This window comes from Melospiza melodia, chromosome 21, assembly GCF_035770615.1.
Source record: "Melospiza melodia melodia isolate bMelMel2 chromosome 21, bMelMel2.pri, whole genome shotgun sequence".
NCBI lineage: Eukaryota > Metazoa > Chordata > Aves > Passeriformes > Passerellidae > Melospiza > Melospiza melodia.
In genome coordinates, this window is record NC_086214.1 from 10,219,267 (window position 1) to 10,428,611 (window position 209,345).

Below are 209,345 nucleotides of genomic sequence, written 5' to 3' on the forward strand. Positions count from 1 at the left end.
TCGAGGGAGCTGATGAGTTTCCACCAGGGGTCTTAGTGGGCAGGAGAAGCACATCCATGTGTTATGGACAGGAGTCACGTTTTTTGTCTCCAGAAGGGTCGTTTCCTTTCCTTTACTTTTTTTCCTCTTCTTTTCTTTTTTTAACTTACATTTGCCCTGGGCCATTTTTTGATGAGCTTCTGTCTCTGATCTGTCTGACATTGCAAATGCTCTTGCCTTTCACATCCATCTTTGTGCTGTTGCCAATCTGTTGTGTATAAAGTCGGTGCTTTCATAAGCTGGCTGAGATGAAATCTCTCTAATTATTTTTGTGATTCTTTCCTGTTTTCAATGAGGGAAACCTCGACGGGCTCTGGTAAAAGCCAACTGATCCCTCTGTCATGTGGAAGGTAATGAATTTCTGCAGCTCTCCTGCCCATCCTTCCCTCCCCTTGCAGGCTCCAGCTGGGGAAGGGAGCAGGTCCCGTCCGGCCGGGAGAGGCGTGTGCAGCCCTGGCTGCAGACACAGCCTCCCTCCCTCCCTCCCTCTTTGGCTCCTGGCAGGGTGGGTGCATGGGTTTTCCCCTGCCTTTTTTGTTTCTTGTGGAGCTGCCTTTTCAGGCGGTTACACCCTGCAATCCCAGGAAGCCGACTGGAACTCAAAGGTTCTGCCAGTCCTTTGGCACTTTCCTGTGCTGCAGGTTACAGACACAGCTCAGCGCGGTGTCGGGGAAGGTGCTTTCCCTTCCCAGACCAACCTGGGCACCCAAAGTGGTTGCAGGGCTGGGTTCAATTGCCTCAAAGCCTCTCTGGGCCGCTGCCTGTGTGGAGCTGGCAGCAGCTCCAGCTCCTTCCAGCATCAGATTTCTCTTGCCTGTGTTGTGCAGAGCTCTCGTGGCTCCCCTCGCCCCACACCACATCCCATAGGAAGGGGCTGGTGCTCCTCCTGCAGCCTGGCCAGGGCTGAGGGTTGGCTGGGACAGCAGCAGACAGGACAGAGGTCTAACACCCTTTGTCTTGTCAGTAGTGGCACCAAAATGCCACTGCTTCAGGAACTAAACTCTTCCTGCTCTGGCTGGGCTGCCAAATCCAGGGGTGCGGCCCCCACCTGCCTCCTATCAGTGCGCTGGTGTGAGGTGAATGATTTTATGGCTTAATGACACCTTTGCACTGCACCGCTGGCACTGGAGGTGTCACCAGCCTGAATATTGGGATCCTTTGCTCCAGACTGGGCAAACCAGTGTGGACCAGTGCCCTTTGTGCTGGGCTGGGGGCTCCGGGGAGGGCTGGAGCCCTCGGGATTTCACAGCCTGGGCTCTCCACACAGGAGTTCAGCTGTAGAACCCAGCGAGATCATTTGAATAATTTAATACCGGGCTGTGACCAAGCCTAGCGAGAGGGTAAAGGAAACAAAGAGGCCCCCAGCCCCGAGCAACAAAAGCTCCTGCAACGACAAGCCGAGGCATGTCCGTGCTGCCGGAGGCAGAGAGCAGCCCGGGCAAATAGGCCACTTGCATTCCTCACGTCTGCTGCTTTGTTTCCCTGCAGAAGCTCCCGGTGAAATCTGCAGGTCTCGGGGCTTCTCCCTTTGTCCTTTTTTTGTTCCCGTGTTGTGTGGGGCTGCTGGTGGATCGCTGTCCCCGCGGCTGTTCCTGCCGAGGAAAGGCAGGGCTGGCGGGGAGGGGATGTGGGGTGAGGCTGCCTGGTCCCCGTTTGTGCATCCTGGTGCGGGTCCCCTCTGGCCATTGTCACCCACAGCAAGGCTGTCCCTGTTCCAAACCAGATCCTGCTGACTCGGGGCCATTACTGTAGCAGGAAACTGCCTGCTGATCCCGCAGCTGATTTATTTTGATTCCGGCACCTCTGCCGAGGCGGTATCCTCATTCCCACGAGGCTTAGGCAGGAGGTGCGGCCGCTGTCCGTCCGTCCGTCCGCCCGGATCCCTTACCCCTGCCCTCCCCGGGCACGAGGCCCCGGCAGCCGGGAGAGGAGAGGAGAGGAAAGGACTCCCCGCTCCTTTCCCTGCGGCGAAAGGCTCCACCTTAACTTGTTTAGAAGCCGGAGCGTCGGTTTTGTGTCCCTCCAGTTTGAGTGAAATAGAAGGCGGAGGGATGGAGCAGCAGGGAGAGGCTGGCGAAGAGGACAAGAGGCCTCTCCGAACTCAGATGGTTTCAAGAAGCGACCCATCATGGGAGACAGGGAACATATCACCTCCACAAAGGGAATTGCCCCGAGTGTCGCCTTTGTGTGAGACAAATGCCTGGCTGTGATGTTGAGTGCGGGGAGGGCTTTGCTCGGGGAGAGGGGAAAAGGAGGGATCTTTGTTTGCAGGGTCTGACACCTCCCCACCGCCCTGCCGGCACAGCCAGCACCTTCTGATGGCTTTGTCAGCTCCTGGCTAATTAGCAGAGATGCTCTTCACTGAGGTTAGGGAAGAATAATTTTAAAACATCAAAGAGAAGCAGTAAATAATGATAAAAGTCGGCTGTTTCATGGTTGTCATCGGAGGCACAGGCTGCCTGTGTTTACAGGACTGATGTGTCCTGTCTTTGGAGTCCCATCAAGGACCCGTCCTATTGGCCTGAACCTTGTCCCACAGTCGTGTCCAGGGACAGTTTCCAGTCGGGGCCAGGTCACAGCGTGTCAGGGACAGTGTCTGGGTTGTGCCTATCTCTGGTTGGAGACAGCCTGTCTCCGGGCTCTGCTGGCACAGAGTGGCAGAACCAGCTGGACCATGGGGCTGCTGCCCTGCGGGTGCCACAGCCCTGAGCAAACCCGGCCGGGGAGCACCTCAGCCCCAGCTCAAGGTGGCTGCTGCTCCCCTCTGCTCTCTGTACGGTTGTTTTTACCTGTCGGGTTTCCAGTATCACTGGGAGCTGGTTAAAGTTTAGCTCAGTGCTCTCCATCACCTGAGCGCAGCCTCACATCTCCTGGTAAATCCCCTGCTGATGGCAGCTCGTGCTCAGTGTACCCCAGTACAAGGTTCCCTGATATTTGGGAGCCCCAGCGCAGCTCAGAACAAGCTGCCATCCCTCAGGGTAACCCCAAAAATGAGCCACCCATCCCTTCCCTGGCAGCTCAGGCAGCGAGCAGGCTGCATCCCCCCGGGCTGCTGCAGGGTTTTATTTTAAGCAGAGCCTCTCAGGGAGAAGGGTAACGTGAGCTCCTTGAGTGACAAGTGATAGAGCTCGACTTGCTCAGCGTGTCCCCCAGGAATCCCTCTCCTCTGCCATTTGCTAATTGAAAACTGCTAACATTTGGGTCTGGAGCAACTGCCGCCCTTAATGGGAAGCTGGCTGGAGCGAGCGTTGGTGGGACTAACACATGCTCACAGCCTGTCATCTGCTCGGCTCCATCTCTGGGGAAAGGGGCAAATACTCCCATATGCTGCTCTGATTTCTCAAAGAGTGACGAGGGGGCTGGAGCCAGACAGATTTGCTTTTATTCTCCCTCCTCCAGGCTTTTGCTCAGTTACAAACCGTGGCTGGAGGGAGGCTGTGAGCCTAGGGTGTGAGTTCCCAGTGAGACAAAGCCACAGGAGCGTGTGTCCCCTCGTTCTTGCGGTGTGGAGGGCTCAGGGCAGCCCCTCCATGTCCTGCTGTGGGTGATGGCTGGGATATGAGCTGCTCTGTGGTGGGAGCAGGCCTGGGGGCTGTATCCCGCCTCCAGCCTGCTCAGGGGCACAGCCGTGCCCTCGGGCTGCCTGCAGGAGTGTGGCACCCCTGGGACACCTCTGAGTCAGGGAGGGCACGCAGGGACAGCGAGGACACGGCCCTGTGTGCCCGCAGGGCCCCGGGCCGGGGGAGGCTGCAGGGGCGAGGGGGCCGTGTGCGATGTGATGCTGATGCTCCCCAAACTCCTGCCGTGGCGTTCCCAGTGTGGCGGGTACCAAAGCCACCCGTGGGGTGCTCCCCATGTCCGTAGGGTGCCTGTCCCCATGTGCCGCCCCCCAAAGCCCTGGGAGGGGCTGTCCCCGGAGCGATGCTCCCCGAGCTCCCGGGATGCCGGAGGGGCTGTTCCCCCCGCGATGCTCCCCGGGGTGCCGGCACCGCTCCATCCCCCCCGTGCGGCGGAGGCGGGGTCGGGCCGGGGGCGGTGGCGATGCCGGTGCCGTCCCCCGTGGCGGGGCGGGCTCGGGCCGGTCCCACCGCCCCGTCCGGCCTCCGGGCGGAGCCGGGCACGGAGCGCGGAGCGGAGCGGGCGCGGGGCGGCGGCGGCGGCGGCGGCGGCGGAGGGATGCCGGGCTACGACTACAAGCTGCTGGAGCGGCCGCGGCGCCGGGTGCTGTGCCCGCTCTGCGGGAAGCCCATGCGGGAGCCCGTGCGCGTCTCCACCTGCGGCCACCGCTTCTGCGACACCTGCCTGCAGGAGTTCCTCAGGTGAGACCCCGCTGGGTTGGTTACTCCGCGCACCCCTTCCCCCGTGGGGTGCCCCGGTCCCGCGCCGACCGCGCCGCCCGATGCGGGGCTCCGTACCCCGGAATGCACCAGGGGTGCTCCTCGCCATGGCCACCCCCCATCCGCCGCCGGGCCCGGGGTGCGGTGTGCCGGGGTGCCCCGAGAGGAGTGCGGGGCGCCCCGGGCCCGGGAGGGAATGCGGGGTATCCCGGGAAGGGGCGCGGGGTGCCCGGGGGGCGCGGGGGTGCTGCGGAGAGATGCGGGGTGCTCGGGGGTGCTCCGGGCAGGGAACGGCTGCCGTGTGCCAAGGGAGAAGGCGCGGGGTGCCCCAGGAAATGTGCGGGTGCTCCGGGGAAGTTGCGGGGTGCCCCGGGCTGCCTCGGGCCAGGGAAGGGTGCGGGATGGGTGCCCGGCGGTGCCCCGGGGCAGGGAGCGGGTGCGGGGCGCGCCCAGCCCGTGACAGCCGCCTCGCGGGTGCAGCGGCCCGTGGCCCCTCTCGCTGGGGAGGAGGAAGAGGAGGGCCCGGTGAAGCCCGGAGCGGCGAGTTTCGAGAATCGAGCTTAACCCCTTCCTGCCCCGGCCCCGCCGCAGGAAGTGGCCGGGGGTGTTTTTGGGGAGGGGTGTACGGCCAGTCCCGGTGTCCCCGCGCCCACGGGTGAGCGCGACCCGGCCGTGTGCGGGGAGCGAGGAACCGGGGCCGCTCCCGAGCCCCGCGTTTGGGACCCCCGGTACCGGAGCAGGGGACGCGTGCGGGGCCGGTGCCGCCCCGGTGCCGTCCCGGGGGTCCCGCGGGGCACGGCCAGGGGGTGCCAAGCGGTGCCAAGCGTCAGCCCGGGCCTTTCCCCGCCTTTCCCAGCCGGAGCGACCTTCGCCCGGGGACAGCTCACGGGCACCACCGTCACCGGGGCCGGTTTCTGTGAAACCGGGCGTGCCCCGGGACACGTGTCAGAGCGCATCTGTCCCCCCGCTCCCCCGCACCTTCCTGACGGGGGGAATGGCCTCGGGGGTCCCCCCCCTATGAGAACAATGTGTTTGCCCAGGATCAGTGTGGGACTCCCATGGGCTGAGCCATCCAGCCCCACCGCGGTGCCGGGGGGTACCGGGGGGTACCGGGGCTCCCACCCCATCACCTTGCTGTGCCCCAACACGCCGTGAAGGTCAGAGGCAAGGACGGTCCCCCCGGGTGCTGCCTCAGCACATTCCCTGCCCGGCCAAGCGTGAGGAATGGGGAGGCTTTGTCGGGGATTAGGCGCTGGCTTCGGGTCATCGTCCCGATTCCCCGCCAGCCCCAGCACCCCAACACCGGGCACGGGGTGCGGGCACAGCCTGGCAAGGCAGCAGAGTGATCCCAGCCACGAGGCAGTGCCACGGGTTCGGAGCCCGGCCCTGTCTGCGAGCACCTTATCTCGGTGTATGGATCCACCTTATCTCGGTGGATCCCTGATGACTCCCACAAAACCACCTGCCACAAACAGAGTGGGCACGTGGCTCACGTGGGTCACACCCCACGGTTCCTGGCGTTCCTGGCGTTCCTGGGGTTCCTGGGGTTCACTTGCACTCCCAGCTCAGCGTTGGTGGCCGCAGGGGACACGGCCTGGCAGCCCCGGCTGGCGCGTGCCCGGCGGCGCTGCTGGCACTGCTGGCTCCGTCCTGGTGTCTCACATCCACTTGGCAGCTCCGGTCGAGGCCACACCAGCGCCTGCCAAGGGCTTGCAGTGATTATACGGGCACAAGGATGTCCTGCCTGGACAGCTTTGTCCAGTGTCACCTCAAAGAGAGCAGAGCCACAGGGTCCCTTTGTGTGCCTGCTGCATGTCCCTGTAGGCAGCACCTGTGGTCTCCCACCCCAGTGTCCATCAGGGATGGTGCAGGGACACCCTCTCCTCCCCTGGGCACAGCGATGTGTGGGCCAGAGGTGATGGTGACTCCTGGCCAGCCGTGTCACAGGCCAGGCTGCCTTTTGGCTGGGTCCTTGTGTCCACTTCATGCCGCTCCTTTGTCCTCAGGGACAGCTCTCAGGAGGAACAGCCCATCCTGGGGGCCCAGCAAGATGGGGACCCCTCAGGGGGGCTGCCTGTCCCCCTGTCCTGACTCTCCGAGGTGGCTGCTGGGGCCATTTCCTGTGGAGCCCCAGGGCTGCACATCTGGCGCCCAGCTGTTGCCCTCCCCCACCTCCCCTGGGCCCCGGCACCTGGGGCTGCGAGGGCGCCCCGGCCCTGCCCTGCCGGCCCCTCCTGGCCACGGCCCCCTCCTGGCACCCTCCTTAATCCCAGGGGCCGGCCGGGATGGGCCCGGGGCTGCCGGGGCTCCAGATGGTGCCACGCTGGCTGGCGGCGGCTGCCCAGGCCCCTGGGGACCGGGCCGGGGGTGGGGGGCGGCCTGGGGGGTGTCTGGCGGGGGCATTTCCCAGCTCAGACAGATGGAGCAGGATTAGAGCCGTGGCTGCCCCAGGGTGGCGGCTGGGTTTGGTACAGGGTGAGTGCTCAGCAGTGCAGGGACAGCAGCAATGTCCTGGGGTGGGATGGCAGGGACAGTGGGACATCGTGGCTGTGTCCTGGGGTGGGATGGCAGGGACCCGTGGGACATCATGGCTGTGTCACTGGTGATCCTGAGTGACCCTGAGCCTTCTGTGTCTTGCAGCGAAGGCGTCTTCAAGTGTCCGGAGGATCAGCTGCCCCTGGACTACGCCAAGGTGAGCCTGGCACAGGGATGTGTCCCCTGCTCCAAGGGGGCATCCTCACCCAGGGGCCGTCCCCAGCTCCGCACAGCGCCTGGCACAGCCCTGCCAGCCTGGCACGGGCGCCCGGGCGGAAGCAAGAGCCCTTTGTGCCGCGGGCCGGGAGCGGAAACCAGCTCCCGACAAAGGGTTCTTGTTGGTGTGCCCGGGGGGATCCGGCCCCGGGCAGCGTGCCCAGGGCTCCCAGCCAGGCTGTGCCAGGGGCTCTGTGCCCCCACAGCCGGCGCAGGATGCTGATACCCCCCTGCTGCCCCTGCAGATCTACCCCGACCCCGAGCTGGAGGCGCAGGTGCTGAGCCTGGCCATCCGCTGCATCCACAGCGAGGAGGGCTGCCGCTGGAGCGGGCTCATCAAGCACCTCCAGGTAGGGCCTGGCGGGATGGGGAGGGCAGAGTTGTACCCTGAGGCCTCCCCATCACCATCCCTGTGTCCCCCAGGCCCATCTTGGCACCTGTGGCTTCAACGTGATCCCGTGCCCCAACCGGTGCAGCGCCAAGCTGAGCCGCCGGGACCTCCCCGAGCACGTCCAGCACGGCTGCCCCAAGCGCAGGGTCAAGTGCGAGTTCTGCGCCAGCGACTTCACTGGGGAGGCCTTCGAGGTGGGGACACTGTGGGGGACACTGTGGGGGACACATCATGGTGGGGACAGGCTTGGTGGACATGTGGTCATTTGTCCCCCTCTGGCTGTGGGGGCTCCGTGTGTCCTCACCCCTGTCAGGGCTGGCTGGTGAAGGCAGCCAGAGGGTGATGACACCGTTGTGGTCCCCAGGGCCACCAGGGCACGTGTCCCCAGGAGAGTGTGTACTGTGAGAACAAGTGTGGGGCCCGCATGATGCGGCGCCTGCTGTCCCAGCACGCCCTGGCCGAGTGCCCCAAGCGCACCCAGCCCTGCACCTACTGCTCCAAGGAGTTCGTCTTTGACACCATCCAGGTGAGATGGAGCCCACGGGGACCCTCACCCTGCCAGCTCCCAGCCCCAGCTGACCCCCGGCCTCTGTGCCTCCCCAGAACCACCAGTACCAGTGTCCCCGGTACCCCGTGCCGTGCCCCAACCAGTGTGGGACACCCAGCATTGCCCGGGAGGACGTGCCCACCCACCTCAAGGAGAGCTGCAACACTGCCATGCTGCTGTGCCCCTTCAAGGAAGCTGGCTGCAAGCACCGGGTGAGTGCTGTCCCTGTGACCAACCTGCCCTGGCATCCTTGGGCATGGGCTGCTGTCCCTGCTGTGTCACAACACCCCCAAACCGCCCTGACATCTGTCCCATCCCTTGTGCTCAGTCCCATCCATGTGCCTCCATGACCTCACCCCTGTGTTTGCCACCCACATGTCACCCTGCCACCCCAACCAGTGATCCCTGTGGCACCCCATGTCCCCTGTGCCAGTACACCATGCACCAATGACATCTGCATGTTATGCCCATGGTACCTCCCTCTCCTGTCCCGTGTCCTCCTGTCCCATGCTCATGTCCAATGCCATCCCCATGTTATCCGCACTGTATCTCCCTCTCCCGTCCCCGCTGTCCCTGCCACCCTCCTGCTGACGGTCCTGCTGTCCCCACAGTGCCCCAAGCTGGCCATGGGCCGGCACCTGGAGGAGAGCACCAAGACCCACCTGGGCATGGTGTGTGCCCTGGTGAGCCGGCAGCGGCAGGAGATCCTGGAGCTGCGCCGGGACGTGGAGGAGCTGTCGGTGAGCAGCGACGGGATCCTCATCTGGAAAATCGCCGACTACGCCCGCAAGCTGCAGGAGGCCAAGGCCCGCAGCAACTACGAGTTCTTCAGCCCCCCGTTCTACACCCACAAGTACGGCTACAAGCTCCAGGTGTCGGCGTTCCTCAACGGCAACGGCAGCGGCGAGAGCAGCCACCTGTCCGTGTACATCCGCGTGCTGCCGGGCGAGTACGACAACCTGCTCGAGTGGCCCTTCTCCTACCGCGTCACCTTCTCCCTGCTGGACCAGAGCGACCCCTCGCTCTCCAAGCCCCAGCACATCACCGAGACCTTCCACCCCGACCCCAACTGGAAGAACTTCCAGAAGCCGGGGGCCTCGCGCAGCTCCCTGGACGAGAGCACCCTGGGCTTCGGCTACCCCAAGTTCATCTCGCACGAGGACATCAGGAAACGGAACTACGTGCGCGACAACGCCATCTTCATCAAAGCCTCCGTGGAGATCCCCCAGAAGATCCTGGCCTGAGCCCCGGAGGGGGACAGGGTGTGACCGGGGTGCCCACCCAGGGGTGCCCCGGGTGGTGCTGAGCCCCTGCCCGCAGCCGGTGCCCCCGGCTTGGGGACGCTGCTGTGGCACTGTGGTGGCTCTCAGGACGGGCAGGGATGGGGCTGCTCCCGCGGCCCTCCCGGGGCTGGCACTGTCCTGCGGCCCCTTCTCAGGTGCCCGGGGGTGCCGGGGGGCTGGGCCCCCTGAGCCCCTCCCCGAGGTGCCCACCAGCCCCCACCAGCCTCGCTGGGGACCCTGCAGGACCCCACTGGCCAGAGCCATATTTTGTAAACTGGTGCTCCCCAGGTTGTTATTTATTACCCCGGGCTGGGGCTGCTGCCCCCTCCCCACATATTTTCTTTTCAATAAACTTTTCTTGTATTTATTATGGCCGCCTGAAACTCCTTCCTCTGCCTGAACCTCCTTCCTTTGCCCGCCGGGGTGGGGATGGCAGCACCGGGGGATGCTCCTGGGTGCTGGGGGGCACGGAGAGGGGTAATCCCTGACCCACATCCCGGCGGCAGACGGGCTCAGATGGAGCCGGTTAATTCGGTAATCACCGGCAGCAACAGCGGGGATGTGTCGGGCTGGAGGAGCCGCCAGCCCCGGGGGGCTGTTCCCTGCACGCCCCCTCGGTCCCATCAGCCCCTCATTAGCGCTGGGTAATTAACGCCCCGGGGGAGGGCGGCATCCCGAGCACACAGGGGTGGGCGATGGGGGGGGGCGCTGGGGCAGACTGGTGGGGGGTCGGGCTGGATCGGGCCCCGTGTCCGTGTGTCTGTCCCCCCTCCCGTCACCCCCGCGGCAATGGCGGGGGTCGCTGTCTCTGCAGGATAATCCCGCAATTGCATTAGTGCTGCTCCGCTTTAATGCAATTAGCCCCTAATTAGCTGCACCCTGCGGCCCTGGCTGGGCTGGGAGGGGGCAGCACTGCCGGGAGTGTCCCCACATCCCGTTCCTCCCCCAGGAATGTCCCCCTGAGCAGGTCCCAGCCCGGTGTGGCAGCCCTGGGCCCTGGGGAGCTGGGCAATACTCCTGTCCTTGCTTGTACCCAGTGCCAGCCTGTGCTGGTGCCCAGTTCCTCCCCAAACTGGTGCCCAATACGAGCCCAGCCCTCTGCCCAGTGCCAGCCTGTGCTGGTGCCCAGTGCCATTCCTGCAATGGGGCGAAATGCAGGTCCATACTGGTCGCTGGTGCCAGCTTATAGTGGTGTCCAGTGCCAGTCCATACTGGGCCATCAAACTGGTGTCTAATGCCATCCCATGCTGGTGTCCAGTGCCAGCCTGTACTGGTGTCCACACTGGCACCCAGTGTCACCCCACACTCGTGGCCAGTGCCAGATTCATGCTGGATTCTGATGCCAACCCCTAATGATGGGCAGTTCTTGCCCATACTGGTGCCTGGCCTGTCCAGTATCAGCTGTACTGGTGCCCAGTGCCAGCCCAGAGTGGTGGCAGCTCCAGCCCACACTGGTGACCCATACTAGCCCACACTGGTGCCCAGCGCCAGCCCAAACTGGCGACTATTGCCAGTCTATTGCCAGCCCATGCTGGTGCCCAGTTTCAGCCCATCCCAGTGCCAGTTCCATTCCGTCCCAATGCCCGGTTCGAGCCCAACCCAGTGCCATTTCCTGCCCATCCCAGCGCCCCGTGCCACCTGTGTGTTAACGTCCAGTGCCAACCCATACTGGTGACCTGTGCTGGCCCACACTGGTGCCCAGTTCCAGCCCATCCCAGTGCCAGCTCCATTCCATCCCAATGCCCGGTTCGAGCCCAACCCAGTGCCATTTCCTGCCCATCCCAGTGCCCAGTATCAGCCCATCCCAGTGCCCATTTCCAGCCCATCCCAGGGCCATTTCCAGCCCATCCCAGTGCCCGGTTCCTGCCCATCCCGGTGCCAGTTCCAGCCCATCCCAGTGCCCAGTATCAGCCCATCCCAGTGCCCGGTTGCAGCTCATCCCAGTGCCCGGTTCATGCCCATCCCAGTGCCCAGTTCCAGCCCATCCCAGCGCCCAATATCAGCCCATCCCAGTGCCATTTCCTGCCCATCCCAGTGCCCAGTATCAGCCCATCCCAGCGCCATTTCCTGCCCATCCCAGTGCCCATTTCCAGCCCATCCCAGTGCCCGGTTCATGCCCATCCCGGTGCCCTGTCCCGTCCATCCCGGAGCCCGTCCCGCTGTCCCCGTGTCCCCCGCCCCGCCCGGTGCTCGGCTCAGTGGCGCCGCCTCGTGGAGACCGAGGGGAGGGGAAGATGTCAATAGAAATTTATTGCCTTATAATTTATATAAATGTATAATAATTATCATTATTAGTATAATCATCGTAATTATTACGTTAGCAAATTGTTATAATTCGTATTAAGAATGCATTTTATCCTTACACGTTTTATGCTTACTTTTTATTTTATAGTAATTTATTGTATTTAATATATACATTTTATATATAGTACTTTTTAGATTTAATATTTAATATTTAATATTTAATATTTAATAGTAAACATATATATTAAATAATATATAACATTTAATATATAGCATATAATACATAATATGTGACATATAATATATAATATATTATATATAATATATTATATATAATATATAATATATTATATATTATATATTATTATATATCTCATATATTATATATTATTATACAATATATCTCATATATAGTTGCATCAAATTTCATATATCAATAGAATTGCATTACACAATATTTTAGTATTTTATATTACAGAATTTCTATCTCTATATTTACACAGCTTCCATAGTTCATATTTACCCTACATTTAATTTCTATTTAATAGCTATTTAGAATTTTTACCCTTATATTTTATATTTATTATATACATTTTATTTATATATTTTATTTGTTTCTCTATATACACACTTCCCCATATACACACAGGGCACAGGGACAGCCCTGTCCTTCTGACCAGGCCATACACAAGGTGTTGGCAACCCTTCATTCCAACCAGTTGCCTTAAAAGAAATAAAATAAAATTAAAATTAAAATAATGAAATAAAATATAAAATAAAATAAAATAAAATATAGAATAAAATAAAGTACCTTATACAATTTATGAACAAAAAATTGGAAGCAGTGCTGGAGGAAGCCTGGGCAGCAGCTCCTGGATGAAAAAAACAGCCTTGGGAGCTTGGAATTATCCCTGTCCCCACCTGAAGGACCAACTCCCAGCTCTGTTTTCCCTGCTTTGATTGATTTTCCCCCTTTTCCTGCCCCTTCCCAGCCCTCTCTGTCTGGAAATGTCAGCGGGATCTTGGAGCACCTCTTAACCTTCAGCAGGGCCGGGGCTGCAGGAAAAGCAGGAGGGGGAGATGCTCTCAGTGCTCAAGGAGGAGAGGGAGACAAATCGATTCCTGCTACTAAATTTAGCCTCAAATATCAAGTTTAAAAATAAACTTCCTGGAAACTTGGTGGTTTGAGGGTTTGTTCTAAAGGTTTGGGCTGCCAGCTCACTCCCTGCTCCGTTGTCCCAATGTCGCTGGGACACTGGAAGGACCTTCAGAAGATGTTCAAATCAGGGAGGAAAATCTTATTAAATATCTGAAAAATCTCAGGAGACCCCACCCGGAGGTCCCTTTGGTGTGTAAGACCCTCACTACAGTGGAGATGCCTAAATAACCCCCAAACCTTTTTAACCTCTTTGGGATTCTAGACAGGGAGGATTTTTGGCAAAACCACTTCATCTGCTCACACCATAAAGCCCCAATTTGTGATGATTTTTGATGCTTCTTCTCTGAGACAACGAAACCAGGCATTGATACTGTATAGGGAGGAAAATGTGAGAAAAATTTCCTTGGCACATCCTTTATTAAAGACCTGTCTGAGTCCCTTTTGCCCCCAGGACTGAGGGGTTTGAGGGCAGTGAAAGCTGACAAGATTTCACAGCCTTTTTTTGGTGCAATCTCACTTCACTCTCAGGCTTGCAGCCACCCCAGCAGAATCAACAGCCTGTACCCAATTGCTTTGAAATTAACTTAAACCAAGCAGATAAAACACTCCAGTAATTTCATTGCAATTTGGCTCTGCTGATTGTTGAGGAGCATCCGAAAGGCGGCTCTTGCTGGAGTGTGAGCTCCTCCAGCAGCTGACCACATTGTGCCACTTTCCTTTGGCTCCTCCACCCTCTGGACCACCCAGGACCCCACAAGGATTTTTTTTTCAGGATTTTTTTCAGCTCTAAATTTTTGCAGCATCCCCAGTGTTGCTCCTCTCAGAACATCACAAGCGGCTGGAGTTCACAGGGAACATTTGGGCGTTGCCTACCTTGGGTCAAAATCTTTGGAAGAAAAACTTATTTGGCCCTAAAGGAGAACTTTTTAAATGCTGGATTTTACTCAAAGCCCTCAGCTTAGCTGTGGCTGCAGGTGATTTCTCAGTGGAGGCAGCAGCTGCTCACACCAAGTCCCTGCTGGATTGTTTTCCACCAGATCTTTGCTCCAGGTCCAACTGGATGCAAAGATGATGAGAAAGTCTCCTGGAAACTCCTTGCAGAAGAGGTTGTTCCCGTTGGGGGGATGAAAGAAGAAACCAGATACCAAAGAAGCTTTGAGTGAAAGGAGAAGAGGATCCTGCAGCTCTGATGGATGGAGTGGCTGCTGTTGGAATTTCCGGATGCTGGACAGGGATGCAGCAGTGCCTGTGGGCAAACAGCTCTTCCTGCCTGAGCTCAGCCAGGCTAAGCTGCCTGCTTTAACCCAAATTCCAGGAAAACCATGTGGGAACCAAATGTCCATAGCTTTTGGGGAACAGCAGGAAAGAGGGATTTTGACGCTCAGGTTTGCAGTGAGCACAGGAGACGGGGTTGGAATTTTGTCCTTCTGAGGGATGGAAGCAAAGATTAAATGAGATGTACAGTCCTGGGAGAGGGGAGGAAACCCTGGCAGGTCCCATCTTCTGGAAGGTGATTGTGGATGTTACAAATCCCCTTTAAAATTTTGGCAGGACTCAAACCCCCTCCTCCACTCCTCCTCCTGTTTTTAACCATTATTTCAGCACCTTTCCCTCTGAGATTCTTTCTGTTTTCCCAAACCTTTTCTCTTATTGGAGCAGTCAGCCAGACTCTGCTTGATACATTCCTATCCCAGAAACCCATGGAGACCCTTCCCCAAATTCCCTTTGGGACAAGCACCCACCCTGTGACTCCATGGCCACCTCACACTGCATTAAACCAGCAGAAGGGGCAGAGGGACCAGGTCTTTTTTAAAAATTTTTCCTGTGGACAAAATAATAATAATAATAATAATAAATAAAATTCTAATTGGTACCCGTAGCACAGAAGCAGCAGCCTTGATCATGAGGCTTGTGGCTTAATGAAACACAGCAGCAATTCCCAGTTCTCCCCCAGTGATCCCCAGCAAACAGCTCTGTTCAGTTTCCACGGGAGCAGCCAAGGGCCCCTGGAGATATCTGACATGGAAAACTTAAAGAAAACTCATGAGTCTTTTATAAAAAGCACATTTTGGGCTGTAACAAACTGGGCTTGTGGCTGAACAGCTCCGAAGCTTCTGCTCCCAACATGGGGCACGGATTCCCTGTGGAAGGGTTCACACCATCCTTGTTTTTATCCTTCCCAGGATCTTCCTAAGGTCCAGCTCCAGGTTCTGAAGTGGGGATGGGGAGGATGGTGCTGCTGAGGGAGGGTGAGGAGCTCAGGAAACACCTGAGATTTACTCGTTCCTCAAGGAGCAGAGCAGGCACCCAGAGCCTTGTGCTGGAGTCAGAGGTGGGGAAAGCACTGATCCATGGATGGACAGAGGGACAGAAAGGCAAGAGGAGCTGCAGTGTGAGCCCCAAAGGTTGGTGACCACCCACAAGGGGCTCCTGGAGGAGAAGGAACATTCCCAGCCTTTTGGTTCCTCTTAATTCTGCACCAGGCAGAGAGGAAAAACCATGGGAGGTTTTTCCACATTTCCAGGAGAACAGGGCACAGCTTCCACCACAGAAGGTTCTTCCCTTCCTCACCCTGGTGACAATGCCACAGCCAGACCCCACCCTGGGCACCCACACCACGGCTCCAACCTTTTCTCCCAACATCCCACCAGGGAATGAGGCAGGACAGTGCCTCCCTTCAGGGCCGAGCAGGGAAGGATGGAGAGCCCATCAAAACAAGGCTGCTGCAGAGGAGAAAAGGGTCAGTTCAAAGAAAAATCTCACTGCCAGACCAAAAGGAAAGGTTTCAGTATATTTTAATAGTAAAACGATTCTTTTTTTTTTTTCAAGCAATGTCCCACCTGGATGAGTCTCAGCAGGAATTTTGCTTCCCGGTCCTGCTGTACCGGGGCAAAGCCTCGCAGGTCGTGGCTGTACCTGTGCAGAACAGTCCCCAAAACCTCACAGCGTGCTGCCAACACCACCAAACACCTCCCAGGCAACCACCACCACGGCACAGGACTCTGCTCAGGCTCTCAGGAGAAGAGCAGGAGTTAAAAATTAGCTTTTAGTAACAGTCTGGGTTAAGATTTGGAGCAGGCTACGGACCAGAGGAGAGGCCAAGGTTTGATTTAGTAAAAAGGAGCAGAACACCTTACAGTGACTGGGTGGGCAGGGAGGGGTGAGGTCAGAGCACAGCCCTCGCTGGGTTGGGTTTGGGATGGGGAAAACGACGGGGGGACTGTAGGGGAAGCAGCTTCAGACTCGAACTCTGGCTCCAACAGAATGGATTCAGAAAAATATTGCATGAAAAGCCTCAGGGTTTTCGTTCTTTCATAGATGTATATTTACCAGTTTTCACAAAGACTGCAGGAATACGATTATAAACAATAAATTAGGACTTCATGTTGCTATCATTTGGCATAACACAATCAGGCAATTTTTCCTTTTTTTAAATATAAGGCAACACAAGCCAACACATAATTTAATCCGTCTTTAGTCAAATTGCTTAACTTTGCTCAGGAGTTACCACTAAAGAACGGGTTATAGTACACTTAAAAGAATTTAAATTATGACATAAGTGTACTAACTTACAAGGAGTCAGAAATGTACTCTGCTAAGCTTTGAAACCTATTTGTTACAGCCCAGGACTACACATTCTAAATTAAAAAAATACAAATAAATGTTTTCTAATTTTCCCATTTACGAAAAACTTTTAAGAATCTCTAGCCAACTATGACGTCACTTCAAAACTTTTTTTTTAATTTTTTTTTTTTTTTAATTTTGTATGATGTCTTTAAGATTTTTTTTTTAAACCATGCTCATTAAGGAAAGTTCAAGGAGCAAATACTTAAGGCTTTGTTTTTCCAAGGGCTGTGAGGGAGGCCAGTGGATGGCAGAGGCCAGTGGGTTCACCCATACACAATGCTACTCAAACCCACACTACCAGGCGACATTCATACAGAAATATTACACTTAAAAGTTACAGTGTAGAGCATAATTTTTTAGCCAGTGTACATAGAAAGAATCAATGCATTTATTTTTTTAAACTTTTTCTTCTTCTTTTTTTTTTTTTCTTTTTTTTCCTTTTTTTTTTTAATTTCCAAACTTGATTGTGATCATTATGTTCAAGTATTAGTCTCATTAACAGAGATGAGGAATTTTCTACTTACAATAAATTCTGCTGTTAGAAAGGAAAGGGATGTTTTGGTACACAGAGGAGAACAAGATGCTGAGGTTACCCAGTAGTTAGTGTCCTACAGTCACTGACTCAACTGGCTGCTGGAAGTGACGTGGGGAAGGAACAGAAGGAGTTAGGCACCGAGACCCTGGGAAAAAGGGATGTTATAAATAGCTTCACCAATTCCCAGGGAGAAGAATTGTTCCATTAAATCCGCTGGGGTGTTTTGATGGAGGGGAACAGGGGACTGTCAATCCCACAGTGGCTTGTGAGAGAAGCTTTGATTGAGACCAAGCAACTCCCACCCCACAGCGCTCGCAGCAACGGGGATGGGCTGAGCTGCATCTCCTCGCCCTGACAGGAATTCCAGCTTCCAGAGAAGTGGCTGAACCCTTTTTGGAGTTGTCAGTGGGTCTGGATTCCCTTCACACGAGGCTGGCCAGACTCCTAGCAGCGAGGGATTCAGACAACACGAGCTTTGAGGCTGGTGGAAGGGCACTGGGGAGGGGGAACACGAAGAAGAGGCAGCTCCCCGTGGCTGCCTTCACCCCAAACCCGCCGTTCCCCTCCTCATACCCTGTCCAGAAAACACAAAGTGTCAGAAAAACCTGCCAGAGACTTTGACTTTGGACAAAGTCTAAACCATAAACGTGGGCAAGAAAGAGCTGAAAAGCTTCTCCCTCTATTAAAGCCTAAATACACACCCCTAGCTGGCTCTTTTCAAATGTAGGCTCTTTTTCAATTACACAGGCCTCTAGACAGTGCAAATGGTCAATGTTTAATGCATTAATGAAATGGGCTTTTGAGCTGAAAACAAGCCCTACTCCCTGGCAAAATTCTGTTGCTCTTAATCTTGTGAGGAAATTGAGATGGAAATGGAAGCAGCTACACCACCTCGCCCTCGCTGGAGCACAGATGTGGCTGCAAAACCCTGCAGCAACTCAACCTCAGTCCAGCGAGGAGCTGCTCAGCAGAAGGCAAAAAAAAGAAAATAAAAAAAAGCTGCACAAAGGGGGACTCTGCTGTGAGGAAACAGCTGTGGCGTGAAGTAGTGTAATGAAATTCTTTGACACAAAAGGCATGTTAAATATTTGATGCATAAAGGAGAGAGATAACATGTAAGCAAAGCTCTTTAAATATACAGTATGTCTTCTTCCAATGGGTACTATAATGATCACACAAGTTTGCAAGTTAAAAACGCCTTGCTTATTAATTAAAATTAAGACTAAAACCTATAATTTTTTTTTTTTTTTTTTTTTGTCTGTGAAAGTGACTGCAGCCTATCTATACCCTGGGTGTTGAATATGAAGATTTCGACTATCGGTTGGTTCAGGTGCTCGGTTCATGGGAGGCCGATGGACTTTTCCCAGCACGGCCATGCTCTGGTCTCGGAAGCAGGATTGCTGGAAGTCCCCACTTAGGTAATCCATGGTCTGCATCACATTATTCTGGCTGGATGGGCCAGCTCCAGCTCTGTAATGAGTTCCTCCTGCACAATCCAGCGTCGCTCCCGCTGGCTGTCCCCCATGGAAAGGCATGGTGAGGTCCTGGGACCCAGAGCTGTCACTGTTGGGCGTGGGCAGAATGTTATTCCAGAGGGGCTGGAAATAGTGCCCATTGGTATATGGCAAAGGTCCCTGCAACCCGTTCACAGGAGGAGAAGGCGTAGGCTTCTCGATGGGGGGCTTCAAGCTGAAGGACTGGCCCATGCACAGTTCTTGAGGGTAGTTGGAGGTTTTGCCAGGGAAACTCTGCCCTGCAATCTCTCTCTGAGGGTGCTTCCCTGCGAGTCCAGCAGGCCCAGCAGCATCCCCACACATTTGCTGCAGATGTGCAAGCTGGTGCTGGTTCCACGCAACCGATTTGATTTCGTTCTGGTAGGCGGGTGGCACCCTGTTAATATTGACCATGGGCACATTAACAGAGGCAGGAGGAATAGCAGCAGCAGCATGGTCGACAGGGTTTACTACACAGGAAGGCATGGGTGTAGGGACATTGTGAGTAGATACCCTGGTACTTGCATTGATAAGCAGGTTGCGACTTATAGGGCTGGGGTTTGCGATCTGTCCCTCACACACTGAGGTAGTGCTAATGCCAGCTCTGGCCTGGCAGAACTGGTTAATCTGGTGCACAATGCTGCTCAGGTCCGGTGCCTGGTTCTGCTGCAGGGTGGCAGCCATAGAGAGGGGAATGGTTGAGGTAGACACGGTCACATTCGGCGGCGCGTCTGCGTCCGGCATCTTTCTGCCTCCGTGCAAACCCGGCTGCAGCAGCGGGTTGGGGGCGTGCTGCAGGCTCTGGTGTGCCATGGGCTGAGGGTGCTGCAAGCCCTGCGGCTGCTGCTGCTGCTGCTGCTGCAGGTTCTGCGGGTGCGGCAGCGCCTGCGGGATCCCCTGAGGGTGCGGTAAGCTGGGTGCCTGTGGAATACCCTGAGGGTGCTGCGGGATGCTCTGGGGGTGCGGCAAAGTCTGTGCATGCTGGAGAGCCTGCTGGCGAGCGAGCGCCTGCGGGTGGGATAAAGTGCTTGGTGCAACGTAGGGCGTGGAGGGGGGGTTCATCATCGCCTCCGGCAGCAGGCGCGCGCGCGTCCCGTCAAAGTCCTTGATGATTCCCTTCGCTGGGGATTTGACTATGGCCAGCAGGCCGGTTTTGGTGGTGGCCTGAGATGGGTAGGGGCTGTACCTCTGGCCCGAAGTATCGAGTCCGTTCACAGTACGGCGTATGTGTTTCCTCTGGGGAACCTTGACGCTGTTCGGAAAGATTTTTATAGTCAGGGGATTGTTGGCGACCTTCTTAGCATAAGCATCCAATTCTGCTGGGGTAGGATACTGTGCAGATCTCATTTTCTGTGTAGTGTCCCCTGTGGAGAAAGGAAACTGGTCAGTTCTGGTGAGAAAGGGATCAAGCCCAGGGCAAGACAGTCACACAACAAGGGGAGAAAATCTCCAAGGATTCAAGAGGCAAGGAAACTTCATCCTGCCAGACCAGCGGGTCACGGAGCAGATGCCTCATTCCCTTTATTACCTGGTGACCAACACAAGCCCCAGTTCAGCTTAAGGCAAGACCTGCCCAGGGGAGCAAAACAAAACCATGTTCTCATCAGAGTATGTTTGCAGTTGGACAAAAACAGGTAACGTGTTATAAACATCAGATTGTCTCCAGCTGAAATATTCCTCACAGCTTGCAGTGGTGGGCTGGTTTTTAGTCTCTTAATTTAAGATGCCTCCTCATCACTCTTCAAACCATTCTCAGTATTTTTACCATGGAATTCCAAATCAGAAAGATATGAATTAAACATGAAGCCCCTGTAATCCTGAGGTGGGAACCTTACTAGGGTAGGCTGACCCTGGCTGGGCACCTGGTGCCCTCAGAGCTGCTCTGTCACTCCCTTCCTCAGCCAGGCATGGAAGAAGAAACATGGGGTCAGAACAAGGAAGGGGAGATAGCACTCACCAAAATGGGCAAAGCAGACCTGGGGAGATTAATTTAATTTATTACCAATCCAATCTGAGTAGGGTAAGGAGAAATAAAATCCTCTTCCTTCCACCCCTCCTTCTTCCCAGGCTCAGCTTCACTCCTGACTTTCTCCACCTCCACAGCACAGGGAGATGGACACAGCTGCCTCACCACGGGCTGCATGGGAATCTCTGCTCTGGGGCCTGGAGCACCTTCCCCCCTCCTTCTGCAGTGCCCTGGGGGTCTGTGCAGAGCTGCTCCTCTCACAAATCCTCACTCCTCTCTCCAGCTGCAGTTGTGCAGGTTTTTCTCTGTTCTTAAATCAGTTGTTCCAGCAGTGTGTCCGTCCTGGAGCCAGCTGGGATTGGCTCCATCAGACATGGGGGAAGTTTCTGAGCAGTTCCTGCATCCCCCACTACCAAACCCTACACACATCAAAGCTTCAGCTCAAGCCTCCATTTACACCCCACTCCCTTCCCAGGTGCTGACATCTGAAAGCACTGAGTGTCTTTCTGTGCATTAGGAAGCTCTTGTCAGCCCAAACTCAGCAAATGGAAGGAGGCTGATTATTTTATGGCCTGCAATTATTTCCTCAGCTGACTTTTCAAGGTGGCACCTTGCTAAGGACAACATCCCCACATCACATGGCAAAGTGATGTGATTACCTCACAGGATTAAAAACATGCTACTCCCCAGACAGAGACAAAAGCCTTCTGGAGACAGAGGTGTGGTTTCACTCCCTCTGATTTACCAGATACCTACCTGGCTCACAAGCTCCAACTGCTCCTGCAAAGAACTTCAGAAATCTGGGGAAATGTGTGTGCCTCTTGCCATAATCACATTCCAAGCAGAGAGTTGGGCTGTTTCCCACCACAGCTCTGCTGCCTAACTCCTATGGGACTCCTGCTGATTTTATAATCTTCAAATAATGGCGTGCAGCTTTGACAATCCAATTTAGCTTTTGCTTGATTCCTCCCTCCCACCTCACCTTGCAAACAGTTCACTGGAAAAGAATATCCATCCTTTTTCCTAAAATTTTCAGCATCCCTGTGCTATTTGCTGTGCTGAGAGAACAGGGAATGTGGCAGCCACCCAAGAATACCCCAGCCCCATATCTGGCCCTCTGACCCAAGGAAATCTAATGCTCCAGCAAAGAGCTTTCTGCTCCCAGGCAAACAGCCCTTCCTCTTGAAAATCCACCTCTGATTCTTTCAAGCAAATTGCCTCAAAAGATGAGTACCAGCCACTTCTCTCTTTGCATCCTGCAGCTTCCTGTTGTCACAGGTGAGGGAGAGCAGCTCTGCTCTAAGAGCTCTCACTTTCAGAAAAGAAAGGTCAGGAAATGGAAAATAGAATGGATACCAGCAGAAAGGTTAATTATGGAAGTATTAAAAACATCTTTTGTGAAATAAGAAGCTTTACAAGCAGTTTGTCTCCCATCTCCAGCACAGCTCGTACCACGGCGCCAGTTATACCTGTGCTCCCTGTGCTGCCCAGACACTGGCACAAATCATCCCTTTCTCTTAATCAAAGGAAATATTAACCCAAACATGTCTCTGTGCACATCCCTGTACCTGTCTCTGCAGGCAGGTGTTTATATCCGCCCTTTTGAGAGAGCTGCTGTGCTCCCAACAGAGAGGAGAGCCTCCAAATGGCATTTGCCAGAATTACCCTGCCTCAAAAGCCAAGGCTTTCATGAACTCCCAACCTTTATTTTTAGCATTGCCCACGCTCATTAAGGTCTGTTTCTTCCCCAAGACATGACCCTGGCAACCCCTTATGAGCCAGAGAAGAATCAAAGGACAAAGGACCCCATACCTGTCTGTGTTATGGTTTATGTTATGCTTGCAGACACTGTCACATTCTATTTTCAGATGAAAAATCAAGGAGATACTTTAAGACACCTTTGCCATCAAAATTTCCCAGACTGGTTTACATTTCTACAGGCAAATCAGCAAATTAAATATAAACACTAAACAGACACACTGAGTATTCTTTTATCCCATCATCTGATGTTCTGTTACACAGAAGTTTCAGGAAGCAGCTAAAACGTGGATGTTTGAACAGGCTGCAGCCATCAGTCAGTCAGACTCACCTCTTCTCCCAAACCTGGAAGAATTCCTTCCTCTGAGAGAAAATAACGCCTCAGTTAAACTTAAATAACACCCCAGTATCAAATCCTACCAAATGCAAACCACCTTTTAAATCCCTTGGATGGCATCTTCTGAACCCCAGCACCGTTCCAAACAGCACCTGGTTTATGCACAGGTAAGATGATGCTCCTTTTACTCCAGGCTAACTCAGCCATGTTACTCAGGCCTGAAGGTGATGTATTTCTGAGTTCCCCAAAGTGCTTTGCTAGTAGTTCCACAGGCAAGATTCCATGACTGCAGTAATTAAGGCAGTAAAATATTAGGAGAAAGGCATTACACGGTGAGCAAGAATCTGAATATCCCATACAAATACCCTACAAACCAATGAAGAACAATTAGTTCTGGTAACTAAGTGAATGAAAAACCTGCTAGAATAGGCTGAAAGAAAATGCTGGAATTGGAATATCATAATTTGTGTGCAAGAGGAAGAACTCCAGATCAGGCCATAATAAAATGATGAGGCAACAGCAGAGGAAGAAGCTTCATTAGGAGAACAATGGGATGAGCTCCAGGAAGCTCCCTAATGGTGAATGCAGGGCAGAATACTTCCATTGAAAAGTAATTATTTCATGTTTATTATAAGGCAAAGCTGTGCATATGAGCAATTACCCCAATAAACTGGAGAGCTGCAGGTTCACAACTCCTGCTAATCCCGTGGCAACCGATTCCTCTGGTCACACTCCTGCTCTCACCACTGCAGCTATTTTTGTCATGGAATCAGACACATTTCCCTGCCTCACCTCAGCACTAATGGAACATCTTTTAAGTGCATTTCACATTAAGACTTTAAAACCCACTGCTTTTTAAAAGCTGCCTATGGTTAAATTTTCATTGTCATTAAACAAAATACAAACAGGCCTTCAGGATTGCTACTCTAATGAGAGCTCCTGCACTGGGACAAGCCAGAACCAGCTGTGTCCACCTTCTGCATTCACCCCTCAATTTTAGCAGTTTCTCTAAAGGCTTTACAGAAAGAACCCTCCCAAAAAGACTCAGTTTAGCTGATGATTTGATATTCAGTCCAATCTCCTCTTTTCTGATGTCCCCTCCTAACAAAACACTTCCTAAGAAGCACCTTTCACTTGATTTTGCACCATTGTCACAGAAAAAAGACCTTTTTTTCTCCCTAGAAGGTTTGGCACTGCTGCTATATCCAACAGCAGCTGCAGACACAACCTGAACAATCTTGCCTCAAATATCCCAGTTTACCAGTCAGGTTTATACTGGAGTCACTGGGAGGAAGGAGAGAACATCAATACTGGCCCAGTGAGAAATCCACTGTGTGGAAAAGGAATTCCAGAGTTAGCCTGAACTCAGGTTGGAATCCAACAAAAAAAACTGAAATTGGAAGTCGTTTAGTCACCAGTTTCTAAAGGAAAAAATATGTGCATAATAATCTACCAAACTCCTACTGCATGGACCACTTGTAAGAACAAGCCCCTTATTAGAGAGTGAACATGGAAAAAAAAAAAAGGTAATTGAGCTAATATGGATTTTTAAACACTAATAAGAAGTCTGATCCAGAAAACTACACTTAAAAATTATTAATACAAACACCGTAAGTCTGAATAAAGACAATCCTGTGGAATTCTGTAGCTTTTATAAAAGCAACAGCACATTATTACAGCCTGCTTCCACCCCCCATCAAAGTCTCAAGTCACTGTTCATTAAAAAATGCTCATTAACTCAGCTCTGCCCTGGCCAGGGGCTGGGCTACTCATGCATCTCCAGCAGAAGAGAAATGCACCAATTAATCCTGCCCACATCTGCAGAGGGGCTGAGCAAGGTCTGCACCAGCAGCCTCATCTTCCAGAAAATCAGAACAAACCCAACAGCTGAGCATTACCACTGCCAGCCCGTGCCTGCCAGCTACTTTATGTCCTAAATTCTTTGAAATGCAGCTCCCAAAGCTCTTCACTGAGCAGGACACAGCAATGCTTTCAGCACATGGATCTGCAGATCTCCAGGAAACAGCACGGGTACCATCAGGTGAGGAAAACTGCCCAACACAGCAGCATGTTGCCTTGTAAAGCTGTAATTAGCAAATACCTGATTTATGCACAGCTGCCCTCACATGAACCTCAATATTTTGCTTTCAGAACTCAGCTCTGACAAAGAAATCTCACGCAATGCACAGACCTGGCACATCCTCACCCCACAGGCAAAGCTCACACTGGAAATAGGAATGAGAATGGAGGGGATGCCCAGTCTGATGCCATCCCCAGTCCTTTGGTGAGTGAAGATTTTTACTGTTGTTGGGTGATACTATAATTACCAAGCCCACGGAGTCAGCAGAAGTGCTGTGGGGGAGCTCAGGTGTGTATGTGAACCGTGTCAGTCACTTCTGGCAGGACCATGACCATGAGCAGGTCACTCTTAAGTGCAAAATTATTTTCCTTATTTATTTTCTGCAGCATCACAAGCCTCACTGTATGAACAATTTAGCTACAAGTGGACTGTAAATCACTTGGGTTTAAAAAGCAACGAGTCCATCAGCAAACTGAGATCTCCCAATGCACATTTCAAACACAAGAGACAGGTCACAGCCCTAAGAACCAAGTACACAGACCTTACATAGAAATCTTGGCATTTCTGAAATTTCAGCTGAACAATCAGTGTGCTACTTCAGTGATAAAGAGGAGAGACAGAGTAAGAGTTAAAAAAACCTCTAGTCAATAAACTTACATTCCCAAGCACAAGTTGTTCTTAAAAATACCAGTACAACTATGAAAAAAATGACTGAAGTTATCAAAAAAGAATTATCAGAGCACTCTGCAGACACATTTTCAGAGGCACCAAAGAGACATCAGAAGAAGATGGAAACTTTGAACTTTAGTAATTTAGGCTAGCTCACTAATATTTGCAGTATAAGCCCCAGGTATGTAGAGCAAGAGCTGCTGACCTCAAAAGGTTTGCATTAGACTGATCTAACTTTTATTGGTGTCTACGAGTAATTGCATGAAGGGAAGCGAAAAAGACTGAGGAAAAAGTTGTGCTGAGAAGCAAATCAGCTGGCACACTTTTAGCACAAAACCTCTTCAGCAGAGAGGCACGAATCTCACAGGAACCTCACTTGCTGCATCCTGCTGTGGTTAAATTAACCTTTTCAGAGCCAGGAACAGAGGAGCTGCACACATGTGAACCTCTACAGCCATTTCTCAGAGCCTTTACTGACAGATGCCTTGAAGGCATAACAAAAGAAAGACTCTACATGAAATATTTTTTCCACTGTATCCTAAATGTTTATGTCACAGCGGTACCAGAGCCAGATTTAACAGTTAACCACATCCTGCAGACAAAACATCACTCACATTTCTGAAGTCCAGTGTTCATCTGCGTGTAAGAAAGAAGCTGAAAGGAGAGGTCGCCTGGTCCTGGCAGACAGGCCAGCATGGCAGACAGGCACTAACACAACATGGGGCATTCACTCCTCTGCACACTGCAACAACAGAGAGACAATTCAAAGTTATAATACAAGGAGGAACAGAGAAAAGAAAGAGGCAAAGAGCCATCCCTGGGTGAAGGCCTGACCAAGCACAGATGCGCGACCGCTGCTCCAGCCCTGACTGCATCTCCTAATGGCAACGGAAATACTTCAAGAACTGGGTCATCTGCAGGGTTAAAACCAAAATAGCTGCTGTGCTCTCCTCTGCTGCTTCACACACACAGAATAATCCATAGCTCTGTCCTCACATTTGAAAGGTGGTTGTTATGAATGGTAAGGAAACCACCATCACTCATTTCACTATGCTGAAATGCACTGGTATCCACCAAGGCAACTTCTCTGGAGAAACCCTGTCAACTGTTCTTTTGCACTTAACAAAAAGGCACGGCATGCATAAATTGAAGGCAAAGTATGCAGCACTCTGCCTTGTGGCAAGATTAAGCTGCATGCTACAGCTTGTAATTCCTGTGGTCCATTAGGCTGAAAGATGAATGGCTACAACTTCCTTCATTTCAGCAAAGACTTGCTAACCCGAGCTGCTGTGGGGCAGGTAACAGCAAGATGTGCACAAAGGGGCTCCAGAGGTGCCACCATCCTCTTCTGTTTGCTCCAACATTTAAGAAACCTCGAAATGGAGCACTAAAGCTCTTTGTATATAAATATGACACGACTTCCCTCAAATCCCATCACTGTTGTGCAAAGAGGGATCCCGGCAACAAGGCTAACTGGGGCTCAAAGTGTCCAATGTTACTAGAATTATAGAGATTTAAGCTGGAACAAGATTTCTAGAGGCCATCTGGTCCAAGCCCCTGCTCAAATCCTCCTGGCTGCAGCACTTTAGAAAGTTCTGGGAAACAGGGTGACAGAACCAAGCTGGAGAAATCAATTTTTTTCTCCCTGTCCAGATGTCCACAAGCATCAGTGCTGCCATACAGAGCAAAACATCTAAGGAGCAGCTAGAAAGGCTTTGGGACTTGTTATACGACCTCCAAAACATGGGAAGAGTTGAAGGATTCAAGACCTATAAGCTGATTTAATTTTAGTCATTGTTTCACAAACCCCAATTAAAACAACTGAGAGCGCATTCAAAGATCAAAAGGGGAGGAAGGAGAAAGCTCCAGCCCAGACATGAGAAGCCACATCTGCCAAAACCTCTAAGAGGCCACTTCTGAAAGAGTCTCACTGCTGAGACAGCACAAACAACGCGATGACAGCGATGTGACACTGTCAGCACTGCCACCTTCATGCTCCAGAAACCTCCCACAGCAGATTTCAGATTTTTTGAATGCAAAACCTCCCCTGAGCCCAGCAGCACAGGTCAGAGTGCCCAAGGAAGCTGGCAGCAGTGGGGTGAACAGCGTGGACACGAAGCTTTCCTGCAGCACAGCAATTACTCACTGTGTACAGCTCATTAGCTCCATGTTTATGCATCTCCTCGGCTCAACACGCAAAGGTTGATTAAACCAAGGGCCAAGAAACCTCATACAAATATTAATTTATGAGAGATTCTGCATCTTCACTGAGCGCTGCCCAAAGCTGACCGAGCCTGCTGGGTGCCACTGTGACTAACAGAAATGGTTTTGGGCAATGAATGTCAGTCTGACAATCCAGGCTGGTGCCCATTCACCCTTCCCACGCAGAGTTAACACAGACCTGGTGCTGTGAGAAACACACACAGCACCCCAGCAAGGTGCAGGGCTGACAGCACAACCACCAACAAAACACATTTCTACCATTTCCATTTCATTCCTAGGAGACAGCAACAATCTGCACTGCCCAAAGACCGAGATATGTAAAACCTGGTAAAGCAAAGCTAAACCTGGTTTTTCTTCTGATTCTCTGAAGGAGATGGAATTCTTGGAGTCTTTCAGAAATGATGACTGAAGACCTGTCACGTCCACAACATCAAGGAATTGCTTGAGGAACAGAAAAGTTGCTCAGCCTTTATAGATGAGATGCAGTCGTGACTGAGGGTACACAACATTCAGTGAAACTTTGCAAACAGCCTGTGGGCAGCAGCTCCTCGTCCCAAATCATGCCCAGCAAGACCAGAAAGACAAAACAAGAATCCAGCTCCTTTTAATCAGAAGACAAAACCACTGTGAGTTGTCAGAGCTTTACCTGAGTAAGCAACAGAAACACCCACAGTCAGCAAGAAAAAAATAATAATTGTATTTTCCTTTTTTCCTCATTTCATCAACTTCAGAAGGCTGGCACAAACAAGACCTATTTCTCAGTGAAAAGCAGACAAACAAAATTAAGAGCCTTCACTGTAGACAGAAAAACAGATCACACTATTCCCATATTCACCTGAGCATCCACCTTTTTACTCCAATAACGTTTCACACCAAGCAAGGATCCACTTCCTATCCCTGCAGGCCCGAAGGAGGTCGGTGTCTAAAACATTATTTAATTGATGGCAAGTTTGTGTGCAGCCCTGCAAGAGCCCAGCCGTGCTCCGAGTGAGGGAGCAGCATTTCTGGCAGCGAGAGGAGGGGAGGCTTTGCTCACCTGCTCCATCATTAACGCTCATTAGAGCCTGAACTGCGACGCTCTCAGAAAGCCTCTGGCTCAAGTGGCCCAGCGAGGTGCACACAGCAATAAACAGGATAATGGCACATTAGGAGAGAGAACAAGTGATTAGGAGTGGTCACAGCATTCACCTCGGAATAGCCAGGCTCCTGCTACATGACGGCAGTGCTTCCTTGAAGGTCAAAACGTGTATTTACAGAAGCTTTAGCTCCAGTATGGAGAGCAATGTTTTAGAGAGAGCTATAAAGGCAAGTTGTTCCTGCAGGCAGATAATCGTTTTAGGTAATGCCAAAGGTTCATAAAAGACTGGGGTGGCAATAATAATTTTAAAGGAAATACTGGACTTACAAGAAATAATTTGAAGTGGAAGCCTAAAATCGCTCCTTCAGCTTGATTTGCAGTAAACAAATTGGTGACATCTAGGTCACTGCTGAGTATTAGAAAAAGAAATTCAGACTTGGACAGAAATAACTAGCCATAACTCCACTGCTGAATTTCTTCTTATAATTTAAATCCTGCCTCAGGTTTTCTTCTCTATGAAATCAATACTGGTTTTCATAATCGAGATCTCAGTATCTGAAAACAAACACATTTGAAATATCTTGACAAGCACCCCATTTATTTTTTCTAGTTAAAAATTAATTAACATTTATTCCCCTTGAGATATTCAGCACCTGGCTACTACTTTCTGACTGACTCTTCCCCAGCATGAGCTGGCATGAACAACCCCAACTCACACCAGCTGAACTGAACTGAAATCCCTGGCACGTATTTGGGATTGAGGTGAGCACTACTGGCTAAATCAGGATTGGCAGCATCAGCCCCTCCTGCTTGGGTTTATTCCTTCTAATTAGTCCAGAGCTGGAGATGAACTCAACTTGGCACATCAGGACTCCTCACCAGCAGATCTGGCTCCATGGTGGCGACTTGTGTGGGCACCAGCACCTGCAAAGCTCCAACCCCTCCAAGAATGAACACTGTGCTACTGGGGAACTGGAATGGAGAGGGTTTGCACTGTACCAGGGTCAGTCACACTGCCATCTAAACCAGTCAGCTGCAAACTGGAGAGTGATCTCACCAGTGGGCTGTGGCACCCAGCCATGGAGGGCTGTGAACCATGAAAACTTCAGTTTTTAAACTGCATTTTAAACAGATTCTGTGCACTGGCAAAGGCAGCACAGCGAGCTCTGTCTTGAAAAAATATATATATAAAAAGATAAAGCATATCTCTAGAGGAAAACAATCATTAGATTGGAATAAATAAATAAATACCTCTCTTTGAAGTGATTTTAATCTAATCTGGCTGCGGGATATAATCTTAACAGCACACGTACTGCAGGATGCTCCACAAAATAGCAGGTTTAGACATGTGAACAGATTTTTTTTCTCCTAAGATTTATTAATAATTAAATCAAAGCATGTTAAGCTTAAGAGGGATTTGCAGTGCTTGGGATTTGGGGGTAACTGGCACATCTTCACAATGACTATTACCTTCAGCCTTACTTGCACATCAGGATGTTTTCTGGTCCAGGCAGCACAGTGTCCCCTGTCACCACAAGGCTCACCAGGATGGAAGAACCACTGCCCAGGGATATCCCTGCAGAGCTAGGAATCAGTTCCAGCAGAACTTACCACAATATTGCCTTTCTTGCCTTAAAAATTTATCATTTTCTGAATTATAATCAACATTTAACATCTCTGTGCTTCTCAGACCAGGTGGTACTTTTACAACCTAGAGTAAAATCTAGATGTAAAGCAACTACTAGGAAATTTCTAACACAGTTTTATCATCACATAAACGGACCACATATACAGTCATTGCCAAGTTTTTAGATACACCAGCCTCTGAAACTCCTGAGAGGCCTTACAGGGTGAGAACACAAAGGAAACAACTCCCCTCAAACCACCCCTGGCCACCTAAAACATGGGAAACTGAGCTGGTAAAGTCTAAAGTTAGGTTCCTGAAAGTAAACACACATGTTTGAAATTCCACGATTAACTGTGGGCTTGTTCACAAAGCCCCGAGGCCAGGAGGAAGTGCAGGGGGAGCATCCACCCACACACAAAAGAAAAAAACTCCAAACTATTCCAAGTTTCCAGCACCCTGGGGTCCCGAAAGCCTCTGTGTGAGGGTTGTTAAAGGCTTGTGGCTGCTGGGCTTTGCTCCTCCTCTGCTCTCCAGTCACAAGGCACTTCCATGAAGCTCCATCCCCACCCTGAAGTTCCAGGGATTTAGGGCAGCCCCTGAGCAGCACATGCCAAGTTCAGAGCACATCAATGCTGCAGGCAACAACAAAAACTAACCCGGGCTGGGAAGTTTCTTTGGTACAAATGTCTGCAAGAGCTTGCCAGGAAACGTAATTGAATCCTGGCCAATTTTCATGCTCCGAGGGAAACTCAGTGTCTCATTTACCCCCCGGCAGGCTGCTCGACACCAAGGAGAATAATTCCTTTTCCTTCTACCAAAGTAACCTAAAATGTAGGGGTTTCAAAGACTTGTTCATGTCAACGGCAGACATTGAACCCTCCTGCCAACCTCAGCACTCAGTAAAACCCCTTCCAGGCAGCCATGCTTTGCTTGACAGTGTCTAGACCCATCCTGCAGGCTTCCTGCCTTTTTCCAGCTCTAAAACTGCCCTTTATTCTTGGGCACTTACCAGAATGGCCCTTTCCCAGGACTGCTGAAGAGCCAGAGATAAATCTTAGCATTTCCTGGAAGAAAATTACCAAACTAGCACTGTATTCATCACCGGCTGGTATCACATCCTCTTAATGCTTTATAAATGGAAAGCTGCGAAACAGTGGGCAGAGGAGTTGCCCTCTGAAATGGCAATAAATCACAATAGCACGGAGTGGACTTGGGGATAAATAACTAGGAAACTGAACAATAGAAAGTCGCCTTTTGTAGCACAGGGAGTGCACTGTCAGCACCTGCCAGCACAGGACCTTTGGCTTTCTGCATTCAGGTGGACCTTTTGTGGAGCCCTTGCAACAGTTTCGATCAAAATCAATTTTTGCTTCTTGCCATTTAATTAACTATGATTTTGCTTGTAAACCACGTCACCTTTCAGGCTGACCTCCATTTATAATGTTACTCAGGCAACAAAATTAGTTTGGTGGGGAAGGCAGGGAGAATTGAAATGCTGCCATAGCACAGCTCGGCTCCTCTCTCCGAGCTGGGATGGCAACGCCCAAAAACGAAGGAAAAGCAGCTTTGGGGTAACAGCACTTAAATGGAATATTGCTCATATCACACTCCTCATGCCCAAGGGCTACTAATGCTTCTAGGTGAGCAATTTGGAACAGGATGCAGAACACTAAAAAAAGCCAGGGAGGCAGCTCTAAGCTTCGGGTATTGCCACGTGTGACATCAGCTCCATCAAATTCACTCCTTGGATAAAGCAGCAGCCAGCTCAAGGTTATGATCTTTGAGTTTAAAAAGCCTTTTTTTAGGTCTGTCCCATGAGATTATTTTAAAACACAGTACTACGCATCTGCCAAGGAGTAGAACAGTTGGCTTTAATTGTAAGATGGATTTTTACATAGCTTCTGACCTTTCATCTAATTGAGGCCTGAAGAAGAAAAAAAAGAGGAAAAGCTATACGTCACTTCAGTTATTAAAATCCATCAAGCTCAGACTTTAGCCTTGGGATAACCACAGCCAAAAAATTGACTTGCAAGTAATTATCACTGCTATCTGCAATAAAAGTTAATTGGACATAATTGAACTAAAGCCCTAATCTGAATGAAGCTGTTGCTGGCAAGAAGCCTGCTCCTGCCTGCACTCTGCAAATGGAACTGCTAGCAGGAAAATGGACAAACACGAGGCTGCTTTACAGTCTGCCCAGTGCAAATCAGAGCAGTTCTGCAAACAGCTCGTTAGCTGGGCCAAGATAAAGCCATTATGAGGGCCTGTCCTCACCCAACACACCCTCCAACTACACCCAAACAGGGCGATGGTGCAGAGTTACAAAAAACAAGTTTCAGTTTTATAGACCTGTTAATTACAGGCACTGAAACACAAGATTCACGTCACCAGACGCTGTTTTTATCAGCTCCTGAACGCTGTCAATACCAGTACAAATAATGTACTTTTTGAGCACGTAAAGATACCGACTCAAAAGGTTTTCAGTGCTGATAATTTACCACCTTCATGCAGTTCAATAGCCTTTCCTGTTGCAGGACCAGCTTCTTTCATCTCTGCAGCAGAGCAGACAATTAGCTGCTTTCTGTGCTCAGCCCATGCAGGTGGCTGGGGGAAGGGAGCGTTCTACTCAATTCCTGCTGATTCGTCCATTTATATTTTGCATTTTTGTTCACTAACAGACCAGAAAGCGGTTGTCAAACCCCGTGGTACCCCAGAACTTCTTTACAATTTTAATTATTAACACTCTGTCCTTCACCAAAGCATATCAAAGCACTTAACAAACATTACTGGAGCCACATAACCGCTCTGACACAAGAAAAACTGCACATAACTCCTTTTACAGCTGGCTTCAGGTTTTTGGGCCACATTTATGTTAGAACAGTGGTCTCCTGATGATGGACTGGTCTATGACAGGAGAGATGGAGGGAAGTATCTGGCTGACCACAGGTTCCTGACATAATTTTGGATGAAGCATTTGCCATGGTCACTCTTTATTTAAAGGACAGCAGTGGGTGACAGTTTTCTACCACTGAAGACTGTGAAGAAAATGAAACTGTAAAGCATTTAACACCACCTTGACTTCTCACATCAGGCTGACAAGGTCACAGTCTGGACAAATGGACACAGATCACCTTTCCCTGCCCTGAGCACCACTTGCTCCTCTCCATCTTCACAGCCCAGAACAGAACTTCACAGACCAAGAAAGCTGCAAGGAAGAACCAGTGACATCAATTCCCTTTCATGACCCAAATCAGTGGCTTACTTTACTTTGCTCAAAGCCCTCACCTCTTTTTAAGAGTATTTTTAGATTTAACTCTGTATTCTGCAACGTGGCAGGAGCTGACAGACAACAGAGGAGTAAAGTAGGTCTTGCCAGGAGTTGCAGGCCACTCCTAAGGTGAAGGAAAGATGTAGAAAAGACAAGTCAGGACAATTGTAGGGCCTGGCCAAAGCTTCAAATGAGGATTTCTGGCTGTGCTTGAAACACAAATACTAGTGGTCAGTTGTGAGACAGACGAGATACTACTTTTACCATGGGAACATATGCAAGAAATAGGAAAATCGACCTGCCTGAAGTCAAAAGCAATTTGAATAACTTTGTATCTGCCTCCTCTCAATTTTCACTACGCTAAAGCACTCTGACCTTTAATTAACTTTCTCCTTTTATATGGTAACTTCCAACTTCAATTTTTTCATGCTGTACTGGTGGGAAATGGGGATGAAGACACAGCCTGGTGTGTATTTTATGGGTGTATATGGCTCCATGGATATTTGGGGAGGGAGCAAAGATGCTCCAGTTGAACCACAGCAGTTAAGAGCACAGGCCAGCATTGTCACCAAAATAACTTGCCCTGGATATCAGGCTTGCATTTTTATTTTCAAAATGCAAAACAGACTCCCTACCCTCCGCTGTAACATTCACAAAAGATCTCATTTTCCTCAACAAGATACTGTCAGGCACAAACAAATATTCCTTCCTCCCAAGCACCCATTACCCTCGGGGCAAACTAAACCCAACTTCTTCCTACATGCTCGAGCAGCATCTCCAACATCACAGCAGCTCTGAAATACAGAACAAGACTCACAGACACGAGCCTGCCTGTTCCCATGTGAACATGAGGGAAAATTAAGGTTAGTTGAGATGACTTCCATCCAAAGGAAACCCAGAACAGCCCAGCCTCTGCCAAACTACAGGATGCTGCTCACACATCCCCCAGTGGAGGTACCACGCATTCCCACCAACAGACATTCTCCATCCTTTATGCAACTTCCTTCTGCCTTCAAGTGATAAGAAACCAAAATACACACTGACCCCTTTCCCATAGGGGACAGCCTGCAGTTATAACCTCAACATCCTCAGCAGGAACAGGGTTATGTGCAGCTTTCCTACGTGTTCCATGTGTGGGAGAAGCACAGGGCCATAATTCTGGGCTTTCCTTCACCACACAGGACATGCAAGAAATGTCAGCTTCCTCATGCCACTCTTGGGCAGAATTCCTCCCTCTCGGCTTTCTTGCTTTCCCAGACCTGAAAAGGAAGTTTTTTTTTAGGTACAGCAAACAGCTGTTTAGGCAAAGGGGAAAGGAAAGATGAAACAGTTCCCTCTCCTGTGGCTGCTTCACAAAGATCACCAGTTTCATTATCTCTTCTCACTCCACACTTACTCTGTGAAAGCCCTGAATTAAAGACTTAATCATGACTTACAGAAATCCTTGTGGCTGCACATGACAGAAGGAAGACAGTTTTCCTTCTAAAATATTGTTAGAAGTTATAGATTACGACAGTTCCTGGGTAGGAAAGCAGCTATCTTTCCCTGTTTATTCCAAGCTGATTATTAAAAAAAAAAAAAAAAAAAATCAGAGCTAACTTTGAACAAATTTTACCTCTATTCAACAGACAAACAACAGAGCAGACATTTGTTAGCTATTGAAAAATATGTTTTGAGTCCTGTTTTAAAAATAGATCCACTTGAAAATGAGAAATATTTGCAAATAAGATGAGGCAGAATGCATTATACTTCATAACAAAAGAAAAACTGAACTTGTATATAAAGGAATAAAAATAGGAAATGACTCACTTTTGGACCAGGTGTGCTGGTGGTGTGTGAACATAGGCTCAGAGGGAGGATGGATTTTGGTTTGCACTGGTCATGCATGTGAACCACTCTGACCTGTACAATCACACTGACAGCTTGGTTTAGGATTTCTCTCTCTGGATACTGAATTGTGGTCCCACACGTGGTGAAATTTTAACAGCCCATTTACAAAACCAGCAGTGAAAAATACATTTTTAAGATCCAAAACTGGAGATCTCTGTCTGATTATGCACAGTGACAGAGCTTCCTGCTGGACCACAAACACATCAGCTCTTGGATACACATCTTATCATTTGTAAGGGCAAGATAAGGCCTCCTTCTGTAGTTGGAGATACGGTGCAGCCAGCTGCAAAGATGAAAAGCATTTTAAGAACCTCAAACAGAAGCTGCAACACATGTACAAAACACCCACCAGCAGAAAATAGAAGCCATCAGGTGAATACCAAAGAGCTGGACCAGACATTTGGGTGGTGTTTTCCTGTCAACCTTCACAACAAGGTGCTGGTGTCCTGCTGGCTTGTCCTGACACAGACCTAATGTCCTTATCAATCTCCCAGCAAACTCAAAGGCCACCTCGTAACAACTCCATAGAAGAAAGGACAGGAAATAAATTAGTGGTGAGCTACTGTAAAGAGTCTCTGCTGTTCTCACTGCTTTCCTGAGAAGCATGAAAAACGGCCACTTGCACAGCTGGCAGTTCAAAACAGCCACAGGGAAAGCAAGGTGAACGTGCAAGGTGCTTTCAAAGCCTCTGCACACCACAAGCACCAGAGGTTTTTGTCTGAAGACCTGATAAAACATTTCAGCACAATCTCACCTGACTCCTTCAGCAGCAGCCAACACACCACCTTTACCTGAAGTTTATATTCATGAAATGTTTCTTTTTTCACAGAAAGTTTTACAGACTATAGGATGTTTTTGTTTGCTTTTGTGCATCTTTCCTCCTCTGCACTTGCCTTTTCCTTTAAAAAAAACAAACCAACATACACAGAGAAATAAATTAATTGTACAGACAGGACACTGAGAGAGCTGAAACTGTACCAAAGGCAGGGAGATCCCTTGGCATGGCAAACACAATGTGGCTGTGTGGGAGAAGAGAACAAACACTGCTGCTGCAGCCTGCACCTCAACATCAGACAGAGCACAAAGGTGAGCTCCTGGTAACCCATCTCCCACAGCCCTGACCTCCACTGTGCAGCTCCCACTAAAAGTATCCCCAGGTTTTAATTTCCAATTTGTCTTTCCAGCCACAGAATTGCTTCAGTCAACAAATTCAAAAAGGTAAATTTTTCTACCTCCAATTAACTGCATTAGTAGTGTTTATAACTACGTGATTGATAAACGCTCTACAGAAGCTGTAATTAATGTATTTTTTCCTTGGAACACACACCGAACCCCTTGGCACTCAGACACTTAATGAAAAGCAATTTATCAACTTGCTTTGAACAGCTGAATCTGACTCCTTAAGGCAGAGGAGTAACACACTTTGCTTTGAGCAGCACCACTCCGAGACGGGAGCGAGCCACCGCGCCACCGCGAATGCCATCAGACACCGCTGGGATCTGGATCGGGATGACAGCGACCAGAGCTCTCATCTCCCTGCCTGTGATTCAGTCTGGCTTAACTGGGATCCTCTCCTCCTGGGATGCAGTGGAGCAGGAGATTCGTGCAGATGTGCTGTTTGCAGGATGGGGGATCGGGAGCGCCTCTTGAGGACGAAGTTCCGAATTCTGCCATGCCTGGCACGCGCGCGCCGGGAAGCAGCAGCAGCAGCAGCTCCGAGTATTTCAGCCTGGACATGTGCTCAGCTGCTCACAAAGCAGACAAAAATAAAGTGCTTACAGAGTGTTTGAATGCTAATTTCTCAAATTGAGCCTTGCTTTGTATAGTTGACATATGGAGGAAAAAAAAAAAAAAAGAGGGGAAAAAGAAGCATTTAGGAGGAAAAGTTTGACATCACGGAATATTTTATGTTGGTATTAACCACTGGAGGGGATTAACCAGCCTTCAAAGCCTAAAATCTAAACTCTCATTTCTGAGAGTATAGGCTGGAGATTTCCAGTACAGGAACTGGTCTGTACTCCATGTGGCAGACTGAATGTAAGGATTACATATTTCCATTGCACATGTAAGCCTGTTTCCCATTCCTGCAGGGTCCTGCTCTCTTCCATTTGTCTTTTGATGCAGATAAAAGCTAATGCAGATTGCAACTGCTGATACAGAGAAAGGCACAAGACACAGCGAGCCTTTGGACTAAGGAAAAAAGGGACTCAGGTCCAGACTGCTCGAGCACGTCAAGAGATTGTCTTTGAAACTATAAAACTAGAAATGAAAGCACTGCGTTTTTATTTGATTTGATCAAAGAGACTAGAAAGGAGGGGGGAAAAAAATCACATCTTATAGATGCAGGGTAGCATTTAACTACTTCACACACGATCCGGCACCAGCTGATCTCATACAGATATGAATTTGGAGGAAAAACAAAGAGGTAAAGTCACTCCAGCTCTGCAGACACTGCCTGCACAGATCACTGCTCCAGGCTCTGCAAAGAGCAACAGGAACGTGTTTCAAAGCCAGAGAGCCACTGGAAGCACATACCCAGCCCTCACCACGGGCACAGGCTTCCAGTCTCCAGCGAAGAGCAGAGGAGTGAGCTCCTGTCAAATCACAGAAAATAGACTCTGGATGTAACAGCTACTTGAATAAATCACTGATGACTCCCTGTTCCAGTGCTCTGACTGTGGGACAGCAGCACACCGTGGCAATCTTCCCAAGGAGGGCTTTGGACTGCAAGCTGCAAAGGGACAAGACCGAAATCCTTGAAGGGAGCATCTGCTCCAGCATGTGCTTGGCACCAGGAGAGGAGGCTCTGCAGAAATACAAATGGCACCACAGGTAGCAGCTCTGCAAATCCCAAATTGCAGCAGGGAAAAAACAGATACCTATCGCTGCCACATTCCCTAAGAAAACAGATTTTAAGTATCTGCTCATGGAAATTTCTGACTGCAGAAGGGGAAGCATTTAGATTGCCTCTGGGCTGAAACCATCTAGGTCTTTGCCTTTCACTAAAAATTAAGCAGAAGTCATTTTAACGAGGCAGGCAGACAACAGTCTTGCACAGGAGATCAAAAAGCTCTCCAGATGTTTATTTTAAATGAAATTCAGAAGCCAGTATAAACCAGATTTTAAACACTGAATAATCCTTACCATAATTTGCAAGAGAAAAACAGGCAAAAGGTTCCATCCTACTGCTCTGAAACTCTCCAGGAACATGCAGGGTTGGATTTTGCTCCTAGACTCTTCAGATAAGAATCTGAAATATGAACAACTCCACACTGCAATCTGATGGCTGCTAAGAATGTTTTTCCCCTGTGCTGTACACTTGGATGCTCAACACATACACCCAGGGGCACCCCATGTGAAGGAAGTCTCTGACCTTCCTCATCAAGACTGTGCAAAATTATGGATTGAAAAGTATCTAAAAATGTCAGTCCTAAATCTTAAACTTCTCCTCCTCTTGCTGCTTTCACTGAATGCCTCCTGATTGTGCAAAAGCAGAATATTCAGGCGTCAATCTAAGTAGTTTGGGTGTTACGCTGACAATGTCTCTGGAGAGGGGAAGAGAAGAGAGGACAGATTTCCAATAGCTCAGACACTTCCCTGGAAGCAAAAGCTGCTACACAGAAAGGAGATAAATAAAGAGGGAAAGTAACACGCCAGAGAACTCTCACCAAGGTCATGTCAGGATGCTGAACCTCCCCATCTGCAGGGGAAGATTGAGATGCCTGCTCCGCCACACATATCCACTCCCCTGTTGGCAACAACAGCCCTCATTAAACCAAACCGGTTCTAGCCATGAAAGGAAGGACATTGGGAAGATGATATTAGCTCACAAATGCAAAAGGAAAACCCAACAGAGGCAGTCCTGGATGGGTGCCCTCTGCAGCAAAATACAGCCCCCACGGCAGGTGCAGAGAGCCCCTGCACGACCTGGGAACAGGCAACACAGCAAAAGGATGGACAGATCTGCTCTGATCAATGCTAACAGCTCCTGGCTTGCAGCACAGAGGTGATTCCACACCCATTCACTCAGCAGAACAGGGATCCTGCCAGGAACAGGAGCTTTTAGGACTTTGCTGCTGCACAGGGTGACCCACAGGTTGCAGTTCCACCTTGCTTTGCAATCAGGGCTGCGGACATGAGGCAGAACCCTGCAGACAGACCCTGCCAAGAAACAACAGCCCTACCCCCCAAACATTGTATCAGTTACTGCTGTGCCCTTAATAAGAGTGTTTCTTGCTCGTTTCAGCAATCTGAAAGACACGCTGGGCAAAATTTCAAGCTATGACAAAGTGATCTTATCACTTCTGTGCTGTTCTCGCTACACAAGCCCCTGATTCAGCAGCACGTAATAAAATCTTCATTTGCATGAAAAGCACTCTCTGATCACAAAGTCTTCTGTTCGACAGCCCTCTTCCCATCCACAGTGTAAAGATGCAAGCACCACTGTCATTTTGCCTGTGACTGAGGTGGAATATTTTATTTATGTTTTATTTGGAGAGGCTCTCAATGCTTTAATGCCATCTTTTCGTAAAAGAAAAAAAAACCAACCCAGTATTTTTGAATAAAACAAAAGCTGCACACATCCCAACTATGCAAGTACTGTGAAGTTCACTCAGTATGCTCACACCTGTATTTTTAATAACCGTGTCATGTGAAGGACATTTCATATCAGCACAAGGTGACCATGAACAGTTGTAAAATGCCTTTTGTATTCAACAAGTCCAGCCTTTTGCAGTTTGCCTTTAGAGTGCTCGGTGTCATGACACACAGCACTCAGAGGATGTATTTCAAAGGAAAGGAAGGTGTAGCCATGCAAAGAACAATGCACTGCCCGCAACAAGATTAATCGCTGTCATGGGAAACCAATAAAACCAGTATCTTGTTATCTTTCCCTACAAAGGGACTGTTAAAGCTTAACTATATTAGGAAACTTTTTCCTTTGGACTAAACCATGAGCCTAATGTATGTGGGCATCCCACATGCCAGCATATGCCATTAATTGGCTCTCGCCTGACGCCGCAGGAGAAAGTCCAACGTTCCAGAGGCAGCGCGGAGCTTTCACACAGCCAGCCCGTGCCCTCTCCTGAACACAGCTCTGTCACCAAGGCCAGCCCCAGCTCCCTGTCCCGTGCCAGGTGACACCAGCTCCCGTTCCCACCTGTTAACCGTGTCCCACGTACGCACCCCAACATCACACCCGGCTCCGAGCGAACTCAGCCCAAGCAGAAATACCTTTCATCACGTCAGCAGTGCGGTCCCCATTTAGAAACGCTTTTCTTTCACGTTAATCCAGTGCCAAAACGTGGTGGTGTGGGCTGTGCTGATCCAGAAACGGTGCTAAGGATGCTGCTGCCTCCTGTCTATCACCGCACGCCTCATCTCGCGCATGGCCAGGCAGTGACGGCCCTGCGACAACAGGCACTTTAAATTGGGCAGCTCAGCAGCACATGTACACTGAATTTTTGAACAAGCTATTCTAAGCTGCTTTGCTAGCAATTTCTGGCCTGTGCAGTTTGAAAGCGCACGGTTCTGGCCCTCACAAAGAGCAGACCTGTAAATGACATCTTGAGGATTAAGCTGATTGAGATGCAATTTGCCTAGCAACCATTCATTAAGCAGAGTTCAGAAACAGGCCAGCAATCTATTCCACCTCCTTATCTGAGCAGTAAACAGATAACAGTCTCTACTGTGTCCTCTATGCTCCAGCTCAGACACATTGTAAACAGATTTTTCAGAAGTTTAAACTCCTACAGTAAATCTCCGAGAACAATCCTGCTCTCCAAACACGAGGGATTCGGCTTTACCAAGTGTCTCACAAGCGAGAAACAGCTCTGGAAGGAGGGTAATGCAAATCAAATTGTGAATGCATTTGCAGTTCCTGTGCCTCCAATATTTTCTCACATCAAGCACTAAGAGCCCATCTCAGTCGTTAAAAAAAAAAAAAAGTTTAAAAAAAATCTTAATCACACAAGCATTTGGCATTGCTATTCTGATCACTGGGAAAAACTCAATAAAAATCTTATTCCCTTCCTTCATCTTCTGCAAGGAATCGATTGACACTTCCAAAGTCTTTGATAAAGGCTCCCCCGTTGCAGAGAAGAAAACAAAAGTCACGTCCTCCCTCCCATTAAGCATTTTTTCCTCATAAAATAAGCAAGACAACGCAAACGTCATCAGTGGAAATCAAACCGGCTATTTCAGCTTGAAAATTTCAGCTGAAAAGATTAAGCGAAATCATGATTTTGCATAATTGTTTCCCTGCAAGAAACATCTGATAATATCCCATTCTGCTCCAAAATTAAACAACAAAGATTAGAGCACGGATGTATTTAAGACTATATACCTGAATAGTTTGCCTTTGGTGTACAGTTCTTCTGGGAAATCACTGTGACATACAGCATGCTATTACAATTAAATATGCAAGAAAGAAGAATTAAACTGACTATGAATAATTAATACCCTACAATACTACTTCATAAAGGAAAGTCTGGCTGAATATTCCCGCAGATAAGATATACCCAAACACAAGGCACAGCAGAGCTGGCGGATTTACTTTTATGATGGGGTTTAAAACACCAAGTAACTTTATGGCTGCTACTCAATTCTAGAGAAGGTGCCAGTCATCCAAGCCTTCTCCTACTGGATTCTCATCCAGCTTCAGAAAAATGGGAAAAATGCAACTGTTGCAATAGTTGCAGCACCGCTCATCTATGTCCCAGAGGTAACAGACTTCCCAAACACTTTCCATTAAAAGGTATAAAGCAATTATCTGGCATCCCAGCAGGGACAATAAAGCAAATATGATGCAACAATTACTAGGGTGATAAGATCAGGCTAAGGTTGTGAGAAGAAACAATTAAAAAGGGTTGCAAGAGCTAAGGAATGCAGCTTGCTTTCCCAGAATCTCTCTTAAGGACAAAGATACCATCAGCTCCAAGAGTCGACCTTCCTGTTTCGAGTTTACTGTTCTGGAGGCTGCAGAACATCAGCTGCAGCAAAGCTGAAAATGGCAATTAAAAATATGGGGTATTTTTTGCACAACATCACCCCTAAATTGCATAGATCAGTATTTACTGAAGTAATTGTAAAATTGATATCCAACTGTTGGCATTTCCCATCAGACTCCGGGTCAGTGCAGTGATAACTGACACAAATACATTTGTTGCACATTTTTAGCTGGAAATGCCCAGTTCCTCTCAGTTTATCCATGCATGGCACACCCAACACCCCTTTTGGAGAGAGAGATCTGAAATGCAACCAACATTTGTGATCAATGAGGTGCAACAAGGCCCTGCCACTGGAACTGCTGAAGGTGACAGCATCCCTCTGCTCCTAGCCCCAAACTGCTCCAGGAGGGTCTTGCTCCTGCAGGATCCAACACTCCAAAGCAAACACCAGCTGAGGGTCTTTCTGAGCACAGGCAAAGCCATGTTCCAAGTATGCTGGCTTAATATTAATTTTCTATTAAAAATTAATAGGGTTAAATGAAGCTTGCAAGCCCATGGGCACCAAGGCAGTTATTTTGCTGACGCACTCGTTGCCCAGAGGAGCAGGATGTGAGCAATGGGCTGCAGAGCTCCTGCAGGATCCATGGGGCTCCTGGAGGGAACTGGGGGCTCTTCCCCACACCCCAGAGGGACCCTGGGTTCCATCAGTGCTGTGTCACCCTGTTCTACCCAGAAACTGGTAAAGAAGATGAAACCTTGATGAGATCCTGGTGAAAAACTTGGTGTCTTCCCACCTGAGATCAGCCCTCTCTGGACACTGCCTCCAAATCTCACCCATGTGCCCCTTTCCCACTTCTCAGAATGAATTCCATTGCCAACAAGAACCCTGCAAATATCCAGCATTTACATAAGCTTAACCTTCAGTGCCTATTAATGTTAACGGAAAGGGAAAAAATTAACCATGGGTGCAAGTAAAAAGACCGTATCTGCATTTCTAATTATACAGCAAAACACACCACGTGGCAATATTTCCAAGCACCTTGCTGGGAATAAAATAGCCAATGGACTGAGGCTTCCATTTGGAGTGGTGGATGCAAGAGCAACCAGCACTGAGGCTGTCAGAGTTAAGGGATGAGGACACGAGAATTAAGGGAAATGAAGTGACATATGTGAATGATGATAACAAAAAATGTTAATAATTAGAAAAACAGTCACCTTAAAAATTTAAAATTTCATGATCTCTCCCTACTTTTTAATGGCTTAGCCTACTTTTTCCAACCTAATTTGCATGATCAAAATAGGCCTCCTGCCAGGAAGCATTAAAATGGCAGCCCCCCATCGAGACAAAACTCCCTTCACCATACGAGACTGAAGGACTAATAACTATTCCTAAAAACATTTTAAATCCATTAACGTTGTTTAGCAAACACTTATTTAGAATTAGTGCCGCTATCAGAATTTGATTGAGCTCTACTAAAGTGTTTTATAAAAGCCTTTGAGGGAGGAGCAGGTCCCTCCCTAACACCTGGGCCATCTCCAACCCTCTCCAAAAAGCTGAGCACCCTCACATCTCTACACGCTTTCCATTCCAAAACCCCAAAGCATTCTCCAAGATCAACCAGACAATTCCCAACAGCTCTGCAAAGAGCCAGGCTGGGCAGCTGGAAGGACCCTCCAAGATGCACAGAGAAGCCAGACCAGAGCACACCATCCCCACCAACCTCTACACTCAGCAATTAATTAATATATACAAAAAAAACCCCTAGGTTACAAAAATATAAACCTCAATATTACTGATGTACTGGAGATTTGGATTCTAGTAGAAATACATGGTGGTTTATACAAATTTGTCCGAGCTCTGTGTTATCCTTTCAGTGCCATCTGCACAAAACCAGAGTTTTATCTGAGCATTGGATACTAAAATAAATCATTTTCTCCATATCTATGATCTTGTTGGAGACAGACGCCACAAACCTGAGAGCTGGCTAGTGCAGGCTTGTCTAGTCACAAATAAAATTACATCCACATCAATATGATTTATTTTTAATAAAAAAAAATAAGGCAAGCCAGGCTCTTCATATTGAAACAGGCTCAGCCAGCACCCTCCATGCCCACAGAAGATATCATGTACAGTGTGAAACTGTCAGAATAAAACTGGGATTTGCACTGTCATTTCCCCTAGTATGAAACACCACTACTAAGAGACACAATTTTAATTGCCATATGTAATGAAAAGTACCTGCTCATTCTCCACTTGCTGTGTTTATTGCTATTTAAATTCAGGACTACAAGTCTTGGCAGGATATTTTGTGGTGACTTCAGTTTTTTAGAGTGCCCATGCCCCAGCAGATTTTTAAGGGTGAATTTGGCTCTCCAATACAACACTCATGACCCATGAATGAGGTTCTTGGGCTCAAAGCATCTTGTCCTGAGCGTCCCCTGTGAGCAGGGACCTTGCAGTAATTAGCACAATCTGATACTGGAAACTCAACTAATTCTAACATTGATCCCTCAGGACAGCACAGCCCATGAAGTGAGAAAGGTCTGTCCCAAAAGACCCTTTGTTTCTACCTTTCAAAGTCACCAAAGGCTGGTAAATAAATTATATTCTCCAAAAGCTTTGCAAATTCCTCTCCCCAGGCTGGATATATTCTCCAACCAGCAGCCACAGCTAAAGGTTTATACAGGATCACTGAAAACACCAAATCTGTTTTATTTTCTTATACACAGCAACTTCTAACATCTGCAGTCATTGCTATGAGATTGCAAAGGATTTTATTTGCCAAGTCAAGCTGTTGAAAGGACAGATTATAAAAAATAAACACTAACCATTTTTAGATCTAACTTTCCTCCACAGACTGCGTTTTATGCCCTTTCACTGGAAATGTTACATCAGAATAAAATCAGATTTAATTGGCTCTTAAATAACTGAACAGCCACTTTAATTTTATTTCAATAGCAATAATTCATAAATCAAGCAGCTGAAATCCTAGCACGGCGTGACAAGTAAATAGAGCAGAACACAGTGAAGGAGAGCACGAACACCACATGGTGAAAGGTGATTTTTCTCAAACTTCACACGTCACCATTTTATGGACATCACAAAGGTACCACCACATAAATACTCTGATCTCAAACCTGTCACTTCATCAGCAGTAACTGCTTAACAAAGACCAGTGGGTGATGATCCTTGCCCAACTGGAACTGCTAGGCTGGGATTTTAGCCCTGGATGCAATTTCCCTCATGCACACTAGATGGAAGTATGGAAAAATCTTAATTCTTTCCTGTCTCAAATTCAAGTAGTTGAGATGTTATGTTGGACTGTCACATTCTGAGAAGCAATTTTTTTATTCTTCATCAGCAACTTCACTCTTCATTGATAAGCTCTAAGTAAAAAGATGCCCTGAAATATTAAACTAAGCAGTGTTGGAAATTAATAGTAAACATAAGAGAATATACAGCAGAAATACTAAATATATTATTCAGGCTAATTTTTAAAGTACACACATTCAATTTCTAGAGTATTTGAATAATAATCACTAATGAGATCCTTCAGAGACAATGAAGTTACTACTTCACTGTAGGAGTAATAAATATAATAATAATAATAATAATAATAATAATAACTCCAGGTTATTACAAGAAACACCACTTTGTCAATGAACAGAAACAGGGAACAGAAAAGGTATAAATGGATTCATAAATGCTGCTGCAGTTTTGACTGGAAAAAGCCCCAACAGATTTGCAGAATACAGGGGGAGAGGCACAGGGAAATAGAGAACCCGAAGTCTTGCAGAACAAGCAGATCAGAGAGCAGCAAACCTGAATGGGATTAAATTACACACAAATCTCCTGGAAACGATCTTAAAACTGACTTGTTCCAAAACAATCCATTTCTAAATTTAAACACTAAAGAGTTCGCAGACACAAAAACTAAATCAGGCAATGGTGTGACCAGGAAAAGGTGCTGCAAGAGCTGCTTTCCCTCCCCTACTCTGGCTTTTTCATATATTGATTTTCCTCCACACTCATTCACAAATGCTCAGCAGAGCTGTGAACAATTTAAAGTCAAGGGATGCACGAATTACCAGCTCCAGGAACACACCACCCATTCCAGGCAAAAGCTGAGGGCTTTGCTGTAGCTGAAGAAAATAAAAACCAACCCAGAATCAGAACACGCTGATGAGCTGGAAGTGAAGGGCAAGCAAATCCCTAATTTTCCCTGTCCACAACAAAGCCAAAGCACATGACATTCCTCCAGCTTAGAAGACAACAAATTAAGAAAACCAGTGCCAGAACAGAAGGATGAATGAAGAACAATGCTGGATAAGAGAATATAAAGTAGGCATGAAGGGCTCCCTTTTCCAGATGTTAAGAAGACAAGCTGTTTTTCATTCCAGGTTTAAAAAAAGATAAGCAGAGGAGGAAGTTTACTCTGGAGAGTGGGAGCATCTGCATAATTTTTTGAAAAAGGTTCATACAAAGATTTCCTTCCAACAGAATTTAAAGTAGATCTATACATATATAAATAGATATATGTGGTATTGGCTCAAGACAGTCACCTTACAGTATTTTTTGAAGTGTTTTCCATGCAGCAACTGTCCACAGAGAGGAACAAAATGAGTGGCAAGGGACAGGCACAGGAAAGGGCAGGACTGTGAGACACACATCCTCCAACATGCACACTCCAAGTTTAACAGCATGAAGGCAAGGAGAGGGACAGCAGGATACAGCAAAGGATGTGCTGGGGCCAGGAAATGAGAAAATAATCCACAGTGCTCAACACTGACTTATGGGATATTTTACCAACAAAAACATGCAGGAGCATTTTATTTTTTTTTTTTTTTCATGTCTGGCTCCCACCTCAGCCAGGCCAGGGAGATTGTCCCAGTATGAGGAGGGAAATGACAGAGAAACTGGATGCTAGATCACTCTGCAGAGCAGAGCACGGCGTTTCACCTATTTCCATTGCTCTCGCGTGGTTCCCAAATTAGAAACAATCAGAACCCTGCTGGAAACAATATATGGCACCTTAATTGGGTTGGCTGCACCACAGACGTCAGCAATGTATCACTTAGTAGATCATTTTCTGACTGCTGCTTTTTTTTTTTCTTTAAAACTAAAAATAGCTGCACTTTCACGGTTCACCTTTTCTGCATCACCTTTACTACAGACACCGTAAGAAATTAAATGTTAGCACTCCTTGCCCACTGAACATCCTACAGGACCCACACCTGCTGCAGGCAGGATTTGTCAACTAATTCAGCAGAATTTACTTAAAGGTTTGTCTCAGAAGTGTTGCTTTTACACAGAACCTGTTTTCTAAAACATTTCCCCCTAGTACACCCATCAATGCATCTATTTAAAAGCCTGGAACAGTTCACTTATCTCTAAATACATCAACAACCCAGCGCTCCACACATTCCAGGCACTCCAGAATCCCTGCACGGGACTCGGGAACTCACATGAAAAATCTTCCCCAGTTTTCATCCCCCAGAGTTACACCCCCACTATTGCCTACCAAATCCACGCTGCAGCCAAACTGCATTCCTGAGAAATTCTTCCAAGAATGAAATATCACCATTTTCCTCATAAACCCTGGAAACTTGGATTAATCCTCACGCACACAGCATAAACAAGTTAAGCAATGGGAATACATAAACCAAGAATAATTCTGAAGCACAATGGGGGAATAATTATAGCAAACACAGAACAAATACAAAATGAGTGGGGAGGTGTGGAGGGACACCCAGACAGAATGTGCTGAAATAAGGAAAAGGGAACTTTTCCTAATTTCCTACAGGATCTATGAGGTTGGATCAGCCATGAGCTACAGCTGCTGGCTTTTTAAGTGTTCATTTAAATCAAATTACTAAAAACCCAGGAACCAGCAGCAGATGAACACAGAGGTCTCTGTCAGCTCCTGGTGTAGGACAAGCTATGCCCTGCTTGGACAGTAAAATCAGCTTTTGAAAGATTACAACCCCTTGGAAAAATATCTTTGGGTAAAGTTCAGAACAACTTTTCTGGATGTCAGCCAGCAGAATGCCTGTTCAGGAGCTCTGTTCCTCAATCGGTATTTGGAAAGCTTTTTTTTCCTTGAAAGTAGAAAGATTAATGATGTGACAAACTCATTTTAGCATTCACAGTCAAAGTAACAATCTGTAATTAAAAGAATAAAATGTTCCAAGATCTATGTGGTAAAAGATTTCAACAAGAGTCACAAAATACAATGGGAAAATGGGAATGTGGCATACCACACAAGGAATAAAAAATTCAATTACTCACTTCACTTCCTAGTTTGAGAACGTTTTAAATTGTTTAAACATCTCCAATGCTGAAAATTGGAAAGGGTGGGGTGATAGACTCATTACAGATGAAGAAAACTGTGAAACTTTTACTCATTCTCAGGGGAATCTTACCCCAAAACCAGCCTCTGAAGAATGAGTACACTACTACACAACACAGTGACCTGTTACTCACCTGCTGGGTGTAGCATTTCAGTGAACTGCATGTTCTTAAAGCAATTATTTAAAAGTGCTGATCATCTGTTAAATAACTCAAACAAATCCGTGGCTATGTCCTGGCTGGTGCATTTAGCAACTCCATAAATCCCAGAACCCTGCAAGTCACTTCATAAATCTGTGACTCTCCTCTCACTGTTGCCTCACCAAAGATGAGTGAGCCAGGAGTATACAAGATATAAAAGGTTTTGGTGATGGAGGTTTTTGGGGTGAGGCAAGCCAGGGCAAAACTCAAAACTTTCTATTTCCTCCTCTCCCCATCTCTGTGTGCTGGCCAGTAACAAGTCATGGTCAAAAATGAAGAAGAGTGAAAAATGAATGGACAAACCAATGTGAAAAAGTAAAATACTGCACTGGAAGCACTGATAAAAGTTTCTATCCCACATCCAGGCATTTCAGCAAGCTGAGGCTCCTGCACATTGTATCAGCTTCTGGGAAATAGAGATAGATACTTCAGTCCTTGACAAAAATCCTCACTTCTCTTGATCTGGCAACAATTCCCAGAAGCAAGCACAGATACAAAAGCTTATCTATCAGAGGACAACTTGAAACAAATACAAATAAGGCTTAAATGAAGGCAAATATCCAAGCTGCAGAGAACACAACGGTTCCTTAATTTCACATTTGAAAAAGAGAAAAAACAATACTATGTGGACATTCTCCAACATATTTTTAATGCTATTAACAGAAATAGCACCCCAGGCTGTGCTCAAGCTGAAAACGTGTGAAACTGTTTGCAATGTGAAGTGAAAAGGGGGATCAAAAATACCATCTTATTAAATGGCATTTATTTGGTGCTAAGTGAATTATTTATTCAATTGAGAAGTTCACAAAATGACAGGGGGGTAAATGCAAGAGAGGTCACTACTTCATGTCAGAATCAAAGCTGATCCTTAACAGAATTTAAGCACCTGCTTTTTCTTTTATCTCAGCACAAAATGAGATTTCTTTCCTTTTTTTTTTTTTTTACACTTCAAAAGCCATGTAACACAACAGAATATATGCCAAGCATGCAAAAACAGAGCATGCCAGCATCTTTCAGCAATCAGCTTTCCCTTGTCAACCATTATGTCAGATTTATCTATTTTTGCTTAATTCTTGCTCCAGCAATACTCATCCTTCCTCTCCCCAGACTATCAGGCTGGTTGGGCTGGAATTCAATACAGCTTCTTAAAATAGTTGAGAAATATTGAAAATATTTGAAGCGATGCCTGCGAATTACAGCCAATTCATCAACTCCTCTTCCAGCTCCTGCCCGACCTGTGCTCCCCCAGACAAGGGGCAATTCTCATTTCTTCACCTCAGAAATTCTACCCCGTGTAAATATCATTTGGAAAACAAATAGCCTTTCTTTTATGGAAGCATTTCTCCATGAAAGCTTAGATCCTGTGTTAATTGCAAACCTTACCCTCTGACTCTTACTCGCTTTTGATCCAAGCATTCCTCTGCTGAAAATTAATAGTGAATGCATTTGCTTTAAGCTTGCTTTCTGTTATCACTGCTTTTCCCCTCCAAGTTTCCAGACCCTCTGGACTGGCTTTACAGGACACCAGACCCCCCTAAAAGCTCTCCCTGAATCCTTCACTCTGCTGCTGGCTGCAAAACTCTGCTCTCCCCACCTCCAACACCTGTAAGACCCTTGAACAGCATCTTTCCCTACTGTTAAATGAACAGACTCTTAACAAGCTCAAATTCTTAAAAAGCCCTGACCAGAAATAAAGAGGCTGAAAGGAAAATGCAACTCTCATCACTCTACTCCCTCACTGCCTGTGGAGCACAGAATTTTCTCAGCCCGGCTGCTGAATCAGACCAAGTTTCCACAGTGCACACACACACACACAATCACACAGCCCCAACACGTCCAGGAGGATTTATTCCATCACAAAGTCACCACCGTTGCTCCAGCACAAATGACATCACTTAGGAACCCAACCTTATCTCCTGAGAGCTCCCAGCTCCCTCCTCTCTCGCAGCGACCAGAGCAACAAAGAACCGGGTTTGTGCAATAAGGAGGAAAAAAAGTATCGCTGCAAAAAAAGTTTTCCAGAAAAACTTGCATTTTCTTGAGAATGCGACTAGGGAGAAATAAAGGACTGTAGGGAGAAGCGAGCAGAACAAATTCTGGTTGAACTTATCAACCTGCATGTGTGATTTATCCTAAACTTGTACCTAGAGCTACCAGGGGAGGGTGAGAGACGTCTGAGCCCTCGCAGGTGTTGGTCGGGGAGATTCATTTCACACGCTGCAGAACCAAAACCATCTCAGCACTTTGCTGCTGCACGAGTGCACTGAGAACTGGAGTCCAGCTCTGCAGTTTTCTTCTTCTTCTTCTTCTCCTTCTTCTTCAGACACTTGAAAATGGGTTGGTGGGGAATAAAAGCGGCGGATGATTTATTGGCGATACCTGTTCCCTGCCCGTGGCAGAGATGGGCTGGGAGGTCCCTTCCAGCCCAAACCAGCCCGCGAGTCTCTCGCGAAAAGACACTTCTTGGGAAAGAATCACACAAAGGATGTGCTCGCACTGCGACCGCAATCCCCCCTTCCCCCTGACGGCCCTTCTGTCGCGATAGCTGCCGCACTATCGCGATCCGGGGCCGTGTGCGCGGTACTGGGGACAGGTAACGAGGGCGCCGGGGCTACCGGGGGGCCTGGGAGCTCCGCGCTGAGCGGGGGAGAGCCCGGCGAGGCGGGCTGGGAGCGACTGTCGCGACAGGCGGCGTGTGTCGCGACAGGGGGCGGGTCGGCACACCGGGGCTGCCCCAGCGGCCGGGGGGAGGGGACACCCGGGAAGGACAATGGTGGGGTGGGGGGGGGGGGGGTATGAACCGCGGCGGTCCCGCCGCGCTGTGAGTAGGGGGACGATGATGGTGATGATGAGGAGGAGGTGCCGGTGGGGCCGCGCGCTCGCTCCCGCCGTGTGCCGCACTTACTCTCGGTGCCCCTGCCCGGGCCTCATGGCGCCGCCGCCGCTGTGCCCGCCCGGCCCCGCCGCCGCCGCCGCCGCCCGCCCCGGCCGTGCTGGCTGCGCAGCCGCCCCCGCGCACGCGCGGCCCGCGCGCCGCCCGCCCCGCCCCGCGCACGCGCGGCCCCGCGGCCACGGGAGCGAGGGAGGGGAGGGGGGGAAATGGGGGGGGCAGCGCCGCGCCGCCCCCTGTCGGTAACCGGGGGGACTGCAGGGAACAGCGGGGACATCGGGGGGACACACTGGGGGGGACACACTGGGGGACATTACGGGGTATGAGGGAGGGACACGGCAGGGACACACTGGGGGCCACTGGGGGGACATTGGGGGATGTGAGGGAGGGACACGGCAGGAACACACTGGGGGACACTGGGGGGACATTGGGGGGTACGAGGGAGGGACACGGCAGGAACACACTGGGGGACACTGGGGGGACATTGGGGGGTACGAGGGAGGGACACGGCAGGAACACACTGGGGGACACTGGGGGGACATTGGGGGGTACGAGGGAGGGACACGGCAGGAACACACTGGGGGGACATTGGGGGGTATGAGGGAGGGACACAGCAGGAACACACTGGGGGACCTAAAAGGGTATGAGGGGGGGACACGGTAGGGACACACTGGGGGACATGGGGGGACAGTAGGAGTGGCACACTGGGGGATACTGGGGGGACACGGCAGGGACACACTGGGGAGACATTGGGGGGCATGAGGGAAGGGACACGGCGGGGACACACTGGGGGACATTGAGGTGTACGAGGGGGGACATGGCAGGGACACACTGGGGGACACTGGAGGGACATTGGGGGGCATGAGGGAAGGGACACGGCGGGCACACACTGGGGGACATGGTGGGAGCACAGGGAGGATGTGAAGGGGACATTTGGGGAACAGGGAGGGACATGGCAGGGCCACAGGGAGGACATGAAGGAACGTGGCAGGGAGGGGACAGGGGGTTGCAGGTGGGCCAGGAAGGGGACACAGAGGTGGCTCTGCCACAGCTCCGGTGTTGCCCACACCGAGGTCTCGACAGACACCTTCCCCCACAGCTGGGGTCAGCCCTTGGGGAAGTTTGTTCCCCACAGGGAAGTGAGGATTTGCACCCCTGAGATGGGCTTGCAATGGGATAATTAACCTAATTCTCAAAGCTCTTTAAGGAGCTGCAGCTCAGGAAGGTGACACTCACCCCTTGCCATGCCAACAGCATTTCCTCTGTCCCCAGGGGTGGCTGTTGCTGTGGGCACTCGGCTCCATCCCTGGAAGCAGCGTGGGATGAAGCTCTGGGGCAGCACAGGGTGATCCTGACACGGCCACACAGAGGGGACACCTTCCCCTTGTGCCCCATGCCATGAGACCCCTCCAACCCTGCCTGCCCAGCTCTTTCCCCCACAAGGTGCAACCTTCACAAGCCTCAGCTCAGAAAACGGGATCTAAGCTCAGCTGGGAAGGAGGAATGTCATCAAAGTGCCCTGGTTTGAGCTGGAATAAACCAGAGGGAAGGTGGTGGCTGTGAGGTCAGGCTGCCAGCGAGGAATAAAGGAGAGAACAATCACTTGTGCTGGGACCTCATTTTATTGCAAGGGAAATACAAAAGTTGGACAGCAGCATTGAAGGGAGCACAGCACCCCCTGCTCCTGGGGAACAAGGACAGACACTCTGTGCAGGGTTCCCAACCCAGTTTTCAGTTATCTCACATTCCAGATAGAATTCTTCAGCAGAAGGCTAAAACATCTCTTTCACACTGCTCCAGAGAGGGACAGAGACTGAGCAGGTTTGGGTTCCAGACCCTTCCCAATCTCTTCCCTGTTGGGGTTTTCTTCCCTCAGGGATGTTAATTTAGAACTGGATTACCTGGATTTCTGGCAGGAAGGATTTCTGCCAGTGCTCCAAACACCTGACAAAGGGATAAAACAAGCCCCAAACACCAGGCCCAGGGACACACATGTGGTGCCAGGTGCTCTCTGTTACACCTGAGCTGCAGAACCTGCTACTCTTCCCACTTTGGGGCTTTCTTTAGCTGCAACAGCTGCTGTGTTTCTATCTGTGACCCTGGTGCAAAGAGTGAAGACTTGGAAGTAAGTGATAGAATAAACTACTTGAACTCCTAAAGAGTGGGTCCATGCTGGTTTTACATGAAGACAAGCCAGCCAGGCATTACAGATGTTCCAGCTGCCAGCAAACTCCCAAAACCAACTCCCTGCACCCACCAGCTTCATCAGGGCAGGGAGGAAAGTCAACACAAGACCATCAGCTGGGCTGGGGTGGCCTCATCCCCCTGTGTGACCACAATTCAGCCTTCAGAAGGGATTGCAAACATGTGCTGACAATGCCTCACTGCCACCCTTTGTTTGCTCCAAGGCAGGAGATGCTCCTGAAGTCCCACGTACAAACCCCTGAGAGCAAGGACATGAGACACAGCCCAAAAGAAGTGGGGGCAGCTCTGGGAATGCAGCACCAGAATCATGGGTGCAGCTGATTCTCCAGTGTCTGTCCCCAGGCCAGATGCCATAGGAAGTCTGGAGATTTTATTTCAGTTTGGGCTGTTCCCCCAAAGAACAACATATTCACTTCAGCCCATGGTAGTAACTCCATCATCCTCTATTTCTGGATTCAACAAAGGTGCCAGAACACCCCCAGGACTGGTTTCTCCACATGATCAGAGAGTTCAAGGGCTGTTAAAACACACCAGGTGCTCAGCCCTTCACCTCCACCTTGAGCTTCAGGCGCACCTCACACAGGAAAGCATTCATCAGGTCCTGGCCAGCCTCCTGAGCAATCCTGCTGATGACCTTTCCTCCTCTTCCAATCAACATCCTCTGTGTTAAAACCCAGAGAGAACATCACCAAACTCACCCAGGACCACGGTGCAGCCACAGAAACAACGAGGGAGATTCCAGCACTAAACCCTGAGGCAACACAGTTGGCCAGTACTGGGTACAAAGGAGAGGGAGAGGGGAGCACAGCAAGGATGGATTTGGGGAACCTCCCTTCACCCTCCCCAGCACCCCATCTTCCTTCCTTCACTCACCTTGTGAGACTCCCTGGGCACCAGGAGGCTCTGCACGATGAGGAGCTCCCCACATTCTCCTTCCTCCCACACGTGTGTCACCTGCCACAGCAATGGAGCACTCAGCAACCCTGGAAAACCCTCAGGAGACCCCAGCACCCCTCCCTTGGACACTCCAGCACACAAAGGGGGCCCCTTCACGCACAGAAAGGGTCTTAGAGCACACCTACAAGTACTGAGTCACCCCACAGGGCCTGGCAGAATCCAAACAAAGGGATTCTCATCACACAGCCCAAAATTCCCAATAAAACAGCTCATGGCCGAGTCTGCCTGGGCACATTCCCACCTGAGTCACTCCATAAGGCACTTCCAGGGGCAGGTACTCCAGGAGCTTCTCCCTGATGATGTTATCACAGATCTCCTGGGGTGACTGGCTGGTCAGGACCTCGCTGTGGAACTCCCAGGGGCCTGGCTTGGCTTGCATCAGGAGGTACCTCTGTGGGCACAGCACCCCGGTGTCACCCACGCGGTGCCACCACCCCTGAGCTGCCCCTGCAGGGAGGGCACTGCTGCTGGCCTGGCACTGGGGCAGTGGTTTGGGGTTTTGAGCAGGGGCAGGAGGAAGGGAAGCTGTGACATCCCTCCCTAGGGCTGTGTGTGTCACACAGAAGCCCCGGAGCTCACAGACAGCACTGGGTGGACCCTTGTTGCTCCAAGCTGCTGCTTGGAGAGCCCCAGGTGAGAGTTTTGTACAGAAAACCCTGCAGGTGCAGCAGGGACACATCCCACGTTGACATGTGACATTTTCCCCCATCCCAGGCCAGGAACAGAAGCTGAGGCTCCCACCCCAGTCCCAGCTGTGACACAACTCAGACTGGAGTTACCTTGAGTGTATCCACCTCCTCCCCACGCAGAGCTGCCAGCATGAAGATCTCCTGGAAGTGTGGCCAGCCTTTCATGTCCTTCAGACCCCTGACTCCACGGTGCTGTGGCCCTTCCCCTGTGCCAGCAGCCCCAGCATCACTGCTCCTGTCCAAACCAGAGCCCTCCTGGGCCTCCTGATTCCTCTCCTGCCCAAAGGGAGACCCTGGCACTTTGCTCTCAGCTGGAGAAGCCTGAGTGGGATGAAGGGGAACCTTTACTGAAGAACGAGAATCCTGTTTAGGTGAAGATTTCACTTCCAGTTTCTTTCCATTTACAATCCCCTCTGTCAGGTCAGTTGCTATTTCCAGCAGGAGAAATTTCTTCTTTAGTACATCCACCTGAAAGCAGAGAGAGAGAAAATTATTTGTCCTAAAGAGAAAATTATTTATCCTAAAGAAGATTTATCCCAAATGAGGTGGGCACCTGGGCCCTGGATCTGAAGGAGCCACAGGAAACCAGCCAGGGAAGCAGCTGCTGCAGGACAGGGCAGTTTTGTGACCAGACAGAGGCCAAAACTGGCACAGTTTTGTGCCAGCACAGTTTGTCCAAGCACTGAGAACCTGAGATTTCCCTGGCTCACCTGGCTCCTCTTCCCAGATGGATTTAAACCCCAGACAGCAGCACAAATTCAGGGATGATTCTGCTTTTTAATGGGTACACACACCCCTCAATACTCTGGAATGTCCTTTAACACACCAGGGACCCAAAACCCATCAGTGCTGAGCCAGGTGGTGCCTGAAGAAGAACAAGCAGGGTTTACCTTGTTCAGGACCAGCACACTGGGGATGTGGGGGAACTGAGACAGGCACCTGAGCACCTCCTTGCTCAGAGAGTTCCTTGTCCAGTGATCTGACACATCCACCAGAACCAGGACTGCCAGGAAAGAGGGAGGGAAAGAGGATGAGTCCACGTTTTCCAGAATGTTCACGTGCAACTTTACAGTCTGTGGTCATTCCCCTCCTCAGGAGGGGCACAAAAAGAAGGATTTTATTGAAAACACTAAAAATGCAGCTTACCCAAGTCACCCTAATGACACCACACGTGCTAAATCTCAACATCCAAGCCCAATTATGAACCCAAAGCGCCTCCCCTTGGCACCAGGCAGTTCTTATCCCCTCCTCAGCTCAATATTCCAGATCTTTTCTCTGCCCTTCCTTCCCTGTTCACACTCCCTTTGCCATCAAACACCCAGACACCACAGCTGGGAACTTGTGTGCCAAAAAAGGATTTGGTTTGATGCAAAAAGAGTTGAAAACCAACCTAAATCTGCGTGTTTCATGCTGTCCCATGGGTCTGTCAGCATGGCTTCATCTAAATTATGCCTGAAACACAAATTCAAATGAATAAACTAAACACACTTCATTGTAATTGTCTTCCTCCCTCTCAAACTAGGGGGAAACCAGTGTTTTCCCCCATTTCAGCTGCTTTAGGGGTTGTGACATCCCTTGCCATGTGCAGCTACATGGAACCACACACAAAAAGGCTCAAAGGACATCACAGGCTCTGTGTGCTACTGAAATTGCAACAGGAAAAATTATTGGAAAGCAAAATAAGGCTAAAATATGCATTCAGCTCACTCCTGTTTTACAAACTTTGCACACTGAAAATCACATTCCTGTTTTATTTTGCTAGGCAGCACACACCCCCCTCCCCAGCTCATTGGTGGTACCTTTTGGCTTTTAAGGGATTTGTGAGGCCAGGCGTGTCCAGAATGATCTAGCAAAAGGAAAAACAAAAGTTTCAAGCTTGCCAGCAGTGAGAGCTCAGGGCAAAACCCCATATTTGTGCAGTGAGAGGCGATCCCAGGGGACACAGATGAGCAAATGCTGCCCTTGGTCCCCAGGACTCACCAGCTGCGTGTCCTCGTGTGTGATGACACCCCGGGCCTTGCAGCGGCTGGTGTGAACCTTCTTGGAGACTGGGAAAACCTGCAGGGAATCAATTAAACATGTTATACAGCCAAAAAACCAGGAAACAGCCTGAGCTGCCCCCCAGCCTCACCTTCCTGCCCAGGAGCTGGTTGCAGAGCGTGGATTTCCCGGCGTTGGGGGCGCCGATGATGGCGATCCTCAGCACCCTGGGCTGCGGGGGCTGGTCGGGCCGCTGCTCCAGGAGGCGTTTCTGCTCCTCTGCCGGGGAAAGGAGGAGCTCGGATGGTGCCAAACCCTCGGGGGGTCAGGATACAGGACAGCCCTGGGGCGGGGCGGCAGCTGCCATCACCCACCTTTGTCACCACTCACCTTTGTCGGTGGCCACGGGCGGCGGGTGCTGGCCCAGAGTGGCAGGTGGGGCCTCGGCGGGGATGCCCAGGAGGCTGCCCAGGGCCGAGCTGCTCCCGTTCCAGCGGCTGGGAACATTCAGGATCCCACCCAGCACCGAGCCGCTCCCGTTCCAGGGGCTGGGAACTCCCGGGATCCCGATCAGCACCGAGCTGCTCCTGCTGCAGCGGCTGGGAACACTCAGGATCCTCCCCAGCGCCGAGCCGCCCCCGTTCCAGCGGCTCCCCGGGAGGCGAGCTGGAAGAAAACACCGAATGTACCAAGAACATCCCTAAAACACACCAAGCTCGCGTAGGCCGCCCCCTCCACACGCAGCGCCCGGGCAGCGCTCACCCCACCACAAGGCCCCTCGGCGTCCCGCCCGACACCTCCCGCATCCAGCCGCCCCCAGAGTACCCCCGCGGTCCCGGCGCACCTGCTCGCGGCCCGAGCGGCCCCGCCGCGGCGGCACCGGCGGCCCAGAGCGCGGCCCGGGCGGCGGCCGCGGCCACGGGAGCCGCCATGTTGGCGCGCCGCGGGGCACGCCGGGAAGGGGAGCGCTGCCCCCGCCCATTGGCGAACGGCGCGGGGGCACAGAGAGCGCGAGAGCGGGGCCAGAGCGCCGCGGGGCCGCGGGGAATTATGGGATGGAAACGGCCGAGAGCCGGCGGGGCGCGGTGGGGTCCGGGAGCGCCCCCTGCTGGCGGCACCGCGGGGTGCAGGGGGCGGCACCGCGGGGTCACGGCGCGCCCGGTGTCACCGGAGTCACCAGGGCCCCCTCTGTGCCCTCAGTGCCCCCTCCACAGTGTCATCAATGTCACCAGTGCTCCCGGTGTCACCAGTGCTCCCAGTATCACCAGTGCTCCCGGTGTCACCGGTGTCACCAGTGTCCCCACTGTGCCCTCAATGGTCCCCCAGTGTCCCTCCAGTGTCACCAGTGCTCCTCGTGTCAGCAGTGCCACCAGTGCCCCCCAGAATCACTAGTGTCCCCCCACTTTCACCAGTGTCACAAGTGCCCTCCCAGTGTCACCAGTGTCATCAGTGCTCCCAGTGTCACCAGTGCCCCCCCAGTGTCACCAGTGCTCCCCCAGTATCACCAGTGCTCCCGGTGTCACCGGTGTCACCAGTGTCCCCCCTGTGCCCTCAATGGTCCCCCAGTGGCCCTCCAGTGTCACCAGTGCTCCTCGTGTCACCAGTGCCCCTCAGAATCACTAGTGTCACCCCACTTTCACCAGTGTCACCAGTGCCCTCCCGGTGCTCCCGGTGACCCCAGTGCCCAGTTCCACCAGGCCCAGAGCCTGCGGGGGGATGTGGTGAGGAAGGAGAGTGGAGCCACTGTTCTGTAACTCAAATCTTTATTGTCCTGTGCCCGTCCCCAGGGCTCCATCACTTGTCCTTACCATCCCATCCCATCCCATCCCGTGCCATCCCGTGCCATGCCGTGCCATCCTGTGCCATGCCGTGCCATCCTGTGCCATGCCGTGCCGTGCCGCGCTGCCGGCCGTCGGCAGAACCGTTACCATTACTAAACTCAGTAATGGTAACGGTTTCCCCGCCAGCCGTGGGTGCCCGGCTGAGTCCGGATCCTGTCCCCCCCCCCAGCCCGGGATGTCCCCCCAGCCCGTGTCACTCATCCCGGTGTCCCGGGCGTGTCCCGGCGCTGGTGGCGGTGGCGGGAGGCGGTCGGTGCAGCCCGGGGAGTACATCATCTATACTGTAGTGTCTCATAGCCAACTTACAGTATACGATGATATCCTGCCCGGGACAGCGTGGGGAGCAGAGCAGAGCCTGCAGGGACACACGGCGTGCTCAGGGACCCCATTGTCACCCCGGTGTCACCCTCATCCATTCCTGTCCCCCCGGCCCCGTCCCCTCCTGCCCCAGCACCTCCCCACCTGCTCCTCATCCCTCCCAGTTCCACCACCCCAGAGCAGCACAGAGGTTCTCAGCACTTCCCTGCCCAGGTGTCCCCCCAGTCCCTCCTTGTCACCCCATTCCCACCACCCTGGAGAGGAGCAGAGGTTCCCAAATGTCCCCTCACCCCAAGACCCCCATAACCCATCTTTGCCCCCCAGTCCTGCTCCCCAGAGTGGGATTGAGGGCTCCCAATTTCCTCCCCACCACAGCAGCCCCCTAACCCCTCCTTTTATCCCATAACCCCACTCCAGAGCAGGACAGAAGTTCCCAAACCCCACATTTGTCCCCCAGTCCACCCTCCCTGAGCAGGACAGGGGGGCTCCCAGGTGGTGGCACCTACCTGTGGGGTGGCACTGGGGCTTTGTGGGGTGCTGGGTCTGCACCCGCCTTATAAAACCTGCTCTGCCTCATCTGCATATCTCACATCTGCACTGCACAGCTGGACGGGGCCCTTAACCCCTTCATGCCCGGGGGAGCACCGCCCCAAGCAGCTCCCCACACCCAGCCTGGCATTGTCCATGGGGGGATTTGGGGCTTGCAAGGGGCCACCCTCTGTGTCTTCCACTTCAGGGTGGCCCCACAAATGTCCCATCCTCCTGTGGCCACCGGGATTATCCATTCCCATTGCTGTGGAACCCTGAACTGGGAGCTCCCCACTGCAAACTGGTTCCCAGCTGCTGGACAGTGGGGTTGGACAGAGTGGGGTGGCAGCCCATGGGGATGGGGAGCAGGGGGGGCATCTGGGGGACACAGGGACATCTGGGAGTGGGGGTCACCCTACCCAGGCACCCTCAGGTGAGGTACAGGGTACACGTGGTGCAGGGAGCTGCGTCCCCTGGGGTGGGTGACCTCTGTAGTGCCACATTTGCTGCCCTGAGGGACATGACCCCTAGCAGTGTGTGCCCATAAAGAGGATTTGCCCTCCTGCCCTTAGGGACACCCTGGAAGCGCATTCCCTCTCCCAGGGGGATGTGACCCTTGGAGGGACGTCTCCCCCAGCTAGGGAGACACCTCCCCTGGCCACCTGTGTCCCCTGGAGGGATGTAACCCACAGCTGTGTCCCCCCAAGGGCCCCTCCTGAGCACGTGTGTCCCCAAGAGGGCTGTGTCCCCTCATTGCACATGACCCTGGTCACACTTGTCCCCTGACCACGCGTGTCCCCAAACGGCTCCACCCCTGACCATGAGTGTCACCTGCCTGTGCATGACCCCGCTCATTTGTGTCCCCCAGCCCTGTCTGTCCCCACAGGGCCACATCCTGCAGCCGGGGCTGTGCCATTGTGCCGGGCTGTTTGTGCCAGGCCAGGCTGGCATTCCTGGAACTCGCCTGGGGGGAGGTGATAATGACAATCCCCTGCCTGTGCTCCCGCGGGTCCCGATAAGCAGCAGCCTCGGGCTATCAGGGACCCTGCCCTGCCACACAAGGTGTCCCTGGACCCTCTGTCACCTCTGGGTGACAGAAAACAGGGGCAGCATGGCCTGGGCAGCCCCTGGCAGGAGGGGGCACAGGGTCCAGCCCTGCTCTGAGCCTGTCCCAGGCCGTGAGGCTGTGGGGACTTGAGGGCTGCAAGGGACCTCCTGTTTTGGTCCCTTTTGTGACCCAGAGGAGTCCTGGAGCCTGCAGTGTCCCCAGACTGTGGCACAGGCACCCCAGTGTGCAGAGCAGTGACACAGGCAGTGTCCTTGAGTCCCACAAGCCCTGCCAGCTCCAGGTGAGTCCCAGGGATTGTCCCCATGGCATTGTCCCCATGGCATTGTCCCCATGCTGGCAGTGCCTGCCATCCCTGCTGCCTGCTCAGCACCCGAGGGCAGCCCTGCCCTGTGGCCTTGTACCCCACAGTGGCAGAGGGGACCTGAGTGTCCCCACAGCTGGTGTGGGACCCCCCAGGTGCCACAGAGACCCCCAAGTGCCACAGCCCTCCCAGCAGCCATGACAGGACAGCGTGGCTGGCTCCAGATAAGGAGGCACTGGGAGCTGCAGAGCTGTCCCCACCCTGTCTATCTGCAGGGCCACCCTGCAGGACACACAGGACAGGGCCTGTTGTCCTGCCCTGGGCTTGGGGGGGACAGGGAGGGTCTGGAGGGCACAAAGAAACCATTTTCCCCAGCGAGGGCGGTGTAGCAAAGCCCCCCATGCTGGCTGACACCGGTCCTGTGTGCAGGGTGACCCTGAGCAGGACAGGAGCCCCCAGAGCCACCCTGGGCAGGGCCGGGAAGGGCAGGTGGGGCTGGGACAGGGCTCTGTGGCAGGGCAGGGGGACATGAGCTGTAGCCACCAGCCTGGCTGCTGTGACACCTTGAGCACCTGTCAGCCCTTCTCCAGACCCGGGGTGCCACTTTTTGGGGTGCCCCTGCCATGGTCACCCCCTGGGTGACACGGGCCATGCTCGGGGCTCACTCCTGGCTCGACACTCACCCCCGAGGGAGCACGACAAGGGCTGGGACGGTGACCACAGGGAAGCCACCAGCTCCCAGGAGCCTTGGAGCAGCAGCCCGAGCTGGAACCTCCCCTCCCCACATTCCTTGTCCCCCATCCCCGTGGGAGCACCCAGCAGCCCGAGCCACGCAGGGGACCTGGGGCAGGACAGACAGACAGACAGACAGAGCCCAGCAGGAGGTGACAAGGGTTTATTCAGGGGTTTGTTGGTTATCTCACGGCAGCGGGGTGGCGGCACATGCAGATAGAGCCCGGCCCGGCCCGGCCCGGCACGCCTGCCCACCCGGGGGCTGATAAGGGCACGGGGGGCACGGGGGGGCCCTGCAGCCGCCCTGGGTCACCACTGGCAAAGGACAGCGCCGGCAGGGACCTGCAGCCACCCTGGGTCACCACTGGCAAAGGACAGCGCCGGCAGGGACCTGCAGCTGCCCTGTGGCACGGGGTGGGGATGCGGGGTGCAGCACACCCAGAGCCCCGCTGCCGGCAGTGCCAGGCTGACTGCACACACTGAGCTGTGCCAGCCACGCTGAACCAGGCACTGCGACAGGCTGGGCAGGGCACTGTGGGGAGGACTGGCACACACGGGGACAATCTCCTTCACATTGTCACGAGGCAACAAAGCCACTGGCCTAAGAGGCAGGGGGAGGAAGGGAGGGAGGCAGGGGCAGCTGCACAGGCTGTGCTGGAGGAGCCTGTCCCCACCCCAGCGTCCTGCTGGTCCCACACCCACCTCTGAGCACCACTCTGCTTGAGTAGTTGTGGGCTTGGGAAGTGTCACAGCACCTGGGGACAGCAGCCACAGTGGCTTCACTGCCCTCTCAGGGGATGGGTGGCTTTGGCACAGCGCTGCTTTTTGGTATTTGTGGTGGTGAGATCTCACCAGGGCTGAGCTGGGCTCCCTCTGTCCCCTGGAGCTCTCCCTGCTTCAGATCCTGTGAGGAAAATTCCCCAAGCATGGGAGAGGGCAGCACCCACTGCTAGTGCTGATTGTCACCTTTTGTGAGGGGGTTGAGTGCCACCCACCCAGCCTGGGCAGGGCTGGTGGCACTGTGGGGACACGGGGGGTGAGACAGGGACAGCTGTGGGCAGAGGCAGGGCTGGGACAGGGCCCAGGAGGGTCACTGAGACAGGGCAGGGAGCCCAGGGGAGGGGGGTCCTGGTTCTCTTCCTAAATCTCCCCAACCCAACCCTCTGCTCCAAGCCCCAGGTGCTCACCCCAGGGCAGAGAACAGCAAGGCACAGGGACTGCAACACCAGACAAGCTGCCAGTCATAACTGGGGATGGCATTGGCCTGAGACAACACAAAGTTAATTAGAAAATAAATCCTCTCTCAGCTTTGGAATAAAAAGAGCAGCAGACAGGACATGCATCTTTCTGGCCCTACAAAATAAGGCACCAGTTACAAACGAAACTTGGATTGTCTTTGATATAAAAGGAATTTCCATGTGTAGAAGGCAGTTGATGTCTGAGTGCATAACAGGGAGTGATCTTCACTAGCTTTGGGTTGGCCAACCTCATTCCTTGGCCTCGGTGGCTTTCTGGAACAGAGGAAGCTGCAGGAGGGGAAGAGAGAAGCTGTTAGGGCTGCAGGAGGGGAGGCAGGGCACTGCCTGCACTCTGTGGTGGTCAGGGCTGGGGAAGGAGAGGCTCCCTGGGAGGCTGAAAGCTTCCAGGCAAGTCCCTGTGCTCAGCTCACCTTTGTGAGATCCACACCAGTGATGGCACGCACGGAGTTGGGGATCTCAGCCAGGAGACGGTTCACATCAGACATGGTGCTGCCCTTCTCTCCACTGAGAATAACGATCTCATCCACTTTGGAGAGGGGAGCAGACACTTTGGCAGCAATCTGGGGAAGCAGGGAGAGCAGAGAGTGAGGGAACTGCTCAGCAGCTCACTGGGAAACGTCCCTACAGGGCCTTGCTGTGCCCTCAGGAGACACAGTCCAGTCTGGAAACCCCCCCAGCCCACATGGAGCAGGGGAAAGCTGCCCCCTCCTCACCTCAGGCAGCGCATCCAGCACTAGAGCCAGCTGGGCAGCTTCTCCATACTTCTGGAGCGCTTCTGCTTTCAGCTTCAGCCCCTCAGCCTCGGCCGTGCCGACGGCCTCGATCACAAAAGCCTCGGCCTCTCCGATCCTGCGGATCTTCTCTGCCTCCGCCTGAGCCAGCAGGATTTGCTTCACCCTGGCAAGGGAAAGGCAGCCCTGCAGCAGCCTGGGTGCCTGCAGAGAGCCCAGGAGCCGGGGCTCAGGGCAGCACCGTGTCCCTCCTCACTCACTTCTCGCCCTCGGCGATCTGCTGGATGCGATAGGCCTCGGCCTCGGCCGGCTGCTTCACGGTGGCCGTCAGCTCCTTCTCCATCCGCAGCACCTCCTTCTCCTCCACCTCAATCTGCTTCTTGCGCTCCACCACCTCGATCTCGATCTCCTCCTGACGGATCTTCTGCTGCTCCCGGGCGCTCTGGAGCTCGTAGGCCAGCTGGGCCTCTGCAGTCTGCACACGGGGGACAGGAGAACAGGAGTCAGGGCCATGAACTCGGGTACGCAGACATAAGGACCCCAAAACCAGACATGACTCCTGCTATTGAACCTTTGCCCAGTGGTGACACCCCAATCCTCAGCGCTGCTCTTGCCACTGAGCTCCAGGTTCAACCCTCCCCAGCCTTTCCTCTTCAAGTCCCACCAAATTGCTGAAAACAGGAGAGGAATCTGCTGCAAGCTCACAGTGACACACAGACCTGGGTTCTCCACCTCCAGCTCTCCTAACAGATGCAGGAGGAAGAAGATGACAAGTCCCAGAGCTACCAGCACCATCACAGACCCTCCAGGGAACAGTAGTGGGCTGTGGGATACTCTCACCTTCATGTTGACCTCCTCAGTGAAGGCAGCTTTCTGCAACTCAAAAGCCCGTTTGGAATCTGCTATTTTGGTATCTGCCATGAACTTGATATTCAGCATTTCCTTCTTGCACTCTGCCTCCTGTGGAGAGGGAACAGAGAGCAGAGCTTCAGGGCATGCAGTTGGAGCAGAGAAGGCTGCTCCAGGGAAGGCCAGCACGTCCCCAGACTCACCCGAATGCCAGCATCCCGCTCGGCTTCTGCCACTCCAATGTCTGCATCCCTTTGGACAGCTGCAATCTGAGTCTTCCCCAGGGAGCTCAGGTAATCCACTTTATCATAGACATCCTGGGGAGGGGAGATAAGTCATAACCACTTCAAATGAGTGACTCCATCTTGCTCCCTTTCCCATTGAAGCTCAGTGTGGTCAGGCCAGGTCAGAATGCATCAGGACAGCTGCTCCAGACAAACAGGGAGGGCAGGGAGAAGGAGGCCATCCCGACATCTTCCCTCACTCCCAGGAGGCTGGGTTATCAGCCAGCTCTCTCCACGAGCCTGTTTACAGAGGCAGCCACCCAGTGCTCTTGGCCCAGCTGCCTGGATACAGGACATGCTGTGGCGGCTGTCATGGAAACCCCCGGAGGGCTGGGACAGGCTGTCAGCCTGAGCCTTCCAGCTGCAGCAGGGGGGTCAGGGCCAGGCTCTCCTGCTGCTCCTGCAGCTCTGCCTAGAGCACTGCCCAACATCTGGGTGTACCTTGATGGTGAAACTCAGGATCTCGATGCCCATGCGACCCACATCGGGAGCTGCCACCTCCCGCACCAGCTTGGCAAACTGGTCCCTGTCCTGGTAGATCTGCTCCACTGTCAGGGTACCTGCAGAGGGGAGGAAGGTGAAGCACTTTATTTGGAACAGGTAACACACAAAAACATGGGTCTAAGCTCAGCAACATCCTTGTTGTCCCTAATCTCTTCAGGCCTGGGCTCAAGGGCGTAATCCTCTGCCACAGCAGGGGCAGCAACATCTCAGTCTCACAAGTGCAACCACCACCCACATGTGCTACCTGTGGCCCTTGGGGACTCAGACATCTCTCACTGCAGGCACCGAAAACTCATTTATCACCAGGCCCAGCCACGCAGAGGGAGCTGCTGGAAGGGAGATGCCACCTCTGCAGGCAGCACAGGACGGTCCCGTGTGGCTGCGTGGTGGCAGCGATACTGCTGGGACCAGCCAGCTGAGAGGGGACAAAGCCACCCAGGTGCCTGCAGGGGATGAGCCCTCCATACCCAGGATGGAGCGCAGGTGTCCCTCCAGAGTCTGCAGGACCACGTTCTTCACATCCTGCACGTTCTTCCCCAAGAACTGCTCACAGGCCACAGCCAGGAGCTCCTTCTCGGTCATTATCTTCACCTAGAGACAGGAGACAGAAGCAGAGGGGCTGAAGGTGCCTGTCCAGGAGGTGCAGGCACCCAGCAGCAGCAGCAGCAGCAGCAGTACCACCACCAGGCTGCCAGGCCCCCATGCTACTGATGCTCCAAGGGACCACACTGAGCTGTCCCCACACTGAGCCAGGCCACTGGACCAGCCCCTGCTCTCTGTGCTGCTGCCCAAACCCTGACAACAGCTCAGTGTGGAGCTGCTCAGCAGTGGGGACAGAGCCTGGCCCTACCAGACCCAGCTCACAGAAACCCTACAAAAACCCCAGAAAGAGCAGTTCAGCCACTGCACCAACACCAGTCAGAAGAAAGCTGGGTATTAACCACCCCTGGCCAAACCCCATTTTGTAACCTTCCTCTTCCTCCTCTTTCACTAGAATTAATTTTTCTGACCCCAAAAAGACAGAGAATGTGAAAGAGTGTGACTTGCCCAAGGAGCAGCTTGGGAACAGGGGTTCCATTCAGGGTTCCCTGGAAGGAGGGATGGGACAAGAAGGCCACTGCTTTGTCCTGCTGTAGCTGGGAGCTCCCTGATATCCTCTGCAATGACCCCAATGTGCCATGGTCAGGACTTGGCTGCTCTGCTCCATGTGGTCAGTGTGGTGACAGTCCCCAGAGCTGGGACACATCCACCCCAGTAATGTTTTCACCAGAGCCAGGCCTAAAAGTGCCCCCATTCCAGCCAAGCCAGGGTCTTAGGATGGTCCTGCTGGTCCTGGGGCTGTTTTTTAAAGGCACAGTGAATTACAAACCCCTGTGGGGTGTGTTAGGCAGTGGAGCTCTGTGCCTACAGCACCCAGCTATGAGGAGTGCAACCCACCAAGACAACAGCTCCTGGTGGCCACGTCCAGTCTGAGGGCTCAGGCAAAGGCTGGGCACAGGGACATTCTGTGCTGGCAGCACCAGAGAGGGAGCAGGTCCAGAGCAGCCACACAGCTTTCTGCATCCTACAGCACCCTCTCATGGACACAGCTGGGCTGGGCAGTGCCTCCTGTCCCACAAAGAGCTGGTGGCACCCTGAGTCCTGCCCCAAGAAACTCGGCTGGACCTGGTTCTGAGCTTTCCAAAGCACAGATGCTGTACAGGGGCCCTCTGAGGGTCCCAGGGCACACTGTGGAGGGAGTCACAGGCTACAGACCTCACCCTGATACCTTCTAGCACTTTCAGCTGCAGAAGCAACACAGCTCTATCTTGAGAGTCTTGTCTGACAGCCCCCACACACCGAATCATCCCTCCAGAGCCAAACAGCAGCACCTGCCCAGGCAGTGCCAGAGAGCAGGACAGCTGGGACTGACTGTCTCTATGGGGACAGGAGGTGGGCTATGCTAGACACAGTGAGCTGGCCAAAACTCACCTGCCACAACCCTGCCCCTTGTAATGTTTAGAAACACCAACCCAGGCTGAGCCTATTTCCTACTGCTGCTTCCCAGACTGGCCCTCCCAGTCAAAATGTCAAACAACCTCAGGCAAGTATGGCAATCCTCTTCTGCATTGTCCCCAAAGCCTCTTGGGATCATTTTGGGGCCAATTCCACAGTGGTTTTTCTTGTCCCTACACCCCAGGTCAGCAGTGTGCTCTTCCCACACAAGGGGGAGTTGGGAGAGCTGCTCTGGAGCTGCACCCAGGAGTGTGAGGCTCCTCTCACAGCAAACAGGAGATTTCTGCAAGTACCAAAACCAATTAGACTCAGCAGTGACATTTATGGCGAGCATCTGCCAGCAATTCCACCTCTCCAAACAATCCCCACCCTGGGGAGCTGTGGGGAGGACAGAGCACAGGGCAGGATGTTCATCAGGAGAATCCCTGTGGTACTCAGGAGCAAGGAATGATTCAGCCTCTGGGTAAAGCCAGGCAGCCTCCACTGCTGAGCTCTGGCCAGCCCAGGGGAGCCTGGCTCTGCATGGAATACAGATCCCAGCCTCCAAAGCAAAGGCTGCACAAAAGAAAGCAGAGTTGAGCAATTTGTGCTCAGCGTGTTTTGCAGGGTTTGAGGCAGGGCACTGCGACACTCAAATGTCACTGCCATCAGAGGGACAGCCCTGAGCTGGCAGGGGATCAGAGAGCCTCCATCCAGCAATGCCCTGTGCAGGATCCATGCCTCCACACCCTGCTCCAGCCAGCTGCACTCGCAGTGAGGGGTGAGCACAGAGAATCCAATTAGCTGGAGGCTCAGGAAAATGCTGCACAAGGATAGAGCATGACCTGAGGGAGCAGCATCCCAGCACATCCCAGCACCCAGCCAACACGGGAAGGAGGCTACTGGTGAGCACTCATTACATCCCTCCTCATTACATCCCCCCTCATCCTTATGCACATTAAGCACTTCTATCATTGCAGCAAACACTTTAAGAGCTGTTTCTCTAGGAATAATTTGTTTGGGTTTTTATCCCCCTTTTTTTTTTTTTTTTGCTCAAACCCTTAACAGAAAAACGTTTCGTTTGCCTCAAAAAGTGCTTCTGCAGAATTAAGGTAATCTCTGCCATGCACATCCCCAACAGCCTTGAGGCTGCTTTCTGTGTGGCAATTCCTTGGATCACAGCTTTAAAATTAACTGTCAGTGGGAAAAATGAACAGTAAGAAGAGAGAGCAACATGAATGAGATGAACTGGGGTCTGCATTTTTAAATCAAGGCAGCTGGTGATCCAGCCCTCTGCTACCAGACCATTTTGCAGGAAGGATTTCCCAAAACTAGGACAAAAGGGAATGCTGGCTTCAAAGAAACACCAAATACAGAGGGAAAAGCCCACAGATTTAGGAAAAGAGTGTGAAGGGAGACATGGGTGCACACATTTTTGCCAACCATGCAAAGACCACTGGGGTTATGTGACACCTTAGCAGCTAAATGGATACCAAGGACTGGAAACTAAGTGAAAGATGGACATAAAGTACTGAAAAATAGAAACCAAGGGTGCTGGATCCATGAGGGATTTTCACTCAACAGCTCCCCTTGGCTCCAGAGCTTTCCACAGAGAATGTGGCAGCCACTTGCCCAGTGACAACACAGTGACCACAGCCCTATGTGCACTGAGAGCCATCCTTGGTTTGTCCACCCAATTGCAGAATGAGCTGCCAGGAGTAATTTTCAATCACAGCATCCAGCTGCCTATTGGAGGAGCCAAATTCCCTCAAAAACTAACATTTCCCTCCCAGCATCCTCCCCAGGGCAGGAGCTGGCCCCAAGGACAGACTGTACCAGGACAGCAGACCTCAGGCTCCAAGAAGTGCAGGGTTTTGGTGTGCTGCCACAAGCAGCAAAAGCAGGTTCTTACATTTGAAAAAAGCTGTAGAGAATAAAAATTCAATTCCAGCCAAAAATTTTACACGCCAGTTTTAGTGCCTGGAGGGAGTAAATTCTTTTTTTCAAGCTTTAACTCACCATGAAGAATTACAAGGCCCATGTGCTAACAATAACAATCCAAAGGAATATAATGCTCAATACCATCTCAGGAGGTTATGGGTCAGTCCTGTGGGGTCACACAGCACATCAGCATTCCACAAACACATCAAGTCACCCCCACACACCTCATTTGCCACGTGGACAAATGAGACACCAGAAAAAAATGATTCTGGGAAGAGAAGGAGAAGTCACAACCCCCTTCACCACATGGAGCATGCTGGAGCGTGTTTGTACCAACAAGGACAATGTGATTTGGTACAAAGGTTTATTCCAGAGCAGCTGGCTTCTCTCCCTGGACAACAGCAACCTCTTCAGAGGGAAAACCAGAGGTAAGTTAGAGACATGCATTCCTGAAATGATGTTTTGGAGTTACTGTACCTGTGCCACACCTGTGACAGTTATAGCTACCCCCTCCGCCGTCTCTACGTCCTCACACCTGGGCTGTAACGTCATTATCTCTAGGGAAATCCTGCCAAAAAACGTAAAATGTTTGCACGTTTCCAGGTTACACACACTCAGCTCTTCCCTTTGCATCTCCTGCCCCGGGCCACCTGCTGCACTCATCACAGGTAATGCAAGGCAGGCACAGAATGCAGCCAAGGGAGCATGTCTGTGACTGGAGACAGACAGGGCATTGTGGCCAAGAAACAGATTTTCAGATAATGCTTAAAAGTAATTTATCAGCAAAGGCTGGAATCCAGACTGGAAATTATCCTGTGGCCCTTTCCCTCCTGTTGGTTTGTGAGGAGCCAGAAGCTGCAGCACTGGGAGCCCAAAGCCTCTGTCAGAGGCTCATTGTGCCATGGCAGCACGGGGTGGTGTCACTGGTTTGAAAGCACAGCACAGAACTGGGATGCTCCCACCCATCTCTCATGAGTGCTGGTGCTTGGCAGAACCTGACACTGATGCTGAAGAAGCCCTGGGTTAGCCTTACCACAGACCTACCCCCTGACCTGGTTCAGCTCTCCCTCTATTTTTCCAGTGTCCCATGACCCAAAGATGGGAATGAGTTCCAGCTCTTTATGGCTGCACCTGTAGAGCATCAGGCACCCAGGAGCAGATCCTGCAGCTCCAGAGCTGCCTCAGTCACCCCAGGTGGGGCTCAAGGTACTTTGGTCAGTCCCAGCAATTTGCTGACAGGTCCCAATTTGGTAAAACAAGGGACATCTTGGGCTGTGGCAGGTTCCAGGAAGCCAAGCGGGGCTCCTGTATCAGCCATAACGAGCCAGAAAGATGTTGGGAGTCAGGACAGGGAGCCACGGGGCAGAGTTTGTGTCAGTGAACATCAGGTCAAACATCTGAACCATGAAGGGGCTGCCCTGGGCTGCTGTGTGCATGCTGAGTTGCTCCAGGATTGGCTGGAAGTGCTGAAACCTATCCTGCAAGTTCTGCCTGCCTTGGCCACTGTCCTAATTAAACTGGCACGCAAACTGGGAGCTGATCAAACACATCCCACTGGCCAGGACATGCACAGGCATTTTTTGCCATGTGTTCACAGCTTTAATCAGATACTGCAGGATTTCAGCCCTCTGAAGGCCTAATCTAGACTTGGAATTTAATTTCCAAACTGTGCTGCTTCTTAGTTCTGTTCACAGGGGTATTTAGTCCTTACTGGCTCATAATGCCAGTCCTGTGTGCTGCAACTTATCTGAGGTCTCTGTGCTGTATTTTCAAAGGTGACAACATCCAAAATGGGCAGTGTCTCCATGTGGAGGAAGAAGGGCTGAGTGGGAATCCATAGACAACACAGCAGAGCCAGGCACAGTTACAATTTTGAAATGGCACAAAATCTGCCTTCCCACCTGTCCCAAATCCTGTACAGAATCCAACCTGGCCTGCCTGTGCCTCCACACAAAAGTGTGCCTCCAGATGCCCTTCTGCTCTGCCCCAAGCCCCCATTGGAGACAGTGCTGGCAAGGAAAGGGTTACAGCAGGAGCAAATGTTAGGTACAGCAATGCTGAATTTGGAATTTGCCAGGAATGTACCTGTCTGCATTACCTATGAACTGTGGAGTGCCACAGAGCAAGTGCTGGAGAAGGAGAAGGAGAGGAGAGTATGGAGATTTCAGCTGTCCCATTAGAAAACCATTATTTTTTTATGTTATCCTGCTGCTGCTGCTGCTGCTGCTCAAAACTAAATAAACAGTTAGACAGGGTGTTAGGAAGCTGGAGGATTATTACCTGTGCAACCCCTGTTACGTACAGGGGGACCCCCTCCGACGTCTCAACATTCTCGCAGCGACAGAGGATGGTCAAAACCTCCAAAGACACTCTGAGCAGGGAGGAGTAAGGGTAGGACAGCAAATACACAGAGCAGTTACCACAGAGTAAGACACTCCTTGCAAAGGACAGACGAGACTTTCAGGTTTCAGCTTTTCCCTGGTCAGTTTGCTCCCAGGGCTCCACAATCAGCTTCCCTGGTCATGGGAGGGAGTTTACAGCATCCAGCAGTTCCTTTTATTGAGGATAAACAGGCTGGGGGCTCGTCCCCACCCTGCACACAAAACTGTGCCATCCTGGTGTCAGCTGGAGTTCTCTGTTGAAGTAATCCTTGCAAACAGAAAAATTCCTTTTGGTAATAATTTAGATGCTTCTATGTCAGTATTTAAGAGAGGACAGATAAATGAAAACACCAGGGACCTGGCTACCCACCCCTGGCTAAGGCACTGAGGAGAGAAGCTGCTTCCAAGTGCTGTCCTGGGAAGCTGAATTAGCACCATTTGGCTTCCCCAAAGGCACATTAGACCACACTGTCTCTCTCACTGCTTTTATTTCTGACCCCAAAACAGGGACAGCATTTCTTCCCCTTGTTTTTCCCCAGTGCTCAAGGTTGCAGCAGGATAAGTGCCCAGCACCCTGCCAGCCCTAAGTGTTCCTTTTGTTCCCAGGTTAATGCTACCTGGCGGGACGCCGCTGACAGCAACACAATTGCTCCTGTCTCGCTTGCTTGCAGCACTGGCAGTTCCAGAAAAAATGTCCTAATTTCAGAGAAGGAAATCTGTCTCACTCTTCATGCTAATGCAGAGGGCTCCATCTGGGGCACAGTTTATGGCATGCAAGAAAGGAGAGTTAAGCCCCATACCCCATGGCATGAAATTGTATGGATTTTAAAGCAGAAGGTTTGTTTGGATGCTGGAATTCCTGTCAAGAGCCCCATTTGCTAAATAATGCCCAGACCTCTATCATATAACAGCTCGTTCCTGGCACTCCAGTTCTTGGCCCTGGATTCAGCCTATCCTTAACTCAATAAATCAGCCTCCCAAATGTATCTGACCTTCTGCACTGGGCAGGTCAAGGTCCTGCACTGCTTCTCAGAAGAAGAGGAGAAGCAAGAACCATTTGTTCAATTAACAGTTCTCCCAGCAAGATGTCTCACAAAAATTTGGGAATGTAGCTTGTCTGGCTCCAATGCAGCCCTTAAACACTGAGCCCACAAGCTGGGCTTTTCCTTCCTCTCCCACCTCCCATCATGTGCAGAGTGAGGGCAGCCAGATGCTCACTCTGCTGGTGAGGTACAGGGAAAAGAGGCTGGAAAAGGCTGTAAGGGTTAACTACAACCTCTGGCCATCACTCAGTGTAAAACTCAAAAGTCACGTCTTTATCCTTTTCCCTGATATTTTTTTACACAGATGGAGGAAACCTGTATCAGTGAACATGAGGGGTGATTTGGGAGGGAGCATTCCTACACATCCTAGACACAAAGAGCTGTATTAGCAGGACAGCAGCACTACCACAGCATGTCAGCTCAGAGACCAGACTGTAAGCAGCAGCAAGCAAACTCCACCACTGAGGAAAGGGAGAGAAAGGAAATCCCGTGGTTTTAAAAGGGAACAGTCTGCTCCCAAGGTGACAGCAGTCAGCAGATCTTTACAAAGAGAAACTTGAGGAGCAGAGGGGGGGGCACTGGTGCACTGCAGGCCACAAACTGGTTTGTTACTGGGTGAGGGGTTGAGCCATACTGGGCAGAGCTTGGCTCCTCTTGTGGACACAGAGGCTGTTTGAAAAGCACTCCAGCTGAAAGCATGTGATTTCTTTTTTTGTGTGTGTCTTTTGCACTGTGGCACCCAGCTGTCCCCATGCCAACAGCCAGCAAAGAACTCCTGATGCTCATCCCTGGTTTCATACACAGTGCCTGATACAGTGCTCCTAAAAATACTGCTGACAGCCCCACCGGGATGATTTTGCCAAATTCCCACTCCAAAAGCCCACAAATAACAGGGGTCTCCTTACCTTTGGGTGTCAGTAATGCACCACCAAGCCCAGGCCCAGCCTCCATACACATATTGCTTCTCATCAGAGCCACAGCAGCCACCTGCAGCGAGCACAGAGACATCAGGATTGCACACATGCATGTGCTCTTGCACAGGGAGTAACTAACAGGCAGAGGAGTTCCTCCTCTTCCTCCTCTCCGTGAGCTTCACATGGCAGTTTTCCCAAGGCAACCTTTTTTGGAATTGTCTTATAAAGTTGGAAAGTATTATTTGTATAATTCACTATGACAAACAGTAACACACAGGAAGGGAATCTATGCCAAACCAGGGCTTTATTTTTTCAGCCCTTTCAGCAACCAGAATCAATATCAGTATCTTCAACTGTGATGTTAATTGCTTTGGAAAGCCACATAAGAAATCCACCTCCTTTCCCTTACGTCATCCTTTAATTCCCACAGAAGCTCTCAAACCAACATTGGAAGAGAGAAGAACCTTTGAGCTCCCAAAAAACACCTCTTAATTCTGGCCTGTGCAAGTAGCACACTGTCTGATGCTTTGATGGTCCATCTCAGAGCTGGATGTGCCCAAGGTTCAGGCGGCCTCCAGAACCCTTCTGACACATTTAAGATTTGATCCTGGTGAAGCCAGGAGATGCTGTCTGGATTTTCATACCTCTGATTTAAAGAACAAGACACCTGCTGCCTTTCAAGAGAGCACCCTGCCAGTGTCCAGATTGATGGCTGGGAAGGGAGGAACTCTGCAGTTCCCTGGCTCGGACCAGGGCTGGGAGCTGCTGACTCTCAGGCAGATGGAGCCAGAATTCCCTCTCTCAGCTGCTCTCCATAATCACTCTTACTACAGCAGTGCCCGAGGGCCTCGGCAAGGCGAGTGCTGTGCAAACACAGCAACAGCCAGCTCCAGCCCTGCGGGATAGAGCTCTGCAGGCAAGACAGAGCCAGCACAGAGGAAGAGCAGGAATGCAGAAAACAGAGTGGCTCTGGGAGCTCTGGGCTGTGGGAGGGGAAAGGGACGAGGATGAAGCCAGCAGCCCTTTCAAGAGGAATGACCAGCATTGTTTGCATAGGTCAAAATGAAGAGCAGAAGCAGCTCACATCCTGGCCAGCGTGCCTGCAGGGCCCTCTGACTGCAGGAGGGGACTCTGTCCTCCTTGTTCTCCTCCTTTCCTGCTCCTTCTCTTGCTCCAGTTCCCTGTCATTTAGCCATCTTTTGCCTACTTCCAAGCACTGTCTGCCTGCAGACACTGGCCACACACTGCCTGCCTCACTGGCTTCCATGCAGTGTTTGACAAACCAGCAGATCTGCCCCATCTACAATTCTTGCATTTCAGTAAGAATTAAATGCAAAGGGAAAAAGGCTTCACACACTTTTTCAGACCTCCTGTGCTGCACAGCCTAGAGGAATATTCTCCTGTCACCTCTGAGCCAGCCTTTGGATAGCTTTTTCCTGTAGCTGGAAGGGGATTTCAGCCAGGCAAGCGTTACAGAGGCTGATGATACAACATCCTGCAGTAACCACAATGCCTTTAACATTTCTTGGAGGGCGTCAGCCTGGTTAGCTCAGCCTTTCAGCCAGGCCCTTGTTTTCCAAGAACAGGAAGGGAGGTGTTCCTGGCACTCAGGAAAAGCAGCACCACATGGAAAGGTAGTTTATTTCCCAGGGTCTATGTGGTCTTTACTGAACCTCTGTTAATTTTTTCTTAATAATATCCTGAGAAAGCTTTGCATCCTAAACCCATTGTTACAGGAGAGTGCCTCTCCACACAGATGTTCCTCTTCTTCTGTAGGAAATGCAAGGAAATACCTTATTTAGTATCACACACAAAATGAGCTCCACATTTGCTTCCTGGTGCTCCACAACACAGCTGCAGAGCACGGTCTGCTGAGCTAGATTATATGTCAAAAACTGTTCAAAGCCTAAAAAAACCAGGGAAAAGTAACACATGAAGGAGGAGTGGGATGCCAGCCAACTGCTTTCACGCCTGCTGGACGTCTGAGTGCAGCAGAGCTCCGTCCTGGCAAGGCTGAGGAGCCAAGGGCTCATTTTCCATGGCGGTCCTGCCGCCTCTTTCTCAATTCTCAGGCAGCAAGTGAAAAAGGAACCAACAAAGCAAAAACCTTTGCAAGGCTAGAGAATAAACCCTCTTGCACAATGAGATTTGGCAGAGAAATTGCCTTTCCCAGCTATAATACGCCCACTGTTCCAGCAGGCTGGGTCTCACAGTGGCTTCCACAAACATCCACGGTGCCTCTTCCGGGGCAGTGTGCAGGGCCACAAATGGAGGATTCATAGCCAGGGAGCTGCCAGCCAGCTTGGCCTCTTCCCAATGAAGGGCTCCCATGTTCAAGCAAGAATTCCCAGAGCCAGGAGAAAGCACGTTGTCTGTTTGTTTGGGGTTTTTGTTTTTTTTTTTTTTTTTTTTTTTTTTGTTATGAAATAAGATTAATCGCTTGGGGGTTGGTAGATAAAAGGAGCTCTCAGCAGATGCAGGAAGTGAGCAAGGAAGAACATGAGCCTCAACAGTTTTGGGGACACAGGGCTCAAAACATCAAAGCTGGGATGATCTGAACAAGCTCAGTGTTGTTTGCTCTCCCAGGTAACCCGGGCACTGAGTTACCTCTCTGGCAGGAAGTGGTGAGCTTTCCAAAATCAGGTCATGGTAAACAGAATGCTGAGCGCAGACAGAGCAGGGAAAAGTTGGTAATTGAAAACAGGCACTGACAAAAGATAATGCAGAGATAGAGGAAGGCAAAAGCATGCATAAAGAAAATCACATCCTAGAGCAGGGCCCAGACTAAAGTCAGTGTATGGCTCTTAGGCCTCTCTGTGCGTATAAATTAGGATTTGTTCACATGCAGAAATGGTACAAGGTTAACAAAAATTAATTTTAAAAGATGCAGGGTTCTGAGTTGAATCCATAAAAGCCTCTGATGGTCACTGCAGCAGATGAAAGCAGATTTCACTGGCTATCTTGTTCTGGATGCGATTTATATGAAAATGACTTAAAGAGTAACAAGGCTATAGAGTGAGTTTAAAAACACATTCAATAACTCATCTCGTAAACAGCAACTCAGATAAGACAAACAACAATGAAGCTACACAACACAATCACTGAGATACCACCCCAAAATTCCTTTTGGAAACCAACAGGAAAGGTCTGAGGCTATTGTCCACCTCCTCCTAACAGGCTTTCCAAAGAGTAGTTTACAAGTCCTGGAGATTTAACAAGCACATGACAAGGCAAACCTTGAGCCCCACCATGCTCAAAAAGGTGAAGAAGCAGCTCCTGAGAAGGAAAGATCCCAGAGGAGCTGGGTAAGGGCCCTTCTGAGCACCCAGGACTTGAGACCAGCTGCAACGCTGCACTCTCAGCAACCCCTGAGCATCACAAGCAGTGAGAAACCAACTGTGGGGAAAGAGTTTTGGCTTGCCAAAATGACAAACCTAAATCTGCAGGAGCACTCAGTTAAACCACCAGTGCCACTGCAAGTTTCCTGCACAGCTTGCCTGGTGCAAGAGGTGGAACACCCCAAGCACAGCCCTGGAAAAGTCTGAACTGAATGAACTGTATGAACACAGGGCAAAACCTCCTGAGAGCCAGCTGAAGCTGCCTGCTCCTCCCCACAAGCTCCTATTCCTTTTGAGGCTGAAGAACTGGAATTGCACCATCAGCGTGAGGGTTCAGGTGGCTCTTGCTGCCCACCACATCTTTCCACAGGACATTCCTGTTCCATTTATGTTCCTGGACCTTCTCATTCCATTTTCATGCAATAAACTATTCTCACCTAAATGTAACTTTTATGTTTTCTCCTTCCAGAACTGCACGGGGTTTTGTTCAGCCCATTGGGTCAAACTCCAGAGTTTGTTTTGATCCTGATCCAGCTCTTCAAAGCTCTAAAACCCATTCCCAGCTCAGCCTGCAAATTCAATAAGCACATTCTCGATTCCATTATCCAAGCCAAAACAAGGAACTTACTTGATAAATTCTTTCAGCTGAACAGTGAGCTACTGTCAAGTTTCCTGGCAATGGTCTTCCAGGCAGTTTCATATTTATTTCATAACATCTGAGAAACCAGTTCCTTCTTGCACTGTGCACTGTAGGTCTCTTGCAGGAAGGGCTTCAAGAACCTCAAGAAATCCTTATTTTAGGCTTTCAACTTAGAAAAGTAACATGAAAATAGCACATGAGCAGCTCTTGAATGGATAAGAGGGATGCAGTAACAGGATGGAAGAGCTTAGAGCAGCCCTGGAAGGGTTACACACCCCTGACTGCTGGCATGCAGTAGGAAATGTCTACACAAGACTAGAACTAAATGCTAGCTCTTCTTTGACAGACATCAAGGAGCCCCAAAGGGTGCTGCACCAAACTAAAATTTGAGAAACTGGGCTGGAGCATATTTCTCAAGATGATTTCTGCTCACCTGAGGAGGAATCAGATTAGCTGAACATGGCAAATACCTCTACTTGACTTCTTGTAGGTGTTACAAGCAACACACTTGTCTCAGTAGTCTCCTAGGAGATAAAGTTGGCTTGGCTGGGTTGCACTCCCTGAATTTTTTTCCTCCTTTCACTCCCTAAAATTCTGCTGAAGTAGCAGTTTGTTCTGACACAGGAACAGGGAGGGCTGTGCCCACTTTCCCTGTCACATATTTCCAGGTGTTCCCCTCAGAGCTCCTCTACTGCAGCCAGAAGGAAAAATGGTTCAACTGCAGAGATTTAGGCAACACTGTTTGGTAACTGTTAGATGAATATGGCAACTACAAATAGAGATTTCCTTATTGTGACACTGTGGAAACATTATAGTGCTGTATTTAAAATCAGCAGATGGACCTTAGACACAAAAGCTTCATTTAACCAGATTGTAACCCAAACCCAGAATTTCACAGCCCATTTGGCTGGTGGGAACACTCAGGTATGGGGATGAACAGGTACTTTGTGCACCTCCCTGAAAACTCCACCAGCTCCAGTTGTGCTCAGTGATGTGGCAGACTCCCGCCAAAGCCTCCTCAGACCTTGCACCAAGAAATGACAGACCCACAATTTGGGGAGACTCAAGGCTCATCCTCACAAATCCTGGGCTCCACAGCTCAGGGATGGATGGATCAGCAGTGCAGGTTCTTGGAAGGAGGTCGGTGCTGCTCAGCAGGGGAAGGACAGCAGTGCCAGCAGAGTGCTGAGCTGTGCCTCGGAAGCAGCTTCCCAAATAAGGATACAAAGCTCCACGTTCCCAAGGCACAGCTGGCTGCTCCTGGAGCACTGGAGGAACTCGAGTGTCTCACAAGAAAGTGAAAAGAAAGAACAACCCTCCTCAGAAAAACCCACATGCCAGGGGAGGCCCAGGACTAAAGGCCAAGGGGCACAGGCTGAGTAAAGAAAATAAAGAAAACCCTCCCACCAAGTGAAGTCTTTCAAATAACTACCACATGACAATTCAAGACTGCATGCCAAAAGCCTGCCTCTAATAATATTTGGTATCTTTAAATTAATTTAACTAATTTTTATTTAATATTATTTTGGCTTATTGGTAATTATTATTAGTTTCTCCTTCCCTTCCCCTCTCTCCCTAAATCCAGCTTAGTATCACACAAATTAATGCTGTCCCACGAGGTCCTCCCTGCTTTTCCCAGAAGGAACATGGCTCAAGTTCCTGGAATTTCAATGGTTTGTAGCTACATCATCTCACTAAGGCACACAGACACAGAGGAGCTGCAGGGCCCTCAGGATTCAGCAAGTATCTGCAGACTACACGGGGCAGCAGCTGAGGAAAACCAGCCTGGTGGCAGCTCCAAAGCCCATCCCAGCTGGCAGAACCCGGGGTGATCTCTGCTCCCTTCCCAAAACGCAGCTGCACTTCGAGGAGTGTCCTGGGCTGGCTGCTCCTGGCTGTGGAGAAGCACCACGCCTGGAACTGCAGGCAGATGCCACAAATTCCTGCTGCCTCATCCTGGAAGCTGTGAACTCCAGAGATGAACAGAAGCAAACCCAAGCTTTGAGACTGAAGGGCATCCCAGCACAGCTGGAGCACAGCTTGCCCTGAATGTGGCATTTCACCAAGCAGGGCCAGTTTTGACAGGGTTCCCAGCATCAGCTTTGGATCCCACTGGGAACTGCAGACCAGGAGAACTGCAAGGAATTCTGCTGCTCTGGGCAGCTGCTGGGTGGGGTTTGTAACTCCTTACAAGCCACCAGCAGAGTGGGCATAGCTGTTTCCAGAACTGCAGCCTGCTCCTGGCATCTCCTCAGGAATTCCCGTAACAGGTCTGTCATCCAAGAGAGATGAACTGATAACAGATCAGCCACAGCCTGCTGGAGGCTTTGGCTCCAAAACCACAATAATACAGTTGCAAGTGTGGCAGAGCTGTGACTGGAGGCACATCCTTGATGTTCACATGCATTTTCTACTGGTGCTCATTACCTTGCAGCTGGCCTCAGTCTGCCACAGAGGGAAGCTCCCAGCCCTCGCATCACCTAACAATAATTAATCCACCTACAGTCATGAATTAATAATAATCCTGTCTGCACAAAGCCTGGTCCATGCCAAAGTGCAGCCTGGAGCTTCAGCAGCAGATACAGGTTGAAGCAGCTACAGGTTGAATCAGACATGAGGGATTTCACTGCTGGTTTAAGCAGAACCTCAGTCATCTCAGTCAGCTGCTGGTGGCATTCCACATGTCCAGTGGGCATCACCTGCATCCACTGAGAGTCCAGGTGATGTTCTGGTGAGGAAGCTGCAGCAGGATGTGATGGATGAAGATGGGCACTGCAGGGACAAGCCTGCAGCGCCCTGCCCCAGGAACAGAACAGTTTCCCGGCAATGCCAGGCACAGCCTGTTTGAGCTCTGCCGGTGCCAGTGCCTGACATCACCTGGAATCAGCAGCTCCTGCTGTGGCTGCACCTCACCCGCTGCTCTGCACTGCTGGAACAGCACCCCGGAGCCTCAGCTCCATTACAGCATCTCCCACCTCCCCCCTGTCTATTCCCAAATCACTCAGGGCCCCCCCATAACAGAGATCCCTCCTGGAATCCCTCAGAGTCCCAGGACCCCTCAATTCCCTGCTCCTTGCACATCCCATCACAGAGACACCCCCAAACTCCCACAGGTTCTCTCCATGACAGTGTCCCCCCCCCGACAGGGACTCCTGAGAGTCCCCTCACAGCCCGGACCCCCCCAGTTCCCTCTCCTTCTCCCATGCGGCTCCGTCACAGAGACACCCTCGCAGTCCCCCCAGTGATCGGGACGCCTCAAATCGCTGAGAGCTCCCTCTCAGCCACGACCCCCAAAGCCCCCTCCCAGCACACCGCATTAGAGACCCCCCCTAATCCCTCAAGATCCTCCCATGACAGAAACCCCTGACAGTCCCCTCACAGCCAAGACCCCCAACTCCCTGAGGGTGCCCTCCATGTCACCCCGCAGCCCCTGTGTCCCGGCCGTACCTGACACCACCAGCGCCTCGTTGGGCCCCACCGTGTGGCAGTTCCCCATGACGGCCCCGCCGCCGGCAGCCCCCACAAGCCCCCGCGCCTCGCACGGCGGGGGCGCGGCCCGCGGGCGCCGCCATCTTGGGGAGGTCGGTGCCACACCCCGGGGGCGGGGCCGGGCCGGGCCGGGCGCGCCGCCATGTTGGGCGCCGTGTGCGCGGGGGTAACATGGGGGGCGTGCGCATGCGCGGTGTGTAAGGGAGGGACGTGAGTGTGCAAGGGACTGAGTGTGACAGTGCGTGGGTGTGCAAGGGATGGGAGTGTGACACTGTGTGGATGTGCAGGGTGTGTGTGTGTGTGTGTGTGTGTGTGTGTGTGTGTTTGTGTGTGTGTGACACTGCATGGGTATGCAAGGGATATGTGTGTGTGACACTGCATGGGTATGCAAGGGATGTGTGCATGTGACACTGCATGAGTGTGCAAGGCAGGGTGTGTGCCCTGCAGTGTGCGTGCAGAGCCAGGTGTGCTGCTCTGCACACCCACACTGTGCACATCCACCTCCCCTTGCACACTCATTCACCCTCCCAGCTCTACTGCACACACAGGCCGTGCTGGGCATGCACTCACCCCCATCCCACACCCACACAGGACCCCCCGGGCTCCCTCATCACAACCATCATCACCTTTATTGTGCCGTGGGAGCAGCAGGGCCCTCCCCGTGTCCCTCCCCATGTCCCTCGGGTGTCCCCAGCCCCACCAGGCGCTCGCTGCCCTCCCAGAGCGCCCGTGCCAGGCGGTCATCGCGCCCCGCCGGCCATGGCACCCGGGGCCCGCTGTGGGTGAAGTAGCGGCCGCTGAGGGGCTCGAGGCCCTCCTGTGTGGCACAGTCCAGCACGGCCTGAGCGCCCTCGGCCGCCTCCAGGAACAGCAGCCAGGCCAGCGGCACCAGCAGGGCCTGCAGCCACAGCGGAGCGTGCCGGAACAGAGAGGTGTTGACGAACCCTGCGGGAGAGTGGCACCTGTGGGGTGTCCCCTGTGTGTACCAGCAGATGTGGGGTGTCCCCCTGTGCGTCCCAGGAGATGTGGGGTGTCCCCCTGTGCATCCCCTGTGTGGATGGGCACATAAGGGAGATGCCACAGGCAGCACAGCTGTGATTGTCCCCAGGCACTGCCACGCCTGGCTGGGCTGTGTGGGTGTGCCCCAGGTGAGGACAGGTGCGAAGTGAAGGGAGAGGGGGGAAAAAAAGTTAAGATGAGGATAAAGAGGAGACGGGAGAAAGGAACATGCCAAGGGACGCACGGAAAAGGACACACTGTATAAACAGATGTGTTGTGCAAAGGGACACTGTAAAGGGAACACACTGTATCGAGGAACACAGTGCAAGGGGACAAGGTCCAAAGAGACATGGCAAGATAAGGGACATGCCATGAAAAGAGACGCTGGGCACAGGGCCACATGAAAAGGGACACACCATATAAAGGGCCACATGCAAAGGGCTGCACCATGCAAGGGAGAGATGCTCCCCGTGCAGGAATTCCCAGCGAAAAGGCTGCAAAACCGGACACCACCCCCACAGAGGGACACAAAGGTGACCTGCAGCTCACAGACACCAAGGGTGGGTGGCTCCTACCTGGGTGCACGGCGTAGCAGGTGACCTGCGTGCCCTGCTCACGCGTGGCCAGCTCGCGGGCGTGCAGCACGTTGGCCAGTTTGCTGTCACAGTAGTCCTGGAAGGCGGAGAAGAGCCCCGAGGGCGGCCGGCCCAGGCGCTCGGGGCGCAGGCGGCCGGCGCAGTGCGCGCTGGAGGCCACGATCACCACCCGGCTGGGAGCGCAGCTCCGCAGCCGCTCCAGCAGCAGCTGGGTCAGCAGGAAATGGCCCAGGTGGTTCACCTGGAACGGGAGGCTGAAGCCATCCTCTGTGGTGCCCCCGGCGCTCACCCCTGCGGAGCGAGGAGGCAGTGGCACAGTGGCAGCCTGTGGTGGCGGTGCCCATCCTGGGGGTGCACAGTGGGTTTTTTGGGGTCCTGGCACTCACCCGCGTTGTTGATGAGGAGGTGCAGCTGGGGCTCCTGGCGCAGGAAGGTGCTGGCAAAGGCTCTCACTGAGCGCAGGCTGGCCAGGTCCAGGCGCATGAACAGCACCTCGTTGTTCCCAGTCTCCTGTGGGCACAGCGGGGGCTGGGGCAGGGCCAGGGTGTGCCCTGCCCTGGGTGGAGGCTGCAGCCGGCCAGGGGCAGGGGGATGTTCTGGGGACTGGATCCAGCCCTACAGAGTGCTGGCACCCTCCATCATGGGCAGCTGCAGCCCCTCCGTGGTACAGCGTGCCCCACCTTGGAGTATCTCAAGGTGCCTGGGATATCCCGTGGGGTGTCTGAGGGGCTGTTCTTGGGATGTTTTGGGTTGTACCCATGGGGGTGTTTTGGGGGTTAATCATGTGATGTTTAGAGGTGTCCTGTTGTGTGTTCTGGGGGTCTCTTATGGGCACCCGCTGAGGGGATGCCATGGCAGTGTCTTCAGGGTGCCCGTGGAGGCATCTGGGGGTGTTCATGTGATATCCATGGATGCCCCACGGGGGGGTACATTGGGGGTGTCCTGGAGTTGCCCGGTGGGTGCCAGGGGTACCCTGGAGGTGCCGTAGGGTTCGGGGATGTCCCGTGGGTGGGAATGCCGGGGGTTCCGGGGGGTGCAGGCGCTCACCCTGCGGATGCGGCTGGCGGCGGCCTCTCCCCGCCGGGCGCTGCGGGTCGCCAGGATAACGCGGGCCCCGCACCGGGCGAGCTCCAGCGCCGTGGCCGCGCCGATGCCGCTGCTTCCCCCTGCGGAGCGGAGCGCGGGGCTGAGCGCGGGCCGGGGCCGCAGCGGGGCCCGCCCCGGCTCCCCGCCGGGCGCTCACCGGTGACGATGGCGGTGCGGCCGCGCAGCTCGGGGCGGGCGCGGGGCCGCGGGGCTGGGCGCAGCCCGTGCCGGAGCAGCGTGTACAGCGCCAGCAGCAGCCCCACGGCCAGCAGCGCCCACCCCATCCCGCCACAGCCGCCGCCGTTCCGGGCAGCCCCGGGCCCGCCCCGTTCCTCCCGCTCCGCCCCGCTCCCGCCTCCCCGCCCCGGCGGACCCACGGGCGGACGGGGCACGGGCTGCGCGGCTCCAGGCGAAGGGAGAGCGGGATTCGGGGCATCGTGCGAGCAGAGACGGAGAGAGGGTGAGTGCGGGCACCCCATCGATAGCCCGGGAGAGCGGTGCTGCCCCCAGGGTGGGAGATCACAGAGCCTCGGGGTGTTCCGGTGGGAAGGGACCGTCGGAGGTCACCTAGTCCAGCGCCCCTGCTCAAGCAGCATCCTCTGGAGCACCGAACTGTGTCTGGACAGCTGAATGTCTCCAGGGATAGGCAATTTGCCACCTTTTGGGGGAGCCTGTTCCAGTGCATGCTAAAGAAGGTCTTCCTCGTGTTCAGGTGTAACGGCCCTTGCTCCTATTTTCTGCCCTTGCCTCTTATCTATTGTTCAGCACCCCTGAGAAGAGCCTGGCTCCAGCCCATCCGCTGCCACACTCCCTTCACATTGATGTATTTGAGAATAAGATCTCCTCAGTCCCCTGTTCTACAGGCTAAACAGGCCCAGCTCCCTCAGCTTTCCCTCATAAATGAGGTGTGCCAGGCCCCTGACCTTCCAGGACACCTTCAGGCTATGTCTCTCCTGTCCTGAGGAGCCCAGAACTGGAAACATCTGAGGTGAGGTTGGGCCACAATGAGTTGAAGATGTCCCAGCACATTGCAGGGGTTGACTTGATGACCTTCAAGAGTCCCTCCTACCTCAACCAATTCCATGATTTAGTCACCTTCTAGCCCTCACCCTGTTCCCACAGCCCAGGCAGGACACCAGGGTCCTTCCATCCCACCCCAGCCTTGATTCCAGCTCAGGCTCCTCTGCAGTCAGACACTCTGGGGAAGCTCCAGGTTGTGGTGACACGAGTGAAGACAGACAATCGAGAAAACAGAATGTGAAGTATTTTTTTTTTATATACAGAATACAGGAAAGTTTCTGTAAAGTCTAAAACGTTACAATTACTATGTACAGTGGAACTAGCTGTTCTGCTGCGGGGAGGTGGCAGAGAAACAAAAGAGACAGACAGGTTACGACAAAGGATCTGCTACAATAGACAATTTGAGGAACGTCATACCACATGTAGCACTGTACACAGCTTTAAAACATTGAAAAATGCCATCACTGATGTATTTACACAGAATCCAACACTTTTCCTTATCTGAAATTAAAAAATAGGATGGACACCAGGAAAAGAACTCATTTCTCACTGCCCATAATACACAGTAGCTACTTGTAGTGCAACCATAGCAGGGAGGGATGGGAAAAATAACTGTGGGAAGAAGAGCGCTTCTTTACATTAAATAAAACAATGATATTGTATAGATTTGCTGTATGAAAACTGTATTTCTCTTTTAATATAAAACTATTGTCACTGGCACAAAATAGAACAAGTTTCTGATTATTTTACAACTGCATGGGAACTATCTGTCAGAGAGAGTCCTCGAGTCAGACAGCGGTCACCCCTCGCTCTGACGCGTCCTGCTCTCACTGCAGTTTTCCTTTTAAAATGAAATGTATAGTACAAATATATGTGCAAATGCCCCTAAAACTTGAGCAAAAAAGAAAAATTAAAAAAAGTTAAACGTTCTTCATTTCATGCAAACGGTGTGTGAACAGTCTCTGGGCCGACACAGAAAAATCCCACCTCGGTTTGTACATTTTTGCATTGTAAAGAGTCTGAGGGCGTTTTCCTTGCTCCAAAAAGCTCTCTTCCTAAAAATTCCTAGGGAACTGAGTTGGACCGCAGCACGGGCACCTGGTGGGGTTTCAGAGAAAGCTTCTCCTCCAAGTCCATATCTTGTACTAAGGCAGTGTCCCCCTTGGGCTGTTTGGTCGCAAATTCGGTGATGCTGAAAACGAACTGCAGGCAGCCCAGCTTGATGTAACTGCCGTGGTGGAGCAGGGCCGTGCCCTCCCAGCCAGCCCCGCTGCCCCCGATCAAACTGGAGCTGCTGGCTTTGCAGTTACAGGGTTTTCGATGCTGCCCTTGTGCCTGTGAATTCATCACAGCAGCTTCTTCGTGCGCCTCCTCTTCCTGTTTTCTGCTTTTATGTCGTTCTGGAAAAGAATAATAATAAAAAAATGGTAAGGTTTGGGCAGGTCAGCAGCAGCTTGTTTTCATCAGCAGGAGTTATTGCTGAGGTGCCTCATGGGTAAGATCCTCCAGCCATGAGGGATTTCAGTTTGCAGTGAGCAGCTGATCAAAGGGAAATGGGAATCTCCTCACAGCCCTAGAGAGGTTGAGGCATTTACATATCTATTTTGGCAGCCCAAAAAGAGGAAGCTGATCAGGTGGAGAGCAGGAGTGAGCCATGCAGGGACAGAATGCCTGCAGCACAGCCCAGATCTTCTCATAGCCTGGGAAGGGAGAACATGCATGGGGAAATGGCTCAGGCCTGCTCCAAACTGGCTGCTCATCAGGACCTGGAGCTTGGTAACTCCTGCCCTGGAGGCTGGAGTAGGGTTTAGGTCAGGGCACAGAGCTCCCCAGGCTGCACAGGAAGGTCTTGTGTAACCCCAGCTGAGGGCTGTGGCAAGGCTCCCCTTTGTGCAAGGGGTGCACCAGCCTGTGCAGAACAAGGGGCACCAACAAGGAATTGGTTTCCACCTGCTCCTGCCCCTTTCAATTAACTCCCTTGGTGGTGGTACAACACTCACTTATCACACTCTGCACTTTGGCAACAATACTGCTGGGAGGAGTGGGTGTCATCTTCTCCGAGAAGTCACACGAATACAGAACGTTGTCCACGGTCGTCCCATGCTCACTGTAGTTCAACAGCTCGTAATGCTTTGTATTCTGGAAAGAAAGGGAAGAGGAAGGAATCAACACATGAAGTCATAGAATGGTTTGGGTTGGAAGGGACTTAAAGCCCATGTTGTTTCAGCCCTGTGCCATGGGCAGGGACACCTTCCACTAGAGCAGGTTGCTCCAAGCCCCATCCAGCCTGGCCTTGAATACTGGTTTGGAGCAGGCACAGCTTCTCTGGAGCCTGTGCCAGGGGCCTCACCAGCCTCACAGGGAAACATTTCTTCCTAATATCCAATCTAACCCCACCCTCTGTTAGTCAGAAGTGCTTCTGCCCATACACACCTCTTTGGAACACTGAAACACAACCCCTTCTACTTGTTGCCAGTAATGGTCAAGTAAGAGGTGGTAAATATCCTCCAGCTTCAGAGACCACAAACCTGAGCCCCCTGCTCACAGAACAACCAACCCTCCTGCAGGAGCTGCCTTCTGGCAGAGGAGGGCCCAAGCAAAGTGGGTTTTACCTACTGCACTTGAACCAACACATCTTTTGGGAACAGGATATTCAAGCTGATGCTCTCAACAGCCAGCATTTTACAGGCACACCTGAGGGAAACTTGGCTCGAGATCTGTGCCTAGCAGGAAGAGATGAGCTTTGGAAAGCAGGCACAAGATGGCAAGAGGGATGCCACGTGCTGCAGCAGCCTCAGGACAGAGGCAGTCTGGGATTCTCAGGCCTTGTGCAGGCTGAAATGCCAGCAGACATTACCGTGACACGCAGCGTTACACAAGCGGCGTCACGCTCAGCTGAGCTTCGTGCAGGATGTTGACAGAGAATATTTCAGGTTAGCTCACAGAAATCATCTGAGAGCTCAAGACCTCGTCCCTCAGGGACTACAAGGCTTTAATCAAGTTACAAAAACCCCACATGCACATGGGAGTAGGTTTGGAAGTAACCTGCTCAACTGCAGAAGGAGAACCTGCAGAGAGAGCTCCAGGAATGGGAATTCTCCTCTCCAGAGTGACCGCAGCCATGGAAGGGTCACAGGTCAGTGCCTGCAGCCTGATTTATGGCTGACCACTGTGAGGAGATGCTTCCACACAGATTTATGGTCAGGATCCCATTACTGAGTGTGTTTGGTAGCTTGCAGGGTACTGAAGGAATGGCCAGAGCTGGCTGTGGGTTAATCCTGGATCCTGCTTCTGGAGCTGGTTGACAAATAGTGATATGAAAGACTTGATCTTGCTTCAAAGACTGTTTCCATGCTAAGAGACATCTCCAGCAGTGCTGTTACTGGCAGGCCTGCTGGTCTGTTTACTTCAAGAACAAACTAATCTCTGAGCTGTAGCAAAGAAGAAACTGTAGGTTTCTGTTTATGCTGTGAGCTTAACTGAAGTTTTAGCTAAATAAATAATTTATAGAGAACTGCAGATGCTATGAATGCTTTGCTCCTCCATCACACTTGAAAACAAGGGAGTCAGAGCAGTTCCCTGGTTTGTTCCAGCTGAGGTTTGATGTTGACACATGAAGTTCAGCTTTTATTAACAACACATTCAGATCAAAAAGTATCAGATCACGTCTATGTCCTTTTCTTTCCCTAGACACCAGCAGTGACAGTGCTGACTTGTGGCCAGTCCTTGCCCACAGGCAGTCAGAGAAATCCTGCTGGCAGAGCTCTGTGCTTCAGAAAAGGGTTTGACAGAAAATGCTGACACAGCCTCCACTGGAGTAAAACCCAGCTCTTACTTTGTAGTCCACAAAAGGAGCACCACACAAAGACAACCTGCTGCCTGCATCTCCAGCTCCCACTGCCATGCACACCAAAAAATAAAAATAATAATGAAAAAAAAATCACTCAGGCACTCACCTCATCATAGAATATGCAGGCATGTTTGCCAGACACATAGTTACAGTGACCATAGCTTGTAAGGCACACATCCATATCAGCTCCTGTCATGGGGGAGGACAAAACAGGCTCAGTTCATATTGGAAAAAAAAACCCCAAACTGTCAGGCAGCAGAGAACAACAGACAGAATTAAAGTTCAATTAGCAAAACAACAGGGGAGCAACTGCTTTTGTCCTGCTCCCAGGACTGCATGAATAATGCTTGGGTAAGCCACCAACAAAGTTTCAGTGGGGGAAGGGAGCCAGCAGCTCCACAAAGGTTGAAGAGCATTTCACTGCTCCTGGGTCTACCCAGAGCACCAGAAGAATCTCAGCAATAAGAAACAAAACCTACAAGCAAACCATAGCTCTCCTCTCCATCAGTCAGGCACTAAAACTCCAAGACAGCTGTTCTAGTTCTGACACCAGGTGACAGAGCTGCCACCCACACAGATTCAGGCAGATGGGGGATTTCCACACTTCTTGGTAGTGCAGAATCCCAGTACAAGCGGCCACAGTGAGTCTGTTTCCTTTGACACCCATTTGGCAAAGACCTTAGGGAGGGTTCAGGAAGAACCACCCTGATTCTGAAAGGTCAGGGCAGGAAAAAGCCACTCACCTGTCCCAATGTAGAGGGTTCGATAGCACATATTGACTGCACCCCCCAAGCCCATCAGAGGATAGAACACCGCCCGGGCTTGCACTTCCTTTCTTTGCGCTGCAAGATAAAAAGAAATTACTTGAACAATGTTATCAGCTGGGAAAGCTGCTTGACCCCAGTGTCCCTAGCTCAGAAAGCACAGGCCCTAAGGAGGATGCAGTCAGCTTTGGCCTAAGCACCAGTTCCCAACCCTCTAGGAATGTTTGTGCATGAAACTTCTTTTTGCCAGTCAGAGAAAATTGCTTTCTCATAACCCACACAAGCCATGCAAATGGGGAGCATTAACACTGAGTGTGCACAATGGAGCCACGCTGAGGAACACACAAGCCTTCTACCCCTGGCTTCGTTCTTAATCTCTTCTACTCTGGGTAATCAAAGAGCTTTGCTCTCAAAGTGCCACTTAAAAAGAATTGGTGCTGGTGAATTCACCACCTTAACAGTGGTGATTTCATTTCTAGTGAAGCTGCAGGAAAAACACCTGGGCTGAATGGGGCTTGGCAGGGACAAACCCAGCTCCCAAGACAGGATGATTGACTGAGTGGACTCTTTCACCCTCAGGTCAGTCCCTATTGCACACTTGACAATGGCTGGTCCAGGGCTGAGCCTCCAGAGCAGCTCCAAGTTCAAATCACACACTCCCATGCCCACGTTAACTGGACAGAAAATCTTCTGTGGAACAGATACTGCATTCCACTGGGCCACACAGGCTTGGCCAGGATTTCAGCACTGTCTTTTGGAGGAAAACCCCTTATACACAGAGTTTAAACCTCTCCTGATATCACATCTGCAGGACAGTGTTACACCAAGAAGGTGAAATCAAAGAACAGAACATGAGGATTATGAAAGACTGCAGAGGTACCTACAGCAAGAATAGTGGCCACACCAAGTGGCCTCACAATTTCATGCCCTGCATGAATCCTTTCAGCTGCCTGGCTCTGCAGGGCTCACTAAAGGCTTTGGATCTAACATTTCACCAGCAATGCTAAGCAGCCAGTTGGATGCATCATTCCTGCCCAAAAAGGGTGATGGGTTCAGACAGCACCAATCTGCCTTGAGAAAGGCAGACTGCTGAAGAATTCCAGAGCAGGAAGGCAGCTCATACCACAGCCTGCTGCTGTGTCCTGCAGCAGCCATCACAAGGAGACTGACAAAGCACTTAGGGAATGCTGTGATGCTAAAGCAGGCAAGCACAGAGCTTCAGAAAAAGATTACTGACTGACTTCCAAAGATCTTATCTGGGATATTTACCCCCAGGCCTAGCAGAGAGGGAGCAGAGAATTGCTTCCACAGCAAGGCTCTCCAGTTAGTGCTTGAAAGCAGATTAAACTTACTGGCTGCATGCAGAGGAACCCAAAGCCATGCTCACTCTGCAGCTTTAGGTGATACCAGTGGTAATAAACAAAGCCAAACTCAGCAATCTGAAGATTCCAAGAGAAACTCCAGGTGCTTTCCATTACTGGCATTAGTCACATGTAGTGAGTGGTTTCAGCTTGACAGGGACATTCTGAACAGGCAATGACAATGTCACACATATATTCTGTGCTCCAGTTCCTCCTGTTCTTATATCTCTCCAAAAAGAGAGAGCAGGAATTCACAGATTTCTCTTGCCCATCTCAAAGGTAAAAGTGCAAAGAAAAGCCACCAAGAACCTGAGATGAACCTTCCCATCTATTGCTAATTCTAAGATGAATAAAACACAACTTCACTACACGTTTCCAGCAGAAAATCTGAAGGTACTAAAAGTATTCACACTGCTCAAATTTGTAAATAATTAAGTAGAGGATCCTGATGGAGTTTCTGGTCAGTGGATATCCAGAGCAGGGGGATGAGAAGAAAGAAAAGTGAAAGGCAGCATCAGATATCAGAAGAAGAGGGAAATCTCCTTCAAAGAATGGACAGTGGCAAATCTATGGCTCAACATAACCCAGCTATTCTAGGGCTGCTCTTACCTTCAATGTGGTTCCCCACAGGAGATTGCTGATGGGAATTGACACTGCTTGCTAGAGACTGAGCTTTGGGAGGAAAGAGCTGATGTATTCTCTGCAAGGCCAGAAACTTGATCAGCTGCTCATCCAGCATATTTATCTCAATCTCTGTTAATAAACAAAAAGCAATTAGTAAGTTACTCAGGGAAAGAGTGCAATCTGAGCTGCAGTGGATTTAGCTGTCCCACTTACAAACCTGCTGTTTGCTTCAACAGCCAAGACTTGACCAATTCTGCAATATCAAGACTCCTACACATAGGTGAGCTATTATTTCACATCACCTCCTGTGAGAAGAGTGTGAGGACAGTGCCAGAGCTGAAGAGCTCCAACTGAGGCAGCAAGCAGAGGTTTGGGGCAACTAGGGTTGATAAAAGCTGAAAATCTGCTGTTTTGGTCCAGAACGAACAGGTCAGTAGAGATGGCCATTGCACCCCTTAGGACAGTAGGCGGGGTGCTTCCTCTGAAGCTCTGCTACCTGGTTAGAAAGTGCAGCCCTGCATCACAGAGAGCTGTAACCCCCTTTGAAGCTGCTGCAGGCTCAGCAATCTCCTCCTGAAGGCACTGCTAACATTTGACATCTCTTGCCAAATGCAACAAAAGGAAATAAAAACCAGGCCAGTCTAAGGGACTGACAGAAGCAGAAATAAATTATAAAATTAACAGACCCACTGGAGCATCAGCACTCAGGTGACTGCTCTACTACAAGATCTATTGCTGCTGCACTTTACATCTGCCAGGAGCAACTCTGGATTGCAGCTAGCACCACAACATGGCAGGGCTGCAGGTTTCTGCATGTGAATTCCACCTGGAAAGCAGCCCAGTTGTGATTCTTCCCCAGAAAAGCTTCAGGCAGAAACACTTCATTGGTCTTGCTGCCTTGGCAACACTCAGAGCAGGGAAGCATGTGACATATTTAAGGTAATGTACACCCAGCCCCTCCCTCACCTGACTACATCCCTGCTTTATCTCTGGAACTTTCCCTCGAGCAGAGATGGAATGCTTTAGGGAAGCAAACACACAGGGCTGGCAGAGACTGATGATGAATTAAATACTCACCCCCGTCCATAAATGCTTTCAGGGAACCAGTGAAGTCCAACATAGCTGCAGAGTTTGAAGTGAGTGATGAGGGTAGAGTTAAAGCGCTTCCTATGGATAAGGTGCTGGGACTGACCTTACCATCTACAGAGAGAGGTATGGACAGAAGAGATGTCACTGTGACGTTCACCAGACATGCACCCAGCCCTCAGGCTGCCCTTGGCTGCCAAGCTGCTCCAAAATGACTCATTTTGCTCATAGTCATGCTTTGAAAAAGGCCTGAACTAGAGGCCAGGAGCTTTCTTCTGCTCACAGAAAAGCTTCTGTGTGCTTCCAACACAGAGCCAAACGTGGCTTCTGCCTCGTCTCCAGCTGCTGGAGGAATTCTTGACCATACATTTAATCTCCTGCTCCCTGTGGTGACACTGGAAAGATGAGCACCAACTCGCCAGGAGGGTGAAGAATTTATCAAACCTAAGAGACATTTGCCAAGTAGCTTGTCTAGCTTTTCAACATGAATAAAAAGCACAACTGCCCTGGTTTTATTTCTGCACTGTTATAAAGTCTGGGGTGCACATCACCGTCCAGAAGGAATGTGACAGCCATAAGCAGATTCTATTATTTACCAAATAAAACCCTCCTGCTTTGGAAGTGACCATGCAGTGGCAAATGCCAGGAAACAAAACCCCTGTAATGTGTTGTCAATACCAGATCTTCTTGAGCTGGTTTGCTTATAACTACTAAAATTTATGGCAAAAAAAGTCATGAGCAATTTGCATTTTTGTACTCAGCAGCAAAATTTGCACACCACAATCTTTGTTATAAATATATAATCCATCCTGTTAGATGGAAAATTTAAATGTTTACACCTTTCCCAAGAGACACTGCAGCAAGTAATGATTTTGTAGTACACAAGCTTTGCACCAGATGCAATTATTTAACATCTTAAGTAACTGCAAAATTATGTAGGGCTTGCAGTCCTCTTCAAACCACAAGCAAGAAGTTTTCTATAACACAGTCTCATTTCCTCTACCAGGACTTCTCCCAGCCTTGCATTTCTAAGCAGGGCAGGGTCAATTCAGCAGCCTCAGAGTAACCAAGTTTATTTAGGAGGAGGCCAAGTACCCTGGGGACTGCTTCCAAAGGCGAGGCAAAGCTTAGAAGTTACTCATTGAGGAATTTTAGAAAGGATTATAAAAATATGTTGCTCTGTTGCTTTACAGCCACCAGACCTGAGCCACTGCACACAAGGCTGACACTGAGCAGGTTGGAACTGCATGAGCAGTGACACACAGCTCTGTCACGTGCTTTGCAGTGACTGCTCCCACCCAACCTGCACAAAGGCTTAGCTGGTTTGAGTCTTGAGCTGGCATGGGGAGAGGGAAAAGGATGAGAATGCCATATGTGAACGTTTATTCTAGCAAAATTTGAGCTGTGGGCAGTTACTCCAGCATCTGTCAGCATCTTTGATTTTATGTTTCTACACTAAAAATGGTTATATACACTCTATTGTACACCTTGCTATTATTTAGCAGGTTTTTTGGGTAGAACTCAGGATGCATATCCAAGTCTGTAACTACCCTGTGTCAGGCCAACAGATCCTAACTAGACTACAGGTTCCCAAGCCCACATTTCTCCAGCATCAAGGCTGTGCACATGAAGACTCCAACACCTGCAGTAGGGGACATCAACCACTGCCTGAACAGTTACTCTGGATTAGATCCCAGAGAGCTGCTCTTGTGAGGAGGACTGACTACCTTGCAATCCAAATGGCCATTTGAAACAAACCAGTGGTTTTACAGCAGCGCTGGGGTTTTAAAGCAGCAGCTGTTGAAACAGCAAGGCAGCAGCCAAGTGATATAAAGCTACTGTTGCTTTCAAGAATTCAACTGACCTACTATCCTGCTTGTCAGGACAAAGTTCCACCCTCAAGTATAGGCAGCCAGCAAAAATACATCCCATGGCTCCTATAAAGAGACCTAAGACAGAGGAGACCTGAGAAACTTCTGCTGGCTCTCCACAGAAAGCCCAATTCCCAGTCAAACGAGGGCACACGGCTACACCCTTTAGATTTGGAATGAGGTTTAGCCTGAGCTTTTCTCACCCTGGGGCCAAGGTCAGTGGCTCAGCGCATACCTGAAGGTGGTGCTGGTGAACAGAATCTGTTTGTGGACCCAACAGCTGAGATGCCATCTCCTGCAGCCTGGGGAGGGGTGAGAGCCCGGGTGGCGCTGAGCGGGGAGCCCCCGGCCCGCAGCTCTGCCGTCAGCGGCGGCCCGATCTGCGTCTGCACATTCTTCCTTTGCAAAGTGCTGGTGGTCTCCAGGCTGGCACAGGAGCTCGAGATGGACGTAGGCAAACTCGTGACCGGCGCAGATCCCCTTTGTGCACAAGAAACAGGTCCTGCTACGTTCTCTGTTTTGACAATGGTTCCAATGGTGTGGTTCAGAAGTCCGCAACTCGCTGGGGGCGTGAGGGGCCGAGGCCACGTTTGCCGATGAGACAAAACAGGGATTGTGTTCCCAGAGCCCGAGAGCCTCTGGGAGTCAGTCAACTGTGCTGAGGATTCGGATGAAACGCCGTAGAAATGAGGCCCGTTCACTTTAATGTCGGAGGCTGTCGGCCCATTCGAAGTCCCGCAAGAAGAAGCCTTCTTGGATTTATCTATACAAGAGCTGCAGTTAACATCTTCCTGTGACAAAGTCTGCTGGGATTGTGAGGAGCTCAAGGAATTCTGGGTGGTAATCCCTGAGGTGCAGGATGACATGGAATAGAGGGAAGGTGTGGGTGCCTTGTCAGCTGCCTGGTAAGGGTTGGCGAGTGAGCCATCTGCCACAATAACAGGCTTAATATCAGCCTTCTCTGTTTGTTCAGAGTCCCAAAGCAAAGTCATCTGCTTAGCAGATAAATGTTTCAATATGCTGCACTGGAGCGCAACAACACTACAGAGCCACTGGAAGGAAGAAAAAAGTGCAGGTTAGCTCTGGAGGCAGCAGTGCTCCAAACCTCTACAGTTGCTCCATCGTTCACCCAGCCTGAGGAAATCCAGCTGCTGACTGCTCAGATGCAGTGTGGAACTACAGCATCTGCTCTGGAGCTCATCTACAATTAGGAGGAAATTTTGTCCAGAGGTATAAAAGTGGAACCAAAATTATCTTCTGTTTATCTCCATGCTGGAGGTAGGACAGAGAGGGGCTGAGATTAAAGGAGGGAGGAAGGCAGGCAGCATTTCCTCACTTCTAAACTCCTCCTTCTCTTCATTTGTTAAATGCTGCAACTCTTCAGCCTCAGGTTACAAACATACCTATCAGTAATTTGGGCTTCTAGCCAAACAAAACCCTTCAACTTATTCTACAGCATGTTGGAAAGAAATGCTGCTCTACCTCAGGTACAGGGAATAGAAAGCTTGGGTAAAGAGCACTTTCCTTTTACACAAAGTGGAGGAACACCAAAAGATTTTTTTTAAGTTTTAAGCTCCATGGTGGATATGCACCTGCCACATAAAAGCAGCTTGTCTGTGCTAAAAAAGAAGGACTTGATTTCTCTACTGACAGCAACTTAACATGCCTTTACACTGTGGAATCTGGCCAGAAGTTTCATACAAGATTTAAACACTCATTTGACCTTGATTTACATGCCCAATTCCATCCGCAATAAAAAGCGACCCAGAAATGGGACGTTAACTTATAAATAAACGTGTCAGAGAGCAGCCTTACATAATCAAAGTGCAAAGTATTTCCCCTCAGCCACGAAATAAAGATGACGTCTAGACAGAAGGCCCTCGACTCCACTCTTAAGGCCAGAGGACTATTGCACCACTTCCCTGAAGTGTCAAATGAGGAATTTTACATCTCACCTGGAAAGTCAAAGTGAAGTTTTAATGCACAAAGGTGTCAGAGACAAGACAAGCTATCACCTTCACACAGGAGCCTGAGATTGGTTTCCTAGACAACTGCTCCATCACGACTGAAGTGGAAGGGGATCTTTGTACCAAAGCAACTACACACACAGAGTCCAAGCATTTGACTTAATTTACCTCCTGTTGTTCTGTCTGGCTGGCTAAGTGCTCAGTGTTCAAAAGGTGCTTCTGCAAGGGTTCCTCAGGGATCCCGTTACAGATCAGCTCGCCATCTCTAATTGCTGCAGGCGCGAGTAACGGGGGTGGAAGCCGGTACTGGGACTTTATAGCATCAGGAACCTACAGTGTGGAGAAAGAAGATCACACATGAGAACAATTACTCAAGAATGACTAGTTAAACCAAGTGCTTGATCAGCACTAAACTTGGTATTTGCTGCTTTCTCACCCAAAGGAACCCTGCCGATACATTGGAAGTATCAAGGACTGAGTACTTTAAATTGACGTAGCCATGCTGAAATTAATAGGTTTTATTCCCTTAGGTCAGGCATGACTTTGGTACAACATGGTGGCTACAGCATAAGAGAAATAATGAAAAAACAGCCAAGGGAAGTCTGCATGGCAGTTTTCAGGTATCCTGGCAACCAACACAGCCCCAAATCTGACTGCAGGGCCACCTTCAGGAAGTTTTGTGTTGCACCTCCTATGCTTGTGCTAGATTTAAGTGCTTACTTGTAATAATTGAGCCTTATAGTTGAAGGAAAGAGATCTTCTTAAATCCTACAAGTACTGAGTGCTGACTCCCAGATCTCTCACCAACACAATCATTCAGACTGTCTTCTTCCTCCTGCCCCAAGGAGTATGCTGGTTTCCTTTCCAAACTAAAACACATACACAGGGGCTTTCACCCACCACTTACCTTCAGACCTTTCCTCTTCACTGACTGAAGAACTCTGCGATTCGGAGGGTGTTTCTTATGGATTCGGTTTAAGAAATCCACTTTGACAACGTGCTGAGATATGGTGTCCTGGAACCGGTCAAATACTCGGCACCGATTACTCAGGGTCAAGTTCTTCTGGTTCAGCTGGGTGATCAGATAATGCCACAGGAGTTAGGGATCTGCAGGTCACTCTAAGGCACCCTAAGACTTTCATAATGCCTTGTAGCACTGGCAGTACAGCATCAGCTCAGCTTTAGACTATTTGTTTCCTGCAGCACTAACCATTTCTGTTAAAGGGCACATTGCTGGAGATGAATACAAAAGCATTTAGAGGCCGACTATGCAGTATCAATGCTCTCAGAAGCAGTTTGTCTGGGAAAAAGCTCTTTGTTTCAGCCCCCTGTTTCCTGAGTATTTAAGTCTCAAGTACACTGCTTTTCCAAAAATGAAAACTCCCTCTTGGAATGAAACTTTTTTGGGTTAAGCATGCAAAGAATTACTTCCCCTATTTGTAGCACTGTGCTGCTTTGTATCCCAGTTCTGGAAGCTCATCTAGATCTTAAAGAGTCCAGTCAAAAACTAGACAAGCTGTCAGTGAGCCACAATCTGAGCTGTCAGCTTCAGTTACAGGAAGGAGTTCCCCCATCTTTATATCTTATTGCAGAGAGCAGCATCACATTCCTTTGGAGAGTGCGTTGCTTGCAGCAGGAGCTTTACAAGCGTTACAGGGAGCAATAAGAGCTCAGAAGCTGTTTTACATTTGTTGTGCTTTGTCCTTTAATGGACCTGCCAGGTTCCACTCCAGCATCCGGTTACCATACTGCAATCATAGTCCTGCTTACCACCACGTGTTCTATGTGATTTGGGCACATCCATCTACCCAGAGGCATGGCAGTAAGCGGTGGCTCCAGACAATCCATGTGGAACAGGAGTGGGCAATAATCACACTGGATTAGAGGTGCCACTCTGCAACTCCTGAGAAGAGAGAGCCAAATCTTATTCCCTGTACAGAGTATAAATAGAACATTCAGACAAGCTTGGCTGACCACTTCAGTTTATCCTCTACGCTGTTGTTTGCAGCAAAAAGTAGGATTCTGATTTGTAACTTGATCTGTATAGACCTTCTTTATGATCCACTCAAGACAAAAGCCTTTATTTGAAGCAAAATTCAGAGATCAAAAGGAAATCTCAGATTTAGGTAATTACAAGTTTCCTTGGAGGAATCATGTGTGATGCTGGGACGTGTACATCAACAAGACGTTCTCAAAACAAGTCTCAAACTCCAGAAAAATAACTACATCTGAATCCCCAGGCTTTAAAAAAGCCTTTGCTCTATGACAAAGTCATCAGTTGTTCTCCACAAAAGCCCACCTGAATCCCCATTCCACTTCGAGAATTTCACTCTGACTGGGTTTCTGAAATAAAGGTTTCATTTTCACTGACATTTTGAATTGGGGTTGATCTATGCATTTTTTTATGCAGAGTTACAAAACCTATCAGTATTTTGGACTGGTTTTCAGATTTACAATTTCAGCACAATATTCCTATTTGCCCTGGGCTTATAAATCTCTCAGTAGATTTCTATTTCCTAAAGGTCACCTCCTCACACACTTCCTTCACAAACCATAAACAAACATCACCATTTACCAAACCACCATCATTTTAGAATATTTCTTTGCAGAAAAACACTGAAGACAAGATGGCTCAATCTTGTCAATCTTCAGGCTACATTTCAGAACCCTTTACAGCTGGACCTACACATGCTGTGGTGAACACCTTGTTATTTAGCAAAGATTAATATTCTCCCATTTGTTTAGAGGATTGCAAGTAAATAATGAAGGAGAATGGAAAAGAAAATAGGTAATCTACTTTTTTCAGCAAGAACTTTGCTCCTGTGAAGGATGCAGCTACACTGAACAGCTTCCTGAAAGAACAAGTACCTGTTGCATGTGAAGCAGACCTTCACCGGCAAGGGAACCAAACCATTGTGGTCTAACTCGTGTTGTGCTTTCTTGACATTCTTTCCTGTGGTTTCTTCCTTTCTCCTCCTCTTACTAGTACCTGAAAAGGAAATTTTTAAAAGCTTTGTGTTATCCACATAGCAGAGGTTTGTTTGCCTTCTGGTAGATACATATAATCATCTCAGAAAAGTCAAAGACTGCTGCTTAAGGAACTTCTATCAACCACTAAATCTAGCCTTAAGTGACAGAGACTGTCTTTAAAGACAGATATATTTCACACTTAGTAATTTCAGTGACACCCTATACATTTAGTCACTACTTTGTTACTATATTATTGCATCATAAATCAAAAATCAAGTATTTTGACAACTGATTCTTTTTCATATTGATGATCTAGTCCAAGGTGAGATCAACAAGCATCTATCACAAGTTCTGATGGACATGGTGTGTAGTTGCAGTGTCCCCACAGATTTGAGAGGCACCTGCTGCTAAGGCAGGTGGTGGAGAGCCAGAGGTACCTCTGCTTTCACCAGCGAGCACCACTGGAGCCACAACTGTCACAGAGTCAGGAGGGCAAAGAGGAAAGATGGCAGCAGGATGCAACTGCAGACATCTTCACTATCAGCAGACAAGGCCCGGCTCACCTGGAAGTGCTGTGGTGCAGGTCAGTTCATTCGGCAGCTGGAACTGCGTTGGGTTCCTTTCCATGGCAGCAGCAATAAGAAGCTCAAAGGGTCGCTTCAGCTGGGGCTGCCCACAGTCCATTTCTGCAATGGCAGAGTCATCATCCACGTCAATTATGTCCTCATCCACATCATTCTGTTCAGAGTTGGGGGTCTCGGTGCTGGCATTGGATGTGGGAGTGCCAGGCCGGCTCGCTCTCCTTTCCAAGATCCTGGCATGCGCATTAGCCCTGATGCTGCTGCTAGACCTGTCCAACAGGTCTGCGTCACTGGTGGGGGAGGTGGTCCTTTTCCCAGATTTGTCCACCAATCCATTTACCTGCCCCAGCTCTTTCTTCTGTTCTCGCTTCTGCACGACATGAATAGGCAGGCTTATCATGGAGGCCACAAACAAAGCACATCAACCTTGACAAATATGCGATTGAAGACAAACAGCATCTGAAAACGCTTGAGCCACGCGCTACAACTTCCCCCTTGCAGTCATCAGAGCCTCGAGCAAGAACAGTCTGATGGCAGCTAAGGTACAGATGACACAACAGCTGAAGAGAACCAAGCATGGGGAAGAACATTACCATGTGTCTTTCCTTTCAGGGTAGCTATACTTGAGTCCAGATCAGGACATTTCACAGCATCTAGTCCTAAACATTTGACAAATCACACAACTGTTTGCTTTGCTACCAACACGGAGAAACTCCACAGCAAACTGTTCATTGTTGATGCACTTTACTAACCCTGGCACTGCATACAAACCCATCAGAGGTTGAGAAGGTCAGCTGGAGAATACAAGCACAACATACAAACAACATTCTGCTATCTCCTGATGACAGGAATCTTGAACAAGGTGCAGCAGAGGAAAACTACAGATTGCAATCACCACAAGATCCATTTTGCAACAGGAGGAAATGCTGCATGGCCTGGGATGGGCAACTGTGCACTGTTCCAGCATCACTCATATGGAGGAACCAATGTACTCCATCACTAACATGGTCTGCAAAGGGAGCAAAGTGTTTTCAGGCAATTTTTAATATAGAAAAGTTGGGAATTTTCTGCTTTTCTCTTTTTACTTTTTTATTTGTTTTTCGATTTGTGACCTTCATTTCTATTGTTGGCAGATGGCTGAGCAGTACCCTGGAAACATAACAAGGCAATCACTTCAGGAACAAAAGGCTGAGCACACAGTTTTCTTCCAATCTGTTTTGGGTGTCACTTCAAGGGAACAGTTGCTAGATAGCTTGGTGCAGTTTCTAAACCCTCTGCTAGGCAGCCCTACGTGGTCACAGCAATAAGATGTTTACATTGTGCAAGACAGCTTCCTGGAGAAAGAGCATCAAGGCAAAAAAAAAAAAAAAAAGACAAGCTACAATATTGCCCAATCATCTCCTTCCCATCCTATTCAACAGCCCAGGAAATCATAACTCACTGTGATTTCACCCTCTGCTGATGTACAACTGCTGTGAAGTCACTCTTCTAAAAAACACATATTAAGTAGAATCAGAGCCCTGATGGCAAAGCTGTATTAATGTGACTCCCATTCTGCCTGTAGACAGCTCACCTGCTTGAGCACAGGAGCCATTCCCATTTCCTCCGTGCCTCAGCTCTCCCTCCTTTCCAGAAATGGAGGGGGAAGGAAAACAGTTTAAAAGGCACAGATTGACAAGAAGGTATCAGGGACTTCAGTTTTACCTCCTAGTAGTGAAGTTAAAATATCCCAAGGGTCTCACCAAGACCCCTTAGGTTTCTTGAATCCCTTTCCTAACAAAACCCTTTGCAAACATGAGCACAAAGAAGCAGCACTGGTTGTCTGAGTACACACGAAGGGAGAGGCAGGTATAAACCACAGGATTCAGGTTTCAGAGGGCCAGTTGGAAGGGCAGGGGCTGTGTCTGTTCTGAGGCTTTACCTTGCGGCGCACGGTGCAGCGGTGGCACATCCACTCCCCCGGGGGCAGCATCTCCTCGCTGAGCGGAGGGTTGCTACAAGAGAAACACAAAGCAAAGCTTTACTGTTATTTACTGTCATTTCTGGAACTCTTCTCACGTACACAGCCAGAGCCAAGGCGGCTCTGCGGTTCCACTCCCAGGCACTTCCTTTAATTTATGGTGAAGCTCCCTGGATTCACTCTCCCATACATCCACTTAGCCAGACACCTCCAAGAAGCCAGTCTTCCATGACACCCATCTCAGCTCCACGGTTTCAGAGCACTCTCAGACTTGAACAGCAAAGATAAATGGAAGATTCACTGGTGTGCCACACACATACCTCCCCCCACACCTCCTTAAATAACTTGATTACTCCATGTGAGACCACACAGATTCCCATGCAGCAAGCACAGCCATACATCCTTGGGTTTGCAGTGAGTCCAACTGAACAAGCTGCCATGAGGTCTACCCACCATCTCTCCCATGTACTCCATCCCTGGGCACACTTACTTAATGGCAGAAACCACCTTCTATCTTAAGACAACCCAAATACTCTTAAAAGTGTCACCATATCCAGCTTGCCTTGGCTATGAAGCACAGGATACATCCTACTCACATGGATCTGCACTTACTATAAAAGCTGTATCACAGTGAAATTACATTCTCATTTTGATGCTAGAAATAAACCAAAGCAAATTAGACTAAGGAGTAAGGAAGACTATTTTGAGAAACACTTTTCCTCAGTAAAAGGCAGAGCAGCATATGTTAGATGATACACTTTCCTTACAGATCCCACTACTAACTCAAGTACTTTCCAACACCTCTTTATCATTAAGATTTGTTATTTGAGCAAACTGCTGACTGTGGCAGGGAAAATGTACCTGCTGGCAAAACCCAGCCATTTACCATGCAGTGTGGCTTAAGATAATACTTTTAAAAGTTCTCCTGACTTTTGCTAGAGGCAGCTCTTAGCAAGTCTGCTCTGAAGCTCCATTTCCCACTGACTGGGGAACAGATTTCAAGGATCCACTGGGACTGACTGGGATCAAGAAGTACAGTAGCTTATAAGACTGGCCCAAGAAAGCCACACAAGCATGGGAAGCTAGATGTTGGTTCATGGCAGGAGTCTCCATACTGTTTATTGCACCTACAAATACCAAACCAAATCCAAGTTAAGCTTTCCAGTCTCCAGGCCCAACAAGCCAGGGAGGATGAGATGCATACTTGCTGGCTGGGAAGAGCTGTGCTCTGCAGCAAAGGGAGAGGCTGTCTTCCTCGAGAATCTTGCTCCTAGCACAGGGAAATGGCACAGGATCCCAGCCCAGGCTCCCAAGCCTGGACTGTGAAAACAAACACACTTCCTTTGTTTAAACAGAGTCCCGGCGAGCCTTGCCCCGAGCTCGCCCTGTGCCAGCACTGCTCTGCAGGTACTGCAGCCACCCGGGGTCACACTCCCTCTTGCAACACTGTGCCTGGAAGACTGAAGGAAGAACACAGCAACAACCAAGCTGGTAATAACCTCAGCATTTCTGGTGTCAGGCTCTGGGGAATTCAGTAGAGCCAACACATCTGGCAGCCATTTTGAGGAGGAGTGCAGGGTTTCAGAGGCCTCCGTGTTCCAGGCGCTCCAGAAACGCAGCGCTCTGCATATATGCACTGACATACCTGCAGCTTATGTTTCTCATTTCCTGGAGGGCTTGGATGAACAAGAGATCAGGCTCTAGATGAGAGCACCAAAGCCTCCACTACTGGCTGCTTCACCTCAAATGCTTGGATGAAGCAGTAGCTCCCTGCCCCAAACTAATCTTTTGCTAACAGAAGCAGGGAAGGGGGGTAGAAGGAGGAGAGTAACAAATGATCCCCGTGTGCTTCCTGCAGCATAAATCCAGCTGAATCCTATGGTGCATCCTGCAACAGCTCAGGTTTTACTCTTGCTAGAAAACCAGCTCTTAGATCTGCCTCTACAGCAAGTACCGATTCATGTGGCCCATTCCCCTCTCCCCTCCCAACACCCCAGGGCAAAAAAACCCACAGCCTTTGATTTGTTCCTAGTGAAATTTCACCCTCTGAAGCTCCCGACGAGCGTGCCTGAACTGCTGGGAACACGTCTGCCCCATTCCGAGTGCGGCGTGCCAGGGATCCGCGCGCTGCCAGATGCCTCCGGTTATTTGTTTTAACTGTTACCTCAATCTTACGCATTTTACAATGAAACAATTAATACCACCGTGAACCTCGAGAGACGCCTGGAAGAGTCAGAACAGGTTTCTTCTGCAAGTATGTATGTTATTGTCCCATTTGCTGGGTTTGAAGCATGAAATCCTACATACTCTGTACTATTAAAGAAGCATTTTAATGAATGCTGCTACCCAAAGGCCTGTGGAAGGAGGGGAAAAGATTCGTTTCAGAGCAGCAGAAAGGTTTTAGTGCTCAGATAAACCTCCTGAGGTTTTCTGCTCACTGGCAGGGCCTAGCTGCGATAGCAAGTGTATTAAAAGACTGATTCTGCCTCTCCTGGTTAATGAACTGTTCATCAAGGCAGCTCACCATGCTAACAAAGACTGATGAAGGCTGCTCCTGCACTGCTGGCCTCGCAGCAAGCAGAGAGCACTGCCTGGGTCTCAGCAGAAAGCCAGGGAAGCGCTAAAGAATGCTGTTTTAATTGACTAGGTATGACCACATTCTTCAACCTTTTACTGTAAGCATAAAAGAAACGGATTTTTAAATCTGAGCAAGACACTTGATCTTCATAAGCAAGGTAAGAATTAGCACTTTGGCAGGAGCACCAGAGCCCTTTTCTCCCTATCTTTCATGGGTTCATTAGCATGCACAGCTCCAGCCGCCAGTGTTTGCTGCCAACAGGACCTGGAATTGTACAGCTCCCACTTTATCTTCGGTTACAACACATCTCCTTTCAACTACACACCAGTCAGTTGCACTTTTCAGGACATTTTCACTAACCCTTCATTTCAGAAAGTTTCCCCTTCTGTCATCACAGACAAGAGTGGTGGCCTCTGCTGTTTACCTGGGGGGTTTGGTGTGACCCAAATCAAACCTGCTCAGCAGAATGTGTTTCTGCATTTAAAACAAAGACAGCTCTGAAAAACACAGGCTGACTTAAAAACACCTGGAAGACTAACTCATACAAAGCCTCTGAAAATTAAAGGAGATGTTTATCACTGCCTAGTCAAAAACCACTACACTGCCTATGAAGTCACTTGCCATATAATATCTGTCTCATGGCTTTTTCTCAGAAAGTTAACTATCTCCTGAAATTCCTATCAGATGCATTGTCAAGCATTGCTCTATCCCTTAAATAAAACTTAAATGACTATGACAAAATAAAAAAAAATTCAAGAGCATATTAGGAGTTTTTATCAAGCAAACAATAGCATGAAGCCATTTAGCTTTTCAATTTCACACTCTGGGGCTCTCATACATCAGAAGCCTGTTGTCAAGTCTAAATCCTGTAATTACTCCTCACTTTGCTGACCTCAATAAATAGGTAAACAAGTGCTCCAAGGAATGGCACCTTCTCCAATACAAACTGGGCCGTAGCTCTCAAAGGAACCAGTTATAAGCAGACCTGAGGTTATTTACACACTGCATTCCTGGCCATCTTGCGTCAAAGGCACGCTGACACTACTTTTGGACCCACCAGGATACAGCAAGCTACCAGCTGGGATAATGGTGGCAGGAAAACAAACCAGTGCCTGGTGAAGCTTTCTTCAATAACTTCTCTTTCATGTCAGTTGTTTTCAACAATTGGACTTAAATATTTTTTTTTTCCTGTGCAGAGGAAAAATAGTAACACCATGAAAAAATGTAAGCAAACACATTTTTTCCTTCTCAGGAAACTTGATTAACTGACCAAGGCTCAGTGACAGGATGATAATGAAGGATGCTAGATATGTTTGCCAGATAAGGAAAGAAGGCTTTCAACTCTTCTATGGGACTCCTATTTATCCCTATGATGGATAGAGCTACAGCTGTTCTACCAGCTTCATAAAGAACAAGGCTCCCTGGCTTCCTACAGCAGGGCCTCAATGGCAGCTAAAACAAACCAGGAAACCAACCTCACTGTCAGGGCTTTACAAGAGCCCCATTGAGAAACAGGGAAAGTTGCATCATTTACAAATTCAGCTTTTTGGAACATTTTTACTGTGCCCAAGTTACATACTTCTGCTCACAGCTGCTCCCAAAGCCGGCTGGAGGAGGACACCTGGAAGCCTGAGCCTCTACCTTAGACAGAATAAAACCACACCAAACAAGCCAACAGCTGCAGCCTGCAGCAAGTTCCTCCCCACTGCAACTCCCTTCCCTTCCTCTTTTACTCTTGCATCAACACAAAGCTCCTGAAGACAGAAGTCAGATTTCAATTACCTCAAAGGTGATTATTAGGAAAACTATCAGCTCCCTCCTCTCCTCCACTGTTGTTCCTCAAATTACTCAGTGAAGTCTCAAAGTTCTGCTCATTAACGAGGATAAATTGTGACACTCAGCTGTACGAAAATAATCTTCCTGAAAAAGCCAAAGATTTCTCAAGCACCAATGCAGAGACCACCAAACTTCAGATAAGCCCAGCACAATTTTTGTTCTTTACAGACCTCTAAGCATGACGTGGTCACATTAAAATTAACAGTTTCAGCAACTTTCTGGCCTCAATTAGGTTCATACTGTTTATAAGTTATACTTACTTTAAGCCAGCAGCACAATTCATATTAACTACAGAGCATCACACACTATACTTCTACCTGTGGTGCAACAACTCCTGAGGGAACTTGTAAAAAAAGCTTGACAGCAGGCAGCACAACTTTGTTTACACTGAAGTGAAAGTCTTGAGCATGGACATAAGAAGTTCTAAATGAGCAACATCCAGCAAGGACTCCTGGACACCACCAAACAGGTCAGGACAGAATTATTTTGGCTGCCACTATGCAAGGAAGGGAACCAAAATGACTGTTTCACAGGTCACCAATTATCCCATCATCTGGAACGCTGCATGTGCTTAGTGTGCATCTTTCCAACACCATGGCCAGAGCTGGAAATAAGGGTTCAGCAACAGACAGAAAACAGAAGAAGGATTAAAACACCATTATATGGGCAGACAGCAAGGAATAAGATGTATCCAAGGAAAAAATAAAGATACACTACACTGTCTACATGATGCTACAAGAGTGGAGGAAGACTTGAACTCTTCAGGGTTTAAGTAGCAGCTTTGCTGGATATGCCAGATCCCAAAATTTCCTTCACTGTGTGCTCATTTTTACTATCTAGACCTGCCACTGTGTTCAACATTTCAAGGGCTTGGCCAGCAGTCCCAGGCTCTGGCAGTAGCACCACCGTGCTCCTAAGAACCAGGTACCATTTCATGAGTGAATACCCAAACCATAAATGCTGTGGGTATTCTGTGAATTTCAACGCCTATGAACTTATTTACCTGAATCCATCAAACCACTCCTGCTACTCCCATCCTGGGAAGAAAACACCTGCTTCCATGAGGTTCATCTGCCTTACCTCAGCTCCCTTCCTGCCTCCTCCCTGTGCCCTCCAGCACAGGCAGGCCTGAAGCTCATGGGGAATCAGGGAAGTATCCTCCAAGGCAGGAAGCAGAAGTTTTTTGCCTCCAACCTGATGAGCAGGAGGGCCCAATAAACTGGATAAGCTGCATGTAAACATGTGATCACCTGATGTAATTAGTTCCTTCTATTTATAGAAAGAACCTGGCCCACAGAGACCATTCCCTAGACAACCTGTTAGTTATTACCTTCATTAATGTCCAGCTGACAAAAAATTAAAGGAAGTACTTTTTTTTAAGATACCAAATTTCCACACATAGGTAAACACATACATATATAAAAACAAATATGTATTAAAGAGCGTATAGTACCACCAGAACTGCAGTGAGAGTTTTTGATTATTATTTTTTAATTAGTTTGACTGGTTATGAACTCTGATATTTGAGACATATTTGCCTAGGGAACCATCCAACTTTGTATTTATAAGCAGAAGCCATTAAAGTTGACAGAAGAATTGTTGACTTTGAAAAATGTGGGTCAGACACAGAAATTCAGACATTTTGCACATCCTGACTCCTGTTTCTTTCCCAGGCATCGCTCATGCCTGTGCTGCAGACAATGGTAACAATAGCCTGAATTCAATGTCCAGGTTCATTATTAAGTGTTCAGGTCTTTATAGCACCATCTTCTTAACAGATTAGAAGTCATCTTCTCAAAGCAGGATGACACATAGGGCAGCATCAGGGAAAAGAAAGGAGGCTGAGGAACAACACAGCCCTGGTGAGAATCACTTCATCCAATTCTGTCTTTAAAGAACAATAAATGAAGAGACATCTCTGGTGGGAAAAAAAAATAATCAAAACACAGGTCTGAGAGGTTTCTGAGAAGTGAACACATTCAGCCCCAGCCATACTGAACGTGTTCAAAGGAGACAGGGGTGAAAGGACAGCAGCAGTAAGGTGGAAAAAAGGAAAGCAGCACATCAGAAGAGGATGAAGGGCAGACCCATAAAAGCAAAAGCATGAATTTGTCTTCACACAGGCACAAGTGAAGTGTAATTCTGACATCTACATGTGGACTAGGCTTTCCCAAGAACGCTGGGGAAGAGAGAAAAAAGAGCAAAGACAGAAATATCCACTGAAAAAAAAACCAAAAACCAACAAAAAAATCCTTATAGCAGGGCATACATTCTTTTCTGCCTTTCCAGATCACCTTCATATCTTGCTCCTGTTGCTATTCTAGACAGAGATCACTGGGAAGTTCACATGATGCCGTGCCCAAAGTCAGAGGCTGTACAGGCAGGTGTTTCACACCAATCACTAGTGCTTGCCAGAAATTCAGCATGGGGTTTTCAGCCTGCTAAATTGTATCCTCAGGCCAGTGCTTTCTGCAGGGTTCAAAGTCGGTAATCTCCAGCTCCATCTAGTTTGCTTCCAGTGATCGTGCAGAGCAGACGTCAGCAGAAATGGGTTAGAGTTGGGTTCAGGCACTCGATTCCCCCCAGCTGGCTGAGATGCTCTTTGCCTTTTGTGCTCAAGATCTGATACACCAACAGGAAGAATGATTTATACAACCTTTTTTTTTTCCTTTCCCCCCCTTCATTTTTGGCTACAGGGAGCATTTACTCCATACCCTAAAAAGGTATGTGACTGCATTACAACTGGTATCTGTCAACCCCTTTATTAAAGGGAAGCTACAACACTATTTTTACTCAGCTTACAGAGTTACTGGATACTGCAGTGTTCCTTCGAGGAAGCTGGGCAGACATCTAGTGAGCAGTGGAGCTGGAGACAGCACAAATCGATTGCTATAGGAAGGAAAAGCCAGCTCTGACAATCTGTGTCACAAAAATCACAAGTCTAGCCAGTAACCTGACGTGGCAAGATGCTTTTTGCTTACACTCACTTCTTTCATACCCCTGTAACAAAGCCATGTTATATCCCCCAGATACATTTGCATTTTCACAAGTCCAAGAGAACTTCCTGACTGGTTTAAAAAAAAACAAAACAAGTACATCCTTCTCACATGATTTATATTCCAACAGACAGCACTTCCTAAATATTCGGACTGTCACACTTGCTTTCAGGGAGATACACCTCCTTCCTACTCTGGAAGTAGCTGCTCCCTTTCTCCACAGCAGATTCCTGCTATTTGCTACTGACTCAAGGTTTGAGAAAGGCTGCAGAGCACAGGAAAAAGTCAAGAACCTGACACGTACCAGTGAATCAGTCTAGCAACAAAAGCAGTTTAACATCCACTGGTGTGGGTCAATAAACGGAAGAATTTATGTTAGTGTTGAAAAACTGTTTCAGTATCGACATTACAACTGAAATTTCAAATTGACTCTGTCTTACACAGGGAAACACAGGAGCCCTGCTCTCCTGCAGGTGTTCCTCACACCACCACAACAGCACCTACAACCCAAAAAAGGCCCTTTTTGTAGGGGGGGGGGAAATTCCTGGTTGGTCCTGATTCTTGCTAAAAATACCCAGTTCTGTCACTGACAACTGCACAGAGGCACTCCCCAGCCGGGGTGTCCTTCACACCCGTGGTAAGAGCAGTGCAGCCGGATGTCAGACATGCCAATTACCACTGCTTCCCTTTCACCACCCCACCTAAACAACACCGTGAAATGGAGAGAGACAGAGGAAAGAATTATGAGCTTTATAAGATCTTGTGCAATAAACACAGCAGTCCCCCATTCCCAACTATCAGATCTGCTGGCGGCAGTACAATCTTAACAGCACCGAGCTTGTATGTGATAAAAAGACATAAGGCAGCTAAAGGAAGGTGAATATATTTACAAGATAGTGCCAAGATCTCCATAACAAACAGTCATTAGCAGATTAGTATTATGAATCTAATCCAATTAAGAATTTCCTTTGCAAATGCCTGGAGGAGCTGGAATTCCTCTGGGAAGACCTTTCCATGTTGTGAAAGGCTCCCATGAGTCATGCCTGCAGGCTGACATACCAGGAAAGACCAGCTCTTGGAGCAGCAGGAACAAAGCACTGAACCCCACCTCGAAGCAAACCGCTGCAGCCTCCTGCTCCTGAGGAGTCAACTCAAAAATGGACTCACAGCGGCACAAAAAAAAGGATTTCTCAGTTCCACAAGTCATGGTCAACATAAAACTGGCACCTTCCTAAGCCAAGGTACAAAAACACAGAGAATTCTCCTTGTCCACTGCCTCCCACTGTGCCATTTTAAACAGCCTTGGAACAATGCACGTGTTTGATGTAACACCAGTCTGTGCAGCAGCCATACCTTAAAGGCAAAGCCTAAATTAAGTAGGTAAACATCCCTCTCCTCAACTCTGAATCCTTTAGAATCCCAAAGCCATGCTCCTACTCACTGCACACAGATGTTGGGAACTGCAGCAGGCTCAATCCCAATCCCCAATTCTTGCCCACAGTGCAAAACCTGCTCACACACAGTTTAACACGAGCAACATCCACACACACAGGTGAGAGTGGTGGTTTGCAAGTCACCCAATCATGAGTTCCTCAAATTCTTACTGTGAATGATTTGCTGAAGCCCTCAGCTGAAATCCATACATTTAGGCTGACCTTATCTGCCTTTGCACGGAGAGATTTAGGACAAAATAAGGAGAGTGAAAAATCTCATTGGTGCAACTCTGCCGAGCAGAGCTGCCAAGACTGATCATGTTACCACATCTGCAGGCGCACACGCAGTGACCCTCCGCTGCCAGAAACCCAGCCAGGGCAATCACTTCCTCCTGCTGCCTCAGATCCAGCCCGGGCAGGCCCCAAGGCTCCCAAAATATCAGAGCCAGAGATACATAAAAACAAAAGTTGGGTTCTTTTAAAAGCACATACTTAAACCAATATTGTTTTAACAAAGTATCGGTTAAGATGGATACATTGAAATGTTGGGAACGGAACAGTTTACTCTGACCTTCAATATGCAATTACGTAAACATTAAAGTAGGGGTTTGCCAGTCATTTACTGTTAAAAAAACCCAAACAAACAGAAAGCCTCTTACTAAAAACTTCCTTTACTTAAAACTACAAGCTTTTTTGAAGCTGTAATGTCATTCAATGTACTGAAAGCCTGTTCCTAGCCACTATTAGGTAGCAAGTTTGCCTCTCCAGCACCTTCCTGGACATCCCCTACTCATTGCAGCAGGAGATGCCTCAGACCATTCTAAGATTCACCTGAAACACCCTAGGCAGCCCAAGATGACCATTAAGGGAAGGATTAACTGAGACAATAGACTGGCCATTGTTTTTCTCCCCTCACAGACTGCATATTCATGTAAAAACCCAAAGCTAGAACAAATGCCAAAGATAAAGCAGGGCATTTTAGACAGAATAAGGTGGGGAAAGAGTTATCGATGTCCTACCAGCCAAACACAACTTTTTTCCATTCTTTGTTCGAAGCACTAAAACAATGTGACTCATAGAAAACACCAAAAATCTAGCTTAGCTTCCTCTGCTGCACTTTGCAGCTCTGTCACTCCTGTTCTTCGACACCAGCACTTGGGTGAAGACTGCCAAATCGGAGGGGAAATGAGCCAAACACTGCAAATATAAACACAAGGAGGTGCTGCAAAAAGTTTGATGGAGGCAGCAGCCCCCGGTAGGGACAGGACAGAATTCTCCCAGCACAGCAGTGAGGAAACCCAGCTCCGAGGAACCCTTTTGCTGAGCAGGGCCACAGAACTGGCACTGTCGTTTACATAACTGGTCAGCTTTAAGGGACTGAGGTCACTCTGCCATGCCAGCAGAGCTGCACAGCCAGCGGCATGAGATTGTACAAGAGGGACTTGAACCGCAGCATTCAGCGAGGTTTGTGCTTTTGGGCTCCTCCAACCAGAAACTTGGGCAGGGAGACTTTAAAAAAAAAAAACAAAAAGAGAGAGAAAAAAAACAAACACAAAACTGTTCTGTGTTGGTTCTCCCTCCTGTTGTCACTCCCCTCCCCCAGCTTGTTAACTAAACTTTTCCTCTCCCGGGGATCTTTCTAATCCTTCGTAATGAATTTGCAACATCAGTCACTTTGCAAACCCGCTTCAATGTGAATCAAGTTTACTACAAGCTCAAGAAAACACAGGGAATTCTAACAATCACATTGCCAGGAGGAGGATATAAATGGGAAAGAATAGAAGTAGCACTGGAAAATTGGTTTTCAATCATGTAAAGAAGGAGTATGCACTGTCCCTGGGGGCCTGGGCTAAGGCAGAACATCAGGATGGAAATGCACTCTGCACTGTTACCCAAAGCAGCAGATTGTGGGCAAACAGCAGAACCGGACACCAACTTCAGAGCTGAAAATCCCACATCCTGCTTTCAAGAATTACTAGGGACCCAAAAAACCTCTCTCTGTAGATTCAAACCTGAGGAGTCACCTGACCGTGATATTAATCCAAGTATGTTGAAACTAAGTATCTGGCAGGGATTTCACACTTCCCTGTATCCCTCCCACCAGGCCAGTTTATCTGCAGCCAGGCTGGAATCCTCTGGCCTCTCAGAGCACCCATAGCAGCTTCACACTGAACTAGTGACTCCAAAATGGAGTTGTGGGAAAAGCTGACACCCCAACAGAAGACTTGGGAAGTCACTTCCACCCACGTTAATTCAGGAGAGCAGCTGTGCCACAGTGTACCAACAAAACTTGTTATTTACCGCCTCAGATGTGTAACACTATCAGACTCTGAAAGTTCTGGGATCTTTGGCCAAGTGCCTTCTGTTTTCCACAGAGGACAACGGGTTTAAGACCTAAACTGAAGTTAAGGCAAACTGCTGAAGTTTGCCTTCACACCTAGCAAAGCCAACTTCCTCACCACAGGCTTAAACAACTTGATACAGAAGAACCTTCTCTACACAGGAAGGAGCAACACGAGTTCCTGGGAAGCTGAGCCGGGTTTGTCTCCAGCTGACAGCATGACTTGTGCCAATCATACCCCTGAAAATCCTTTCCTTTTATAATATAGCCCCTCCCATACAGCTGTATGGGAGCTGATTACAGCTGTAATCAAATGATCACAAACCCTAGACCAATTAAAAGCTACATTTTTGTTATGCTGTATTGATAATAAATTCAATCTGGTACTAAAGCTCACAATAAATATTCAGAGAACAGGTAAGCTGTCAACACAAATCAGAGTGCTCCAGCAGTGCTATTCAAGTGACTCAAACCAAGCCTTGCATTACAGCTACTATTCTTTAAATAAAAAAAAAGGAGGCAGAAAGGAAGTTGCAAGTGCTGCCTTTATGCCTAAGTTTATACCCATAACGGAAGTTTACTTCCAGCAAAATGTAGGAGGTAATGGGAAGACACACGAAAACAAAACCTGAGCATCCCTTTGAGACAACCTAGGTCACCTGAAGGCCATAGCCAAAGGTCCAACAAAGGTCCAGGAGGAAGCAGGCAGAACAGGCCCAAGCTGGAAGCCTTCAGACAAAGCCTTTCCACACTGTGCCACCTCCCACAGCAGGGTCTGGGCTGCTGTCAAAGGGATTGCTTGAGAAACCCCAGAGGAGGCAACAAATGGGGTGAAAGAGAGTATTTAGAATTGCTCTTTCATTTCTGTTCTGAAAAGTGACTACTTGAAGATGCACATATTTTTCTATATTTTTTACATAAATTCCTATACAATTATAATGCAACTAACTCAGGCACAGCTAAAGCTTTACAGGTATCTGATTTACCCAGTTGTTTCTCACTCGCTAACTACAAAAACATCACCAAATTAAGCCATGAAATTTAGGCATGCACAAAGTGGTCTCATTTATGGTCAGACTTAACTAGGATTCAGAGTTAACTCTGCAGCCTTAGGCACAGCTCTTCCATTCCAAAATGTGAAGTTCTAGCCTCGCTAGGAGAACGCTCAGGATGCACCCGAAAGCAACAACGCCCGGCAGAAGGAAAAAAACCACCCTTAAATTAAAGCTCATCAAGGACACTGGATGCAAAATAATGATAATTACTATCCTGCTAGTAAATATTAGAGAATCTGCACTACCACCACCAGTAGCACTTCCTCAGGGTAGGAGGGATGATGTCATGGCTGCATGCTACAGCATTGTCGGGTTTGCCTGGCTACACGCTGCTAACAGGACACTCCCTACAGAACTGTGACCGCACACCCAGCTCCCCTGCTATCAGCAGCCAGTTTAATAAGTGTTCTGAGACCCTCAATTAGCATAGAAATGCAGAATAGCCAGCAAGCAAATGAAAATCAGAAAAAAAGCAAAGGAAAAAAAAAAAAACAAACAACAGAGGGAGGGAAAAAAAAAAAGCGCAGAGGAGACAGCTGTAACAGGGTGGCAAACAAAGCTCTAAAGCATGAAAGAGAGAAAGGAATGTGGTTAAAAAATCTCCCCTAAGGAAGAATACTCTGTACTCCCAAGCTCCAGCTGTTTGACTTGCCCCGCTCCCTCCTCCACTCCATTATCCACTCTGGCTGTGCTAATTTAACACAAACCACCCGCCTGTGTCAACTGTTGGAAGGGGGGATTTCAGGATGCATCCAAGCTCCGGGTGCAGAAAAAGGAAAAAACTTCGGGGCGGAAAGTTGAGGAGGCGCTGCTTTTGGCGTGGTGTCGCTTTGTGCCGGGAGAGCTTGGGAAGCCGCGAGGGAAGGCAGCAAAGAGCCCATCCTGCTGCAGCCTCCAGCACCTCGAGCTCTGCCACCGCTTCCACACGCACCTCGGTTCCCAGCCGGCAGCCAGATCCGCATGCAGAAAGCTCTGCCTTCATCAACAAAGCCACACAACTCCCAGCAAAGAGCGCCCGGCAGACCCCAGCTCACGGCAGACACCCCCACGGATGAGACAAGCAGGTCGGAAGAGCAAGGAGGAAGGGAAAAAAGGAGGGAAAGGAATAAACCCGGGCAACGTTAAAGTCTGGAGGCCTGGATTTCCACGGGGAAGGTATTTTCACGTTTGAGATACTGTGGGGAGTGTTGCGAGGGTTTGGAAGTCATATATGCAGCCAAAATGGCGCTGAGAATAAAAATATAATTTAAAGGAAGGTCGCCATATTGTAAACAGTGAGGCAGGGAGACACAGAGACAGCAACCTCCATTATTCCCAGCAGCTGCAGCAGCACGGAAGCGCTGGGAATGTCAGGCCTGGTGCTGAGACGCCACCAGGGCTTCCCCCTCTCCAGCCAGGGCCCTCCGGAGGGTTCCCCGCAAGCCAGGCACCCTTGCAGAGGGGTGAGGTGGGCAAGTTTCCCGCTGGGGAGGGCGAAAGGCCGGGCAGGGGCAGCACCAAGGCAGCCAGGCCGCGCAGCCAGCGGCCTCGCTCCTCCTCCAGGCCTCTCGCCCGCTGCTCAGCACAAAAAGAAAGGAGGAGGGTGGACCCCCAACCCTCCAGAAAGCAGCCAGGGGAGGGTTCACCTCGGCCGCCGTGGATTAGCTTAAGGAGGGATGGACCCAAGCGGGTTTTGCACCTCCTTTTTGTTCCTGTCTGCTCCAGCCGGCCCCGCGTCCCCCCCCTCCCCGGGACCTAACGGGAAGCGGGAGCGGCCGGAGGGAAGGTGCTCTGGGCAGATCCGGAGGGAGAGAGCGCCAAGCCTTACCAGCACTGGAGGTGGAAAGCGGCGGGGCAGTGATCGCAGCACAGCAGATCCCCTCCTTCCTTGCAGCTATCGCAGCTATCGTGGTTAGTGGCCCTGCCACTTCGCCTGGGCTCCTTCTCGGGCCTCCTGCTCTTCTTCTCCCCATCTTCGCTCTTGGGGGGAGCCAGGAGGGCCTGGATTTGCTGCACATGCACACACAGACAGAGCGGGCTCTGAGGGGCTGCACGGACCCTGACCCAGAGCCCTTCTCCCCGTGCCCGCCGGGGGGACAGCGGCCCCGGGCCCTCCGGGAGGGGATCGGGGGGGGACAGAGCCCCAGCCGAGCCCGCCCCGCCCGCCCCGTGTCCGGCAGGGCCTCTCCGGGGGCCGGGCGAGCTGCCTCCGTCCCTCCGCACTTCCTTGTAAGGCCACGGGGCTCCGGGCTGGGGGGGTTCCCTCGCCATCTTGCAGCCCCGCTGCCCCCCCGGTCCGACCCCCCCGCCGCGTCCCGGGCCTCACCTCCATCAGCCCCCCGGAGGTGTCCAGGTCGTAGACGATCGTCTTGGTCTCCATCTTCTCCCACATTCATCCAGCCCAGGAGCGGCCCCGAGAGCCCCCCCCGGCGAGAGGGAGCGAGGCGGGGACGTGTGGCGGCCCCTCAGCGGCGGCTCCGCGTCGAGGCGGCGGGGGGGGGGCGCGGCGCGGCGGGGGCGGGCTGGCGGCGGGGCCTATCCCACGGGCCGCTGCGGCTTGCGCGTCGTCCTCCTCCTCCTCCAGCCGTGCCCGGGGGCGGCCGCGGGGGGCCCGACGCCCGCTGCCATTGCCGCGCAGGGGGTGGGTGGGTGAGGGAGGGAGGGGGCGGCGGCCCCGCGCCCGCCGCGGCCGCTCACGCACCGCGCACGCCCCGCGCACAGGCGGCGCCGACGCTCCGGGCTCCGCGCGCACGCGCACTCCGCGCCCCCGCCCCGCCCGCCCCGCGCGCATGCGCGCCCCGCGCCGCCTCCCGCGCGCGGACCTGGCGCGGCGGCGGCGGCGGCGGCGGACGGGGGCGGCGGGACGCACGCGGAGCAACTGCGCGTGCGCCGAGCGCCTCCCCGCGCTACCCCGTCCCGCCCCGCCCCTTCTCCGCCCTCTTCTCGCGCAGGCGCGTGGCGGCTGTCACGTTCCAGCGAGCGGGCGGGGCGGCGGGGACGTCAGTGACGTAACGGAGCGGGGCGGGGCGGCGGGACACGCGCGCGTCGGCAGGGGGCGCGCGGCGCGCGGCGTGCCGGGGTGGCGGGGCGCGGTCTCTGATTGTGACGTCACCCCCCCCGTTACAGGCCACGCCTTTTAAAGCGGCAGTGCCCCCCCCCCCCCCTCCCCGGAGAGCACGGGAGGGGCGGGCGGGGGTCGGGATGTCGCCGGGGTGGCGGTGAGGTGGGCTCAGGGCCCGCGCTCGGGGGGTGTGTGTGTAGATGTATCCCCATTCCAAACTGCCCGGCCCCGCTGAGGAATACGCCATCGCTTCTTCTAAAACACCAGTTTTTATTAATGAAACAACCAAAAGATGGGGAGGGGGGCGGTGTCCCCTCCAGATCGAGGGGGCGGCGGGGGCCGGGGTCACCAGCCCGGGCGGGACGCGGCGGTGGGAGGGGGCACAGCCATGCCCGGTGCCCCTGCCCACCCCGTCACTCTGCGGTGCCGGGACGCGCGGGGGGGACACGCTGGTGGCGGAAGGGACCCCCCCGGTGAGGGCGAAGCAAGCGGGGGCCGGGGGGACACGCAGCATGCTGGGGACACGGGAGGGACACGTCCCTGCGTGGCGGCGGTGGGAGACACGGGGGGGACCAGCCCTGTGCTGGATGGGGGGCGAGGGCGGGAGGGGGGGGCACCCACATGGCCACCCTCGCCCCTCGCCCACCCCCCGGGGCTTTGTCCCCTCCCCGCTGCAGCCCCGGGGAGCCCTGTCCTTACCTGGGGGTCCCCACAGCGCTGCTCCCCCTGCCTGTGTCACTCCTCCGTCGCGGGGACTGCGGGGGCTGCTGTTTTCCCGCTGGGGGGACGGATGGGCAGGGTGGGGTCCGGGGACCCTCGCTGGCTCAGGGGCCGGGGGACAGGATGGGGACCCTCGCTGGCTCAGCCTCTCATGAGCCCGGTGCGGGGGGCTGGGTGACAGTGGGGCTCGGGCAGAGCCCTCGGGGGTCCGGGTGGGTCGGGGGTGGCAGGGGGGTGGCCGGTGCCCAGGTGGGTCCTGCCAAGCGCTCGGCTTGAGTCTCCTTGGGAGAGGTGCTCCCAGCCCGTGCCGGGGCCGGCGGGCACGGAGGGGAGGGGTGGCTGCAGCGCCCTGCTCCACGCTGCCCACACCTAGATGGACACCTCATATTCCCTCGTGTCCTGCAAAGAAAACAGACTGCAAGGGGTTGGACACAATGCAACGGGGTGCCCGGGACGGGGATAGGGCATCTCCCATCCCATAAGGAGCTGGGGGCACATCCCAGACTACAGAGAGCCCTGGGGATGCGCGTCCCATCTCAAACACGGGTCCTGGATCAGTGTCCATCCTGTCCATGATCCTTGGGTGGATATGCCAGAGTGTGTGTGTGGTCCCTGGATTGATTGATTAGTTCATTTCTGAACTAATGTGTGGTGCCTGGATGGATACCCCAGAGGGTGTGAGTGGTCCCTAGATGGTTTCTGGACTAATGTGTGGTGCCTAGAGGGATATCCCACCCCGTATGTGGTCCCTGGATCGATGTTCCATCCTGTCCATGGTCCCTAACTGTATGTCCATCCCTGAACAGCCCTTGGACAGATCCATCATCTCATGGGTGGTCTCTGGGTGCATGTCCCACCCCCTGTGCTGTTCCTGGATGGATGTCCTGTCTAATGGAGCGCATGATCCCATCCCACACCTGTCCCAGCCCCTGGCACAGGTGGCCCATGCAGTGCAGGGTCCCCAGGGTGCCCAGCCCCACATCGGGGGTGTGGGGCCCGGTACTTACTCCTGTCTCATAGGTGGGATTGTCAAAAGCCGACTCCACGGTGATGTGGTCGTAGGGGTGGGAGCCAGCCAGGGGCAGCTGCAGGGCTGGCTTCCCCTGGAGCCTGTGGGGAAAGGGCAGCTGCGGTGGGCGCTGGGGAGGGGGCCGTGGGGTCTCTGGGGGTCACGGGGGGGCCACTCACTTGGAGAAGTAGAGATAAATGCCCCCGATGAGCAGGGCCACCACCAGCACGGGCAGGAAGACAGCGATGGCCACGTTGGTGCCCTCCAGCGTTGTCCCCGAGGGCACAGCCTTGGCCACAGCTGTGCGGGAGGGAGAATCGGGGCTCACCCAGGGGACACCCCACATCGGCCACACCCCGGGTGCCCCTCAGCGCTCCGGCACCCCAAAACACCCTCGCCCTTACCATCCAGGTTGCGGTTGCTGTAAAACTCATCGTAGGAGGCTGCGGGAGGCGGAAGAAAGAAACCAACAGCAGGGGTGAGAAGTGGGGCGCCGAGGGGAGCCGGCGGGGTGCTGGGGTGGGGAGGGCTCGTCTCACCCGCCTTGCAGATGGGAGGGGAGCCGCTCCAGCGTGAGGGGTGCCCGGGCAGGCAGCGCAGGCTGCTCTCGCCCAGCAGCGCCCGGCCGGCCGTGCAGGAGAAGTGCAGCGTGGCTCCCGCCGGGTACAGCCGCCGCTCCGGGCTCTGCCGCCCGCCCGCCGGCACGCCGGGGTTGTGGCAGGGCTCGTAGGTCTCGGCTGCGAGGCAGTGGGGCGGTGGCGTCAGCAATCGCCATCGGATGGCTCGGGGGATAGGCCCGAGGAGGGGACGCCCAACTCACGGATGCACTTGGGGAGGCGGTCACTCCACTTGGGTCCCCCCGCGGCGCGGTCGTGGCAGGTGAGGGTCCCGGCGCCCGCCAGGACGTAGCCCTTGTCACAGACGTACTGCACGGTGGCTCCCACCGGGAATTTGGGGTTGGAGACCACCCTGCGGCTGTGCTCAGCATCGCCAGGGTCCCGGCAGGTTGTCACTGCAGGCAGGAGTGACCAGTGGTGACGGTGGCTGGGGATGGGCCGCAGGGCAGGGGGGTCACTGGCGGGCACCACTCACCCCGCTCGCAGGAGGGCAGGTCACCGCTCCACGTCAGGTCCCAGTGGCACATCAGGAGGTCAGTGCCAGTCAGCTGGAAGCCGGGGTAGCAATGGAATGTCACCACAGTGCCATGGAGAAGCTCTGGCTGTGAGGACGTCTTCCAGCCATTGGCAATGTCCGGCAGCTCAGGGCAGGTGTCGTTACGGGGAACCTCTGTGGGCACGGAAGGCTGAGCAGGGCAGTGGGGGCACTGCGGGCACTGGGGGCACTGTCCTGCCATGGGCCTCACCGGAGAAGTGGATGACAAAGCCCTGCCGATAGGCAAAGGCCCCGGCTCCAGGGTCAGACTGGAACTGCACGGTGACATCGGCGGTGGACGCGTAGAGCTTGAAGCGGCCGCGGGCGCCCGTGTACTGGCCCAGGATGCGCGCCGTCAGGTCGTCCCCGTCATAGAAGGTCAGCATGTCCCCCGAGCCCAGCCGCAGCCTGGGGCAGTGGGGCTGTGAGGGCAGGGAGGGCACAGATCCGCCATCCCACCATCCCCATCCCATCCCAGCACTCACACACGGACGTCCAGCATGATGCGCTTGTCCTCCTCCACGTGCAGCCCCCAGATGCAGTCCTGGCCTTTGCCATACGCCTCTGGCCAGTTGGGTGACAGCACCACTCCAGCTGTGTCCGTCAGCTCCCCGCTGCACACCGCTGTGGGCACACACCGGGCTTGGTACTGCCATGGGGCACCCACCCACTCCAGCATCCCACACCCAGCACCCACCATGTCCCTCAGCTCCATCACACTCAACAGCACAGTGGCTGCAGTATCCCTCATGCCCCATCCACAGCACCCCCCGGCACCCTCCAGCACCAGCACCCACCACGGCACGCTGGCTCTGTCTCATTCCACTGCGGGTCATTTGGGTCGACGCACTCAATGATGGTGGAGCCCTGCTCCAGCGTGTAGCCAGGGTCGCAGCTGAACTCCACCGTGGTGCCCACGGGGTACCGGGGATCGCTGGCCGTGAAGTTCCCATACTTGACATAGGGCTCGTAACAATGCCCCTGCTCGAAGGCTGCGGGGACAGGGGCAAAGGTCTGCGGGGGCCGGGTGGGCACAGGGATATTGGGGTCATCCGCTGCGCCCTTCGCCCCATACCCTCATAGCGCAGCGCCATGCCCGCCGCGGCCCCGCTGCTGTCGGTGGTGAGCTCCACGAAGAAGTGGCGGCCGGTGCTGAGCAGCCCTTCGATGGGCAGGTACTCCACCTCGTAGGAGTCGTACACCGGCGGGGCCTCCACGTTGTTGCCGTTGCGGATGATGAGCCTGCCAAGGCATGACAAGGGCAGGGAGCACTGCTGGCCACGGCCAACAGCAGCCATGCTTGGACACGGATGGTAGCATTTAACCCCAGCCATTTCCAAAAGCACCATTCTTGGGCATGGCCAGAGGTTATCTTCCTTGAATATGGCCAACAGCACTATCCTTGACCATGGCCAATGGCCAAAGGTAGCCACACTTGGCCATGGCATGCAACAGCCATCCTTAAATATGACTAAGGGCACCCAACCACGGCAGATCCCATCCTTGGATATGGCCAATGGCACCTGTCCTTGACAATGGCCAAAGGTAGCCACACTTGGCCATGGTGAACAACGCCCATCCTTAAATACGACTAATGGCACCCATCCATGGCAGATGCCATCCTTGACCATGGCCAATAGCCAAAGGCAGCCACACCTGTCCTTGACCATGGCCAATGGCCAAAGTTAGTCACACTTAGCCATGGCAAGCTACACCCATCCTTAAATATGACTAATGTCACCCCTCCATGGCAGATCCCATCCTTGGATATGGCACCCATCCTTGGATATTGCCAAGAGCACTCATCCTTTTAACACAGCCCCGTGAAGGGCTGCCCCAGAGTGCCCTCAGACCCCTGCCCCCCCAAGTTTGAGCCAAACCTGTCATCGTCCTCTGCCAGTGACACCTTCTCGAAGTGGAGGTGCAGGCGGTGCCCGTCCGGCGCTTCCAGCAGCCAGTGGCACGTCAGGTTGTTGCTGTAGTTCCCGGGAAAGCCGGGTGACACAATGCGTCCCACGGTGGCGTTACGCACCACCCCGCCACACGCCGCTGCGGGAGAGGCGCCGTCAGTGGGTGACAGTGCCACGCCAGCTGCCCCGTGTCCCCGAGCTGCTGGTGCTCACCGAGGCAGACGGGCTCGCGGGCGCTCCAGAAGGGGCGGGTGGCGTTGCGGCAGATGAGCCGGCGGGCGCCCTGCAGCTGGTATCCCGTGGAGCAGCGGAAACGGGCGTCCCCACCGGGGTGCAGGCTGCTCACCGAGACCTCCCCGAAAGCCGGCCGTGCCGGGAAGGGGCAGCTCAGCAGGTAGGCTGGAGGTAAGTGGTGCTGTTAGCAAGGTTGAGGAGCGATGGACACCCACCAGAATCCAAAAACTGCCTCCCCAGAGCCCTGGAAATGCCTGGGTGTGGCAGGGCTCAAGTGACACAGTGCTTATGGATGCTGAGAATTATGCTCAATGAATCCATAACTGCTCAGGCCAATTAGCTCTCCATGAGCGTTCCTCACTGTGAGAGTCTGTTGTGTCTACATTTGGTAGCTATATCCCCCTCTTTCTCTCTCTCTCTTCTCTCTCTCTTTCTCTATTTTTTCTCTCTATCGCATTTTGCTGTGGTCATTCAATAAAGGTGCATTTGTTTTGATTATCACTGTGAATCCCCTGTGCTGTGCCGGTTCTTTTTGCACCCTGAGATCAATCCACGAACCATCACGAAACCCGTTCGTAAGGACGGATCGTGACACTCACCTAATCAGTGCCTGCTTAAAACTCAGATAAACTCCCGGTGCATCACCACAATCCAAATTAGCACCACGTTGGCAGGGCAGGGAAGCTCCCAGAGGGTTCAGAGGGCTCTGAGCCCCGTACCTTGGTAGTGGAAGTGGTAGGAGCCGGGGCTGGGGGGCCGGGGGCTCTGGAAGCGGAGGGTGAGGAGGTTGGCAGGGCTGCGGATGACCTGGCCCCGCAGCAGGAAGGACTCGTTGGCCAGCAGGTTGGGCTCCAGCCCTCCCGCGCTCTCCACCGTCAGCGTCTCCCCTTCTGCCAGGCTGATGTTCTCTACCTGCAGGGGACACAGGTGTCACCACCTCAGCATCACCCGGCACCTGGCTGGGAGCTGGCCCTTGAGTGGCTTCTCTGCGGTCGATAGCCCGCTGGAGCTTGTCTGCGCAGGGCAGCACCTTTCAAACATGGTTAGCAGGGCCATAAATCATCCCCCACGCCAAGAGCAGCAGGGCCTGGCTCTGCCAGAGCACCACAGCACAGCCAGGCCCACGCTGGCAGCCTTGCAGCCAGCCAGCCTCGCCCTCCGGAGCAATTTGCTATTAATGATGCTAATTAAGCCGTGCTGCATGGTGAGGAGCAGCAGCAGCACTGGTGAGTGTGGGCTGCTGGAGCAGGGCTGGTGGTGGAGTTGCTGCCTCTGGCTCACCACCAGCTTTCCACAAGCCCTGTGGTGGCCTCAGCAGAGATGGGGACACTGATGGGAGCAGCACAAGGGCTCAGCACAGCAGGGTTTGCTGTCAGCCTCTGCTCCTGGCAGATGGGTGCTGGGTGTTCCTGGCCCTGCAGCACAGCACGGCACCTGCTGGCACTGCTCACACCTTCTCCATTAGGGCCTCGTTAATTAAATCTCACAGCACTTCTTTGTGATGGGTGCCAGGCACAGCAGCTGGTGGGCACAGAGCATCCTGGGGCATCCCAGCAGCTCACGTACCCACATCCCTGTGCCAGGAGGGTAGGCAATGTCCTGAGCCAGCTCTCTTGGCTTGGGGACACAGGCATGGGGACAAGAACAGGGACAAGACCATGTGTTTGCTGCACCCTGCACAGACACACAGCTGTGCACAGAGTAGGGGACATGCCACACCTGTCTGCAGGCACTTCCCACCCTGGCCCACCCTCAGCCCTCAGCTCACCTTGAGCTCCACACCATAGCCAGGGTAGACAGAGATGGTGTAGGTGCAGTCCAGGCTGCCATCATAGGGGACACCAGCTGGCTCTGGGGACACCAGCCAGCCCTCAGGACCCGCCAGCGTCCGGTTGCAGGGAGCTGGTGACAGAAGAAACCCCAGATTATCCTCACTCCACCCTGGTTCCACCCAGCTCCCTCCCTGGCGCTCACCTGGCCCCTGCAGCGTGGTGACGGTGGTGGTGGTGATGGTGGACGTGGTGGTGGTCCCCTCCTCATCCCCAGGCACCGCAGTGGCCCCGGCGTGGGGTGCCAGGGATGTGCTGGGCATGGTGGGTGCCGGGCTGGGGGATGCCGTGCTTGACTCTGGCTCCCCAGAGGGGGACCACGAGGGGTCTGCGCTTGGCACAGCCCCCCACGCCTCCCCCCATGGCCCGGGGCGCCCCGCTGGCGTGGTCAGGGGGTCGGTGGGGAAGGCGGGCCGGGGCAGGGCAGGGGTGCGGGGGGATGGCTCGGGTTCTGGGGGTCCGGGGGCTGGCTGGAGGGCACCACCGGGGAGGAGGGGGGCGGCCCCAGCGGGCAGGAAGGGCGCCTGGGCCAGGTAGTCCTTCTTGAGGAAGGCTTCGTGCAGCAGGTCCTCCAGCAGCGGGTGGTGGTTGAGGATCTTGAGCGTGGGCGCGGTGCTCACAAAGCGAGCCTCGGCCTCCCGCTCCGCCGCCTCCGTGGGCAGCGCCGTCGGCTCCACCTCAGCGCTGTCCCCGGCCTTCCTCGCCAGCCCGTTGAAGCCTGGAGGGAGGAAAGGGTGCGGGATGCTGGGGAACCTGGGGGCTGATGCTGTGCTGGGGACTGAGAGGGAACGGGAGCCCGGTGATGCACCAGGGGGTGATGCTTCATCACAGACCAGCACTGTGCCCTCAGTGGCACCCAGAGCAGAGCCTGGACGTGGACTGTGCTGTACCAGGTGTGGATGCAGCTCTGGGGAGTGCCACAGACCTGTGCTGCACTGGGGACCAACCCTGCTGCTCCAAGGGCTGGCGCTTCCCTGCACCCCAATATTCCCCCAAAACCATGATGGCAAACAAGTGCATCACCCACACACAGCGGGACTGTGATACCTTCTTCCCAGCATACCCTTCACTGGGGCAGCCCTAGCAATTAACCCCCAGCTAATTAATGCACATCTGCAGTTGTACCACTTGAAGGGGCACCCACTCCTCCTGTGAGCCAGCCCGGATGGGGACAGCCCTGGCTCTGGGTGTCCCTGATATCTCAGATTATCCTTCACCACAGAGGTGGCCATCCCATGCCAAGGTTCTCCTGGGTCTGCACGTTCCCGGGGTGCAGACATGCAGGTGATCACCATGACTGCCATGACCAGGAATGTCACAGGAGCCTGGACACTTGCACCCCTCTCCATGCTGCCAGAGAGCTCAGCTTCCTCCCAGCCAGGCTGTCCCTGTCCCCAGGCAGTGTGAGGCTGCAGGGAACCCCCAATCCCATCGATGCTCCCCCCTCTCCCACCCACAGCCTCAGGGATTCCCCTGTCACAGCCCCGTGACCCTGCCAGGCATTGGCCCCTGAGCAAATCCCCAGCACGCCCAGCCCAGCAGCTTACGGCCTCTAGACCAAAAATAAAAGAATTTAATCAGCCCTAATGAGTCACCCAGCATCTCCCGCTCCTGGATCCGGCACAGCACCGTGCCCTCTCTCTGGGCACAGCTCAATGCCATGGCAGAGGGGGTGCCAGGGTGACACCCAGCATCCCTCTGGGGCCATGGGGGTGACACCCAGCATCCCTCCAAGGCCATGGAGGTGCCAGGGTGACACCCAGCATCCCTCTGGGGCCATGGGGGTGACACCCAGCATCCCTCCAAGGCCATGGAGGTGCCAGGGTGACACCCAGCATCCCTCCAAGGCCATGGAGGTGCCAGGGTGACACCCAGCATCCCTCCAAGGCCATGGAGGTGCCAGGGTGACACCCAGCATCCCTCCAAGGCCACGGGGGTGCCATGGTGACACCCAAGCATCCCTCCGAGGGCATGGGGGTGCCATGGTGACACCCAGCATCCCTCCGAAGCCACGGCAGCGTGGGCACGTCTCTCCGCCGTGCACAGGCACTGATGACACGATACTGCCAATTACCGGCTAATTATCCCTATCCGTAGCAGGGCAGGGCCCCGCGAAGATTAATTACTCCGCGAATGCTGCTTTTAAGGGACTATTAAGAGACATTATCTTGGGTGTGCAGCGTAGTGGGGAGCTGCTGGGTGCTGGCAGGCGTCCTCACACCGCTGCCACCCACCCCTTGTCCCCAGCATCCCCCTGTCATCGTACAGGGACGGTGATAATGCCCTGGGCATGGAGGCACAGCAGGGACACCTGCCCACACCAGCTCCAAGGGGTTTGCTTGCCCCCCAGCAAGGCCAGAATTATATTTTAATGGGATCCGTTTATTAGGACATAAAAGTTAATGAGTTTATACTGAAGGGCGCCAAAATCTCCGTTGGGCTTTAATGGCAGATTAGTGCTCAGGGCTGGGCCCTGCACCACCACCACTGCCCTGAGTGGTGAAGGATGGGCTGGAGATGCCCACACAGCCCCCTGGACACTCCTGTCCATCAGCATCTCACCTGCCCGGGGTGCTGGGGGGCACAGAGGGCCCCATGGAGGTCACTGGCTAAGGGCAGGCCTCCCAGCAAGGATCCTGCAGCAGCTTCCATCTGGACACTGAGCACGCTGGGCTGGGCACTCCCGGGGACACCAGGGCTCTGTGTGGGGCTCTGTGTACCACAGGATGCTCAGGCACTGCCCTGGGCTCTGGGTGGGGCCCTGGGTGCCACAGGATGCTCAGGCACTGCCCTGGGCTCTGTGTGGGGCCCTGGGTGCCACAGGATGCTCAGGCACTGCCCTGGGCTCTGTGTGGGACTCTGTGTGCCACAGGATGCTCAGGCACTGCCCTGGGCTCTGTGTGGGGCTCTGGGTGCCACAGGATGCTCAGGCACTGCCCTGGGCTCTGGGTGGGGCCCTGGGTGCCACAGGATGCTCAGGCACTGCCCTGGGCTCTGGGTACCACAGGATGCTCTTGGCACAGGGGATGCTGGGCACTCCTGTCCCTCTGGGGATGCAGGATGCCCAGCACACCGTGGGAAGGCAGGGGGTGCCCAGCTGCTGCCACCCTTGCCCCGTGAACTCCACAGAATTACATCCTCCACCTCCACAGATGTCCCTAAGCAGCTTATCTCCAGTGCCACAGCTATGTCCCTCCCATGTCCCCAAGGTGACCAGGCACTGCTGACGTGGGCCTGGCCACCCAGCACACACACCCTGCGGGCCCTGGCAGCCAGCAGGGACCCCGCTGAACTCGGGGTGGGCAGAGGGGCTGCCAAACCCCCAGCAGCCCCCAACCTGAGGGGTAACTCGGCGCGCTGGCCACGGACACAGCCGGGATGGGCTCCTAATCCCTCCCACTGGCTTTGGGGGGTGGGAGTTTATTAACAGCAGCCGGGAGATGCCAGAGACTAATCCGGCTGCGGCTGCGGCGGGCGGGGCCCCGGCGGGGATCGGGGATCGATGCCGCCTGCTGTCACCGATAAATAAATAAGGCGGCACGCGGCCGCCCAGGGAGCCCCGATCGATGCTGCCCGCCAAGACAGCAATGCCACCGCGCCCGGCTCGGCGAGGGGACAGGCCAGCGCCCTCGGCGGCCCCAGCAGCACCGCAGCGCGGTTCCGTGCCTCAGTTTCCCCACCCGCAGGAGGGGGCAGCGGGAGGTGCAGGCGGGCAGAGGGTGAGGGCAAGGGGTGGGCCTCACAAGATTCTAGGTTTATTTTCTAATTTAAAATCCAATCTGGCTTTGCCCCCATGGTCAGGGCCTGCAGCTGTGATGAATGAGCTGTCAGGCAGCCGACACCACGCTCCTGCACCCACCCACAGCATCCCCATGCCACGGCCCACAGCCCCCTGAGCCACCCCCGGCCTCCACAACAGGAACGGGAGAGGGAACACACCTTATTGATGCCAGACCCCTACCCTATCCCCACAACCTCCCCATCCCATGGCCCACAGCCCCCTGAACCACCCCCAGCCTCCACAACGGGAGAGGGAACACACCTTATTGATGCCAGACCCCTACCCTATCCCCACAACCTCCCCATCCCATGGCCCACAGCCCCCTGAACCACCCCCAGCCTACAAAATGGGAACAGGAGAGGGAACACACCTTATTGATGCCAGATCCCAACCCTATCCCCACAACCTCCCCATCCCATGGCCTACAGCCCCCTGAACAACCTCCAGCTTCCACAACAGGAAAGGGAACACATCTTATTGATGCCAGACCCCTACCCTATCCCCCCAACCTCCCCATCCCACAGCCCACAGCCCCCTGAGCCACCCCCAGCCTCCACAACAGGAACAGGAGAGGGAACCCACCTTACTGATGCCAGATCCCTACCCTATCCCCACAGCCTCCCTGTCCCATGGCCTCCAACTCCCTGAACCACCTCCAGCCTACAAAATGGGAACAGGAGAGGGAACACACCTTATTGATGCCAGACCCTTACCCTATCCCCACAGCCTCCCCATCCCACGGCCCACAGCCCCCTGAGCCACCTCCGGCCTCCACAACAGGAACAGGAGAGGGAACCCACCTTACTGATGCTCCCAGGTGTGAGTGCAGCGTGGGCAGGAGCAGGCAGGGAATGCAGGTGGGTGCAGGTGGTGGGTGGGCAGGTGTAGGCAGCGAGGGAATTCAGGCATTGTCTGCATGCAGGCAGGGCTGGGTGGGTGGGTGCAGGTGTGGGTGGGTGGGTGGATGCAGGCAGGGGCACACAGATGGTGTGAGGGTGAAGGCAGGGGCAGGACTGTGCAGCCAGCTCCTCTGCCGCCAGCCGTCACCACAGACAAACCACTGGCACCCAGCATGGCAAGCTGGCACCGATGCTGCCATGCACATCCTGCCACCCCACGGCCACGCTGGCGCCACCGGTGACCCCAGCTGCCCACGGCCGAGCTGAGCCTGTCGGAGCAGCTGGAGCAGGGACCCCAGGGGCTGCCCCGTGCCCGGGGCCGCTGCGGGCGGGTGCGGCCGCCAGCCCTGGCAGCTACCGGAGGAGCTCGGCTTTAATATTCATGGCAGCGCTGGCGGGGAAGCATTTGACCTTGTATGTTTTGCAATTCTCCTTGAATTGAACAGTCATTTACCCGCTGACACATGTCACATCACCGCAACCGGCTCCCTGGAGCATCGCGGCGGCCGGGCCCGGCTGGCACACAGAGCACCCCCGTGTGCCCAGCGGGCAGCTGGGTGCCCATCCCCAGGGCTCTCCTCCCTTCCCAGCGGTGCCAACAATGCCCTCGTCCCCTCCTGGCCACCCACAGCCCATGTAATCCCCCTTCCCCATTCTCCCTGCGGAGCTAATGGGTTTCTACAGCAATTTCCCTGCGTGGCAGCAGCGGTGATAAATTGTGTGTCTGCTGCTATTTCAGACCCGAGCGCTGTGCGGTGCCATGTCCCCCCTCCCTGGGCTCACAGCACCTAAATCAGCCCCTCCTCCAGTATTTCCAGTGATGGATACCCCACTGCCGGGCAGCACCCGCTCTGTGCCACCCCACTCTGGCTATAATGTAGGTGCCAGGCCCCCATGGGGCTCTGTGCAAGATCTGGTCTTCATCTCCCCCAGGACCGAGCACAGCTCACCCCTGTGAGGGGGCAGAGGGGCACCCATCCCTCGGGGCACCCCTGGGTGCTGGGGGTGCCTGCCCAGCGTGGGCAGGAGTCAGGCAGGGTGAGCAGGGCCACGCTGCCCACCCAGCTGCCGTCTCCCCTTCCCTCCGCCCACTGCCAGAGACAGTAATTGAAATCGGTTGCGGGAGGCGAGCGAGAGCTGCTTGTCGGGCTCGGCGCTGGGCTGCTCAGCCATGTCACACTTCCTGCAGGCACCATCCCTCGCCTCCCATCGCCGCCTGCTCCTGCCACAGCCGGCGCTCCAGCTGCCCCCACGGCTCCTCAGCCAGCCCCACATCCTGCCCGAGCCCTGCTTTCCCTACAGGATGGACCAGCCAGTCCTGGAAGCCACTCAGGGCTGATCTCACAGCCAACACTGCCCCTTGCTGCCACCACCCAGGGTATGTGGGGACAACCACAGCCTGCCCTGCCCAAGCATCACCTCGCTCATGGCCCACCGCTGGCTGATCTGGCATTTCAAGCACCTCTCTCCATTTTCACAGGGTCAGAGCAGCGCTCTTGCAGCTGATTAATATTTGATCCCTTCAGCGCAGCTCGTTACTGCATTTAAATTATATATGTAATAATTCCTACTGGCAGAGCGAGCGTGCAGGCTGGCTCCTGCTGCCTCTCCCGCAGGCTGGGGGCCGAGCAGATCCCCAGCCTTGGCCAGTGGGACCCCCTGGCACCTCGGAGGATGGCATGATCAGTGCCAGGTCTCAGCACAGGGCAGGCTGGCAGCAGGCCAGGCAGATAGAGCCATCCCCAGCTGCCTCTGAGGGGCACAGGCAGCCCCTTCACCCACCCGAGGTTGCTCAATGTGGGAGCAGTGCTGGCCCTCCGGTTGTCCCCATGTCCCCAGCAGCAGGAGGAAGGGATGCTGCCACTCCCGAGCTCCTGCCTGCGACTGGAGGGAATCCATTACCTCCCTGGTTATAGGCAGCTTTCAGAGGCAATCTTTCAATTGTGCGCATTTAAAGAATTGATTGGAGGCGAAATTATCCTCTCCCGTCAGAGCCGCTGGAGACACAACTTCATCCACCTCCCCTGGGGGCTCTTGGTGCTCCCAGGGGACCCCACGGCCAGGTCAGCCTCAGCCCCCACCCCAGCAGGGAGTGACAGCCCCAGGAGCCCCGTGCCAGCCTGGGGGTCCCACCAGCAGCACAGAAAGGGATGGGGGCTCTGCTGCTCCAAACCAGGCCTGGGGGTGCCCTTGTCATGCCCTTGCCCGAGGTTTTTTGCCCCCCATTTCCCCCAGGCTCCCCCTGCTCTGCTCCAGCCCTGCCTGGCCCAGCACCCTGAGATGAATCCATGCCCAGCACTGCAAAGCCAGGGGCCATCCCTGCAGCAGCCAGGCTCGGGCAGTGCTGGGGGAGCCTGGCTCAGCCCGCGCCCCACATCCCCCCGGGACAGCCCTGCCCTCCCGCTCCCTGGCTTAAGAGCATTATCCAGATAATCCTGGCCTGGCGGCACGGCAGCGCGGCGGTGACGAACTCCTGGGAGGCACGCAGGGCACGAGCACACGCGCTGTGTGCAATTACCAGAGAGGGCACCCGCCCCCTTCCCCAGCCCCCTCCTCACACCGAGACCCCCAGGTGCCCCCCAAATACCTCACCCCATGGGCACGGTGCAGCTGGCTGATGCTGGATGTTCTGGCACAGCTCATGGGGGCACGGCCAGGCCCTGTGCCCCCTGTCACAGCCTGTGCTGTTTCCTAATGCCCCAGGCTGCCAGGACTCCAAATTAAAAGGAGATCCCTCCAGCAAGGCTAAAATGACCCCCACAAAAAATTCCTGGCCTGCCATGGCTTTGGAGAGCTGGGGAGAAGGGCTGCAGTGGGGCAGGGTGGATGGAGCTGTGCCTGGCACCATTCCCCTCAGCTTCACCAGTGCCATGGGGTCCAGACCCCACTTTCTGCTGGGGCAAATCCCTGTGAACGCCAGGGGCTGGTGGTGGGGCAGGAGAGAGACAGGATCAGACCCTGCACTGCCACCACTCAGACCACATCACAAAGCTCCCCAGCCTGGATGAGGGGTTCAAGACTCCCTGACCCCACGTCCCTCTGACCCACAGCTGATCCCCATCATGCACCAGCCCATCGATGCCAAGTCAAGGCCACGGTGACACTGAGCCTGGCACTGCTGCATGGAACCCCTGGGAGCCCTGCCTGATGGAGGATGGGGACTCTGAGGCACGAGCCACACAGGCAGCTCCCAGAACATGATGAGGGGACACAGGGTGGGCAGGACCCCACGGGTCCCAGCCCTGGGAAAAGCTCAGCACCTCCCAGGGCATCCCTACTTTTAAGACTCTGGGAAATGCACATGCAGTGTTTAATTAACTTTATTGATATTCAGAAATTAGGGGACTGACTAGAGGTAATTGCTCATTAGAAATCATTAAACTGACACAGTAAGCACCAGCCTCCCCTGGGGGGAAATCTGCCCTGCTCAGCGCCCTGCTCCCAGGACAGACCCACCGACACGGACCCCCCATCCCAGTCCTGCCGTCCCCCAGCAGGGCAGGAGATGGGGGTGCCATGGCATTGCCCCACTTGCTGTCCCCATCCTCTGCCTCCCCCAAGGAGGAAGGCTGTGGCAGCAGCCCCAGGCGGCGGGGCGAGCTGGGAATAGCAGCGGGCGCAGGGCCACGGCGCCCTTCCCCGCCTGGGCTCCGCCGCCAGATGGGAGTTTATGTAACTCCCCGCACGGCTGCTGCCTGCAGCCGGTGCCCACATCCCGCATCCCACCGGGGCTGGACCACGACCCGCCCATCGCCCCATGCCTGGCCACGCCGCTCCGGGGCACCCCAATCCCTGACAGAGCTCCCCAAGACCTGGAAGGTCCCCAGTCCTATTTTTGGGGCAGCGGAGCCACGAGGCACCGAGACTGCTGTGCCCCACGGGTGGCAGGGACAAGGAGCCGAGCTGGGTGTTGGCTGCTCTCCTTGGCAAACCAGCACAGCGTGTCCCCAGCGTCCCTCACGGAGCTGGAGGGTCACCCCAACAGGGAAAAGAGGGGGAAAGAACCAAACGCCCCCGGTGCCCCCCACCCGGCGGCGGGGACCGCACGGAGGGACCGGCTCACGGCACAGGCAGCCCGAGGCGGCGGCTCGGAGGGCTCGGTGACCGCGGTTCCGCCGTGCCTGCCCAGCCCCCGGTGCGGCGGTAACACCGGCAGAGGGGCTGCCGCCGGAGCCTGCCGGGGGCGGCGTTGCACCAGCCCGGCTGCACAGCGCCGTGCGCGTCCCCGGAGGGGCGGATAACGGGCAGGCGGGGTGGGGGGGGATTCTCGGTTCAGCGGGGGAAAACGGGGAGCGTCCTCTCCGCACCGGGGGGCGAGCGCGAGTTGGCAAAGTTTGCCGGAGACGGAGGCGGGCTGCGGCCGCCCGGTAGCGCGGGGTGCTCGGTGCGCACGGCGGGGACGAGCCGGGGGGTCGGCGGGCGCTTACCGTGTGCCGGGGCGCGGAGCAGCGCGGCGAGGAGCGGCAGGAGCAGCGCGGGCGGCGGGCCCATGGCCGGCGGCGGCGGTCAGCACCGCGGACAGCTCCGCTGCGGGCGCGGCGGCGGCGGCGGCGCCCCGAGCGGCGCCCGCCGATACCGGGGACGGCGGAGGGGGGGGCCCGTAATGCTCCGAGCGCGGCGCACGCCAATCCAAGCACCGGGGGGGCTCTCCCCGCCTCCCTCGCAGCCCCCCCTCGCCGTAATGCTCCGAGCGCGGCGCACACCCGGTGATACCGGGGATGTGCGGAGCTGGGGGGGGCTCTGCCCTCCTCCCCCTCGATTCCCCCCTCCGTAACGCTCCGAGCTCGCCAATCCCAGGGACAGGGCGGGGGGCCGGCCGTGATGCTGGAAGGGGGGCGCTCGCTAATTCCAGGGATGGAGGGGGGGCTGCCCCCACCCACCCCCGGCCGTAACTCTCCGAGCGAGGCGCCCTCCAATCCCGCAGGCTGGAGAGGGGGGGCTCCTCCCTGCTACCCCACCCCCACACCGTAACTCTCCGAGTGCGGCGCCCGCTAAAGCTGGCGATGAAGGCTGGGGGAGGGGGATCGCCTGACCCCCCCTTCCCCCCGAACCCCGGCAAACCTTCGCGGTGGGAGCCACCGAGGGCTGTGGGAAAGGTGCTCGGTGCCCAGCTCACCATATCCTGCCTCCCCACCCTACAGAACCCCCACCACAGCCACCTCCCTTCCCCCAGCCTCCTCTTCCCCATCCCTAAATAGCCCGAATTAGGGCTGGGCTCATCATCCTCCAAGCAGAGACACCTGGACCCGGAGCAGCACAGAGAGGGGCCGGTGTTCTTTGTGGTGGGGTTCCGAGAGCCCCTCCCCAGCCCCCTGCCTCGGGCTCCCGGAGGGCAGCAAGCCCTGCAGTGGGCAGATGGTGCTGGCACCGGCACCGAGCAGCTCCGTGTTGGCTGATGGACGGCTCTTGCGGGTGTTAAAAATATATTAAAATTAGAAAAAAAAAAAAATCTCTTTGTTTAATAACCCCCTCCCCACCCCTCCAAAAGCCCAGATGGCTTCGCCTCGCCGGATCCCCCGCAGCCCGGCCAGCCCCGCTGCACACACAGCCCACGCACCCCGCTCCGCTGGGGGGTTAATTCTAATCCCAGGTCCTGCTTTGCATCATTCCTGCCGTGGAGAATGGCACGGCTTGGCATGGGGAGCCGAGAGCAGCAGCCAGCCCCACGTCATGGGCTGAGTGCCACCAGCCCCGTGGCATTGTCTGTTGTGCCTCCAGCCCCATGGCATTGCTGTGCCACCAGCCCCATGGCACTGTCTGTTGTGCCACCAGCCCCATGGCACTGTCTGCTGTGCCACCAGCCCCATGGCATTGCTGTGCCACCAGCCCCATGGCATTGCTATGCCACCAGCCCCGTGGCACTGTGTGCTGTGCCACCAGCCCCATGGCATTGCTGTGCCACCAGCCCCGTGCCACTGTCTGCTGTGCCACCAGCCCCATGGCATTGTTGTGCCACCAGCCCCGTGGCACTGTGTGCTGTGCCACCAGCCCCATGGCACTGCTGTGCCACCAGCCCTGTGGCACAGTCTGCTGTGCCACCAGCCCCATGGCATTGCTGTGCCACCAGCCCCATGGCACTGTGTGTTGTGCCACCAGCCCCGTGGCACAGTCTGCTGTGCCACCAGCCCCGTGGCATTGCTGTGCCACCAGCCCCATGGCACTGTGTGTTGTGCCACCAGCCCCGTGGCACAGTTTGCTGTGCCACCAGCCCCGTGGCACTGTGTGCTGTGCCACCAGCCCCGTGGCACTGCCTGCTGTGCCATTGTGCCCCCAGCCCCACGGCTGCGGTGGGAGCAGGGCTGGAAGTGGTGCTGGGATCCTCCTCATCCCGGGGGTGCCGCCGGCTCTTCTGCAAAGCACTTTCAGCTCTAGACCCAAAACTTTGATCCGCCAGTAGCGCCATCAATGTTTAATGCAGCAAAGGCCTGGTAGGGCTCGGAAGATGAGCATTTTGAGGCCAAATTGAAGTTTCTAATATTATGATATTCAAATAATTTTAATCTGCCTGATGCATCCCCAGGCATGTACCTGGACTGCTAATGAGGGGCTGCCTTCAGCCGCTGCTGCTTTTGACAGAAAACAAACAATTCTTTGCAGGTGCCATCAAAGGGTTGGGAATGGAGAGGTCTGGGGAGGAAAATGGGGGCAAGAATACATGGAGCCAGTGTTGCAGCTGGGAGAGAAGGATGCTGTGTTTGCCTCAGCTCCCTGGGGAAGAACATTGCTCCCTAATTCTTTATTAAGTGTTGGTTTGTGCTTGGTGAAAAACGAGGCTGGCATAGATGGGTGGTGGGATTTTGGGAAACTTCTGTCCCACCATGCAGTGGAAAAAGGGTGCAGTGGGTGCAGGGTCCAGTGCCCATCAAATTTCATCTGATCCTTGTCCATCAAATTGCATCTGATCCTTGCCCTGATCCAGCCTTGGCCAAAGTTCCTTGTTCCCCACCTCCCCGGTGCCACGTGGATCTGAGCTAGGGCAGCTCCACAACCTGTGCCAGGCAGTTCCCCAGACCCCCATTTCCCCCTCCCCATGCCATTGCCAGCCCCAAATTCTCCCATCCATCCGCCCAGCCCACACAGGGAATATTCCATTTTTACTCAGCTCTCCTGACCCACACCAGCTGCTCAGGGAAATGGATTTCTTGCTGCCACAAGCATTGCTTCCAGTCAGTATAAACCCAGGTGAAGAGGACGCAGCAAGGATGATGGAGACCTTGGTACAAGGCTGGGGTGACCCCTTAAAAATTCACCCTAAGGCAAACTGAGGTCCTGCAGCTGCTTTTTGGGCTTCGGGGGTGCAGATCTCCCTGATACCTGCATTCAGCCCTGGCTGGAGTCACCAGAACAAAAACAATGGCTGGAGGGGTCCCACAGAGCCCTGGGGATGGTGATTTGCACCCCACCAAAGATCTCACCATCACTATAACCTCACGAGCGAGGCTTTTCCATCCGTTCCATTACCACGCTGCTAACAGGAGAGGAGTTCATTTCTACCATTTAACGTTTCACGGATAATTAATTATTCTTCATCTTTCCAGCAAAAAAAGGAAGAGCAAGCACAGGGGCTATTCAAAGCAAAAAAAAAAAAAGTCAGCTGAAACCCAGGGAAATTGCTGAATTATTTGTAACATCAAAGGCGAGCGAGGATGTGCTGATTAAACGGGGCCCTGCGTGGTGCAGAGCCCTGGGCACGGTGGTGATGCTCAGGCTGGGATGCTCTCATTGCAGCAGTGGCCATGGGCAGTGGGGTGGATGAGGGGTCTGGGGGGACCCCAGTCTCTGCCCGTGCTGCCCATCCTCTTGCTCTCACCCCCCCATCACTGTGAGCAGCCAGTTCTGCCTTTGCCCCATGTTAGGGTGTCCCTGTGGCCTGGTGGGAGCCTCCAGTGCTCCCCAGTGCTTCATTCATCACCAGAGGCAAGTGGAAAATAAATAATGGTATTTAACATTTTGTAATAAAGACAATTGACCAGTAAATAATGCCTTTTACACCGCAGAAGCCAGAGTAAATTAATTCCCCTAATTAAGGGGAATGTCAGGCAGCGCAGGGCAGTGGTGGCAGTGGGCAAAACTGGCAGCCCCTGCCTGTGTTATCCCCCACTATGAGGCATTGTCCCCAAATCTCAGTCACACCCCAAAATTTTACAGATTTGCAAAATCCACCACGCTGCATCCTGGCAGCTCTGGTGAGCCCTAAATCACCCCTATCTCCCGTTAAAAAAATAACAACAAAAGATGGCGACAAAATGGTTTATGGCTGCAATAAATTGTGCTGGAGGGAAAAAAAGCCCTGTTTGCCTGGAAGCAAGGGGGGTTCCCACTGGCACACAAATGGAAGCCCTGTGTCCCACCACAGCTGGAGCCAGCAGTGACCAGTGGAAAGGGGGAATTATTGGAAGTGGTTTTCCTTCACATCTGTGCCACCCTGACCAGCTGAGCTGCCTGCCCTGCTGGGACCAGGTGTTGGAATGAGAATATTTGCTCCTGGCCAGCTGCAAGGGGCAGGAAGAGTGTGGCTCCTGTGTGCCCCCGTGTCCCCACAGGAACTTGGGCAAGGCTCCACCACCCGCTCGGCTCGGCTGGACTCTGCCCCGTTCCTCCCCTTGGCCGGCTCCCAGCAGCCACAGAGACAGCAGCAGGGACGAGGACGGACACAGAGACAGCAGAAGGGAGGAGGACGGACACAGAGACAGCAGAAGGGAGGAGGACGGACATGACTGCGCCAAGCCAGCCCCAGAAATCCGCCTACGATGTCATTGTCATCGGGGCCGGCATCCAGGGCTCTTTCACCGCCTCCCACCTGGCCCAGCGCCACCAGGACACTCTGCTGCTGGAGCAGGTATGGTGGCCCCATTCTGCCACCTCCCCATTCCCAACAGGCTGGGCCGGCTGCCTGCAGTCCGGGCTGCCCTCCACCGTGGCACGGAGCAGAGCTGCTGCTGGCACTGCAGTCCCCAGTGCCAGGACTCCCTGTCCCTAATGCCACGACCCTCTTGTCCCCAGCACCCCGTTTCCTGCTTTTTCCCGGTGCCGTGGGGGACAGGGCAGGCCGTGTCCCCAAGGTGCCCTTTGCTGCTGGTTCACATGGTGGCACTGAGGGTGGCAGTGCCTGCGGTCACCTCCGTGTCGCCTCTGCCTCGCAGTTCCTCGTGCCCCACTCTCGGGGCAGCTCTCACGGGCAGAGCCGCATCATCCGCAGCGCCTACCCCCAGGAGTTCTATTCCCGCATGATGCCCGAGTGCTTCCGCCTCTGGCAGCAGCTGGAGGCCGAGACCGGCACCACCCTCTACAGGTGATGGGGACAGGGACTGGGGGCGGTGACCTTCGGGTGGGATGCGGCTTCCTTGGCAGGCAGCTGCCAGCTCCTGGGAATTCATGGGGCTCCACGAAGGAAATGTCATTGAGTAAATGAACAACTAAAGGATCCTCTGGTGTCGGTATCAGGACTGATAACTCTTGCAATATCAGGGGGCAGAGTCCCCATGCACCTCACTCTGCCCTTGTTCCCTGCATCCCACTGCGTTGTGCCCCAGCACCAGGGTGCAGCACATCCCAAGCATCATTGCTGTGCACCGTGCCTCAGTTTCCCCCGGGGGCAAAGCAAGCTGGGGGTCCCTGCGGGGAGGGGGAGCAGGGCGAGCTGACGGGACTGGTGGGACGCAGGCAGACGGGGCTGGTGCTGCTGGGGCCGCCGGGAGAGCCGGAGCTGGAGGCCTGCAGGAGGAACCTGGGTGTTGAGGAGGTGCTCGACGCCGCGGCGCTGTCCCGGCGCTTCCCCGGCTTCCAGATGCAGGCTGGGCAGGTGGCCGTGCTGGACAGCACCGCCGGGGTGCTCTTCGCCGACCGGGCACTGCGGGCAGTGCAGGTGGGTGCTGCAGAGGGGAGGGAATGCTCTGGGATGACACGGGATGCTTTGGGATGGAGGTCCCCTGGCTCGCAGCCACCTCTTGTCACCCTCCCCGCCCAGGAGGTTTTCCGCCGACACGGGGGCACCCTGCGGGACGGGGAGAAGGTGCTGAGCATCCAGCCTGGGGCCACGGTCACCGTCACCACCACTGCTGGGGTGTACAAAGCCCCCCGGCTCATCATCACGGCTGGAGCCTGGACTGGTGCCTTCGTGGAACAGCTGGGTCTCCGCCTGCCACTGCAGGTAAAGGTTGGTGGCACGGGGGGGGGTGGCAGAGGCATGGCCAGAGCTAATGGAGTGATGATTCCAGCCCCTGCGCATCAATGTCTGCTACTGGAGGGAGAAGCAGCCTGGGAGTGCTGGCCTGGGCAGTGTCAGCCCCTGCTTCTTGACCCTGGGGCTGAGCCAAGCCCCCCACGGCATCTACGGGCTGCCCTCCATTGAGTACCCAGGAATGATGAAGGTGAGCAGGGCACAGCTGAAGGGGGGGGATTCCCTAACCAGCCCGTCCTGAGCAGCTGTGCTCCAGGTGTGCCACCACCATGGCAGCCCCACCGACCCAGACAAGCGGGATCAGGCCCCCCGCTCTGACCTCGCTCTTCTGAGCAGCTTCATCAGCAGCCACCTGCCCGGGCTGGAGAGCCAGCCTGCAGTGATGGAGGCCTGCCTCTACACGGTGAGACCCTCCCCAGGGCACAGATCCAGGCATCCGGGGTCCTGAGCCTTCCCCCACCCCAAGGGGGACCCCAGCCTGTCCCCTCACCTTCACACCCTGGCTCCCCAGAACACTCCAGATGAAGATTTCATCCTGGACCGGCACCCCAAGTTCAGCAACATCGTCATTGGTGCTGGCTTCTCAGGTAGGGGAGGGCAGCCATGCCCCAGCCCAGCACCCCACAGCTGTCCAGGGTTATGGGGATGGCTGTGTCCCCACCTTCCCTCTCCTTCCCACAGGCCATGGGTTCAAGCTGGCGCCAGTGGTGGGGAAGTTGCTGTGTGAGCTGAGCCTGGGCGAGGAGCCATCCTACAACATGGCCCATTTTGCCATCACTCGTTTCCCTGGTGTGCTCGGGGCTGCACAGTAGGTGTGGGGTCCCAGAAGTGCCCCCATGGCATCACACTGGCCTGCAGCTGTGTCCCTGCATCCTGGTGTCCTCACACCCAGTACACCTCCATGTATCTCCATCTCCCTGCACCCTGGAGACTCCCAACATGCTGCATTCCTCCAACCCCACACCCCAGACACCCTGCATCGCCATGTCCCCATATTCCACCACCCAGCACCTCTCATCCTTTCTTCCCCACATCCCTGCACCCTGGTGCCCTGCCTGCCCACCTGGCAGCATCCAGCATCCCCCATGCCAGGCGGTGCCAAGCCATCTCTACCAAGCACCCACTCCTGGGGAACAAATTAAGAAGCTTTGTCAGCCTCATGAAGATGGAGCAGGAGCAGCGCGGAGAGACACACTCGCTTAGGAGTCAAGTTAAATGTTTTAATGTTAAATGTGCCATTTTATTATCATTAGATCGCTCCCACTTAATGAAAGCGCATTAGCGCAGCGTGGCTTTATGGCAGCGAGCACCGAGCTTGGCCCGCGTGCTTCCAAGAGATACTGGGGAAAGGGAAACAACCTGCCAGGGAGGGAGGGCGGTCCCCGGGGTGCAGGGTGTCCCCGGGGCCAGGGCACAGCACGTGGCACGGGGACAGCACAGGGCCAGGGCCGAGGCTGAGCCGCGCAGGCAGCCAGCAACGCACATCATCATCTCCTCCGCGTTAATTATTTAACGCCAGCAGGCAGAGGCTCTGTCCCGCTGCTCATCTGCATATTTATGAAGATTGATAAATGATTCAGCACTGGCACCCACCAGGGCTTCCCCCCACCCCGCTCCTCTCCCCAGCACCTATGGGTGCAGCAGGCTCAGGGAATAGGCCAGACTTGGCCTTTCCACGAAGCTCTGCATCCCTGCTGGGGATGGATGCATTCCATCAGACCCTTCCACCATGCAAACACCCCCCCCAAAATGGGGAGACCCCCCCAGGCACACGGAGCAGGCAGCAGCCAGTATCACCAGCCAGAAATGACGTTTATTTTCATACTGAAAGTAAAGGGGGTGGGGGAAGATGCACAGCTGGGCTAGTGCAAAACAGCCAGGCAGAGGTGGGGGGCTGGGGGGGGGGGTCACAAAATCCCGGGTGGGCACATGGGACCCTCTCCCCATGTCCCCCTCCCGGCTGCTCCCCAGGGCCCGGCCAGCGAGAGACGTCTTTGGCTCAACTAAAAGGGGTGTAAGAGGACGGCAGGGTGCCGAAGGGGGGAGTTTAAGTTACAAAACAAGGTGCCAGCAGGCACTGAGGAATAAATCCCGGGCGCCCGAGCAGCCGACTCCGCCGCCAGGGACAGACAGGAGGTGGGAGGGAAGGGGGTGCAGCCAGCGAGCCGGCCGGGCTGCTCCTCCCGTGCGTGCCCCCCAGACCCGTGCAGAACAAATACCGGCTGCCCGGGGCGGCCCCGGGGCTGAGCGTTCCCTCCCGGGGCGGTGGGAAGCGGCGGCGGGGGGCTAGGCGGGGGTCTCGGCAGCCCGGCTCTCCGCCTCGCTGGCACTGGGGGAGCTGCGGGACGAGCGGCGTGTGCTGTCCCCGGCGTCCTGCTCGTCGTCCCATCTGTCGTAGGTGAAGGTGTGCCGGGAGCTCGTGGGGCTGTGGGAGAGAGCAGGGTTAGGAGGGAGGGTGGTGAGGGGCTCCGTGTCCCCAGCATGGCTTGGCTGCTGAGCTCGACTCCCGTGAGCCAGCACGCCGGCAGCCAGCTGGATGGAGCCTTGATTGCCTCCTTTTTTATTCTTTCCGAGATATTTGGGACATGCCTCACTGCAAACAGCTCCTCGCTGCGCTGAGCTGAGCCCCTGCTCTGCAGTGGGGCCAAGCTGAGCCTGCCCAGGAAAAGGCTCGAGGCCCTGAATGCCAACACCAGGGCTCCCAGACACCCTGAGGGTCCTGAACCCGAGCCCAGGGCTGGGTGCTGGGGGTGCTGCTCCCCATGATGCCTTCCCTTCCTCTGGGACAGACAGCTCAAGGCAACCACATTTCCAAAAGGCTTTTTTCCCTTCCTCCAGCCGCTCTCCTATTCAGCCATCAGAAAGGACGAAGCCTGCTCTGAAATCGCTGCCAGCGAGCCCAAACACACCCTCTCTGCATCAAACAGCGTGCAGAGCTCCAGAGTCCTGCAGGTTGATGCCATTCACACCCCAAATTCCCATCACAGGCACCCAAAAGGCCACAGAGCAACTCTGAGCTCCAGCAGCCCAACCTGGGCGCTGCCTCCCCCCATGCTCACACACTGCAGTGGGTGCATGTTAGTACCCATCCCACTCCCCTCTGCTCCTGGGCGCTGTGCTGCCCATCAAACCCTTACAAATTTCCTGAAGGAATAAATCCAGATGTGTCCTGGCGACGGCTGGGGAGCCAGGAAGGGATTAGCACTTCCCGGTGTCCCGCAGCTGCTAATCCCGAGCACACGGGCACTGCCGGTCCTGCTGCGGCCACGCCGGGGATCTCCCCACGGATGGAGATGCCCAAAGCAGGGCAGCCGCAGGCACAGAGGGCTGCCCCGTGCCCCATGCCGGCGGAGGAGAGCTCCGGAGCCAGGAGAGGGTTAGGGCGAGCGGTTAGTGGCACACGGGGAGGCTCATGCTGCACGGCACACACCGCTCCCACCTCCTGCCTCAGTCGCTCTCGGGACGGTACAGGTACTTCATCATCAGGTTGTCCACCTGCTTTTTCCGCTGCTTCTCCTCCTTCTTGCCCCGGGCGGGACGTGTCGGCTCCTCGCTCCCCGCCCCCCGAGGGCCCTTCTTGACGCTGGAGGTGCTGCGGTAGGAGCTGGTGGAGCCAGAGGAGGACTCGGAGGAGGAACTGGACTCGGATGATGATGACTGCTGCTTCTTCTTCTTCTTCTTGGATTTCTTCTTGCTTTTCTTGGCACGCTTCTTGGAGCTCTTCTTCTTCTGCTCCTCCTCTTCCTCGGAGGAGCCCGAGCTGCTGCGGCACCGGCAGGTGTGCCGGGAGAAGTCGAGGGCGGACGCGGAGCGGCGCAGGCTGCCGGAGGGGCGGTCAGCGGCGCCCAGCGGGGCCGCGCTCCGGACACTGCGGACGCTGCGGACACTGCGGCCGTCATCGCCCGAGTCGGGGCTGGAGTAGCCCCTGGCCTGCAGCGGGCGGTAGCTCAGCACCTCCTGGATGGCGGCCTCCAGGTCGGGGTCGAGGTAGGAGCGGTGCCGCACGGGACGGGCGTCCCCGGCTCCCTCCTCCTCCTCGGAGGCCGCGCTGCGGGGCCGCGGGGGCACCGAGAAGCTGCGCCCCAGGAGGGGCTGCCCGCGGGACCCCTCGTCCGCCTCCTCCAGGCGGCTGCGGGCCAGGGAGAGCCGCGACTCAGGGCGGCCCTCGGGGCCCCCGCGCCGGCTGCGCAAGCTGCCGGGGCTGGAGAGGGCGAAGCTCAGCACCGAGCATCCCTCGTCCGCATCGTCGCCGTCCTCCAGCCCGCGCCAGGAGGCGGAGGAGACGCGGCTCACCGGGGCGGAGGCGACGGACGCTTTCTCTACGTCGGTGGCCGACAGCGACCACCGCTTGTCCAGCCCTTGGCGAGCCCGGCCGCTGGCGTCGGCGAAGGCGCGGGCGATGACGGCCGCCCGGTCCCGGGGCTCGCCGCCGCGGGCCGCCCGGCGCGGGGGGCGCTCGGGGGAAGGCGGCCGCTCGGCCAGGGCGCTGAACAGCGTCTGCTCATCCCCGAGGCCGCCTATGGAGTCCTTGAGGCCCGGCCGCTTCCTGTAGCTGAGGGAGCTCAACACGGACGCGGGCCGCTCCTCGGGCTCGGGGCCGTCCGGCGGGGCTGACCTGCGCCGCGGCACCGCGGCCCCGCACGCACCGGGGAGACAAGAGAGACACGGAGATGAGCGGGAGGAGGAGGGGGGCGGCCTCGGCAATTTGCGTCAGCGGGAAATGGCATCGTGGAAAAATGTCATGTAAATGGGGGAATTGTTCTAGCCCAGCACTTTGATCCCCCCTTTAAAGTGTTGCCTTCAATTTATTTCATTGTCGGCTACCTGGAGCCGCTGCGTTTGATTCCCGACTTCAGAAAAGGTGGAATTATCTCCAATAACAAAATGTTTTACATCTGCACCGCTGAATAAATTAAACCAATTAACAGAAACCAGCTCAGATCTTTCCCCCCTGCTCGGCAGAGGGAGGGAGTCCCCTGGGACTCCTGGAGCCCTGCTAGGAAATTGGGTTTGGATAAAAGCAATCTGCGCTCAGCAGGCAAGCTTTTTACAGGGGGGAGTGGGGCTGCGTGCTCAGCCCCATGCCGTGGGTGCACCTGGGCACGTTCCCCACCTCTGCCAACATTTTCTGAGAGGTGTGGGGAGAGATGGGGCGGGGCTGCAGAGGAAGGCAGGATGGAGCAGGGAATCAATCCTGGAGAGATGGAATGCTGCACAGAGCTAAAGCCCAGCACCACAAGCCCTGGGGAGGCAAATGGGGTGGGGCTGTGGATGCCCCATATGCCTCCATGGTAGGATGAGGGAAAGGAGACAGGGAGCTCCCCCTGGGTGGGGGGAGATGTGTCCCCAATGAAGACTGAGCCGCTCACCAGCATTAATCCTTCCCTGGCCATCCACACAAGCACCAGGGGGGAACACAGCACCAAATGCCACATCCCACGGGCACCCACCCAGCCCTATGCATGTCCCAGCACAGCTCAGCCCATCCTCTGCCCGCCAGCCCCATGCCCAGCCCTGCACCCACCTGCTGCCCTTCAGGCTGCCATCATCAGAGAGCGTTTTGGAGGAGCCTTTGTTCTTGGAGAGCCAAGACTTCACCCCATCCACGCGCTCCTCCAGCTCCGAGTCCACATCTGAGTCACCGTCGCTGCCAGAGGAGCGGGTCAGGGTGGAAGAAAGCAAGAGGTCAGCAAGGGGCAGTGAGTTTTTGGGTGCTGGGGAGATGGAAGTGCACTGGAAGGCACTGAACCCCTCCAGCACCCACTGCCTGTGTACCCTGGCATGGGTGAAACCCCATCCTATGGTTCTGCTCCATCTCTGGGGCATAATCTGCACACACATAGCTCAACCTGCAAGCCAGGGGCTCCCTGCAGCACCCCTAAACCCCTGTGGCTGCCCAAGGGGCTCCTGCACCCTCTGCCCAACATCTCCCTGTCACTGCCTGGCTCCAGAGCTGGAGACAGCAAGGCTTTGGGGCAGCAGGCAGGGCACAGCTCCAGAAACACAGGAGATTTCCAGCTCCAGGACTGGGGAGGAAATAAGTGGGTTCATTTTATAGGCTGCCGTGGAGCGCAGAATTACAGCGAGGAAGAGCAATGCTGATGGCCCCGGGTAAACAGGAGTTTAGCAGGCGGAACAGAAACGCTCTGGCACGGCGGGCTGGGAGCACAGCGGGCAGATTTACAGCCCTGCCGTGCCCCAGAGCCCCTGATTTACGTCCCGGCGTAAAAAAAGTCCTATCTGGCTTAAACCATCTAATTTATAACGGCCGTTGGTAACCATATTGATTGCCTTTAGAAAGAAGGTGCTGTCTGCATTGCAAAATCCATTCCTCCACGTTAAAAGCATCCCTGAATAAATCTCTCTTAATACCTCAGCGCTTACTGCTTTCATTAGGGCTACGGCAGCAGCGTCGGGATCTATACGGAAATTGAAGCGGTGTGGTGCCCTCTCGCCACCCCGCTCCCACCAGGCCACTCCAAGGAAGGGATGGGATGTATGACAGGATCTTAAATGGCCTTTTCTCCACCTGGTTTTGGGCTTATTCCCTGCCTGGGAATGAAAGCAAACAGCACAAGGGACGGGCCTGGATAGACCCTGTATATGAATGCTTCTCTTTTTAAATTCAGAGCAACGAGCCGCTCTCCATCCTGCGCATCTCCCTCCCCTGCAATACATCCAGGCAACGCTGGGCTTGGGGAAAAAAAAAAACACAGAACGACACCAAAAAAAACCCCAACGAGCCCCAAAAACAATCTCTGGGGGCAGCTAAGGTTTTCTGACCAATGGAATTAAGCTCCACATCGAACACAGTTTATGTCCAGGCAAACGTGCCGTTAGTTAAGCAGGACTGTGGGAGCGACCATGGATGGGGTATTAATTAGTGTCAGCAGGGCTCCATTGCTGCCCCATGCTGACACATTTGCCATCAGCCACGGCAGAGCATCACCCCCCCAGCCCATCCCAGGGGCTCATCCCGTCCCCATGCACGGGATGTGGTTATGTGCCCTGCTGTGCTGTGCTGGGCCATGCCGTGGGTGCTGTTAGGGCATGCAGAGTTGGGCCAGTGGCATGCGGGACCCCGGCCCCTGGGGGTGAGGTGGGGGTTAGGGGAGGGGAGGAAGGAAAGAGATGCTCCTCACATTTTACTCTTTCTTTTCTGATACTTTGCCACCATGTCCTGCAAACTGGGAGGGGTTGGAGGGGGCAGGGTTGGAGGGGGGAGAAACAAAACAGAAAAGAAATTAAATGAAAGGAAAAAAAAAATAAAAGACCAAGGGGGTGGGCAAATTAAATTATGGGGAAGGGTCAGGGGAGGAAGGTGAGGCTGCCCTGTGTCCCTGGAGTGGGGTTGCACCCAGCTGGATCCCAGCATCCCAGGTTGGGTGCTGCAGTGTATCCAAAGAAAGGCAACAGAGCTGAGGGAGGATGTGGAGCACAAATCTGATGAGGAGCAGCTGGGGGAGCTGGAGGGGCTCAGCCTGGGGGAAAGGAGGATCAGGGGGGACTTTTTCACTCCCTACAACTTCCTGAAAGGAGGTTGTAGCCAGGGGGGTCAGGTGCTGTTCCCAAGGAAAAAGCGATAAGACAAGAGGACAAGTTGTGCCATGGGAGGCTTAGATTGGATATTAGGGAAAATTTCTTCACCAAAAGGGTGGTCAGGCATTTTAACAGGTTGTCCAGGGAAGTGGTGAAGCCATTGCCTGGAAACATTAAAAAATGTCTGGATGTGGCACTTGGGGACATGATGTAGTGCTAACATGGCAGTGCCGAGTTAATGGCTGGAGTCGATTTTCTCAGAGGTCTTTCCCAACCTAAACAATTGTCTGATTCTATAATTCTATCCTGGGCTGGGCTGGATCCCAGCATCCCAAACCTCCTGCCAGCTTGTGCTGCCCTGGCTCCTGGGGCTCCCTGGGCTGTTTCCAGCCAGCTGGCAGGATTCTGGATGCATTTCAGGCACCTCCACAAGTGGTTGAAGCTCATGGGGGCTGCGGGTGGACGGGGGGATGGATGCACAGATGCACGGACTGATGCCTGTGTGCACAGGTGCCCAATGCATGGACGGACAGACACGGGTGCATGGACAGATGCACGTGTGCACGATGCATGGACGGATGCACAGACAGCATCCTGCCAGGGCCAGGCAGAGCCAAGGGGTCCCTGTGGCATTTCTGGAGTGGCAAAGGGAAGCAGTGACCCCCAGGGATGCAGGGGAGCTGTGCCCAGGTGCTCTCACCTGTTGATGAGGTCCTCATTGCTGTCACTCTCCATCTCGTCCTCGATGGCTGCCTGCAGGTCCCCGATGCGCTTGAAGGCCAGCTTCAGGTCTGACTGCAGGCTCTGGTTGGCAGCTTCCAGGCTCTCCAGGTCCATCTCCTGCGGGGAGGGAGTGGGATGAGCTGGATTCCTCAGGGAACAGCCCCTGGTGCCCTGCCTGGCCCTACCACGGGTTCCTCACCAGCTCGTGCTTCTTGCGGCTGGCTTCTGCCTCCTTCTTGGCCAGCTCGCCCATCTCCTCCTTGACGTCGCGGAGCTGCCGCTGCAGCCGCTTGTTCTGCTCCTTCTCCCGGTTCTCGGCGGCCGCGCGCTGATCCCGCTCCTCCGTCAGCTTCTCCATGTTCTCCTTCAGCCGCGTGGCCAGGCTCTGCCGAGCACCAGGGTCACCCCAAATCCCCACACCTGCACCCCGACACCCACTGCAAGGATGGATCCCACTCTTATCAATTTACACAAGGTAGATGGAGGAGAAACCACCCCCTCGCAGGGCCAGGGAAAGGGGAGTACAACAGCAAGGGCAGCTCCTCCATCAGTTTCTCCATGTTCTCCTTCAGCCGCGTGGCCAGGCTCTGCCGGGCACCAGGGTCACCCCAAATCCCCCATGGACCTCTCACCCCACAACTGCACCTCGACACCCACCAGCGGGTACTGCAAGGATGGATCCTACTCTTATCAATTTACACAAGGAGATGGAGGAGAAACCACCCCCTCCCACGGCCAGTACAACAACAAGAGCTGCTCCTCCATCAGCTTCTCCCTGTTCTCCTTCAGCTCCGTGGCCAGGCTCTGCCAAGCACCAGGGTCACCCCAAATGGACCTCTCACCCCACACTCTCACCCTGACACCCACCAGCAGATGATGGGAGGATGGATCCCACTCCCATCAATTTACACAAGAAGATGGAGGAAAAACCACCCCCTCCCAGGGCCAGGGAAGGGGCAGAACAACAGCAAGGGCTTTGTTGAATTGGAAAAATAGATTTAACTGTGTGTGAAGTAATTAAAACATGTAACGTAGGGAAAAAATAGCTCCAGCTCTCCCCCAGCCACTGAGCCAGCCGCTGCATATTTATGGCCCCGGCAGAGAGAGTGGAGAAGGAAATAATAGCTTGGAAAATATGAAGAGGAGAGCTAAGCTGCCGCGCTCCCCGGCAGAGCTGCGGAGGCAGAATATAAAACAGGCTGCGTTCGCGGGACCGGGGAGTCTATAATTTCCCTAAGTCGATGCAGGGAAAGAGCAGCACTTTGCCGGGCTGGGCGGTGGATTACTGTTATCAGTGCTTGCAGGGAGCCTTCCCCGTGGAGACAGGGATGGGCTGCCAGAGGGGGAGGGCTGCAGCGTGGGGGGTCGTGGGGAGGGGAGGCACTCAGAAAACTCTCAGGCAGCTTCGTTGTGGCCCTGCTGCACCCCTGTCCCGGCTGGAGCAGAGGGAAAGCCCCGTGACTACCTCCAGGCGCTTGACTTGCGTCCTCTCGAACTCCAGCCTGGTCTCCAGCTCACGGATCTTGGCCTCCTGCCGGCTCACCAGCGACTTGTCCACCATGGATTGCTCCAGGAACTCCAGCTGGCTCTGCAGACCTTGCAGCTGCGGGAGAGGGCACAGCCTCAGCCTCGACCACAATCACCCTGCCCCCAGTGCCACGCTGTCCTGGAGGAGAGCTGCTGGCCACGCCGATCCCATCCTGATGGAGAGCTTCCCACCAGAATTCTCTGCACCCCCATGGTGCAGGGCAGTCCTGCATGGTCTCTGGGTGTCCCCCATTGTCCTAGCTTCACTCAGGGTGCATCCTCACCTTCTCCTGCATCTCCTGCTTCTCCTTGCTGACCTCCTCCAGCTGTGCCTGGAGGTCATTCATCTGTGCCAGGTCCCGGGATGCCTGCAGGACACATCAGGGCCATGAGTGGGGATCCCACCGCACAGGCTCCAAGAGGGACATCTGGAGGGGGTGGGATGGGTGCAGCTGCTCCTCCCACTTCACCTGGGCCACAGCTGCCTTGTGCTTCTTCATCAGCTCATTCATGTCCTCCTGGTCCTCCTCCAGCCGGCTCTGCACTTCATTCTTTTCCCGCTGCAGACGGCTCAGCTGCTCCTCCAGCTGCAGGGACACACACGTGTCTCCCACTGCATCCCAAGAATGGGGCACTCACCCCCCAAACCCACTCCAAACAACATGGGGCCACCCTGGGTGCAAATGGGGCATGGCCCCACCGTGGTTCATCCCAACCCAAACCCACTCACCGCTCCCTTGGCCTTGGCAAGGTCATCAATCTGCAGGTGGAGGTCCTCGATCTCCACCTCCATGGATTTGCGGGCCTTGACAGCAGCTGCACAGGTGAACTCCGACTCTTCCAGCTGCAGGGATATAGCTCAGTGCCTGGCCAGGGAACAGGGACACCCTGTGTCCTTGAACCCTGCAGTATGAGGAGTGTCTAGATGCACACCTGATTCTTGAGCTGGGTGATCTCCCTCTTGCTGGGCGCGTTGTTTTTCAGGTGGTCCAGCATGATCTGAGCATCAGCCAGCAGCGCCTTCGTTCTCTTCAGGTCCCGGCGCAGGCGCTTTTCCGTCTCAAAGTCCCGCTGGTTGGCCTGTGGCAGGGGAAACTTTGCCACAGTTCCATGCCACAGGGGTGTCCACCCCACCATGGCCACCTCAGGGTCCCCAAAGCAAGGCAGATGCCCAGCTGCCCTTCACCCCACCTGCTCGCTGACAGCAGATAACTTGCTCTCCAGCTCCCGCTTCTCTCTCAGCACCTTCTGCTTGTCCTCATACTCCTCCTCCAGCTGCACCTCCATCTGCTTCAGCTGGGGGACAGACAGGGGGCAGCCAGTCAGGGCAGCGGGGAGGGGTCATGACCCCTCCTCACGTGTCCCCACAGCCTGGAGACACTGGGTGACCCCACCAGCCGGGTGTTTGCGCAACCAGAGGCACAGAGCCCGGCAGAGCGTGCTGGCCCGGGCAGCAGAAGGACCGGTTGGACCCGCCGGGCCGGTGGAGCCGGGCTGTGGTCGCTGCGTGGGAGCCGGGTGCTGCATGACAGTGCCCAGCTGGCAGCTCCCAGTACCCAGCCAGGGCATGGGGATGCATCCCAGGCCTTCCTGGGCAGAGGGGACACAGCTGAGCCCTACCTTCTTCTGGCATGACTGCCGGATCTCCTCCACCTCCTCGTCACGGCTCTCCACCTCCTTGGCGTGGGTCTGCCGCAGCCGCTCCATCTCCATCTCCAGCCGCAGCTTCGCCTGCAAATGGTGGGGATGTGTTCAGAGCAAAGGGGACGTGGGGACCCCTCCATGGCACTCTCTCACTCACCACTCACCCTGAAAACCCCCCGGTCTGAGGCCAGCTGGGCTGCCCGCCCCATGGTGACCTGGCGGGCCATGGCACGGAGGGCCGGGAGCCGTGTTGGCCGCGGTGATGCCTGGCCTGACGCCGGGCTCAGGGCGGCTGCCTCCTCTTCCCAGGCAAGCCCGGCCCAGGTAATAACAGCCCTGCATGAAACCACCCCACCCAGAAACCTCGCCCCTCCCCGCTGTACCTGCTCCAGCATCTGGATGGTCCCAGCCTGCTCATCCAGTTCCTCCTCCTGGTCTTTGACCTTCGCCTCTAGGTCCCTCAGCTGTTTCTTCACCTTGGCCAGGGAGGCTTCATCCTTTGACTCCTGGGAGGAGATGTCCTGCAGCTCTGCCTCCAGCGCCTCTGCCTTCTGTGTCAGCCCTGCGATGTCCGAGTCCCTGTCCTGTGAGAGACAGGGTCACTATCAGCCCGAGGCACCCAGCGATTGAGAGGCTGAGGAGGGTCTGGGGGCTGCTCACCTCCAGCAGCTGCTTGAGGCCAAAGACCTCAGCCACCAGCACATCCTTCTCTCGGCTCAGCTTCTCCCGCTGCAGCCGTTCCCGCTGCGCCTCCTCATGCGCCTGCGAGAGCTCGCTGTCAAACCTGCACGGGGAGAGTGGGGAGAGCACTCAGCACCCCGGGGACTGATCCTCAGCCCTGTGCCAGGGCACTGCACGGAGCATCCCCTTCCCTCAGCAGCAAGCACTGGGAAGGGTGGTGTGCTGCTGAGTGCTTGTTTGAAACGCAGTGCTGATGAGTCTTTAATTGCCACCACGGTGGCACCGAGTCACTCAGACACTCCTCTTGATGCCTTCACTCCAAGCTAAAGGGGAGTGCAGCACCTGCAGCACCAACTCCAGCAGCACCTCAGCTGTTCTCCAGGGCCAGCATGTGCCCATGGGACCATGCCTGCCAATGGCAGGGGCCTGGCTACTCCAAAGCAGCTGGGGACACCAAATCCACCAAGCAGGACATGGAGGGGTCCCTAGGAGAGATGGGCTCTTGTGGTACCTCAGCTCCCACAGCTGCATCCCAGTGTGGGAGTTCCACATGACATGGCACCAGTCCCATCCTCAAAGGGGACACACAACCCCCCAGCCGGGATACAAACCCCTGTTAAAGGAGTGCTCAGCACAGCCTGTAGCCAGGCAGCCACATGGCAGTCTCTTCCAGTGCCCCTGGGATGGGATCAGCTGAGCTTACTCCAAAATCACTGCCTTTGGGGCTTGGAAAACAACCCTGCGCTTGAGTTTGTGACCTGCGTTAAACACCTCGGCAGCTAATCCCCATTTTTCCTTGCGCTGGGTAATAAACAGCTGCATTAGCACAGACTCCAATCCGCGGAAATTGAAATTAATTAGATTGGATTCTCTCGCTGTATTTGTGTGTGCGATCATTACCATAATGAGATGAAAGCGTCCCTGCTGCTTAATAACGTTAGCAAACTTTGGGGCTGGGAGAGGGGACGGGATGGCGGCGCGTGCCGGGTGGAGATGCAGGGCACCAGCAGCCTCCACCATGGGGCAGGACCCCACACGGATGGGATCACTCAGCTCTGGGCCCCCCAAAAGGGCAATGGGGATCCCCCCCACAACAAACACATCCAAGCTGGGCAGCCCCATCCTGCTGGAGACACCTCAGCCAAGTACGAGCTGGTGAGGTGCCCAAATCCCTGCTAAAATGGTAATGCCACTTCGCCAGGGGCGTGTCACCCATGTCCCCCCCACCGCCAGCGCACTGTCCCCACCTCCGTTGCTTCTTCTCCAGGTCATGGTTGCGTCCCTGCTGTCCCTCAAGGTGCAGTTTGGTGTCCTGCAGCTCAGCAGCCAGGCGCTGGCACTTCTTCTTCAGCTGCTGCAGCGCCCGCTGGCTCTCCTCACTGTCCGCCTGCAGGTCGGCCAGCTGCGGGCAGAGGTGGGCAGGCAGTGTGGGCTCTGGGGTGCCACCATGTCCCTGCTGTCCCAGCCATGCTGAGGGGAGTCCCCAGAGCCGAGCCCCCACTCACCTTGCGCTCCAGCTGCCTCTTGCCCTGCTGCTCCACCTCCAGCTTGTCCTCCAGCTCCTGCTGCAGCCGTTTCTTGGTGAAGTCGATCTCCCGCACCGCTCGCTCGTATTTCAGCCGCCATTCACCACCTGTGTGGGGAAATGTGGTCACCAAGGGGCTGTGGGGGTGGCACAGGGAGAAGGGGACACTGCAGGGTGTCCCAGCAGCCAGCACTGGAGGCAGGACATACCTGAATCATCATCGTCGAGCTCCCCATTGAGCTCAGCCGCCCGGATGAGCCGAGCCTCCATCACCTCCATCTCCATCGACTCCATCTGCTTCTTCAGGGCATCGTACTTGGCCTGGGAGGGGACATGGCCGTGCTGAGCACTTGAGGGGGACAGGAGACACTGTGAGGCTGGGGAGGGGCACCCTTACCTGCAGGTCCTTCATCTCTTTCTCAGCCCGCAGCCTCTCGGCCGTCTCAGCGTCCAGCAGCTGGGAGGCCGACTCGCCGGTGTTGCGCTCGTCCGTCAGCTCCGATGTCAGTTCTGTGATCTGGGGGTGCCAGGGGGAATGGAACCATGGGCTGGGCCAGGCTGGCACGGCACCAAACCCCATCCCGGCTGCTGCAAAGACCTACCCTGCTCTCCAGGCGGTCGCTGTTGAGCCGCAGCTCGTTGCGCTCCTTCTCCACCTTCTCAAGTTTGCTCTTCAGCTGCTGGATCTCTTCCTGCAACAGAGCGGGCGGTGAGGGAGGGGGCAGGCGCAGGGAAGAGGCCGGCGGGTAGGAGGCTGGCAGCTCTTTGCCCCTCCCCAGCACCCCCCCAGCACGGGATGAGCAGGGTGGGGGCTCCCTGGGGCTGCTCTCCCCTGCCAAGGGCAGGGCAGGGACTTTCCCCAACCCGCTCCGCCGTCGTGCCGACTCCAACCCCATAAATGGTGTCGAAATGCCAGGCAGTCCCAGAAAAGCTGCACAGGGGTACCCACATCCCCTGTGAGAGGAGGTGGGAGCAAATCCACACAGCAGCAGCTTGCTGAAGGGTTTGGGTGAACCCAGCATGGAAGCATGTCTGGCTGCTAACATCCTCCTCTCTCTTCCTCTGGTCCCAGCACAGGCTGGGGGGGCAGGAGGTGCCCCTGCCCAGGTGCCCCCAGCCAGGTGCCTGTCCCCAGCAGGTCGGGGTGAAAGCTGAGCCAGGCAGCAGCTCGTGCTCGCCGGGTGCACCAGTGTCTGGTTGCCAGTGCGAGCGGAGCCCCCGCATTTGCCTCTCGGCGCACGGTTTCATTTCCATTCTCCACGCTTGTAATTGGGCTCAAGCAACAGCCGGCTCTCGGGATGCTAATGACATGCTGATTCGCAAATTAGGGAGCAATTCGAGCCTGGCGCGGGCAGACGTGGTCCTGCATCTCACCCCATCACGGGCTCCCACATCCCAACCCACCGTGGCATCCTGTATCCTAATTCACCACAGGATCCTGCATCCCACCCTGCCCTGGGCTTTGCTTCCCACCCCACTTCAGGATCCTGCATCCCACCCCACCGTTAGCTTCTGCATGTGACCCCACCGCGGGGTCCTGCATCCCACCCCAAGGCCAATGCTCCCCCGAGCCCTCCCTGCTCCATCCAGCATCCCCCAGCATGGATACCCACGTCTTTGCCACGGATCTGGTCCTCAGTGAGCTGCACCTCGATGAGGGGCCGCACCGTGGTGAAGAGCTTCCACCAGGGCCAATCCTTCACCCCTTTGTTCTTCTTGATGTTCTTCTGCACGCACCGGATGGCCAAATCCTGGATCTGTGCAGGGCACGGGGTCAGCACGGGGTATGGGGTCAGCACAGGGCCACCAGCAGGGCAAAGTGGGGTGTGTGGGTGCTCAGCACCCCTGCCAGCACCTCAGCATGCTTCCCTTCATCAGCATTTGGGCCAATTGCACCAGCAAATCTGCTGTTTGATCCTCTCCAGCCCTTCTAAGTGCTAATCTCAGGAAGATGAGGCACTGTAAGATGCCTGTTTTACACCTTCTCTAATGATAAAAGTAGGAGCTGAAGCGTGGCTTCATCCTTCGGCGGCGATACCCAGCAGCCTCCCTGCCGGTTCCCCCTGGCCCCCCGGTTCCCCCTGGCCCCCCACGGCTCCGGGGGAGGCGGGAGGAGGAGGTGCTGGCCCAGGAGGCGCAGAAAGGCTGCACTGCCCATTTTAGGCGAAATTGTGCAGCAGAGCGGGGAGGGGAGAGCCGCTGGGACGAACCTTTCTCTTCTTGAAGTGCTGCCGTGCCAGGAAGCCCCTGCACGCTGCCTGGAAAAGGGTGATGTTCCTGCTGGTCTGCGTGTCCCGCTGCTCCTCCAGCCTGGCCAGCGATCCAGCCCGGAAAAACACCTGAGGGAGAGGAGCGGGACAGCGATGGGTGCCGGCATCCCTCCGGCCACACCGTGCCACCCTCCGCTGGTGGGGATGTGTCTCTCCCCTCCTCAGCCGCTGGTCCCGTCCCATTGTGAGGTTTTATTCCCCAGGCATGAGGAATGCCGTGGGTGGGAGTGAACAGTGCTGCCCTTTCGGTGTCCCACCGTGCCATGACGCACAGCCTTGCCCACACCCACACCCGGTGGTGTCGGGCACCATACCCGGCTCAAGCCCATGTGGTAGCTGCTCTTCTCCAGGTCCAGCGATTCCAGGAGCTCCTCCACTGCCTGCAGGGAGGGAAAGGTGTCAGGGCCAGGCCCTTTGAGGTGCAGGGGACCCTGGACCACAGCAGTGACTCTGACACGGAGCACATACCCGCTTCTCATCCACCACGATGTAGTTGCGCCCGTGCTTTTTGGTCAGGTGTGGAGCCAGGACATCAAAGCGCCGCCTGAACTCCGCAAACACCATGTGGTCAGGGTAACCTGGGGAAGCAAGGGAGAGTGGGGCTGTGTGGATGCCCAGGGGATGGCCAGGGACAGCCCCACGTGCCCTGACATGCTGGGGTTCATGTTTTGGGAGAGCTGACAGGGTTGCCCCACGTGACACAAGCTCCCCATGGGGTCAGGCATAGCTAGAATGCCCTCAGCCTCCCCATGAGGCTTTCCTTGGCTGCATCCTCCAGCAGTTTTGGCTGGGATCTGAGGAGAGAGCAGCCAGATCCCTCCTCGGGGGGAGAGCAGCGACACGTGTTGCCTGTGCAAGTCCTGCTCTGGCTCCACTCTGAGCCACAGCCAACTCCTGCATCAGGCTCCAGCACTGAGCCTCCATATCTTAATTAACGATGAGGTATTGATGGGAACATTGACCCCGGCACGGGCGGCTGGCCACGGCCATCGATCCAGGAGGTGTGCAGGTGGCATCGATTTCCAATCATGGCAGGAAGGGTCCGGCCTCCAAGTGATAAACCCTCGGCCGGGTGGCTGGCCAGCCAATGTATCGATAAATGCTTTGCTGAGCACAACCCAGAGGCTCTCGTTCCAGCGGGACAGGGGCTGGATGCCAATGGGATTGCTGCCAGGAACCAGCGGCACCAGGGGAGACACCCAATTAAGGCCATGCCTGTCCCCAGTGCAGATAACAGCCCAGCAGGGGAGGGGGAACAGGGACGGGACCACCCTGGGGAGAGGCTCCAGAGTTCAGAGCAAGGGCACGTGCTGAAGGGACTCGTGGGGGTCTTTGGCTCTCCAGTGAGAAGACACAGCTGGGACCTCCACGCCCCGGTGCCGGTGGCAGGGCTCACCTTGGCGGTACATGCGGAGGGCGTCGAGCAGGCGGGAGCCGCGGAGCTGCGCGCGCAGCAGGGGCACGTCCAGCTGCATCAGCCCGGCCTCGCAGTGCTCTGCCGGCAGCTCCAGCTCGCTGCTGCTCACCCGCCGGCACAGCACGGCCTGGGGGTCCCCACCAGCCCCCGCCTTGGGCAGGAAGCAGTGCACAAAGTGCAGCTTGGACTTCTTGATGCTGTCGATGAGGGCGTCCTGCGGGTGCGGCAGAGCGGGGTGAGCGGCGACGTGCGGCGGTGCCCCAGCCAGGTGCCACGGCCAGATGTGGGGATCCCCCTTGGCACCCCCTCACTCACCACTTGCAGCTTGATCTGGATGCAGAGGGATTTCTTCTTGACGGCGGCCACGCCGGTGGTGAAGGTCTTGCGCATGCTGGTGGCGCGGCGCAGGGCCAGCTGGGAGCCGCCCTCCAGCCCCGCCACCGAGCCCGACAGCACCAGCGCCGAGCCGCCGCGCCCCGCAAACAGGCTGCTGATCACCTTCCTGCGGGGCACGGAGGGCACGTCACCCCCCAGAGTCACCTCTCCCCCCTGCCACGCCCCCACCCCAGGGCCCTGCTCACTTCTGGGACTCCTGCAGCAGGGCAGAGGCGTTCTGGGAGGCCGGGTTGTGCTTGACGTAGTTGAGCCATCCCGTAGCGTCGTACTCCACCCAGTTGGTCCCCGAGCTGTGTCCCAGGAGGAAGTGTCGGGGTTTGTCACTGGGGAGCAGCGGGTTGTGCCCTGCAGGGAAACACAGCACCAATAGGCACAGACCTGGGGATGAGTGTTTCACTGGGGCATGTCACAGAACCCCAGAATGGCTGGGGTTGGAAGGCACACTAAAGATCATCCCATTCCAACTCCCTGCCATGGGCAGGGACATCTTCCACTAGAGAGGTTGTTTCTGGTCTAGTGGACACATCCCCACGGTTCCAGGCCCCCCTCCATACCTTCTTTACCCCCTTCCTGGGGACCGTAGTAGGAGAAGAGCCGCTCCAGCAAGGTGTCCTCATTGCCCCCCGGCTGCAGAGCCTCCTCCTCCAGAAGCCACAGCAGCCCCCGCGCCTCGTCCGTGCGGGCCAGAGACCGGACCTGCAGGGTCACCACGCTGGCAGCCACCCCAGCACACCAGGGTCCCCCAGGGCAGGGACACAGGGTGACACAGGGCACCCAGGCCACCCAGGGAGCACACAACCTCACACCGTGGGAGAGGGCTCCTGATTAGTGGAGAAGGGAAAGGTCCATATGGGACACTGGCAGCACATCTCACTGAGGTGGGAAATGCAGTGCTGAAACCCAGCACAGGGATGGTGCCAGCAGCCTCTTCCAGCAGGGACTGGAGAACCCCAGGGACCCCGGGACACTAGGAACCTGAGCACCCTGGGGACCAGAGCACCCCAGGGACCAGAGCACTTTGAAAACTGGAACACCCCAGAAATTTCCAGGCCCCCTGCCCACAGCACAGGCAGCTCCCAGAACAAGAAGGGAACACCATGCTGCAGGATGCACAAAGATGTGGGCTGCACACACAATTGCACCCATGCTCTCATGGCCATCAGCCCCTTTCCTTCCCCTCTACCACCAAAATGCCAAAAAGCTGCCCATCTGCTGCCATGATGGGGCTGGAAGGAAGAGTGGAAGGTGCTTACCAGTGCCTGGTGTGAGGACTGGTCCACAGCAGCTATGGAGCCAGAGGAGCTGGGCTCAGCATCAGCCAGGGCGAGCTCTATGTTCTCCTGGTGAGGGGGAACAGAGGAACAGAGGCAGGTGAGCACCCACACTGCAGACTAGCAGTGAGAGGGAGCGTGAGCCCATCAGGGTGCTGGTCTTGACGGGGTTTAGAGTGATGCAGAGTGCTAACTCCACCACCTCCCAGCCCAGCCCAGCCCTCCTGTGCTGTGCTCCAGCAGCCCCTGGACACTGAGCTTTGGTTGGACTGGTCCAAAATGACCACTGCACAAGAAATCAGGGGGGACACATAGGAGGTGTTCACGTGGCTATGGGAGGGCAGGAGTGGAGGAGGCCATGGCAGCCCTGGTGTCCCCGGTACCTCCTTGTATCGCTCCAGCTCGCGGGCGAAGGTGCGCTGGTGGAAGAGCTGCTGCAGGCGCTCCTGGGCGTAGTTGTGGCACAGCTCCTCGAAGGTGGCACCCCGGCCTTGCCCTGCCAGCTTGGGGTTCTGTGCCCCAGGGGTGTCCACCACCGTCACGGAGCACACCGAGTGCTGGCTCGACTTCAGCGCCCTGGGAGGAGCACAGAGGGACACAGTGGGGTCAGGGGGTGAGGGCAGGCACCCCCACTCTCCTGCTGGCCCCCCCAGCACGTACCTGTTGAGGAGGGAGATGAGGAGCGTGAAGAGCTCGGAGTACAAGCCGGCTGCCATGCCCTCCAGGCACTCCAGCGCCGTCAGCTTGGGACCTGCCCAAAGCAAGCCTGAGTGTCCCCAACACGGCATCCCTTGGGGACACCCGCTGTCCCCACCACACCTCACCCTACCTGTGCCACTGTCCCCCAGGGGAGACTCGTCGGGGCCCTGGCGGAAGGAGGTGGAGCGCTGCAGGGTGCCCTTGGGCTGGTGCTTGAAGATGGCAGAGGAGAGCTCCTCCAGGCTGCAGCCCAGCAGGTAGGCGGCTTTCTGAGCCCACTCGTGCCGTGCAAACTGCTTCCTCCCAGCTGAAGGGTGGAGAAAGGGCGTTCAGAGCCAGGAAGGGCACCCCTAAAAATGGGGAGTGTTTCCAAACAGGCCTGGGATGATCTTAGGGACCCACAGAGTAGGTTAGGGATGATGGGAGCACCCGTTTTGGGGTTTGAGGAGACAGAGATGTTTGGGGTCTAACAGGAGATAGGGGTGAATGGCTTTGTGCTGCTGCAGGCTGAGCCTGGAGCCACACCGGTGTGGAGCACAGACCCCCTGTCAACACTACCCAGGGACCTCTGAGGCTCTGAGCCACCCCACATGGGGACATGTCCCTGCTGGGTGACAGAGCCACACAGACAGACACACGGACGCTGGGGGGCGGTGGGAGCCGGTTAATGGTGACACACAGGGACACGGAAGCGGGGTGAGGGTGGCACAGAGGAGGGGGAAGCCAGAGACACACAGAGAACAGAACAGGACTTTACCTTCGTCGGCGTCTGCATTGCAAAGGGCAGCATGCACCATGCGAACAGAGACACGGGTTAGAAACAACGGCACACGATGGCACGGCGGGGGACACCCTCCTGCCACCACGCACATGCCACGCCTGCCCCTCCCCAGGCACTGCTGCAGGGACAAACCGTGACCAGCACGGGGGTCCCTTCCCTTTGAGCCCCCCCGCACCGTGGGCAATGTTGGGGAGCAGCTCGGCTCTGCCCCAGCGCATGGGGAGACACTTTTGGATCCAAGGAGATTGTGGGGCTGGTGTATCTCAGCTCTGAGCACTCCCAGCGTCCACGAGGCACAGGGGAGGCTGCAGCAGCAGCAGCAGCACAGACTGGGGGTGGGATGCCCACCCCAAGCAGGATGCAGCAACGCTCCCCCCCAGCAGGATCGGGGATCCTCTCCCACAGCAGGCTCCCATGGAGAGGCTCCAGAGATGCCTGAGCATCCCGCTGTGGCGGCTGCAGCGGGGCCCTGCTGCCCTCTAGTGCCCTGAGAGCACCCCATGGGCCAGCACCGCGCCCCAAGAGCACCCCACAGGCCAGCCCCGCGCCCCAGTGTGCACCCAGACCCCTCTGGTCGCTCCTTCTTCATCCCCAGATCATCTTTTCCCCCAGGGCTGCAAATCCCCTGGGTGCAGCCACCAGCTCCAGGTGCCCATTTTGGGGTGACATGCCCAGCTCTCCCACCAGCGTGCAGCACCACAGGCAGAAAGAGAAAGCCACAGGGGAAAAAGAGCAGCCCCCAAAGCCAAATTTGCCATCCCCAGGAATGGAGAGCAAAGCTGGTGCTGTGGGAGGCTCACACCCGTGGCGAGAGCTGTGTGCCAGGGCAGCCCTGACCCACACCACCAATGGTGCTGACAGGACTGGGATGGGACTCCTCACGAGCAGCAGGCAAATTTGGGGCTGCCAGGACCCAGCCAGGGTCAGGGTTGGTCCCAGCACACCAGCAGCATCCCAAGCCCCCATTTCAGCCCCCAAATCTGCATTGCGTGGCACCCCCCAGAGCAGAGCCCTCCCCACTCCCATTACCAGCTCCATCTGCCAGTGGCTCTGCAAGGAGGATGGAGGGAAAGGTGTTACACTGGGAATGGGGGACACCCCCCAGCTGCCTCAGCCCCACCCAGGCCCCCACTCCCCCGGGTTGGCAGGGTGTGGGCATGTTCAATTCCCACCAGTTAATGAGACCACCCCAACCATGGGGACAAAGCTGGGTGCCCCAGAGCCCTCAGGGTGGCAGGGCACTGTCCCTCAGCTGACACAGCCTCCCACCCTCTCCCCCAGGGCTTGGCTGCACTGCAGGCTGCTTGCAAGGTGTCTCTGGAACCCCTCACATCCCTCAGTCCCAAATCTCCTCTCGGTAATGGCTCCCAGCTTGTTACCTTTGGTTGCCCCAGCAGCTCCCAGATGGTAGATGGCCCCCAGGATGAGCCAGAAGGCTTTCTGCTCATCTCCTGAGATGCCCATCACCTTCATGGCTGTCAGGAGCTTGCTGAACTGCTGGGTTGCCTTCTGCTTTTCCTCTGGCTGTGGAAAACAACAGGAGCCATTGGTCTGGGAGCCCAGCTCTGCCTCCCTCTGCACTGAAATGGGCCAGAGACCCCCATCTTCCCCTACAGCCCCTCATGGCAACAACCTTGGAGGGGGGCACGATGCCAAAGACATTGTTCTCTGCCAGGTGGTTGAAGTGAAGCTCAGTCCTGCAGGGATAAACACCATGATTGGCCCCATGGGGGAGGTCCCAGGGACACCCCCACGATGGAGGCCATGCTCTCCCCCCCAGCTCACCTCAGGGTGCTGTCAGAGCAGGCCAGCAGGTAGTAGAAGACATTGAAGGTGGCCTCGTTGGCCGGGTGCCGGGCCACGCGCAGCTTCTCCAGCAGCAGGGTCTGGCAGAGGGGGGACAGTGAGGAACTGTCCCCGAGTGCCCCACTCCCACTGAGACCCCCAACCCACCCCAGCCTTATCCTTGCTGCCTGCCCAGGGTCCCCACGGAGTTGTGAGAGTCTCCCTTTCACTGCAGGGCACCATGTGAATGCAAACATCACCCACGCAGCCCATGAACATCTCTCCTCAGTGAATGTTACTAGAAGAGCATGGAGTACATCTCCTGGATTTTAAGGGCTCTGCTGTTATCACAACAGCATTTTGGGACTGATTTGGGGACTAACTCAGCAAGGGATCCCATCTGATGGGTGTGAACAAGGACAAGAGCAGGATGCCAGGCTGCTGAGCGCTGTGAGCATGGCTGTACTTCTGCAGCAGAGCTTGTAGTGTACAAAACACCAGGAGAATCATGGAATGGTTTGGATTGGAAGGGACCCGAAAGATCAGCGAGTTCCAAACCCCTGCCATGGACAAGGACACTTTCCCCTATCCCAGGTTGCTCCAAATCCTGTCCAACCTGGCCTTGAACACTGCCACAGCGGATGGGGCAGTTACAGCTTCTCTGGACAACATTCCCATGAGGATGGGCTGGATCCCACACCATGGGGAACCACACTGGCAAGGATGGACCAGCTGCCCTGCTGGGGGGGCCACCCTGGTCCCCTCACCTGTACAGAGGCAGACGCCACCTGCCCGGCCTGGTCGAAGTCCAGGGAGATGATCTGGGAGAAGCGCGTGGCGTTGCCGTTCATGCCGGTGCTGCTATTGCCAAAAGCCTCCAGGATGGTGTAGAGGGCCTGCCACTTCTCCACTGCAGGAAAAGAAGCAGAGCAGTGCAGGGGCTGTGCAGTGGGCAGGGGGCCAGAGCTGGCTGGGCGGGTGCTGCTGCTCCCTTGCACTGCAGCAGCCCCCAGGAGCACAGCAAAGGCACCGGTGTGACAGCGACAGCCAGTGTGGCGCGTGTCCAGCCACTGCCGCGTGCGTGGGGCTGTGACAAAGCAAGCGGCGTGTGCAGGCAGGACAGAAGGACTCACCAGAGAACACCTTGCCGGTGCTGCCGGCGATGGTGGCGAGGTACTGCACCAGGTGCTGGCAGTTGGTGGTTTTGCCGCTGCCGCTGGCGCCCAGCAGGACGATGGCCTGGTCCTGGCGGCTCATCAGCATGCTGCGGTACGCCGCCTGCGCCACCGCGTAGATGTGCGGGGACGTGTCCTCCCTGCGGCACCCCTTGAACATGTGCATCACCTGGTGGGGACAGGGAGGGGAAGCAGGCAAGGTTCAGCATCCTGCCACCCCCACTGCCCCCTCTACACGGTGCCAGCTGCGTGTCCCCTCTGGTGTCCCCCCAGAGCAGCGTCACCTTCTCGGAGTACATGGAGGGGGAGCTCAGCGGGTTGATGATGACCATGGTGGGCCCGGCGTAGGTGTGCAGGAGGTTGCCGCCGTAGCGCTGGCGCAGCGTGTGCAGCGTGCTGGACTCGTTGAGGTAGAGGAGGCTGGCGAGGTCCTCGACACGGTCACAGGACGGGGGGTTTGCCTGGCAGCGAGGTTGAGACGGGGCGGGTCAGGCGGGGAATGGGGATCGGCCCCGCCGGCCCCCGCCCCGCAGCCCTACCTTCTCCACATCGTCCTCCTCCACCTCCAGGACGGCTCCATCGTGGTCCAGTTTCACCTTCACTTTGCCCTCGGGCAGGGGACTGCCCGCCTCCGGCCGCAGCTGGCTGCCTGTGAGGGGCACGGGGCACTCAGAGGGGCCCGGCTGGCAGCCCCCAGGGACACTGCAGGGGGGTCAGGGGGGCTCACTGTGCCACAGGAAGGACGGGGTGCTGTGTCCCAGCAGTGCTCACCCAAGGAGAAGCCATCCCTGTGCACCAGCCACACCTTCTCGGTCTCGTACCAGGCCTCCTCAGCTGCTATCTGCTCCTCTGTCTTGGCCTGTGGGACAGCAGATGTGGAGAGGCTGTGGTGACCTGCCCCCTGCCCTGCCTCACCGCCTCCCCTCATCCCTGGGGCTGGAGGGAGCAGGGCTGGCTGGCCACAGGGGCACGTGCTGTACAGCCAGGCCACCTCCACCAGCCACAAACCCTCCCAGCACATGTCCCCAGTTTGCCTGCTGGGGACCCCAGTGGGCGCAGGGCTGCAGAGACCACCAGGGCCCTACCACAGCTTGGGGCAGACATAAAGACACAGTGACCCACAGGAACATTCACTACGGCCACCTTGGGCGAGCCTGGAGGGGCCAAGCTCCCAAACCACAGCCCTGAGAGCAGGCACCCACATGTCAGGATGCAGGGACACCAGACATGCTATGGGGACATGGGACATGCTGCAGGGACATGCTGTAGGGACACAGGACACACTGAGGCACATAATGGAGGGTCACAGGACGTGGCACAGGACTCTGCCATGGGAAATGCCAGGCTGGTGGCCAGCACAGCGGGGATGTCCCTGGCACAAGGAGAGCAGGACGAGCTCCAAAGCCAAACCTGAGCTGCAGCAGGGACGGGGCCGAGGGGAGCTGCCGGCGCATCGTCCGCTGGACCCTGGCGAGGCCGAGAGAGGCGCTGAAGGCGAGAAGGGCTCAGCCCTGCCCCGCACACAGCACAGAAAGAGGGGACGGGGAGCAAGCAGGGGCAAAGCACCGCTGTGCCAAGCCCTGTGGGCACTCCTCGTGCCACGGCCACCACTGTGGGCAGCGGGGTGGAAGGACACTGGCCACGAGGCCGTGCTGCCAAAGCCCCGGGGCTGGGGGTCACTGCACTGACCCCGCTCTGAGCTCTGCCAGCACCACGCGCCACAGCTGCTCCGGCACGAGCCATGCACCCTGCCTATGCCAGCACTCTGCCCCCTCACACCCTGCTCCACACCCCTGCCCGCCCCAGCTGTGCCACCTCCACTGAGGGCACCCTCCTGGGACGTCTGGCTTCCCGAATGACCTCGCTGGGGTGGGGAGAGGCACCCAGCCCCGGCTGGCCCCACGGCAGCCCACGGAGCAGGGTGGGATGGGGGAAGCCTTACACTCCAGCAGGAGGCGCGGGCGCAGACGCCAGCCCAGAGGCACACAGAGGATGGCAGGGGGTCGCTGGTGGAGGCACAGGGCTCCTGAGGACGGGGGTACAGTACCTGGCTGGGTGCCGAGGCGGAGGCGGCGGGGTCCAGCTAACGGCAGCAAGGAAGGAGGAGAGAAAGAAGAGAGGGGGTGAGAGGCAGAGAGCAGAAGCAGCACCCTGACAAGCCACAGGGCCCCAGCATGGCCATGATCGCACAGCACCACCAGGACATCATCCATCCCAGCCACCACAGTGTAACTGGGCCCCTGCAGGGATGCAGGCAGTTCCCCATCCCCAGCACAGTCTGGGCGACAATCCCCAAACCCACCAACAGCCCTGGTCATCCATTCCCTGCTGCCAGTGTCACCCACAGATGGACCACGGAATTGGCAGCCAGACACAGGGGTACAGTCACTGTGTGCAGAGCACATGGCACCTCTGGGGCAGCCACAGGCTGCCCATGCCTCCCCATCCCTGAGAGTGCAACACGCAAGCACCAACACCTCTGGAGTTACAGAAGTGGTGAAGATCCTCTCCAGCCGGAGCTGCGCCTCCTCAGATGGGCTCAGCACGGACGCAGGGCCAGGGGAAGCAGGGCCAGGGGCAGCCTGGAGGCAGAGCACCATTAGCTCCAGGCCAGCTGTCCCACAGCCCTCACAGCCCTGGCACACGGGCACCAGCAGGGCCATTGCAAAGGCCCTCCCAGCCCTGCAGCCCATCAGTGCTTGGGGCGGGTCCCAGGGGGAAGGCACAGCTGGGTACCAGTGCGTACCCACAGTGTCCAGGGACCTGTGTCACCATCCTACACACCTGCTGGGGGGCAGCCGGGGCATTTTTCACAGGGGTCTGCCGCTTCTCGCTGGTCTGCAGCTTCTTCTCCACATGAAATGGAGGGGAGACAAGGGGCAGCATGATGGAGTGGCCACAGCACACACAGCTGCCCCAAAAAAAGTGACTCCCACCCACACCGCACATCTGAAAACCACTGCAAACCATGCAGGTGAGCTCACACCATGCTGCACTGGGGGTCAGAGCATCCCCTGTTGTGCACACACCGGTACCTTGTGCCTCTCCAGGGCTGTGGGTTTCTGAGCAGATGCCTTTGCCGGCTCCGCTTTCCCTCCTGAAAGCTGCACTGGTGGCTCTGGCTTGGCTTCAGCGCCCGGGGACGGGGACAGCTTTGTGTCCCCACCAGCAGGCTCACGGGGCTTCTCCTGCCTGTCCCCCGGCCGGAGCCGCGGCCGGTGCTCCTTGGTTTTGCCCTTGGCCATGAGGGTTTTGAGCCCCTCTGAGATCTCATCCTTGGGCTCCGGCTTGGCAGGGGCTGCGGGCAGCACGGCGGGGGGAGGTGGCGGGGCTGGGGGAGCCGGGACGGCGGCACGCCCTCCTTCCTCCTTCCTCGGGGGTGGCACCGGCTCAGGAGACTTGGCATCCCGGCCTGGCTCCTTGGCAGTGCCAGCGTCCTCCCCGGGCAGGACTTTGCGCACCACCTTGCGCACCACCCGCACCACCTTGCGGCGGGACAGCCCCTGGCCGTCATCCCCCTGTGCCTCGGGGGCTGCGCCCTCCAGCCCGTTCTCTGCCGCCCCGTTCAGCACCGGCTCTGGGCTCTTCCCTCTGCCAGGAGGTGGCTCGGGGCTCTTCGCGGGCTCGGGGCTCTTCACAGGCTGCGGTTTGGGGGGTTCAGCCTTCGGGGGCTCAGCTTTGGGGGGTGCAGATGCTGCATCCTTCGGGCTCTCTGACTGCAGCCACAATGAGAGGGGTGTGAGTGGAGGGCCGGCCTCCGCTGCTGTTTGGGGCTCTGCCCTGCCATGGAGCACAGCTCCTGGCCAGACCCCAGCACTGGGTATTGCAATAATCACCACAGCACCCTTCCCCACCAGCCTACAGCCCCACAGCGGATCCCAGGGCAGCGAGCAGTGGTGACCTCCCTGCCCCACAAACAGTGACCATTCAACCCTCAGGCTGCCAGCATGGGGGCAAAACTCAGTGCTCAGGGCACCACTAAGCCCATGACCCTGCATGGTGTCCCCAGGCCCTGTCACAGGGGCTGTTCCCACCAAGGACAAGCCCCATCCCCAAAAGCTCCACCCTGCCCGTGCCCTGTGACACTTACAGCCCCGTCCTCCTTCACGGGTCTTTTCACAGCTAAAGATTTGTCCTCGTCCTTGACCTGAGGGTCAGACAAACAAGAGGAGCACATTTCAGCCCACTGTGGGGCCTTGCTGCAGGAAAACCTCCTGGGACCATCACCCCATGCCAGCCCAAATTTGCAGCCCGCTGCAGGGACTGCAGCGTGTCCTCCCAGGCTTCCCATCAGCCAAAAAAAGGGGGTGAAGCACAGAGATACAAACCCCAAAGGTGGGAGAGGTGCTCTGCCCACCTGGCCTGGGCCCTCTCACCATGAGCAGCCAGTGAGGGAGGTGGTTCAGAGTGCCACCACCCCTCCTGCAGGATTCTGTCACCGTACATGTCACCCCCAGCCGGTGTCACAGCACGTTTTAAGTGTCACCAGCTAATCTCTGCAGCACGTGGGACATGCCACATCCCTGCTGACCTGGGGCAACCAGGGGCCTCTGGGGGGGTGGGCAGCCAAACCCTGCCCTGGGCTGAGCCTCTGAGTGCCAGGACTGGCTGTGACACTGCAGTGGTGCATCCTGTGGGCATCACACCCTGAATGCCACCACAGAGCTGCTCCTGGGTGGCAGGGGGCACTGGGGTGGCTCACACTGTGTTAGGGGCGGCACCAGACACTCACAAAGCCGTTAGTGATGGTGTTAGTGATCACATGCATGGCTGTGCTGGTGACACCAGCCCTGGCCAAGCTCCCAGCTGCCCAGCACAGCCCCTGTCACAGCAGCACAGCGAGGCTGGGAGTGAGTGCTGCTCCAAACACGGTGCCAGCACTGGGGGAACTGGGGGGGAGCTGGTCAGCAGCGTGACCCAAACGTGGAGTACAGGCAAACATGCAAGAGAGACTTCCCTTCTGCTCCCAGAACGCAAACCGGGATGAGAACGCCATGGTGATGTCTCATGGAGCTGCAGCCCTGGCTGGGGAGAGAGGGAGAGGTGAGACTGACTGGGACAGCACACAGAATGCCAAACCACAGCCCAGGGTACAGGCACGTGCCCTTCCCCACCTGGGATCCTCGGGAATGGGGGCCTGAGCCCACCTGGACCTGCTCAGCAAACAAAGAGTGCCCACAGGGCGCTCTGGGGACAGACAGGCGACCAGTCTGAGACCCAGCAAAACTCACTGTGTAAAAAAAACCCCTTCAGTCAGGCTGTAGGACCGTGGCCCCATTCCCCTGACGGGGCCAGCCCGCTGTGGTAAGCAAATGCCAGGGTGAGGGAAGGGATATTTTCTGCCCCAGCTCCTTGCTTGCCCTGACAGCCTGGGTTTATTCTGAGCCTGACCCCGTGCCAGAGTCCGGGCAGCCCTAGTGGGACCTGCTGCCCTGGATGGCACCCACTGTCCAACCCCAGGTTGTGCCTGGGGCCACTGGGGAGAAGCCCCCTCTCAGGGCCAGCCATGGCACAGGGGAGCACCAAAGCAACCCAGCAGTGTGGGAGAACATCCCTGTCCCCCCCAAAGTGTCACCATGGTGTGAAATCCCAGCATGGGGGGTCTGGAGACAAACCCACCTGTGGGTTAGAACCCCCAAACCCTCCGCCCACAGCGCTCCCACCTCTGAGCAGCCTGGCACTGCCACAAAGCTCTCCAGAAAGCACCGGCCACGAGGTCCCCACAACAAACAACCCCAAAACACCCCAGGGGTGGGCTCAGCCTCTCAATCCCCGATCCCAGCACCAGAACCGTCTCCCAGGTACCCCCCTCGTGCTCCCCCAAGCCGTGCTGGCCACGCTGGGGTCCCCACCTTACCGCAGGGAGCAGGAGAAGGGTTTCGGCCGGGGCGAGCGCGGCGCCGCACGGGAGAGGCACCGGAGGGGCGGCAGCCGGCAGCGGGGACAGCTGGGCTGATAGGGCCACCCTAAAAATAGCCCAGGAATGCGAGGGCCCCGCCGGCAGCAGCAGCAGCAGCCGGAGGGAGAGCCGGGGGGGACACTGGGGCCTCGGCACCAGCAGCACCGTCACCGTCACCGCTGCCAGAGGAAGTGATGTGGGCTCCAGGAACTGCCCGGCCTCCCCGCACCGTCCGCCCGCTCAGAGTGGGACAGACACCCCCGGGCCCGGTGCAGCTGCGGAGCTGGGGGGGCCAGGGAGGGCTCTGCGCCTCACAGGATGGGCTTGCACAGTCCACACCCCTGGGTGCCCGCTGTGGTGCCAGGCGGTGCAACCCGGACGCTTCTCGCTCCTCCTCTGGCTTCGCCATGAACACCAGATGCCCCCAAAATGTTCTTGGGGACAGATAGCACCCCAGCAACACATGGTAAAGGTGTTTTCATGGCAAAGTTGCCTCTGGAAGTTCAAGGTGTCCCTGGAGACAGTGTGGACAAGGGGATGAGGCTCAGGGGCATGGAGGAGCAGCGGTGACACAGGCATGGCACACTGGGACCCCAGCTGGCAGCTGAGCAGGTCCCTGCCCAACCAAAGTGAGACAGATGCGCCCTGAGCAAATAAACATTCCCAGAGGAAGCAGGGGCACAGCCTGGCACACCCCACTGCACGAGGGACAGGCCACATCAAACACCCTTGGCAGGGCTGGCATAACACAGCAGAGAGTGCCTGCAGTGACACGGGTGTTCCCAGGTAGCACAGGCATGCAGCCACCTCCACCCAGCCCAGCTGTTTGGTGACAGCAGCATTTCTGCCTGGCCAGCATTTTTCTCTCATTCCTAAGCCAGGAAATTCAGCATACACACACTGGCCCATGGCTGAGCCCACTGGATACAAGCCCCCTCCCAAGACCCCAACACACTGAGACACCACAGCAGCACCAAACCCTCAGTGAGAGCAGAAAAAGAGCCAAATAAAGAACTTGCCAAGCACAGAAAAATGATAAAAATGCCCCTGACGTGACCAGAGTCCCACACTCCCACCCTGGTGGGACATGGGGAACCCAGCCATGCCATGGCACCCTGGGCACAGCGTCCTGCAGCGACCTGTGTGCCCGTGGACAGTGGCACACAAGGTCAGCCAGCACAGCCACTGGATGCCTGTGGCCCTGCTGAAGCACTGGAGTGGTCAGAGGCGTTTCTGGAATATTTCTGGAATATTTCTGCTGGGCCGGCGCACGCCTGGGCCCTGCCTGAGGAATTCAGTCAGTAAATAAATAAATACAAAGTGTGGGGCTGAGCCAGCCCAGCTGCCCCACACTGGGAGCAAGGCTGGGACACGGAGGGGGTTTCACACCAGCCCCAATGCCCGGCCATGCTGTGCCACCAGCTGTCCCCTGTCACCCCACAGCACTGACAGCCCCCCAAGAGGCAGCGGGTGCTGGCACTGCCCAGCCGGGCCCGTGGGGACAAGGGTGACCCAGCACAGACCCTGTGAGGGGGTTAAACCCCCATAGGGCACAGAGAGCCCAGCACCATCCCTCTCCAGCCAGGGAGGGGCTTCCAGAGCAACAGCCCAAAATATGTCTATAATTTCCTGTTTCAAAAAGGATCATTTTTATTTAAATTAGGACCAGAAACATTCCAGGGAGCTTAGAGGGGCCTGGGGGAGAGCCGGGCCTCCCTGTGTGCCAGCACCTTGTGTGAGGGACCCCCAGCTGCACCCAGCACCCCAATCTGGGCTCCCTAGCACCAGCAAAGCCACAGTGTGTCACTGTGGTGCACCATGAGGAGGAGGAGGAGGAGGAGGCATCCTGTGCCAGTGCTGTGAGGGCACTTCACAGCACAGTCCCTGCCAGCCCTCTGACCAGCTCCCACCAGCTGATGCCGTCAAACCACACCATGTTCCAGCACAAGGCTGCACGTTGCAGCCTCTCCCATGCAGCCCCAAGGGCATCAGTGTCTCTTCTCCCCCTTCCCAGCCCAGCTTGGCACTCCTGGAAGGCACAAGCACCTCGCTGGTCCTCTGTGTGTGACATCCAACACACACCTGCCTCCGTGCCAAGGCACCGCTGTGCCCTGTGCCCACACAGGGCTATCCCACCAGGGGTTATCCAGGTGCCCACACATGGCTATCTCACCAGGGGTTATCCAGGTGTACACACAGGGCTATCCCACCCCAGGGGTTATCCAGGTGCCCACACAGGGTTATCCCACCCAAGGTTATCCAGGTGCCCACACAGGGCTATCCCACCCCAGGGGTTATCCAGGTGCCCACACAGGGCTATCCCACCCAAGGTTATCCAAGCAGCAGTGCCCGGTGACGCCTGCAGGGCTCCAGGAGGAGCTGTGGGAAAGGCACCGCTCTGGCTTGGCACAGACTCCACCCCGCAGTGCCAGCATCTGCTCGAGGAGCAGCACATGGAGCCCCGTGGTCACCCTCACTCCATCCTGGCCACCAACCCGCAGGCACAGGGCACAGTGTGGCTCTCCCCAGTGCAGCCAACCTGCTCTGCAGGCACAGGCACCCTCCTCCCCCAAGGAAGGCTTAAAAATACACTAAACAAGTCCAGTTATATGGCAAGCAACACCACTCTGCTGCACCCCTGGCACCACAGAGGGGGTTCAGCCCTGCAGGATGCTGCATTTGGGGGACTCTGCTGGGGTGCCAGCTGGCCAGGACGCTGATTAGCCTGCGGCAGGGTCAGCAGTGCCGGGCAGCAGGCGTGAGGGATGTGGGTCACCCAGCCATTAAGTTTCTATTTTTACAGCAGCAGCAGCAGCAGCAGCAGTAGCTGCGTACGCAGGGCTGTGCACGCCAGCAGCAGCTCCCGGCCCCTGGCACGCTGTGTGCCTGCCCCAGTCCCCGGGGAGGATCCCTGTGGGGGACGCCAGCGTGGGCAGTGGAGCAAGCAGTGTCCTTCTGCAAAGTAGCCTTTGGAATTTCCTGGCAGTGAGGAGCAAAGCTCCCTTCTCAGCTGAACTATGCTCAGTCAGCAAAGAGATGAGGACATACTTCCCGCAGGCAACGCAGAGCTGGGCTCTCCTCTAGCAGGAGGAAAACCCAACCCAACAGCACCCTGAGCGCTTTGGGGGGCAAAACCCACCGGTGATGATTTGCAAGACCTGATGCATCACTGCTGCATCCCAGCCACAGCCTCCCACTCCTCCCTGTGCATCCTGGCTGGAGCAGCCCCAGCACCCGCTGTTTCCCACAGCCCCTGCCAACCCAAACACCCCCACGAGGACGCTGGCACTGGCAGAACCCAGGCCTGGTAGTGCCCATGGCGGGGACAGCATTACTCACATCCCAGGCAGCACGGCGTGTCCCCTGGCCGCCCCGCAGCCAGCAGCGGCTCAGCTCGCTCAGCTCCAGGATGGGCTGCACCTTCAGCTGCACCGTGTCCCCCGACTGCCGGATCATCTCCACGATCTCATCCCGGGATTTGCTCTCCACGTTCCTCCCGTTGATCTCCACCAGCCGGTCTCCCGGCACCAAGCCCAAGGCCAAGTCCTTGGTGCCGGCTCCGGGCTCGGCGAAGTGCACGACGCGCCGGTACACCTGCCCGTCGGGGCCGCGGTCCAGCATGGTGGTGCGGCGCAGGGAGAAGCCGAAATCGCCCGTGTTGCGCCTCTGCAGCTCCAGCTGCCGTGGCGTGGGGGGCTGCGGGGGCACCAGGGCGGGCAGCCGAAGCTCGGCGGGGAACTTCTTACCAATGAGCTCCGGCACCCTGGCACGCAGGGAGGCGGCAGGAGGGGCGCAGGGCTGTCCGGGGGGAGCCCCCTGCTTGTCCAGTGGGGCGTCCAGCATGCGCACCTCCACCTGAGGGGAGGGGGCTGCCGAGTGCTCGGAGGGCGTGGAGGTCTCTGAGGTGCTCTCATCCCGGCTTTTCTGGGAGAAGGAGAAGCGTTTGACAATCACCTGGGAGTTCTGCTTGGCCAAGGAGCCGAACTTGGCTGCCCGCTGCAGCACCGAGCCCTTGAAGTTGGTATCGTCCGCCTTGAGATCGTCGCTGGAGCTGGCCGTGCTCAGGTGGCCTGAGTCCAAGATGACGCTGCCCCGGTTGCTGTCAGAGTCAATGTCTGTGAGGTGCAGCTCAGAGCCACTGGCCACTTTAATGGGGATGGGGTTGGAGATCTCCAGGCGGGTCTTGGAGTCCCGCTTGGAGGCACGGTTGAGGTTGAAGAAGCCCCGGCGCATGCTCATCTCCTCCAGGCTCTTGAGTTCAGCTGCTGACATTCGCTCCTTTTTCTCCTTCTTCTTCTCCTTCCGGGCCCCATCCTTCTCTTTGTCCTTCTTCATCAGGTTGAACATGATGGATGGAGGCTTGGGGCACTCTTGCCCCCCACAGCAGGGCACTGGGCTGGGGCGCCGGTCACGGCACAGCCGCCTGTGCAGAAGGACAGACAGGAAGGTGCCATCAGAGAGCAGCACAGCCAACACCCACCCACCACCCCTCCATCCACCCCACTGGTCATGCCAGCTGCCACCCCCAGCCCCTGAGCCATGTTCCAGCATTCCCACCCTCCCTGGGGATTGCAGCACCACAGGGCTGAGACTGCCCCAGTCGATGTGTCCTCACCCCAGCTGGGCATCAAGCCCCAGGGATGCAACAGGGATGACCCTGTACCCCCAGGGTCACCCCAAAAGAAGCCCAGAAGCCTGGCAGTGCCTGGCACTAGGGCTGACTGCAGACAAGACCCTCAGCAGCTCAGGAACCGTTTTGGAGCAGCATGGGTGGGCAGGGAAGAAAATATCCTGGTGGCTTTTGCAGCAGTTACTGCCGGCAGGGACATTCCCCAGGGCAAAACCCCCATCCCATCCAGCCACCAACGTCCTGCCTGCTGTTCAAAAGCCCCTTGTTGAGGAAACAGAGGCCTTTCTGCTGCTCATCCTGGCTCTGGCCACCGCAAACCACAGGGGCTGCCGTGGGCAGAATCCCCACCAGGGAGGAGCCGGAAACACGGCCTGGAGCGAAGGTTGCTCTAATAAACAGGAACCTGTAAAATCACATCCCTCCCAACACTGATAAGTGTCTAATTTTAGCCAGGGCGGCGCAGAGGCTCGTGACGCTGCCGGCGACCTCCAGGAACAGAGGCTCTTTCATTTGGGCATCCCGCGCAGAGCGGGGGGAGCACCCAGTGCCAGTGGGAAAACCGTGGCTGGGCAGAAAACTCCTGGAAAATCCCGTGTGCACCCAGTGCCTGGGGACAGCCAGCGCCTGGGGGCACCCACAGCCTCACCCTGCACGGGGGGCTGTGGCTCCCCTCTGCCCCTGGGGTAAATGGTGGCCCCCCCTCAGGCTGCATCGAGCGCTTGGGCTGTGGATAAACAACTCCAAAGTGGAGCAGGCGGCTGGCAGTGCCTGCAGGACGGGCTGACAGCTATATATAACAGGGCAGGAAACTGCACAGGAACTTAACCTCAGCACAAAGGACAACAGGAAAGCTCCCCACGTTTGAAGCATCTGCTTTAGAGCTCTCCGACGGGTGTGGGGATGAGGTTTGGGCAGCCATAGGGACGGGCAGTGCAGCTCTGCCTGGGGTGCATGGATGTGCTGTGCTGTGCCAAGCTGCACCTTGGCTCCAGCACAGCATCAGCACTGCATCACCATCACTGCCTGGACCATCTCCCTGCAAGGACACATGGTCTGCACTGCCCTTGAACACACCCAGTGGGACAAGGGAAACCCGTTTTCCTCTTGACAAAGCCATCCAGGGATGGCAGGGAACTCCCTGAACCTCGCTGCCCCTCGGGGCTGGGACAGGAGCACACGTGCCCGGGAGAGGCCTGGCCACAGGGCAGGTGAGGACAGAGCCCTGCAAGCCATGGCACAGTGCTGGCTCTGGGTGTGTGATACCTCTGGGGCAGTGAGGGGAAGCAGCCTGAGGGACAAGGTCAGGCTTGCAAGGCTCCTGGCCATGGCCAGAAGGGCTGCCACAGTTGTGCTCACACCACCCAGCCCCAGGGCTCTGGCTGCTCTGCCCTCCCTGCAGCAAGTGGAGCTTTACCCAGACCCATGGCAGGACCTGGGCAGGGCAGGGCCCCAAAACACATGAAAACACCCCACTTCCTTTCTCCTCTCCCAGAACTGCTGGCTGTGGGGTGATCACTGACCCGAACCAGGGGACAGCACAGCTCCTTCTCATGCCCACAGCAGGTGCTGCCACAAAGGGCACCATGGCCATGCCATCCTGGGGCCTGCTCCCTTGTGCCAGGACCTCAGCACAGACAACGGCAGGGAGAGAACCTGCACCTGCTCCCGTCCCCGCTGTGTGCCATGTGCCACTGCTACCACACTTCCTGGGCATCCCTGAAGCTGCACAAAAGGGCTGCACCCCTGGCAGCACCCAGTGCTCACCTGGGGCAGGGAGGGGGCTGCAGGGATCCTTCCCGGGGGTCCCTTGGGAGCAGAGCCACTCGCCAGGCAGGTGCTGGTAGGAGCCAGGGCGCCAGGAGCCGGGCGGCCAGCGCGCTCTTTGTCCTCGGTGGTTTCTCTCCCGGCACACAGGCTGCCTCCCAGCCTTTGTACGCTCAACAAAAAGGGGGAACAGCGTTCCCAGCCGCATCGCTAATCAGGCAGCACTGGCGGCCACCGCCGCAGCCACGTGTGCCCCACTCAGGGCCACAATAGGCAGCAGTGGGGCAGGCACACAGGACTCTGTGGGCTGGGGAAAGCACCGCAGCCTCCGCCCTGCACTGATGTCCCCAGCCCGTGTGTTGTGCCATTGTGGTTTGCTCCCTTTTCCCCAAGCAGCCTCCCGCCACGGATGGGTGCAGCCCGATGCCGTGAGCAGGAGGAGGCTGCTGAGCCGAGCGGCTCCTGAATTTCTGATTCAGACCCAAGGCGCCTTCCCTGGCTCAGCCCGGGCTTGCTCCGGGACTCCCCTCGGCCAGGCGTGAGCATGAGCCCTGACAGGGAAGGGAGAGGCACCCGCCGGCGCTCTGGGATCGCACGCGAGGATGCTGCTGTGACACTGGGCTGGCAAAGATGAGGACGTCACCTTGCAAGGGCCAGATGGCAGAAAGGGAGACGCATCTCAACGCTCCCCAAGCCAAAACCCTCCCTGAGCCCCCAAGCAGGTGCTGGATGCACCTTCCCCCATGTCCCCCCAGCAGAGCCAGCAGCCCCTGTGTCCCTGCCAGGGCGCCGGGGAGGTGCAGGCAGGGAGGAAGGCGTTCACTGAAACTCCCAGCCACTCCTTCCCTCCTCGAGACGCAATCTCGTCCGACACGCTCCCGCGCAGGGACCTGCACGGCGAGTTCCACGCTCGCCTGCCCTCCCTGCTCTGCTCCCCGATGCTGGCAGTGGGGCTCTGCTCCCACACCACTTTGGCACACGAGCTGGTGGCTGTGCCCTCCTCGGGCACACCGTGTTGGGGCAGCTCATGGCCTGGCTGTGCCCAGCCAGGAAGGGATGATTCCATGCCAGGGAACAGGAGCTGCTGGCAGCGATTCCGAGCAGCCAGGCCAGCTCCTATGCAGGGCAAGTGGGAGCTGACCTGCGTGATGGCTCCTTGCTGAACACAAGTTTTCCACAGAACAAGGAAATTTAGGGGGTTTCCAAATCCTTCTGCAGTGCCTTCACTTAAGGACAATGCTGGAATGTGTCGAGAGGAAAACAATCCCGGATCTACCTGACTCACAGCCAGGATGTGCCACCAGGCTCTCCCCAGAGCAGGATTTCAGGCCCTCTTGCTGCAGGAACCCCATGTCCAACAGCAAAGGGGGACCAGACTGGTTATGAGGGGTCACCCCAGGCCAGGAGGGTGCATGGGGTTCAAGCACCTGCCTCGCCCCAAAGCTGGGAATGACACAGCTCAAGAGATCTTACAGGATAGACCTAGAGGTAATGGGGCAGAATCTTGGCAGGGCTGCCAGGTGGGACGTGGTTCCATGACCAGCTGGAGGGGTCAGGTGGGTTGCAGCCCCGTTAGCACAGGAGGGCACACAGCTCCCTCATCATCACCCTTATCTGGCCCCAAATTCACAGCCTGGTGCCCTGCATGGCCCAGCCCACAGCAAAGGTGAAGGGCCGAGCCACAGCTCGTCAGGGGCAAAGTCCAGGGCTGGTGCAGGTGCTGTGGGAACACCCAGATCCCGATGGGAGCTGGAATGGGGCAGTGGGCAGAGGTCCCCCAGCGCCAGGGCCAGCCTTGGGGTGTAGGAATACACTGCCATGTGCCCACACGCTCCTGTAATTGCCCTAAGTTTAGCTCTGGCACTGGCTGACCAGACAATTTGCATCTCACAGGCCGGCTGGAAACCACACGATTTTAGGGACGCGCGTCCCAGCCCTCGCCCGATGCTCCACATATTCCTCTCTGGGAAAATTAACAGGCACTGGGCTGGCCACAGCCCTGCGAGCCACCACCACCACCGCAGCAGAGCAGCTCGCTGAGTGCCACCCACCCCTCCCTGTCACTCTAAAAGGTGGCTCAGGTGCCAGTGGCACCGATGTGGTTAGCGGCGAGCCGGGCTAATGGCTTTGAATGCAATTCCCGGTGGTGTGGGAAAGGCCCAGGCCAGCGGGTTCTCCCTGGGAGCATTCCCCGGGAGCCCTGCGGCGGCTGCTGGGGCACCCAACACGGAGCACCTGACACGGGGCATCCTCCGGGGGGGACACGCGGGGACACCGCACGCAGAAACGCATCCCGCACAAGGTGACACACACACATGCAAACACGCACACGAGTGACACCGGGCGCTGCGAGACAAGAGCGGGCCATGCGCCCGCCCGCACCCCGCAACCGGGGGGCGGCACCGAGGGGGTCCGCACACACCCACCTACAGCGGCCGTGCAACGCGGCGGGGGCACGGGCACGGCTCGGCTCGGCCCGGCCCGGCCCGGCCCGGCCCGCCGGGGGGGCGATGCAGCCGCGGCCCGGCCGGCGCGGCGGGCGGTGCGGGTGCGTGCCGGTGCCCCGGCGGCGGTGCGGGCGGGCGGCGGCCGGTGCCGGTGGGATGGCGGCGGGTACTCACCCGGCGGCGGCGGCGGAGCGGGGCCCGGTGGCGGCGGCGGCGGTGCCGGGCCCCGGCGGCGGCGCGGGGCGGGGCGCGGCGGGGCGGGGCGGCCCCGCACCGGGGCGGGCACTGCCGGCTCTGCGCGCGCCGCCCGCCGCGCCGGGCGCGGCTCCGCTCGGCACCGAGGGCAACGGAGCGGGGCGGAGGAGCGGACCTGCCCACCCGAGACCCGCGCTGAACCCGCAAGCCGGCTGTAACACCGTGCGGAGCGGCGCCCGCAGCCGGTACCGGCGCAACAGCCCCCGCACACCCACGAAGCGGGGTGACCCCGCACACCGCCCCCCGCAGTCACACACACGGTGTGTGCACACCCCCGGTGTGACACGGGGACACTCCCCGCACGCATACACCCCCGATCCTCACACACACTCGCACGTTGTGAGCTCGCACTGTGCACACGCGCAGCCCCGTGCAGCGCACAATGCACACACGCACTCGTGGGGGTCTCCTTTTGGGAGGAATCCCATCAGGAACAGCACTGGATCCACACAGGGAAGGCTCCAGGCTGCCGGCTGGAGCAGGGTGATGGGTGCCTGCTGGCCCCAGTGCAGGGAATACAAAGCCGGCCATGGCAGAGCTGCCTGAGGAGCCATTCTGCAGCTTCTCCCGCAGCACCTGTCCCCAGCGAGGGCTGACTGCGGGACTGACTGTGGGACAGTGGCTGCTCTGCCCAGGAAACAGCCCAGGTTAACAATGAGCATCTCCCAGCACACCCAGCAGCGACAGTGGCACAGTCTTTGTTACTACTGGTGTCCAGCTTTGGGACGTCACACTGGGGCTGGTCACATACAGTGAGAATCCTGGGACAGATGGTTTCAGGATAAGCCCTGCCATGTCAGTGCTGGGACAACCTCCCTCTCTATAGGGTGTGGGAGCAACTGGGCCCAGGGAAGCTGGAGTGGGGCTTTGGGAACAGGGAACCCTGAGAGAGGCATCCACAAGCTCTTTCCAAAAGCACTTTTCAGGCAGTGCTCAATTTCTGATTGGGAAGCTCAGAGAGATGACAGGGACAGTCCCCCGCCCAAGGGGACTCTCTCCAAACCCCTGCTGCCATCCTGGCTGAGTCGTGTGGTCCTGGCTCACCTACCATCAGGCTGTGAGCCGCTCTTGGGACACACCTGTCTGGGTGTCACAAGCCCCACTCCCTCACAGTGGCAAAGCTGGCTGTGATTTCCAGCTCTCAGCCTGTGCCCAGGACACAGCCCCACAGCAGCAGCAGCAGAGCAGGACACACAGGGCATGGCAGAGCAGGCTGGCAGCTGAGCAAGGAGCCCTGTGCTGGGCATGCAGTGGTGGAGGAGATGCAGCCCTTGCAGGGCGGAGGACGGCGGCAGTGAGCACAGCCGCCTGCTTTTGTCACACTGTCCTTTGTCCCAGGCACGTGGCACCAAGTGCGGGGAGCCGCAGCCATCCGGAGAGCAGGGATGGGGTCGAGTGATCTGGAAGGGCAGCAGAGCCTGTCTGAGCTTTCAGGAGGGTTTTCCAGCTGCGGTGGCGAGGGGGACACACTGTGTGGCTGTAGCTCTGCCCTGCTGCCCAGCACAGGCGGGTGAACAGCCAGTCACAGCCCGTGCAGCTCCTGCTTCCTTATCACACTGGGCAGGTGGTGATGGGCTGGTGCCGGTTGGAACCGCCGAGCTGTGGGACAGCACGGGGTCCCCAGTGCCACACAGCTCTGCCGCCCTCAGCCACCCACTGGGGCCACTCTCCTGCTGCATCCCCAGAGCTAAACACCCTGTGTTTTCCAGCAAACTGACCAGCTGTTCCTGTACACGTGATCCCATCTGGCTTTGTCAGAAACGGGTTGGGTTGCCCCCAGCAGCTCTCCCTGGCAGAGGGTTCCCCAGGCACCAGCAAATCCCACATCCAAGGAAATTCTCTGTGTTGCCCAGGGTTTTCTGTGCAGAAGGAAGACAGAGCTCTGGTGCCAGTGGCATTTTGCATGCCCCTGGCAGGCACACATGGCTGGCCAGGGCAAGGGCCCGGAGCCGGGCTGGGAGGGGAAGCATCTGTTTTGCAGCACCGCGGGGTTCCCTAAATAGGTCACTGCATTTTTATAGTCTCTTGGATCTAGAAAAACCAGTTGTTCTGGACAACCTGTGGATCCGCCAGCATCACTGGCTCCCCAGGCACTTGCTGCTGTGTTCCCAGATCCTTGGGGAGGGGGGGTAGAACGACACCTGCTTCACCAGCAGGGTGAGGGGTTGGGGGGTCCACAGCAGCCTGAGCCATACTGGGGTCCTGTTATCTGCTGGCCACGACCAGAGTGGGCTGTGCACGCTGTTTCCCCCCACCTTTCCCCTGGCTTGGGGTGGCTGCCAGCTCCAGGCTTTGCCCTGGGGTGGTTTCCAGTTTTCCCGGTGCGAGGGGAGGCAGGTGCCCGCGCGGGGTGCAGCGGGCTGTGCGGTGCCACACACACCCACGCACAGCCGCATGCGCCGGCCGTGTCCCATCCTGCTCGGGCTGAGCTCTCCCTCTAGTGGCACCAGGCTCCTGGCAAAGCCTCCGCGCTCTGGGGTGGCCGCAGCCGTGACCGGGGCACGTCCGAGGGGCCGGAGCGAGCGGGAGGGCGAGCTCCGAGCTGACCTCCCCCCTCAGCCGGGATGCTCCCAGCAGGTGCACAGGGAGTGCGCTGGGTGGGCTCTGCAGGAGCATCCCACCACCAGCCCCATTTTGGCACCTTGCGGAGCACAGGTGGTCATACCCTTTTCCATTCCCTGATCCAAATTTTCTGGGATGTGCTGGTACTGTCAGCTGGCGCGCCAGGCCTCGGGGGTGCAGCCCCACGGCTCCGTGTCACAGTGACACCGATCCCATCCCTATCCCCATCCCGCAGCAGCCAGCGAGGGGAAGAACGCCACAAATCCCATCTCCCCCGTCAGGGCAATGCCCTGCCCGCAGCAGGGCTCCCCAGAACCCCGCTGAGCCCCAGCAGGCCCGGCTGGGCCGGTGCCACCCCGCCGCGCGTCCCCGCAGGGTCCCCCGGGCCGGGCGCCAGGCCCTGCCGCAGGCAGCGCTGACGGGGCGCTTTGTTTTGTGCGGCCGCGCCTGCCCAGCGGGGAGACAAAAGGGGCAGTCAGACGCGGGCGAGCATTGTGCTGGCAGCCATGCGCTGAGGCAGCAGCCCGAGCCGCCACGCTCGCCTCGTGACCCCCGACGGCCCGGGCTGTGCCCGCCATGGTGCCCCGGGGCCTGCAGTGTCCGCCCCATGGCGGCCCCGCTTGAGGAGGGGGCTGTGGGGCTCGTGGCTGGGGTGACCGCAGGGCTGAGCCTCCCCAGGGCCATGGCAGGCGTTCTGGGTGTGGGGTTGTGGTGGTGGCAGCGCTGTGGGGAGCGTTGGGGCTCGGTGTGGTTGTGGGGACACGTCTGCCAGGGCCGTGCCAGTTCTCACCTCCAGCCTTCCTCGTCCGTGATGGGAGGAGGGTGTCCATGCCAACACGGTGATGGGGAACGCGCCTTGGGTGGTGAAGCGAGGTGACAGTGCCTGGTAGACACCGTGCTGAGCCCACCACCCGCAGGGTCTCACGGGGAGGTGTCCCCGCCGTCCCCACGGTGCCAGCTGGCGCCAGGGCCAGGCCAGCCCCCAGGCTCACCCCGTGACGGCGCGGTGCATTGCCCCTGGAAAATGCCAGCGCGGTCAAATCGTTGAGTCATTTGTGCCCAAGATTATCTGTGCAAACAGCCGCCCCGATTATTTTTTTTTTTTTTATTATCAAATTTTTTTTCTTTTTCCCTAAGAATGTGGCTCAGACCATGGGGATGAGCAGCTGAAATCTCCTGGGATCAGCAGGACAATGCCAGAGCAAGCATTGTGCTGACGGCTCTGCAAACGCTGGCACCGGTTCCCGGCCAGCAGTACCCTATAAAAGCTGAGCCGCTGAAGTAGGCAAACATTACATGGGCGAAGCAGCAGTAACCGCCTGAGCTAGGTGAGTCCTGGACCGATGCGCACCTCTCCCACCTCACCCCTCTGCTGCCAGCCTGCTGGGCAGGCACCCTTCCTCCTGCCTGGTGGCAAAAGACACCCAGAGGGACTGTCGCTGTTTTCCGTGGCATAAGATAGGCTCACACATCCCTGCTGGCAGCTGGGGGGGGCTGAGAGCCCCTCTACAGCAGGGCACCCCACTGCCAGCACCCACCGGCATGGTTGGCATCTCCCATCATTAGCCAGGGCTGTGGGAGCCCACCGTGCCCCCCAGGGGACACCAGGCAGGGAGAGGGGACCAGGCAGGTCTGTTGGACACTGCCAGGCACAGGGCAGCCCGTGCCCACTGAAGCCCCCTGCTCTCAGGGGTGTTTTTCTTAGTAGTGGTCTGACCCTGGGGAAGGAGAAAGGGGGATTGGGCACTATGCCCTGGTGGGAGTGCAGGCTCCGTGCCATGGCAGGGAGGAGGGAAGGGGCACTGCAGCAGTGAGAAGGGAGCACCTTGCCTTGGATGTGTCCTGCCTGCTGTGTCCTGTTCCCCATCCTGGGGCTGGCAAGAGGGTGTCCCTGCAGCTGGTGTGGCTTGTCCCCAGCAGTGGGGCAGTTGTCCTGAACAGGTGCTGTGGGTGGTGGGCACAGAACTGTCCCCAGCCTCGCGAGGGAAGGTTGCACAGGGACATGATGCAGTAAAAACGGCTTTTCCTTCCTTCTCCAGACACCGATCCAGCAGCAGCAAAGATGGCTCAGACAAACCCTCTGCCTGTTCCCATGGGCCCGTGGAAGGTACGTCCTCACAGTCCCTGTATTTCACCTTTATGTGTGCAGGTAGGGAACAGGGAGAAAGGCAAAGCCCATCCTCTGGGCCCAGGAAAGCTGCACAGGGAGCAGAAAGGCAGGGATGAGCACAGGAAACAGGCACCCCTGGGAAAGTGCCTCCTGCCTGCTGAAATATCTCCTGGGTGTTTTTCATAAGGCTCTTCACAGCACCCCGGGCAGCTGTGCCCTGCTCTTACCCGCCATCCCTTGACAGGCAGTTACAGAGCCCCCAAAAGCCACCGGCTGTGGTTCACCCTCCCCTGTCCATGCAGACAGTGGGTACTGTGGAGCAAGGTGGGGAGCAGCCCCAAGGGGTCTGGCAACAGCCCCACGGCCACTGGTCGAGGAGAGAGCCGAGAGGGAGAGGAGAAATACGTGCACAAGTGAGGAGCATCCCGTGCACAAACAAGGAGCCTCCTGTCGAAGCCTGGAGCTGTCGCGGGAGAGGAAAACATCAGCAGCCCCCCAGGGAGGTGCCCCTCGCCCTTTCCCCCGTTAACCCTCTTTGCCCTAGAGCGTTCGGAGCAGAGGCCGGGAGAACCGCCAGCCACAGCCCTGCCACCCGCCCGTCCCAGAACGGCTCCGCTCCTCTCTCCGGACGGCAGCGCTGCCCCGGGAACTGATCTCCGCAGGGGTGAGCAGGAGAGCGGAGCCTGCGGCTGCCCCGGCACAAGGCAGGGCGTGGCGGGGCCGGCAGTGCAGGGACGCGGAGCGTGCGGGGCTGTCCCGACCCACAGGGTGCCCCTGCAGCCTCCGCTGGCTCTCCCCCTGACGGAGCCACCCTCCGTCCGTCTCCAAGAGGCGCTGAATTGCCCGGGGCCACTGCTGGGCAGTTTCCAACTCGGCAGCTCGCTCTCCCGTTCCAGATCACCGTGTACGACCAAGAGAACTTCCAGGGCAAGAGGATGGAGTTCACCTCGGCCTGCCCGAACATCATGGAATGCGGCTTCGACAACATCCGCTCCCTGAAGGTGGAATGCGGCGCGTGAGTACCCAGCTGCCAGGGGAGGGGTGCTTTCCCAGGCAGGGACAGGGGTGCCCGAGCGTGGAGTGGGACCAGCTGTCCCTGCTCTGCTTGGCTGGAGACAAGCACCACAGCCAAGGGAAGCCAGGCGTGGGGGATCCTAGGATAGAGCAGCCCGTCCTGGGCAGCACTGATACAGAGAGAGGGCCTGGGGACAGTGGCAACAACTTTGGCATCACCCAAAACTGCCTCCTGCAGGGCTGGACCAGTCAGGTTTGGAGCAGGGCTGCTGCCCAAGGATGCAGAGAGAATCAGTGCTCAGTGGCCTGGCTTAGCCTGATCCCTGTCCTGAAGCACCAGCCCTAGAGAAACACCCAGCCCTGCTCTGCCCTGTGCTTTCCCTGCCACTGCACAGCTTCCTAGACCAGGGCAGAACCTTCCCGCAGCTTCTCCAGTGCTGAGAGGGACGGGGAGCAGAGCTGGGCTTCTCCGTGGGCACGGGAATCCTCCCTGGCACAGGGAGGGCACCTCCCGAGCAGCTCGGAGGGGCGGAGTGCCGGGAGCGTCCCTCGATGCGCATCCCCGCGGGGCGGGAGCAGACGAGACAGATTTGTGCTGCTATCTTTAGGACGTGTAATGCTAATGGGATTACAGCAGCGTGCGTGCTCAGGCTGTAATCAGCTCCCTGCTCCAGTTGATGTGCTCCTAATCAGGCTGTTCACCTTGCACAGGGTGGGCTGGCTGCAGGACATGGCTGTGAGGCTCAGTTTGGGTCAGTGGCAGGAAACCCTCGACCCCCTCAGCACCCTTTGTACCCCATCAGCTGGGGATCCATGCACTGCACAGCCCGTGCCATTCACCTTCCAACCCCCAGCCCAGGCTCTGCCTCCCTGCTCTGCCTGTGGCTCTGTCCCCAGTCTCCTCAAGGGGACAACCCCACCCTGGGGACAGGCAGGTGCTGTGTGGGCAGCACTAGGGCTTGCAAAATGTGTCCTGCAGGGTGGAGGCATCCCAGTCACTTCTCCTTGGCTGTTTTCAGCAAGAGGGGAAGGCAGAAAGGGGAAAGGCCATAGGTCCCTGCTCTCTGCTCAGAGCCAGATGGGCCCTGCCTCCTGTGGGCATCAGGAATTCAGGTCTTTCCAGCAGTGTCAGTTGTAATTGGGAAACAAGTAAGAAACGAGGCCTTTGGGAGGAAGGGCAGCTGGGGCATTCTGAAGCGATTCTGGTCTGCATAAATTATGACGGAGCAGCCAGGAGGAAGAGCCACCTGTGCAGGATGGACCCCAGGATCCCCCCACCTCCCACTGCAGCCAGGGATGCCCTGTGGGTGCCTCTGCAGCACCAGAGGCAGTTTCACCCTCCCTTGGTTCTCTGCCCACATCCAGCACCGCTTCCTCTCCTCCCAACCTGTGGGCAGAGGCCGGACCCCAACCTCCCCCTTTGCACCTACATCCTGCCCGTAATGCCAGCTCCCAGCAGGATGCCCCGAGCTGCTGCAGGAAGCCCTGGCAGCCCTGGCTCTGTTTTTGCAGCTGGGTCGGTTACGAGCACACCGGCTTCTGCGGGCAGCAGTTCATCCTGGAGAGGGGAGAGTACCCGCGCTGGGACGCCTGGAGCGGCAGCAACGCCTACCACATCGAGCGCCTGATGTCCTTCCGCCCCGTCTGCTCCGCTGTGAGTGTCCCACCCGCCTCTGGGCCCCTGAAAACGGCCCAGGCCACGCCAGGGAGGTTAGGAAGGGAAAACACACGGGGCAGGCTCAGCGCTTCATCCCCCAGTTCCAGCAGGGTTTGCTCTTTCTGTCCTGTTTTTAAAGCTTTGGAGGGAGTTTCTGGGCTAGCTGTACATGAGCAGAGTAGGGGACAGCCTGCCTGAGACAGCAGCTGTGGCATAGCTGACACCTCCCAGCCACCCAGAAAACTCCAACCAGCCAGGGTCTGAACACCTCCCTGTCCAGGCACCCTCTGAGTAATGCCATAGGGAGTGACAGCCCTGCTATTCCCACCCACCCTCACCCCTGCTCTCCCCCACAGAATCACAAGGAATCCAAGATCACCATTTTTGAGAAAGACAACTTCATCGGCCGCCAGTGGGAGATTGCTGATGACTACCCCTCGCTGCAGGCCATGGGCTGGGCCAACAACGAAGTGGGCTCCATGAAGATCCAGTGTGGCGCGTAAGTGGCAGCAGCAGCAGGGACAAGCCGCCATCACTGTGCCACCACGGCGGGAAGGGGACACCCTGTAACCCCCCTGCTTACCTCTTTGTCCTTTTCTTCCAGCTGGGTGTGCTACCAGTATCCCGGGTACCGTGGCTACCAGTACGTCCTGGAGTTTGACCACCACGGTGGAGACTACAAGCACTGGAGAGAGTGGGGTTCACACGCCCAGACCTCCCAGATCCAATCCATCAGGCGTGTCCAGCAGTAGCTCCTCACTTCCCAGTACATCTCTGCAAAGGTTTCGAAAGCTCACCAGCTCCCTCTTGGTGCTAATACTCCCCTCCCGAAATAACCACCCCCTCTCGTACTGCCACTGCTTATGGAACAACACTCCCAAAACGGTACCGACTGCCACAATTGCCAATAAATGTGACTGAAAGAAAAAGATAAATCAGCTTGGTGTGTGTTTGCTGGGGTGTGTTTGGGATTGAGGTCGCAAATCCCCATTACAGGAGCAGATTCATTCCTATTTATTTTAAGCTGGGCTGAAGTGAGGTGGGGCTCACACTGAGGGAGGTTCAGACCCCCACTGCTGCACAGACACCCTTGTTTATTTCCCTCCCTGCCCTCTGCTTCCCCTGACAAAGTAAAGGACACCTGGATCCACCCCACCTATGTGCACACAGCTCCTGGGCTCTACGGCCAGCACAGCCAGGCCTTTGGGATCCAAACCCAGGCTGCTCCTTGAAAACGCAACAAAGAAAGTCACACTGACACCCACAAACTTTAAAATTTTTATTCAACAATTTACATCACTTATTGTCTGTCTTAACGTATTCGATCTACACAAATTTCTTTTTTTTTTCCTGATAAAATAATAAATTTTGGATAAATTTTGAAGACCTGTTGGTGCAGAATAAACAAAATTTCAGGTAAGGTTGGTTTTTTTTTTTTTCGTTTTTTTTTCTTTTTTTTTTAAACATTTAGTGTGAAGTATGACATCATTGGTAAAGATACATCATGCCATTACAGCTCATGGACATTACCTATCCTTACAGTCCGTGACATCACCCACACCAGCGCAAGGGGCTGCGCCAGACACAGCTACAGCAGGTTTTACACTAAACTCCTCTAGCCACCCTCTCACCACTGGGAAAACGCTTTTCCAGCTGGGCACACCGAGTGCATTCACCTAATCAGAAATTACCGGGGAGGGGAGAAGGAAACAAAGACTACCTTGACTGATCCGTGTGGTCGCACACTACAACATGGACACCAAAGAGGGGCTGCCCCTCTCCGCAGGTCAGAGGTAATTCAGCTCCTGAGCAGGTAGAGCACAACCCCTCGCAGAGATTTGAATACAAACCAGGAACGAAATGAGAACTTATCGACGGGGAAGGGGGGCAGGAGAGGAGACAGACCCTGCCTGGCTCTGCCTGCAGGATCCCTCCAGCCCCGGCTCGCGGTCGTGTTTTGCACCGCCCTTAACACTGAAATATTCAAGGAAGGGGAGAGAGGGGCGTCAGTCCCCCCCAGTAAACAAGTTGAGGACCTTCAGAGGCTGGGAAGCCGCTGAAGGTGTGTAAGTACACGTGTGATGGTAGATAGAAAAGCAGCCCTGTTCTGTATGAAAAAAAGCTGTCAAGTTAGTACAAATTTCTGCCATGGCGAAGGGAACAGGAGGAGAAAGCTGTCAGGGTCCCTCTCCCGTCACAAAATCCCGACTCTCCCGCACACAGGCTCTGGGCTAAGCAACATGTTTCCAGAGGTGATACCTGCAACCCAATGCACCTAACGCGTGGAAACAAAACCAAAATAAAGCTCTCACCCCTGAGGCTGGAGGGAACCCAGACTCCGCTCCAGCCCCGCAGCGGGATAGTGAGGAACCCTGTCCCTCCTGCCTCACAGTGGGAATACACAGCAGTAGGATTCCTCTTGGTTCATTCTGTCATTAGAAGCCTCGAGTTTGCCCACGCCACCGGCCTGCAGCGCAGTGGACTGGTCTCCATCCCCTCCCCAAAGCTGCTTGGCGTGGGGGGCTCCCTGTCCCCATGGGGACACCACTGGGTGCCACCAGCACGCTCTCCCCGGAGACAAAAAGGGCACTGGTTCATCCGACAGCACAAAGTGTATCTGAAACACAAGCCAGCACACCCCGCTCCCTCCGATTCAATTACTAAAGTAGGCTCTTTAAAATAAAAAAATAATATATATATTTATATAGCTATACAGAGAGATACAGAGAAAGCAAAGGAGAGAGAAAGGCTACTAAAAAAATCAAGAAGCGCCAGTTTTCTGCTACAGCTGTCAGCAAAGAACTGTCACCTTACATCATACCCTCCGAGATGGTGAAGAGAATGGAGGCAATGACAGCACAGGAATGCAAAAGAGGGCAGATAAGTCACTTCTGGTAATGAGACACAAATTAAACTTTCAAAACATGTGCATAGCTTTATTCATCTGCTTCAAACTAACCTTTTCATGGAGCTTCAGCGAAACCCGAGTGTGCAAAATGCATTTCTAAAAAATAATGCAAGCAAGCTTTCACATTTACTGTGGCAGAAGTACAGAGAGACTCGGACAGAATCATCACACGCTGGGGCGGGAGATGGAGAACCCAGAATTGCACAGCTTGGAGTTCTGAGTCACTGACTGCAAACACAAGCGTTTGGATTTCATTAACTTCAAGCAAGGCCTGTTGACTTCTCCTTTACAAAAAAATCTTGTAAGCCCCACAGAAACAAGAACCACAACCTGGCAGGGAATAAATCCCCTGGATAATGGGATCATGGTGCCACAGAGAGCCTGAACTCCAGCAAAGCCAGTTCCAGACCTCGGCTTGTTTTGGCTCTGCAGGTGAACCGTGGCAATGCTGATTTTTTTATCCACAGAAGAGTGAAGCAGCTTTTCCTTCTCTCCCTCCCACTCCCCTCCGAAGTCACAGGTGCCATTGCACAGGACATCATCCCCAAACGAAGACAGCCACTACACAGGCTGGAGGCCAGCTCTCACTTTGATCCCAGGGGTCACTGGGACACTAAGGAACCCTGTGGATGGGGAGTGGCCCTCGCGGCCACATCCCCAGCTCACACCCCACCACCTCTCTCCAGAAAGACTAAGCACACATGCAAGGCACATTGAGTCAGATGTACACACACACACCTCGGTGTGCAAAAGAGCAAACGCTGTCTGAAAAAGAAAATACTAACTAAACAGGCAGAAAGCTCTGGCCTATGTATTTGTAGACTATTTTCCAGGCAGTTGTAATCCCCAAGTGTTTTTCCTACACGACTTTAGACCTTCCTTACTCTTACCCCACTTTGCAGAGAGGTACTTTATATTCCTAAAGGATCTTCTATAAATAGTCAAGTAAAATCCCTTTTTCCCCTCCAGTAAACTCCTCCTCCAGGGTACACATCCCCCACCATGGCCCAGGTGTGACCCACAAAGAGAAGAGGCTCTGGACCTGCCTGTGCCTCACCACAGAGCCTTGATGCAGTGAGACCTCCCTCCAGTGCTCCCTAAGCCTTTCACTGGCAGGTTTGAGCTGGGTGGAGGGCTTCACCTCACTTTTTTCTTGGAGAACATCCAAGCCCAGGCACCAAGTGCTCTCCAGGTGGAGAAGGAGCTGGTGGGTCCCCAGCACTGGGATAAGGGCAGGACGGAGGCCACACAATCCTTAATACTGCTGGTTAACTTCACATTGAGACAAAGCACTCAAAAGAGCTTTTTTAGAGATGAGCAATTTCCTTCTATAGATAAATTCAAATAGAAAACAAATATACTAAAACCAGAGACAAGACAAGAGCTGACTGAGGTTTTTTCTACCTTACAAGTTACTCAGGCACCTTTCCTGCACCACCAGCCACGGAGGAAGGAGAAGTTGAAAACCTCAGGGATTTGCACTACCCTTCCAATAGCAGCTTGAGAAAAGGAAGGAGAGAAAAAGAAAAAAGAAATAATAAAAAATAAAAAAGCACAGTGTTCTCTCAAGTTAAAAGAGTTCTCCTTTGCTTGCGTTTGCATAGAAATTCCCATAGGTCAGCACCAAAATCAGGTCCACCCCTGTCCCACACCCCAGCTCCCCCAGTTCCTACACTCCCCCAGTTAGTGGCTGTGTTACAGGAGGGTTCAGCTATCTGCAGAGGAACTACATGGTCATGTTAAAAAAACAAAACAAAACAACAAAAACGAAAAACAAAAGTGCATCACACATTCTTGATTTTCAGGGTTACTTATAGCAGCAGCAGCAGCATTAATCCAAGACAATGAACAGTTGTAGATTCGTTCTGAAATGCAGCAACACTTAATGAAATGTCTTCAGGGAAGGGCATAAGAGGGTCCTTCTCAAAAATGAAAATTAGACTATTCAATATGGACAAAAAGGAGATAAAACAAAATTAAAGACACAATCTTATTTACATTAAAAAACAACATTCTTGTTAAAATATCTTTACAACACCTAAGCAAAAAAATATGTATTTTAAGAATAAAGCAGGAACTCCTAAAGCAGTATCCATTTTTGGAACCCTTATTTAGCACCTGAGGAAAGACTGTATGGAAAGCAGACAGGCTGGGGATTTTTTGTGGGTTTTTTTTTTTTTTTTTTTTTTAGAAAACTGTAAGTTGTATTTTTGCTAAATGTTCAGAAGTTCGCAGTACACAAGTTTCATACCACAGAAAGAAATGAGCAATTCTTTTTTTTTGTTGTTTGTTTGCTTGTTTTCTTCTTTTTAAAGATCTTCTACTCATTAATAAGGCTGTAGAAAAGGGACACCACTATCTTACAAAATGGCTTTAGAGCTCTGGACATGTTATATGAAGCTTTCTGATTAACAGTCAAGATAAATCCAGCTCAGCATCCCCTGGTGAGGGCACAGGCAGGACTCCTGCTCCAGTCCAGCACAGGGAATGGGTCTTGCCCAGGACATGAGGCCACCACAGGGCTCTTTCACCTCCGCAGACATCCACAGCTGCACTCTCCTGTTGCTTTAGAGGATCGTGGGCAGGGCAGAGGAGCCAGCCTGACCCTGGGGTGTAACATGTACTGGGCAAACCTCTAAAGCTCTGTAATCCCTGGAAGGCAGCACATGGAGATCTCCTTCCACCAGCCCTGGTTCCTGCTGTGTGCACTAGGGTTTTCCCACAAGGAAAAACACTCTGGTGGTGGCCAAAGCCATTATTACTCTGGCTTTCTTGCCTACCCCACCACACCAGCCCTTCTCCTGCCTTACACACCAGTGTGAAAACGTGCAGCAGCTTTGAAGTGGGTGAATCCTTGTTCTCTCCCCTCCCAACCTCACCAGCTCCCTTGTAAACAGCCTCTCTGAGAAAAATCACAACTGATGGACGGACAGAAAAGCCTTCCAGGGATGAGAGAGTAATACTCTGAAAGCTTGGGACACCACAGCAATTTACTGAATAAAGATCAAAACCTGGACACACAGGGAAACTACCGGCAGTTCTGGCTGTGAACGCCATCACTCCCAGATGTCCCTGAGGTCACCCACTGGCCACTTGGGAAAGCACACCATGGTGTTATTGTCACACTGCCTTGAAGGTGAAAGCACTAATTACACACACAACTGGGAGCACATCTTCCAGCTCTTTTTTTCCCTATTTTTTTCCCAGCAGGAAGGAATTTTCCTTTCCATTTAGCTAGCTGGCTCACCCATCACCCACTCCCAGGCGCTGGACTCACAACCTAGTGAGAATTGGGTTTCTTTCCACATTTCAAAGAAGTCCACAGCAGCTATGAAAGGCAAAAAAAGTGGGATTTACTAGCTCACAAAGGTTTGAAGTGGGTTAGTGACAGAATCCACGCCCTGGAGGTACCCACTGGTCAAAGAGACAGGAGATTTCTACCAGGTTTCACAGAGGATCGAGGTGGGTTTAACTTAACTAAACTAAAACCAAACTCCAAGCAAAGCTTGAAAGTCATTGCTTTGCCAATCCACCAAATGAGTGGAGTGGGAGAGGGTACTGAAGGCCCCAAACCACTGTCATGGAGCAGTTGTTAAAGCACCTCTTGGAGCACATGAACACTCCATGATGCACCAAAAGCACGCAGATCCCAAGCTGGATCTGGGTGGCATTACACACTCCAGTCTCTATTACACAAGACCCTGTACAAGACACACCCAAAGGAACCTGCTGGCAGAGGAGGAGAGGTGGGGAATGACCAGAGGAGAAAGGAGAGAGCCCCTGCCTGTGCAGGAATCCTCACTCCAACAAACAGCCTTGAAAGGGAATCAGAGGAAAGGGAATCACAACGGGAACAGAAACAAGAGAGAAGCCTTAACCTGAATTAGTATCCTCATAGCTAATAAAAAAATAGGTCATGATCTCACCCTTAGTGTGCTTTCCAATACTAGACATACTGGAGGGGTTTTGATTTAAAACTTTCTTTACTCAGTGTAATGCAAACAATGGCACAAATAAATACACGCTCACTCTCCTCACAGGTCAGATGCTCGCCCCCACAGACACCCTCGGGTGCACACCCAGGACAGGAGGCTGCTGCTCCCCTTCCCAGGCTGTATTTGGTTTATGCTACAGTACTAATACTCTGAGTCAAACAAAAACAAAACAAAACATGAGACTTATAGCAGTAACACCTTATCGTTATTTCAATGTGCTAAATTAGTCACAGCTCAATTTCAGTTTGTTTTTTTTTTTCTTTTTTTTTTTTTTTTTTTTTTATAAGCTTACACAAAAATAATCAGAAAACAGATTAAATCTTAAGATATTTTTAATAAGTGCTCAGTTAAGAATTGTGTGAGGACTTGGGGAGGACTGCAGACAGCGACAGGGTGAGTTACACGACAGCACGAGGAAGTTCCTTCCATGGTCCTGCCTGGCTCTAGGCAATTGTCTATCCCAGAAACACCAGGGAGCCGCAGCTACAGGAGCTCAGAGAGAGGAATTCCTAACTGCTTAGAGCTGAGCACACGCCGTGGAGATCACGGAGACAGACAGACAGACAGACATGTGAACAGAGGATGGGCAGAAATACAGCAGAGAAGGCGCTGCCGAGGGTGTTTCTGGATGGGTCCCGCTGGCGAGGCAAAGCCACAGAGATGAGCATCAGGGGGAATCCAGCCCAACCCATCGCTGAACCGAGCTCCTCTCAGCATTTCTTTCACTATTCAGGTGACAGACTGGACTAGGCCAACACGAGAGTCCTCAAATATTCAGCAAGACTCAGACCTCTCTAGAGGCGCAGGGTCAGTGCTGCTCAACTCCTGCACTGCCCCAAGCACAGACCTGGGGCAGGGGTACAGGACAGCACAGACCCCAGGGAAGCAAAACAAGGTGGTTTTATATTTTTTTCTTTTTTTTTTTCTTTTTTTTGTTAATGGAACCCAGCCCTTAAGGCGACAAGTGACTACACAAGGCAAATAAATACACAGCAGAGCCTTAAAGCCAGTAAAACAAACTGGAAACTTTGCTATTAGCCTTCAACTTTTTGAAAATAATAATAATAATAAAAAAAAATGGAAAAAGAACATTTCTTCCACCTTCATTTTCCCAGCCCCACTATCCAGTTTGTTCAACACTTTAAAGCTCAGGAACGCCCCAGCTCTTCAGCAGGGGAGCTGGAGGCAATTCCAACTTTTGGCAAGCAGTTGGGAGACTCAACAGAATTAAAAATAGGAACGTTGGAGGACTAGATGTTGGGCACATCTGTAAACATGTTATGCATCTCAAAGTTACACACACCTGCAGAGGTGGTACAAGTTTATAGGTGAAACAGAACTATTTGCGACTGGCCAACCACACATTTCTGAACCTGGACTGATACAATACATGATGACTATATAGTATCACACTCAGGATTATACTATATAGCTCTGGATACATCAAATGGAGTAGGCAATCCATAGTCAAATGTTTAAGCGTGGCAGAAAGCGAGCATCTTACACAAGGTACAGAATTCAGTTTCATTGTCCCACCGTGAACTCAAGTGTCTCATTCAGGAACAATCTTATTAAAAGTATAAAAACAATTTAAAAAAACACATGCTACATACTCCTACTGAAAAAAAAAAAAAAAAGAAAAAAAAAGAAAAAGAAAAAAAGAAAGCAATAGAATCATCGAATATTCTGAGTTGGAAGAGACCCATCAGGATCGAGTCCAACTGCTGGCCCTGTGCAGGACACCCCAAGAATCCCACCCTGTGCCTGAAAGCATTGTCCAAACTCTTCTTGCACTCAGACAAGTTTGGTGCTGTGACCACTTCCTTGGGGAGCCTGTTCCAGTGCTCAACCACCCTCTGGGTGAAGAACCTCCTCCTGCTATCCAACCTAACCCTCTCCTGACTCAGCTTCAGGCTACTCCCTCTCACTGGTCACGAATGAAGAGGTTGGTACCTGCCTCCCTGCTGCCCCTCGGGAGGATGTTCTCCCCTCAGTCTCCTCTTCTCCAGCTGAACAAACCAAGTGATCTCATGAGGCTTCCCCTCCAGACCCTTCCCCATCCCCATGGCCTCCTTGGGATGCTCTCTAATCGGGGTCTTTTTCATGTTGTGGTGCCCAGAACTGCCCAAGAACTCGAGGTGAGGCTGCACCAGTGCAGAGCAGAGCAGGCCAGGTCCTGCTGGGCCCCCTGGCTACCAGGGCACTGCTGACTCAGATCCAATGGGCCACGGACCAGGAGCCCCAGCTCCCTTTCCATGGTGCTGCTCTCCAGCCTCCCAGTCCATCCAGGGCTGCCATCCCAGGTGCAGCATCTGACACTCACCCTTGTTAAACTTCAGACAGTTGGTGACTGCCCAGCTCTAATTTGTTGTGGGCTCTCTGCCCTAGAGGGTGTCAACAGTTCCTCACAGTTTAGTGTGTCAGCAAAATCAGTATCTCTTTGAGTCCTGAACCCAGGCTGTAATGAGATGTTGGGCTGAGGATGGAGCCCTGTGGGACCCTCTGGTGACTGGACAGCAGCCCCATGTCCTGATGGCAAATCTAAGCACAAAGGATATTCCAAAATTTTGCATTTATCTATTCCTCCTAATGCCCCAGAGGGTCCAGTCTCATTTTAGGAGACACCAACTGCTGCTGATTTGGAGAGCCAGGATTAGGCCACCAACACCCACGATGAGCACTGGGTACATGGGGAGCTGGGGCTGGCCAACAAACCCATTTCTGCTTTGTTCATTACTCACTCTTGCACTGGACCCTGTGAACTTTCCACCTTTTAAAAAAAACCCAGAAAAACTACCCGACCCCCAGATGATTGGGACACATTACACAAGCTGCAATGGGACAGAGGGGTTACACAGCTGGAGCCTGCGCTCTGCTCAGCCTTCCCTACCACTGCTAGGAAGCTTTCCTTTCCCTGGGATTATTTTTTTTTTATTTTTTTAAATTATTATTTTCATTCCTAAGTCCTCCATTTTTTTTGTAATAAAATATATTTTTATTAAGAGATAATTAGAAGCAGAGCCCGGAAATACACAGACTGCATTAAAATATAAAAGAGCATTTCCAAGGGGCAGGAAGCCCAGCCACTGGCGTTCTATGGACAAATTGAAAAGGATTCAAATTCCCATTTTTTTCTTTTTTGTTTTTTTTTTAACTTTTTTCATTTTTTTGTTATTTTGAAATTTTTAAGAGAAAAAATAATTCAAGAAGGGTGAAAGTTAGCAGAACTCAATTCCTCTTCAGTTTTCCAATGAAAATGGGAAAAAAATCCAGCACATTTAGTGTTAGGAGACAGACAGAGCAAATATGAAGCACCTACAGTTGAAAGCAGAAGATAGTTTTTTTTGTCTTTTTTTTTTTTTTTTTCTTGCTCCCAGTAATACAATGGCATTAAACTGTGGGAACAGTGGGGGTTTTTTTTTGTTGTTTTTTTTCTCCATATTAAATGCCTAAACAGATTGCTTATTTTTCCATGTTGTCTTTTAAAATGAAATAACTCTTCAGTTGCAATAGTCCAACGTGTAACAGGAGCCAGGTCAACTGTGTGACTTCACCATGCATCCTAGAACTGCAGTATTACCATCTTTCCCTCAGCAGAATGATCCTTTTAAGACAATATCACCAGCATAGGATTGCTGCTTTACTCCTGGCAAAACATGCGGATTTATAATTCTCTGGAAAAAAAAAAAAGAAACTCTGCAAACTTCAAGGCGTTTCTCCAGCATTCAATGGAAAACAAATCAGAAAAAAAAAAATAAAAAAGAAACCAAACAGGGGAGGTGGAAGGGAAAGAGGAGATGAAGGATGGTGATTCATCCTGATTTCCCTGTGATTAGTGTGTCACTACAGTCACAGAACAAGAAACAGAAACCTTGTCAAGTGGAAATGCCTCTCCAGTGGGTTGCTGTTGCCCATGCAGACGACAGCAGGAACTTTGAAACCGGGTTTGTAATTGAGTCTGTGTTCCTTAATCACTTGCATTCACTCTTTAAACAAAAACAAAACAAAAAATGGAAAAAAAAAAATCTATTCAGTACCGGAGATTAAATAATCACGTGTGTAGTCTCGTTGAAATAAATTTTCAGATTCCTTAAGAAGTCTAATTACTTTCAGTTGCCATTTTTAAATAACTATATATATATTTGTATATATTATCCTGTGATTCTAGTTATGGTTCCTCTGCTGCACTGAAGATTTAGAAGGAGCATAAAAGCCTTTTTGTCCCCCACGAACAGCACAAATGCTGCAGAAAGGTTAGAACAGGCAGTCTTGTCTTGCTACCTTCATTGATCCGGGCGATCCATGGCTTCATCATAAGTGATTATCCTTTTGGGATCTGGAAAGAAAGCAGAATTCTAAGTTTTGGACAAGCTACTTTCAGGGCCTGTGGCTGAAAATAAACACAAATACTTGGCTGTTAAGAGACTTTTCCTTTGGATGTCCCCCTCCTGCCAAGTCACCCCAAGGCCAGGCTGGCTCCCCCAGAGCAGAGCTGCTCCCCACAGCAGCACACAGGTCTCCACATACAGCTCTCTTCACAAAAAATCTCCTCTCAGGTGACTTGTGGGGATACACCAGAATGTAAAACTTATTATTGGATGCGACATCCAACACCAGAAATAGAAAGCAATTTTGTATACACATAAGGAAGAGTCATTAAATCTAATTTGACACTGGGTTTATTGCTCTTCTAGAGACTCTGCTTCTCTCCAAGCAGCTCACCATTATAGCAAAGCTTTTTGTCCTGACTTTCAGCAATCTGAAACAGAGATAAATCCAGACTACAAACCACAGGAGCTGAAGAACTGAACCCAGGCATCTCCAGACACAGAGACAATCCACTCTCATTCATCCCCCCTCCCAACAGACAGAGCAATTTGGTTCATTTACCCCTTCCAACATCCTTACCTTGCTTCTGCAAATTCCAAACCGCTTCCATTTCTGTGGAGGCAAAAGGAGACCACTGTTATTATGCAGATTGATGCTGCCATTAGAGACCACTCCAAACACACTTTAATTTTCCAACTGTGGCAGTTGTGCTGGGGCTTTCAAATAGAGCCAACCCCTTCCCACCCAGCAGCACAGCCCCAGCCCACAGGACAACACAAATTTGACATGAATAATCCAGCAATAAAAGGCAAAGGCATAGCTGTAACATGGTCTTAAGGGTCAGAGAGCCAAGCTGAGCATCAGAAATGTCATCACCATTCACCAGTCCTACATATCACAATCTAACTTCAGGCTTTACTACTCTGACCCCAACGCTGCTTTGCACATTACAGCCTCAACAAGGAGCCTGGAGAGATGATTTTTCCAAGTTGATGCTCAGTGAGTGTGAAATGAGAAGTGCTGGACACAGCGAGCTGCACATGGTTCACAGCATGTGTGTGCTGAGGCACCAGGCAAGGGCTGCAGCTGTGAGAACATCTCTGAGAGCTGCTGCCAGCACTGTCCAGGAGCAAGGTGTGATGCTCCACACACCTGCCTTGCAGGTCTTCCCACACTTTACCTCTACAACACGTTTGTAGGCTAAAGACAAACCCTTCCCAGTTCTCCCTGGACACGCACATGCTTTTGTTTACCTAAGAAATAACAGCAAAGTTAAATGTTCTTTTCATTAACGCTGAGAAACAGAAGGCTCTTCCCTTTAAAACATCCCCCAAACAAATATGCATGTTTAGAGAACCATTCAAAATAACTACTTTGAGCTGCTATCACGTTGGAATTTCATGAGCTAGAATATTTTTGAAGATGCTGACTGTACCCTGTGCCCAAGCTCAATAGACAAAATTATAGAAAATGGGTATTAGTCGGAACACAATTTTCCAAGAACCACTTTTCAGTCTCTTTTCAGCCAGAAAGGGTGACAGGACCTTGGTAGAGGCTAGGAAAAGGGAATGCTAAGAGATTATCAGGCCACATGGGATGTGCAGTAAAGCACAAAACAAGGCAGTGAGTAAACCAGCACAGGAAAGGAAGAAAAAGCCCTACAAAACCCACGATGTGTGCCAAGTGTCACCTCCATCAATTGCCTCCCTTCTCCAACCCTTCATCTGTCCTTTGTCCCCTACAATCTCCAGCTCCCTGGGGCAGGAAATTGCATGCAAATAAATATTGCCAGCCCTCCTTGCACAATTAAGCCTTTTGTAAGGAAGGCCCTGACAAAATTTTACAAGGTCTGTTATTTTTACATCAGGATAGTAACAGCAACACTTTGCACTTCTATAGGAGAGCCCTAAGTGCTGTGGGAATAGTAGCCAGCCTCTAACACCCCAGGGACAGGAGCAGGCTGGCGAGGGACTGCCTCCCTCATCTGCCAGATGCAGATTCCCCTGAAGTAAAATGAACCAGCTACTAAAATTACCTCCTGTGGAGTGAGTTTTCCATTCAGCGCAGTTTGATGCATCATTTCCTAACAGCTAAAGAACATCTCCCATTTTAACAGCTTTCCCCAAAGGCACAGGACAGAAAACTACTCTCCAGTTGTTGGTTCCTGCACATTAGAGCAATGCTTGAGCATGAAATACAAGGCAGAGCTGAAGCACCACCCACCACCACATCCCCATGCACAGACCATTGTCTTGTGCACCTTTATTTGGCTTTAACTGCTCTGGACACCACAAGAATGTGAACTCCATGTATTAAAGAGTATCTGACAATAGGACAGATATACAGACATACAAACAGAGATATTGTTAAGAACATACCAAAAAATTACTAAGTTGACAAAACTCTGTTTAAAAAAAGAAAAAAAAAACCCCAAATCTAAGCCATTTCGGACTTCAATTTCCCTTCTCCTCCTTCAGAAAGGGAGGGTGGTGTAAAGTGTCCTGGACATCCCAGACACCTAGACACACTGGCTGGCAGATGCTCAGCAGGACCAAGCTACAAAACCAAAGATCATCAGCAAACAATGCAATAACAGCTCTTACTAAATATCACCTGCCACCAGCAGAGCAAGGTCCTCCCCTCCACCTGAGAGCACAGGGGACAGCACAGGTTAAAGCACACTGACCAAGTGACACAACTTCACTTGGGAAGTTGCAAGGGAAGGGAAAAGAAAGTAAGTTCCAGGCTAACTGCAACACAAAACTACGGAAAAAAGGGATTTTTTTCCATCTTAAAATGGAATTGTATGATTTATTCTTCTTTACTTGGTAATACAGCTAAGTTTTCCTGCCAGTTCAAGGCTGAGATCACCTGTGAGTGACAAAAGGCACCGTGACAAATGCATGGCCACTGTCACAGGGTGACCAGGGAGCTCAGCAGAGCCACTGCTGCCCAATGCCTGGCTCCAGCCAAGCAGAAGGAAAGACAGCCCCCAAGAACTGGGCATGCAAGAGGCCCCATGCCTGCTTTCAGCCCTCCTTCTTTGAGCTCAGAGCTCTTTTCTTGAGCCTCTTTTCCCTGGATAAAGCTCTCAGAGTGAGTTTAAGCAAAGGACTCCTACAGCTGCTCACCCTGCATGAGAGCAGGGGCATCCTCACCACCAGCCCCTGTCCAGTCTCTCAGATACTGCCCCAGAACTGCTGCTTTCCTGCCCAACAGGAGCCACCACTCCCAAAACCAGACAGGGGGCTGGGGAAACACCAAACTTTCTTCTCCAGTGGACTCCAACCCAGCTGGAGAAAATGCCACCAACAAACCCTTGCACAACCCAGCATCAAAGCCAGCCCTACTCCTGGGGCAGAACGAGGTCACCTCCTGTGCCCCTTCCAACCTCTCCTTTTCCAGGATATTTCTTTACAATTAGCTGGCTTCTCCACAGCCCTCAGGCTGGTGGTTTGCTGAGGAACTGCCTGGGGCAGACAATCCCAGCCACATCCACCTAAACCACTTTTTTCTGGGGACTATCACTGAAACAAAGGGGCGCTGGAGGAAAGCTTTGATGTCAGGAAAGGACTAAGGCACACTCTGGTGAATTGTGCTGGGATTCCTCATAGGTCAATAAACTTTACAGCAGGACTGGTACGGAACCTTGGAGGGTAAAAAAGTGTTTCTGAAATAGCTTGCTAAGACAGGCATTTTTACACACATTTTCCTTGCTAGAGAGGCAGCCCCTGCAAACAGAAGTGTCTGCACAATGCCATGCTACTACTTCACTGTCCTTATAAATTCCAAAATTGTCCCTAAAATACAACAGTAAAGAAATAACAAGAAGGGACCATTTTTGTCTGATGTTTGCTGTTTGCACCTGCAGGACAATGATTAAGTACAGGGACTGCCCTGGAAACAAAGGAAAGAGTAAGTACTCCATGCTGTGGAGACTCATGGCTGTACAGCATACACTGTACTCATCCTGACAACTGGAAAGAGCAGGGACTGGAAGGAGAATTAAATCAGCTTTTGCCCCACAGCTCAAGCCCCACAAGGCCATAACCAACAGAGTGAGCTCAAACCCCTTCCCACCTCGGGGGGATGGGAAACCAAGGCTTTCCCCCCCCCCCCCCCCTCCTGATGTAAAAGATGAAAATTGCTGAATTCACAGCTCTGCTATTTCTTCTGACCCAGTTCACCATTCCGGCGAACGCCACTCCTGGCTGGCCCACGCTGCCTTGCTCTATTTTCCATGCTGCTCTCCTGCTTCTTCATGCAAGCAGAGATGCTGCTGCTGCAACCGAGGTGCTCAGAAGGAACAAAGCAGCAGCACAGGCAGAAATTCAGGGGCAAGAACAAGGGAAACCCTGCAGTTCCCTCTCCTCCACCCATGTGGTCTCTGCTGCTGTGCAGCTGAGCTGGAGGCCTCAATTATTTGCTTTTTAGCTCAGGACAAGCAAATTATTGAGCTTCCCACCACAAAGCTTGCCATCTAGAGCTCAGTGTTAGTGACAGCCTGGCCTGGAAGACTGCAATTTCCTGAACATGACAAAATTCTCCAAAGTGTTGACAATTATTCTGATATGAAGTGCTTCATCCAGCTGTCTTTAAAAGAAGGACTAAAGCAGTAAAAGAAGATGCTGGTTTCAATGCAAGCAAAGCTGACATACACTCAGCCTTCTTATCTGAAGCACCACAATATCTGCAAGAATCAGTTTTACCTCAAAAAGATAAGGATTTTGGCAATGCCACACCAAGGCAGAAGTTCAACTTCTAACCTTGACAGGGGACAATGACTTGAAATGAGAGCACCACTCCTTCCTGGGCCTTCCAGTCTCCATGTGAAGCCCATCCCTGTCTCCAAGCACATCCAGAGCAAGCCCACCAGTGCTGAGCTACATGAGATCTCCCTTGGTAAATCAGATGTGTCACTTGTGAGCGTTTCAAGGCACCACCACAAAATGCAGGCAGCACGGGCTGTCAGTGAAGGCAGCCACGTTGAAGGATTGTGTTTTACACTCAGGCACATCAGATGATCAAGGGAGTCTTTCTGCCCTTTAAAGAGAGAGGGGGAAAAAAGAAGCAAGGCATGGAGCAGGGGTACAACGAAACCATCAGGAAAAGTCTCCCACAAGAACAAGAGAGTGCATCATCATCCTTGCCTGAATGTTCCCAGTGCTCTGGAGAAAAAGCAGTCAGGGTACAGGCTAGGGAACACAGGAATCCTGCAGCAGGACCTCGCTGTGCTCTGCAGCCACCCAGCCCTGGCAGCACTCAGGGACACTGTGCTGAGGTACAGGAGCACTGTACCAGAGCCAGCTCTCTCTGGGTGCCACCTCCTCCATCCATCTTTCCACAGGGAAGCCGTGAAGCAATTACAGTTTATAATGTCCTGTGCAGTTGCTGGGCAAACCACGCACAGGAAAGCCTGGGTTGCTGGAACAAAGCTACTGAGTAAGCTGGAGGCTTTCCCAGAGAAATTTACAGTCCAGGATGAGGATCCACACAACCTGGTCACACCTGCAGGCACAAACAGTGCAAGAAAGAGTGTGCACATTTGTGACATTCAAAGCACTGCAACCACTCACACTCATTCTTCTCTGCAACCCCCAGAGCTTCGTCCTTGCACTAAAACATGGAGCTCAGGGTAGAGAACACCAGGACTCCACACTCACCCCTGTCCTTGTCCTGTGATCGTTTCCCTTTGTGTTCATAACCCCAAGGGCAGGGCAGATGCAAAGATCAAACTACCCAGACTTTGCTCAACAGCAAACAGATCAATCTGAGAGGGAGAAGTTCACGAGATTCTCAAAATCAAAACCAAACAGTCTGAGGGCCCGGAATGCCCTAACACCCTAACACCGACCCACAGGCTCTCCCCAGCAAGGAGGAAAAGGCAAATCGTGAAAAGGAACCGAGTGAAATCTCTCTTTTCCTACTGCAGAGGAACTGGCTGGCTTGGAGCTGGACCTCAGGAAAAGAGCCCAAGATAAACGGAGAGCACAGTGTGGGAATTAACCCCCGCACTGCTGTCCTGCAATCACACCCACAGTTCTGCTTTTGAGGCATTTCACAGCCAGGGTGGGCTCTGCTGCAGGGCCACGGCCACGAAGAGAGGACAGGAGGCACCATTCCTCCAAATATCCCTTAACCCATCTCACCCCAAGGATGAAATGCAACACCCACCATCATTACAAAAGTACTAAGACCTGGCCTGATCTCTTTTTTTTTTTGGAAAGCTTTTGACCACTAAATAGGAGAAAGATAAGCCCAAGGTGTTTGGAGCACCCCGTCAGTGCATTAATGACAATGCTGATTAGCAACAGCCATCATCGTTTACCCCTAAGTAACACCCTGAAGATGGCACATACATAACGTGAAAAAGAAATCAGCAGAGATGAGTGCTGGGGCAGGATTGGGTATCCCGAGGCCATCATGAGGATGTTTGCTCTGGATGCTCAAAGCAAGACCATTCACATGCAGAAGAAGAGCAGAGAACAGTATTTTAACGGGTGCTTTAAGTGGCCATTCTTGCCAACAAATGTAATTAACTCCTGTGTTTAGAAGAGCTCCACGCAGCCAGGCTTTGAAGTTAACACCTCCTTGAGAGGACACGGGATGGGAGTGTTCTTTATTTTCCTGTTGTTCCTATTGTTTCACTGAGGTCTGCCTTTCACAGCAAGTGAGAATGGGAGAGCTGATGAGCCTTGCTAGCAGCACAATTGCTGCTCCACAAGTTCAGGCTGACAACAGAGAGACAAACAGAAGTCTAGGGAATATTTTCAAAATTAAGAAAAAGATCACCGAGGATTTTCTTCCATGTTATGCTTTCTGATGGGAGAATGGGATTTAAACTGCAAGCAGACACAAAAAACGAGACTAGAAAGCCTGCTTTAATGCTGGAATAAACTGCGTAGAAGGGAGAGGACCCAGATAAAATCAATTGATGAACACTGTTCTCAAGAATACTAGAGCTTGAAATGTTAACATCTTGAGAGGGAGATGACCTGGAAAAATATTTGGAGTTATTATTTTTAAATGACTGGGCTTGTTACTGTTACAGGAAGGCACTCGAGTTTATGCCATACAGACTTTGTGAAGTGGTAATTCATGAACTTTGCAGAGGGTGAAAAGAGCAAATTTGCCAAAGCCAAGCAGCCACCCTCTGCAGAGGGGAGCAAGACATTATCCCTATATGCATGTGGAATACTAAACAAAAAAAGGCATGATCGCCTTGCTCCCTTCAGGGCAGAGGGGTGCAGGGAGAGGGAAGGGGGTCAGAAAAAGGAACTGCCCCAGTGTTGGTCAAGATTGGTCTTGCTGCTGCCATAATACTCAGGGGCAGGGAAAAAGTGTGTGTGGGGCACACTTAAAAAAAATAAATCACACCTACAGTCGAAGGAATAATTTCTTCTTCCTTCAGAGCCATGATTTCATGGTCTGATCTGCCCAGGGGAGAAGCTGCAACACTTTGGTGGCAGAGGTGTGAGTACAGACTAAGAAGCCTTCACAGTGACAGAATAGCACCTGGTGCAGCTGGAACAGAGCAGCTGAAACCACACATTTAACTCCTTCCAATGCTGGGTGGCTCACGAGGACCTGCTAAGTATCATCTCTCTCAACATCACTCATGCTTGTCCGCGGGAACAGGGAAACAAATACCTCTTACCATTAATTAAACAACCCTTTCAGTAACTTCCCCAGACCGTTATTGCCGCGAGAGGATATGCAAGCAAAGAAAAGGGTCATTTTTAAAACAATTAGAATTGCTGGAAGGAACATACCATGTTAGAATATTGCACTTCTAAAAATAAAAGAGAATAAAAATAAAAGAAGAGAACGCCCTTAGGCAGCAAGTGAAGCCATTACCTTTAGTGTGATATAGAATAGCAGCCCTCAGGTCAAAAGAACCCCAGCTATCTTTCCTTTCTAGGCCTCTCTGGTACCTCTGTTCTTTGGCGGAGGCTAGCAAATTGTTCGTAGGAGAGGCCAGAGGATTCTCTACTTCATAGTCTTTTGAAAGAAACACTAAAGCACCTTGGCTACCGGTGTCTGCCTTTTGTAGGTCACCTGTGTGATGCGACTCCAAGGCTAAGACACCACCCTCAACAGCAGTCCCAGGCTTAAGAACAGCACTAAGAATTTGAGGGCTAGTCCGTTTATCCAGCTCATAAGCCTTAGGAAACACAGGTTGTTCAGTTCCTGAGGGAATGATTTCAGGACACTGTGAAACCAAAGTGGCAGGATATTCCCCTTGAAATGTCACTTCCATTAACTGATTATCCGCAGATTTCCCCACAACGGTTTCAGGTCCAGCACTGGGCTCGTTTATGAAAGACAAGCCCCACTGATTCTGGAAGATATCCCCCAGGTTCTGCTGATTCGTCTGTGAAGGGAAATCGACTTGTGCTGTCCCCAGGAGCACAGTTTGCATATTTGAAGGGTAGATAAAAAGGCCAGATTTCTTTTGTTCGAGGGCTGTCGAAGTTGTACTCATGTCCTGGGGTACAGACTCGGAGGAGGAGGTCGATGGTACAGTACTAGCAGCAGTGGAGAGCAGTGGCTGGGCCCCTGGGGAATACACACTTCCATCAGTCCCAGCAAGGATTGGCCCGTTGGAGAAGCTGGCAGAAGTGACAGATTTCATAGCAGACATGGGGACTTGGGACAGTCGACTTGATGATGTCTGGGCCTGAGTTTCCCCAGCAGATGATGAAGACGATGAAGATGACGTGGATGGGGTTTGAGCTGCTTTGTTGAGGTTTTCTTTAACTTTACTTGCATAACTAATTTTGGGAACAATTTTAGCACTGCTATTGTCCACTGGAAAAACTGGGGGTGGTTTAAATAAGGTCCATGAGTCCTCTTTAGACGTAGCCGACGATGCGTGCTTCCCTTTGGGCCGGTCATCAAACTTCTTGCTGCTAATCCCAGGTTTGGCATCAGAGTTTTTCCGTGGTACATCCCCGAGCCCAGGCTTCCCCCTGCCTGCTCCACCAGCCCCAGCCTCATATTTCCAAACAGGCTTAGTATTTTCAATTCGGTTCCCCTTTTGTTCACTATAATCAGGCTTGAAACTCTCAAGTTCCTGTTTCAAGGTTGGCGCACTGACCTCCTGCTGCATTATTTTGTCCTGTACTAGATTCAAGTTCTCACAACCCTTGGCACTGTTGCGCCTGCCTTTCCTTTTTTTAGGTGTGGTATATCCACTCTCGGAGCCGCTGCCATCGTTGTCGGCCCCTTTGCCTACGTAGCCATTTGTGATGTAGCTTGAATTGTTGGTCACCACGCCGTTTGGAATAGACACTCCCTCTGGCTTGTCTGAGGACTGGTTCTCTCTGTGTTTGTTCTCGTAAGACTTCTCATTCTTTTTGTCCATGCTATTTTTCTGAATGAAGTTCTTGGTTTTGATTCCAGCTTTCCCCAAAGCACCGGCCTTCACAGTCTGCTTTGGGATGGCATTAGGATCTACGAGCTGCTGGCTGCCATTGGGGACCCTGGATCCTGGGGCGGCGGCTTCATCAGAGCACAGGCCCTTCAGGGACGCTTCTCGCTCTCCTGCGTTACCATTCAGCTCTCCGTAGCCTAGAGGGAAGCCAAAAACAGCAAAAGGCAAGAATTAGAATGTGAAATGTTAGACTTGCCATTGCAGAAAGCTGCAGTCAGCCCCAAACATATCCAGTTTCCTCGTGCAGACATTTTTAAAATAGGAGAATATCTAGTCTCTGAGGTAAAGCTGCATAAATTTATTTGCTGGAACGCACAGCAAGAAGGGTTAAAGCAGGAAGGACCAGCCATGACTGCCTCCCGCATAACTGAGTGACACACAGATAACATAACAAAGCAAAAGAAAATACAGATACTATGCCAGGAAAATATACAGTACTGAAGATCACTGGCAAGCTGGAAAGCTATTTCATCAGCTACTATTTCCAGGTCACAGAGAGGAAAAAATTAATTTCCAGGATGCTTCAAGACAGCGGGATCCACTGCCTTTGTGACAAGATCTGTGGAGGTTCAGGATACACACTGTGAACAAGGGACAATTCCTACCATCTCCATCAGCTCCTGGGCCTGCAACACCAGCAGTCCTCCTTCCCACCCTCCTCCCAAATGCCATCTCAGTAAAGGAGTGGGGAAATAAAGCACAGTATTTCCAAAAGGACACGTGCAAGTCCAGCTGGAAGATGGAGGGAAGAAAATGTGGCCACATCTCCTCAGAACGCTTCAGGATAGTGACCAGCACCTCCCTACATATGCTCCTGAGCACTGAAAAGGTGAGAGAACTAAGAAATGCATGCCTGCAAGGGCCCTTCTGCTGCCACCAGCAGCGAGTCTCTTCCCCACTGAAAAACTTGTATTTCAGAGTCCCCAGGAGAGCGGGTATGAGCCTGAGACCCAAGAAATAAAGCATTTGCTTGGTGTTTCAACTCATAAAACCATGAGATTGTGCTGTAAGACTGAGCTTTACTCTTCCCTTCTGAAGTTTACTCCAGGTCCCATGGTTCTGGGAGTGCAATGGAAGCCCAGGAGAGTCCACACTGAACCACCCCAACTTCCTCTTTTGCTTTTTCCTCTTTAAACACCTCTGGCCAGAGGCCTGCTGCTTTCGAGGACCCTGGCCAAAGCCCCAAGAGAAGCGCTGGAGATGGGGAGAGCGCACAGTGCCCTGCTCCACAAACACACTCCAGCTGCACAGGGACCCCTCCTGCACCCGCTGCTCCTCTGACTCACCCGTCCTCCTTCCCCCGCAGCCACCGACCCACCTCAGGCTCCATCTGCAGCCACGGTGGCACCGAGTCAGCACACAGAGGGAGTCCCTCAACAACTGGAGCGGGCAAAACTCCAGCTTGGAAGAAGAATGTTTTTGTTGTTGCTGATGTTGTTGAAATTAACTGCTGTAACTAAAAAATCATTGTTACCCTCACATCCTGGAGCCTCAGATGTCTGGCAGATGTAACAGCTCAAGTTCTGTGCAAGTCGGGAACACAAGAATCCTTGTAGGAATCTTTACAGAAATTCCACAACTGAGTTTGCCGAGGGGGATCAAAAAGGATTTTACTACATGAAAGTATCTGTAACCACCACAACTTCCACTATAACTTTCAAATATGTTGTTAAGAAATTTAACCATAAATACTTCACCCCAGAGAGAACCAGAACAGTGGGATCCCCTAAAATGAAGTATTTCAGAATAACCATGAAGAGGAAGCCTTCTCAAGAGCAGTGTTATAGCTGACCTTGTATGACTCAAGACTTCTGACACCACTTGTTAATGAAACAAAACAATAAGAGTGGTCATAAGACCATTGCAGATGAGGAGTGAAAGAATAAAATGAAGAACAAAATCCATTTCAGTAAGTCAGTGTGTCAGCAGTTTCTAGTTCCAATTCTCAAGCATTCACAGCTCAGCTGCCTGAGTTTTCTCCAAATCAACATTTGGCACAGCTGGCCTTGGCCTGGACACAGAGGTGCAGCAACCAAAATTTAGGGGAGAGGAAAAAACCCAAGATGGTAAGAACAGGTGAAGAGGATCTGGCAAGCTCAGAAACCGTTTCAGAGTTGGGAAGGGAGGGGTGCCAGCCTAGGCACACATTAAAACCCTGGGCACGCTGCAAACAGTGAAATGACTTCTCAACTTATTTTTGCTCGGTAACTTATTTTAGCGTGTGCCCGATCAGGTCCCTCCCTGCCTGCCCAAGCTGCACATGGGGCACTGCCGACCCCGCTCCGCTGCTTCCAGGCCCCCTCCCACCTCCCTCCTCGTTATGTAAAAGGAAAATTCATGGGAAGGAAAAAAAAAAAAATGTACGCGGCACTCGGGCCGGCTGGCGGCCACGCACTCGCTGTGACCCCGCAGAAACCGCCCCAGAGGGATTGCTGGAGCCGGGGAGCCCCCCAGGAACGCGGCGGGGGCTCCGGCCCTGCCCGGGATCGGCTCCCCCCGCGCCGCTGACCGGCCACCGCCTCTGCGGCGCTGCCGCCCGGCCAGCGGCGGCTCGGCCCGGCCCCGGGGCCGCAGCCCCGGCCCCGGCGGGGAGGAAGCGGCCGAGCGCCCTGGGCCGGGCCGGGCAGGGCCGCGCCGCCTCCCGCCGCCGCCGCGGCCGGGCCCCTCCGCCTGCTCTGACTCATTGATCCTGGCGCTCATCAATCGCCGGCCGCCCCCTGCGCCCCCCGCGCCCCCCGGGCCCGGCCGGCGGGGGCAGCGCGGCCCGGCCCCACGTGCCGGCGGGCGGCGGTGCCGGCGGGCCCGCGGCTCCCGCAGCCCCAACATGGCGGACAGGAAGCGGCCCCGGCGCGGCGGAGAAGCTTCGAGCCGGGCCGGGGGAGGCGGCGGCGGAGGAGGAGGAGGAGGGAGAGAAGGGGGGGCCCCGCCGCCGCCCCGCGTAGGTCACAGGCCCCGTCCCGCTGCCCGCTCCAACCTGGTCTCCGCTTCGGCGCCTCCGTGTGCTGCGGGCCGCCGTGCTTGTGCTCGTGGCGGAGCGGCGGCTTAGGCTGGGCTCGGCCGTCGGGCGGCGGCAGGTAGGCGCTCTGCGGGTGGTGGTGGTGGTGCCCGTAGTAGTAATAGTGGTGGTGGTGATGGTGGTGGTGGGGCTGCTCCTCCATGGGGGGCGGCTGGCGGGGCCGGGCCGGGCTGGGCGCTCGCTGCTGGGCCGTGCGGCTCCGGCGCGGGGACGCGGCTGGCGCGGGGGAGGCGGCGGACTGGCAGCGCCCGCCCTGCAATCAGCGAGCGGCGCCGCCGCGCCCGCCCCCCGCCCCGCCCCGCCGCACCGCGGTCGGGGGAGAGCCGGCCCGGCCAGCGCGGACCCGCCAGGCCGCCCCCTCCCCGGGCCAGCGGCAGGTGAGGCTGCCGGGGACGGGCGCGCTTCGCCCCCTCCCCGTGCTAGCGCGGCAGAGCCGGAATGAGCGGCCACGGCCGAGCCGCCTCCGTCGCCGGCCCTCGCCGTTGGAGCGTTCTATAACCGGCGGG

General features: G+C 54.2%; 11 protein-coding genes and 1 long non-coding RNA gene across 25 annotated transcripts; 4 read left to right on the forward strand and 8 right to left on the reverse strand.

Moving 5' to 3' along the window:
• The first annotated feature begins 4,198 nt into the window (after nt 1–4,198).
• Nucleotides 4,199–9,722, forward strand: TRAF4 (TNF receptor associated factor 4). The gene is made up of 7 exons (XM_063173984.1): nt 4,199–4,358; nt 7,017–7,068; nt 7,373–7,477; nt 7,551–7,712; nt 7,883–8,044; nt 8,122–8,277; nt 8,677–9,722. The coding sequence occupies exons 1-7, from the start codon at nt 4,216–4,218 to the stop codon at nt 9,307–9,309; spliced, it is 1,413 nt and encodes a 470-aa protein (XP_063030054.1). The 5' UTR covers nt 4,199–4,215; the 3' UTR covers nt 9,310–9,722.
• A 5,807-nt stretch (nt 9,723–15,529) lies between these two features.
• On the reverse strand, nt 15,530–51,759 carry FAM222B (family with sequence similarity 222 member B). 6 transcript variants are annotated; one of them, XM_063173691.1, is made up of 3 exons: nt 51,705–51,759; nt 25,831–25,958; nt 15,530–19,770 (listed from the first exon to the last, which is right to left on the reverse strand). In XM_063173691.1, the coding sequence occupies exons 2-3, from the start codon at nt 25,910–25,912 to the stop codon at nt 18,191–18,193; spliced, it is 1,662 nt and encodes a 553-aa protein (XP_063029761.1). In that variant the 5' UTR covers nt 25,913–25,958; nt 51,705–51,759; the 3' UTR covers nt 15,530–18,190. The 6 variants fall into 6 exon arrangements, with proteins under 6 accessions (XP_063029761.1, XP_063029762.1, XP_063029765.1 ...); XM_063173692.1 differs by lacking the exon at nt 51,705–51,759 and adding an exon at nt 50,944–51,136; XM_063173695.1 differs by lacking the exon at nt 25,831–25,958 and having other exon boundaries at nt 51,705–51,756.
• Nucleotides 51,760–53,292: 1,533 nt separating this feature from the next.
• Nucleotides 53,293–58,502, reverse strand: ERAL1 (Era like 12S mitochondrial rRNA chaperone 1). Its single transcript, XM_063174248.1, has 11 exons — nt 58,346–58,502; nt 57,911–58,186; nt 57,672–57,799; nt 57,521–57,598; nt 57,340–57,386; nt 56,931–56,992; nt 56,431–56,543; nt 55,631–56,008; nt 55,093–55,242; nt 54,768–54,848; nt 53,293–54,555 (listed from the first exon to the last, which is right to left on the reverse strand). Exons 1-11 carry the CDS (start codon nt 58,500–58,502, stop codon nt 54,433–54,435), a joined length of 1,593 nt encoding a protein of 530 aa, XP_063030318.1. The 3' UTR covers nt 53,293–54,432.
• A 5,091-nt stretch (nt 58,503–63,593) lies between these two features.
• Nucleotides 63,594–81,711, reverse strand: FLOT2 (flotillin 2). 5 transcript variants are annotated; one of them, XM_063174260.1, is made up of 12 exons: nt 81,615–81,711; nt 74,181–74,262; nt 72,850–72,928; nt 70,329–70,419; nt 66,404–66,527; nt 65,874–65,992; nt 65,352–65,465; nt 65,140–65,259; nt 64,560–64,774; nt 64,282–64,465; nt 63,979–64,128; nt 63,594–63,835 (listed from the first exon to the last, which is right to left on the reverse strand). In XM_063174260.1, exons 2-12 carry the CDS (start codon nt 74,242–74,244, stop codon nt 63,797–63,799), a joined length of 1,299 nt encoding a protein of 432 aa, XP_063030330.1. In that variant the 5' UTR covers nt 74,245–74,262; nt 81,615–81,711; the 3' UTR covers nt 63,594–63,796. The 5 variants fall into 5 exon arrangements, with proteins under 5 accessions (XP_063030330.1, XP_063030331.1, XP_063030332.1 ...); XM_063174261.1 differs by lacking the exon at nt 72,850–72,928; XM_063174262.1 differs by lacking the exons at nt 70,329–70,419; nt 72,850–72,928 and adding an exon at nt 72,132–72,222.
• A 573-nt stretch (nt 81,712–82,284) lies between these two features.
• Nucleotides 82,285–84,816, reverse strand: DHRS13 (dehydrogenase/reductase 13). Its single transcript, XM_063174249.1, has 5 exons — nt 84,495–84,816; nt 84,299–84,417; nt 83,638–83,761; nt 83,231–83,542; nt 82,285–82,601 (listed from the first exon to the last, which is right to left on the reverse strand). The coding sequence occupies exons 1-5, from the start codon at nt 84,814–84,816 to the stop codon at nt 82,285–82,287; spliced, it is 1,194 nt and encodes a 397-aa protein (XP_063030319.1).
• A 777-nt stretch (nt 84,817–85,593) lies between these two features.
• On the reverse strand, nt 85,594–117,088 carry PHF12 (PHD finger protein 12). The gene is made up of 15 exons (XM_063174093.1): nt 116,936–117,088; nt 116,438–116,619; nt 102,353–102,425; nt 100,414–100,801; nt 99,749–99,869; nt 98,651–98,783; nt 97,788–97,952; nt 97,049–97,210; nt 95,149–95,965; nt 93,034–93,156; nt 91,942–92,085; nt 89,951–90,049; nt 89,314–89,396; nt 87,358–87,496; nt 85,594–86,757 (listed from the first exon to the last, which is right to left on the reverse strand). Exons 1-15 carry the CDS (start codon nt 116,999–117,001, stop codon nt 86,423–86,425), a joined length of 3,030 nt encoding a protein of 1,009 aa, XP_063030163.1. The 5' UTR covers nt 117,002–117,088; the 3' UTR covers nt 85,594–86,422.
• LOC134427914 (uncharacterized) lies at nt 87,472–88,871 on the forward strand. The gene is made up of 2 exons (XR_010030261.1): nt 87,472–88,493; nt 88,590–88,871. It is a non-coding gene; the product is annotated as an uncharacterized LOC134427914 (long non-coding RNA).
• Nucleotides 117,089–117,920: 832 nt separating the features above from the next.
• Nucleotides 117,921–133,721, reverse strand: SEZ6 (seizure related 6 homolog). Of its 2 annotated transcripts, none has more exons than XM_063173795.1 (17): nt 133,632–133,721; nt 124,670–125,242; nt 124,464–124,597; nt 123,415–123,607; nt 122,675–122,860; nt 122,432–122,600; nt 121,627–121,793; nt 121,349–121,543; nt 121,037–121,175; nt 120,763–120,959; nt 120,492–120,686; nt 120,220–120,411; nt 119,939–120,136; nt 119,804–119,842; nt 119,579–119,699; nt 119,398–119,500; nt 117,921–118,789 (listed from the first exon to the last, which is right to left on the reverse strand). In XM_063173795.1, the coding sequence occupies exons 1-17, from the start codon at nt 133,693–133,695 to the stop codon at nt 118,760–118,762; spliced, it is 2,895 nt and encodes a 964-aa protein (XP_063029865.1). In that variant the 5' UTR covers nt 133,696–133,721; the 3' UTR covers nt 117,921–118,759. The 2 variants fall into 2 exon arrangements, with proteins under 2 accessions (XP_063029865.1, XP_063029864.1); XM_063173794.1 differs by having other exon boundaries at nt 117,921–118,805.
• PIPOX (pipecolic acid and sarcosine oxidase) lies at nt 133,694–140,657 on the forward strand. The gene is made up of 10 exons (XM_063174250.1): nt 133,694–133,882; nt 134,002–134,128; nt 137,748–138,043; nt 138,348–138,496; nt 138,868–139,069; nt 139,172–139,354; nt 139,422–139,574; nt 139,641–139,787; nt 139,896–139,971; nt 140,066–140,657. The coding sequence occupies exons 1-10, from the start codon at nt 133,694–133,696 to the stop codon at nt 140,194–140,196; spliced, it is 1,653 nt and encodes a 550-aa protein (XP_063030320.1). The 3' UTR covers nt 140,197–140,657.
• Nucleotides 140,658–141,674: 1,017 nt separating this feature from the next.
• Nucleotides 141,675–173,139, reverse strand: MYO18A (myosin XVIIIA). Of its 3 annotated transcripts, none has more exons than XM_063173996.1 (49): nt 172,056–172,141; nt 167,774–167,842; nt 166,908–166,963; nt 165,853–166,533; nt 165,602–165,664; nt 165,295–165,399; nt 164,865–164,900; nt 164,228–164,284; nt 163,589–163,676; nt 163,357–163,466; nt 163,102–163,278; nt 162,776–162,986; nt 162,410–162,552; nt 161,643–161,743; nt 161,491–161,554; nt 161,237–161,381; nt 160,887–160,907; nt 159,834–159,845; nt 159,207–159,383; nt 159,038–159,128; nt 158,761–158,953; nt 158,360–158,446; nt 157,661–157,802; nt 157,292–157,451; nt 157,026–157,212; nt 156,690–156,924; nt 155,762–155,871; nt 155,608–155,673; nt 155,234–155,362; nt 154,637–154,780; nt 153,626–153,715; nt 153,421–153,540; nt 153,233–153,344; nt 153,004–153,131; nt 152,746–152,900; nt 151,478–151,601; nt 151,201–151,401; nt 150,794–150,904; nt 150,365–150,469; nt 150,107–150,253; nt 149,904–150,017; nt 149,644–149,760; nt 149,458–149,541; nt 149,112–149,249; nt 147,846–148,031; nt 147,624–147,763; nt 146,527–146,571; nt 144,909–145,031; nt 142,824–143,999 (listed from the first exon to the last, which is right to left on the reverse strand). In XM_063173996.1, exons 2-49 carry the CDS (start codon nt 167,811–167,813, stop codon nt 142,832–142,834), a joined length of 7,239 nt encoding a protein of 2,412 aa, XP_063030066.1. In that variant the 5' UTR covers nt 167,814–167,842; nt 172,056–172,141; the 3' UTR covers nt 142,824–142,831. The 3 variants fall into 3 exon arrangements, with proteins under 3 accessions (XP_063030063.1, XP_063030066.1, XP_063030065.1); XM_063173995.1 differs by lacking the exon at nt 172,056–172,141 and adding an exon at nt 168,675–168,762; XM_063173993.1 differs by lacking the exons at nt 160,887–160,907; nt 165,295–165,399; nt 165,602–165,664; ... (1 more) ...; nt 166,908–166,963; nt 167,774–167,842 and adding an exon at nt 141,675–141,809 and having other exon boundaries at nt 172,056–173,139.
• An 8,247-nt stretch (nt 173,140–181,386) lies between these two features.
• CRYBA1 (crystallin beta A1) lies at nt 181,387–186,065 on the forward strand. Its single transcript, XM_063173787.1, is given in 7 exon segments — nt 181,387–181,688; nt 181,690–181,702; nt 182,414–182,481; nt 183,381–183,499; nt 185,011–185,152; nt 185,512–185,654; nt 185,760–186,065. Coding segments are annotated over 7 exon segments (651 nt in total). The 5' UTR covers nt 181,387–181,670; the 3' UTR covers nt 185,908–186,065.
• A 6,307-nt stretch (nt 186,066–192,372) lies between these two features.
• NUFIP2 (nuclear FMR1 interacting protein 2) lies at nt 192,373–209,024 on the reverse strand. 2 transcript variants are annotated; one of them, XM_063174041.1, is made up of 5 exons: nt 208,798–209,024; nt 204,245–205,960; nt 196,967–196,999; nt 196,340–196,394; nt 192,373–195,732 (listed from the first exon to the last, which is right to left on the reverse strand). In XM_063174041.1, the coding sequence occupies exons 1-4, from the start codon at nt 208,979–208,981 to the stop codon at nt 196,342–196,344; spliced, it is 1,986 nt and encodes a 661-aa protein (XP_063030111.1). In that variant the 5' UTR covers nt 208,982–209,024; the 3' UTR covers nt 192,373–195,732; nt 196,340–196,341. The 2 variants fall into 2 exon arrangements, with proteins under 2 accessions (XP_063030111.1, XP_063030110.1); XM_063174040.1 differs by having other exon boundaries at nt 192,373–196,044.
• Nucleotides 209,025–209,345: the final 321 nt, after the last annotated feature.

Bases quoted from the DNA above. Each gene is read 5' to 3' on its own strand.
- SEZ6 (XM_063173794.1), bottom strand. From the start codon at position 133,695: ATGGGCCCGCCGCCCGCGCTGCTCCTGCCGCTCCTCGCCGCGCTGCTC. The intron at 121,544-121,626 runs GTATGGGGCGAA...CTGTCCCCGCAG, and splicing joins CATGGCGCTGCGCTATGAGG to CCTTCGAGCAGGGGCATTGT. The intron at 119,843-119,938 runs GTGAGACGAGCC...CGCCTCCCGCAG, and splicing joins CCCTCCCATCTGCAAGGCGG to CCTCCTACGATGAGTTTTAC.
- ERAL1 (XM_063174248.1), bottom strand. From the start codon at position 58,502: ATGGGCGGGGGCAGCGCTCCCCTTCCCGGCGTGCCCCGCGGCGCGCCA. The intron at 56,544-56,930 runs GTTGGTTTTCAA...CTTTCCTGGCAG, and splicing joins CATGAAACACGCAGATTTAG to TCCTGGTTCTGGTGGATGTG. The intron at 54,849-55,092 runs GTGGGAATGTGC...TTGCTGTGGCAG, and splicing joins TGCCTTATGGAGTGACTCAG to GTGACACACGTGTGGGAGGA.
- PIPOX (XM_063174250.1), top strand. From the start codon at position 133,694: ATGGCCGGCGGCGGCGGTCAGCACCGCGGACAGCTCCGCTGCGGGCGC. The intron at 133,883-134,001 runs GTAATGCTCCGA...CGCCAATCCCAG, and splicing joins CCTCGCAGCCCCCCCTCGCC to GGACAGGGCGGGGGGCCGGC. The intron at 139,355-139,421 runs GTAAAGGTTGGT...TGATGATTCCAG, and splicing joins GTCTCCGCCTGCCACTGCAG to CCCCTGCGCATCAATGTCTG.
- MYO18A (XM_063173993.1), bottom strand. From the start codon at position 173,063: ATGTTCAACCTGATGAAGAAGGACAAAGAGAAGGATGGGGCCCGGAAG. The intron at 163,677-164,227 runs GTTTGGCTTTGG...GCTGTCCCACAG, and splicing joins CCGTCCCTGCTGCAGCTCAG to GCCAAGACAGAGGAGCAGAT. The intron at 157,452-157,660 runs GTATGGAGGGGG...GTTTCCCTGCAG, and splicing joins CCAGGAAGGGGGTAAAGAAG to GGCACAACCCGCTGCTCCCC.
- FLOT2 (XM_063174260.1), bottom strand. From the start codon at position 74,244: ATGAGAAGCAATATGTGTATGGAGGCTGGGCCTGGGCTTGGTGGTGCA. The intron at 64,775-65,139 runs GTGAGAGTATCC...CCCCGTGTGCAG, and splicing joins CTGAGGAGGTCAACATGAAG to ACTGCAGAGGCCCAGCTGGC. The intron at 64,129-64,281 runs GTGAGGAGGGGG...CTGCTTCCCCAG, and splicing joins TGCTGGATGCGCTGCCTGAG to ATTGCTGCCAAAGTGTCTGC.
- PHF12 (XM_063174093.1), bottom strand. From the start codon at position 117,001: ATGTGGGAGAAGATGGAGACCAAGACGATCGTCTACGACCTGGACACC. The intron at 100,802-102,352 runs GTAAAGCCTCAG...CATGTCGTGCAG, and splicing joins GCTGCACCGTGCGCCGCAAG to AAGCGAGAACAGAAGAAAGA. The intron at 87,497-89,313 runs GTGAGTGCCTGA...CTTTCTTTCCAG, and splicing joins CCTGCATATTCTATGATGAG to AATACAAAGCATTACGAGCT.
- DHRS13 (XM_063174249.1), bottom strand. From the start codon at position 84,816: ATGGGGTGCCCGCACTCACCCTCTCTCCGTCTCTGCTCGCACGATGCC. The intron at 83,543-83,637 runs GTGAGTGCCAGG...CTCGCTCCGCAG, and splicing joins CCTCCTCATCAACAACGCGG to GGGTGAGCGCCGGGGGCACC. The intron at 82,602-83,230 runs GTAGGAGCCACC...ACTCTCCCGCAG, and splicing joins CTGCTACGCCGTGCACCCAG to GGTTCGTCAACACCTCTCTG.
- FAM222B (XM_063173691.1), bottom strand. From the start codon at position 25,912: ATGCTGGCCTGTCTGCCAGGACCAGGCGACCTCTCCTTTCAGCTTCTT. The intron at 19,771-25,830 runs GTGAGTGATGTT...CTTTCTCCACAG, and splicing joins GAACACTGGACTTCAGAAAT to GGGACACTACACAGAAAATG.
- NUFIP2 (XM_063174041.1), bottom strand. From the start codon at position 208,981: ATGGAGGAGCAGCCCCACCACCACCATCACCACCACCACTATTACTAC. The intron at 205,961-208,797 runs GTTGGAGCGGGC...GCTTCCCTCTAG, and splicing joins GGCGCCGAAGCGGAGACCAG to GCTACGGAGAGCTGAATGGT. The intron at 197,000-204,244 runs GTAATGGCTTCA...TTGCCTCCACAG, and splicing joins TATTCTATATCACACTAAAG to AAATGGAAGCGGTTTGGAAT.
- TRAF4 (XM_063173984.1), top strand. From the start codon at position 4,216: ATGCCGGGCTACGACTACAAGCTGCTGGAGCGGCCGCGGCGCCGGGTG. The intron at 7,478-7,550 runs GTAGGGCCTGGC...TGTGTCCCCCAG, and splicing joins GGCTCATCAAGCACCTCCAG to GCCCATCTTGGCACCTGTGG. The intron at 8,045-8,121 runs GTGAGATGGAGC...GTGCCTCCCCAG, and splicing joins TCGTCTTTGACACCATCCAG to AACCACCAGTACCAGTGTCC.